Source organism: Strix aluco, chromosome 1 (assembly GCF_031877795.1).
Source record: "Strix aluco isolate bStrAlu1 chromosome 1, bStrAlu1.hap1, whole genome shotgun sequence".
Lineage (NCBI taxonomy): Eukaryota > Metazoa > Chordata > Aves > Strigiformes > Strigidae > Strix > Strix aluco.
Genome location: NC_133931.1, coordinates 28656004 through 28944361, shown reverse-complemented (window position 1 = coordinate 28944361; position 288358 = coordinate 28656004). Strand labels below are relative to the sequence as shown.

Genomic DNA, 288358 nt, shown 5'->3' with positions numbered 1-288358 from the left:
CATTTGATTTATGCTAGCACCCACAAACCTGATTGGAGATCTAGGGCTTGTTAACTTCTGTATAAGTTTTTTTTTCTCATACTCAATAACCAAGAGACAAAAGCAAGCCTCAGTTTAAGTGGATTAGTAGCTGAAAATAACTGTGGTTCTATACAGAAATTATTTAAATATATTAAAAATACATATACATTGGCTCAACTGATTAAAAGGTCTGTTGTTCAAGCACTTTGGGGTATAATAGAGTGAATTACTGCAGACATTTAAATGGATTAAAGATCCCTATGCAGGAGCCTGAAGTGTGCAGGACTGATTGTCTGTGTAGTAAGTTTTACATGAGTGAAAGCAGTGCTGTGTATTGAAATACAGCACAAGGAACATCAAACCGGTAAAAAGCTCTGACCGTTTATTCCCTAGCACCCAAGTCACAAGCTGTGTTTTGGAAAGATTTTTTTAAATTAACTGTTTCTTTAACAAAGAGAGTATAGAGCAGAACATTATTTCAAGATGTATATACTTTCAGAAATAATGCAGAGACCTGGGCATACAAGTAATGTACTGTATACTCAATCTAACCTTTCAGCAGATAAGTACATCTGTACAGTGCAAAACAGGTTTAGCCTTTGAATGTGGGATAATCCCCTCTGCATACCAGAAACCACTCCTGAGTCAAGAAAGAATGAGCATGTGGGACTTGACCAGTTAAAACTAGACATTGACTGTTTTCAGTAAACATTTTGACTTCTTTAATTCTGAAAGTTCAGAAATAAAAAAGGGTTGAAACCTTCAAACTCTGCACATTTATATTACACGAACTCCAAAGTTCTAAAGCCTAAAATACTTTGGACTTAGTTTTGTTTTCCCTTTTTACATTGATATAAATTGCAAGAAAATTCAGTGAAGTCCATTACTTCATTCTGATGTTAATGGTCAGTCTGGCTTTGTGTTTCTACTCTCTCAGAATATTTAACTAATATTTAATCCTAATATACTTTTGTCTCTATTGAATATGATTATGAGATTCCCACAACAATATCACAACAGTACATTGATATATAGTGTTCAGGATACTTAAATGATTTCATTAAGTCACTTTGGACATTTTTTTTCCTTATAAATCATCCAAGAATCTCTGTTAAAGAACAAGCTGTCTAAACAAAAGTTTCTAGGGGAGCAGTAAACGAATATATTTTTCCTTTAAGAAAAGTAGCCCAGAACACAGAAAAAAATGTTGAAGGAAAAAACTATTATTCATATTATTTAAAACAGAATTGTTTTGTTGGAAGACTCTTGGTCTGCACTATGTTATAGTGAAGTCCAAAAATGACCAAGATTTACTGTTTAAAAATATAATTACCAACCTTAAAGATATAATTGTTCTCCAGTCTGACATCCCAAAGAATCTACATAATAGTAACACTTGGTTCAGATTTTTCTATAGTCTGTTTAAGTACTGGTACTGATACACTCTTCATATCATGTGTCTGGAAGAGCTTTTGCTCAGTGTGATAGCTAGTATTCTCTTGAAGCTGCTTAAAGTTTTCTTTCTCTTTTTTTTTTTTTTTTTTTTAATTCTTTTTTCCCCCTCTTCTTACAAAGGTTGGAGGATACCCAGACAAAATGAACTGGATGATTCTTTGTATCCAGTTCCCATAGCAGCTGTTCTCCAAAAGATCTTTTGTTCCAAAGATTCTAACTCTGCTGTAAACTAACATCAGTTATGTCAATTTTTCAATATACTCTGTTTGGAAGTAAATGATGGGCCACCTTATTGCTATCCAACTTAGCTCTGATTTCCAAGTCATTCATTTAAGATGAGAGTAGTTTTTCATATACTAAACCCTGTATCTTATGAGCAACTTCAATTTTTCAGGTCACTTAATATAGAGCCTTCATGAGAAGGAAGAAGTTTCAGGTGTGGGAGACAGGCGGGTCAGCATCGGCCTGTCAGCTCTGCGCAGCCCCTGAGAAGCAGCTAGGCTTTGATGAGAAACAGGCCTTGGGAGAAAGATAAGAAACTGCCGAGTTGTGCCAAGGTGGCAGGGAAAAACAATGGACGGCTGCAACACTGAACTGTGGAAAAGTACTGAACTGTGAGAAGTTACTGCTGCGTGAACAGCGCGTGAACAAGAAGGTGATTGGTCTGCACAGCGCGTGTTAGAGTGGTCTTATGCTGATAGGAGGTTGATAGCTGTCTAATTGCTGATTTGCTAATTATGAAGTAAGAGCTTTGGCGAGAGCATAAGTATGTACTATTGGAAAAATAAACGGCTTTGCTTGATATAACTCTCATAGAGTTGTGCAAGTCCAATATTCTCCCGCAACATTCAGGAACTTTGAAATATTGAGGTTACAATCATTTATGCTTGAGAATCACTAGAAATTAATTTTTAACATTAATTTTTAACATTAAAGCAGGCCTGAAACATTTGACCATTCATAAATACACATATCATATATTCATAAATTCACAAATCCTGTTGGATCTGCATATTCTTTAGATAAGGTAAAAAAAAAAAAAAAAGAGGAAATCTGGAATTAGTCTGAACTATGATTAAAAGGTACCTTTTAAATCCTTACTTGATTTTTCCTCAGAAAAGTACATAGTGCATGCTCCCACATAGACCAAACAGATAAATAAGTTTTCAAAGAAGGAACAACAAGTAACGGTCTCTAAAAGGGCTGCACAGTAAATAATGTGATGGGATTTACTTTGGTTAATTTGTTGAAGTTTGGGGGTTTTTTTACTATTGGCTGTATCTCCTGTGGTTTCTAGTTCCTTTCTTTCTCAGACCTGGTGTGTAATAATTTGCCGGCTACACAGACTATTATTCAAGTGTATGACTAGTTCAAGATAAATAGTACAATTAAGATGCTCGCTTTGGAAATCTTTGTTGGAAAATTACTTGACACTGGAGGTATATCATGCTGCAAAAGGAATAAATATGTTTGTTAAGTGATCAGAATGCTTATTGTTCTAAAAGTGTCAAAATGTCAGATACAGTAAAATCTTCTTTAAAAGAGCTCACTGTTAAAAGACATCAATTTAAAAACTTTATTCTTCCCAGCACTTCAGAGAATAAATGTTTAGGGCTTTTTTTTTTTTCTCTTTGATAGATTTTCTGTTCATGGAGTTTCTATTTCTGTGCAAAATTTTCTGTTGCAGCATTTCAAGTATTGTGGGAAATTTACTGGAGCAAAGAGAACGATTGGGTAATGCAGATTGCTAGGCTGGTTAGGCTACTAAATGTTATGGAAATCTTACCTTGTGAACCTAAATCCTGCTGTAGGCATGGCCTCAGTATCACATAATATATTTGTGGTACAGCTGAGTGTTGAAATCAGATCTTGAAAACTGCACACTATAATCCTTAGACCATCTATCCCCTCTTGAGAAACTTTGTTCTGATCTCATCTGTGGCAATCACTGTTCACAGTATGAGGAGAAATGTCAAAAGAGTTTGGACTATATGTTGGGTTTAGTCTCTTATCTACAAAACATCAATGGAAAATGCTTATAAAGCATTTGAACCAGGTTTCTAGGCAGCTGGTGGAGAGACAGAGAAAACACATTAAAAAGTGAAGCATTTATGTAAAACCTAGAAAACACTGGGAAGCTTAAAGGAAAAATAATCCTATCTTTGCATAAAAGGATGGAAAGAGATGTTGTAGTCAAATAGGACCCTGCACTCTAATTATGTAAAATTATAAAAGACTGGTCACTCCTGGATCTTACAAACCACATGGTTTAACTGCTTTTCCTTTTTTTTTTTTTTTTTCCTTTTTAAATTTGTCTTGTTTGGAGAAATTGTAATTTTGACAATGAGACAAGAATGGAAAAAAAGAACTCTGGAACTTCAGAGCATGGTTGAAGATGCTATGTATGAGTCCCCCTCAGCTTTGCATGAACAATGCAAAGGGAATAAAGTGGTTTGTGGACTCCTTGACTGAAGTGAATACCATCGACTGAAGTGAATACCATCATTACTAATGAACACAAAAGTCAAAAGTTGTCTTTCTCAAAATGATTACTGCACAGTAAAATACCATAAATGAGATAGGCTGTGAGCAGCAGAAACAAGCAGCCTCGGTTTCCTACCAATTTATATTTTGAGTGTGAGCTCCTGGGTCAGAGTGTCACTATGAAATATAAGAGACTCACACTATAACCTTTTGCTAATACAGTTTATCTGCTTTATCCAAGAATCTGGTTTTATGATTCATAGATATAAGGTTTTCAACTCTTCCATTTAATATGATTAAGATTGGACAGAAGCTCTAAAAGCTAATAAGGGTGTTCATACATATACACACGTGTTCACAGAGGCTTATTAAATAAACTTAGTTTCCTTAGGAAATTAAGTTGTGGATGAACTTAAAAATTGTTTGTGCTAGAAACTGAAGAATGTCTTAAACGAAAAAAAGAAAAAAAAAACAAACTCAAAAATCTTCCAGTTATCCCATTTTCTTCATAAATTGATAACAGGAATATTTTAGTGGAACTTTACCAAACTTCATCTTAAACATTACCCTTTTAGATAAACCTGTTAAAGAGGAGATTGAACCTGGACTGCTGGCTAAATGACAGCAGTAGGGGAAGAAATTTTAGACTTCAATACCAGCTCCAGCATTGCACAAAAATTCATGAGAACTAGCTCTGCATTTTTACTTTTAGAACTGGTCTTCTTTCAGTAAGGACAAGTAAGGAGACCGAAATCCATCTTGTAAATACATTTCTGAATTTTGTTTCAGAAGAGAAGGAAAATACTTTCCTCTTACAGGTGGTAGATGTAGAGCTCGTCCTTGTTAGATAATCAAGACCAGTATGTGTGCATGAGGCTTGTTGCCAAATCATAACTGTTAAACATAAAAATTTAATCTCACATAAAAAACTGCAATTCCAGCAAGCATTTTAAATTGTCGTGGTTGGAGAATGTCAGAAAAGAATATGGTTCAGAGAAGACTGAAGTGCAACTAATATTAAATAGAAATGCTGAACAAAAAATACAGGTCTTAGGGTGCATTATGATTGACTCACATTCATCTGTATTGAATGGTGAGGCTAACAAGAAAATAATATATAACAGAAAGTTTTTCAATACTTAGAGATAATAGGCAGAACAGGGAACTGTTCATTCATAAGAGAAAATCTGAATATGAGGCAAATACTAAGTATAATTTCCATGGGTAGTTGCCGACTTCCAATTATACCTCCTAAGAAACAGCATCAAATCAGCTATACAACTTGGTGCTCAGACTTTTAGAGCTCTGGGTGATTATTCATTTCTGCCCTGAATGCATGCTATTACAAAATTTCATGTATTGCACTTATTTTTGCTCAGCACAGTAGGATCTCTCTGGTTTAATTCATTAATCAATAACATTGACCATGCACAGAAGGTCTAAGAAAAACCCTCTGCACCATTGTTTGCCAGCAGCAGTGACTCCAGTCTCGCAGAACACTTTGGGAAAACTTTTTTTTCTGCAGAGGACTTTTGCACACTGAACTCTTTAAGCAGCAGTCAGTTCAGTGAGAAAGAACAAGACCAGAGTAGGAACTAGACCAGGATAAGTCACTCATGTGAAATGGAGCTGTAGACCACTGAGGACATCACCTCCTCTTAAACTCTTTTTCTGTTCCCCAATTTGTGTGCCTGCCTTCCTTTTGATGTAACTTCTTTAGGGAACACTGGTTCTTTTGCTACAGTTCTTTGAGTATCTACTGTGATCCTACTTTCAGTGATGGTTCTGGAGGCTGGCATTAAACAAGGAATGACGATGCTACAGAATTGCAAAATATATTATATGAATTTAATTTAAAAGTATTAATATGAATGGAGCTTTCTCAGAGTCCAACCAATTTCCCAAACAGTTGGAATCATTTTAACTCAAATGAAAGTCTTACCTCACTCTTGGATCTCTTTCTGTCTGTTCTTGTACATTTCTACTACATTGTTGTGGAGAGAAATACCACAGTTTTCAAATTAAGCATGCTGTATTATAGCGAATTGAAGGTGGCCTAATTTTTTCTCATTTCAAATATTCTATTATTAATGAGAAATCCAGCCTAATTATATTTCTGTACACTTTAAAATTAAAAATTACAAACCTCTGCAGAACATGAAGATATTTTCCAGGTCAGCTATTAACACTAGCATGCACATTGTTTATTTTTTCTAGCAACTGGCCTTTTCTTTTTAAACTTCAAAATTATGTTAATTTAATAATAAAGTTCAATGCTGCAAAACCCTTCCTGTCCCATCAGGGCTTATGCACATTTCTGAACCTGCTCATTGCTCTATCTTAAAACCCAGAAATCCCTTTGGTTACAAAAAGAAATGATTTCTGGATCCTCTGATAGTGGAACATAGGGATTAACCTCTTGCATCATTTGTATTTGCAAGTGTTATAATTGGAATTCGGCAAAACCTGAGTTTAGAGTTGCTTTTTTCCGTAAGGTGACCAATAAAAAGTTTCTTGATTTCCAACATTTTTATTTTTAAAAATGTAAACAGAGATTCAAAACATTATTTATTTCTAATTTTCTGCTACTTTTTTACATTATTAACTCAGTGTCCATGACTTACTTTCGAGAATGAGAAAATTTGAAGAGCAGTAAACAAATTAAACTTAAATGTAAACTAATTTGAAGAGCAGTAAACAAGTCAAATCTTCAACTCAAATTTAATTCATTTAATTCATTAGGACTATTTAAATGCTCTACTTTCCTGGTGAATGCTTTTTAACATTTTGTTAATTCAAATGCTCCAGAAAATCTTTAGTGAAAAGTGCCTTTGTTTCAAATCTAACTCCTTCCTCCAGTGAAGTACAAAGAAAATGCTTTAATCACATCCTCTGTCTATCAGTAAAATGAGATAAAACCAGATGTGATATTTCTAATGCTAACTTTAAAAATTGTCCGTCTGAATATACTTCCACTTTACCAACCACCTCAATATAAGAAAAAAAAAAAAAAAGAGGCTATCAGGTACATACCCAAATACTGTGGCAATCCCTTTGAAAGCATTTACAGCTTTCAATTCAATCTGAAACACAAAAATACCATTTTGTATCACCCAGGAAAATGCCCACTGTACTGTTACTTCTCTCTAGCTCATTTTAAGCTGCATGTTCTCATTCATGAATATGATTTGAGCAGTGTTTGCTATTAAAGTACTTTGTTGTCAACACCATTCTTCCAAAGAAGTGATTTATATTCATTGCTGACATACAACATTGGAAAAATGATCAGAAACAAAGATTTCTAAACTATTTTGGTAACAATATACTCAATAAAATATTTTCCAAATCTTCCTGCATTATCATGACACTTTGCATATTTCTCCATGATGCAGACTCCATTCACCCAGTTCCTAAACATTATTTCTTAGTTGGGAAGTGTTCTCACTTCAAAATTCCGGTGAAATAAGACATTATTTTTATTTTTTTATAACCTAAGAAGGTTTACAGTCTTCGCAGTTGATATAACAGCTGGTCAGTTTTGCTCCAAGCCATGCCTCTTACACCTAGCACAGTTCAGTTGTGTCATGGAATCTTCTGGTTTGGAGACAAAGATTAGACAAAGCATTTCCAAAGTAATATCAAACCAGGAAATCTTAATCCTCCATCAACTGAAGCAATGAAATAATTCCTCCTGGAATCTTGCTGGAATTCAGTGTGTCACAGCATTGACAATCTTGAGGTGCATCTGCTTTTTCAATATACAACATAACCTCGTTATTACAATGTCTGGGGCTGCAGACATTCTACCTGGAGTCATGGGCACCTCAGAGAGCTGAAAGCAAATTCTAAATAATAAGAGAGTAAGTCAAGAGTTATTGTGCCAAAAGCATGTGTGGTAGGTAATGGTCTATTTTCTACTTGTTTAGTACACAGTTATTCTATCTTACTTATATTCTATTGAGTCATATACTCTCTAAAATTTATTCTAACACAATGTAGAAGTGAAGCAATATAATTTAAAAATATTAAACTATCAGGTTCATTGTTTAGATATTTTTAAGCAAAAGGAAATAAGACATCATCAAAAATTCTAATATTCTTTCATTTCCCCAATATTTCTAGAAGGAAAAATATACAGTTTCATTAAATAATCAATTATTTTTAAATTATATAATACAGCCAAAAATTTTAGCTGTATTTATTTAGAGTTCTTCAGCAGGAAGATTGTTTGAAATATTTTATACATTCTAATCAACCATCTCTAGAATTACGTGTCCACTGAAAAGAAATATGAGTTAAATTTGAGAAGTATTAACAACCTGGAATGGATTTGTTTGGTTTCTGTCCCGTCCTGAGTATTTCCCTTATGTGATTTGAGGAAGTTAAATATATTGTTTGCATATGTATGATCTCCAATAGAAATAACCAGATGCTAAGCCCTTTCATGTTCTTTCAAAACATATTATATACACTCTTCATGTACTTTGTGATTGGAATCTCAAAGCCATTTAAACAAAGCAACTGATCCTGGAAGCCTCCCTGTCAGCTTGGTAAGCATTATCCTCATGTGACAGCTGGAACAACTGAAGTTGCAGTATCATAAAATGCTCACAACCCAGAAAATTTAAATGCATTTCAGAAGCCCCTGTAAGAATCATGTGAAAGATTTTGTATTTCAGTATGGATTTAAAAGTGAATTCAGGTAATCAAAACATATGTAACCCTTTAAAGAAAGTTTGGAAAACTGATTTCTAATTTTGACACAGAGTAAGTGAAATTCAGAGGTCAGAACATACCTTGTGCATGGAGATTTTGGTTTAATTTGAATCTAGGACAAAACCTGGCTCATACAATAAATTCTATATGACAAATGGCTTTCATCTCTTCTTGAAAATTAACCTCTTCCCTCAAGTCTGAGCAGTCCTGATTCTAGCTTTCTCCCCCATTGGACCCCACTCCACAGTGTTTTCCTCACCATTTGTCTTTATTAAAACAAGAACTAAAAGAATGATTTATAAACAAGTACAATCAGTTCTCCATTCTCTTGTAGTTATTACTTGTTCCCTGGAATATAAGAATCCATTGCCAAGAGCATTTTGAAAGTATACTTTTTTATATTAGATTCAAAGTCAAATTATAAACCACATCTAAGAAAGGATAGTTACAACTTTATAATGACACTAAAACACTGTTTACATGTCTGAGAGGTAAGACTGGAAGCCTATAGAAAGCTTATAGTGGGAGTGATAAATGCAAAATAATTTGGGAAAGCCTTTTGTATGGGAAAGCCTTTTGCAACAAAAGATAGAGACATTTGCAAGAAATGGATTGGGCAACTTCACTCTGAAGGAACAATTGACAGTGATGCTGTGATTACTGTAAGAGCTCAGGGCTGTACTCGTCAGCTCACTGCTGAGGACTCAGCCAGCTGAGTCAAACACCATGTCCTCAAAGACTTTTGTTTCTAGAATATCTTGTCTTGAAAGACAATTTCCTTTGCACTTCTTTGTGCTCTCAAAGCTCTGGGTTTCGACCTCTAAGGTCAGTAACTTGGACACCAAGCTGTAGTCTGGATTACTCTGAATCGCCAAATGCTGGAGATATTTAGTGGAAAACATGACAGGAAGATCCCCATACCAAGTCATTCAGCTTCTTGTTCAAGCAAAACATGTCCACCATGCCATTTAATATTTTTAAGAGACTTCTTATTTCAGTTTTCTAGGAAAACGAGGTATAGATTTACATAGTAGTAAAGGTTAACACACAGAGAAGTTATATCGATGCAGAAATTACAGAATACACTGTCTTTTGTGAACAGATTTCTGTATCTAAATCTTTAGCTCTAAATCTTAGGCAAACATTTAACAAGTCAGATCACACACTATTTTATAAATGGCTTCTGTTTATGTAGATTTCTGTTATTTTAGTGGGAAAGTTTATATCTGGCATAATGTAATCGCCTCCAATTTATACAGAAGTTCCTAACATTCAAATCTTTCCCTTAACAAGGCAACTCTACTGTGGTACCTTGTGCCTGGTTTTAAAAGTTCTTGTTTCTAAGCCTTTTCTAATTCTGTCTCCTGTTGGGCTTTAAGCTGCCGAGGGAAGTGTTTAGGGTTTTCTTGACTGTCTACCTGAATTTCCAGGAATTACCTGATAACTATTACACAGTAAATGATCATAACACTAAATGGTCATCTGGGAATGGAAAGAAAAATGATGTGAATATTACATTTGGAAAAAACAAGATATCAAGTGGAAAGTCCAGAATACCTCAGTAATGTAGTTCAAAATCCCATGTATGATCTAGATATCAGTCCAAATCTAAAGCGTAATGTTGATTATGCTCTAGCCACATGCTAGCAAATTCAGGCTATGTTGATTATGTGACTTACGTCATGATCTCCAGTGAAGTCAGGAAAACTAAAATACCCCTGGCAGAAGGATGTGTCTTTCTACCAGGAAATAAGTACTGTTTAAGGGAATTTACCCTTCAGGGCAGGAAGTCTCTTAGAGGACAGGTGGAGTTTATGTGCCCTGGAGTTAAGCCAGTTAACCACACAAGAAGCAGCATGAATCAGTCAATCAATTTAACATATCCACATCTGTGTTCAGAGCAGTTTGAAGCACTTTAAGCATATCACAAGCCTGCTTGTGCAGTAAAAGGGATATAACAGTGCTGGCCTCAAGTAGGTCACCTGCTTTAGGCTGTGGTAAAGAGGAGGATGAAGATGTGTTGCACTGGGAGGACTGACACCATGGCATAAGCTCTATAACCCACTGCTGCATTTGAGCCTGTATGTGGCTCGATTCTCCTTCAGTCTGGATACTTCCACACTGAATTCAGGACATTTTTGACAAACATGATCAGTCCCATGGTGTTCTGAAATGCAAACCAAAGAAGCCTGAATTTTAGCTGTTGTTTCAGCTGCTGTGACTCACTGACTTAAAGGCAGTAATTCTAACAAAAGCACATTATTATCCAGATTCATATACATTACAGAAAGAGTGGACAAAATTGTAATGCAGTCATCAATATGAACAATAGAAGTACCCATAGGCAAATGTTGAAATTATGTTGAAACTCTTAGAAAAAAACAGTATAGCAAACTATTTACCAGCTCTTTTACCAATCTCTGTATTGAGCAAAAGGCAACCACATACAGACCAGAGTATCTCTCTAATGGCAATGTGAGTATATAGATGTAGCAAAAGAAAATTTACCCTGCAGAATCTGTATGAGAATAAGCAAAATAAAGAGACAATGTGGCACAGCTTTTCAGTCATGATCCAAGTTTGCCTTATGGGCAGTTAGGAAATGTTGCATTACTGTTATTATTACAGTTGTTATGTTTTTAAACTCAGCAAATCTGCAGCAGAAGTTAGTAGGGACAATTAACATTCATCATGCCTTACTAGTCAGCTTTCAGCATGGGACCCACTTAAATTTTCTGATGTATTCAGACTCTAATTTTTTCTTTTATGATATAACTATTGTTTAGCAACAAAAGCCTCTATAGCAACAAAATTCTCTAAATCAATTGGTTTTCATTTCATATATACCTCCATGTCTTAAAAAAAAAAAAAAAAAAAAAGCCAATGAGAATTTTTTTTCTGTATGTAGCATTTCAATAGGGCTTGCAGAAGAAGTTACAGTCATCTTGCTGATGAACACGGAAATCGAGAGTAAGATTTCTGTCAGTAGCTCAAAATTAGCCAGATGGACAGTCTGGGTTGTCAGTGGATATTTCCCTCTCCAGAAGGGATAGACTTGCCAAGGTATAGGTGAGTGTCTAGTGGTGTCCTTTTGGTCTCTATTCCCTTTTTAGACTAAAGGTAGAATTATTTAGGGGTGCTCTTCACTATTGAAAATGGAAAAAAAAAATTCCCCAGGTTTACAAATCAGGCTACCCTAGATGTATTTGGAGGAAGATCTCCCTGCTTTGGTGGAGGGTGGCAGACGGAACAGCAGACAGTGTGGGAAGCAGCTGAATGGTTTCACGGATGTCAGCGACAGGGGGTCTAAAGAGGCTCTCTGTAGAGGTTCTGGGGGGAGGGAAGGGAAGGGAAGGGAAGGGAAGGGAAGGGAAGGGAAGGGAAGGGAAGGGAAGGGAAGGGAAGGGAAGGGAAGGGAAGGGAAGGGAAGGGAAGGGAAGGGAAGGGAAGGGAAGGGAAGGGAAGGGAAGGGAAGGGAAGGGAAGGGAAGGGAAGGGAAGGGAAGGGAAGGGAAGGGAAGGGAAACTGTCCTTAGCCTCACACTGGAGCCTTGCTGCATGGCTGACGTGTTTACACAAAGCTTGGTCCCTGGAAATAAGAAGCTGCTGCAAACAGAAATGTGCCTCGAAGCCAAGGAGCACCTGGGGATTTTCATTCTCAGCATTACAAGAGCTTCACTTCATTCACTGCCACTATGAGAGGGTCCTCTTGTATTCCAAAAAACTGAATCAGAGCAAGTCTAGACTGCCATTCCTAGAAACTCTGTTTCTCTGGGTGTTACTTTTGGGAATAGCTAGAAAAATATTTCAGTGTCCACTGTAGGTGTTGACTGTGTCAACAGGGTCAGTAGAAAAATATTTATTCTTCCTCTGTGGGCCTTCAAACACAGTTTCTAAACTTAAGGAACTTACATGTTCCATCTTCTAAAGCTCCTGCGAAGTACATACACAGCTCTCTCAGTAGAATCTTAAATCTAGATCTGAGCTAACCTCAAAATCTTATCTTCCAAGAAATAATAGATTTTCTTATCGACATATTGTTCTTATGCAATATTGTTCCCATTCTTATAAGAAAAATGAGGGGCAACAATCAGGACACCTGCCAGAAGAAAAGATACAATCTGCAGCTTTCTTCAGCAGTGTTTTCACTTAGTACATTTAAAAATCTCTTAGCTGAAAGAAAATGTTCCTCCTGAATTTGATAACTTCTGAATATAGAGTCATATACTGTTATTATAGCCGGCTCTGCTAATTTTCATACAGATTTTTTTCTTCAGACTCCTGGAAATGATGAAGTAGCTACTGGTAGTTTAAGTGGATTTTCCAACATTGTTTAATTTGAAATTTTATGTTATTTTTACACAACTCTGCCCATAGCCAGTATTAAGTAGCAATTTTCCATCTGGGTAGGGTGACATGTCATCCAGATGGTACTGGTGTTTACTCCAAGGCTCTCTAAACATCTGTCTTGCAGAGAAATTAAAGTATTCTTTCTGCTCTGAACAGAAATTACTTCTGAATTTTCTGTACTATAAAAACATTATTTTCAGATTAGCAGCAGGCAAGCCATCCATTACTTCTTTAGGAGAGGTTATGACATAGACCTTGTGGGACAATAAAGCCTAATTGTAAGGATAAAAAGCTTAAACTAAGCCTGTCTGGGTTGGATTGGTTGCAAACAGATAACATGCATGAAAAGTCTTGGTTTAGATAATGTGTTTACTCCTGTGTAACTCCTATTAACCCCCAGGCAAATATCTAATTGTCTGACGGTTCATTTTTGGTTCTGATCTTCTGGAACACCCGAGACATTGTGCCACAGGGATGAGCAGTGCCTGCAGCAGTGGACAGTGAGGGCTGCTCCCCCTCTTTGCACAGTAAGTCCATGTTGGCTTTGTGTCCGTCTCGACAGTGCTCCAGACTTGACCTTTCTTCCGCAGCTGATGGCTTCTGACCAGCACAGGGGCTGCAAGAGAGTTTTGTTGGCTGCATTGAAAGTCACGTTTCACCACGGCGATGAGCCAGCATAGAGTCCAAATGGGGCTGGCTTCAGTGAGAGAATCTGTGATGAACATAACAAGCTTAGCTTTATGTGAATCACAATAATCAGAAGATGGTCAAAAAAAGCTTACATTTCATTATATGCAAGTATATGAGAAGTAGAGAAAACAGAGTTGAGTCTCATTGTGGAAAGGGCTGGAGTGCTGATAATAAAAATATTATTTTCACATCTAAAATATTTTGTCATGAAAAGCTATAACAATACATAACTGGATCTCTCCATACTCACTTGTGGAACTGATTAGCATGGATAATGGGCACACTCATTTTCTTATACTGTTTGTATCCTGTTAGTTGGGTGGTTAATTCTACCTTTTGTATAGGAGTGTTACAGGATTCTTGAAAGTTACAGATCTCAACACACTGAAAACCAGACCGTATTTCTGAAATAATGCTCTTGTTATACCCATCAGATTAGAAGCAAAGACAAGTTTCAGAGGAATTACCAGTGAAACTGTTAAATTCAGCAGTCTTGAATAGGGCTCTGGACTTCCATTGCTAGCTCAGTTACTCCCATGTTGCATAACCCTGGTGCAAGGTATTTTCTTCTCCTCCTTGTTCCCACTGTGAGCTCTTTAGGCACTGTCTCCTACTGGGTGTTTGTGTAGTAGCTAACATAACAGGGCCCACTAGGCACAACTGCAACACAATTAATAAATAACAATACATCTAGTCCCACTCTCTGTCATTACAGAACTGTTTGCTAAGCAGCATTTTCTAGTGTTAGTGGCATTCCCTTAATCATTATTTGATCAAGCTATGCATACATAAGTCTTTTATTCTTCTCTAATAAATCTGTCTTTCCAGCCCCTTCATTCTTTTTACTGCATTTCTCTGAAGGAAGAAGTAGAGAGGTACTAATAGTGAAGTAGCCCTACATTTTCCACAATTCTTATATCAGCAGTAAAAGTTTTATGTTGTTCATAACCAGTACATGATACACATTTCTCCCAAATAAGCTAAACTGATCAAATAACTTTTGTTGGGTGCATTTCTAACTGTGCTTCAGTTTTTATTATACCTCCCACTTACATATTGTTACCACTTTTCAAGACATGGAATAAAAATTTCCAGTCTTAGCTGAGTTTTTCAGGTGCCTCACCTGCCTCTCCACTGGTCTGCAAACTTCAGTCAGCACTGCCTTTCATTTCACTGACCCTTGAGTGCATAGTTTACAGATTTGAATGCCTAAACATGCAAATAGATTGAGAGAAATTAGCTTTATATGAACCCCATGTTCATATAAACATACAAACACATGGGGGGTAGTTGCCAGCATGCCAGCATTTAGGCCACGTAGAAAGAACTGCACATAAAACTACATAAAACACCAAGGGTTTGAATGAGCAGAGGCAGACCTTGCTTGTTAAAAACATATGAATTCTGTATTTTCTCTTAAAGAAGAACTGAAGAATGCTAGACTAAATTTTATACACTGCTTTAGAAGATAAACTGGATAAATTTGGGACGTGACATGTGGCAAGGTCATTCATCTCACATACTACTTATCTCTCATCTCTAATAGTATAAACTTGATAGTGATCAAAACTTTGAGAGATAATTCTGGTAGAGGTGAACAGCAAAAGCTTGCACAGCAACCAAAGCTATATCTACATATTCTCGGTCATACATATCTGTTTGTACAGGACTTGACATATCACTGCTAGTCTCTTGAGATTAAAGGCTAATAAATATAATACAGCTAGATTGTACTTGAGAATTTTTCAGTAAGTAAATTGTTTATTTTGTAGTGGCAATAGTTACACTGAATTAGCTACAGGCAAATTATGGAGAAGGTATTGATGTCCTTACACTGATTGTTAATTCGTCACATGAGTAAATGCACTGGAGTTGGTGTTCCTATCTGAGTTAATATCTGCTGATGGAAAACTCTGTAAACAGCCTGTGAAGAATAAAATAAGTTATTTTCAAGTTAACTACTGGAAAGAGGGAAAAAAGATGATTTTGTTATGAAAAAGTTCATGTTAAAGCTGTCAAGGGAGCAAACAGACTGGTATTGCATAACGTATAGCAAGCATAGGCAGAGATATCTAGATCACTGAGCAGCACAGAACAGATAAAATTATTCCAAACAGTTGGTATTAAGCGTTAATTGCCTGAGCCTCTTTGAGACCATAGGAGTACACTCTGATGCATGACCTAGTTCTTATGTAAAGTAGTTAAAGACAAGTTTAGGCCAAACTCTTCAACATACATACCATAGATCTTGAAGAATTTTGTCTAAGTACTTAAGCTTTCTGGCTGGATTTTATCATTGTGGTAGATCAAGCTTTAAAGCCATGGATGCAATCCTCAAGCACTTGATTTTTTAAAAAGTAAAATAATTTTTTGAAATACAAAAAAAATATTTTGTTCTGTATCAGGGCAGTTTGGTTTAAATCCATCTCCATTTCTGATAATATTCCTGTGTATTTTAATTCCACAAATTTCATAGACCAGCCACCTAAACATGTCCTTATCACTGTATGTTTGAGACATCCTTTTGATTTCAGTGCGATATCTCATGAATGTAAGTGCTCTTCAGGATCAGAGCCAAAGTATTTGGTATTTTCCAGAACATAGCCCTTATAAAATAGAGATAGCATGTATTATAAAGTAGGTAGATGGCTTTCAGATGCAGACATAATGCTTTCTCTATAAGTGTCTGAAAGAGGAAACTATAATTTTGTAAAAACAATCAATAAGTCAAAATGTAATGATAATACTTTTTTATGATTTCCTTGAACACAGAAACCATGTCTCCACACAGTATGAACTACTGAGCTCTTACAGAAAATGATTGTAAAAGTCTCCGAGACAAGAATCAATAGATGAACTCTTCTATAGCATGACAAACATGCAGAAATAGTACCTTACAAATGGGCCACAGAATGGAAGTGCCAGGTATAATCTTCCTTATGTAATCACTAACTAGGATCATCATGAAGTATTAATGTATTAGTCAATAAAATAAGTCTAGATAAGGTCAAACACCTTAGGTGTCATCTCTTCAGCTATAATTGCTGTTACAACATGAGTTTATGAACAGCATGAAACATCCTGCATTTTAGCAGAGAAAAGACTGACAAGTAACAGGCTGTTTGAAGATGATAATAAAATAAAGCAAAACTGTAAGCAGGACCTAACTGACAGATGTGGTCATAGGGCTGCATTTGGAATGAGAGCCTCTTCCTGGGGCAGATTCTCCCATTCTGATACTTTTGCACAAGTTAAATGTTGCAAATAGACTGGAAACAGTTTACCTCTTGGCAGTTTAGGATCCTCCATGTTTTATGGGCTCCTTAGTAGGTCATTATATTACTTTCCTGAGGCCATGACTTAGCAATGGTTATTCAAAGAGGAGAACCTGGCTAGGTCACCTTGACTAGCATCAGCAATTAAATGGTCTTGCTGTGCTGTTATTGGTCATGTTTGTTCAGCAAGTCACATCATGCCCAGTAGTTTCATCCTCTTTTTGGTTAGCCTAACCTTAGGCCAGGGCCTAACCTTAACACAATTTACAATGCTTTTAAGTGTAATGTGGGTGAAATGAAGGCCCAACACTAATTGCAACTATCTTGCATTCAGTTGCAAGTAGTACAGATGCCAGTCGCAGAAAGCTAGACTAGTTACAAGATGCATGACATCATTAATTAAATTGTCTGCAAAAGCCAATAGATACTAGTCCTCAAATGCATCTATTCTTACATCAACAACAAGTTTTTCTAATATTGAAGGGGTTTAGACTTTTATAAATTAGGATATTTTTAAGGAAAAAGAGAAGTCATATAGGGACTAGAAATAGGCAATGAATAATGAGAGTTACTGATTCAAAATCATAGATCATTGTGGCAGGTGCAGCCACCCAAAGAAAATAGTGCTTCTTGGCTGCTGAAGTGTAGCAGCTATTGATCTCCTTTTTCCATGCCCTTGTTCTCAGGGCTTCACGGTAGTTAGGGCCTTTGGCCAATGGGAGCCGCTACTGACCACAGACCAGATATGGCTGGGTATAAATGAAATCCCTTGGCCGAGCCATTTTAAGCTAGACCCCTCTGGAGCTGCATGCTGTGGTTGAGGACTGTTCTCTTGGGTTGGGACACTCCTCAAAGTTACTAGGGTCTGGATGCTGCTCTGAGAAATTCCTTGAGGTTGAGAGTCTTCTTGCTAGGTGAGTGATAATGACATCCCAAAATGCTCTAAACCCTTGGAAATGATAGAGCATATTGGGTTGTTGAAAAACCCTAGGTGTTCTGTGATAGAGAGTTTTGAATTGTCGTTAAACCCTAGGAAGTGGTGTTTTGTTCTGTGATAGAGTGGTCTTGGTTGTTGTTAAACCCTAGGAAGTGGTGTTTTGTTCTCCTCTCATGGGCATTCAAACCTGCTGTTGGGTGCTTGGGGATGGCTAGTTAACTGTGCTGATAATAATTTTTCAATTTTTGGTTGTTTGTTTATTTGAGAGCTTCTGTAACAATTATTTTTCTGCTTATTGGCATACCTTAACAAAACTAGAATATGCCAAAAAGGCTTCCACTGATTTCTCATTCTTATATTATTAAATGTATTAGGATTTGATGAACTGTAATCAGTCAGCAAGTGACTGAAAGGTAGTTTTCAGTATAGGGTTATTTGCAACTGTACATTCAAAGTTATACTCCATATTATGTACCAATCATTCATGGGGATTCACCTCAAAAAATCCATATGTTGATTTGAAGCTTCATTGGCTTCAAGAATAGGCTTCATACAGGCTTGATCTTGCAAGGGTCAGCATTAGGATCCATCCAGGCCCAGAATTCACTGAACTTCCTAAGAAACAGGAGGTAGGATTGTCTGTCCTTTATATTTATATACCATCTACTAGATATCAAAGTTAGCAGTGCTGTAATATAAAGAAACATGATTATCAGCTGCAGTGTCCTGGCAACCCTGGACATAACTACATAGTCATTTTAACAGGCTGTTAGAAAGAAACAGTTTTGTAGCATAGAAAATTTCCTGAAACTAGTTAATTAATATTATTTCCTTTATAAGATGTAATTCTGTAATGGGCTGCAGTCTGAAGACATTGAAGTAAGGTTTCAGTTTTTAATCTATATGACCTAATTAGTCAGGAAGTTTACACTAAGCTCATCAGCTGGAAGGCCTCATTGCCTATTTCAGAACAATGAATGTGTCTTGATTGCATTGTGTTTCCTAAATATTTCATTAATGATGAATTGGGAACATCTGTGTTCAGCAGAAATCAGGATCTATATTCTTGTCTTCTACATGAGAAGAGCAAATGGAGAAGAATAGCTAACCTAAGAATTCAGATTATTATTGTAGTTAATGATCTCCTTTGGACAAGAGAGAAAGATCAGCATGGCTTTTTTTACAAGGATGGATCAACCTCCTTCAGTACCACTCATAACAATACCCCTCTGACATCTCTGCAGAAGCTCATGAAAATAGATGTAACTATATTTGAATGGCTGAACAATTTTCTCCCATGTCATTCTATGTATCCTAATGGGCAATAATTTTTTACTTAAGGCTTGGTTCTATTCTATCATCTCTTCAGTATGCGCAAATGACTTCTAATAGAGACAGCAAAACTTTTCCTAAATTAAAGAAATTTCCTACTATATTTTGAGACTACCCTCTCAAGATTACAAAATTTTACTAATAGCAACTGACATGCTAAAAAGATCGTTTAATTCTAGTCCAACACACCCCTGCAGAACTTAAAACACCAGCAGAAACACACAGGTTTTACCTTTAGTAGTTAATTAGATATTGCCAGGGAAGACATTTGGGCACTGAAGCTTCATCAGTTGTTAAACTGTTGGTATAATTTTTAAATTTCCAGTATTGTCCTTAGCACAAGATTGGTCTGAGCCAAAACACTCTTCCAAATAACATTAAGATTTTAATCATGGATTTTCATAAGCCAGAATCCATTCCTCAAGGGTAATTTCATACCGCCTGTTTTGAATGGTAAGAGAGTTTAATACTATGTAATAATAAACTGTGGACTGTGTTCTGCCAGCCAACTTTAGTGCCAGACACAAGACTTTCATTAATCTTGCTCCACACAGAGGTCCAATTTGATTGTCTAGAGTGACTTGCTCTCTTCCTCTACTCCTGTGATGCTTTTTTTTCCCAAATTTGTTTCAATAAATCTGTTCTGCTGTTCATTATTAAGACACTTGAATTCCAAGGAAGTCTTCTTAGAATGAAAAAGAAAAGTCACAGAAAAAAAGTCCATCAAGAGATATTAAACAAGAAGATATTACTTTGCTTGAAGAATTCCCTGTGCTGCTGATTACTAAAGGTTTGGAGGATTTACCAAAGAAATATTGTTATACTGTTACCTTCTTCTTGTACTTTTTCTGAATCATATGCAATGGCTAGAGGGACTGCTCTGTACCCGTACAGCTGTTCTTTTGTTCTTATAAGAACAACCAGAAAAATACCTCTGGGAGAGATATTATTGTTCTTTTTCACTGAGTGGCCTAGGAATTTTTATTACATGCTCACATCATGAAGGATAGCAAAGTTTGTAGTCTGGTGTATGAAAATCCATCTTGCTGATTAGCATGATTATTGTGGGTTTTTTTCCTGCAGTAATTATCTGTCATTAATGAAAGAGGAAAGCAGGAAATGTTCATATCCTGTTGTAAAATAGACTAATTTGCAAAATCTGTTAAGGAGTTACAATAATATAAGACATCACTCCCAAATATGATGAGATAAAATATTGATGTTTTCCTTTTGACAACAGGTTTTTAGAGCACACCAAAAGATCTATCAATACACACACACATATAAAAATAGTCATACACTTCCCAATTTTTAAAATGTAACAAAAATTACAACTAAATATATTTTCCTAGTGTTACATATGATTTGCTAGAGAAAATAGTAAAAGGCAAAGTAACAAAACCACATCTATTAAGGCTGTGAACTAGTGCATAACAGCTTACAAACACAGTATCGTAAAAGTATGTAGGCTTGTGTTTACTGAGATCTGTGGTATGTTGTATCTGGCATTTATTGTTACAGGACTAAAATTTTACTCCTGGTTTAAAAAAATCTTTTCTTTTTTTTAAAATAACAGTCCAGTTATTAAATTCCAGATATTTTTCCTTTGTCAGTGATTGAAATCAAGAAAATGTTTTTTCATAACTTTGAATTGTAGTCTTCACTGTTTAGTTTTTCAGTTATAACTGTTTCCAAGCCATTCATTGTTACATGGCAATTTTATGTTTTAAACTTCAAGTTTAACTGAAAAAATTTGTCTTTTCAAAATAATCTAAATATGCTTTAAATTTGATTTTTGATACATTCTCATCCATCTGTACTCATATTAGGAGATCTACTCTTGAAGTAGTATTTTTTCACTGGTCCAGTGAGCTTCATTTGCCTCTTTTACAGGAACCAGTGTCAACCAGGATGCACTTTGCAGAAAGAAAGAAATTACAATCTCTTACATGCTATGTAAAAGGCTACACACTCTCTTTGATATAGCACAGTTTGGATGTTGTCCTATAAAGTATAGAAAGTATTTCTCACAACATGATGAATTGTGTAGAGTTCAAAATTACTTTTTAATCTAAAAAATTGTCCTTGCCTGATTTTAAATTTTAGTTGACAGTGGTTTTGTTCATTAACTGTAATTTTGGATACTGTCCACACAGACAATATATGTCAGATTTCATTTGGAAGATAATGTATATGGTGAGACTTTGCAGACTTTTTTTACCATCTTAATATCATTCTTATTATGTTTTCTCACATTTTCAGTCTAGACTGTTTAAAAATAAACTTTCTTAGCATATGGCCAGGACAGAAATGTTTATACAAATACTATTGTCATTGATCAGTTATGCATATTCTTCAAACACTGATAAAAAACTAGATATGTCTCTGAACTAGCTAAGTTTGTGGCATTTTTCTGACTTATAAAACTTTGCAACATATATACCATTCTTTCCACAGTAGGTGGATTCCTACGAGGCCAAGCATGTAGTCCCAATGGATACACAGACAAACACACGTATACAATATGCATATCCACATGGCTAGCCACACTAGCTAGCACAGGCAGAAAACACAGCACTCAGGCAGCACCACTGGCCTCCTCTAGTTCCCCTCTCCAGTCCATCAGAATAAAAACCTCTTATTGAAAATGTTCACATGTGTATGATATGGATCCCTCCAGTAACTGGCCTAGACACTCAGTCTGCACTGGAACTGGCCCCTGGATCCCATTCTCCCTAGTGGTTAGCATCTGGACATAGAAGCCCCAAGGCCTGCAGCCCCACTCCAGCTGCTGGTACGGATCTACACACACACACTCACTGTGGATGCACCCAGTAACTGGCTTAGACACTCAGTCTATCTGATAACTTGTCCTGAGATCCTCTCACCTCTTGTTGCCTCATACATTGACACACACATATGCAAACAGGTCCCTTGCCTGAACCCTAGACCCCATGATCAGCCCAGTGGTTGGCTTGGTCCTCCTGGTCACTCCAGTAACGAGCTGGCAGATTCATTGGTCTCTCAGTGTCCAGTCTCCACTTCTGTCCATTTCAATACATCTTTCCTAGGCCACTTACCCTACTTATCAACTAGTCCAGCTTGATATTCACTAATAATAATACACTGACATATGTATCCACACAATATGCACACACTAATATCTCTGAACAGGAACGTAAGAGTCACTAAGAGGAACAAACATCAGTCAGAAAATGGTTGTTAAAATGTCATATTCCAGTTTACCCCAGATTAAGAGGATTCTAGTATATTTACTTGCAACTGCTTAGGACAACCAGACTGAAAAGAAAAAGGATGATGGGTAAATTCTTATTACCCGCACAGATGTGAAAGAATGGAAAGACTGTCTGCTCCTAGAAGACAAAAAGGCTATCCAAAACCACAACAAGACAATGCCAGGAGTCATGGACCCTTTGCCTTCTATGTCATCACAAGGAGTCCTGCTCAGGCCACCTGAATACAAATGCCTTGGATCCAAGATGGAGTACTTGACACATAGGCTTTAGTGGTTTTGAGTATGTGGACAAGATGGCGTGAGTGTGAATGAATGAAATATGTTTTGTTTTAAAATTAAATTACCTTTTCCTGCAATGCATCAGGCTGAACTTTGCTGCATTTCTGTTGCTACAGTGTTGCAACATTTTTTCCTACAGGCTGGTTGAGATGACATCTTGCTTAGCCTATTGGCTGCTGTCAATCGCTGAGACACACTAGAAATTATCTCAAGAACTTAAATACCTAGTTTCAGTTAATGAATTTCTTTAGGTGCTTGACATGTAAATGTGTTGTGTGGTAACATGGCATGCTATCACACCTAAATCGGCTTGTGGATCTGGCTGTGTTTCATTCACGATTCATTCATTAGGAAAGATCTGTTCTGGAAACCTTGTCTGATGTTCAAAACAGAATTTGTTGGCACATTTAGTAGGCAATCATCACTGCCATATTTAACTGCTAAAGGGCTCACAGACCTAAATAATCTCACAATAAATTCTAAATTTACACAATAGTACTAAACAAGAGCTTTGAAAATTACCCTTCCAGCCAGTTGCTGTCTTTTTCTGCATTTACAGAAGTTGTGTTATTTCCATTGTATATTAAATGATAAATAAACAAACACAGATTCTGGCAGTCTTAGAAAAGCTGAATTACTATCAGATAAAGAGGAGTTTGTTCTGTGGAAGAACATCAGGATTTAGTCAAGCAGTTGAAGCTGAATTTAATGAAATACAATTACTTAGTGAGCAGCCAGAGTGTGTGGGTGAAGTGAGACTCTGTATGTGGGGAGGTTTGAGTATGTGTATGTATTGCTATTTGTAACCACCCTTCATACACCAGGTGGTACATTCTGCTTCCCTAACGAAAAGCATTTCTCTCCAAATAAGTCCAAATATTTCTCACAAATAAGTGCAATTTGCCTTTTCCTTTTCTCATTTATTTTGATATGTGAGGTTGGGGTATAATGCACAGCTGTAATAACAACACTTAAAAACATTGTAAGGAACTAGGCAAGAAGTGCAGTATCCAGGTGACTGCTGAATTTATAGGGATGAATCACTGAAAGGGCCCAATGCCCATATTTCCTTTAGTACCAGACAGACACATATTGAGACATGAATGATAGGAATTAAAATACACAAAATGCCTTGCAATGCAATATAAAAGTTCACATTTCCTTCTGCCTCTCCTGTAGGAATATTTTCCTCATCATTAGAATAATACTTTATCTCTCTTGGACCCCCTCACTGGCTCCACAAATGACTTTTCTAAGGAATGGTGTATTTTCTGCAAGAACGTATAAAGTGTGTGCGAAGGTCTAGTGTTTGGGGCACTTTTCTTGGAAGTGAAAAGCCTGGGTTAGACATAGGCTTGCTAATAAAAGCTCAAGCCTTAGGTCAGCTACTTCCACGTCTACTGCCCTAACACTAGGAAAGATAGATACTCAAGTCCGGGGAAGGTGAGAGAGAGCTACAGCCATTTTTTTTTTTTTCGTATTTCCTACTGCATATATTTGTCATTTCCCTTCTCAACATGCTTGGTGCTGCAAATCCCACTCTGTACAGTGTATACAGCTATGAAAACGCAATTTGCTCTGATCTTTTACAAAACAAACTTGCCTCTCCCTTCTTCTGAAAAATGGTCATTCCCTCAGTCTCCACTTTCAAGATAACTTTTTATGGGAGAAATAGGCAATTCATTCCTACCTACACATTTTCACAACTACAGATCCCATAGCAAAGCCAGTTCGTCCTATACATGCAGACTTAGTTTTTCAATAGTCACAAAGACTATGCTTTTTCCATGTTTATATTTTAAGACACTTGAAGAAATGTTTATGTGTGCCTGCTACCTTTGAGAAATCCAAACAATATTCATGTTTTCAACTGTGAGTCACAGCAGCTCTGTTCAGTTTCAGGTTAATTGATTTTACTGTACATTTTATTTCCCTCGTAAAAGGAAGCTGAGTCCTTTCCAGTATATATTCTTATATATTCATATTCAGCATATACACATATATACTCCTTCTTTTACAATATGACTTGTCAAGTTCTCACTCCACTCAAATCAATGACAAGAGTCTACCGAGTTTAAGTCCAGAATTTCATCCACAGTTACAGAAAGTAAAGCTCTTTCCAGCCTGCAGTTCCAGAAGAGGAACAATCCCTTTTAGCAACAAACATGGTTAAAGTACTGTAATTTATTTGTGAGACAGAATTAGACATTTTTGCCATCTGGAGGCATTCTGTTACCATAGGTTTGTTTTGAAAACTCAAAAAGTGGCATCCTGGATGCGTAAGCAGAACAAGATTTGTTTTTCAGACACAATGGCTTTACTTGAGCATTTGAAAAAGCCGAGTGTAACAAGATGCTCTATTCACTGCTTAAATATCTTGGTAGGTAGGTTTGTGTACCAAAATTGGGACCAATCCAGGTTTTTTTCTCTTTCAAAGTCCTAATTTTCTCATCACAAAACTGCTGAAGGAGGGATGTGGTCATTTTCTATTTAGAATCTTTTTCTCTGCTTCTCTCCTTAATTACAGACCTCTTTTCCAAATTTTACCAGCTGCTGCTCTAACAGAAGATAAACAAACCAACTTGAAATGATGTTCAAGAAGATGGAATCAGAACACATGCATGGGATCTGGAAAAAAGAAAATCTCCCTGTTAGGAAATAGTGAGACTGTGTTTTAGAAAAAGTTTAGGGTAGATTGATTTTTCTTATGTATTGGAGCAGTCCTGCAATTGCTACAATAAAAACAATAAGTGTATAAAGGATAACTGGATGAAGTCCTGGATTAAAATTGAATAAAATAACAATGACAAGTTAATATACAGAAAGCAATGATCCAAGCCTAATGAGTCGGCAAACAACTCTAATTTAAAGCTGAAAAGTGAAAGGACTAGCATCGGGTACTTGGTACAGGGTAAGCAAACTGCTGCATGCAGAGCTCCCAGTTGTCTTCTTACACCTGAAGCCTCACCTTGTGTAAGGGTAGAACACATCCTCAGCTGCTGTTCTCTGTCTTGTCTCAGGTGGATGCTTTTACAGGTCCCCAGGTGCAGTATTATATACCACCACAGGTGGTACTGATTTTCATATAATTATTCTCAGTTTTCTTATGTGGGTATTAGAAAGGAGTTTTGATGCAGGGTTTTGATAGACTAAAAAGGAAGAAAAAGACCAAGTCTGGCTGAGAAAATGTTGATCATGTTAAATGGGAATTATCATTTTTATTTATATTTATAATTGTAGTAGCCTCAACCTATTTTTTTCTTTCCAGAGGTACACTCTTGGGATAACAGATGAAACTCAGGCTATGCAGAATAATTTGCTGCAGATACTTTCTTAAGAATTTCCTACATTTTATCTGACCCTGTGTGACTTCACATTTCTGCCAGTATTCAGATACTTGAATATCTCTGACAAATGTATTAAATAAAAAGTTGGTATTTTTTAAATCTGTTAATTATTTATGGCTTTCCTCACACACACACACCATCAGACCAGATCCACTGTGTTACAGTGAGCTTTCTGGGGGCTTATGATGTAGTTTCAAAATACACAAGTGAGATGAGATTCATGTTCCCTGTGAAGTCAATGGAGATATTTTGGATCTGCTTTCTGACCTTACCTGTTTTATTTTGCAAGGGAAAGGTATTCTAACTCACATTTTTGAAAACACTAGGAACTGAAAAATTTCCAGAAAAAAATAATTATACTGATGATCCGTAAGTAAAACACACTAGGTAAATCCAGTGCTCTGAAACATGTCTTTTGATCTTTTAGGGCATAACTGTTTTAATTTTATATCTATGTTTCATACTGGACTCCAATGGATAGTCTTGTAGGTCACTCTACCTTTAGGTAAGTATGTTAGCAAAATGTGCCCTCTGACTATGACAGTCAGTACGGGACTAAGGATTAGAACTGAGGTCTCACTACTGGGAAAGGGCTTTTCTTACCTGACCACCACAAAGGCTTTGCTTGAATAATTAATAATCCAGGAAAGCAGCTAGAGGGCTACTGAAATAAATCTGGGGGAAAAAAAAGTGAAGAGCCTAGTTGTAAGAGAAAGAAAGACTTAAATGAAGTTGCTGTAATTCAAAGATTACTGTAAGAAGAAAGTTGCCTGAGGAAGAGAGTGTAAGAAAAGCTGACCTATGACCAGCCTCATGCTTGAATATCCTACACTTTAATATTCTTTTAACTTCTATTTTTAATTGTTTTCTTGTTTCTCTGGAACACATCCCATTTACCAATATTCTTTTTATAAAAAGCATGCACCAGAGCTGGACACACATCCCATCTCAGCAGCAGCAGACATACTCACTGGTAGTGGTATGAGATGTTTCCTACTACTACTCAGTGGTTAGCTGTCTGTATGTAATCACTGTAAACCATAGTGTTATTCTGGAAGCTCACATTCAGCTGACTCTCCATTATGATCTCTCTTAGACTCATTTTTTCCTGGGTTTGATATTGGAAGTTCAGTCTACATTCTTTGCTCCCAGATGTATTATCTTACACTTACTGAGACAGAAACATATGGATTGTGCCCAATTTACAAGATGGCACAGCTTTCTACATCAGTGACCTGTATTATTCATTATATTTACCTTTATTTACCTATATTTACCTTTATCTTTGTCAACAGCAAATTATATCAGTAATGATTTTATCTCTTCCATGTTATTGGCAAAATTTAAATACTGTACAACCAAGAATAGATCCTCATGCCGCTCCTGTAAAATAAGAAGAGTAGATGGTTCTCAATTCAGAATGACATTCTGAGACATGGAGTTTTAAATCCATTTCAAATATATCATGTTGGTTTTATATCATTCTGGTTTCTGATTTAAAATCCAGAAAAGTCAAAGTGCAAGATCAGAGCTTTCACCTTGATGAATAAAATTTGTGATTTTTTCTTTCATCATATTAATTTGATAAAATTTTTAATCATAATCATCTGGTGATGTTATTATTTAAATGAAGCTTCTTTAACAGCAGTGCCTTAATGACTAATTGGTGCTACTGCATGATGGGAACCTGATTAACTGGGAGCTAAGTGCCAGTCATTAAGGCTGCCTATTCAGCTCTCTGTTTAGGGATTTAGATGCCTTACCTGACCATTTGGATTGAAAATATTTAGTAATTTCCATGCGCAACTACTAAGTATTATAACTCAGACAAATTACAAGGAACTAGCTCCTCATAAGGGCTTAAATATCTAGATGTCACCTCAGACACTTGCATTTAAAATACAGACTCCCATAATGCACTTTATGTGCTGACAGCTAACTCTGGAGGGACCTAAATTCCTTAGATATCTAAGCTTTTAGTAGTAAAGGTATCCTGGGTACTGAACATGTACTACTCACCCCCTTCAAAGCTACCAGTGGCATAACAAAGGTGAATTGTTCTTTGTATATATCAGGAATATTCAAAAATTATGTTTTCCCATGTTTAGCTCATCTCTCATGCTTGTTTTAGTAGCATTTCCAAAACTTGGTTAATGGTTCTGACCTCCCATATAGGCAGGTGTCTCTTTTATCCAACAGCCCAATGCTTAGAGCAACAAAATCCATTTACCCACTTAAGAGGGGCATCCAAAGCTCTACTTCACAGATTTTGTCCTATTCATGTTGCACAATCACAAACAAAGCCTTACTTTTGTCCCTTAGATTGAAGGATCCAGATGTCTCTGACCACATGGACTCCAGAGGCTGAGACCTCTTTTGCAGACAAGTGTTTGTGTGTCTGTTTCCACACAGACGGATGGGATCTCTTTCCTGAAATGCTTGTAATAGTGGTTGTTTTGAACCTTCATTTCTGTTTCTTCTCTCTCACCTCTTCTAAGCAGATACCTGCCACTGTGTTGAATGTACAGACATGTTTCACTCAATCAGCCATTAGATGTTCAACTTCTCATTTTCTTAACTACAAAGGTTCAGTAGAGGTATGCAAGGATTTTGAAAAACAGTCCTGTTTAAATGAAAAAGAAAACATACATGCAGATGCAGGTTATTCTATGCCACCTGAAAAATTCTGCTTAGATCAAAGATGCTGACGGTCTCAGCACTGGAGCATCTCTCACTGTAACATACTCGGCCAGCTTTGGGGTGTGCAAGTATGCCGTGTCTTTTTTTAATAGGAGACTAAATTAATTACAAATGAGGCTACTTAGGCAAGGTGAGTATAACTAACTTCTTCGGCAATCCATAACATTACAAAGCCCTATACTTTACTTTAGACTTTTAGATTACTTTGCTGTACAGATAGATGCCAGCTTTCCACCCAGAGATATGATCCTTTAAAGGTACTTTTTCTGCTTTTTAAGATGGGAAATATATATATATTTATATTATTATTGCCCAGATGTTTGAATTTATTTGACATTTCATGGCCTTGGCTATGCTATGATTTTCCTTCCTTTCTGGATCTGTCCCTCCCTGTTTAGCTGCCAGAGCAATGCAGCTGACACCTAAGAAGTTTCCTTGATGTATCATAAATGTTCTGATTTAGCACTTGCTGTTTCACCTGATGGGATCAATCTACCCTTTCCACATGCACAGTGTAACACTTCTCTCAATTAGCCTCTATCCACTGGAATTATATCTGTGCCAGCTACAATGCAGTGCTTGCTGATGGCTTCTCTTGGGTAATACACAGCTGCAGTATGTTTGAACTGCTTTCTTTTACATCTGTCTTTCTGATCACTAGATTACTTTCTCATTTAAAAATAAAACTGTTGTTACAAGGAACAAAAAGCAGTGTATCCTATGTCTCTTTGGCATTCTGATTCTTTTGTTTGAAACAGACCTTGGCTCCTATTCTCAGAATAGTTTGAAAGACAAGGTCATATAATACGACTTTCTCATTTAAACAATATTATGTAGTAATTCTTCAGTTCAGACTATCCCATAGTGCTCTGCTCTTATTACGTTACAGAAATGAGGACCGTACCTGGAAAGAAAAAAAAAAAAAAAAAAGAAAGAAAAGAATCAAGCTAAAAGAACATTTTACGTACATTAAATTCCTGGGGGAAAAAAAAAAAAATTCATTTAAAGTTGATTCTGGGCACTTTCCCTTTTTCAGTCCTTTATGGTACATTACAGAGTATTAGACAAATTTCTTTGCTTGTCATGAACAGCCAGCAGTTCCTCTAGTCTTAAAAGGAATAATCATTGACAATCAAACACACAATCACTCACATGCCCCAGCCAATAGACACAACACATAAACAAGATAGATGAAAACATTGTTGTTTAATCTTAGATTTAACATTAGAAAATTTTTGCATACATTTTTCCCTTCTCTCCCCAAAATACCTAGTTTCTAAAGTAATATATGAGCATGGCTGTATAACAGCATGTGAGATTATTATTTTTCTCAGCATTGGAATAAAGGGAAAAATGTAGGTTATTTTCAAGTCCCAATCACTCTATAATTTGGTTAAGAACTTCAAGGACAAACAGATTCAATACCCACATCTTCCCTCTTCTTTCTATTTAGCAAAATGGATTATGGGGACAATATCATGTTAACTGACATTAATATCCATCTAGAATAAGTGGGTCAGAAAGGCTCTGTGGAGGATCAAGCTTCCTGTAAGGTCAATGGAAAGACATAGGAACATCCATTTGATCACAAAATAAGCACCTATTTTATTATTTTAAATAGCATTCATTGCTATAGGAAGTCTGTCCATATAGGGGGCACCCTTATCTTCCTTCTGGATATGTCTACTTCAAAACAGCTACTCTGTAAAGAATCTAGATAGCGACTTTAAACTTGACACCCAAAATACATTAAATGAATACAGCTCCAAAGGATAATCCAAAGGATAATCCAAACAAATATAAAGATTTTTGCCAATCACTTCAATAAAAATAAGTCCTAAGATATAAGCATCACCAACTAAGTTAAGGATTCACAATGGAAAGGTATAACTTTTTTTTTTTTGCTTTTGCTTTGCCCCCTCTTAGCACTACGAACATCATGTTTAGTTCCAGTCAGAAGCTCTTAAGTAGTTCCTAAACGCAAGGAAGAATCTGAAGGTCTAGATGATGGGATGAAGGAAGCCTTTACTTTTGTTTGTCTAGTCATTCGAGTAGGTATGCTCTAATATCCTTTGCTAAAGCAGACTCTGCAGACAAGGCAAGACTTAATTGATGGAAACATTATGGGCTGATTAAGGATTTATAATTAGGAGCTGGGTGGAGCTTTAAAATACTTCTGTGGTATATAAATGTGGACCTATTGAGGTGTAAGGATTCACCCCTTCCAAGGCACTTAAATTGGAATGATAATCCTAGACCTGTTTACAGTCAAGGAGAGAGAGGCACTTCTAGCAGGGATTCAGCTCCTTTGATTCACCCCTCTGGGGGTGGTTTCTCTCTACCTATTTTGACTTGGGATTTTCCAGTTTTTTGCCCACTAACAGGAGAGAAGGTGGGAGAAATTCAAGCTCTGTAATGCATATCAGGCTTTCAGACTTTTGAACATTTTCTCTTTCATGTGCTATCCTTTGTTAGTTTGCTTGGTTTTGTGTATTTAATATGTTCTTTCATTTGTACACATTAGTGGACAGATGTATAGCCATTAAATAAAACATCTGTTATATGGCTTCCATTATCTGAATGATAACTGGTTTAGAAGAAAGGCTGAGAGAATTGGGTTTGTTCAGCCTGGAGAAGTAAAGGGTCCAGGCAGATCTTATTGCAGCCTTCCAATGCTTAAATGGGGCTTACAAGAAAGATGGGGACAGACTTTTTAGCAGGAACTAAAAGAGGGTAGATTTAAATTAGATATAAGGAAGAAATTTTTTATGATGAGGGTGGTGAAACCCTGGAACAGGTTTCCCAGAGAGGTGGTAGATGCTCCATCCCTGGAAACATTCAAGGCCAGGTTGGACAGGGCTCTGAGAAACCTGATCTTGTTGAAGATGTCCCTGCTCATTGCAGGGGGACAAGATGACCTTTAAAGGTCCATTCCAACCCAAACTATTCTATGATAGATGACAACCAAAATATTCTTCCCAGTACTGCCTGGTTATTACTTGTTCCCTTTCTCCCCTAGGGGCAGTGTCTTCTGTAAGGTGTCATTATCCCTAGATGTCCTCCAAACCTCACATTCTTCAATTATAATAATTCTTCAAATATTTATGAATAATTTATGAATCTAATTGGTGTGAATACTCAGCGTATTAGTCAAGGAATTGATTGGACCCTCATTATTTGCATAGTATTTAAATATATTTTCTATTTCCCTCTAACTTAGGTCTTTACACTGTCACTTGTAATTTAACTATTCATGGTAATGCATTCATTCTCACAGGAGTTTCTACCATATGTTCAAGTACTGTTAAAAGTTAACTTTAAAAAAGCAGGAGTTTTGAAGTGACTGATTTTTCAGAAACACAAAATAAACAGGAACTGAAGAGGTGCCCCAGATGTGTTACCTATAATTCTGGTAAATAAGCCTTTTTATGTTGTGTAGGAGTCTGGTGATGCCCACCACAGTGATTCATCTCCCTTTATTTTATACTTTGTTTGGTTTGCCTGGCTTCCTCCAGTGAGAAGAAAGTAAACACCACTGATGTATATTATGTATTCACTCCTTCCAGAATCAGAGAACCTTTAGTTTTAACAGGCAGTTAAGAACCCATTCAAATGAGTTGTCCTGTTCTTCTCAGACTGAAAGCAAATTGACATGGTTGTTGGTTTTCCCGAAGTTTTTTTAACAAACAAACCAAAGAAAAAGTTAACCTGCAGGAAGATGATGGCAAGGTCTTTAATGCTGATGGCAGATGTTCTTAGACCCCATAATAGCAAAATTTTGTTTGAGCTAAGAGAAAAAAAAACAACTTTAAATGTGATGTTGCTATGACAGTTTTATATTTAACTAAAAACATAACATGAAGCTTGGAGTTATATTTTAGTACTACACTTTTCTAAATAAAGTGGGTTTGACAAACATGAATGGAAGTTTCATAAAGGACTATTTTTTATAGGGCGTGCCTAATCTGGGGGTCTACTTTAGCCAGTTGCCAAAACAGATCAGTATGATGAAGGTAGATGCATATGATGGCATTTAGATTACGTTTATTAGAATGACAAAGCAATATCTACCATTAGCAATAGCTAGGGTGAATTTTTCACCTGGTACTATGAGGTAAAGTTATTCAAACAACCAAGAATTCTTCCAGTAATTTATGTGTTGTTTTGGATTATGTAAAATCACAGTAATAAAGTTGTTTACTTAAACCCATGATGTATGTACTAAACTTAAATTTCAACCAGCTACTCTTGTGTTGCCATCTCTTTGTCAAGGAGCCTTTGTTTATTCTGCAGAACAAATTTAAAAATTAAAATGCAGTTACTAGGAGAGACAGAAAAAATGGGAGATAAAGATGATTCATGAGTTATCTTAGATCAACATAAATTGTTAATAACTCGCTATCCCCCAGACCTCAGGGCACAATATGTCAGGGCACAATACGAATTGCTAGCATTCAAACCAATTGGACTCCTTTATATAATTCAGGAAAACAGAGCTTGTTCAGATTTGACCTCAGATGCAATGTCAACATCTTAAGTACTTTTACCTAATGGTTGTACAATTGTGAAAATCTCCATAGCTTTAGAGTTCCCATATAGCCTGAAACTCACTTCCAATATCATTTATCATTGTATCTGAAGTGAAACAATAGTCACTGACAGGCTTTTATAGACATATTTAGTTTACAAGTAGAGGTCACTTAAAAGAAATAGAAGATTGTTTTTCTTTGAGCCACTTCTCAGTAAGCAGTATCTGAAGTATCATCTCTTTAAGAAACAAAACCTTCACTGAATTATTTTCTTCACTGGAAGTAGAGTTCAGCAGTTGTATGGCTTCTTCTGAACTAAAAATGCTGGCAACCTAGGTGTAGTATTTTTCATGCCTATTTGTTCAATTAAATCTTCCAACACTGAGATTACAAAGTAGGAAAAAGATTTTATATTACTATGACTGATTATTTTAAAAGAATGTATACTTTCTCATAAATGAAAGAACTGAGACTGTAGAAACCCTGCATTAAAACAAACAAACAAACAACAACAAAAAAAAAGAAAACAAAAACAAAAAAAAAACCAAACTAGGGCATATGATCCTAAGAGCTTTACCGTAATATGTCCCCAAACCGGTTGCAGGGTGTCTACATCTGGCTGAAGCACCTCAAGTTATTTTAAGATTCAGAATTGCATGAATCCATCTTCAGGATTATAATGTCATACACACTTGCACTAATGTATCCCTCTAGAAATGGAGAATCCAGAGGATGGGAAAAGGAGTCCAAAGTAGGCATAAGGATTTGTGAAAATTTCAGTTTGCAGCCATTTAAGTGGGAATTGGACTCCACATTTACCTCATGGAATTCTTTCTGTATAGGTTTGCCATAAAATGACAAATTACATAAAAAATGTCATGTTCATGCTTTTAGCTTTACTTCTGATATGGAAGCTTCGGTTTATAAAGTAGAGTCTGAAATACAGACTGAGGAATATCCCTTTTTTATGACAAAATTATGCTTTTCAGAGCAAGAACAGTAGTGCATTCACATGCACAACTGACATCTCACATAACAATCCACGACCTGAAAAAAATTGAAAATTAAGACTATGTTTACTGATAATGGATTCGTTAGGATCTCTATTCTGCTGCCAACAGGCACAGGAAAAAGTTATTTGGCTACATGTGCTGGCTATTCCTAGCGTTGATGGAAGAACTGAAACATCTTTCAATATCATCCAAGTGAAAGGAGATCTTTGTTCTTTGTACTAGTGAGACTGAAAACATACATTTTGAAACTCAGAGGTGTATGCTCTAGGAAAACTTAGAAGATGTTTGTTAACTGAGGAGGCTCCAACAGGGGAAGTTAGTCTAAATGTGTTAAATTTATGATAAGCTCCAGAGGCCCAGACACTTTTCGGTTCCAAGAAATCTCAACGTAATGCAGAATATGAAGGAAAATTATTTTTGCATATTCTTCACAGAAGCAGATTCATTGACTGCATAATTCTGTTTGAATAAAATGTTTAAATTTGAAGTTTAAACTTTGCTTACTAGGAACACAAAATATTTCCATGGTATAGCTTGCAAGAGATCAGAAAAAAAAAAATATAGAAAGTATTCAGTTATTCTAAAAGGCCCTAGGTATGCATATCACTTGCATATTATTATTCTATTCTAAATATCAATATAAATAAGAGCTTTCTTAGACCTTTCTTTCTTCTTTTATTAAAAAATCTTAATGGTGTGAGTGATTGAGCAAAACAGTGGATTTGAATTTATTTTCATACCAGTTGTAAGGTATTTCAGCTCTCGGGGTGCTCACAGGGATTCTCACCTTGTCAGATGACAAGACAGGAACATGGGTGTAACAGTGTGTGTGAATGGGACTCCCAAAACTGATGACAAACAAGACAGGTTAAACAGTAACCAGGGAATTATCAAGGGACTTTTGAAGCAAGGAAGAGTCAGCTTAAAAAGAAGTATAAGAAATATGAAAATTTTAATGATGAGAAGAGAGACCTTGGAGAGGAAAGATCAGCAGCAATGCTAGCATCGCCCTGCCAGGTATAACCCTGTGGCACTGGGGGCTCTGCACGGACCTGGCAGCATGGCCCCCCATGGGCACACCCAGCAGTGAAAGTAAGTTCAACATTTTGAAAACAAGTCCATGGTTTCCTTGTCCATCTTTCACAGACAGCCACATCCTGCACTTCTTCATAGTTTTCACTCCCGGGGTTAGGCAGGCCATCCTGTACAGAAAACAAGATTGAATTTTCTACATGAATCCTTTCAGCCATAGTAATAGTAAGAAAAAGTAAATGAAGGTAACCATCCACTTTGCCTCTAGTTAACAATTTATTTGTTCACCTAATGTAGTATGTAGCACAACCCTGAGTTGCCTATGAGAGAGAAGTTGACAGAACAGTCCTTCTGCTGATAAATGTTCTACTTTGCATATCTCTGAAGCCAGAGAAATTGCTAAGCTATTTGATGTCTTTTAGTGATGTTTACAGTACATTTAACAACTTAAAAGTAGTAGTTTGTAGATATAGTGAGGGAAAAGAAAACATTCTGAAAGAGAGTTGCTAACATAATTAACTTGAAAATCAACATAATAATAACTTTTTCTTGTTACATAATAATCTCAGAATAGATATTTGCCTTACCTCAATTTTATGAATCATATTTTAATTAATAAAAATGTTTTGCTAAAAGATTCTAGGTGACTATGAAATGATCATTGCTTTCAGTACATCACACATCATGGCTTTTTACTGTTGATCAGTCCCTTTCTACTACAACCACATACTCCAGGCAAGTGGGCCCAAACTTAGGAGCCCACCTCCCTCTAGGAAAATATTTAAACATACACAGACATGTAAGTTTAAATTCCCTGCTGAACAGGACTTAATTCTCCTGCTTAAATGACTCACAGAGTTGGGGCTGTAAGGGCTCAGTATAAGTGCACATATTTGAAATGTATCTCTCTTCATAAGTACATGTAAACTGTTCTAATTACCCACTGAAAATCAGCTACTACTTATTGCATAGCTATTAAAGCACATTGAACCATAGATTTCTTCCAGTTAGATATTTTAACTGAATCAGACATTTACAACGCTTAGATATAATCAGTGTTCCTGGGGGTACCAGCTTGGCCTCACTAGGGCCCAAACCTGCACTGGCGTGCTGGTGACTGGGTCAGGAGGACTCTGGCAAGTCTTTGGCTCTGGTGGACTGGGAACAATAACTCACTTGGGTCCTGAAGTTCACACGATATGGCATCCCTTTAGCTCATAGATTTGGAGGACCCTTCTGGATCACACCTTGCATGCAGAGGGAGAGCGCTGCAGGCACTGGGCTTGTAAACAGGCTTACTCTGACTTGTCCTTTCAGGAGCCTCCACATGCCTTCAGAAACCCAAATTCAAGCACAAAACTTGTGTGGAGAATATCAAAAGTAATTAGTATGACACAGAAAGAGACAGGATAGCCACCAGAGTGCAGAATAAGTGTACCAATGACCCATTTTGTACAGTAATGGAAAGTTAATTAGGTGAAAACTCTTCCAAAGGAGCCTAAAGCCATATCACGTGCTATGGAGTAGACTCCCAAAAAGCTATTGATTCCTGTGAATTTCATCTGGAAGCAGACACAATTCTTTCTTGACCTCCAACCTGACAGCTGCTTGGATTTGGGGCACATTAAACAGACACAAAACAGATTCACTGACACTACTGAAAGCACAAATGCATTTTTTTCCCATGTCTTGTACCTACCATGGCCATCCTCTGTCCTAAAGAAGGTGAAATGCAGTTCTGATAACACAGTTGTCCAAGTACAAGGGAAAAAAGTCTTTCTTGTCCACAAAAGTGCCCAGAGGAAAATCTAAAGCATGGAATCAATTTAGTACAGTACAAATACAGTGCAATATGTTTCCTGTTATAAATCAAAAATTCATGGGCAAATGTTATTGATAAAGAACACATTTTTTTTTATCTTTCCAGGGTACTGAAAGGGGAAGAAATGGTGACAGAAGGGAAATAATGTTAGTGCTATTTCTTTTGTCAGCTATTTTTCCTCATTCTGTTTTGATTTTTACTTTATTGTTGTTCTATTTTTTATCTATGTAAGTAATATGTAGGCTGCTGACAAAGTCACTTTTCCTTGGCCTCTTTCGAAACACTAGCAAATATATGAAACATCAGAACAAACTCTTTAGCTTTCTCTGAGGGGAAGACTTTCAATTTCATTGACAAAGTTAATTCTTTTAGGATTAAAAATGTCATTCACATCCCAGATCCATCTTGACATTTCCTTGTCCATTTGTTTATGAAAAATCGTGAAAGAACTGCACAGCTGTTAAATATGGAGGCAACTACTGCAGAAACCCCAGTGCAAAATTATGAGGTAAAATTTGCCTGTGTTACCTTGCTTGCTCCCAAGGGCCAGCAAGATACTATATGTCTGTCATAGCTTATTACCTTTATTAATACATTAAGGGGTATTAAAACAATTAAAATCAAGGGAATTTTGTTTTTAAAGTTGCTTATAAAGTGATGATTTCTGAGGAAGCCATGTGAGAAAGTCTTCTTAATCAGCCACTTTCTACATCACGTATCTTATTTTCTTACACCTTAGGGAAAATCTTTCTTTCTCTTTAGAAACTACAAGAAATCATGCATTCATTGCAAACTGTACATCAGGTACATAGGTTTTGCTTAACCTTCCTGCTTGCATATATATATATATATACAAGCATACTGAAATTTTTACAGAGTGGGTGATAGGCTGTGCACATGGAATTATACTGATTAACTTAGTATGTTAGAGAGGCAAAAGATATATGAAAACTATTCCAAGGATTAATATTTAGTTTTTAATATAGAAATACTCAGCTGGCCTCAGTGTGCCAAGTCAGTCTTTTCATGAGTCACACTCAGTAGCAACACACAGAAGGCATATTCAATAGAAATCTTGATGATGTAAAGATCTGTATCAGGGAGTCTGTCATAATATAATACACAGGAATCCTTGTCTCAGATTAGGTGTTCAGCTGCCTAAAGATTCAATTACTAATGGTGAGCATTATTGTTATATGATAGCTCTCAAAGACATGTTTTCAGGATCATTATCACAAAATTCATCATTCCCCAAGTGGTTGATTATCATTGTGTCTGGTTTCAGTGAAGAGGCGGAAAAGAATTACATGCATTTATCCCATTTAAATACTGAGTTTAAGTATATCTATTAATGTATGGGTTGATATGAAATACAGGGTTCAGTAAATGAAGATCCTTCACATTTATATTTGAAGCCTCAATTACCCAAAGCAGAGGGAAGCTTGAGAGTTTATTCCTCACTGTGTCAAGTCAATTATAACAAATGCTGCTTGTTTACCCACTCAATATATAAACACATAAATGATACTGGGATCTAGTCTAGTATCTTGAGCAACTTCCCCAGCAATACTAATTTAAATTTGCATTATTCTTATTCTTTTCCACAGTCCTGCATCTCAGTATGTCAGGTCCTGACTGGGGGACTCCCTGTGCCCAAGGTGGCTGTTTGTATTGAATAGCTCCAAAGAGATTTTTGCTTCTTTGCATTTGTCAATTCACTCTTTGAATACATGTTAACTTTTAGTGTCTATGTTAATTTGTAGCAAGTAGATGAGCATCTTACCTGTGTGTTGTGTAAAGTATCTACTTTGGCTAGCTTTAAACCTGTCACTTGTTAGTTTCATTTGATTAACTTATGGGATAAGTAAGACAGTGAAAAATAACTACCTATACACTTATTCATATAACTTGGGTTTTTAGACCATTTTTCTGTTTCCTCTCAGCTATCATTTTGAAGAGTCCTCCTATACGTAGTCATTTCTTATAAAACATCTTTGATAACTTTGCTCTTCCTTATATTCTTTATCCAAACACAGTTACATTACACAATATTATTACTTTGCTACTATATGACTTTTGACATGCAAGTGGAGAAAAGGAGCCAGAACGTCAAATAGAATTCAAGATGCAGGTAGGTAATGGATTTATACAGAAGCATAATGATTTTTTTGTTTGTTTTGTTTTGTTCTCTATCCCATTCCTAACAACTTCTAACATCTCATTTGCTTTTCTTCACTGCTACAGTGTATTGAACTGACAGTTTCATAGCTTTCTCTCTCATATTCCTAAGAGCTTTTCTCAAACACTAATATTTGGCTCAGGAAACATCATTATATATACAAATCTTATTTATTTCATATGTGCTTCACTTGTACATAATTTCATTTATATGCCATTTCATTTCCAAGTTCCTTAGTATTGTGGAGCTTCCCTTTTCACAACTAACACTCATTCCTTGTCTTTATTACTGTTAGTATCATCAGCAAACTTTGTCATATAACTCTTTCCAGATCATTTATGAATATAGTGAATATAATCTCTGGCAGGGATTCTTATGAGTTTTATTTATGATGTCTCTTTATTGTGGAAACTAGGTAATTATGCTTTCTTTTGTTTCCCTTAGTTTAATAACTTTCTCAGCCATCTGAGGACCTTACCTCCTTTGCTATCACAGCTAAATTTCTTCAAGATTGTTTGGAGAAAGATCTTACTAAATGTCTTTTGTAAATCCAGAAAAGTGTATCAACTTGATTAGCATTATGTACATGTTTCAGGAACTCTTAATAAATTATTCTGTCACTAAAGTAATTCTGGTTCCACTCTCATAGATCATATTTATCCATACGTTTACAAGTCCCTCTGCTAAGGTCGATTTGCTCACTAGAGATGACAATTCACTTGACTGCAGTTTTTCAGACTTTGCCCAAAGCTCTCTAAAAAATTGCTGCTACTTTAACTACCTTCCAGTCATGAGGTAGTTTTAGAAAGACACGATACAGCACAAATCATAAATCAGTTATTTCTTTTCCTATTTATTTCCTTCAACATACTTAAGTTAATTTCAGCAGAAAATTGATACTTATCATTCTATCAACTCTTCTTTAACATTTTATACTGATGTTTCAGCTTGAGATGATACTGCGATAAGTGCATCCAGGCTGCAGTCCTTCAGGATGAACCTGCTCCAGCAAAGGGTCCTCCATGGGCTGCAGTGTGCATATCTGCTCCGCTGCGGTCTCTTGCGCATGCTGCAGGGGAATCTCTGCTCCAGTACCTGGAGCACCTCCTCCCCTTCCTTCTTCTCTGACCCTGGTGATTGCAGGCATGCTTCTCACCTTTTTTCCTCACTCCTCGTGCAGTGTTTTCACCCTTTCTTAAATATATTTTCCCAGAGGCACCACCCACTTGTCTGATGGGCTCAGCTGTGTCCTGCAACCAGCTGGAACCAGCTGTGTCCAGCATGGAGCAGCCCCAACCTCTCCTCACACCCTGCAGCCCCCGCTGCCAAGACGTGGGCACTGACAGCAGATACAATGACTAAATCACTGTAAGCCAACTAAGAGGCTCCTGGGAAGGAGATAAGCCAACTTGTTCCACTCAGAAGGAACTTGCTGTGATGAATGCAACCTTAGAATGTGAAGAGATACAGAATCCTCACAGAATTTATCAGTGACCCAGCTTAAGTCATCTACTCCAAAGAGTCTTTGCTTTCATATCTAAACTAGTGCCTAAATCCCTTCTGTTTTGACTGGAGAGGCAGTTTGGAATCAGATTCACATCAGTTGCCATATTTCCTAGATGAATGCTGAGGAAAAAACGAATACTGAGAAATATTGAGGAAACAGAGTATTTAAAATCCTTCTCCTCTCTTTGGGTTAAGTACATGAATGACAACAGATCTCTGGAGATTAAATATCTAAATTTTACCTTTTTAGACACAAAGAAAAGAAGACTGAGCTGACAAAAGCCATCTAATTCCTAAGAGCCAGATCCCCTTGAGCTCATGGGCCTTTGGAGTATGGAAGTCTCCACACCCCAGGGGCGATGTTTGAATGAGTCACCCAACTCCAGATATGCAGTTTACCCAATTCATGAATTGATGATGACCCAGAGCTCCAGATGTGCCTAGCTCTTCCCCTAGCTGGTGGCTAAGACTAGAGGCAGAGTTGCACTGACTTCCTCCTTCAGTGCTTCTTAATAGTAAGTTTAAGTGTCACCTTGCTCAACAGGTTGACTACTATGAATTATATTTTTGTTTGCAGGGTATGGAGAGCTTAGACATGCAACTCTGTATTGTCAACTCTACTCATTTCAATATAGAGTATTACAACAGCTGGCCAGTGGTGATTTTGTGATTCACCAAGAGTCAAAAAAGTAATCTGACTGTGATGGGAAGTTGAATCTTATTCCAGTTAACTAGTGTTTGCCATCACCTAGGTATTTTTCTCACTTTAGCCACAAGACTGCAAAAGTAGCTGCAAAACCACTTTATGTTCTATGCAGATGGAAAGAATCAGCCTTAGAGGAACTCCTGAGGTTGCTTGGCTGCAGACTGGGACTAACTGCTGTAATAATCCATGTGAAGAGTATGAAGGGAAAGAGACATGGGGGAATAAGATTACCAGTGTTAAAATAATTACTTTTGCATATAAAGAAGAAAGCTCTGCATGAACTGTACAGCTTCTGAGATAAACCTGCATGTTTGATTGTGCCAGTGTAAACTGGAGAGAGGTGGGAGGAGTAAAGTGAGAGTTTTTGTCCCTCAAGGAACAGTTCCTGCCGACTGCATCAATAGAGGCATACATACTGCTCAACGCCATATAGCCTGACCCATCAAAGGAATAATTTAATCTTCAGAACTTCCAATTTCTTGTCTCTCTGAACCACTTAAGTTCAATTCTTTTAATTAAAATTTAAATGAGGTTACAATTCCCTGTTTGCATTTTCAAAGGTCATTAGGACTTTACAGCATTAGGCAATGTGCCTTTCATATCAAAGGATTTGAGAAATCTTCGCACATCCAGGCATTTCATACTTTCCCAGTACTGTTGATCTAGATTTGTTTTGTTGCTTCCTCTTTAACTGCTGATTGTACCTGGGCTTGTTAATGTAACACAGTCATAAAAATGTGCATGGTCCAGATTTCCTCAAAAGTTAATAGAAAAACTCCATTGTCAAAATTAATTTCCATATTCTATAAAGCAAAGCTCAGAACTATTTTTTCTAAACACTCTGGTCTTTACTGCTTTTCTCATTTCTCACAGAATGTTTATCTTTCCCCCATTTCCATCTTTTTATTGCATTAGTAATATGCTCTGTTTCCTCGTTTGTCTGTTCCTTCATCCCCTGAAAGACCTGAGTGTACACATTATGGTAACATTTCTCAGAAAGCTATAATCTTGTGCTATAGGGCATATGCCAGCATATAAGCAAAGCGCTGTACAAAAAGCTGTGCATAAAAAAGCTGTAGGTGGCATTCAGCCATACAGTCAGAGGGTATTCAGCACTTCTGCCCTTACAAGGCCTCTGTCCTGCTAACTGATGTCCATATGGGATAGCTCAATGAATGTGTCTTCTCTACTCTGTTTGTAATGTGCAAAGGCTCTGCTACACACATGGATTTCAACAGTGGAGGTACTTTCTTTACAGGTGATGAGTGACTTAACTATACCTGAATTTTAGTTGACTCAAACAAAAGAAATCAGAAAGTAGTTGTATTGGGTTTGCATGGCAAAGTTTTGGTAGCGGGGGGGGGGCTGCAGGGGGGGCTACAGGGGTGGCTTCTGTGAGAAGATACTAGAAGCTTCCCCTATGTCCAACAGAGCCAATGCCAGCCGGCTCCTAGACAGACCCGCCACTGGTCAAGGTTGAGCCCATCAGCGATGGTGCTAGCTCCTCTGTGAGGACATATTTAAGAAGGTAAAAAAGTTGCTGCGCAGCAGCAATTTCAGCCAGGAAAAGAGTGAGAATATGTGAGAGAAAAAGCTCTGCAGGCACCAAGGTCAGTGAAGGAGGCGGGGAGGTGCTCCAGGTGCCAGAGCAGATTCCCCTGCAGCTCTTGGTGAAGACCATGGTGAGGCAGGCTGTGCCCCTGCAGCCCATGGAGGTTAACGGTGGAGCAGATCTCCACCTGCAGGCTGTGGAGGACCCTACACTGCACCAGGTAGATGCCCAAAGGAGGCTGCGATCTGTGGGAAGCCTGCACTGGAGCAGGATCCTGGCAGGACCTGTGGGAAGAAGAGCCCACGCTGGAGCAGGTTTTCTGGCAGGATATGTGACCCTGTGGGGGACCCACACCGGAGCAGTCTGTTCCTGAAGGACTGCACCCCATGGAAGGGACCCACGCTGGAGCAGTTCATGAAGAGCTGCAGCCCATGGGAAGGACTCATTTTGGAGAAGTTCATGAAGGACTGTCTCCCATGAGAGACCACACTGGAGCAGGGAAAGAGTGTGAGGAGTCCTCCCCCTGAGGAGGAAGGAGTGGCAGCGACAACAAGTGATGAATTGACCACAACCACCATTCCCCAACCCCCTGAACTGCTGGGGGGAAGGAGGTAGAGAAAATCTGGGGTGAAGTTAAGCCCAGGAAGAAGGGAGGGGTGTGGGGAATGTGTTTTAAGATACTTTTTTTTTTTTTTTCTCATTATGCTACTCTGATTTGATTGTTAATAAATTCAACTAATTTCCCCAAGTCAAGTCTGTTTTGCCCATGACAATAACTGCTGAGTGATCCCCCTGTCCTTATCTCAACCCACAATCCTTTTGTTATATTTTCTCTCCCCTGTCCAGCTGAGGAGGGGAGTGATAGAGCAGCTTTGGTGGGCACCTGGTATTTACCCAGGGTCAAGCCACCACAGTGGTACAGGTGGAAACAGTGTATCTCGGCCTGACACTTGTAAATGGGGGATTCAGGTTTGGTTGTCACCTGGGCAGTGTCTAGTGATAGTACACAATTGTAGGACAGTCAAGTGTGCAAGTACATGTCAGATATTTAAACACAGAGATGCATGTGTTGAGTTTCCTTTCCGTTTTCCTTTTTTTTTCTTTTTGTACTGTGATTCACAGAATCACAGAATCATCTAGGTTGGAAAAGACCTTAAAGATCACCTAGTCCAACTATTAACCTAACACTGACAGTTCCCAACTACACCATATCCCTCAGCACTATGTCAACCCGACTCCTAAACACCTCCAGGGATGGGGACTCCACCACTGCCCTGGGCAGCCCATTCCAACGCCTAACAACCCGTTCTGTAAAGAAATGCTTCCTAATATCTAGTCTAAACTTTCCTTGGCACGACTTGAGGCCATTACCTCTTGTCCTATCACTTGTTACTTCATTAAAGAGGCTCATCCCCAGCTCTCTGCAACCTCCTTTCAGGTAGCTGTAGAGGGCGATGAGGTCTCCCCTCAGCCTCCTCTTCTCCAGACTAAACAACCCCAGTTCCCTCAGCCGCCCCTCGTACGACATGTGCTCCAGACCCTTCACCAGCTTCGTTGCCCTTCTCTGGACACGCTCGAGTAATTCAATGTCCTTTTTGTAGTGAGGGGCCCAAAACTGAACACAGGAATCGAGGTGCGGCCTCACCAGTGCTGAGTACAGGGGTAAGATCACTTCCCTGTCCCTGCTGGCCACGCTATTTCTGATACAAGCCAGGATGCCATTGGCCTTCTTGGCCACCTGGGCACACTGCAGGCTCATGTTCAGCCGGCTGTCAATCAACACCCCCAGGTCCCTCTCTGACTGGCAGCTCTCCAGCCACTCCTCCCCAAGCCTGTAGCACTGCCGGGGGTACTTGTGGCTGAAGTGCAGCACCCGGCATTTGGCCTTATTGAAACTCCTACAGTTGGCCTTAGCCCATCGCTCCAGCCTGTCCAGGTCTCTCTGCAGAGCCTCCCTACACTCAAGCAGATCAACACTCCCACCCAACTTGGTGTCATCTGCAAACTTACTGAGGGTGTACTTGATCCCCTCATCAATAAAGATGTTAAACAGGAGTGGCCCCAAAACCGAGCCCTGGGGGACACCACTCGTGACCGGCCACCAACCGGATTTAACTGCGTTCACCACAACTCTTTGGGCCCAGCCATCCAGCCAGTTTTTTACCCAGCAAAGCGTGTGCCCATCCAAGCCGCGAGCAGCCAGTTTCACCAGGAGAATGCTGTGGGAAACAGTGTCAAAAGCCTTACTAAAGTCAAGGTAAACTACATCCACAGCCTTTCCCTCATCCAATAAGCAGGTCACCCTGTTGTAGAAGGAGATCAGGTTTGTCAAGCAGGACCTGCCTTTCATAAACCCATGCTGACTGGGCCTGATCATCTGGTTGTCCCGCATGTGTTGTGTGATGGTACTCAGGATGAGCTACTCCATCAGCTTCCTGGGCACCGACGTCAAGCTGACAGGCCTGTAATTTCCCGGATCATCCTTCTGACCCTTCTTATAGATGGGCGTCACATTGGCCAATTTCCAATCTGTCGAGACCTCCCCGGTCAGCCAGGACTGCTGGTAAATGATGGAAAGCGGCTTGGCGAGCACCCCAGCCAGCTCCTTCAGCACCCTCGGGTGTATCCCATCTGGTCCCATAGACTTGTGTATGTCTATGTGATGCAGTAGGTCACTGACTGTCTCCTCCTGGATTGTGGGAGGGTCGTTCTCCCAGTCTCTGTCTTCTGGCTGAGGAGGCTGGATTCCCTCAGTACAACTAGTCTTGTTATTAAAGACTGAGGCAAAGAAGGCATTAAGGACTTCAGCCTTCTCCTCATCACTTGTTACCATGTTTCCTCCTGCATCTAGCAGGGGATGGATACTCTCCCTGGTCTTTCTTTTGCTGTTGACATACTTATAGAAACATATCTTGTTATCCTTGATTGCTGAAGCCAGATTAATTTCTAGCTGGGCTTTAGACCTCCTGATTTCCACCCTGCATAGCCTCACAGCCTCTTTGTAATCACTGTGAGTGGCTAGCCCCTTCTTCCAAAAGCGGTAAACTCTCCTTTTCTCCCTGAGTTGCAGCCAAAGCTCCCTGTTTAGCCAGGGTGGTCTTCTCTGGCATCGGCTTCTCTTACAGCACCTGGGGACCGCCTGCTCCTGTGCCATTAAGACTTCCTTCTTGAAGAGTGCCCAGCCTTCCTGGACCCCTATACCCTTCAGGATCATCTTCCAAGGGATCCTGTCAAGCAGATGCCTAAACAAGTCAAAATCAGCTCTTTGGAAGTCCAGGATGTCAGTTCTGCTGCCCCCTCTCCTGGCCTCTCTAAGAATAGAGAACTCTATTATTTCATGATCGCTGTGCCCTAGTCGGTCTCCAACTGCCACATCATCCACCAGTCCTTCTCTGTTCACAAAGAGGAGATCCAGCAGGGCACCTTCTCTGGTCGGTTCACTCACCAGCTGTGTCAGGAAGTTCTCTCTCACACATTCCAGGAATCTCCGGGACTGGTCCCGCTCTGCTGTGTTGTATTTCCAGCAGATGTCTGGGAAGTTAGTCTCCCACAAGAACAAGATTCCTGACTGTCCTGACATACTTCATTTGTTTTAATTGTGTGGGATCTCTGAGTGTTGCTGTTGCCAGCATCTTGTTCTATTGTCTGCATCTCTGTTCTCTCAGCTGAGGGGTGAAAGTGATACAGCTCATTTAACTTGTCTTATCAAGAGAAAAAGTCTTAAATTAACTTCCAGATTTAGCTGTCTGTTCATTGAAGAGAGGATCCCACTTCTGAAGGCCACCAGCTAGGGTACAACTCTATTATAGTCAGGTAGAACCCTAATGTGGTTGCTTTAGGCATGGGTAAGGAGCTACAAATTGGCAATGATGCCCTATGCTAGACTTTTAAGGGGCATTTAAGTTCCTGTGTCCCAGACTGTTTTTCTGATAGGCTAGGCCAACCTTGCAGACAGTCTAACTTTTCTTTACCTTTGAGTTTGCTACAGTTCTGAGCCTAAACAGTGCCTGACCAGTTGTCAGTTATACCCAAACAAGACTTACAACTCATCATTCTTCTAACTGAACTGAACTTGTGAACTGTGGGGTTCTATTTCTTTTTGTATTGAGGTATTTTCAGAACATGCCTTATGCCTGAAAGTATTATACCTGCTGGGATCATATAGAAGGGATGATGCTGTCTTATCCAGTATGCCACAATGATTCCTTCAATAACTGCCTCTCAAAAGAAAACACAGGTTTTATCTCTAAAAGACCTGGCTAGTGCACTCCAGAAGAAAATCTGCAATGCACACACAGTGTGGATTTCCAGGGAAACAGGACCTGGAAGAGATTTGGGAATGAAGTTATTTGACACTGTGACAGTATTCAGATACTCTATATCTTCTTTGTAAAACTAGTCATTCACAGATTAATAGAGTATTTCCTTACAAAACAACATGAATAGAAAAACTCTTCAGGATCTTTTCAATCTGAATCTATTACTTTAATCAAAGTATGAGCAAAAACATGCAGTGGGAAGCTGGCCAGTGTGACAGAGTAACAACTTCCAGGTGTAGAAACAAGGGGAGTGCAGCTACACTTGTCACTTGTCATGGTGAGAATGTTTGACTGATGCTGAAAATCAAAGCAAGAATTATCTATGAACCACAACACAAAAGCACTGCACAATGAATCCCTTATGTAGCAATTAGACAGCAAGTGTGCAAGTCATGGATAACAAGGATGCCTCTACATGTCACTTCAGGGTAACAATTTAAATAGAAGAATCCTGGAAAAGCAAAGAAAGATAATCAATATGGTGATTAATGACAATCATTTCACACAAACATCTGGGCAATTAAGCATGCTCTTTAGGAGTTGTTTCTTGCAGTGACTTGTGAAGGGATGAATGAGTTGCAAACCAAATTTCACATCAATATATTGAACAGTGTGGTAGCAACGATACTTATTTCAGTTTGGAAACTTTCCAGAAATTAAATATTAATATAAAAACATCTTCAAAAATATTGGTTTTTCAAGTACTTTTTTATTGTTGTTTTCGTGGATGTTGCTTTACTTTTACCGCTTACCCACTCTGGTTCTCTTGAATTATACCTTGAATATTTCAGATTTTAAAAAAAGCATTTCATGGGGGAAAGAGGCACCTAAGTGAAAATGTCTATATGTTGCATTTAATGTGACACACACTGAAGTAAAGAGAACAGTTTTGTTAAGTCTTGGAAAAGCTCCTTTGCATTCTGAATGCTTGCACAGAGGGTCATAATATACCTCCTTTTGGGTTGAAAGTAACTCGGGTGAACATTGGTTAGGCATTGATCAGGGTCTAGCTTTTTGTACTAGTGAAGCACAGTTCAAATATGTACCTAGACTTTGTATACCTTATAGTAAAAATCTCTTTACCAATACAGATTCACTTTCACCACCAGTAGAAGTATATTGACAATATACTTTGCAATACAAAGGCAGTTTGACTCACATGTATTGTAGGCTTTAAGTCTGAATAATGTTCATTAAAGTGAAATCCTCACAACTCATATTAAGTGCCCAGAGTTTTCCCAGTTGGCTTAGTAGGTGATCTATAAAATACTTGTTTCATTTATCCTTAGCTTCTTCTGAGTGGAAAATGAGCATGTTCCATGCCATTGTAGGCTGTTCAGAACTGAAGAAAGTCATATATAATATATTCATAAGTTTTAATGATGCCCAGATGTTTAGTTGATTTTGTTCACTATTTATAATAATTCAAACAAGTAGAGTGAAAGTGGTTGGCAAGCAGTGATTAAGAATATTTTTTATTCATGATCAGTGTTGTCTAATTGGTTAACCTAGTATTGATTGTGTTCTTGATTGGAAAGATTTTTTGAGAATAATTCCTGGAAGCTATATTTTGAATTTGGGCAAAAAACATTAAAACAAAAATCTAATTATCAGCCACATAATTATGTGAAAATAGGTCTGAAAAACATTGAGTTATGGCACCAAATTTCTCATACGTTCACTGAGATTGCTAGATGTTTGCTAATAAGTTTTCTACCTGTAGCAGCATCTTTACCTATGAAATGAATGGTATTAAGATGACAAGAATAAACTTGGAAGCTGTTTTAATTCATATCTTTCAGAAAAAACACACTTCCATGAACTTAAAATGATAAGATATTTAAGGCACTCTCCAAACCCTTCCATTTAGAACTGATGCTTTTCCTGTCAGTCACCTCCAGACAAGGCCCAGCCAGGGCCCTTTTTCTCTCTTATGTGCGAGAACTGCAATCAGTGACTTTTGTAGCATTTTTTATTCAGTTCTCTTCCTTTCTTCCTTTAATCAGCTAAATAATGGAATTTCCTATTTTTAAAATATTGAGCTACTTGTGAATTTTAGCAAGTGTAAAATACATGCATCTCTGATTTAGAATGGAAAAGAGAGAGGTTTCGGGTAGCTTAGATATGTGATGAGTTTGGCCTCAGGTCTAGGATCAGCTTACAGCCACTGCCTTCATTCTTGCTAGGACTCTGAAACAAGAATAACTTTCAGTTTGTCTCCAAGTGATTGAACATGTTCTTGGTTTCCTACACCCACACATATGCATGGGTGTAGGGAACCTTTAATCCGCTATAGCCTAAGAAGAATTACATGTTTGTTGACATGGGAGGAACATAGATCTTTGCAAAGCTGAGCTGGATGGCAAAATTTTTACAAAACTCTCCTTTGCATCTTAGTCCTGTGATCTTCTATTGTGATTCGATTTCAAGAAAACTACATATTTTTTTGTTTTTATTCTTCTACTGTTTTCTAATCTGAATCATTAGACTCACCTTTTCTTTACACTAAACTTCTCATGGTTTTTGTTACACACCACAAAGGAGGAAATTCAGACACCTGTTCATCATTTTTGTAGTGGCTGTGACAGCAATCTCTAATGAGTGGCCCTTCAGATATTAGAAGTAGTTCCACTGTCACACACTCCACCTCTTTTCTATGCAAATTAGTTTTTCCTACTCTCTTTTGATTAGGGAAATTAACTAAAGTTTCTCTGACCCTGCTTATACCCAGATATATCCATAATATCTCTATATATTATCTGTTAAGCATTCCTTGTCTGAGGCTAAAGTTGGTTGTAATGTTATATAGTATCTAAAGAGCAGCACTATAAATCTTGCAGCAATATATACCAATTAAACCACAATGTCTTTATGAAACTTTTTTTCTGTTCTCTTATTTATTGACAGATTTTTTTTTAATTACAACACAATGAAACAATGGTAAGTACATAAGATGCAATAGTATAAAAAGCCGTTTTAACCCTTCCCTTGGTTAAGACACTTACAGCAGACAAGAACTGCCCCACCCCAATTCCCCCCTTCTCAAATGAAAATAAAAAATAAATATAAATTAATAAATATAAAACAAATCACTGCACAGCCCTTAACTCTTTGATTGCCATGGCAAGAACCATAATGATGATTCTAGCATGTGACTTTCTGTGGTTAAAGGTTGCCGCAGCAGTCAAAGGGTTATAGCATTGTAAACATAAGTACTTTGTTGAAAATGTTCAGTCATGTTAATGTTCTACAGCAATGAGATTATTATCATGACCCCTTGACCTTTAATGACACAACATTATAAGGAGTTAAAGAGATAATAGCTTGGTGAACTGTTACATAGATTAATTAACCCATTTTGTTTAACAATGCACTATGAGGTCTTGATTTACTAATAAAAGACAACTTGTGTATAATAAAACACTGTTCAATGCATTGATCAATAAAATCAATGAAAAAATCAGTCTAAGCACCACAAAATTTTGCCTGATTATATCTGACAGTCATAATACACTTTAGCACCATTTAGTCAGCCTTGCGTTTGCACACAAACAAGCTTTGTGTTTGTCAGTAGAAGCTACCTGAAGGAATAACATATGTCAGTTATAAAAAGGTTACTGTATAGAATGCTGTGTGAGCCAATAAAATAAAATAAAAACAATAATAAAATGAAATTTAGTTGCAGAAAGAAAATAAATGCTCCAATTATTCTGTTACTAACAAATGAGCCAAACATGGGCATGAAATGCATATGGGGCTATGCAGAGAAAAGGGAATAAAAATGAGAAATTTGCATCTTATAGAAAAATCATCACATCCATATTCTGACTTATTTGTCAGGATTTGTAAATTAAATGAACAATTGTTTGGTGGTTCAAGAAGCAGAGCTTGAAAAGAGTTGACGTTAAACAATACGTGAGGTTTATGGTCATGTTATGCATAAAACCACTTTCAGAGATATCTTAACAACTGCACCAAAATCCTTGTCTCTGCATGAAAGGTTGATTTACTCTTTCTAAGAGGTGGAGGATAAACAAGCAAACCACAGTGTGGGAAAGAGTCCCAACTGTAGTAGCTTCTAGCTAACATATTGGTACCAGAACAATTTCTGCTGGAATTACAGGGAGGAAAGAATGGCAACAAGATGGAAAATGGAATCAGCTGCTAAAATAACAGCCAACAAGAAGAACTAAAGAAGTAACCAGATTCTGGTAGATACACGATTACAGCACTTGGAGAGAAAGCAAGGTGCATGTTATTCAGAAAGGAGAAGAAACGAGAATGTGTATGAAGCATGGAAAACAATGCACCCTTCTTGTATGTATCCATATCAAACTCTGATTGACTACACACTGACAAAACCAGCTGTACATGCTTGAACTGCTAACAATACTAACCACAGGACTGGCAAGGAGCAGATATCACCTCCCTCAAACAGCTTCTGATCATATAGGAACACTTATCACATACAGTAAACCTACAGAAGTCAAACACTTGAATTTTTCTCTACAAATTGTGACTGAACCGTGCAATTAATCTGATTCCCAGACTACAGTAGCAGATGTCAGAGAGAGCTCTTCATAAATGTTATTTATGATACCTAGAAATTAGGATCAATCAGAAAACAATGCATAATAGCAAAGCATTCTGCCAGGTAACAGTGCCAGCATATTATGCTATAGCAGTAATGTAATGGCAGTTGATGTATGTGTATGAACAGACTTATGGTAGATGAAGGAGTCCAGCCATATAATTATTGCCTGAATATCTATGACACCCATTATAAGCATCAGAATGCAAAGGAGAAAGAGAAAAGGTTAAAGATGAGAACTGGAACCACTGGAAATAACACAAACATTTTTGAAATGCAGCTTTCTAGACTGCTCACCTCTCACAGATGTCATAAACCATGAATGCAAATGGTATGCAATGGCTGGCATCAAAAATGATAGGTCTCTGCTGTTACACCATTGTACATGTGACCAGGTAAGTAGCCACAATACGCAAATAAGGAGCCCATGATGGTGAATGCTGTCTGTACCACATCATTTTCATAAGACTTAAAGGATGGCAGTGTCAATGGATGGCAGAGACTTCAATAATCTGAAGTTAATAATTTAGAGCTCAGTGTTGGGGAACTAGACAATGAACAAGATTTAGTGAAAGACATACATCAAATTTCTCAAATGTTCACAGGATTTTTTTGAGACGGTACTACTTCTTCACCATAGACGCAAAAAACTGCATTTCCTAGCGACAGACTATAAAAAGTTGTGTGTGATTAAATGAGATAGACAATAAAATTATATTTTCTTTTTTCTGTATAGTGAACAGATCATTTCTCACTTGTCTACCAAGAGCATATAAAATTAAATATTGCCTTAATTAGTCAGGAAACATGTCAGGGCACAATGAAAAAAGACGGTGGATGGGAATCAGAAGTTTGATTGTATTTATCAATTTACATAAAGATATAGTAATAGATGATCCATCCAAAGGTCATAAAAGTATTTCTATTATATCAAGCACTTCAGGACTGAGATATCATGTAGAGAAGGATACATAGCCGTAATATAGACTAAAAGAGGCAAAGGCTTCTTTGTCTTTCAGTATTTCATCCAGTGAAGTTCTTCAAATGATAGATAAATTTTTGGCTCGAATTTCTGAAAACAAACATAAGATCATTTCACTGTGACAAGTTCTTGCACATACATTCAGGCTGATATTAGTTTGACTAAATCTCTCTTGAAAGATTTTTGATTGCAGCAGATAAATAATGCACTCTCTCTATATATTTGTAGTCAGGTTTAGAGTAACTATACCGAGGAGCCTTTCGGCTGACTGTTCTCTGTTGGGTTATGACACCAAATACAGAATTCCACAGACTTTCTACAACCTAACAGGTATCTTTGTTATTGGAGACCAATAATACTTTCAAAGCTATCACCATCTTCCTGATAATATCTTCTCTCTTTTATTGTTGATTACATGCAATTTTAGTGGTGTCAGTGGTCCTTGGCTCCTTCCCTTTCTGACAAACTGGTTTTGTACTTGGAATTATAAACCAAAATGTTCTCATTCCTTTTCTTATATTCTTCTGGCAATCAAAAATGGAAATGTGCTTATGCTGCTTTTTCTGTGTCTGTCTAGTCTTTGACCAAAAGATCTAGTTGGCTTTCCTGTGGATCCTAGAAGTTGTGGAAAGAAAGTTCATGGCTAATTTAAGTTTCTTCTGAGAAAGATTTCAGTTGGGTGTTCCTTTAAATCTGTATTTGCCATCCAAGGACTACCACTTTAAAAGTAATGCATACTGATAGCAGATGATGACCTGTGTATCTTGGATGACAAGAAGGGAGGATCATAACTGTTGATCTATCCTATAAAATGGTTTTCAACCAGACACAGTAAGACAGTACCGTGCATGAATTGATAAGAGATGTCTACATGGTTTTGGAAACACAATAAAGATGGATGTTAGGCATATACTTAGTTGGCAATGTTTTACTAAATACATTACATAGAGTAAGAGCTGGGAATAGATTATTATTTGCATTGTCACAAATTCCTTCAATTCTGGATTCCTATTCAAGATTAAATTTTCTTGGGTATAACAATCTCAGGTATTTCTGTGAGTTGTGTGAGTATTGACAATGGATATCCTGAAAGATTTTTTAATGGTTTTCATGTGCCTCATGATGCATGGCCAGAGTTCATAGGACTTTGTTATATGAGGTAAAACACAGCCATGTAAATACAAGCCACAGCTATGCCTTGTAGGTATGAATTGTAGTTGTCATAATCATTCAAAGCAGCACTCTAGGTTGCTGATGATGTCTTCTGAATACACTCCATCATGTGTACCATTTCCTAATTTATATAATTCTACTTATACTCAAGCAAACTGCTCAAAGCTGACTTCAACATGGCGCTCCCATAAGAAATGAAGATCAGTATGTGAGCACTGACAATTCTGTAGCAATAGCCGAGCATAGCATACACAGTATGTGCATCTGTTTAAATTTATTGTATGCCTAAATATGGGGTTGTGCATTTCAACTGGAATATACCAGTTGTACAATTATACTTTTTGAGATTTACATATCATGTAATTGTGAATACTGACAATGAGTACTACAAATCATCATTTTACACGATGGAAAAACCTACTCTCTTTTCTTTGAGGTTGTAAAATAATAGTAAGGGAACCAAAATTTGTTCACACCTTATGAACAATTTAGCACTGATTGTCTGCTGACCCTAAGCACTCTCAGCTTCCACAGGGCAGATGATTTTATGTACAGCCATCTAAGCTATGCATATGTGTGTAGACTGGGTGTTAAACTACGCCAACACATCAGGATGGAAATATGGATTAGAAGCATTGTTTTCTGATTTAACATGCGACTCTTTGCAAGTGGTCCACCCCCTGGGCATGCATTGATTGGCAGATTTACACTGTTCTGTTGCCAGTGGGTAAGGTAATATCATACTTCACTAAAAACTCTTCAAACTCCACTGTCATATTGATGTGGGCTAACCAGGTACTTTAGGAAATTATTTTATCCCAGTCTTCTGTTGCTAATCCCACTTCCCAGAAAGCCAGTTCCGCAAATGATGGATGGGCAAATGGATGATTCAGGACACATGCATGGCACAGAATGAAAGTGATGATTCCATGTGTTAGTGCCAGATGGCAAGATGGAGAGAATGTTCAGTATATATTTTACTGCAATGGCAAAAAAAAATAATGGGCATGAAAGACTATGAATTAAGATATGCTGATAGCTCGCCAAGGAGTTTAAGGTTGTAGTTATAAAAAGGATGTGATGCAATTTCATAGGGTAGAAATTACTATTAACTAAACAGAAAGCTTTGGTTTATGTGGTGGCTATTATAATTATCATCTGTGGACAATGTCGTTCTACAGAAGCAGAAGAAACTAAGCTGTGCGGCTGGAAGGCTTCGTGCCATCATAAATGGCTGGCTTGTGTAATGATTATTGTTTATGTAGTTTTACTGCAACAGCAAGTAGCACTATGCTGCATGCACATCCAAGTGTAGAAAATTGTCTTTAGCATGCTAGTTTACATCAGCATTTCTTCATTTATGTCTTCTCTGCCTCTGTAATTTATTTCATCTATATTGTGGGCAGACCAGAGCAGTACTTCAGGCTATCTCCACAGGGCAAACATACTTTATGTACACCTCTCACAGAATGTCATAACTCAAAGACATAATGGGCAGCTGCAACTGCAAATGTTAAAAAACTGCCTATAATTTGTAGATGATACGCTAAAGCTTATGCATACTGGGAAACAAGACCTGTTTATGATGCATGCATTTAATACTGTCACGTGCTTCTTTGAAATACGTCTTGATTTTAGGAACAGATGCTCACTGTGGTCATATACTGATGATCCTTCAAAATATGATCTCCTGATTATCACTGGGCTTTCCTAGTTACATACATACATCAAATAATGCCATCATTACATCATACAGAATCTGTGCTGCCTGACATTAGAAGCTACTTTAGATCAAGTATCAAATGGAGCCAGTCTGCAACAAGTGATGGTATGCTTATGATGCTTACCAGACTTTTTCAGCATCGATGGCACTGATAAAAATGTCTTTCTCTATCAGCCTCTGACATCTCACATGGCAAGTCACAAGAATGGGTTAAACACATTTGACACACACATTACATTTTTTGATGAGACCAGTGGCAGACAACTCATTGATTTACATGCATAAATCAGAGATTAATTTTATGACTATATGGTTCATTTATACCTGATTTTGTAACTGACATATGTTTAAATGGTCTTATCTTATGTGAACCACTCTGCTTGTCTGCAGTCTGTCTAGTGTGAGCTAAGGAAGTATGCCTAACGTTACTGTGCTGGTGTATCTGTCACGGCTATACCATTGCATTCAATAACAGGTTACCTCTTCCTCAGCTCCCACACAATATTATTCGATTTACAGCATAGCTGAACACCTAAGTGGCCAGTGACATTTGTTCCCTCTACTGAAAGTAATGATTTTCCTTATGGTTCATAGGGCTGCAGTCATCTATTTACGCTTCTGGAAATAGAGCTGTCCAAAGGCAGTCCTGACAACAACAAAAGGCAGCAAGGAGCTATTCTGTAATGGCTGCTTCACATCTCCTACTGCCACAGTGCATGGCTTCCTTCACCTCTGCAACTGGTGACAAAACTTAGGCCTTGTGAGAAGATACGGGAGCCAGGACAGAGCAAGCCCCTGCAGTCATATCCTCAGCCCAGTCATCTTGTGCTTTCTTCAGTTTAGGCTGCTAATGGTGTGGTAGCTTGAATTTCTACTTTCTTAAAATGCAGTGCCTGGAACATTCACTGATCAGTTTGCTATGTGTCTTTTCTTAAGGTTTGCCCTAGCGATGGTTCAAATGCAAAAAACTAGAATAGGAATGTAATGCTTCCATTGCTTATAGGCAACCTACTTTTTATTCTATGCACTTTTTCTAACCAACAAGCTAGAGTTTGATTCTATATAATTTGGTACCAAAAGCTACATTTAATTGACATTAAGATTGTGAAGTAAGACCCCCCCAAAAAAGTTGAAAATTCAAAAATTAAGTCTTAGACTCTGTTCTTAACCCACAGTGCTAATGGCACAGGAGTCTTGACCAAACAAGTGGGGAGATGACGTACACTTCTAAGAAAAAGTGTAAGTCTGCCCCTTATATTTGAATTTATTAGCTTCTGTTATTTTCATTCACAAAATTAGCCTTAAAAAAATCTTTTTCTTTAATTAACCCCTCCCTTTGCCCCACTTTGAAAGAAGAAAAAGAACAAAAGTTCATAGGAAGATATAAAATATGTATTACATTTATTCAGGAGACTTGAAAGGGCTCCTTTGGAGCCATTTGAGTCTCTCCATCCCAGCCTATCCAGTAAATATACAGTTACATAGTTTTTTAAATGTATTTTTTGATAAAAATTAGTTTTTGTCTACAGTCAATAACCTTTTTCATAGGTTTATACATTAAAAGGCCAGAAGAAACACTGCCATCATCTACTCTGGCCTCCTGCATCATACAAACCATAGTACTCTGAAGATACACGACCCTGTATAGTCAGCTTGATAGACTGTAACTGATTAACACAATGCATATTCAGTTTTGTATTGTTCCACAGTACAGATCATGACAAGAGCAATATGGAAATGTTTATTAAAAACTTTACGAAAAAATTTACGGCACATGAGCAGGAACCCAGATTGCAAAAGTGAAAATACTTTCAATTTGTTTTTTCTTAATTCTCATAATTATAGGCCCTGGTAGAAAAACAACTGTTCAAAAAATAACATTGTCTTAGAACTTTTACTCATTTGAGTTCAAAACTAGATTGGGCAACATCACTAATTTACTCTGAACATGTATAATTTGAAACTAGCCAGTATGTATTTGGGAATTACAGTGAACATAATTGCTCCTACATCTTTTACTTAAAGCAAACCTTTATGACTCTGTTATAGCCTACTGAAAACAGGAGTATGTAGTAGAAATGCTGACACAGTCTTGCTCTGCATGACATAAACATGCCAATATAATATTACTTTTTCTCCCTCTCTCTGTATATAATATATATGCACTTTTAAGTAAAGGAAAATAGATTAAACAATCAACTTATCATGTATTCATGTATCTATGATGTACCATATACCAAGCACTAGACTTATCACACTTACCTTCCTGCATAATTAAAATTACATTCTCCAAATACAAACATTTTTGTTACCTTATCAAAGAACAACAGTCAACATGCTCAGCACTTCATTACTGTCAGGGAAACAGTTGCACAAAATGTTAAAGCTGCCATGAAAGATATTTCAAACGGAAGTGAAATTTTCAAGTGAATGAAAAAACAGATGAGATGCTGTTCTGACTTAAAGATAATATAAAATAAGTTCTCCTACTGTAGAGGAAAACCAAATGCAGAATAAGTAGTGCTGTTAGTATTTTCCACCAACTATCCAAGGGACAAAATTGGAACAGCAACATGAATCATTTTGTTCTGTCTGTTTCAGAACATAAGTTATAGTAGTTTGCTGACAATAAAAATCTCTCCATGGATTAAAAAAGGCATGTATGAGTATGTGTGTGTTTGTGAGCATTTATAAGTATACAAACACACACACCCATTTTAATATATATGACAAACAGGCATAGAATTTCAAATTCACCAAATGAGCTGATGTGCAGTAAATATCCTATGTTACTTAACTGTCAATTAACCTATATTTTCAGCAACAACTGAACTGGATTTACTAAATAATGCTATGGGCTGATACTGGTGCACTTCTAACCTACAGTATGCAGTACCTCTACAAAACATCTCCAAAATGCCATCTGCGTTGCATATTTGTTGTAAAACTATATCTTTTCTAATCTTCATTTTTGTTAGCCATACATCTGTTAGCTGTATATCTGTTTATGCTCTAAGAAATAAGTTTGCAATGCTTTATAGCATGCCACATATGTTCATAAAATAAGTCCTCAAATCAATATAAAATCATGTAATTGAACAAAAAGGCATACTACTTTTCATGCTATGCTCAATACAAATATAAATTCAAGGCAGTCAAGCTATCCATTACCAAAATAATAATAACCATAACATATATGTATATATACCTACACTCTCTAAAAAGTGATCCAGTTATGTAGATTAAGAAACCAGTAAGAAATTGGTTGAACGTAGTACAAAAGTCTCATTTTATCTAAAAGCCAATATGGGACATTTCAAGTATTTTAATACTTTCTTATAACCTTTTCATTAATAACTAGTTATCTGTAGAAATGATAATTTTATACTGAAAATTGTATTCAAGTTAAATAAAAATTAACTTCTACTGTAGTTCATTTTTAGAGTGTGCATGTATACATAGGAAAATACCCTTCTACAGATCTATCATAAATATTTTCATTTATGTCAGTTCTTTTCTATGAAAACACTTCAAGGTTTTTTTCTCAAATTTTGGATAATGTATATCAGGCCTTTTAAGAAATAAAACTCATCTTAGTTCATTTGCAACACCAGATTCCCTTCAGTTTGTGCCAGTTTGCAAGTTAAAGGTCAAAGATCAAAGACAGAGGACAGTACACTAAGGAAATTCAGACAGTGAAGCTGTTCACAGAAGACAATGTTTAACTTGGTAATGACAGTCAACAGGTCAATAATCAAGTTCAAGGCAAGCTGTTCATTGTTGCAAAAGCTACTCCCCTCAAATCCTGGCTTTCATAAAAAACCAGGTGTCTGACTTTTGGGGTGCATCATTCTGACCATCTTTAATAAGTTCACAGCCCAGTGACTGTAAATCCTATCACTGCAAGAAGCAGCTCCTAAAGTCAATAAAGAGGTCTGTCAGTTGCTGACTTTTCTCTAGGAAAAAAATCTTGATACAAACCTGCTCTGCAGGTCACATGAAAATGACAATACTGCTGTTAGCACAAATTACACAGAATGACAAAATGCTTTGGTGGTCCCTTGGCTCTGTCAGTGATATCATGTTTGGCTGAAGGCCAGAAATTTGACTAACCCTTTGAGAACTATGGTGAACATGCAAAGGGGTAACACACCGGAGGATACTCATGCAATATCAGAGTCATCATTTTAGCTTTCCTTTGAAACTGTAACTCCACATCTGCAGAGGCAAATTGAATTATCATGCAACATAGTTTAAAAGAGAAATTCAAGATGCTTCAGATAAGAGGCTAAGCTATAAAACTGTTGCCGGTTCAGAAAAATTCTTGGTAAGTGGTAGAAGTTAATAAAATAGGTTTGGTTCCTTTAACCAGAAAGTAGCTGGTAGATATATTTTGTTTTCTATTTATGTTACAAATGCTTTTCTATCAATAATGTAAATAATTAAAAACACTCACTTGCAGTCACAGGAAATCTGTTTTGAAAAACTGATTTTCTTTTAAAACCTGTATTACCCAAACACAATCCTATAATTTAATGACAACCAAGATTAACATCCACCAGACTCTGAAAACGGATGCAATAGTTCTCAAAGGGTTACACCACCAATGTAATATCAGCATCAAGTTTCTCTATAGCATGACTGTTGCTTTAGTTCATTGAAATCCACTTCAGAGACACGCTGCTTTTTACCATGCTTTGGAATGAGTGCTCCTGACAGGCCTATGAAAGACCTGGGGCAGTTGGCTTGGTACAGTTTGGGAAAGATTATGCAGGAAAAACAACCAAAAAATCAAACAAACCAATAAAAAGGTTTCTGCTTGAATATAGTAATGAATATAAATGAGTTTAAAACATTGAGGACATAGCCCAGAGCAGCTGTAAAAAACACAAAATGAATGTATTATTAAGGCTGTTACTATATTGCAGATATTTTGGCCCCTTGTTTGTTGGAAAATGGCTGTCCGAACAGTCTGAAGTCCTGCGTGTCATCCGAGTCTCCCACATGACAAAACTGGAAGTAGGAGTATAGGACTTTATCCGTAGCAGACAGAAAGCAATCCTCTTTGGAGACAAAGCTGTTTTGGGTCTTCTCACTTTCCTGAAAGTTCTGTTGTGGGTTGTTGTGTTTTTCTAAAAAAATTTACTTTCAGCAAAAAATTTTTCAAAGGGGAACAGGCCTTAAGGGAAAAAATGTAGAAACATTGGAGATCCTTTTTTTCCTCTTCATTAGTTAATCCTGATAAGTTTATAGGGCATTGAGCGTGCAGAGGAAAGGCCTAGAATCGAATGACAAAGAAAGACAAAGGACTGAAGAAACAGCAGATAACTGTGTATCATGGAAGCTTCCCAGCTGAGCGAATCGCCACTCATGTGCAGGACAGGCAACCCCCTGGCTTTTAAAGATCAGCTTTGTTTCAGACCGACAGATGCCCGCTCCTAGCTAGGAAACTGCATAACAGCTCTTGTGTTGAATCTCAAGTTACCATAAACTCCTGGGAGGGAAAGAAAAAAACCAAAACCCTACATCACACCCACTCTTGCATAGAGCGTTTGCAGTACAGTATGTGGCGGGGTGTTCCTTTCCTTTTGAACTGGAACACAGTGTAAACCAAGACAAGGAGGCACAAGGCCAGGATGCAGGGAATGACAATGGCTATGGCTTTCACAGTGCTGGCTGTGTTGTCCAGTTTGATGACAATGTCAACGTCATCTTGAGGGCTGTGTCGGTCTTTATCTCGATCTGTTGGTCCCTCACAACCCATAAAATCCTTGAGGATGGATCTGGGATAGCCAGGTTCCACCCTGAGCATCTGGTTATTGAATTTCCAGTACTCTTTTCCTTTGTAGAAATATGTGAAGCCTGAGGAAGAAAATTGCAATTATTCATGGTCATATTGGATCAAATCATGTCATCAACACACCATGACTGAAACTACTGGCATCAAATTATTAGTACTTAAAAAATTAAAAAGGTATAAGGAAGAGACTTCAGTTATAGGTCTTTCAAATCTTCTTTACAAATTTTGTTTCTTTATTGTATCTTGAAATTCTAACATCAGGATGGGGGTTTTTTTATTCAATAAACTGGGATTTTATTTTCTTCTATTACTCAAAAAAAATAAAAGAATTCCAGAGAATATGATCTTTGACAGACCAGGGTCCAGATGATTTGTTCATTCACTGAAAACCCAACCAGAGTTGGAATCCTCAGGGCCAGGACTTTAAAGCATCACAATCTCTTCAAGATGGGAAGTCTACTGAAACAAATTGCAATGCTATGCTAGCCAGAAATGAGAACTGACCCTCTTTGATGTCACATAGCTTACTGCTGTACTTCAGAAGAAGGAAACTGGATGAAATAACAGCAGCTTTGCCAAGAGAAAACAGGTGTAACCAGATTCAAGTTTTCTGCAAAGAGATGGTATTTCATCATTCATGTTATTACTAAATATGCCTAAATGGAAAAAAAAACCTTGACTCCTTGCCAAAAAACTACATTACTTTATTATCCCAGCTGAAAAAATGGCACTGATCTGGCAAGAAACAAACCTTCAGGATGGGTGAACTTCCTCCTTCTGTTTATGAACCAAATGCAAACAACTGGATTTTTCCTTATCTTCACTTTATAGACCTCAGCTTATTTCCTGCAGTACTAAAGGCCACTAAGAATATTAAAACAGATTGGGCACTGTTTGTCATTTTAACAATGTTTCCTGAAAAGATTAGTAACTGGCTACCTGGAGATAATATTAGTAATCATCTATTCAAACAGCAGTTAGTTTCAATTCTAAAAAAAAATTACTTGATAGTATATTTTGCAGCTCAAACTGTAAAACAATCTGCATCATCTACTGCCACTTTTCAGAACATTTAGAATATTTGAACATTCTTCTACATTAGCTATTTATGTAATTGTAATGGACTTCCTAGCCACTGAAAAGGTACTGTTTTCTTTTTCTTAATCCCTTGCAGTTTCATTATCTGAGAATGTGTATCTATAGAAAACTAAAATATTGGTTAAAAAGAAAAAAGAAAAGCACTGAGCTGTATCAAAACAGTAGTTAGAAGTTTTGTTCACAAAATGCCTTATATTCTGATTGGAACAGAACAAAAAAGGGGACTGTAATTCTTTAAATACAATGAAGTTTTAAAATTTTAGCATATATAAAATTCCTTAAAGCAATCTGTAGTTTAAATGAAAAATATTTTCAAATGAAAAATGTCAGTATTTTGAGCCACAGACTACCCTATCTTTTCATTTCATCTAATAATGTGTATATAAGAAAGCACTGTACATACAGGCCCTGAATAAATATTTAAAGTGTGAAAATTTGATATATTATCTCTATGAATATTCTAATACATAGAGACCATATACAGATATGATATCTCTAAATCTATATTCTTACATATATACAGAATACATATCTGTACACATCATATAAGTCAGAATACTGACATCAGTTAGTATTAGTTATTATACACTGAAATATCAAATTAAAACTGGTAAAATCAAAACAGCAAAGGACTTGCCAGCCCCTATAGATCCAGGAAAAATTCTTCAATCAGAGAATATTTTCAACTAGAAAACTCTGAAGGTAGTTTAAACTTTTCTGTCATTTTGCTGAGGCAGGAACCAGGATAGCAGCCAGTAACAGCTGAAGGATGGAAGTTACCAGCAGAGAAGGGTAGTTCTAAGAGACTGAGTAGTTTTACTGCTTCTTATGGCAGAACAAGTGACTTCATACAATTGTTGAAAGTCATTTCTGCTTGACTTCTTGAGCCTGCTTTGGGAGCTGCTCCTTACAAATTTCTAGGTGCTAGTCATTGAGTAGTGAGTGCAGTGTCTGACTCAAAGAGCATAGAAGGGCTTAGCAGTCACTAATGTGTCAAATAGAAACTCAAATTAGGAGTGGTAGTAAGCACAAGGCATAAAAAGCTCAATGGGCTAATAAAATAGAATACCTTTTCTTTTTTTTCTCTCTAAAAATTGCCTCACCATCTACTTTAGCAGAATTTCTAGCTGGGAGGTGAGATTTTCTATGCTGCTCTCAAGTCAGAAAGAAAGATTTCCACAATCTGAAGAACTTCATGTGATCTCAGATTGCATGGAGCATCAGAAACGAAAACTCCTCCTAAGAGCTTCTACTACAGTGTTAGAAACCAAATCACAATATGAGAAGTAGCAGGGAGAGTTTAAAAGATGTTACCTGTACCTTACCAAGCTTCTAGGACACTGAAGTGGGATGCTGACTAGAGTAGGAAATTGTTTTTTTCTCATCTTTCCCAAGCCTCTTACTGCAAGATTACCCCAAATTTTTGTGGAAAGTGAAGGAAACCACTTTATGATCAGACTTATTGCAGGTGTTCATTTGCATGTTTTATGCAATAGAAAGATAAGGGAAAGAAAAAAGTCTTCTTTAAAACTAAATGGATTAACTGGAAGAAATGCTTTCAGATGTTCCCTTATGAAGTCATATAGTAGAACTTCCTTGTCAATTCTGCTTCTGCCCAAAGAAAGGAAAACAGTTTCAGGCAAAATGTAATCAACTTCTTTCTAACTAAGCTGTGGTACTCTAACTTGCATCTGCTTTTGTTTCTTTCTCTCCTCCTACAGTGGAGTTCTGAACTGTTTCTTAAGATGTCTATTTTCTTGATTTCAGGGAAAATGTCTTAGTGGTCTTCTTGGGAACTTTATGGTGTCATTTCCAGTCCCTCTTTCTGCCCTGGGGCTCCTTTAAGCTTTCTGAGAAGCCCAAGAATGCCCTTTCCTTTCCTGTCCTCCACAATCTCATGTCACGTTTTATCACCCTCCTCATTCAGCATCAGACAGACTATCAAAGCCACTGGGGTAAAAAAGAGAAGTGGCTTTGATGTAACCAAGAGGTTTTCCTGCCTTAGGAATGAGTGCTCTGCCTCTGCAGTACTTTCAAACCCACTGTTCTGAGTGTTACAGTAAGATAATTTTCATTTGTAATGACAGACACATGTACCTGAGCTCAGTACAGGAAACGTACTATGGGGAATGCAATCAAGGTAAGAAAAAACTCAAACCCATACATACATACGTACACATATATATACATGTTAAATTCCTTTTGGATGTAAATCTTTAAAAATATGCTTTAAAAGTAACAAAGGGAAGAAAGCAGAAGTTATATCCACTATGTTTTTCTGTGTATACATAATGTTTGTGCCCATTTCTACATATGTGTGTATTTACAAACAGTTATTGAGTGTGATGTATGCAGAATATCATCTTGCCTGTCCTACTTTTCAGTTAAAAACAAAACAATACAAATAAAAATAACACAAAAAACCCAGTCTGGCCAAAAGGCCAGAATCCAGAGAGGGTTTCTGCTTCTGGATAAAACAGAGACAAAGCAAGGAAGCAATTAAACATATTTCTGAAAAAAACCCCAAACATTTCCATGGCACATTACTTAATCAAGTTAGACATTGAAATAGGAGACTGAAATGGTTTATACAAGGAAAGAAATCTTTTTATCTGCTTATTAAAAGAAAATTAAAATAATATGGCAATATATGTATGTGCTGTCTGTGAGGCAAACAGAATAAACTCAGAACCTACTAATAAATAAATCGTAAATGCCATACGACAATTCTGTAACTACGATAGGTGATGACAAATGCATATTTTTATTTCTGTCAAAGGGATCTAAACTCTGTGCAAGTGAGGGCTCTGTTGGCAGCCTGCCAGCAGACCCTGGGTAGCACTGAATTCTTGTAAGATGGAGGAGATTTTGGCTGCTCCCATTCATTTGGAAATGTGGCCAGCTGAGATTCCAGGTTCCTGTATGTGATGATACATCTTTATACAGGTAATAACACTTAATACTAACATCCCTGTGATCTGCATTTCTGCATCATAGGCTTTATGACATCTTTGATTTACACAGATTCCTAGGAATATTTAGGAATATTTCTGCTTCCCTTTTCTACTTGTTCAGAATGAAAGTAATACCTTCTAAGCTGTTAAACAGCCAACACCTTTACAATACAAATAGAGATATACTGTGTTTAGGAAGCTTGTTCTAAGAGGTACTGTAATTTAGCAGAGAACAAAAATAACTAAGTGAATTAAGACACAAGAAACAAGGGAACAGAAATTAAGGTTTACAATATTAAATTTGAAAGATTTTTCTCCATTGTGTTAAATGGTACATGCAAACAAACAGCCATTTTCACAACAGCAGGTTCTATAGCAGGAAGTATTCTGTTCATAAATCAAAAATTCCTTCACTACTTAACCTGAGTAGTCAATCACCCCTCTACTAATCCATCTTACATAAAGGGTGTTAGTAAATCATTAAAACAGGAATGTGTTTGCATACCATTTTCTTTGTGGACAAAGGCTCCCTGAGGAGATTCTGGGATACCTTTCCAAATTGTGATTGGTTTGGGATAACCAGGGTCCATGGATCTCATTTCTTCACTGTACCTCCAGTACCTGAAATGTTTTTTAAAGGTTAAAAAAAAAAAAAAAAAAAAAAAGAAGAAAGAAAAAAGCATTTATAAGATAGCAGATGTGTAACTACATAATTTTTCCTTCTAACATTTGCGACATTTATTATGTAGCACTACAAATGGGAATACTTGACTTCTTTTCTTTGAACATACTACCAGATTACAAAGAAATCTATTTGCTGACTGGGCAACTGTTTCATGTAAGCAGAAAGAAGATAGAAGATTTTTGCACTTTGACAACTAAATCAGCATGCATCTTACTTATAATTGCAGCAATTCTGATGCCTAGGACTTCTGCACAGTGACACAGAGAGAAACAACATATGCAAAAAGGACACATTAATGTTTTACATAACATTATAATCACAAAAATGACAGTAGATGCTGATTAAAATTCTCCCAGCAATCTTAATTTAACTGCTTATATGTATGCATTACGGTGGCTTTTAATTTCATTATCATTAAATAGATACTGTATAATACAAAATTCAGCCTGCTTTTGTGCCTTTTTGCCAGCTAGTCCTTCTCAAATTTGAAAAGCTTCAGCATGTGAATTCTAGGCAACTTGAACATGTAAGAAGTATTTATACTTGTGATTTTATTTGTTCTTACAGATAATGTTGATAATTTCTTTGTCCTTATGGAGCTGGCTAAATTGCTATGCGTATCTTATTACAACCTTGTTCTAAGAATTAACGTACTTTATCTGTAGTATCTCTGTGTATCCTGATATATTTGGGTGGGTCATTTCTTATTTTCATTGGCTCCACTAACTTAGAGCATACCAATTTACAGCATAGTTTTAATGGAGATTGTTTTTTTTCAAAATCAGTTTTATTCATGTGAAAAATTACATAAAAAGGCAGCCACTCACCATTTCAGGACCTCAAGAGCCTGAGAACATAGCACTTTCATTGATAATCTGGTCACTGCTAAAAACTTGACCCTTTTTCTAATTTGAATTCATTTGACTTCAGATTTAGAAATCCTTGTTATGATCATTCCAGATATATTAAAGAGTCCTTAAGTGGATGATATTTTGGCTCTGCAAAGGTACTTAGACACTAATCAATTCACATCTTAATCTTTTTTAAAAACAAAATGATCTAAACTCCTCTGTATTTTTCCCTGTAGGGCATTTCCCTGGCTTTAAACTTTCAATTAAATTAAAAGGTGGTAGATTTCAAGTGGGTTAAGAGTTGGCAAGTTACATTACAAAATATTTGTATTTATTTTTTCTTTCTTATGTTTAAATTATTTTTATAGCCTCATTTCTTAATCCAGTCACATATGCATCAGTAACCAGCCAACAAAGAAATGTTCTTTATTTTGAAATGTAACATCTTTCAGAGTTTACATGGAGAAAGAAACAACATGTAGAAGTTGTAAACAAAGCTCTGACACCTCTGACAACTACTGCAATCAGTTTTTGCTCATCTTTTGACACTGAGTTTCTTTATCCTTAGTTTGTATTTTCTATTTTCACATTTGCCTGTTCTCCTTCTCTCTGTTTCTTTATTCTCACTCTTTGCTGAGCTTAGTACACTATTTTCTAATCTCCATTTTCATCTACATTTCTTCTTTATCAACTATCTTACCTTTTCCTTTATCCCTCTTTCCCAGAACCCTATTTCCTTTCTGCATACTTCTACTCATTTTCCTTGTTGCTCTTCCAACCTTTTCACCTTTTTGAGCTCTACCTTTTACTAAACTCTGTGTTTTTCCACTAGGCTCCATGATGGAAATAGACAGTCCTATAGGACTTTCGAAAATATACATTGTCATTAGAAAACAAGTCTTTAAGGACACAGCCAGTGCACACTGAAAAGTCCCAGAACTGTTGCTTTTTCAGCATTGATGAGAAATCCTGTGAGGGAAGGACTGATCATGATACTGTGCTGGAATAATGGGTATGTCTACAGGGTAAGGAAATGCCTAGTCCTAACTCTCCTTGGCAAGCCAAATGTTCACAAGCAGACTTCCCAGTGATGATTTAAGTGATTTGAGCTTTACGAACTATATAAATTGTGTTACTGTATCTCAAAGACTGATAAAATAACAGAGGGAAAATAAATGAAAGTGCACTTCATGGCTTTAGAAAAAGGGAATCTGGAAATTATTTGCTAAAAGATGTTTTTTTCCTGTATCTAATTCTATTTAATTAATGATATTCTGAACTATTGGATGACTAAGCTTTATGAAGGAAGAAGATATTAATTTAAACTCTAAAGTACAAAAAACGGTCACAACAGACAGGGGCATAAACAAGGCCATGTGTCAAGAAGTGTAGCAAACCTATTATCATCTTGTCTTACACTACTCAGTTTTGGTGGGAGAGGAATGAAGGAGGGCAAAATATTTTCTGTAGTCATCTCTTGTCCCCTTTTTAGCTTTCATGCAATTATTTGGAATAATTATCATTACTGTTTAAATGGATCATTTCAAATAATAATAATAATGGTCCATACATGAGTTGCTTTAAACATGAGTATTATAATACCATTTACTATTTGGACTTTTAAATCTTCTTACCAGTTTGGTTTGGTTTTATTGTGGTTTGGTTTTTTTATTATTATTATTTTATAGCCAATATTTGATGCTTTGTATTTTATTGCTCTAACTTTTTAATGTATATTGCTGTTCTGGGACATTTACCTCTATCTAGATTCTGACCTGGAGCTCCTTAACTACAGAGTATTGTCAAAACAAAATAAGCATACAGGTCCCTGAGTTACATAAGGAGGAACATACTTTGTTATTTTGATGCTGGCATAACTTTCTGGTTCTCTTTCATTCTTGCCTCCTGCCACCAAGAAGCTATGTTTATGTTATACCTTCTTCAGGAAAAGATCCACCTCTACAGTAGACTTATACATACTACTAAAACCAGCAGGAGAATTCAACTCTAGCTTTACATTAAGAAAAAATTGTGATATAAACAATACACATTGAGAAGCTTAGTGGTATATGGGTTTACTCCCACTGGTGGTCAATATCCTGTAATAGCTCAATTATCTCTCCAAGGCTCATGTTGTTCGATTTTCTTCTAACATACTGTATTGCATTTATATCCTGCTGAGTTTCATTGTGCTGGTTAGCTCTAAGTAGCAACTTCTCCGTCAACAGATGTTTTCTCTGATAGTTCTTTTTGTCTTCTGTTATTATCACTAGTGTTTTAGGAAAGTCTTGAATATAAGTAGCTGTCTGTGCATGGAAATATAAAAGGACATTGCTGAATAAAGCCTAAAGGAAGTACAGGTCACATAAGATTCCTACTGTACATACTTTCCCAGGAGTGTGGAGGTGGAAAATTATTACCCGAAAATGAACTTACATTTTTTTTAAAAATCTACTCAACCGCAGGGAGCAAATTATTTAGGTGACTCTCTTCTTCACTGTGGAAATTGATTGCTTGGAATGATACCTAGTTTTCAAACACCATAAAAATTTTACTTAGTTATCCACTTTCCTCATCACGAGTGTTGAAGAATTATTTTTTTTAAAGAAAAAGGTTTAACAATAAAATTGGTTGTGTCAATCTGTAGTGCAATATTACAGTACTGCTAAAAATGATCAGCTTTAGTGTGTTAAATATATTCTATGATGTGCATTAAATTAATATCTTAAGTGATCCATGAATACTATTAGTGTCTCAGAATCCTAAGTACCATACAGGAACAAAAGCAGTCATAATACTTTCAATAATACTAATACAAACATCACAATTATTAATAAAGAATAATTTGTCTCTGAGTGCTTAGAATTTGCAGAGTGATACATCAATCAACAAACAATAACATCCCGAAAACCTGTAAAATCTATCATTCAGATAACTTGTAGGGTTTGAAAAATTAATGAGTTCTCTTGACATCTCTATGAAGCAGATAAATATTCCTTCCCTTATTTTTACAGACAGGGAAATGAAGACACAGAGACATTAAGTGACTAGTGCGAGTCTCTTTCAGGACTGGAAAATAACTCAGATTTTACATTTTTTTTCTGTTCTTTATTAATCATAAAAATAAGTGTCTCTTCTGAAGGTAACTGTAAGATTTATTTTAAAATAATTCCTAGGGAACTGCCCAAATTGTTCTCTAGCTTTCTGGTTTAGCTGTCATTTCCCTTTCTTACCTCATTTTTAAATAGTAGCAGAGAAGTCATTTTCACTGACCTTAAAGAGCTTTGGATCATGCCTTGCCTGTTTACATGCTAGGATTTAGAAATGTGGATAAAAAGGATCAGGTAAGAGTGTACCTAACTGCATTGCTTTGATTATTTAAGTTTAAATTTGCCACAACTGTGACTTGCCTGTTGACTTTGAAAACATAACTTTTTCACTGGATATATATATTTTTATTTCAGTATATTCACACAAATATAATTTAGGTTACATAAAATGTGAAAACAGTATGGCCCTCTATGCAGGAGGAGTTAATTTCATCCACAGGAAATGAACTGTTTGAGTGGCTTAACTTCTTTTGAGAAACAAAGGAAAAGATTAACACACTTAGCTGACATCCACCAAATTGCTTCCTTGTAGAATTCCTGTACCAACCTATCTCCTTTGAAGAAGTAGGTTTTCCCAACATCTTCCCACCAGATTGCTGAATCAATGCCATGGGAAGGAATTCCGCTTCCAAGTGTTATCAAATCATGAGGATAACCTGGCTGGAGAGTAGTGTCCTTGAAAACCCAGAACTTGTTACCTGTACAAAAGCATACATATACACATACATTTATGTGTGTTAGTCTTCAGTACTCTCAGTATTAATATTAATACACTCCTAAGAAATAAGAGTGACTCCCAAAGGGCTATAGTGGTTCTGCCAAACACAATGAAATGAAAAATGTTCTATCACTACAGATAATGCAAAATTAAATATGCCTTACAGATACCTTGCATTTAAAAAACACCTTTCATTCAGTAAGCCCACAGAATATTTTGATACCAACTGTACAGGGATCAAACCCAGAATGAAAATGAAGTCATCTCAAGAGGCTCTGTGGTTGACAATGTAATACCTTTACAGCAATACTACACAACAGTTTTACATTTCATGGGGAAAGAAAAGTGAATTTTAAGACAAAATGAGGTAAAAAAAAAAAAAAGAGATCATATGCTTTTATTACTCTGTAGTCTCCTTCTCCTCAAGAAGTTAAACTACTTATGAAGGATGTACAGATTATTTCTGAAATTACCCCTTTTTTTTTTAAAATCGTATTTTATTTAGTGTGGCCTAAAGACGGCAAACTGAGGTTCTGAAGTCCCACAGATGAAAACATTGTGTTTCTGAAATTAATGGGGGTTGCCTTTAGTAACAGTGGCAGCAAGATTTAACCTTTGGTTGTGGGTGAGGAATCATTCAAAACACCCCAATCCACTTGTTACATGCTGATAATACAAGGTAGTTGTATGACTCTAGCTGGTGTTAGCACAGTGTCTACACAAACCTCAGGTTACCTAAACTGTCTTAAATACGAATAGTGCCTAGTACCTCCTGAACAGCAATGCTCAGTGGTTATACCCCTACTGTTGCAGTTACTAGATAAATATATTGTCTTATATAGGGGTATGCATGTCTACAGAAGCCACAATTCCACCAGTGTTTTGTAGTATAGCCCCCCTTATACCTGTTTTTGGAGAGGATGCTTCCTGTGCTCTCTCGTTAACTGGATAGCTTACCTCACCAGTCCACAACTCCAGTTTCCCAGCTTCAGTTTACTCTTAGCTTCCTAGCTCCTCTCTTCCTCACTGAACATTTCCACGATTATCTCACCTGGTTCACCACCTCATATTAAGCCTTTGGTCTAATACTTTCCCCAATAATTGTGTTGTCCTCCAGACTCTTTACTTGGCTCTTCTCAACAATACTGTTTCTCCTGTCTTATTCTTGCAACTATCTTCTCCTTTTTATATTTTATTTTCTTCTAATTCTTCCTCAAAATATACTTCTCACCTGTGTCTTTTCAGTAGAGACTTCTCTTTCAAACACAGACAGCTTTGGCTGAAAAAAAGGGAATAAAGATCCTCATATGCCCCCTAGAAATAGGGAAAAGGGAGCATAATTTGCATTTTAGCACTTATCTGAAGAGCTTGCTTTGAGGCCTGTCTTCTCTTCGCATTATGTCATCTAGGCCACAGAGACACTCTGAGCTAGACTATAGGCTCCACTGTGTAGGAAACATGTGTTTATTTTCTTTTCAAAGCACTACCTTCATCTGTGTTTCCAAAAAGCATTGCTATGTTTAATAATAATAACACTGAAGAAGATACTCTTTGACATCACGTAGACCCTTCTGAGTTACATCACAGAAAGGTCTAGAGGAGATCCATGAACATATATATTGAATTGGCCTATTGGATACTTCTATCCATTGTTATTTATGACAATGATATTTAAAATATAAGGGGAAAAGTTTGAAAATATATTTTGCTCAAACACATTTGGAAAAAGATCCTAAGAGATAAAATCATGACTGTTCATATTAGCCATTGTACTTACCTGTAAGGCTAGGCAGGCTGTTACACAGACTTAGGAGGTTAAGGCACTGTACTGTATAAATATTTTATAAGGAAATGTAATATTACCCCAAAGGTCTAGGATCAAGTGTATGCCAGAGACACCAAGAGGGAAAATCCAGAGAGCTGTTTTGCAGTTGGTTTGATATTTTAGTTATCCCTCAGAGGTATTAAATGTTTGTTTAAAGGGAGGGGGTTTTTAATCTCCCTGTTTGTACTGTAGTAATTTAAAGCATGTTTTCATTTTATCACAGTTTTAATTAGGAGAGGGGATATAGTGTCAGTCCCTCCCATGCTGGGTTTGCAGAGTAAATTTTTTATCAGCTTCTTTACAGCTGCTTGTCACCCATTTCGAAGCACAGACACTACCGTTTGCTCAACAGAACCATCTCCCCCCTGCCAGCTGAAGAAAGAAAGGGTTCAAAGAATGAGTATGTACTGAGCCATTTGAAGTACTGAAAATAAAAGAGACACAGAGATCTATGCAGAACAGTCATGGAAATCTGAGGACTGTGTTGACCTGGGATTAAGGTCTGTGCTAACCTGACATTTACTGAGATTCCGTACATAATTCACTTATAGGGTTTGATCATGACAGGCGTGAGCATCTTCAGTCACTCACTGTTCCTCCTCCCATGTGGTTTATTCTTTTGCCAGTTCACATGACCAGACACAGAAGACTTCAGATGGTAATGGCAGTTTCAAATGCAATGGTAAGAGAAGTCATGTGTTTTGGACCTTAGTAGTTGGTACTTATGGTGTGAACAACAGATGGCATCCAGTGAATGATACCGAGCCAGCTCATTTGTGTTTCAGAAGATCATTCAAAATGACAGCTGTTGCACAGCATTGAGAGGCATATGCTGTGATGTACATAATGCCATTACCTTTCTCTGTGCCTCACAAGGAATAAAAGTAACAGCAATTGTTAGGAATAGATCATTATCAGCCATACTCAATGCGTCAAATTTAGCTATTAACAAGATCAGGTCATACCAAAATAAACAAAGGTTGAGCACACACCGTTATAAGTGACAACACCACTGAGCCAGGTATTTGCTGCATATTCAGATACACTGAAGTAGAAGGAAAGCGTAGATGTGGGAACCCAAGACTTAAGAAAATAAATTCTTCTTCATATAGTTTCTTAGTAAGGAGCAAATTCTTTCTGGGTAAACAGACAAAAGGTAAATTTAAGTGTATTTTATGGAGGCAGTAGGGCATTGAGAGCTCTAACATGTGGGCAAGACTTCTATTGATTCTAACTAGAGGGAATTGTATTTAACATTTGCTTTGGAAGACATGTTTAGTCTGCTACAACTGTGCTGATTGTTAATGGAAAGGGCTGTATATAAGAAATCCAAATGTTCCATCTGGCTGACAGATTTGACTGGGGTGTTTTGTTTGTTTGTTTCAGGGGTTTTTAGGTGGTTTGTTGTTGGTTTTGTTGTTTTGGGTTTCTTTTTTCTGTTTAGCTTCGTCCCTCAGCTGGAGGAAAGTGGGTGGCTGTTGATCAGAGGATTTCCGAAAAGTAAGAAAAAATTAGAAGCTTTCAAACTCAGAACCAAATATTAGGAGGTGTTAAAACTTAAAAACAGTGCAAGAAATGCCTGTGATGAGAATTAGCTCCTTTGATTTCTAACTTATATTTATGTATTTTAAAATGCATTAGAAATGAATGCTTAAGTCAGTATGCTTTCATTTAGCTCGTATGCCACTTCCACTAGTGAACAGTCAATACACTTCATTAATTGTGATTATAATGGAAATAAAGAATATATGACAAAACTAGAATAGTTATAGTTTGATCCTTCTAACATTTTTGTTCAGAGCCCTAACCTATGCCCTTGGCAGAAATCACCACTGTATTTATTTTGCAAAGTTGTTTTTTAAGGTCTGGGTAGTGGGTTTGTTATTCTCACAGAGAATAAAGCACCACATGTTTCATGAGGTCTGGCCAACCTTCAGAATGTTTCATCTTTCTGCTTTTATTCCCTAATGTAAGATCTAATATAATAACAGCAGAATGGTAAGGTCACAAGCTGAGAATGAAGCAAGTGATAAAAAAAGTCAAAATATCTTACTTTTTGCAATAATGCTTTGTTAAATACCATCACTGTAGGGAAACAATTGAGAAGGATGAACTGTGACTGCAATTATTTGAAGTCTCTCAACACCTACCTTTGACATTCTAAAAAAATTACTGGAAATAAGGGTATCTGTATTGCTATGCTTCACTTGAAGTATTGAATATTAAACTTCAGATATTCTTCAGATTATTTAGCTACCTACTGACTACTGGAAACAATTATGCAGTTTTTAGCAACTGTAATTCTTCCTTTGTAGAATTAGAATGCTGAGTAGCCATGTTCCTGGATTGTCAGCAACCAAGTTTTTTGTTCATGTTATATGCAATTATGATAGGTGTGTAGTGCAAGACCTGTGTGGGATAGAGCATATAGTCACTGTAAGTGTTACAGTGATGAGATAAATTCTCAATACTTTTAGGAATTATATTCAATTGAAACCAGCTAAATTTGAATATCTAATTCTGAAGGGTTTTTTCTCCAACCACCCTTGCTCTTAATTTTGGTCTTTCAAGCCAGGATCAAGTGTCTTCTTACTGGTATCCCCGAATTACTATTCAGGCTTCCTTTTTTCTCATTCTCTATTTCCCACATTAAGTTTCTGTCATTTCTCTGCTCCATGATTTGACACTATAGTAAATCTATTTTTTCAAATAAAACTGTCAAGCAGTGGGATAAGTGCAGCTGCAAGTTATGATGGTGGCACTGGTAGTATGATTTTTACAGCAGCCTTTCCATTGCTACATTTGGTTTACCGTAACATTCAACAGCGCAGATGGCTTGACAATTTCATTTTTAGCACCATATAAATTCCCACAGGTACGTAGAATAAATTTTACTATTCACATTTCCTCATTAAAAAAAAAAAAAAGAAAAAAGTATCATTCTGGTGCCATCTTCTTATTATCATTCAGCATGGACACCAGCAGTGAATAATAACAAGAATGTAAACATCTGTTTTTTATAATCAGCCATCCACCAGATTGCTATGTACTTTATGAGCATTATAAGGCACAAGGAAGCAGGCCAAGTATCTTAAGCCACCCGAAATGAGCAAGCATCACTTTGCACTGCAAGCACGCTACTGAATTTTTACAATTGTTTCTCCTTGTGTAAATAAATAATAATTTAAAAAAAAGGAAATAAAAGTTAAAATGGTAAAATTAAAAAAAAATCAATACCAATGAAATTTCAAAACCAAAGACACTTGATCCAATAGTCTTGAACTTGATTCAGCTTGGTTTTCTATAGACATGTAACATATTATGCATGATCTCACAGGCTCCTCAAATATTCTCAGGAGAGTAATGTCAAATAGGTATAAATATACTGATTGATTTTGTTAGCACAAGTTAAGAATAATTACATTTCTCATAGCAAATACATAAGCTATAAAGAGATTTCAGACGTTCATAAAAAACATGTTCCATCCTGAGCTTCCATCTTATATCATTGCATATAGCTCATATTTTACAGCATAGATCCCATTAAAAAAAAAGTCAGTTTTGAAATACTTTTATACCTTTAATAATCTATATTTCTACTACTGTAAAGAAGTAATCTACTAATATCATTAATCCAACTGTATACACAAAAGGAAGGAAAATCTAATGTTATTTAAAAATGTAATAAAGATCTAAAGCTGCTTTATAATTTAAATCAACAGTTTCAAATTTTATGTTTGCCATCCTGAAAGACAAGGATTGAAACAAAACAAATAGAGCATAAATTACTGAAAATAAGTGAGATTTGTGGATTTCTAAAGAGGGAATGTTTCAATACAGGATGGTTCACAAGGACTATCCCTTATAAATTTTACTGGCTTAATGGAATATTTTTTATCCTGAATTTATGACAGTGTAGGCAAGTAAGGAGAAGCAAGGTGGCAATTACTCACTAGCAATTGCAGATGAGTAAATTGGCTTACTCCTTTCATCATCTTCCTCAGAGAGTAGAGATATTGCTCCACAAGTATGAAAGCAGGAGTGAAAAAACAGTCAGTCACAGGAGGTCCTGTTTCACACTAGTCAAAAAGCCTCCAAAGTGAGTGAAAGAGCGCAATGGAGACAGAAGGTGTGCCTGGAACCTTCCTTTGAGCATCTGCAGAAGAAGCAGTGGCTCTTCTGAAGGGAGGATATTTACACACTGATGTGTTTCTCCAGCACACACCAGAGATTCAAGACTCTACCTTACAAGACATTGGATGTTACTGATACCTTAAGAAGAAGTTTTAGAGACTTTATTTAAAAATCTGCAAGTAAATGCTGTCTTCACTCAAACACTACACTTTTTTGCCATGATGAACTGACCAGTCAAAATGAAGTGATCTGGAAAATATTTTCTGAGAGGAGTGCATAGTGACATTATTCCAGTCTAAGCTCTGTGACGGCACTCACTCCATCTTTTCTATTTTTCCTCTGAATAATGGACATAAATGTTGGCCTAGGTATGTGCTTTGTGAACACATCTGTATGCCAGACTTCAGATTTTAAGCTCCTTCCAGAACTTACTTGGTTTGACTAGTTTTAGATTGGTAAAGCACACTACCAGGACAACATGTTCTACTTATCATCTTAGCAACAATTAACTTGGCTATTTCTAACACCTTTGGGAGGAAGACAGGAAGAAATTCTTTTCCCAGGAAGAAATTTTGTGAAGGAATGGAAGAAACAAGACAATGATTGTTACCCCAATCTATTTATATAGACTTCTGCAATCACATTCCACAAGGCAGCTGAGATCCTTGGTTAACAGGAGTTTTCAAGGACACACATACAAAGGACTCAGTTGAACCTAGTGATTCTGTGGCAGTGGAAAAACATGAATTACACTGATAGACAAACACCATCAGGTAGGTATTGGAAATCATGAAGAGGAAGTGGCAGAGAAGCAAAAAAATCAGAAAAATCGTACAAGGAAATATGACAACTTTTAACCTTGGTGAACAGAGGGACAATGCAAATGTCACTGGAAAAATAATGGAAGGAACTTTGAAAAGAAAGCAGGTGGAAAAACACCTGCAACAGAAAATTCAAGTACCATATGATATCAACTAGAAAGCACAAAACTAGCTGGTCTCAAACCAGAGAGCATAAGCTGGGGATGATGAGGAAGGAAAAAAACACAATACTCTGACTTCCAAGAGAAGAGTCCTGCTGCTTCTGCTTGCTTTAATTAATCCCGATTATTTAATTTCCCAGATAGAAAATAGAGAAGTTCCTCTCCTGCTTCTGTTTTTTGTTATCTATAACCTATAGACTACTGAATTAACCCCTTCATCTAAGACCTAACAGGAGTCAGTCAGCATTGGGTGAAGAGTTAAACACTGCTAAAACATATTTTAAGATCCCTGGGAAAGAAAACAAAGCAGGTATAAGACTAAGCTTGATCATTTCTGTCTGAAGCTCAGGTAATGGATCCCAGCATTATCAAGACAGAGGTTTGGAATGCATGGGGTAGTTCCTTCGCTCTATGTAGCACAGACAAGCATATGAGAATATGCTGTACTGAAGTAATGTAAATAGAAAATGTACTACATGGAATATAATTTTCCTTATGATTCATACAAAAAATACAATTTTCTTACTAGTAAAACATAAACTCATCTTCATTGAACTGTTATGCACTGTTTCTGCATGCTATTAACCATATTCCATTTAGCATTTCCAAGATGATAATGTTTCCATAGTGAATGAAATATTATTTCTATCTCCCTCTTAATGATTCCACTTGTAAAAATGAAATAACTTTTGGTATAACTTTAAAAAAATTCTACTTTTTTGTAATGAGTTAACATGTGAATCATTCACAACACTAAAGAGTTGAATAATTTTTCACATATCTATTCAGTTTCTTCTTTCTTCTCCCAAATTATTATTTTATAAAATATACTTCACATGATTTTCACTCTTTTGTTGCTAAATGGCTATTTATTTAACATATAGGATAATTTTCTCATTAAATCTAAATTAGATGCATGTTCAAAAACTTTTAAATTTGAAGAACAACTGATGCCTGGAGTGAAACTTTGAAAAGAATGATTATCAACAATTCAATCCATAAGACATTTTCTGGAGTTTATGCTTCTTTAAAAATTCTAAATACACATCTATGAAAAAGATACTTATTTTTCCCACCTGAAACTCCTAACATGACAGTTCTAGTATGAAATAAGTACAGTGCAGTACAATGAAATATATGTAGCACAGATGCCATTTAAATACCTGCAAATTTCATTTGTAAAAAGGAGGAAGACTAGAGAACCACAAAAAAAAAAAAAAAAAGGAACCGTGTTCATTCTTTTTTCCTAATCCACATTTTTCAAAAAGGATTTCATAGTAGATCACTGCATTGCTGTCTGTTATTTATACTGCCAAATTTTTTCTCAATATGTAAATTATCTGCTACTCTGAATGTTAATCACAAATTAAAGTTGTAGTTGCCAAAATGAGAAAACATAACTCATATACTCTTTATTTAACTACCAATTTGCAATATGATTTACAAATCATTAGTAAAAATAAGCAAGATATGTTCCAAGAAATTGTCACAGCCAAAAGTATTACACAAAATTTTACTTTTCTTCTTTTCTTACCTTTAAAGAAGACAAAATTCCCCTCACTGTTTTCATAAACTGCATCAATGCTGGGAGGCAGTCCCCTCCAGAAGTAGGTAATCTGCATGGGGTATCCATCCATCACCCTGTTGTTTCTGACTCGCCAAAACCACTGATCCTGGAAACCAAATATACGTCTCTTACTATGCTTTGAGGCATTTATTTGTGTTTAGTTGCTGTCTTGAAAATACTGAACAGCCTATCCTAGCATTTTTAGAGCATGGCCTTTCACTGTTTGCATAACCATATTTGGTTTTGCATTCGTGTCACATCCATACATTACAAATGTGTCAGAACTAGTTGTTCCCTGAGGTGGGAATAAGCGACCTACGTGAACTGTGTGTTTGGTGCAGGTAGCCTTCAGCAGAACATACAGCATGCTGTATGAGATGATGTAACTTTTTCAACATCATTCCGATAAGGGGCCCAACTTAAAATTTGTGGACTGACTACAAGTGCTTTTAGACCGAACTGTATGCATATGTGTAAGCCTAATATAATGGGACTACAGACAGGCTTTGGAGATCAACTAATTCTGCAAGCTATTTTTTTGCAGTGGCTGCTAACAGTGAAAAGTTGATAGATGTAGCTGTAACATTACTGCATCAGTCCGGTAAGAACTACACTTTGATGACAACTTTACTGTAGTGAAGATTTGCAGTCTTTCTGTGTACTATTAAACAGTATGGTTAATATTACAGCCAGTTATATGTGTTAAATCCAGTGTTCCGGTAAACCTCTCTCCTTTAAAATGGCTTCTCCCTGTGGGATATGCTATTGCTTTAAGTGAGAGCCATACCGAAGTTGCATTGCTGAGGAGCGAGGAATGTTCAAGTTGAGAAATGAGTATGTGACATATTAGGTGGGTAAAGATGTCATTGTTGCACCTCTTCAGCTCTTATAACAGCAGTTACAGTTCATCCGATATTTAGAGACGAAGGATGGGGTAATCAAGTATTACACACATTTGCACATTTTTACAGCATTAATATTCTATAAAACAAAATCCCTTAAATTATAAGAAAGTGCTATTCTGTCAGATATCTGTCACAGTTTTATATGACAGTTCAGCCTTCTTTCTGTATAGGTCAACTTGCCAAGCAAAAGAGATCTGTGCTCTTATGGGAACTGGCACAGCTTAGAGAGTAGATTAATTCTTTGCAGGAGCAGGTTCATGATGAACTGTATTCATCATCTTTCCAAACCTGAGATCACAGCTCCCTTTAATTGTTTATTTTTCCAATGACTCAACAATTTATAAACCTCCACAAAAAGTATTAGCCATACAAATACAAAACAGCTCAATATATATACAAAAATAAATCTTAATCATGTACATAAATTAGTCTAAAATTGAAAAAGTTGTTTTAAGTCCAAGATTTCTGAGAACTTTAGTATTAAAAAAAAGTTCAAATAGCTTACACAACCTGAAAAATATTATATTGAAAGGGTGCAAATGTCTGGAAATAATGCTACTAAAATCCCTCACATTTTTTCATGTCTAGCTATTTCATTGCTAGTATAACACAGCTGCACTATTCTCATCTGATTAGATTCCTATGTTTAGCTTTCATTGTTTTTTTTATTGTAAGATGTATTATAACATTTAAGGAAGGTCAGCAAAGCAATTTTTTAGGATTAATTGACTAAATTCCAGTAAGAGAACTCACAAAAGTGGGGAAATACACAAGTATTTAGGAAGGCCTAACTGAAGCATGTGTTCTGAATGCTGGAACAGATAATGTCAGGCTCTGTTATTTTTTATCATAGAATGTAGATAAGACCAGAGGGCTCTGAAAAATTAAAATTAAGAGGAATATCCTCAAAGCAGACATTTGGAAGTACTTTTTCATTGAAATAGTAATAAACGCCTGAACTGGATTTTCAGGTCAGATTTCTTGGGTATCATCAATCTAGGAATGACTTAGGGAGGAATGACGTAATGACAAGTCTCAATAGGCCAAACAGTTCTTTGTCCTCCCCACATTTCCATAAAACCCTCAAAGCTAGGCAGTATCTCAGAGATTGGTTATTAAAGTTTAAGAAGACAAAGAAGTAGCAAGTTGCAGTGATTTAAAACTGCAATCTTTGTGATATCTGTTACTATCTTCAGTACAATGGAATATTCCAAACTTTTTTCACTCCAAGATAGTGTTAACCTTTTTGTCTGAATTTGGTTGCATCTTAGAAAACAATGTTTCATTGCAGGAAGGAACATATCCAGCTCTCATAAAACGTCTACCAACTCAGAAGGGCATTGATGAGGTTGTGGGTACAAAATAATATATTTAAAGCTGAACAAAGGCTGACTACTTAGATGAATAAAAAAGGACATAAGTACACACATAATCACTTCACTGAACAATGGTCATAAATGAAATGTTCAGGCTTTCAGGAGTTTCCCAATACAACGTGCATGATCTGGGAAGTCTGGATGTCAGTGCTATAGACAAAGGTTATAACATTCTAAGCTGGCTAATGAATCTCAACTTTCAGCTAGAACACCGAAGCAGATCTTGCGAATCACATTAATGAGTTACAAGAGAAGGACTTCTGTTGTTCTGTTGTTCTAATGATCAGACTTAAACTACATTGTTAAATATTCAATCAATTCCATTGACTTTTTTTAAAAAAACAAAACCAAAACCAAAAAACTGCCAAACTTTAAACAGTCACAGCTATATCCAATAGTTTACAGTATACCAATACTTCCAAGTATTAAGATAGATGTGGCCAGAGTAGCAAGCAGTCATTTTAGTATGGGCAGTACTGCACTGCTGATTGGCTAGTACTATCCCATCATGGTGATTTCTGGTATAATATCAAAGTGTCAGTGGAACGACCTCAGTAAAGAGACTAAACATGCATTCCTGAAAGAAACTGACTCTGTAATGAACACATATTTCACAGTGCAACAAAACCTGTAAAATCAACTAGTCAACAAATATCCTCTTCTTGAGAATAAGTTATGTTTCAGCCTTAGTGATTTGTGGAATATATTTGCATTAAGTCATTTTGATATCAAGACCAATAAAAATATATTCTGCAGATTTGGTAGAGTTGTATGTCAAATTGTGTATTCCATATTTAATATTAGTGATTTGCAGCATAATAGTGACTGTTCTTACTTATTTTTTGCTCAAATTCCCTAGCAAATGAATTATGTGCCCTGATATACCATACAATTTGGCAAAGCTGGAATGTTTGATTCATGTAGCTTAACCCCAGGTATTTGTTTTTATATATATATATATATATATATATATACAAACATACATATATATATGGTAATGTCAATATTATGTAACCATAAGCTTTCAATAAGAAATAATTCAAGGTATCGGACAAGATATTAATTCAGCAGGGTATTACTGTGTATACATATCCAACCTGGACCAGAACAGGCCTTTTCACCTGAGACTGATTATAGAAGATCTCCACTCTATCCCATAGCCATTTCAGAGATACTTCCAATAGAATTGGTATCTAAAATGATACAATGAAAAGTCATGAATCTTCAAGATCTTTCCTTTTGTTTATATGTAACTTGTTACTTCCCAAATTCTACAAAGATAAGACTACTACTTCTGTACTAATACTACTAGATTAGTGTTCAATGAGTTACATAAGTAGAATTGATTTGACCAGATTTATATGTCTACAACTAAAGATCTGTTTAGATATGAATCACTGAACCTGGCACAATAAAGGTCCTTCACAGAAACATTCTAAGGTAAGCTTCACTAGATTGTTTATTTCTCTACACTGATTATAAAGGGATCTAGAAACCTGGTTCTTGTTTAAATGTCTGCCAAGTACAAAGTGGGCATCTAAATGCAATTGAGATACATCCTGTCCATTCTCTAATTTTTGTCTCCTGGGTTCAACCCATCACAATGCAAACAACATGAAACCATAAGGATGACCACACAGGGCCAGATCAGGGTTCATATAGGCCTGTATCCTATCTCCAGTTGAGTCACTAGCAAATTAAGAGATAAGACTTCAGTTCAGAAGTGGTCAGGCAGTTGGACTAGATGATTTTTGTAAGTCCCTTCCAACTGCACTATTATTCTATTCTATTCTATTCTATTCTATTCTATTCTATTCTATTCTATTCTATTCTATTCTATTCTATTCTATTCTATTCTATTCTATTCTATTCTATTCTCCTCTCTGATACACTCTCCCAGTCACCTATCACTTGTGGTTCAAGGACCTCCTGAACAAGAGGCAATAATTTTGTGATTACTAGCACTTGATGGACTTTCACTCCTTTGGACTCCTTCCTAAATACATGCAAACTTAGAGCATCCACAGCTATCCACAGAAATGTGTATGACAATTTAACAACCCACAGTGTGAAAAGCCGTAAGTGATCAGCAACAGTCACAGCTGCTCACTGGTGTTCAGCTTTCATTCACCTTATTTCTTTTTCTTTATCACCAAGAATAGTAGCACTTTGACTGCAAGATCTAATCCAAGATCTTTGTTGCTTCATATTAAAACCACTTTGTAGACTAAATCCTTCTGCTTGTTTTCAGGAAACATTTCTATATTGTAACACATCTGGCCAATATTAAGGATAAAGGATCTGTGGCTTGAAATAAGATCTTCCTGTGCCATTGCCTTTAATGTCTAAATATTCCATTCTGAAGCATAATTGCAAACAAAACATACCATGCTCTCTCTTTTGCTGATGGAATCAATGTAGACTCCTTATTTTCCTCCTCTATTTTCATTAGATTTACATGCCATTGCAATAATCATGAACAATGAGGTATTGCTCATCAGTAAGGACCCTACAGGTTTCCGAAGAACCAAAATTTTGGAAATGTGTAATTTTAGCATTTTTATGGTTTTATTTAGACAGACAGAAGCAGGCACATGATTTGACAATAGAGATATTTTTAGAGATAGCCAGACTGACAAGAATCAGCAAATATCTGGAAATGTCTGAGAGGAGAACTGGAAGTTTGGATCATTTATAAGATTGGGACAGGTAGGTGTTGGCAGAGGTCATCAGAATAATATGTTTATGTAAATTTAATTTTCCTGGCTTCTTATGAACATACTGGACTCAGTGGTTTTAGACTACCAAAGTTCAAACTCTGAAACTCAAGTTAGAAACTCTAGCACGTGGCTGTAAAGGATGCCAAGGATCTTTATGAGGTATCAGATGGGATAGACTCTGCTTACAGAAAGAATGGATCATTTCAGCACCTATAAGTAAATGTACTTAATTTGTCTTAAACAAAGTTATATTTACCAGCAATTTTATCACCTGTATTTTGATAAACAGGTAGAATTATTGAAAATTGTTTTCAACACAGTTCAGCTATTACTGAAATTCAAGAAGTATAGTCCAAGAGAAAGTGTATTCACTTTGAGAAAGCTCTTTTACACTTGAAGTAAATAGCTTGAAACAATTTCTCTGACAAAACACATCTCAGTGTATTTGATTATAATGAATAAACACAATTTTGTCTCTTTTGAGAAATACTGGGTATTGAAAAACTGTCTTTCCCACTATATTGGTTAAATATACTTTTAATTACTTTATTTCCCCAAAACACATTAACTCCTGCAGACAGGTTGAACACATGACTTGTCACATGCACTCCAGTTGCAAGTCTGACAAACGCGTGCATTGAATGCAGAGCATGTAGTGTCTTTCCTTGCTGGCTAGAAAATGTCTTTTTGTAAGCATCTGTAGTTACCCAATAGCTCCAACTATATGGATCACTCCTGTGCAGCTGCGATCTTGCATAATAATGGATCATTAAATATTATGACTATAGATACACTAAGTATATTAAACTTGGACAATTACTCCCAGTTCAAAAAGCAGAATTGAAGAATTGAAAAGTGAGCAATATAGCTAAGAATCAGAAAATGAGTAAGGAGAGACTGTAAGCTGTTTCAGAAATGCTATTATGGATAAAGAGTAAGAGGCTGAAGAAGCAGGAGCAGTCACTCAAACTGAGTGTTATGAAATTTGTTTTATTTGGAAGATGGGATACTTCTGAGAAAAAAAATAAAGCTTTTTAGAGAAAACAAGATGAACAGAGGTTATACATAAATCATTCTGCACTGTCAGTAAATGCTCTAGGTATTTTTTCCTGAGCATATGTAACTCAGTGATTGGATGAAGGGACTAAAATACAGTACATGGTGTATGATCACAGCAAATACCTTCCTTTTAAAAACACTTCTTTATGAACAGATTGGAGAATCTTGAATGGAAGAGTGCATTAGAGTCAAAAAATCTGGCTCATAATGCATAATTTTCATACTTTATTGCTAGATACAGTCTCCTCCTCATCTGACAATAAACTGATTTAACTTTTTAGTGATGATTGTGTTAAACTGTTCTTCATGTTTGATTCTGTGAACTCTTCTAGCAAACTTTCTAGACCAAAACATTCGTAACTCCTTTTATTTATTTCTATTTGATGCTGGTAAGCATTGCTACCATCTCCTTTTTTTTTTTTTTTTTTTTTTTAAATTAATAATTAATTTAAACTTCAGTATTTATTCTCACCTTAAACATCTTTCAGGTTCATTAAGGGACACAACTGATGAGTAAGAGAATTAAAAACAATCTCTAGATATTTCAGTTCATCCATAATACACAAACTAGTGGAGTTTTTAGTGCAAAATTAATGGAGCTTTCTTCTCTCAGCACCTCATTTTCTCCTGCGCCTCTGGATCAACAACCATTGCCAACAATAAAACATTAATTTGCTACAAAATCTCTAGAGCTCTGCCCTTTATTTTATACCTAATGAACTCTATCTGCAATTCTGTAATGACATGTGACACTCTGACTCAGAGGTCCAAATGACAGTCACTAAAAACAAAGACTGCCCAATGTGATAGACATTCTAAAAAATCTATGAAGAGCTAGAAAGAAAAAAATGGAAACCTTTCAAGTGGTAACTTTTGTAACTACTTGGAGATGAAGATTAAGCTAACTTTAGCAGAAATTGGGTTTTGTGCTGGTTTTACAAGGAATCTTAAATCTCACTGTAGATACACAAGGCAGGAAAAGATTTAAGTCAGACAGTGAGACAGGTGAAGAACAGGACAAATCACAACTGTAAATTATAATATTTTGACTATGATTAGAAAATGTATGTGAAACCCCCAGTAATTTGTGAAATATCCTTGCATTGTACAGCAAATATCTCTGTGTGAATTTCTCTGTCAATATTGAGGGTATCCCACCACCAGAAGATGGAATGTGATGCAAAACTGAAAAATTTGATATCTACAGCTGCTAGAGAAAAAAGTTTTACTATAGATAGATTCCACAGGCCCACTGCTTGGCCTATTTAATTAAAAAAAAAAAAAAGGAAAATAAACATAATACTTCTGCCCTAAATCAATGTTAACCAAATGCTGAATTCCAATTAATACTGTAGCTTTATATTATTGACAAAACATATTAAAGTTTCACACTGGGTCATGTCTTCTCCCATAAGCTACCTCTGACCATATGCAAAAGTAAGCCATTGTTGATGGAAGATTAAACACAGCCAGCAGCTATGCAAAGCAGGAGTGGCAGACTGAAACTTTCAGACAAATTAATATCCTTCTAATTTTTTCGCATCTGAGTATTGTGAAAAAAATCCAGTGGTAAATAACATACTAAGCTGTTTAGTAACTTTAAATTCTCTTACGGAGAAAGAAGAGTTCCAGTTATGTACAGAGAAGCTTACCAGAGGACAGAACCTGCAGACAATATATTTCAAGACTGTGATCCAGGAGAGAATGAAGTTCCCCTACTACACACCTTCATGGAAGTACTAAGAAACTTCCTGAATTTGGGAAATGCAAGGTATATTTATTGTATCTAAATCAAAATAAATTTGGAATATCCTTTAAAAAAACTTGCTCTAATATCAAAAGGCACTTTTCCCCATCTACTTCATCAGATCATGTGAATTTCACCAGGGGATCTCAATTATGGTACTACTGGGCCTGCAGCATGTGGGATTAAAGGCTTTATTCCTACTCATTTGGGGAATTCCACTATTTCCTTAACAACATCTATTTTCTACACTCCAAATTTGGAATGTATATCATTTAAGTCAAAGGACACCACTGCACAGAATAGGAAAAAAAAGAATAAAATGCTTTTGAGCAACTTTCTGTGAAATAATTTTCATGGAGCAGAAAAAAGAAGTTACAAACCAGGGAAATTAAATGTAGAAAAAATATTAGCACAATTCAGCTATGAGAATGATTGCTGAAATTATTTTTCTTTTCTGTTTTGCATTTTTTTCAATATAGAATTTGCAAGGAAATTTGCAGATTAGCCCTACTTCATTTCCTACTTAATTCCATAGCAGAAAACAATTGGCTCTAGTGAGACTGGAATCAGACATTAAATAGATGCTACCAATCTAGCTCATTTTAGGAAACAATTAACTAAATGGGCTATTCTATACACACAGAGAATACTTTAGCTCAGCTTATTAGTAAGCTGATTTACATTAAGAACAAACAAAGCTCCTTTAAAACTACAAAGGACTGTTACCCGTTCATTAACAGATGAATGTATAATGTATTGAAGATGACTTATTTGAACTTCTAGAAACAATTCATCTTTCCTAATGTGTTTGAGACAACAGCATGGTTGTAATAGGGCAAAAATGTGGTCGGAGAAACACTGTGAGAATTCAGAACATTTAACACTGCTCAGGAAAACCTCAGCACCTCCTATGTTGAGATCCTGAATCTCTTGATCATCTCCTCACTAGAGATGATCAGCAACTCACTGGATTCAAAACAAAGGGATTCTAAAACATCACCAAATGTTATTGCTAGTTCTGTTGCTTTCTTATATTCCCAAACGAGGAATGTACTTCTTTGATGCAATTTATTAACCACTGTTAATTATAATTTCTTATTGGCATCTAATCAGACACTGAAGCACACCTCCAGACAAAATAAGGCCATAGTTTGTTATTATTTTATTCTTTTTCTTACCAATATGTTAATGCTAACCAATACCATGAGCAAAAGAACTAACTGCTGTGATGGAGTAGAGCAATTAAAAAACTGGTAAACTTACCTATTTGTTGCTTATGGCTACACTGAGCCTGCTTTAAAGTACCTGTCTTCAGCTAAGCCACTGACATGAAAAGTTCACTGGAGTGTATACATTTTAAAGCAGAAAGCCTAGTGATTTTATCTAGTAAATCTTTGCTAAGGAGTATCATTTTTTTCTTCTATTATCTGTTCTTATCTGTTTCTCTGTGTAACTGACAAAGTAAAGTAATGTCAAGTACTTTATTCAAGGTCAAAAATGGTCCTGTTTATATTAAAATCTACCTTCTTGGCTTCATACTCAGTCCTATTCACCCAAATAGCCTCTTTTACTCATTTGAGATATGTGCAAAACTGTTTTTCATTGCTCATGCTGAAATCTACAGCTATGCTTTAAAAAAAAAAAAAAAAAAAAAAAAGCGCTACAGTAATCCAGAAATCAGGCTTCAAAGATTAGGGAAAATATGAAAAACAACATTTCTTTTTCCAAAGGAGTCAAAGGGCTATGGCACTCCACATACACTCTGACTCTCTTCACAAGAGAAACCTGTTTTTGTCCCCCCCATTTATAAAGTGCTGTACAGATCTCCTTCATGGACACGCTTGCTCATCTGAAGTCTGATTCTGGTTTATTCACCACCAGGATGACAGGCTGTAACAAGAGGAACTATGACTGAAACTGGAGCAAAAATACCTCCTTTACATTCAACATCAAGTTCTAAAGTATGGTCAATTAGACAAAACACTGGTAATCCCTCTGAAACTTCTCCTGACTTTTTGTAATAATTTCAGTAAAGTACTAACAGGTGCATCCCAGTTTTCCCACTTCTAGTGCTGCACAGTGGTAGATCCAAGATGTAGGGTTTCTATTCCTTTATTTTACCTTTGAATTTTCTCTTTCTGTAAGTTTCCTTCTTTTACTCTTTCTCTAATGCATACTTTGGCCATTTGTATTGGTTGTTGGTGCCCAGTGGGGGCTGCAGGGAGGCCTCTGTGAGGGGAGGCCAGGGCTGCCCCATGCTGGACACAGCCGGTTCCAGCCGGTTTCAACAGACCCACATGAGGTCCAGCTGAGCCCCTCAGCAAAGCCGCTGCTGCCTATGTGGTAATGTATTTAAGAAACAGCGAAAGCATGGGTCCCCATTCAGAGGGGTTTTTTTATATTCAAAACACTTTCATGTTCAGTAGCAGATTTCAGGAATTTCTGATTTTGTTTCCAATACAGAAGGAGTAATACTGAATGCCTAACAAGCTATACAAGAATTCTGCAGTTCTTCAATAAGCTTTGAAAAACAACCATTCATATTTAGACTAGATGCTGCAAATCACTGTCGTGCTGTATTTTTCTCATTTGAAAGACAACATTCATTGTTCAACTATTTAAAAAAGGTGTTATTTTGTCTAAAATCATGAACAGAAAAGGAATATAAAACTTAATATTTTTAGAATATAGCTGTGAAGTTTAGGTATTGTATGTTGAATTTCTGCTAAATATCTTGCATATTATGAGGCAGATATGAAAAAAGTGCACAATAATGTGAATTTACATTATCTTTTCCTAAACAAAAGATAACAAAATATTCAGCCAAGTATCTCATGAAGTTTGGTCATTTGCTGTGCAGAAATGGTTTTGGACATCTATTATTTGGTTGACTATTGGTATATCCAAATACTCTATGTGCTTCCTTGATTATTGAATGTATAACAGATACACACACAGACAAAGAAAACAGCTTTTAAAAATAGATCTTGGGCTTAAAAAAATGTCAAAAGAGGCCATTTATATTTTTTTAATTAGTATTTTTTTAAGGAAACAGGCTTGGTATAATTCAGAGAGAACTGTCAGAGAAATTACCTCTTTAAGTGAATGTAGTGAGCATAGCCTAATTGCAGAGGCATCCACAACCATGGATATAATTGTCTTTTGGAAGACAAGTCTTGATTTAAATCCTGGCCCTCTTCTGTCTCTGCTCAGCTGAGTGCAGTTACTAACTGGAGTAACTAACTTACTTTCATCTGCACTGCAAAAGACATATGATTGCTGTTGCCCTTTCCAGTGTAGATGAGAACAGTTTTTTTAAAAAAATCTTCTCTACATTTCAAACTAACAAATTTAAACTATTGCATATGAACAAATTCATTCTAAAATAAACAACTCTTAAGTTCGCTATTAGTATTTGGTGTTCTATGGAAGTAATTAATTTCAGAACACTTTGATCTATATTTGGTTAATATTTAATTTTAAAGTATTATTTCATTTTGTTATAGCTCTATTCTCAATTATATTCTTTATTTTAATTCTTTCAGTCTTATTCAAATATGTATTTTATAATTTCTTCATTATCAAATTGTATGTGAGCTTTTTATAACATTTTTAATGCATATCCATCTGTCCAATCTATTTTTCCTGTGTGGTCAGTAGCAATGGCTTTTAGCCATTTCTTTTCTTTGTATACATTAACCTTTCAAAACTACTCTGAAGCAATCAAAGCCTGTAAGTATCTATAGAATACTTTCAGTTCAAGGAAAAACTGTTATGAAGAATACTTTTAAAATGTGCTATGGAGTCTTTGGTTACCAGCAGTGGCCAGGTGACACTAGATCTTATATCATACATGAAACTCAGCAAGATTAGAAACACCTAATAACACCATGGGTTGATCTGGGCCTTATGTGGAAGATTACCATGTACTATATCACTATCATATACTTCCAAGAGCACTTGGTTCTTCCTGGAAAATCTTCCACATCAGAACTTGTCCAGTGTAGCTATTTGGATTACAAGTGTGACAGCTGCAGACCTTGCATGGTGGTGCAGCTGGAGATGATATTCCGCAGTGCTATTACTTTTCTGATGTATCCCAGAACATATTAATGGTAACGACTCAGGTATGAGAGTCATGTCATCAATCCTCTATCTTTGCCAACTGATCAATTAAAAAGAAAAAAAAAAAACACAACTATCTCCCTTTGGGTGGGATTCCGTATCCGTAACTGAATTCAGCATTTCAATTAATTCTAATTTTGTTCAAATAGCTAAGATGACTGATATTCTGTAAAATGTTCCCCTTGCCACATGATGATGATCCAATATGAGGAAACAAACAGAGTGACATAAAAGAGGCACAATAAAGACCTCTAAAGACATCGAATCTAGGCTTGCAGCCAGGAATCTCTGGAATGCTCACATTCCCTCTAATGCTCTGTAGGTAACAGCACATGCAGCACATGCAGTACTGCACAAAACCCTTCATCCACAGGATGAATATTAGGCCTTTACAGAGCATTTGACTGTTTATTTCCCCAGTAGTGATTGCACTTTAAGCCTTATGTAAATTTTTGGGAACCCAGTTGTGTTGCCTGTACCCATAGGGAGTTCACATAAAAGTCAATGAGTTCCATGAGTTCATGGAGCAATGGTGCATTCTGCACCATGTCAAGATAAGAAAATCGGGTATTTTTTAATTATAAAAAAAATTACTGATTTTCTTGATTAAAACTGAAAAGCTTTCTTCTGGCATTGAGAAAAAAGTGTTCTGCTGAGGTATATATTATATTTAAACTGCAAATATTCTAACAATGATGACTCAAATGGAAGAAGTATGACATGTTTTCATTAATACATGTAATATAATTCAAACAAGGGATTCTTGATAGATCCATCTTTGAAATCCGGCAGGTATATAGTAGGGGTCAAACAATGAAAAGGGGTGAAAAGTTTTAATAAGTAGTTGCATAACAATATGAGGTGAAAATGTGTGCTTTGCAGTAGCTGTCCTTGTCTCTTTACAAATAATAGTGTAAAACCAAGTTGGAATGAAGATTGGCTTTCTGAGAGGCCTGCACTTATATGGGCTTTGTCAATACATGATCATGGTTGTTGGAAATATCATGGGGCATATGATAAACATAATGTTCAAATGAGTTAAATCTCCTTTTGCTTTTACCAACACCTACTTCTTGTACTTCTCTTACATTAACACATTCCCTCTTGATGCGCTCTGTGGGAAACCAAATAACCAATACTTTTCTATGACAGTTTGCTAGCTTAAATCTGACAAACGTGAGCTTCTATTCTATCTGAAAGATCAGTAATACTGATTTTACAACTCCCTTTGTTCTGCAAGTCATCGCTGATATTACATGTCATACTCTCTACTTTTCCTCCACCCTTTTACAGCCTTTTTTTATCGTTTCATTAAAAAAAAAGAATATCAAGAATCTTGGATACCTTTTTCCCTTCAGTAAAATTGTCAAGAGGATTTGAAAACATGAGAAATTCCCTAGAAATAGACAGGATATCAGCATAAAGGTATTTTCAAGATTCTTTTCCCAGCTGCACAGTATTCCCTAGCACTATGCTATATTGCCTTACCAACAATAGCACAGACCTTAGAACAGAAATCTCCTTCCTGGAGAAGTCAAAGTATACCACCTATGATCCTATCGAAAAATTAAGGATTTTTTTTCCACAGTTGTTTGTAATTTATGTTTGCTATCCATCCTGGGCCATGAGAAGAGAAAAAGGAATATTTTGTTTTGTCTGCTTACATTTTTTTCTATAATTTCTCCCCCAAATTATACTATATCTATTTCTCATCAGCCCAAAATTGTTGTGTCCATATTTGTAAGGAATAGACATACAAAAATGTGAAAATGGTCCAGGACAGATTTATCTTTGTCCAAGCAAATCAGACGAACCATTCTAATGAAATCAGAATAATTGTGTTTTCTCTACTTGTCTGCCCTTATCATTTATGATGCTTCACCATCTGCCTGAGGGGTGAGCAGACCATTTTAACAACTACTACAAATATGTCTGAGTCATCAGGCTCTCTGTAACGACTTGGGCACTCTCTGAAAATCAAAAAGGCCAAAGGAGATCAAACTCAACTCCCTTTCTTTATTTTAACCCCCAAAACAGAGGGATTAAATCAGCATGGAATGGAGGCTAACCAAAGGTTACTGACAAGAGAAGGTATGACCTGCGTCATCAAAATTTCTAGATGCAGGCAGGGAAAACTCTGAAAGAAGTCAAATGGAGAAATTATGATTAAGCCAATGCCATAAATACTTGTTTCTAGTTTCTTTAACCCAACTAGATACCACTGGCAAACCAAGAAGATTGAAAAACTCCAAACAGATCAGAGAAGGATTCACTCAGTAAAAAATAATGTTCACCCACATGAATAAGCCTGTGGCTTGTGAAATATGGCATGTCTAGGAGATCATTTAGCATAATTTCCAGTTACAGGAAGCTTAAGTCTCTTTTCACTGTGGACATAAAATACAAGCCATTATCATTTATTCTTGTTGGCCAAAAGCTTGTGAAGATGAGAGAGTAACAAACTATATCCACGAAGATTAGTTAAAATTATCAAAAATCTATCCTTGATATTGGAGCAACACAGAAACTAGTACTCAAAATATTTTTCCTAGAAGTAATACAGTTTTCATTTCCTTTAAGCAGTGATCTTTTTCCTCCAGAATGAATTGTGATATATTTATGTTATTATTTATATGATTTATCACTCACTCTACCACCTGTCTTTTCATATTCCTTTTGTACCCATAAATTCATACACATCTGCGTTTGTCTCCATATGTGTATGTATGTCCCTGCCCATGGCAGGGGGATTGGACTAGATGATCTTTGAAGGTCCCTTCCAACCCAAACCATTCAATGATTCTATGGTTGATTCTATGACTAATAATAGGAAAGCATTCACAAGAAAGTAAGAGGAAAAAAACATTTAAAGAATAAATGAAAAGTGGACAAAATGTTTCTAATAGAACAGTAACATTACAAGTTGTACAGAAAGATGGATGTCAATGGGTGAGGACATAGCATGAGCTGTTGGAAACCACAATTTACGTGTCATATGCATATAATCAAGCACAATGCATGAAAACAGCTGTGTCAGTAACTCTTACATTAACATTTGTTACCTCTCTGAACACCTAAAATAATTATGTCCCTCCCTTGAAGCTTCATAATCACTGAAGCCAAATTTCATAGTTTTGCAGTACAGATGCAATTCAATGTGATCTTAAGTGCAGATGCAGTATGGGCTTATCCACTTACCCTCTCTCCCTGCCTTTCCCACGCTGCACATTGTGCGGATTCTCTGAGGAGACCAAAAGAAGTTTCAGTGCCCTGATGAGTCATGTCAGAATCACAGGTAGGAGCAAGAAACAGTAAGTAATTTCAGTATTTCCTCCTGGCTGCAGTAGCTTAGGACAGTCCATGCATAAACAAGAGACTGAAGCTGCTCTAATAAGGTTGGGGCTCTCAAGAGCATATCCCACTCCTTTTAGAGACTGTGTGGGGGAAATGGAAGAGGACCTATCCTACTCATTTCAGGGCCATATCACCCCTGTCCACATGTGCATACCTATAATGAGTAGATATGAAAAGATGCATATCAGCCTTCAAAACTGCATGGGTTGCTATACCTAAATGTAAGATAACTGAAATCACAAAGTAGAAAACATGTAGTTATTCAGATCAGAGCTGTGGTTTCTTTGCAAAAGGAAACAGACACTTGTAAATGATGTAAGAATGCATTTAATTTTATATATGCCAACCTTTCTAAATGCAAATGAGTATATATTTCTGCTAAATTTCCTTTTTTGTTCCTGTATTATCCTCAGTGGCCATGGAAGTAAACTAATGCAATACTCTGAAGGCCAAAATGTCCAAATCTTTTGCCCCAAAATCTAGCTATTGTAATTGTGTAATGAGGAGACAAGTTTTCTGAGATAGATTTGAAACTAATGAACTAGTTAACTAAACACTTAAGTAATGGACTAACAAGAGGCTGTTTGTAAATCATCAAATGGCTTACAGAATTCCGCCCAAGTCACTTGTAAAGAACAAGACATGCAGACCAGGGAACAACTAAATTCAGATCTTAAAAATATACAACATGAGTTGAATATATGTTGCTGATAACTCAGCCTTTCTTGTTTTTTTACAGTATGAATTAAGCAATAAACGCCAATAATCTTAAATGAAAATATGAAAAGACATGCTGTAAGAAACTCTGTAAGTGAGTGTAGGGGGGTTATTTCGGATTCAAGCTGCTACAAGCTATGAAGCTAACATATGCTGCTTGATCTCAGTTTAATGCTTGTGATTATGAAATTGTGCTGACAACAAAAATAAAAAAATCTGGCTACCAAATCTATCTTTGAGTAGCATGGGGCAAGGCTAACTAAATCTTCTCCCCCATGGAAGTGGCAGGATTAGAAAAAGACCGTAATCAGTCAGTGATAAGCAGTATTCTTGGAGTGACTCAACTTTGAGGTTGACAGCAATGGCCAAAGAGAAAAACCGGCCATTAAAAGTGGCATATCCAGCAAAGAGCAGCCAACAGTGACATCTGTCAGGAAAACGCAAATATGAAAATGGTAGATATTTGATTGTTGTTGTTCCCTGTCTTTGTCATTCAGATACAGGGATGAGATCTCTAACAGTGAATATGCAATATTGTAAATTACATCTGATTACAGATAAGGTAGGAATGTATAATTTGAAACAGTAAATGACTATGGGTGTTATAAAGGGCTGGCCAGACATCACGCCAAAACAATCAGCAAAAGCTTTGTCATAAGATTGGTAAGAAATGCTGGTGAAATGTTAGGGAGAATTGGAAAGGGCTAAACTCTGCCATTATCAAGTAAAACCTTTGATCTAATACAGTCTGTTCTCTTCAGTGAAGATATTCTCACTGGACAAACATGTCAAATCATTAATTAAAATGATACCTGTCTCATTTTGATTTATAGACTGGACAAGTTGCATAATCAAGTATGATTTTGTATAGGAAAGCAGTTTTTGATTTCATATGCTTGGTTTTATAAGCTAATCTGCTGGGTTTTGTGTTATTTTACCTAATACATATTACTCAAAACAGATAAGTCTCACTGTCATGTCAAAGGTACTTATCTCCAAGTGAAATCTTGAATCTGTTACAATCAATGGAATTTTTTCCTGTGACTTTCAACTTAGTCAAGTTTTTACTCAGTAGGCAAAGGAAGGCAATTTATGTAAAAAAAAAAAATATAGGATTTAAATAAATATCTATTATAACTTTTTGATATTTTTCAATAGACTTTCAATAGTGTGAATAGTGTTTCACTGCTTTGTTGAAAAAATAAACATGGATAGGAAATGGCTACTTCAGAGGAACAAATGAGATTAGTTTCTTTTGATCTAAACGCCTGCTAAACTTCTGCACTGTGGATCCTCAACCCCTTGAAAGGGGAAAAAAAAAAGAAACAAAGAAATTAAAAATACACAAATACTTCTGAAATATAAAGCTTTAGCTGTAAATCAGGATTAAGCAAATATTTCCAAGACTGATCAATACCACTGCTTGAAAAAGTTTACATTACAAGCCATTCCAATTGTTTCCCAAAATGTTTACCTAAATTAGTTGATAGGCCACAATTTTGTACAACAAGAAATTTTAATTAAGCCTTGTGCTTGAAGTGTTTCTGCAATTACTCCCTTTGGTTCTATTAGGATGTAGCCCCAATTAAAATGCATTGTTAATATTACAAGATAACACTTGCTGGTGTTACAAAATTGAAGATATGCCTCCATGCAATTTTAGATTATTCCTTGCTGTGAGTTTTTGCAATTATTTTTTGTCAATAATGCTTTTTTCTATTCTCTTGCCAATGAAATATTTTTAATCAGTTCACTCAAACACTGAGTCTGAAAACAGGCAAGTTCTACAAAATGCAATACCTTTTGTACTCTAGTATTCAGTTAAAGCTTTTAGTTAGTAATTTTTGTTGTAAAATAACAAGTGAAAAACTTGTCACAAGGGTCACAAGATTCTCTGACTGTAGCAAGCAAATACTCTAACTGTGAGGGGGAAAAAAAAACAGGATTTGATCTTTCAATTTTAATTTACATTGTTAGTCCTTATTCAAGTGATTATGACCACTGAGGGTTTACGTGCATATATTTTCCCTGTTGAGATTATCTGTCTAGGCTTAAGTTATCATAAGTAAATCTGCCAGATCAAAGTCTTTCACATGCATTTGTTTTTCTGTATTTTTAATGTCTTTCACTTGTTTAAAAGTGCTATGCAGAACTACAACTGTTCTGTATTTCTTGCATTTGATAGTATGTAAAACTTGTTATGATCAAAAAAAAGGAACACTTATATTCAGTGACTAAGAAAAATAGGAGTTCTAAGTATGCAAGTAACACCATATAAGCACGTTATCATTTTTTGGAGGATCCTGTGGATTATTTTTTGGGGATCAGGAAAAAGTCCTAATTCTAATTTTTATTCAGTACTGTTACAAGTACTTTCCTAAGAATATATAAAAATTTGACCCACTCTATCCTTTTGCATAAAAAGAGTAACAGAGATTTTCGGATTCCATCAAGTCCACTCTATTAAAAAAAAACAAACACAAAAAGGCGCTTCTAACAGGTGACTAATTCTTGGAATTTTGGATAATGATGTACAAATACTTAGTCTCACACTTTTCAGTATTTGTTAGATTAAAACTATTTAGATTAAAACTATTTATTAGATGAGACTCACATTTAACTGTCCAAACTTTTAGAACATTGTCCCAAATCCTACCACCACATTTATATATGGGTTCACACAAGTACTCGAATATTTCTGTTAAACTCTGTCTGTCCAACCCACTGTGAAAACTTTTGAAGGGTCTGAAGCACCTTTGTTTAATGTGAGGACTCTCTCAGGTAGGGAGTGCACCTTCAGAGAATCACAGAATCACAGAATCATCTAGGTTGGAAAGGACCTTGAAGATCATCCAGTCCAACCACTAACCTATCATTGACAGCTCCCAACTACACCGGATCCCTCAGCGCTGTGTCGACTCTTAAACACCTCCAGGGATGGGGACTCCACCACCTCCCTGGGCAATCCATTCCACTGCCTAATAACCTGTTCTGTAAAGAAATACTTCCTAATATCCAGTCTACACCTTCCCTGGTGCAACTTGAGGCCATTACCTCTTCTCCTATTGCTTGTTACTTGGTTAAAGAGACTCATCCCCAGCTCTCTGCAACCTCCTTTCAGACAGCTGTAGAGGGTGATGAGGTCTCCCCTCAGCCTCCTCTTTTCCAGACTAAACAACCCCAGTTCCCTCAGCTGCTCCTCGTACGACATGTGCTCCAGACACTTCACGAGCTTTGTTGCCCTTCTCTGGACACGCTCGAGTAATTCAATGTCCTTTTTGTAGTGAGGGGCCCAAAACTGAACACAGTAATTGAGGTGCGGCCTCACCAGTGCCGAGTACAGGGGTAAGATCACTTCCCTGTCCCTGCTGGCCACACTAGTTCTGATGCAAGCCAGGATGCTATTGGCCTTCTTGGCCACCTGGGCACACTGCCCAATACCTTGTAGGTATTAACAGCTCATCATGAGATGGTGAGAGTCTCATAGAGATAGGACTGGGTCAGTCTTTGATTAAAGTGTTTTAGCCCAGAGCCTGACCCTAGAAGGGAGGGTGATTTCCCCAGAAAGCTGAAACAGGGTAAGGAGACAGTAGAGGATCTGTCTCACATAGTTGGAGGAGGTAGACATTCCCTCCTCTGCAGTCCCCTTGTTAGTGCTTTGTGAGCAGCAGCCACACACCCCACTCTCCTCTGCCTGGTCTCTCCTAAGCTGAATACAGAAGTCACAAAACAGTCTCCTGACCAAATCTCACTAGCTATTGCATGTGAAGGCCATATCCCAAAACAGACAATGGATCAAATGCTACTGAGAAATGAGTGGGTGAAACAGTCAAATTTCAGTGAACTCACAGGAACACAGAATGGCTGAGGTAGGAAGGGACCTCTGGAGGTCATGGGGGAATACGAAGAAATACTCAAAGCCTCCTTTGGAGGAAAGTGGGGAAAGCAGATAACAGAAAGATTTTGGGAAGGCTATGCCTTTTTAGTGCTCATATTTCAATTGCTACACAAAATCACAGAAGGGTTGAGGTTGGAAGGCACCTCTGGAGATCCAACCCCCTCCTTTGCTCAAAGCAGAGTCATCTACAGACAGTTGACCAGGTCTATGTCCAGTCAGCTTCTGAGTATCTCCAAAGATGGAGACTCCACAACCTCTCTGGACAATCTGTTCCAGTGTTTAATCTGTAAGAGTTTACAATGAAAAAGTTTTTTCTTATGTTTAAATTGAATTTAAACAAGGCATTCTGCCTTGTTTTTCTCTCAGGGAAGAGAAAATTCAGAAGGATATTAGTCCATAAGGTCAAGGTGATGTCTTGGAACTGCTGTTAAAGGTAACCTCTTCTCCCTGGACTGTATTGCAATGCACATCATCCAAACTTCCAGTACAGAGGTAGTCAAGCAACAGGTACCACCATGTCATGCAAAAAATTGTATGAGGAGAAATAATAATATGTGTTTTGCCTGTGAGGGTTTATTTGAATCAAGATGGTGTGAGCAATTACATGTTAACGAGCTGATAACACCACTTGTATTACCTCGTGTGGTACACTCTCAAGGGGTCCACAGTCAAAGACGCCAGTGTCTAAGGGATAGCTGCCCTTCAGAAAAATCTGAACCACCTGTAGAGTGGAACTGTTTGACCTCAGAGAACAGACTGTAACTAGTTAAAGGCAAAGCACATATGATGGACATGAGAGAAGCTCAGTACCATCTGCTTTGCTATTGATCAAATACTTTTACACCACATTGCCAATGAAAACAGCCTTTTGGAAAAAAATAGTACTCTTCTGACAAATCTAAAGCCCTGATGAAGATGCTGAGTCACACATCCTGCTAAGATTACATTTTTTAATGGGCTATTACATGAATAATAGGAATTTTATTAACCAGATAGTACAGATTATTAATCAGTTCAAGTTTCTTAAAAGTTGCAATAACATGTATATCCATTACACTGAAGTTCTTGTAAATAAAGCCCTAATAATATAGTTACAATTTTTTAGAACTTTGTATACATAATATTTATACGTGTACAAATATACCTGTAGGTTAGTAGGTGCTAGATAATAAGTATAGCTATGACTGGGTTGCCATCTTTCGAATGGACATAAAACTATGTAATAAAGTCCAAGACAATTTTTTAAAAGGTGAGGGGGTAGAAGGATTTTTAACTGAACTATTCTGGTGCAATTATTACCCAGGTGATTACATTCTTGTCTAAATTCCTCTGCAGCTGCATGGAATATACTACCTACTTTCCATACAGTGATGAACAGACTGTGCTTTCCATTTTAAACCTGTGAAATGTGTTAGCTAAAACCCCTCCCTAGCTTAGAAGCATACTGAAAGGTTTAGGTAACATTTGGAAAATATTTTTACAACTGCAGTGAAAGTATCCCTTATCAAAAATATACAAGCTATGACTTTTTAGTATTTCAGCACATCCCTGCTTGTTTCTTTCTTGAAATCCTACAATTTGCTCTGTGCCACAAAATATCCACCCTGTACATTTCCAATGGGCTTGGTGTACTGCGATACACTGAAGTCCCCACCGAGTTTTTGCTGCTTTTCTCCTTCCTTTTCAACATATAACCCGAATTACCTGAATTAAAGCAGCCCTCCTCCCTGACGAGTTCAAAAATGGCAAATTCCACCAGATTGTTCTTCCTACCATAGTGATATAAAAAGTAGGGGAAAAGGAGCCCTCTCTCTGCGGAGTTAGATACTTCTGACCTCCTATTCCCAGTCTTTTACAGCTGACACGTTAAGTGGTTTTCCTTCTCAGATCCTAAAGTGTCTGCTTCCACAGTATCCTCTGTTGAACTTTCCCAGGCTGCAACTGACAGCCCAGACATCCACAGCATCACGCGACAAAAACCAGCTACACAAACAGACCAGGAGAGCTTTGAAAAAATGTCTGCTTTCAAATACGATGGAGTCAAGTCTCACTGTAGCTGTTTCTTTCTCTGCTTTTATTATTAGTATTTTCCCTTCGTCTCACAGAATTTTTATTAGACCTACCAGTTATGATTAAATAGCCAATGCTAAAATGCTTTAAAAATTCCTCATGTGTTTACCACATATCAAGTAACAGTTGGGTTTTTTTTCTCCTTTTGTGTTTAACAGCATAGTCTATATAAATACACAATTCTGAAAGGGATATTAAATGGCATCTATAGCTATGTATGAAACCAACTGCAGTCTAAACTAATGCCAAGGGGTAATGACAGCCTAATTGGCTTGGCTTGTTTGGCATGTCATAAATGTTTTTACAATGGTTCTTAGCAGATGAAGAGTCAGAAAACAAATTTCTGCAAGTTGTGAAGAAATTACTATAAAATAGCAAAACACAGCCTGTTAAGACCTTCCTAAAATTGGTTCCATATTCTACCATCTGCAATGTTAACATTTCAGAAGACGTTTCTCTGAGCTGTAAATGCTATTTGTCTGATGGACAAGCTTCTTTCTCCTATACTTACATTTCAGCAAACACCCTATTATATGACAGTGGTTAAAAATGCTGTTTTTCAAAGATTGAGTTAACTTTTCCAACATGAATACTAAAACCACTTTAGATTATATGGGACCCATTTATTTGTTTCTTAAGGATTTAGCATTGAACAAAGAAAGGACCAGTGCAACCTCTATGAGATGTTCTTCTGTTAAGCAAAAGCCAGTGAACAAAGAGCAGTGATCTGTCCCTCCAACTTGCTGATCACCCAGAACAAGCTCTACGCATTTAGCACTTACTCTTTTAGATGTAACCTGCTCAAAAAACTAAGGATTTTGTTAAAATCTGTGCAACTGAAAAGGACATAATGAAAAAGGATATTAACAGAAGCAACACAGATTGCTGAAGCAGAGCTAGAGGTAATTTTGTTGCCAAGGAACAATCAGCATGTAGAGTCAAAGACAAGATATATACGCCTCAAAAATAACAGAATAAGCAACCAATGTTACTTGATCTGCATCCTTTGAGAGATAATACATTCTGTGCAACCATTGGCTCCCTTCAACATTTTTTTTAACTGTGTAAAATATAGGACATCCTCAATCATCTTCAAAACTGTTTTGCTACAGAAGACTGGAAAAGCAGTGTGAATTGCACAGAACATAGGAAGAAAGTGGAAATATACGCTGTAAACTTCTTCACTGATACATCTTTTCTGGTGACCTTAGACAATGGGGTTCCTCTTCATGACACAGTAGCCATGCAGGTACTCTCAGGAGATTTTAAGTACAAGACAGTATTGTCGGATACCACATATTGCTATAATCAATGGCTAAGAGGTTTTTCCATTAAAAGCAGACAGTGTCATACCACTGTGCACAACTTTCCCAGAAAAGGAAGACAATTTGTTTTTCTCCATTTTCAGCCATTTTCTGTGTCCCAGGGGAGTTCTAACTAAACAGAGGGAGAAAATAGCTGGAGAAAAGATTGGAAATGAGAGTGACAGCTAAATACTAATTGCATTCAGCATAAATACAGAAGCTAACTGGAATCTCAAGATAAAAACTTGACACTCATTAATTTTGGCACAGAAATTCTTCTGTCCTGATGGTTGCTTATACTAGTTCAAGCACGTATTAAATAATAATAGCAGTAATTAAAAAACTGCATTCAATTAAGACAAACTTCATACACTTTAAAATATCAGTTGATGACAACTGAAACCAATAGTTACAGTACATTGATTTTAACTAATATTTTTCTTCTATAGCATACTGTGTCCCCAAGCCTTACCGCTAGCAGGGGCATTTTAAGGGCATCTAATTTAAGGAATTCAGTAAGAAGTCCTTTTGGGACAATACATTTATATGTCAGTAATCCATGTATATTTGATGAAAAATATTTTTGTTTTTCTTAACATGCAATAATTTCTACCAAAACAATGGATCCGCAAAATTCTAATTTTATTTCGTGATGTTTGGGGAATCTTTAACAAGTTGATTGCTTTCCTTTTGAGTTTACTGTTCATGTTAGATCAAGAACAGTTCCTCTTTATTTCATTTCTGTAACCCTACAATTTTTATCAAGTGTTGCTAGGTTTGTTACTTTGTCAAAGTGATGGCAAAGCAATAAATAGGGATGGATAAGTGTAAATTCCATTTTCCCTTTAAGTTTACTATTATTCAGTTTTACTCTGAGTATATACATTTGAGAATGCCAGATAGTCTTAAAACCACAGACAAAGCTCATCAATTTGACTGAACAAAAAAATCGTTTCTAATATTCTGATACTCTTAAGTATACCTAATATCTCAACATCCATGAGAAAACAATCTTCTTGAAATTAATACTGTTTTTCATCTACTGTGAAAATCCACAGTGTATCTCAAACTGTTATCTTTCGTGCTTTAGTTTTATGTTTAAATTAGAAATTAATTATTCAAAAGGGCTCACATTCTTTAACTCTGTGGCTAAGTTCCCAAGCAATTTCAAGGATTATTTAAACAAATTGAGCTCCTGAGCTTGAGACTTGCCCATGAGATTAAAAAGTGGCTATTTTCAATTTGAAATTGGTACATGGCATACACACCATTCAGAAGGCAGTAAAATCTGCCACCACACAATCATTACAGACCTGTGGATAAAGACAAAGAAAGAAAAGGATATCATTTGATTAGCCTCCAACTTTATTAATTTAACTCATCTGGGAACTATCCAGCAATAATTCTTCCAATGAAGGTCATAATTCTTCTTTAATTATTTCCACCTGGTACAGTGCTGCCATCAATCCCCTCTCTTCTCCAACTCTCTGTACTTGACTCTCAGGTCATCACTCATTCCTTCGCAGTCTATCCTTGTACTAGCATTAAGGGCAAGGGCAAGGGCAAAGAGGTTTGTTTTTTTTTGTTTGTGTCAGACCACAGAACCTCCAGCTTAACTCCCTCCATTGCTGGATGCCTTCCCTGTATTCAGTCCCTATTTCTGTTTATACCTTCTGAGAATTAATTCCTCTCCTGCTACAGTGTGACATGCTGAGCTTTTCCTTATAAACTGCCCCCCTGAGATTCTGCAAAGTAAGTTTACTAACAGCACCTGACTTTTCTAATTCACTCTCCGCTTTTCTGCTCCTTTCATACTTCTCCCCATACACCAAAAAACACCCCCACTCCCCAAAAAAGATCTCAAACAGGTAATGAAACTCCTTTAGCAGACAAAAATCTTCATTAGCAAATTAATGTGCAAACCAGAAAGTTAAAGCCTACTAGGTCAAGCATTCAAAGACACTCAGACTACAGAGTCAAGATTTGTATACTTAAGTAAACTCCATTCCTTAGCATGCTAACCCAAGTCATGCCTTGCCATGCTCCCACACACCCTGAGGGGAAAGGGGGAACTGTGGGACCCTTAAAGAAATTAATCTGGACAAAGGTCACGTCTTTCTTCCCTTCCAAACACATTGTTTTTATGATTGCAGCAACTTCATTGTGGAGAGTCAGACTCTAAACATGAAATCTGTAAACAATCGGTTTCTGGTCATTTTTCTCTGACAAAGTTTCACTGTGTTTCCTCATTAGGGTGTGGATCATGAATGGAGTTTTAATTTTGGAGCATAAACACAGTTTGCACACTAGTAAGCATACGAACTCTGTAGCAAATATGTAGTGTTACAACAGTAAGTAATAAATTTTTTTGGAGAAAACTTAATGTGTATTTTCAATCAGAATAGGTAGGAGTGATTAGTTATGGTGGTCAATCTATTTATCCAGGAACACAGGCTTGGCCAAACAGGAAATTTTGTATTAGTGGGATAACATTTCACTATTTATCAATTTGTGTCTAAAATAAATGAGAATATGTTCTATTGCTCTTGAGGTGGATGACACGAGATTGAAGTAGGTATTTTAATATCCTGTTTAATGTCAAGTTAGAAAATTAGATTCTTCCTTAACCTTTGAGTTTTAGTCATAAGGTGATGCTTCAGGACCTCCCAATGCTTGAAGATATACCATCTATTCAAAAGGAAAGGGTTGACAATCCCAGGGCTGGCAAAATCCTTAGGTGTTTATGGGAAAAATATTTCCTGCCCACTGGGTTGTGAAGGTAGCTCAATAATTTTGAATTAATTCATGTAAAGCTATTTGTACATATTTTTTCAGGTATGCTAAAGAAAATAGAAGTCTGAGTAGCACCTCAAAGATTTACATGGAGTGATAGATTACATGAAAATATATAAGGGAGAAATGGGTCCTATCAGAAAAGTCAACAAAAACCATTGAACTGGGAGCTTCATGTTTTGGCACAAATTCATTGCACTTCCCTTAGACTTACACTATTCCTGAAGGGAAAAGTATTATCTATTCATGTTAAAGGCCCTTCTTCTCTACTTATAATGTTGAAGTTAAAAAGAATCATATCATATATTTATAAAACAAAGATCCTACACATCCTATTTCTTAAGCAAATTTGACACAGCAGTAGTTTAAAATAATAGATTATCCTGTTGCTTGTTTCTGGAACATTTGCACAGCACTATCTGTCAGCAAATTTGTTTAAGATTTAAGAGACTGAATAATAATGATTCTGTAATTATTCTTCAGCATTCAATGCCTTCTGGAAACCATACTGCAGATCATTCTCCTTAAGACAGCTTTGATGTCCATGAGTCTTAGCCAAGTCCTTCTATCAGAAGATTGCCTTTCAGTTCAGTTTGTTTATTTTGATTTGTTGTATATACCACATTTTCAGCTCAGAGCAAGAAGATGAATGGAAATAAACAATGACAGATTTGCAATAAGAATTTTGTGGCAAAGACCTTTACTTAGATATTGTGGTTTCAATGCAACCACAACACAATGACAAATTTCCTTTGTAAATGACAGATTTAATTGTAAAGTTAAAATTACAACTCCATGGAAAAAAAACCAAAAAAGCACTGAAGACACAGTATGTACTGTATGTCTGGATGTGGCTGTATTCCCAACAAAATCATTCCTATTATTCATGGGTTGATTTACACACTTTATCTCTCCATAACATGCAGCATTTATTTACCCTTACATTTTGAGGCATTACAGTTTCTGCTGACATGGGTATTTTCTCAAAATAGAACATTACAGCAGTCTTCTGCTAGATGTTTAAGCCATGAGTATGTTTATTTTTTAATTTCTTTCTTGAACTTTCTAACTGTGAGCAGGCTGGGAAAGTGGAGTCATGATGAATGAGAGTTTGCTTTAAAAAAAAAAAAAAAAAGGAGTGATGTACATATTTGATGCAACGTTGAAAAATTCACAGCCTCCTACCTTGAAAACAAACATTTCCCGGCGAAGAATAGCCAGAGTGTTGAAGTTCCCATCACAGATGTTAGGCTTGGCTCCGGGATAGGAAGGTTTGTCACCAGTGGGTGGCCGGGGAGGTTTAGGTTGCCTGTCATTCTTCCTTGGGTCTGCTGGAGGGATTGAACGATGTGGGGGCACTGTTGGCAGAGGTCTTGTTGGTGGTGGGATCCTGTCAGGAGGACCTTTAAAAATATAGCAGCGGGATGTAATTTACATGCCCACCAATGGCACTCAAAGAAGAAATACACAACAAAAACCTGCTGTAAGCAGGCAAATCCTACAGTGGAAGGGGAATGGAAAAGTTGCCCTAACACACCTTTCCTGTGTTGTTAAAGGGTATAATGAATGACGACCATAAAACCAAGGCACGAATGAAGAAAATAATTACTTTTCACTATCCAGACTCTTCCTTCCTTATTGGAACAATGTTTCAATAAACCTGCAAAGGGTGTGTAGTCCACCATCACTTCAGATGAGAAGCACATACTTTACCAACTGTTAAAACAGAATCATTGTCTATTGTACAAAATAAAGGAAAACAAAAACCTGTTCTTTATAAGATGACCTGGTTTCAGCTGGGATAGAGTTAATTTTCTCCCTAGTAGCTGGTACAGTGCTGTGTTTTGGATTTAATATAAGGATAATGTTGATAACACACTGATGTTTTAGTTGTTGCTAGGTAGTGCTTATCCTAAGTCATGGACTTTTCAGTTTCCCATGATCTGTCAGTGAGGAGGTGCACAAGAGATGGGAGGGAGCATGGCCAGAACAGCTGACCCAAACTAGCTAAAGGGATATTCCATGCCATTGGATGTCATGCTTAGTATATAAACTGTGGGGAGTAGGCTGGGGGTAGACAATTGATGCTTGGGGATTGGCTGGGTATGGGTCAGCAGTTGGTGAGCAGTTGCATTGTGCATCACTTGTCTTTCTTGGGTTTTATTTCTCTCTCTTTTTATCTTCTTTTTCATTACTATTATTATTATAATTATTATTATTATGATATCTTAATTCAATTATTAAACTGTTCTTATCTCAACCCATGAATCTTACTTTCTTTTTTTATTTTCCTCCCCATCCCACCATGGGCAGGGAGGAGTGAGTGGCTGTGTGGTGCTTAGTTGCTGGCTGGGGTTAAACCATGACATAAGATCATCATCAGTCAATGGATTTTCAGCCCATATTTTTAACTTCCACTCATCAATTCACATATGCGTATATGTAGCATACCTGATACTTCCTACTGACCCAACCTGTAGACCATGTAATATCACATGCATTAGTGACAGGACATTCCCAGCTTTCCCCAGTGCCCCTTGCTATGTATAGGAGCTCTTGAAACTGGACTTGAAATCCTAGGCATCTATATAAACAAAAGCCATAATTCACATGTTTTCTTCAATATTCTGAAATAAATTACTTATTTTAATTTTTATTTTTCAGTGATTCATACAAAGCTAGATATGTGGTAATTAAAGGAATTGTTCTGAGGATAAATGGATTAAAAAGAACTAAAGCAAAAAACTAAAACTCTGTACAGTGTTCTTAAAACATTTTTCTCTTTCAAATGTATTTCTGTCATAAAATACAGAGTTTGATGACAGATGAAATAACTATCATCTCACTCATCATTTATCTACCTGAAAGTCAAAAGGCCATCCTAGACAGATGCTGTTCATAACCCTAATGGCATACTGAATGACTTGCAATGGGTGTACTGAAAATGCCTTTCTCTTTCTACACATATTACTATGTTTACTTATATTTTCTATGTACAAAAAAATAAGAAGTTCCAGCTGGATCAGTAAGATTTCTGGAAACAAGATGAACACTTTAATTTTGATCATTCTAGTTAGGCCTTTTTCCAAATCATTTCAATACATAATCAATTTTGACTTTAAAAAATAAATATTTGCACGACCAGCTTCAGAAAGACAACTCTAAAACTACAGAAATGGCATTTGAATTTCTGATACTTTTTCAAAAAACGTATACTTTTTAAAGAACAAGATAGACTATGGAAGGAAATATTAAACTCACAAAATGGTTGTCATGCAATTTAATAAGGCATTTATTTCATTCACAATTTAAGGCTTGTGACATTTATAATTTACAGTTAATAATGGTGTTTCAAGGAATACTGCAGACCAAAGTAATTATTTTAATAGCTGTGACATTTTTATTGAGGCATATGATTCTAGATTACCTCTTGATTTTAAAGGGAGCAAAGGAATCAGTTTGCAGTAGCTCATGTTGGAAAGTTTTTAACTCCAAACCAAAGTTTTGCCATTTGGTGGTAATGTCAGATATTACTTTCCAGGGGTAACTCATTTCCCCTAATGTATAGCTCACAGCTGTTAGAGCTTAACAGTTAGTTTTCAGCAAAGTATTCTTGTCTAGCCCTTAAGTCTAGACTACCAACTTACAAGGTCATGAGAAACAACCTTCCTTCCAGCTAATCACACAGGAAAAAAACCAACCAAACAAAACTTGATCAGCCACCCATTTTGAAATTACTATTTATGCTTTGTGAAAATACATATCAATGCTTACTAATATAATATTTTTTAAAGCTTGATAATATAAAACACCATGGAAGCTGTAGAGTTCTTGTTATCAGCACAGTAATTCTACGTGATCATAGTCATCCTTTCTAGTAGTAAAGATAAACAAGGACCCTGATAATATTCAATATAAACCTGGCAAACCTTTAAAATGAAAACAATTGTGAGTACAAAATTGAATCCAAAACAGAATTAATTGAGGACTATTAAGCAGGGCAATTCCAAATGATAAGTACTGGATACATAACATTAATATACAGATACCACAGATTTTCACTGTAGGAAAGAAAAATAAAATATATTTGTAAAGAAAAAACCCAGACTATTTAACAGATACCAACAGAATCAAAGTCTTTAAAACCAAAACCAAAACTGTGTTTTTGGAAATGTAAGAAACAGTAATAGGGGAGTTAGTGTTACATTCCACCCATAATCAGAATAATGTTATTGTTTTGGCTGGGTTTTTTTTAAGTTTTCAATTACCTAGCCTTGTCAAATTGAATTCAATACATGCAGAATTTATTTATATCACATGTGTCTTTTATATCATGCCACAAAAAACCTAAACAAACATATTTTAACTAAGTGGGTCTTTTTCCTTTTTAGCTCAAAATCTTGGGCTGGTAACAACATTCTTTTGAGATCAATTTGCTATATTTATCACAAGAAAGGGTTTTTTCTGGGACCACAGATTTTGTACAACCAGGGAACTGTTTAGTATTATAACTGATAAACTGAGAAGCACTCAATTCGTCCAGTTACACAAACTTGGACTACTGTGGAAATAATCTTGTTATGCTTAAAGGCCTGCATTTCTTAATATCCTAGTTTGGGATTATTTTGAAGATATTTGCTTTAAGGCTTTTAAAACATTTAAAATTACTATTCCAGCTGAATGCAAATTTGAATGCAAGTTGTGAACAGTGAGAAACAAAATAAAAGAGCTTCATCAAAATTTTTGGCTTACGAGAAGGCGTTTGGCATAACAACTGGTGGACTCTACACTAACAAACTTTTTGAAGAGGTGGTATGGACAGGAGGACCTCAAATGTATTCTAAAGTGAGAAACTTATGTTTCTTAATTATAGCATTACATACCGTATATCTTCTGGATGCCCTGTAAATCATCATTAGGTAGCTTGAAGTTGTCAGTTTCCATATACTGGTAAAATGGAGCCATGATTGCAGTGGGATCATTAGAGTGCTCCAAGCCCAGAGCATGTCCCAGTTCATGCACTGCAACCAGAAACAGATCATTTCCTATGAAGAGAAGAAAGGGAAAAAAGACCTTTGAAACCATAAACATAGTAACAGAAATAAGTGGTGGACTCTGCACTTGAAAGACATTTTTACTGAATTTGAATTTTACAAGGTAATGCTTAATAATGAATCCTAAGGATAATGTGGCAGCAAATGCAGCTTTCCCTATTTGCAAACAAGGAAAACATTATTGTTACATATAATATATGATATTCTTACAGACACCATAAGCGTAACCTTTTTAAACTGATGCACAAAGTTAGTGTAGGGTTCAAGTGTCAAACCTCATGTCTAGGCTTATGTGCAATTTCTAACTTGAAGCTGATGTTGCAGTGAACCTGACTAAAAATTCTTGCATCAAGACATAGTTCCAAAAGGAAAATACCCTTGCTGTGTGTGGTAAACTTCACAAGCTGAGGACTACCTACTTAGGACAAATCCCACAGGGAACTGAAGTCATCCAAGTGCTTGTAAACAGACCCCTGCTGATTATTTGTAGCTGTTTCCATTTCTGAATCACCATAACTGAAATCCTAATGAGAAAAATATGGGTGTTGTGCTATCCTTCTCAAAATAGGATGCTCTTATTTATTTCACTGTGTAATTTCCTTATAGGTGTAGATGCTTAATTAAGTATTAGAACTTTATGATCTCTGTAGGTCTAAAAAATAAAATAACACACTTGTGTTACAGACTGATTTAGCTTTTTTGTTATTTGTTATTCCTTTCTAAAAATAATCTTTTCATTTTTTATTACAGGGTATTAGACACAACTAAAAGTTTTGTCAGTATAATTATGGCACTCCATGAAGAAAACACAAATCAAAGCCAATAGGATTATTTCTATTAAAATTTCAGAGCTGGACCTCTATTGTATGAATTTTGTCTATTTTTATTCATCTAAGACTTAGTTTAGCATATCTCTCTATGAGTCTTTTGTACAGATTCTGTCTGTAGTCAACCTTCCAAGACTTTGGAAAAATTATTTACATCAGGAGAAAGATTCAAGTCACTCAGAGAGGGCCACATCTGGGACATTGCTCGTTTTCACCACCTAGGGATGGGAAGAATCATCCTCCAGAAGTGTGTCCCTGTCTCACTGACAAGAGAAGTATTCTAGATCAGCACCTTATGCTGAACATCTAACTTTTAGATGGCTGGACTCTAGTGAAACAGATGCCACCTACAGTAGGTAGTTTCTTGTTGAAAGAGCAGTATTAATAACAAAAGGCCTATATTGTGGCCTAATAGTTATATATTGGAGCAAGAAAATGCTCAACATTAACTCTTATCCTATATTCTGTAAATTCTTTGGGGGTAGACAGTTATTTTCCACTGTTGGAACTTGATCTGGAATTCTAAGTACTATTATAATTTTAATAGTAAAAATATTAAAAAGTTGACCTTAGCAAAAAGTTTTACATACATATATAGTTACAGAACTTTGAGGACATAGCTGACAGCATTTCAATTTTTCAAGTATTTCCTCTTTTTGACACAAAGAAATAAACTTTCTCCCAAGTACATATGAAAGAGGAAACACTTGGCAGTAGATATCTTCATGATGTATGGAGCCATGCTGATGTTTGTAAAATACCTGTTTGACTGAAAGCATGGAAACTATCAAAAATCACAATCAAAACTATGCGCTTAGTTGACAGTGTTTTCATGTCTTTCTGACTCTTAATCTGGAAATATGAAAAAAAAATGCTCTTGCTCTTTTATTCAGTATAACTGTGCAGAAAAATCATGTCTTGCAAAAATTAAAGTGACATAATATGCTTTCAGAAATGAGAAGAGTTTATCCTATCATTTATAATTATGTGGCTTCCAGATGAAATATTTTCATGACAATATTTTTTCTTGGATGCAGTTCTTTTTATAGTAAAGCAGATTCTCAATGTGCTGTTGTAACAGGGTGGATAAGCTTCACTGTCCCGGTGATGAATGCTTTTTATATCTGAATCTGCCTTTCTACATGCAGCCAAAGCTGATCTTGACATTATCTCATATGAATAATCCACAGCTTCTGTAGCTAACCTCAGCACTGGAAGTAATGCACAGGAGCAACTCTATAAAGGTTTTCATTCTGCACTCATAATGGAATAATTAATTTAATTTTAAAAAATTATATACTTAAGATGGAAAGACACAAAGGAAGATGTTACTGTACTATATCTATTGTACTGTGAGATGTCTCACATTATTTTTCAATTCTTTTCTGCATTTTATGAAAGTTAGAGTTCTAACTCAGGTTTATTAGAATGAAATATTTCTTTGTCTGACATTAACTCATATATTCAAGATGCAACTTTCTTTTGCTTTTCAGACCTTGTGAAAGGCAAATTTGTCTCCTAGACCTGTGTTTCCTACATCATAATTAAGGCTATTAACCAGTCTAGGTCCTATCTTCATAATTGTACTAATAAGTTGGCCACAGTATTTACTGAACCATTTTTAAGTAGTTTTAAATTAATAGTATTTGATCGTACCACTAATTTTAGGCTGGTCAGTATCAGTAGAGCAGAGTGTTTTGCATGTGGTATTCAACCTCTACTGTTTGAGGCAGAAGATCTTGGAAGTGACCTTGTTACAATTTCTAAAATTTCAAGAAACTATAGTTAATAAACAGTCCTGGAAGAGTTTACTGCTTCTCTCTATTTGTGCCAGTTATGCAATGCATGAAGAAACAATACATCTTCTGGTTATCAGTCCTCATTGAGTCCCCATAAAGGTCTCCAGGAATTTCCATATTTTGTTCCATGTTGACCTTGAAGGGGTATGAATTACAAAGCAAAGGGGAAATAAATAAAACACACTGTCATCTACTGGCATATCTTCCTTCTGGGATCACAGATAATGAACATATGGTAGAGCACTTCCAAAGTAGTACTTCTAAATGACAGTGCAACTATGTCAGAGAAGAGATATTATCACAGAATCACAGAATCAACTAGGTTGGAAAGGACCTTGAAGATCATCTAGTCCAACCATTAACCTAACACTGACAGTTCCCATCTACACCATATCTCTCAGCGCTATGTCGACCCGACTCTTAAACACCTCCAGGGATGGGGACTCCACCACCTCCCTGGGCAATCCATTCCAAAGCCTAACAACCCGTTCTGTAAAGAAATACTTCCTGACATCTAGTCTAAACCTTCCCTGGCGCAACTTGAGGCCATTACCTCTTCTCCTATCGCTTATTACTTGGTTAAAGAGGCTCATCACCAGCTCTCTGCAACCTCCTTTCAGGTAGCTGTAGAGGGCGATGAGGTCTCCCCTCAGCCTCCTCTTCTCCAGACTAAACAACCCCAGTTCCCTCAGCTGCTCCTCGTACGACATGTGCTCCAGACCCTTCACCAGCTTCGTTGCCCTTCTCTGGACACGCTCGAGTAATTCAATGTCCTTTTTGTCGTGAGGGGCCCAAAACTGAACACAGGAATCGAGGTGCGGCCTCACCAGTGCTGAGTACAGGGGTAAGATCACTTCCCTGTCCCTGCTGGCCACGCTATTTCTCATACAAGCCAGGATGCCATTGGCCTTCTTGGCCACCTGGGCACACTGCTGGCTCATGTTCAGCCGGCTGTCAATCAACACTCCCAGGTCCCTCTCTGACTGGCAGCTCTCCAGCCACTCCTCCCCAAGCCTGTAGCGCTGCTGGGGGTTGTTGTGACCCAAGTGCAGCACCCAGCATTTGGCCTTATTGAACCTCCTACAGTTGGCCTTAGCCCATTGCTCCAGCCTGTCCAGATCTCTCTGCAGAGCCTCCCTACCCTCAAGCAGATCAACACTCCCACCCAACTTGGTGTCGTCTGCAAACTTACTGAGGGTGCATTCGATCCCCTCGTCTAGATCATCAATAAAATTGTTAAACAATGTTATTATGCAGGGTGTGGCTGTTTCTTAGTATGTCTTTGTCTTTTGGATAGGGGCGATTATGTAAAAATAATTTTAAAAAATTATATTCAGCGTCTGACTGCCCCTCTGGACTTACTCAAAGCCTAAATCCAAAAGGGAAAAAGGCAGAGATCACAAGTAATTTCCACCTCCTGCAATGCAACTTCTAGCCATCAGGGGAGCTATTAAATGTGGTAAAGACAGAGCAACCCTTGGCGCAAATGAATAAGGGGGGAAGGGAGAAGGTCACAGGAAAGAGCCGGGAGAATAATATTCTTGCCTGGGGTGACAGTAATTTAACAGGGAACATATTTTCTACTTGTAGTCAAATAGTCCCATTATTCATAACAATTTCCATCAAGATCATGATTGTCTCCAGGGCATCCTGAATTTAAACTGACCCAAATAACTTGGTGCAGTTGAAACTGAGGTTTAAACCAGTTTGAGTTCTCTGAGGCTGACACAGGTAGGGCTTACTACTATCTTAGTTTCCATTCTTTTTCCTTTGCATATAATTAGATTTCTCCAATTAGGCAATGATTACTCAGTCCCTCTTTGCTTTCAGGAGCAGACCTGCCTTGAGCATCTCAGTGTTACTGTAACTAGCTACTGAGAGTGCAGAAGGATAACCCTGAGCGCTCGCTCTTTCTCTCTAGGCTGCACAGAAGTGTACTTGTGACTGCGGGTTGATACCAGGCCAGCTTCAGTTCCTTGGCCAGTGGTCACAGTAAGATGAAGTAAAGGCAAGTGAACATTCATACCAGCTCAGGCTAGCTTTGTTATCATACTGACATTGCATATAACTTTTTAAACATTTTCAGTCCCCATCATTGAAGGAGAGTGTCCCAAATTATTCTATATTTCAGTATACATTACTCAAGTAGAAAATGTGTTTCAGTCCACTTTGCAAAATGAAGCTCACTGCAAAACCTGAACAAGTCATGAGTAACAGAGTTAAATTATGTATGACTATGATGACTTCTAAACTAAAAGTTGCCACTGCAGGATATACAATGGTGAATATTCATTGTGATAGTCACAGTTACATCCTGTTATATTTGTCTATAGAGTAGTAGACAAATATTGGAAAATTCATTTCACAAGTCCAAAACTTGTGCATCTCTTGTTCTTGTGCTCCACATTAGCATGGAGATTTGGAATCGAATGGATATAGGCTCAAAAAGATTGTGACTGTTTTCCTTATTTTATCTCAAGTTTGATTTCACAAGGCAAAAACAAGACACAGTGTGTAAAGAACTAAGACAAAATGATTATTTTTATACTGACACTTTTCTCTGAGGCTATAAACTATTTTAAGCACTAAATCTGCCTGACTTTACAATCATTACCCAAACTCTGGAATATAAATATGTATTAATATATCAAATATTCAACAGCCAGCACTGTGGAGCATGGGGTATGGGGAAGCCTTTCCATGTAGTTAATATATACACTATTTTTCATGTCTACAGATAAACAAAGCTAATATGTTTGTCCACAGCAAGCTATTAAGAAACCCTAGTTCTGAAGATATTAGCTCCTGTTTTAAATGGTATACAAGCTTAATTTATAAAAGCAATACCCTAATGGCTTAGCAAGCCTTAGATTCATCACTTGGCCATTTTTTTAATGCAGCACTAAATGTCATCTCGGGGCATGTCTCTTGGTTCTTCTCCTTGGCATGTGACAGTAACTGCTACAACACATTGTGAGCTCAAGAGGTGTCCATCATTTAAATACCATGTGACCTCAATTTTGAAGGCTTTCCCATCTAGAGAAAAAACCAAAAGATCTAGAAGCTGAATTTCAAATGACAAACTAGAAAATACAAAAATGTTTTATACATGGACATACACTGTTTCTTCTAAAGATTATTTTACTTCATTTTTCATGTGATGCAGATAGATGATTTCAGATTAAATCCATATGAATCTAAAATGTAAATCTGCACAAGACTTCTATTACAGACCTATTACCATCAAGTCAGCACCTCAAAGTCAGGCTTAGAATTCATCAGAATATATTATATACACTCTACCCAAGAACTTGTGTCCGATGTATTCATAATTTGTATTTTCATTATTCTGTTCATTTGTACCATTGACTCATCAAAACAACTGCTAAACCCAACTGGTTGAAATGCTGCAAACTTTAGAGTAAGATTCTTACTCTACATAACATACAGAAATAAGAAAAAAAAAAAAGAAACAAAAGAAAAAAAAAGTTTTATATCTTTGTTATTATTATTCTTTCCAGCCAGGAAAGAATTTTGAATGTCCTATTTCAACAGTCAGTGATAAAAGAAGATTCTTTCCCTCTCTGACCTTATTGCAATACAGCAGAATTGAGCATATACATTATGTATGCACTTACATAAGCACCATATATGCATATATATGCTATACAGAGAGTATACATGGACCTAAATATAAATCATAGGCACACTCTTACCCAAATAAAGGTGCCACATTTTCCAGTCTAAGAAATCATATAGAGTTGCTTGACATTATCTCAAACTTCTGCCATTGACGCTGAAATGTGGTAGTTCGGTGGTTATTTTGGAAAGAAAGTTTTGCTAAAAGATAGAGCTGAGATGGTGCACTAGCTTTGAAAAATGAAGAGCAAAACTAAATTTTTGTGGTTTTAAATTAAAATGTGTCATATATAGTATACTCATTTTCTGTATAAACTTAGTGTATGTATTTTGTACACACTATATTTTAAACAACCATTTTTCAATAACATGTATACATTTAGCCTTTTTTCCATTATGATGAAGAGAATGACATAAATGTATGTTTCTTTCACTCTATTATTACATATACTAACACTAAAATCTTTGCAAGTTGGCTTACTGATATATGTATTTTTTCAGACAGAAGGGGTGGTACAGGCAGTTTGTTATATACAAAGTACGTACTAATATACTCTGTGTATAATTTAGCATACCTACACCCACACGTGTATATTTTTGAAAAAACTATTCTATTTAAAAAAGATCAACAGATTAGTGTGAAATTTAAATTTGCTTGCTTAAAATTTGACAAGGGGATATTCCTAAAGGGCAAAACTGTCTTCAGGTGACTCAGTGATTGTTGATAAGGTATGATAAAGACAGGTGAGTTTAGAGATGTGTGTGTCCTTTCTGGCAGTATTCTACTGTTTTTTGTATATTGTAACCATAATTTAGAAGAAGTCAGGAACCTGATAAATAACGTATTTGAAAGAAGCACACATTCTTTTACAATACAGATCAGCCTGTACTTTAGAAGGCAAGGACATTCAAAAGGTAAGAATTTCTGCCTTACTACTTATTACCAAGTACATTCTACAACTTTCTAGTAAATTGCTTGAAATGAGTGGAATTATTTGCTATTCTTAATTTTCTTTCTAGAAAAGCATGCATGTACGGATATTTCCACTTTGTTTCACACAGTTTCAATGAGTAGTACTGAAAAATTTTCCAAACTATTCTGACTAGTGAATTAATACCAACTTCTCCAAAGTGAGAAGTGAAGCAGCTGGAGATGATTCTAGGGGAGGTAAAGAAGACATAAGAGCTTGCTGCTTCCCAAAAAGGTGTATGTGTTCACTCTGCAAATACAATGCTTATGGCTTCATTTCATGCTTTGAGGAAACCCTGCTGTGACAGTGAGCCTAACAGACTAAGAAAAACTACATTTATGCTCAATCTCTAGCTCCTGGGATTAACTTCTTCAGGGCCTCTACTGAATTTGTATACTATTCTCAAATGGCATTTTCATTCTATTAGTAATAAAGTCATATCGACTAACAGACTAAAAAGTTTTATTTTGGGTGTTTTCACGGTCATCTTCAGATAGTAGCTGTTTTATGTAAATAAAATTATAATGTAATTTTACACTTTGTAGAAAACATATAAATTAATTTCTTTCAGCAAGCTCACATCAGTAAAAACTTTTGAAAATACAATGGTCATTCTCCTAACATTACAAATGACCAGGTCATTAAATAACATTTACAATATTTTTCTAGTAGTCTCAATGCAATTACAAATGCTGCAAATACTGCAGCCTTATCTATTTATACTCTTTCCTATCTTCTCTTTGTTTCTGTTTTTAATTGTTGCTGTGGTAACAATAACCTGGAGAAGTATTTAAAACTCCTTTCTGAAGGCTGTGAGAATGAACACATACTGGGATTGAAGATTTGGATATGGGCATGAAAAGACCATATATCACACCATTCTCAGCTATCCGCTACAATCCCTGACAGTCATTCATGTGAAGGGAATGGACAACTTTCTACCATTCCTGAGTAAGTTCCAGTCTGTGTGAGAATAAATGTAAAGGACCTTAACTGTGCATGAGGGGATATTAAATCAAATCCTTGCCTTTGACAAAACCAAATGTAGGTTTTGTCTCTAAGCCACTCAGCTAAAATGCTGTCATGTTAACACTGTGGCTTCTTTTGTTTTGAAGGGATGATTTTTTTTTTTCTTCCTTTCCCCTAATGTCCTCTGTGTCCTAATATAAAGAAATACGTGTAATTACTAGGAGGAAGGTCAAAGTCACACTGCCAATATTCACCATAGATGTAACTTGCCATGGAGCAGAAATCTGAAAGGGTCCTACAAATCACTGAAATCCTCACAGTAGAAGGTACATAGAACTTATGTGTAAATCTTGTCTTGGCTCTCTGCCAAGATAAATTTTTACCCTGTGTCAGTTAAACTATTGAGAGTAATTATCTTATCCTCTAACTTAACTCACATTAAAGCCATCAAAACCAGGTTATTATTCTTACCCTATCATTGTATCTACTTAACACATACATATGACTACAAGATTTTTTAAAGAGAATGTGACATAGTGTTGTATATATACTTGGGAATTTTATAGATGGTTCTTCCTTCACTGTTATTTTGCTTGTTTAATTCCTATTAAGAAAAAAATGTCAAGATAGAATTGTCTATGTTTTTTTTTTTCCTTTGACTGGTGATAAAAGAAGTGGGCATTTTGAATCCTAATTGGCAAAGAGATTAGGAGAAGAAAAAAAAACCATTAAAAGTTCTCTGATCTGAAAAGCAGATATGTTTTCTAAGAAGTCTGCAGACTTCAAAGGGAGACCTGATCCAACTGTGTACCCTATTCTAAATTGAGACAACTTCAAACTGGGGATCCTATATACAGAGAAAATAATAGAAAGACAAATCTGCTACTTTGGTTTTACTTTGTTAAAATTTACTCATATGAAATGCTCTGATCTATTGGATAATCTGCTGCTACTAGTGGGTATATCCATACAGCTGTTTGTTTCACTCTAGCTAGAGGAACCCCTGTAAATCTCTCTAGAAGTCAGAGAATCACAGAATCATCTAGGTTAGAAAAGACCTTGAAGATCATCCAGTCCAACCACTAACCTATCATTGACAGTTCTCAACTACACCAGATGCCTAACCGCTATGTCAACCCGACTCTTAAACACCTCCAGGGATGGGGACTCCACCACCTCCCTGGGCAGCCCATTCCAACACCTAACAACCCGTTCTGTAAAGAAATGCTTCCTAATATCCAGTCTAAACCTTCCCTGGTGTAACTTGAGGCCATTACCTCTTCTCCTATCGCTTATTACTTGGTTAAAGAGGCTCATCCCCAGCTCTCTGCAACCTCCTTTCAGGTAGCTGTAGAGGGTGATGAGGTCTCCCCTCAGCCTCCTCTTCTCCAGACTAAACAACCCCAGTTCCCTCAGCCGCTCCTCGTACGACATGTGCTCCAGACCCTTCACCAGCTTCGTTGCCCTTCTCTGGACACGCTCGAGTAATTCAATGTCCTTTTTGTCGTGAGGGGCTCAAAACTGAACACAGGAATCGAGGTGCGGCCTCACCAGTGCTGAGTACAGGGGTAAGATCACTTCCCTGTCCCTGCTGGCCACGCTATTTCTCATACAAGCCAGGATGCCATTGGCCTTCTTGGCCACCTGGGCACACTGCTGGCTCATGTTCAGCTGGCTGTCAATCAACACCCCCAGGTCCCTCTCTGACTGGCAGCTCTCCAGCCACTCCTCCCCAAGCCTGTAGCACTGCTGGGGGTTGTTGTGGCCCAAGTGCAGCACCCAGCATTTGGCCTTATTGAACCTCATACAGTTGGCCTTAGCCCACTGCTCCAGCCTGTCCAGATCTCTCTGCAGAGCCTCCCTACACTCAAGCAGATCAACACTCCCACCCAACTTGGTGTCATCTGCAAACTTACTGAGGGTGCACTTGATCCCCTCGTCTAGATCATCAATAAAGATGTTAAACAGGAGTGGCCCCAAAACCGAGCCCTGGGGGACACCACTTGTGACTGGCCACCAACTGGATTTAACTCCATTCACCACAACTCTTTGGGCCCAGCAATCCAGCCAGTCTTTTACCCAGCGAAGTGTGTGCCCATCCAAGCCTCGAGCAGCCAGTTTTGCCAGGAGAATGCTGTTGGAAACGGTGTCAAAGGCCTTACTGAAGTCAAGGTAAACTACATCCACAGCCTTTCCCTCATCCAATAAGCAGGTCGCCCTGTCGTAGAAGGAGATCAGGTTTGTCAAGCAGGACCTGCCTTTCATAAACCCATGCTGACTGGGCCTGATCCCCTGGTTGTCCATTATATGACCTTTAATGGCACTCGAGATGACCTGCTCCATGACCTTCCCGGGCACCGAGGTCAGACTGACAGGTCTATAGTTTCCTGGATCGTCCTTTCTGCCTTTCTTGTAGATTGGTATCACATTTGCCACCCTCCAGTCCTATGGGACCTCCCCAGTTAGCCATGGTTTCAGGTAAACCATGGAAAGCAGCTTGGCGAGCACATCTGCCAACTCTTTCAGCACCCTTGGGTGTAACCCATCCGGTCCCACAGACTTGTTTGCATCCAAGTGGTGTAGCAGGTGTCTGACCACCTCCTCTTCAACTGTGCTGACCTCAGTCTGATTCCCCTCCCCATCTCCCAACTCATGAGGCTGGGTGTCCAGAGAACAGCCAGTTCCACTGCTAAAGACTGAGGCAAAGTAGGTGTTGAGCACCTCAGCCTTTTCCTCATCCTTAGTTACCATGTTTCCATCTGCATCCAGTAAAGGAGGGAGATTCTCCCTAATCCTCCTTTTGCTGTTAACGAATTTATAGAAACATTTTTTATTATCCTTAACAGCTGTAGCCAAGTTGAGCTCTAGCTGTGCTTTGGCTCTCCTAATGTTCTCCCTGCATAGCTTCACTACATCTTTATAGTCTTCATGAGAGACCTGGCCCCTCTTCCAAAGGCAATAGATTCTCCTTTTGTTCTTGAGATCCAGCCAAAGGTCCCTGTTTAGCCAGGCTGGTCTCCTTCCCTGCCTGATTGTTTTTCAGCACATGGGAACAGCCTGTTCCTGTGCCTTTAAGACTTCTCTCTTGAAGTATGTCCAGCCTTCCTTGACTCCCATATCCTTCAAGGCAGCCTCCCAAGGGATTTTGTTAATCAGTCTTTTGAAAGGTCAAAGTTAGCCCTCCAGAAGTCTAAGGTGGCAGTTTTATTAACCCCTCTCTTTGTTTCTCCAAGGATTGAAAACTCAATCATCTCATGATCACTGCACCCTAGACAGCCTCCAACCTTTACTTCCCCCACAAGCTCTTCCCTATTCACAAGAAGCAGGTCCAGGAGGGCACCTTCCCTGGTCGGCTCACTCACCAGCTGTGTGAGGAAGTTATCCTCCACACATTCCAGGAACCTCCTGGATTGTTCCCTCTCTGCTGTGTTGTGATCCCAGCAGATATCCGGGAGGTTAAAGTCCCCCACAAGAACAACGGCAAGTGACCGCGAGATTTCTCCCAACTGTTTATAGAAAGCTTCATGCACCTCACTGCTTTGGTTGGGAGGTCTATAGCAGACTCCCACAGCAAGATCTGCTTTATTGGCCTTTAACCTAATCCAAATACTCTCAACCCCTTTATCACTATACTTGATTTCTGAGCTGTCATAGCATTCTCTTACATACAGGGCCACTCCACCACCTCTCCTTCCCTGTCTATCCCTCCTGAAGAGCTTGTAGCCATTGACTGTGGCACTCCAGTCGTGCGAGGCATCCCACCACGTTTCTGTTATAGCTACTATGTCATAGTTCTCGTGCTGCATCATGGCTGCAGAGAATATTGAAGAGAATACTCGGAGAATATTGTCAGTTTGGCACTAGCAACTCTTAGCACTTGTTGGCATGGAGATGCCTCAGCAGCCGCCATGGAGGGGCAGCCTCCAGGATGAAAGATTGCAGAGGGCAGGGCAAAGGGTGCTGGAGACACCAAGATAGTTAGGCAGCCAAACCGTCTTCCTGGGCCTCCTGGCAGAGGAAAGCCTATGCAAGAGGATGCTTAGAGAGGAAGATGAAGGCAGGAGTTAGCTGCCCCTGCCAAATTTCAGGAGACCTTGGACACTGGGAATGTTAGCCAGGGCAGAGGTCAATCCCGGCACACTTTCCCTTCTGTGACTTAGGAGCTCAGCAGGATCCCAGCCTGGGGAGACAGAGGCTGGCACAGGCAGGGAGAAGGGACAATGCCAGAGGTGCCATATCTGATGGCTCTCAGACCAGAGTTTCCCACTGGAAAGCAGGGAGCTTGAGTGTGGTGTCTCTGGGGGGCACACTGCTCCCACAGTTGCTTTGCCACATCGCACACTTGGGCAAGTCAGGGACCATTATCTCTCCACCTCTGTCAGCCACCATGGCCAGCCCTGCCAGTAACACAAGTGATCATTAAAAACACAAAATAGCTAAGGACTGACTGTTGGTATATATTGTAGCTGCTAACGCTTCCTGAAGCTCAGGCCCTAATATTTTTACTGCTTCTGCTACCACTGCTAGCTGGAGTGCAGCTAGCAACACTAATCCTATGTCACTACCATGTCCATTTTCCTGAATACTTAGTGATAATCCCATTTCCTCATTTTTACATTGTATCAGTTCCTAAACTGCATCATAAGAAAGGAGACATGTATGATTCTTAGAAAAGGGAAACTAAAAGTATGTTTACACATTGCCATATTACCAACTATACATTCAAAACTTGAGTGGTGCAATCCATTTGTGAATTACCATATTAAGACCAATAGGAGAGCGTTTGTTCTGCCATACCAAGAGGGACAGAGGGTAGCCTACAGTAATTACCTTTTCTGAATGCAATACTGAACTGTTTGTAAAACAGGCATCTCTGCTCCTGAGGCAGATTGCTTTGAACTCCAGTTGGGTGCTGTTATTTGGAAGTACTTATCACTTCAGTTTTCTAATCTGAAATTGCACGTGATTTAACATCACTGGTAGAAGTCATCTAGCTACAGAAAACTGTAACACTAATGTCTATACCTGCACCTCTCACAGCCAGTGATTAGAAACAGGTATTTCAGGACATGATTCATCTAGTTTATTTTAGACACCTACTTCTGGATGCGAGAAATCTTACCCAGGAAAGCAATATATCTCTCCTCTAACTCTAAAGGGACTCTGTGAGATTAACTCAGATATAAACATCAACATATGGTCAGATTAATTCCACCCCCGCAAGTCTTCTGGCTTCTGACTTAGGTCTTTTCATTTAAGTCAGTGGCAAAACATTAATTATAAAAGTACAGGATATGGACTTAAGTGATATATGTACAAAATCAGTAAGCATTCATCATTGACTTGAACTAGAGACTTAAACCTGTCCACTACAACAAAATATTTTGCACGAAACAATATTGTTCTTTTAATTTAGCTGGTTCTTTTTGATTTTTCTGTTTTCATCTTTTTTTCCAAACGTGATATTTTAGCTGTAGATGTTTCCAGGTATTGGACGCTCAGCACTTTTTGAAACCCCAGCCACTTAGGAAGGAGTCTAAATATAGATTAAAAATATTTTGGCCTCAAGAACATATGGTTTGAACATTCTGAAGTGAAGAATTGTCAGGATATAGCACAAATTATTCCCTAGACTTGAGAACACAGATATTGTAGAGAATATTTCATTAGTTAGTCATATACTGTTATTAAAAAAAAGTCATATATAGTATTACCTTATATTTTGGGGTTATTTTACGTTCTACTTTTGCAACAACAATCCATTAAATGTCTGCCTAATAGATAAACAAATACGTAATTACTGTAAAATTCTTGTCGCATTCTCTCAGGAAACCATGACAACATCCATAGTAACTGGAAACATGATTTTTCAGATTCTGTTTGCCCCTGAAAAGGCAGGCGAAAAGAGAGGACAGGGCAGTAATAATATTCTATAGAACATCTTTGGGAAAAGTCAGATTTCCTAAAGCTTCTGTCTTGGTGAAAAAGTCTCCATGAAGTGGTCCTAGCAGCAAACAGAGACTTGAAGATCTCTGGATCACGTGAGAGTTGGAATGCTAAGCCTGGTGCCTGCTTTAAATGACAGAAATTCCACTTTCTGTTTAAAGGGACAATTTGAGGACCATAGAAAGTCTCCCTTTCCTAAATTATTTCTACTAGCAGATTAGACTGAAAAGAAAAAAAAATATTTGCAAGCCATTAATTCATTAGGTGATTTTTCAGTTGTGAAAGGATTTCAATTTATTTGCAATAATGATGGTGATTTTCTCTTTTTTTTTAACCCAACGTGTTTGAGAGTATGGCTTTTCACAAGCTCTCCATAGCAAGTAATCTTTCAAGAACCTGAAATTCAGTCTCTGGTGTGAAATCTCATAGGTCATAAGGTAGTTTATTATTAGCATTAGTTTTATTTGTATTATTTTTATATCATACATTTTAAAGAAACAGTGCCTGATGGAGAACACTTATAAAAAGATGCATAGGGGATAACAAAAAAAGCACTGTAATATGTTAAATTATTTCCTTTTTTTTCTCCCTTTTCTATAACCTTCTGTAATGTACAAGAATTATATGAAGCGCTCTCAGATTCAGGACTCAAAATCTGCTAAGCTTCTTTCTAAGAGAAGGAAAGGTTAAGGTAGGAGCTAGATTTATTTTTTTGTTGTGTGTGAGGTGTTGGTTTTTTTTCCCTTGTCATTCCCACACAGTAACCATGTGTGAGGGGTTGTAGGGTCATAAAAATAATCATGAAGGGGCTGGCCCACATTTTATGTATGCACTCATACAAAATACATCTGTTTGCCTGAATAAAAAAGCTTTCCCAATGCTCTTTTCTAGCATACTGCAGGGAAAAAAAAAAAAAGAGAAAAAACAAACCAAACCAAAAGAACCCCCCAACATTGTTAGTTTCAACTTATTAATAATTTTAACAAACATTTTTCAACTGAATTTCCCCATATTAACTCAGTACCCTTAATATACTAATACAAGTGTCTGATCAAATGAATCCAGTTTGGGAAGATAAACTTGTCTTCATTGTATAAACAGTTGTTTGAGACAAAGACATCTTTGGAAAAAAAAAAAAAGGCAGTTCTTTTTCTGTGAATGTAGGTTCAGTGGTTGCCAAAATTGTCTGCAAGGATCCATTCTGCCTTTCAGCTAGATGTTTCCTTGGCAGTACAGTTGATGTAACAGACAATGTGAACTTTCCTCATTTATGTCCATGCAAAGTCAGCCAGCTTCATTTTAACACTTTTCATTAGCAGTTTAAGATAGGCTGGCTGATTGCAAACTGAAGCAGATGGCAAATGCAAGCAGTTTGTTCTACTGGCCCTGGTATGTGGGAAATAACCCTCAGTTGCAGTTTGAATGGATAACTGTTTGCAACTTCCCTAATTACTCCAACACGCTCGCAATGATCTATGTTTACCTACACCGTGATGGAAGCAGTATGCAATTTAGTGGTTCAAGTTGCCTTTTTTGGTTTACAACCTGCATCACGACCATCTCTGTATTGGCAATTAAGCCACAATGTAAATATCATCTTACATCTATAGACACCAAAAGCATAATGTAAGATGTGCATAACGGTCTACATTTCCATTGTTTCAATTAAGAATATCACAAAGTCCATTTTCTTGACATATTGCTCATCCTCTCTTTCAGTTTTTATAATAGTGCACTTGGCAATTTTGGGCCAAGAAGGAAGCTGAGAGCATGACATTGCACACTGATAGCCCTGGGATGTATTAAAAGCAGCCAGCTACACATACATCTATAACATGGGGCTGGATTCATCCACAAGACTACTTTCACTGACTGCCAGTGTTTAACAGATTTCCCTTTTAATGACATGCAAATGAAGTGCTTTTCTCAAAGCAAAAAGGGCACTCCATGAAAGAAAAAAAAGCTCCCCAAAAACAATAAAAAAGAGGTCATTACCTTGCCAACAGTTAATATTTTCCAACATCTGACTTCCAGTCAGCAAATGGGGTCTAGAAGAAAGGTCCTCTTCTCCTATCTGTATAGCCCTGTCTGATGACTGAGTCCTCACAAGCCAGCCAGGGCCATTAATGGTTTATTTTTTAATAATTTTCCAACTCTTCAATAACTGAAAGGGATCTTTCTATTCTCAAGTGCAGCTTTGAATCCTATGATATACTTCCAAGGACACATTTTATGCAGCAGACGATGAATGTTTCAGAGTTACCATTTTATGTTAAGATCTTGGGGTGACTGGATATGGAACAGGTGGGCATATGCACACTAGGCAAATATAATCCATAGAAGGTTTGGGAAGTTTAAGGACAGATTACCCTGTTAAATTCTATCAGCACAACATGCACTTACTGATGGGAAAGACTGGTTTGCTTTTTAAATACCTGAAGCCTTGAGGTTTAACAATAGAAAGTATTATCTGTGTTAGCTGAATCCTGAATTAAATTGGATTTCAGGGAGAATAGTGAAATGAAAAGAATCAATCATTACTCCATTTGTCTGCAACTTGCAAAGTCCTTTTAAATATTATCCTGGCTTCTTCATCATTGTGCAATGTTATAAATGTAATAGTTGGGTTTTGCCATCTTTTATAATATTCTCTCATTTTGCACTCAAATAGATTCAGTTTAAAATAGAAGTTGTACTTCCTTAGCCTTACAACTACATATAAACAAAGCTGTAACTCAACAGGCTAGGTCTCTTTATCCTGGAAATAAGATGTGACAGAAGTCCATAAAATTATGAATGGCATAGATAAAATTATTAGGAAATTACTTCCTCATAATATGAGTACCAGTCTACCTAAACTGAATTTATCAATGGGAGGTTCAAAATTCAGAAAGAGGTAGTTTTTCACATCTGCTTAAACTATAGAACACATTGCCACAGGATATTGTGGACACCAAATGCTTACATGAGTTCAAAAAGAGATTACACCAATTCATGAAAGGAAATCCCTCAAAGGCTATTAAACACAAAAATATGGCCTATGGCTCAGAAATTCAATGAGCCACAGATTGCTGGAAGCTAAGAGGGAATATGCTGGGGTTTTGTTGCCATATGTTTGCCCTGCTCTTATTCTCTTCCCTAGGTATCTGTTAATAGCCATAACTGGAGATAGGATATTTTGCAGGATAACCTTTGATCTGAACCCATGTTGGCAATTCTGTGTTTGAAAGTATAATACAATACAAATTCAAAGAAGATATTAATCTTTTACATATTTATCCTAGTATAGAACTGGAAACAAACATGTGACAAGTGCAAGGTCACACTGCTTGGCTATAGATCAAATCTGATATTGGTAAGAGCTTATTAAAAAAATATATAATCAATTAAGATCACTATGCTTTATGAAATTAAAGTCATGGTAATATTGTAATACAGACCTTCCTTTAATCTGAAATGCTTGGCTTGCTTTCTATCTAACCATAGCCTATGACATGAGCATGGTTTGAGACACAGCTCCCTTAGGAGACTTAGTTTTCACAACTCCACTGGTTCATATTTCCAGCAGCATATATCTCCCGCGCTGTGTCAACCACACTGGCAGCCAAAAGAAATTTACTACAAGTTGATCTATGCAGTTCAGAGATCAGGATTTTCATAAATTTATCTTGGCTGACAACACAGTGCCCACAGCAGAATCTATGTACTAACTAGAGTCCAAGTACATTACACTAGATACTGTATTTGCATCAGATCCAAGAAGCGTTTACTTGACAATCTACAAACAGCATGGTACAAAGTGGCAGGTTTGGGTTTTTTCTTTTCATTGCCTTCAAAACTTGACTAATTTTTTTGAATGCTGGAAAGTTAACAAAAAATTACTGATTTCTTGGCTTTGTTTTCCTGAAAACACAGCTTCATATATATACAAGTTACAAATATTCCACATTAATGTAAGTGGTAATATGCTCCTTACATTTAAATGTAACTGTACCCCAAAAACATCTAGTAATTCTGTAATGGGCTTTCCCTTGTTATTATTTGTTGTATATTCTTTGATGGAAGAACTGTTTTCTGCAGAATTTCAGTATGGTACAGTAGCTGCCTTGGTAAATTTGCTACAGAGGTAAAAAAAATCATGAATTTTACTTTGATTTTTATTTCTCTTGCAGACATGAGTATGAAGATAAGAGTATCAAACTACCATTACTGATCTACTATGTTTATCTAAGGAGAACTTAAATGTAGTTTTTGCCAAGTATTTTCTGCCACTGGAAGACAAAGTTTTATGGTCAGATTTTAGGCAGTAATTGGTACATTAAGCATCATGTCTAATGTGCTTGAAATCTAACCTCTCAAGAAATCCTTGTAATCCCCAAGAGCTACTTCTAAATCTTGCTATGTTTTAAAGAGCTACACTTGTGTAAGTAGGTCAGTCTTAAATTAATCTAGTTAAAAGTAGTGCACTCTCCATTCAGACTGGTTTAACACTCCCTTAAATAGGCTTAGATGCATTTAGTAATTTCCCAGAAAAAAAAAATAGCTTCTTTAAACAAGGTTTAAACTAATTTAAGTGCATGTAGCCAGACAAATGTGAAATCAATTTTGATAAATCAGTGCAATTTTTGAAATAGAGGCAAGAGTTTATGCCTTAAGTTAGAGATGTTTATCTTCTGAGGAATAGCAAAAATGTTTTCATACACTCTCAGGTGAAGAAAGGAAATATATAAATTAAGAAGCCATAAAGTATATGGTGATATGTTTTAGTAATGGATTTTGTTCTCTATTAGAACATAGTGTATATATCTTCATCCATGATGGCCCCTTCTCTGAATGTCTTTCTTTCTGCTCTCTCTGCCATTATTTTTAGGATTCCATCTGAGAGCTTTCTTATATTTAATAGGAATTATGTTTATAATAAATCATGCAGTAAATCCAGGGAAAAGAGACTGGAGGAAAATATGTAAGGCAAAAGTGAGCAAGAAGAACAGATACATCTCAGTCATTATTCCCAAATGATAGGAAGTCTGTGTTTCATTCAACACACAGGTAGCAGTATTAACTGCAAAATTCATCACAGTCCTTTCTTTCCCTGCTACCATCTGCCAAAATGAAACTTCTGAGCATAGTCACTAGTTAAGGCACCTGGCTTTGACGGGTTGGGGTTGCCAGGGAGTATCAGAATGTTATGCAAACTTGATCCATGAATGGCCCCTGGGGTTTGCCAACAGAACTAGTCAAGATACAAGTCAAGGTTTCTAAAGATGAGACAGCCTTCTCTGAAGTCACTGTTCAGAAAACTGTTTTCAGACTCTTCATCTGTCCCTCTCTTGGGTGTTACTTCAGAAATGGTGAAGGGTCTGAGATTCATTTAGCTTTTGAAACCGTCTGCTTTTAAATTACTGAGAAAACTACAAGCTAAACTGAGAATAGTTCTTGTCTTCTCCAAGGCTTTATAAAGGATTCCTCAAAAAAAAAAACCAAGCCAAACAAACAAACAAACAAAAAAACCCAAGAAGATAACACTTCCCCTCCAAAATACAGCAGCTAATGATCCTATAATAAGGGACATATATCTACTTCATCACTTTAGAAGCAGCCCCCACTGTGCAGACTGCATTTAGCAGCTCTTAGATCAAATGTTGCCTCCTCTCCTTCTCAAAGTTCTGTTATGGGATCATAGGCAATCTTCAGTCACAGGAATGAGGCGATGAAATAAAATCTAGTAACTACTCTATATAATATATATTTTGACTTCTTACTAATTTGCATTTTCTGAAATACACATAGGAAAACTGACCTACTGAAATTTTTAATGTTTTTATTACTATATGCTACTAACAAGGCAGAGTCGCAAGGTAAGTCCTCTTCCTAATTGTGTCATTGTAGAAATACACTTTCCATTTTCTCCAGTAGTAAACATCTATGCTCAGCAGACATTATTAACAGCTTTCAGAAGACTGTTCCTCAAAGTTAGAACAAAATATGCATAATATAAGTAGAAACAAATAATTGCCAGTCTTATGATAGGGAAAGCATCTTATCTATAAGGCCTTCTGAATGGGTATGGTCCATCATACTGCAGTAAATTGGAGGATAGGGGAGGAGAAGACTATAGACTCGGAGGCTTAACTGCATAATGAAGCAGATCTTCCAGAAATCTAGCACACTACTTGTTCCACTAGAATCTGACACTTCAACCTCTAATTATATTGAAGTGCACCAAAAAATTTCAATGTTTCAGATTTAATAATGGACAGATGACAATATGTGGCAGAGTAATAAGAACACCGCTTTCAGTTTCGGTACAGGAAGACAGGGCATAGGATAGGATTTTTCTGCTAGCTACTAGAAAATTTGCTACAGAGACAGTCCCTATCCCCCCCCCCCACTCCCTGGCAGTGACTTGAATTTCATCACAGTGATTTAAAATATTGCAACTGAAAAAAATACTTTGAAAAAGATTTTTTGTTGAGGATTTTGACAATACTATATCTCAAAAAAATATGCCACTCTTAGCAAGAAGCCATTGTCCTTTTCTGGATTTAGATACATTATTCATTGTCCATAATTTTTTCATTCAAAAAATGAGGTGATATATATCACCTAAATGGATTGGAGTCATGGGAACAATAAAATCTCTGCCTAGCCTCAGGACTGATATATTAAGATTTCTTCCTTTTCCTTTTTTTTTTTCCTCCACTTTTTTTTCTTTCCAGCACTTGTTTAAAAGAAAATAAAGATTTAAAGTTCTTCAGTGCTGATTCTTCAAATAGATACTTATGTAACTTGATTTTCATCTCCTGTTTAATTTTTGTCTCTTTTTACATCTTTCAGTGTACACATTGTGAAATGTTTTCCTGTGATATTCCTATACTTTCCCATTTGTTATACCTGAGAAGTGTTTCACCTTCAATGTTTGTTTTCTCCATCCTCTTCTTGTACCATAGCTGCCAAGTGTTACCAGAATGATCCGAGTTATAACTGAGACTACCTAGGAGCACAAGGTACTTCATAAGATGCATAAAGAAACCATCCTGTCCCAAATAATTTGCAAACATAAGGCTGTCATCTCACACTGAAGCTTGGATAGGCAGACGTAAAGGAAATGGGGTCTACTGTAGGTGAAAAGGTCTATACCCACAGAACAACTTGAAAAGTAGATGCCCTAAAAGAACAAGTGGAACATGAAAGCTGACTGGAGGAAGGCTCCAGTCCAATGCATACAAACACTTTGTCCAAAGTACTGGAAGACTCCATTTCCCTGCCTTTCAAAAAAATAAACCAAACACCTTTTATCCTCCAGTATACCCCTTATTCTCTAGTAAAAGAAATTCTGTTCTTGTTTCCATTGCTCCGCTGTGATGGCAAGATTCTTGTCCTTCTATCTGGCCAATACTTCTGGCATGACCTGCACCACTAGAGAAGGAAATTTTGAGAAAAGACCTCTACAGCTCAGCTGGAGTTAAGGTACCAGCTGTACTCAGCTTACAGTGTATTATGAAAGCAAAGAAATACATCATTTTAGAGAGCCTGCAAGTGTTAAATTGTATGACAGGAGGTTTCTTCCTGAGCGATGGGCCCATTAGTCTTTACTCCTACAAGAGCCTTATTCATTCTTCAGAATGAGGGAGGAGTCAAAGCACAGATGTCTTCCCCAAAACATGATTGATAAGATAGGTCTACAATCCACAAAAACATACCACTGGAGTGAGAACAAAGGAAAGCAGCACTGCACTGTGCAGATGATGTATTTCTATTGGAATTGTCCTTTCAGTCCACAACATTATTAAAACCAAGCAAAACACAAGAAAATCAAGCAAACATGATAAGAAAACCAAAACAAAACCCAAACCTAAAATATGAAGACACTGCAATTTAGTCGAGATAAATTACCTTAGGAATTACCTGTACTCAGAATACTGAATTTGTATATGATTCCTTATTTGGAATGAAAATTATTTTTAAAAGGACAACAGGTTACGAAAGCATTTCAAGAAGCTGCTTGCCTTTTCTGAGGTAGTCAGTATGCAAATTGTTTTCATTAGAACAGTACAAGGGGAGAATGAGGTTCTTATTTTGCATTTTTGCTGCTAAATAACCAAGTTGGTCTGTGTTTTCAAGTCACTCTGGGATAAAAGAATAGGAATCAGAGAAAATCAGCCCTTTAAGGTGAGAGTTAATTTAAAAATAAAAATAAATCACCAAATCTTCTTCCTCTCCTATTGGATTTCACATAACACTACATGAAGATGACTATTGGACTACTAGAGCAATGAACCTTAAAAAAAATGACACTCACCTGGGAAAAATGACTCATAGCTAAGATCATAAATATATTTTTCAACCTTCTGCTTTTCAGTGCTCTGAGACTGAGCTCAAGATGATAGGGAGCCTAAGAGAGCTGTAAATCTTTTCTTCCTGCCAATCCCAAATGGCATGCTTGTCTTCTTTTTCCACCCAGAAATTTATTCCAGTCACAAAAAAAATCTGGGTGCTCCTTCAGGATTCCTAGAGATAAGCTAATGTAGTAAGATCATCAGCAGAACTTGCTACCTGATAACTGGAAGTCACCAATCAGACAAATAAGCACTCTGTGTATACAGATCAACTGTCATACGTTGCTATTTCTAGAGTTACAGTGACATAAGGCTTTTATCTGGACAACAGCTATGACCTAAGATCCATGGTTTATACCATCTCAATAATGAAACTAAGATTTGCCAAAATTCTTCAGAAAACTTGGATTGGTAAAATATTTATTTTAATTGTCATGTATTTTGCACAAATCTTCCAGTCATAAAATATCTTGGGTTTTCTACCTTGAGTATTCCATCCTAACAAGAATATGTCTCCCTCAAAAAGGTGTATATGAGCACACCAAAGTACATAATTTATTAAATTTGCAGACTAAAGTTCCAGTGATACCTATTAAACCTTCATTAAACTGAGACAATAGCGAAACTTTTTTATTATAAAAGTTCAATGTTCTAAGAAACATAAAAGCATATTTTTAGTGACAGTATCTTTTTACTTTCACTTGGTTTTTTTTCCTTCAAAATATCTTAAAATTCATTAATACAAGAAATAGCTTTTGAAAACCGCTCTACAAAACTCAACCACAAAAAGGCATATAAAGATGAGTGCCCTTTTGCACTCTGGAAATTATTTATGTTAAAGGAGAAGGACATAGCCAGAAGTTTGCACACTTTCATACAGACTAAAAGTATCCCTGTGTGGAACTGCTCCAAAAGAGTTATTGCATTTTAAATTGACACCTTGACTTCAACATACACATGCCTGTAGATTTTCCTGAGTGCTTGAAGTAATAGCTCCAAAACCACAGAACATTAAGTTCAGTGTTGGCATCCCACTGAGGCCTATAAAACCACCTTAATTTAGCCTCACAATGCTGTGACTGACTATACACCTGAACTGCACAAACAGAAGATTCCCACTGTTGTTTCTTTGAGCTAAACTTGTGAAGAGGGCAAATATGAGCAGTGCAATACCAGAGATATTGCTCCAGTAAGAACCTAGGGATTGATCCACAAGATATAAGCTACTTGAACCCATTCTACTAGTAAGGGCTTTCAGAGTGCAGTACACTTCTCTTGCTTCACTGATGCTGGCACAACAGAAGTATTGCACCATTAGAACAGTCACAATACTGTATTTATACTCCTGAAATATTAATTCAAAGCTTTGTTGCAAACTCCAGGATACATAAAAAGCTCTGAATTTTACTTGGAAGATCTCAGGTGAGAAAGGGAAGGAAAGGAATTAGATAAAGCCTCTCATTCAAAGTTCAGCATAACATTGAAATACAACAGTTCTGCACTTTTTGTAATCTCTATCATCTTTTATATGCTAGAAACATCCTCTTTGTGCATCAGTGTATCCTCCTTTGTGCATCATTGTTTCCTGAAGAGACTCTCTCAAACTCTATGTAACTGGCTTAGAGAGATCTACTAGGACGACTGAGCCTGCTTGGAACCAAACCTGTGAAAGCATCAAAGCATCAGACACAGAATATATCTACACAAAACTCTTCTTTGATATGTTTTATGGAAATGCAAAGGCTAGCTTAAATTAGGTTCCCTAGATAATGGCAGTAATTTAGTCACATTAATTTAGAGCTCGGCAGGGGTCAGATTAGAGTTCTGTGAAGAGTAGCTTTAAAGTGTAACTTTAATCTTGATTTGGTAAATTTTAGGTATGTCAACTGCACTATGCAGTCACTTATTTGACTATGGGGAATATACAACCTAAGAAAATTATTGTTGGAATTAACAATTGCAAAAAGAGTTCAAAAGTTATTGTGAAACACTCTGTTCTTGGAATGGCATCTTTCTTTAAGAGATGACTTTAAATGCTGCCACTGTATTACCATAAAGAAAAACTGGAGAACACTAGGTTTCATGTACATTGGTATCCGCTGTATTGGTACGTAGTCTCAATTGTTCTTAACCTCTCTTATATCACTACTAAAAAACATTCCACATTTTCCCTAAACCTAAGCAAGATCTATATATGGCAAACAATTTCAAAATGAAAGTAGTTTATGTAAACATTCAACAGTACAATGTTTGAATGAACACAAAGGTTCCTAGCAAAAATTCACTGTTTTTCAAGAGAAACAGGTTTTCATACCACGACTTACATTTAGACAGAAAGTCTTCTGCCTCAGATTCTAATAGACCAATCAACTGAGTATATTTCTAAAGTAATGTGAACTTAGGAAAGAACGTTATATGACTTTAGGGATAGGAATGCATGGAAATAGTTTTGTTAGCTGAAAATTCATGCCATTTGTTTATTTTGTTTAAACTGAAATCTTCTCTTACCATCATGATTGGGATTTCCCAAAGTCCATGGCTCATCTGAGTCAAAATGAGTGTCTCCCCCAATTCCTGGCCCAGGGAAATATGCATGAGCCAAAAATCCTCCCTCCCCATCAAAGGGAGAACTGTCTCCATGAAAACCTGATGCAAAAATGATTGTAATATCCACGTCCCTCTTGCCATTTTCTAATTCAATATAAGGAACTTCTTCAAATGTTAGAGGAGTTACATTCTGCCACACATCGAAGGCACGGCGAATGGCTTTACGAGTTTCAGCATCACCTACTTTTGGAGTGACGTTCTTTATGCTGAAAGAAACAGAGAAACGTTAGATTAAATTTGAGAGTGGTAAGTGACACTTTTTACCTCCATTTCCCCCTAATTATTAAAAGCACTGTGCTTTTAATAAAACATGCTAGTCTGGCATTATATCCTTTAAGAAGAGTATTTTTAAACAAGCTGGTGTCAATCTGTGTAGCCCTTTATGCTAGAGCTTATTATATGTTAGCTAGGTTACTCTCAGCAGTCCAAAAATCTTATTTTTAGAAGATTAAAAATGTTTTAAAATGAAAAATTCTTAACAGTGGGATAACCAGATTAATCAACCTCTGACTGTTTACTTCCTGGACCACAATTAGAATCCATCACAGCTAAAGAACGGCATGTAATTTCTGATCAAAAGAAAAATGTTTCCAGTTAAATGAAATTTTAACTTCTTAGTGAGTCCATTAACAATAGCAGAGCTCCATACTGTGACCACCAACGAGTATTCACAAAGCCTTAAAAACAGTTCTTGTTGCATTTGTAACTGGACAGATAATTCCTTATCAGAAACAAAGCTTTTTTATTTCAATACAGGCTAAGATGTCCTTTTATGATCTGATTACTTCTATAAATCTTGCATGAAACTGTAGAATTCATCAAAGAAATCATTTTATAGAAGACAATTATGTGCTAATTCAGAAATATATATTTAAACAGAAATTTCAGTCTCCACTACTTCTTCAAATGACACATATAAGAGAAAGGCAAAAAAAACATCAGAATTACAGTTGAGCTCAGAGTCACAGTTACTAATAAATTATAAATTAAAAAACCCTTATTTGTTTTTTATCAGTGATTTCAAGAAAAGAATGGCACTAATTAATTTCAGAGCGATTCAACTTCCTCCATCATTTTTACTCAATTCTTATGGCCACCAAAAACTGTTAAGTTTGTGTCTGTTCTGGAACTGCTTCAATAAAATGCTCTTTGTTAATTTGACATGTGCTTGACTGAATGTCCAGCATAAATTCTGGAAATTACACAGTTCTAGAGTATATGTAAGATTTATGTAAGTTTACACAGCATGGAGTGTTAATGGATAACAAAAATTTTTTCATGAATAAACCTGGAGTGGTTGATTAGATTGGTGCATTAAATGTGCTTGATTATATTGTAAGCTTATATAAATGGAAAGAAATCCTTCAAGTATAATTTTATAGATTTGATGTCTACATGTATACTATTTTGTTCATAGGTTCATGTAGAAAACATAGTTACCTATTTTGACTTCCACTCAAAATATTCTTGTACTGAGTCCAATAATGCTAGTCTAACCAAAACATTATTTCTTTTTAGCTAGCATGTATCTTCCAAAGAGATATCAAGACAGATTAGAAGATAGTATGCTGTAGAGAATCCACTGCTCCCCTTGATCTTTTGTTCCAAAGATGATTTAACCAGTTATTACATACTTGTGCCTATTCTCTTATTTGTCTGGCTTGTAACATTGGTTCTTGTTCTGCCTTTCTTTTTCACATACATGAGCTTTAAGAACATTTTTTCCTCCTAAAAAAAGATATTTAGAAGACATTTCTGCACTGCAAAGTCATTACCTTTTTGTTGTCTCTTTGAAATTAAAAGTTTGAATTCTTTACATCTCTTATTATAAGACATTTTCTCCAGTTTATTAAACATTTTCTGTGATTTTTATTGAACTCACTCCAATTTTGCAATGTTCACTTAACACTGACTCTGTCAGAACTACAAAGTACAACTGTACTGATCTTCTTGTCAGAGAGAAACAGTCCTCTCATGTGTAGGCATATTCTTACCCTATAGGTTGTAAATGTCACATGATTCAAATTATTTTCATGATGCCCTAATTTTATGATCAGTGGTGTGTTGATTTTCAGGTGATTAAAAAAAATATTGGATGCACTGGATGAACTATTAGTCCCTGCAGAATCCCTCTCTGAAAATTCTCTCTGCTGTGAATTACTTTTTTGAGATGTTTTAGTTAGCAAGTTCATAAACTATTCATCCTCTGCCCCTTGAAAATGTACAGTATTTTACAACCAGAGTTTCATGTGGCACCAAATCAAAACACCTCACTAAGGCACACTTAAACACTGCCACTACTAAAAACTTGACAACAGTTAACCTGTTGCTATGCTAAGAATACTGCTTACAAAGCTGATGAATTTTCTCTTAGTCAGTCCTGCAGTGTGCTCTCTAAAGCACATAAATTTTCTCAAGCACAGCTCATTAAAGGATCAGAGCCTCTGTTATTTGCTATGTATAATGAATACAGCAAGTGAATCAACAGCTTTCATAGGAAATAGAATATGTCTAGCAAAACTGATATTTTGATGTAAGAAAAGTTCATTTGAAAGACAGTTTGGTTTTTTTATTGTTTTGTATTTAAGAGTCTTAATAATGGGTCAAAATCACACTTTGGGGTTATGTAAACAGAGCAAAAGGATGGTTTTATACTCTTACATATGATATGAGGAAATGGATAAAAGTGGGTTGTAACTTTGTATTTCTGGAAATTGATTTATTACTTGGTCTAAAAGGGTTTGACTCATGTTTTAAACCTTATCACTTTACATTTTCTTGCTTTTTCAGTGCACAGAATTAAGTTTTAGTCATTGATTACAAATGAAAAATTGAGCCATTGTGCTAGTTTCACACACATTAGCTAGGGGTGATTACCTATGATGGGAGACCTTTTCCAGGGGATTTAGCTATTGAATTACTTTTGAAATAGCATCCTACATCTCAGGATTCATTGTCAAGAAGAATAATTTTTCAAAGCATACATTCTGTATTAAAACAAGACAGATTTCTGACTTCCAAAACAACCTTCTGGAGAGGGTGAGATTATACTGAAAAATGTAGCTTCTAAAAGAAATTAAATAAATCAGTAGTTATTCCAATATAAGAGTATTTCCAGAAAATTATTGTCCCTTTTTAATGTGTTTAATACAAGCCATGTTCAGTCCTAAAAGGGCAAATTCCAATACTGTGTGTAACACAGATATGGAACTTGTCTAGCTGGGAACTTTGCTTAGAATAATTCACCAGTGTGGATGTATGAAAACCAAGTTATTTTACATTTCTTTCATGGTGTCAATCATATAACCTCCAAAGGGGAAGTACAGTAAGAAGATCAATCCATACAATGTATCAACTACCAGAGATTCTAGGACTCATCTCTTAAAAGTCTTCAGTTTAGACATATCATGGCAATAGCAAACAAATTCTTATATGAACCCTTTTCCTATTATGCTTGGCTCTACATCTTAAAGCCAGCAGTCACCTGAAACAGTGGTAACTGTCAGTGGTAACACAAAAAGAGGAACTGGATATCTTACACTCAACATGTCCAGATAATGGAGCTCAAATAAAAATAAGTGGAGGACATGCCAACTCAAAACCACTCCTATTGCAAGGTGGCAGTGTAGTAAGACAAAGGCCATCACAATAAGGAAAGAATATTTCCGAAGTATTACTTTCCTGGCCCCCAAGTCTAGTGATCATTTCACAGAAAAGGTGTTCAAAAGAAAGACCCAATGCTGACCTCGGCCAGATCAGCAGCGAAACCTTATAAAGAGGCTGAAGAACATACTCACAATTCCTTCCAAAGGGAAAATATTTTAGTGAGCAAAAGATGATCTATAAGATGAAACTTTTACTTCAATGTCATTTTTTGAAAAATAGTAAACTGAGTGATGCTTTGTATAAATTTTGAAAGCTCTTATTCTTAGACAACCACAGCCATGTATCAATTGAGTATTTTGTGGTTATTATTGCTGTTTGATGCAAATATGGTTGTCAACCTGGTAATTGCTTTAGGCATTATAGCTCTTAAATCCATGTCTTGCACAAGAAGAATAAGATTTCACCAGTGATATGCACTTTTCACACTGCTTTACTATTTCTACAGATGTCTGAAGAGTCTTGTTTTGGAGACTGTTTTTCTGAAAGTCTAAGTCCTATTGATTTTGGAAAAGCTTTTGGTTTACCCTCCCCTCCCCCTCCTTCCCCAAAATATCCTCAAATATTATCCATGTTTCAGTGACACATTTTTGGCTGCAACAGCTTCAGGAGCCTTGCAAGGTGTCAGGATATACCTCACTTGGCTATGCAAAATCAGTCATCTGAAATTTAAATTTAGTACATTAAGTAGCACATATTTGCCATTAAATTTCACTATTTCCTTTTTTAATTCCTGAGCTGTTATTAGAACAGCTTGTTATATTTTTCACAGAAATTGCTTAAATTCTGTATATAAAATCAACTCTTCTGACCCAAGTTAGACCCAAGAGGCAGTTCAGCAAAGGCTAGACAAAGCTCGAAATGCATAAAGCTTATTATTACTGCTTACCTTAGCAGTAATGGCCTCCATAAGAGTTGTAATAACTCAGTGATAGACTTCTTCATGGCCTGTAGACTTTGATACTTCTATTCTCCACTGCATATAATAAATAGTGTTTTTAAATTGGTTCTATGCTCATTTGTGCATTAAATCCAGAGTACAAGATTAACAATATCTTACTACCCTGCTGTGCTGATTAGACTGGATACTAATGAGTGCTTTTAGAATTATAATTTATGCAATGGTAATTATAATGATGCAAGATGATTTTTTTTTGAGAACATAGATATATCAATTAAATATAAATGGGGAAAATATTTCTACAGTGCCATTTCTCTCAAACATTCCAAGATTTTCTTGGTGCAAAGTCACAAATTGGAAACCCCATTCTCAAGAAAGAAAGGACACAGAAGATAAAAGAGCAAGAAATTCAACTGAGTAGGTAGAAAGATGCAGTCAGTAATCTGTTTGAAGTAAGCCAATTATAGATCTGTATTTGATATGAAACACTAAAGATTAAAATGAATTGAAACATAGCTTAAATTTGAATATCTTGTTGAAACTGCCTTCTCATTGTCGTTGCTATATATCAAACCTAAACTGAACTAAAGCTTTTCTTTTTTTTTTTTTTTTTTTTTTTTTTTAAATCCCACTGTTACTTATATTGAAATTAATAGATTACTTCTGGTCAAAGGTATATTTCATTTAACACCATCATTTCTCTAGAGATACTTTCTATCAAGTTGCTTCATTAATCTCTCACTGATGTGGGTTTTCTTAGCTTCAACTCCTTTCCAGTCTCACGTTGCTAACTCTTTGTAGCTATAACCTAAGAATGTTTCTCATGTAAAATGTGGTCTCAGTTCATATAGCTCCTGCTCCAGTTGATTAAACCAGCTGACCATTAAAGTCAGAACTATTGCTTTTGATTTTCTTGTTCTGTGATCACACTGAAAGTCAACCTACTGCTGCCATGTTGGAAATAATTTATAATTCTCTTGCTTCTTCAGTTTCAGCGACAATATTCTCCCCGTAATTCATTAAAAGGAGATGAAAAGTGACAAAAATGACAAAAATGAAATTTCCAAGATACAAAACCAAGATTAGATTAACAAAATACTTGACAGATAAATGTTTTTATAGGAAAGATATTCTATAATTCATAATTTACAACTAATTTAAAATTAATAAAATGCAACATAAGCATTTACAATTATAGAATATTTATATTCAAATATTCAATTATTTCAGGACTGCTGAAGTAGGTAAGTGCTAAAGAAATGAGAACTGATATTCTTCAATATTAAAATTTTACATGAAAAAGACTGACACCAAAACTACATATAGTGAAGAACATTTTTTTGTTAATTACACTGTGGGAGAGCATCACTAATTTGCTTTATTGATTGTTACGTAGTAATCCTCTCTCACAATTACAGTGCTCTAGACTTTTTTCATTGCATAAAGTTTAGAATCACCACAGTATTTTAATCCCCTTTTATTAGGTATATTTTACATGTCCTCCCCCCTTCTGTTCAGAGGTTAGAAATACTAAGGTATATAACTCTGCTAACATAGTTAAGAAAAGGGCAAGCATTATCTTTATTAAATTAGTCTTTGGGAAAGCACCAAGCTTTAACACAGGGATAAATATGCTTAAATCAACACTCAGAAACTGAAGTATTCCATTTTATTCAGATTCTTAAAAATTAAACTAGCATTAATGGCACTAGCAGATATCAGGTAGATAGATACTGGTAACTTTCCTGTGTATAATCAAGTTAACTAGAATTGCATTTTTTATATTATTTTTGATGGGAAGTTGGTAGGACATGCAATTATAATGACAAAAGAATGTTTAACAGAGCCTTAATTAGCATCTAACTGAGCATCCATGCTTACTACAAAAAGCTAATGTTTAGTGTCAGGAATCATAGCATAGTGTCAGGAATCATAGCAACCTGTCCCTTTAGTCTTTAGGAGAGAGAGAGTCCTTTTGAGAGAGATTCATAAGTGTCTTTGTAAACAGCCCCTTAAAAAAAAAAAAAATCCGTTAATAGGTTTCATAGATTTCTTCTCTGACTCTATATAATGTTCAGAGATGTTGTGTAACCTGATATAGTCTAAAACATTAAGGAAGAATCAAGACCATATTATTAAGATCTTTGTAGCTTTGTAGTTTGTTCTGTAATGGGGCTATAATTTTCATATACTTTAGATATTCTCCTTCACTAGTACACTCTTCTGGCTCATAAAAAGGGTCAAACAATCACTTTCTGTTTCTTTCTTTGTAAAAGACATGCCAGTATATAACATAAGTACTAATAATGTTTAGAATGTATACTGACATGAAATATACCAGACAGAAAAGATACAGTAAGTAATATTGTTGTGTAATTTAATTAGAAACAGAAATTCTAACAAACACCCCAATCACCAGTTCAAATAAGCAGAAAGCTGCATTCCCAGTGGGAGAGAAAGTGTAATTAATGCAGCACAATGCCCATTCCATGCTGATGTTCCCAATACTGTAAATCTGCATTTTGATACTGTCTGCATATACATTATTTTCTAAGAGTAATTATAACCTAAGTCCAAAATGTACTATGTAGCCAAAAAGGACATAATTAATGTAAATTATAATAGTAAGTCACTTCCTCTGAAGCTCCATCTTGAAATTTTGGGGAACTGTTTCAGCTTGAAAAATTATAAATTGAAAATATGGAGATGTAAAAATAATATTACAAGTTTCATGTGTATCTGTTTTGATCCTCTTACCCATGATTACAGGGACAATCTAAGAGGAAATATAGTCTGAACAACATTAATTACTTTAAATTTAACAGGTGCTAGGAGCAATTCTTGGGGAAAAAATAAGTGACAGACAGAAAATGCTAGAGTGAAAATATAAGTAGACATAGTTTAAAATGCATTTATATGTGATCTCAATTCTATTGTTCCATTAATAATGTCTTGATGTTTTGCCTGAAGTGATAATTATTTAATTTAAATAGAGCATCTGAAGATATATTCTAAGACCAAGTAGCCAGACAGATAGTAAGTGGTAAATATAGCTTTTGATCTCTTTCAAAGGGCTCCCTTCAGCACAGGAACTGCACCTGTTTGACAGTGATGCATGCAAAGAAGAATTCCACATCCACATGGTTTTCACAGAGTCCAACAAGAGTTTATACATTTACAGTATTATATTAAATATTTTCTTGAAATAAGCAACAAAGAAGCAAATTTGAAAAGCTTGTCTTACTCTATTCCAATCAAAATCCTTGGCAAAACAGACCCCCAAATATTTTAGAAAAACCCATTAACTGCTGTTAAGGTCCATGTTCTGCTCATCTGTTGGTCTCTTTTTAACATGATGGGTATGTCCACAAAATACTTTTTTTGCTATTACTCTTCCTGTTCAGAAAAGCTGGTGAGTGCAGTCCTGTGATAAGATAACTGTGATGGATGGTATCTTTTTTGTTATTTATTCTGTGGTTCTGTTCTGTTTAGGGGGAGGGCGGGGGGGAGGTTGAGGGGGTTGGTCTTGGGGGTGGTTTTTTTGTGGGATTTTGGTTTTGTTTTCCAGAAAAGTGGAAGAGGTAGCAGACACTGAAATGAGGGAGAAATCTCTCCCTCTTTGTAGGATTTACTAAGCTTGCTTAGCAGGCACACTTCATATTACAAGGTTCAACTGTCCAGGAAGACACAGAACGCAGCTGGAAACCTGAAGGTTATAAAGAGACTGAGAAGTGGCACTGAGAAGAATGGAGCAGACAAATGATGCTAGAGATAGGATCAAAAGTTTAGGGAACAAAGCAACTTAAAATGTAATTCAGTTAACTGGTATTAAGCCTGTAAGCAGGGAATTGCTGGGTGAGAAGTGTGTAAAGAATTTTATTTCTTTTTTTGTTCTTATTTGCTTTGAGTTATGTTTTAATTCAGAAAGATTAATATTGTATTATTTATTCTAATAAAATTTTGATTTTCTACTTTAAATATCTTTTGGTCTGTGATTCACTACCAAAAAAATAGGCTTATTCACTTCAAAGCTGTGGTTGACTGGAGGTCTTGTCAAAGTGAGAGAGTGAACATTTTACAAGAGAGAAGGCAGGAGGTAAAGAATTGCTATAAATTCTTAAAAGGGAGAAAGATTACTAGGTAGTTGCCACATAGTTTAATAGTGGGTACCCTCGTCTGTTGTTATGATTAATGCCTTGGGTGACAGTACAGAAGACATACAAGTGGTAGGATTTAGACTGTTGTAAAAAATCCTATAATGAAATAGAGAATCAGATTCTGTACAAATCAGAGCAATAGAAAACCACACACATCTGTAGGAGACCATGCGTGCCTTGTCATATGTGTGCACACACACTACATTTAAATTTTAAAATGCATATAAATGTAAAGTGCTGCAGATGGGCATTCTAACCAACTGCACTACATTTATGTTAACAATAAAGCACTCCAGTCAATGCAAGATACTAATATCAAGGCAGTCAGTCTCAGTCTATTGCTTGAAGTTATATCAGTGTGTAATGTCTTAAAATAGAATTCTCCAATTCAGACATAAGCCATAGTATTGACACAGAGTTACTAATAAAATTATCTCTTCACTTGTGCTATGAACAGTCTATATGACCATTAGATGTTATGAATTTAAATACTTATATGGGTTCATGAATAATGACATCAGTTAATGAATTTGAAAACTGTTTTATCCCTCAGAACTTACCCTTGTTACATATTACAGGAATCTTGATGAGGCTGTGTAAATTTTCAAACAGGCTGTATTGGAATCCTTGGATTGCTGACAAATTATGGATTTTGTGTTATATACATGACACTTTGGTTGACAGAGCTCTAGCAAGTACACAGTTTTAATCTAACTTTCGCTGCAAAGATCAGTTTTGACAGTAGGCAACATACATGCCAGACTGAAGAGTTATACAGATGTACGCCCCCACACATACCCCTATGACCATCATCATGTAGGCAGGAAATCTTTGGGTCAGTGACTCACCAAATTATAATCTAATTCATTTGCACTTAGAACAGACCTGTAGGCACCTACATTTTGCAGACATTAACTCCTTTCAATACCCTATTTTACATACTTAAATTTGAGATCTGTGTTTCATTACAGCATTCCTAGTTTCAGAGCAATGTTCCCTGAGAAGCTGCCAAGAGGGTTGAAAGGTAAGGTTAAGGACATATTGGGTGTTAAATCAATGCTGAAAGCTTCAGAGAATTTACTGGTTACTAAATGCATGCAATTTTAATCCAAGAAATTAATTTGGTTATTGTGTAGAACATACATACTTATCCAAGAGGTATCCAAATCAGCATTTTTGTATCACATATTAATAATAGACTTCTAAAAATATTGAAAACTATTTCAGAAGTTTATATTTACTTTAAATTAAAAGTCAGCACTACTAGTGACATTTATATATCTATATGAATATCTTTGGTACCTGTAAGTGATATGTTTGTGTTGCCATTTCTGTCCTGTTAATGCGTAGCGTTTCCGACGAATGTTAAATTTGGAGCTGCCTCTTGTTTGGTCAGGCACACCACATCGAGGCTTCTTCATCCAGCTGCAAGAAACAGCACCACACAGTTAAAGCAACATGAAAGAAAAGTCATAACCATTGCACCCAACTAATAAAAATATCATACTTTTTTGATGTTACAGTACTATCAATTTTGTGTCTACATGTAACAATGACTAACAAAAGGAAGAATTATCAGATGTATAGTTTGTGGAACTTCATTGCAACCCATGACATTCAGAAACCAACTTCTTTGCTGTTATTTTTCCTAGGGTTTTTTTTGCTACAACCTCTGAACAAAGACTTCACAACTGGACAAGTCTTTCACAGTCAATAATTTATTTTGACTCATTCAAGGTAATGGTGATGTGTATTACTAGCTTGCTTGGTGAAGGTGAAGTTAAGATTTAGTCAAATCATTAGTTCCTAATTATTTTTTGTATTCTGTGATTCTCCTCTTTTGTCTCATTGTCATGATATTTAAACAAGCCTTGAGTTCTTTTAATCAAAGAGCCCAGCGAACTGCCAGATTTTTTTTTAATTCAAGATACTGAAACTGCTAACTTTATGATACTATTAAGTTCTTTTACCTGACTCTCTTTCCACACAGTGAAGAGTATCTCCTTTTAACTGTAAACTCCTAGTGGAGATATTTAACTCAAGAATTCTGCTTAAGAATATTTAATGGTCTGCAAAAAATCAGGCTGAAAAGGTCTAAATCACAGACAACAAAAATGACCATTGCAGCAGCACCACACTTTCCATAGAAGTGCTCAATTTTTAGTGGCCTACAATATTTCCATGTTTTCAAATATTTCAAAAACTTCAAATCTGACATCATTCCAAATATGCCAAAATTAAGATAATATCTAATTCAAAAGCATGAATTCAACAGCAGTATCATTGAACTATTTCTCACTTGTAGTATAAGAGATTATTTAGTTTGAGTAAAAGTGAACAAAAAGCTGAAATTATTTCACATGAGCTGCATAGCTGCAGAATAATTTATCAACAGGAAGATTAAAGACATTCACTGAATAAGTAAAAGACGAATCTCCTCTGTTATTTTTCCAGTTCATTTGACTTTATTTCTATCATGCCAAAAAATTACTGATGTAAAAGCTATAGTTTTCCAATGGTATTTACCACAAGAGTAGTCATACCCTGTATTCAGTCTTGCATGAATAAATTTCTGACCATTAAACTGGCATTTAAGCATTGTTTCATAAATAAATATACACACAGAAGTTGTAGGTATGTATGACTGGATGACAGAAAAGTCATTTGAAATGTCATCTGAGAATGTAGACTCCTTTTAATACATGCACTGGTATCAGAAACTCAAGAAAACAACCAGCCAACCATCTTTCATCTTTTCCGGTAGATATTCTTAGTGCAATATATACAAAATGAAGAAAACCATCTTGTTTTGCCCAAAAGAAAACATGGAATATTTGCAGTACAAAGGAGTAGAGAATGTGTGTGTGTGTTGTGTGTATAAAAACTATACAATCTAAAGAAATCATTGATTTTTCAGTTCTGTACTCAAGGAATGAGATTTGCATTGTAAGTTTTACACCTACTAATACAAGAAAAAACATATTGCATACTGAATGCATTTTTAGAAATGGGCTAATCCAGTCGAAATCAGGCACACACATTTTCATATATTCACGTGTAGAGGTTTAAAAGCACAGCCAGACTTACAATACTTCATATATGCTGTAGCTATGGACATATAGTAAACTATAGGAGTTAAGTCACCAGCCTGTAGGAAAATACAAAATTTTGGTGATAATACCAAGATGGCACTGCACCCCACTTGCACTGATAAAGACTATAGAAGTGCCTGCAAAAACTCTGATGGGTGACACATCCATCAAGTAGTACAAGCTGGGAAGCCAAAACTTACAAATTGGACTGTCTGAACTGAAGACACTGAGTTCATAGCTACCTGTTTCAAGTAAGAAACACAGAATGATTTGCTCTAATTTCCAGTCAGAATAATTACAAAGTATGCGTAAAACATAAACCACTTTACTATTATTTGTATTTGCAAGTAAGACAATCTTCTTTCCCTAGTGTCTGCAAAGACAATACTCCAAAATCTATAAAACTTTACCCACCAGTATTTGCTGAAACACCCTGCAACTTTACTTCAGTTTCCTGTTTTTTTAAAAGAAGTGTCAGTTCAACAAAGTAGACGTTAGCGACTTCTGAGATGAAATATTATTGAAAAGTTTAATTTGTTCTAATAAGAAAAGAAAATGAAGGAAAGAAGCAGATCTGAGTTACAGACCAAAGGGCAGTTCTATTCTTGGTAAAATGATATCATATTTACACTTCAGCAAATGAGATTAAAATTGGCTCAGCTCTCAGAAAACTTTTAGACACGTTGTCAGTAATACTTTTTCGCAGTGCATGTTAGATCAGCATGCAGTTACCATGCATTTTAATGACAGGGTATATTTAAATTATGCTGTTGAAACTGCACACACACATTGCAGAAAAAGACATATATGTAACAAAAGATCAGTGTTCTCACCTTAAGGTGATATCACTACATCAAAAGAAAGAAGCAAGGAATAAAGCAAAAACAAATAACTATTATATTTTGTTAGAAATACTGTACAAAAATGTCAAGGTCTTGCATAAAATACATAATATATCACTTATAGTTGTGTTGTTTCAAGGGCAATAACTAAATCAATTGAATTAGTCCTCCCCCCCAAAAAAAGTTTAAATTTAGCTTAACTGATGGACACCTATTTTAATAACAGAGTTTGCTCACTGGCAAACCAAGGGCAGATAAGTGTAAATATTCCAAGTTGTGAATTTAAAAATTAATCTTCAAAGCTGTTATTGAAATAATCTCTCAAGTTATGTCAAAGGTTCAATACTCTTACAGAAAATAATGTTTGCATAAAATGTTTTACACTTAAGCTTTAATACAAAAAGTCAAGAACACTAGGTAACATGGATTCAAAATTCAACATTGTATTATCTTACTAGAACTACTGACAATCCATTTTTAGCAAAAAAAACATAGCCCAAAATAACATGTTATGATATTCAAGCAGTCACAATTTGTTCTTGCACTGATTTTGAAATGGCATGTACCTATCAAGAACATTATGCTTGTATTCTTATTGGTTTGGCTGGGCAGGGAATGTTCCATGTTGTCCGGCTGTCTGGCTCACTAATGTTCTTACCTGAGGACTGGGACGGTGGTTCACAAAATTATCCTCATGTAAAATTTAAGGAAAGATGCAATTTGCAGCTGAAGAGTTGGACTATCACCAAATCTATCACCTAGATCTTAGCTGAGCTAAGTTTAGAGTCAGAATTTTAAAAAAATTATTACACGGTTAGTATTGGAGTTCAGACTTTCTAGCACAGAAATGAGGCAAAACGGCAACAACTTCTGGCATGTAAATTTTCCTTTTTTGTTTTTTATTATGTTAAAAATAGTATTTTAAACAGTAATTGTTCTCACACTGACTTGAAGAAAGACTTCTCAGAAGTAACTATTAATGCTCATGACATTTGGGGATACTTGGTGTGTAATATGTTCTTCCATCTGGGGGGGAGTTGACAAATAAAACATTAATTTCTATTTTCTTCCAAATATACCTGCTTTTAATATAATGCAATCAATTATGATTGGAGTTTAATTTTTTTGAAATAATTGTTTTTCATTTAAAAAAGGTGAATACTGGTAATATTCTAATACTTTGCCTCTCTTTAATCTGTTTGGTTCTGAACTTGTAGAAATGTTTTATGCAGCAGGCCCTCAAAATTAATAACATTTTATCAGTACTCAATAAAGAGGCTTAATTGTGACTAATGTACTCTATCTGTAGACTATGTCACATCAAATTCCTCTTTTAGCTCCATTAGTTTGAATCTTGAGGAGCTACATATGTCAAGAGAATTAAAACAGTTTGGACTAACAGAAAATCTGAAAAGATTAAAACAAAAATATGCAGCAAAACTGTAATGCTCTTCCAGCAGAGAGAGAGCTGAAACTGAACTTCTCATAACTCAAGCCAGTTGCCTAAACTTATTTTGTTCTTTGGGGGTTAAGAGGAAGAATCTCTGCTTTCTCAGTTTCTTAAGCCTTCAGAAAAAACTACTGGTCTAATGTGGAATCAAAACATTAAAAAAACTACCTTTGGTTAAATGCCCCCCCCCCCCTCATTTATCCCTAATCAAAACTGCTGCTTAGGCTGTATAATGTTTTTCTTGGTGGTGATTGGGTTTGGGTTTTTTTTTGGCAGAGTTATAGCAAAAAAGAAAAATTAAAGGGAGAGTCCAACTTGACAGTGCAACTTGACTGAGTGGCTGGAAAAACTATAGACATTTACTTAAGAAAACTACAGAATGGTACCCTTAAACTTCTTGTGAGGATAGATATGTTTTGTAAACATCTTTACTCTTCCCTACTGTACTCCACTATTACAGAACTTCACTGATACTCCTCTAATAGGGAGCTGTCAACGATTGATATAAGATACTGTATTTCACCCATGTTACTGATGACGATTTGTCTGCAAGGCTTCTCACTGAATGTTTCCTGATGGTACAAGACCTTATGTATAGCTTTTGTACAAAAATATTTACTAATAAAATAGACCACTGAGTCAATTTCAACAGCTCAAAAATTTACTATTCACTCTTACTCTATTACTGATAATTAATATATAAACAGTAGAGATCACATATAAATCTGATTACATCTTAATTATAAATTTTGAAGTAAACTTGGTTAGAAGTTCATCTGAGCATTAAAATAAGTACATTTGCCATTTATTTGTAAAGGATGACATTAAAATAAAACAAATGTGTTGTTAATATTGTATAGATTTAGTCAGCATCCTATACACATCCGTTCTATCTGTATACAAAGAAGTTTGTAATGTACCCCTTTAAACTGCAAAACATGTTTTGGAAATAAACTTGTATAGCAGTTTTAAGAAAAGACAACAACTGGTCTTTTTCTACTTAGTAGGTTTGGTTTAGGGTTGTGAAAGACCAGGATGCCAACAGTTGGTCCATTTTCAGAAGTCTCCATTTTAATGAATCATTGACTGTGTTTGGTAATATATCAATGAATCACAGAAAATACTGTGGCACCCCATGCAAATGTCACTGGGTATTTTCATTGGGTTTGCTACTGTCATGATACTTGTATTCAGAATGTCCCTCATATTTTTACACCATTAGTATGATGTCTCTTTCTGCCATTCACTCTTCCTTATCCCCAGCAATAAGCATGGATCATGCATTTCAAGACACTTGGGAAACAAATTTAAAAATACAGCAAAAACAAGTGAGTAATAAATGAGTAGTAGGGGGAAGATGAACATTGTACATATTTATGCATAACGAAATACTCATTGAGGGATTATCTTTTTTTTCAGAGCAACAAAATCCCCCCAGGAGACTTTTGATCATGATGCTGCAGGACTTAATTTCTCTGTTAATATCCCCAAAGTTGGTTCCTATCAAGTTACTGCTATAACTTCTTTCAATTGTTTGTCCTTCTGAAGACAAAGAGGCACATCATAATCTCTCCTCAAGACTGCTAGAGAAGCAGGTAAATCCTCATGCACAAGATGAGAACATATTACTTTTATGAGATTCCTGCTGTACTCTTTGTTTTGTAATCCCAGCACTGTTTGTGATTTTAACATATTAATCACAGAGAAACAAATGGTAAACTGTCACGTATTTCTGACCAAATGAGTATATATACTTCTGTGCAGATGAAAGTGAAAATTATTTCATACATTTACAATTGAACAAAAAATTTTAAAAAAATATTTATCCTTTTTTATATAGTCATCTCTCCCAAGAATATTCAGTGGTGTTAATTGATGGTAACTTAAGGCCACAAGGCCACAGTTTAGTTTAATGAGTTTATTTTTTTTTTCAACACCAGTGCAGGTATGACAAGTCTTTAAGAATCAGTTTTGTTCCCAACTTGACTCAAGTTAATGCAACTCCAAATGTGTAAGTAAATGCAGAATTCAACCAGCATGAGTTTTATGTACCTAAGAATTGCCATGCTTTAATATATCTGTGTGGAAGAAACTCATGCATCAAAAGGTTTGGAAGGCTGAATATCTACCAGATTGTAAAATTAATGTTTTGGACTGCTGCATAGATTGATTCCTTTGTCTCTTACATAGCAAAAGAAGTGAAGACGACCTTGCTGACATGCTGGCCAACATGCCCAGTTTAGCAAACATGAACCACTTCCCTTTGCAATTAAAGTTTTGGTTTGGTTTGGTTCTTTTCAACTCGCTAGCTGATACTCTAAACTAAGAGATGTCCCCTGCTTTTCCTTAAGTTATCAATTAACTTCTCTGTACTGCTGTGAACATATGATTTTTCTTTTAGTGAAATATATTGCCTCTTACAAAGCTGCCACTAATGTGTCTTTAAAAGGCTACTAGTGACTGGCATAGCAGCACCTTCTCCTCAAGGATCAGTCACTGAAGCTGTATAAAGAGCCTAAGTCTCTCCACCCTGCAGATAGGATCATAAACATACTTTTGAGCATGGCTCGCTCACTAGGCATTTACTGCTATTGCACTGCATGTTCTAAGGTCCTTTAACTTCCTAAACTAAGGGATGTGTGATCAACCCACCTCCCCTTAGGGCAGCCCCAAAATCTGCTTTGCTTTATTGCTTTTCAATGCAATAATGCATGTGCCAGTGGAATAAAATGATTTTTCCAATCCTGCCAGCATTTTGGGTAGCCTCTTGCCTAAACTCTAAATGATAGAAAAATCATTCATGTCAGTTACTTTACAAAAAAAGAATAATGAAAGATGACACATCAGGCTGGGGTGGGTAAATGGGAAATAAAGGAGTATTTTTCTTCCCCCCCTAAAAAGAATTTTAGAGAAGTAGCAGAAACATATTTCAATAAACTAAATGTTGGCTATGTAGTGACAGTACTATTTTGTTATTGTTTGCGTTTCAAGAAAAGTAAATTTTTCTAAAAACACAAGATAATCTTTATTGTGTTTTAACTGGAATGAGTCCAACAAGCACTTCAAATCTTAATCCCAGATACATTTTCTTATTTGTGTTCTAATACTCTTTTTTTTTTTTTCCTGCTACATTTTAAAATTTTGTCATAGTATAGAGTTGTTTGTAAGTGTCTTTTAATAGCTGTTTCAGAAAGTTTCTCTGCGTTCAGTCTGTCAGTAAAATCAGACACTGCTGGCCTTACACAACTCCAGAACTACGAAGGGCATGCAAAACTAATCCAATTTTACTGCATGTTAAAATGACCACACCTGGTCTTTTGCTACTGGAAACCATTAAATGAATAGGCCCAAGGAGTGTGCTAAATTTTTTTTCAATGAGGATAAGAAAATTCACACTAAAGATTTTCCAGCAAGAAAAGACTCTTTCCACTGTGAACATTTCATGAATTCTTGCCAATTTTGAATAGGTTTCTCCACTACCACATTGATAACCTTTTGGCCCTTTCTTTAGTTAACCCTGAAACATTTTCTTTACAATCACTTGCCCAAAGGCAGACAGCAGTTAGGCAGGTGACCACCTGCTACCATGAAATACAGAAGATAAAAAAAGAAAGGCAAGGAGAGAGAGAAACATTTTATCTCCCCACCTGAAGCTGGAACACTATTTGGATATCCCAGTTACCCTGCTTCATATGTTATAAAGTTTTTCCAGCTCTATTTTACCCTGCTTGAAACAGAAAAGTCAAGAGCAGTTCAGTACTGGTTACTTACTCAATTGTGTTCCTGTCCACTTTTCCTGTCATATTAATGCCATAGAACTGCTGCATGGCAGCTACAGCTGATTGCATGGTTTCTGCAGAGCGCAACACCGACATTCGGGGGTCAGTTGGTGGAAGGTAGCCATACTTTTGTAACCATACCTGCAATGACAAGTGCAATGGCTATTAAATAGAAATTAGAGGTAAATAAAATGTTCCTTAGTAATTAGTTTTGTACCATATATAATGAAACTTCTAATTCAACAAGCATAAATCCTGTTAGTTTGGGTTTGGTTTTGGTTTGTTTTTTGTTATTTGTTTTTTTCAGAGAATAAATTCTTTGGGGCTTATATTTCATCTCCTTTATTAAAGATTCTGCTATTTTAAGACTTACAGTGTTTTCTACCCAGGAGCCAGCTCTCTTTATTATCTGTAACTGCCTGCATCAATTATTTATTTAATGTATTTATTTGAAGTTGCAATTTAAGCACCTAACCCTGGCTCTAGACACTTCAAGAAATTTTTAAATCAGAAAAAATACAAAATCTATAATATATGCCACATATAATTGACTATCCACATGGTACATAATAATATTCATCAACTACCATAATAAACCCTCAATAGCTCTCACACAGTTATACTATACTGTTATCATCTCTCAAAGAATATGAAAGAAAGGGTGGGGAGACATTCAGCTTTCTGAGAAGAATATCCAAATCACATATTTATAGGCAAAGCAGGCAGCCAGGAGATAGTGAAGTAGCAGTCTGTCTCCACTTTCAGGAAACTCCCTGATAAGAGGCTCTTCCTTTTTAAATCAAGATGGATTTAATGCCAATTGTTTATGCTCTCCTCTTAATTGTGTAGAAGTGAGAGGGAGAAGGCATGGGCCAAATAACTGAGAGCTTTATGGATTAAAGCCAATATCTTAAGAACACCTGGAAAACCCTATGAAACATGCTGCAGTTACCTTAATGGTTCTAAGCATTCTCAAAATCTAGCCTATACAAAGCACAGTGTAAGACCTTTGAAGCAATGAGACCACTGATACATCTTTAAAAATGTCTTAGCTTCTCATTTAAGGACCAGAACTACTCACTAGAATGAAAGGTACATATCTTGCCAATCTACAAGACACAGTTAAATTGTATTGCTGCAGCCTCACTCTCTGAGTAACAAAATACTTGTAACCCCATAAATCTGATCTTCTGTTCTATTAAAAAAAAAAATAATTAAAAAGTTAGTTCAACCACATCTTTCAATCGTATCACATCCCGGCTCACAGATTCTGAATCATTACATTAATGAATGTTATCCACCCACTCTCCCTTTACAGTGTGTTGTAGGTTCTGTCTGCCTCATACAACACTTCTGGGTTTTTTATCTGTTTATACACACTGTTTATACACAGTCTAACACCAAACTGGTGTCTGCAGTTTTCAGCCCTAAGTTCAGCTTTCAGAGTCCACCCAATTCAGCTCTGTAGCAGATTAACCATGTTGGTGGTGCACTCCTCTTTTATAGACCCAGTGAAGAACCTCAAGATGGATGAATTCACTGCTGTGGTTCACTTTACTAACACTGAACATGTATTATAGGTGAACATTGACTCAATGTAAATAAAAGATCAAACTGGCAATAAAGATACTGGAAATCTTCAGTTTATGAGTTCAGATATTACTAATCTAAACAAGGTTTACCTTCCCATAGTGCAGTTCAGACATGATCTCAACAATGTTTGTGAGCTCTACACAACAGGAAGATACAGTACACACAGGATTAAGACCGAGCCTAACCTCTTTCACCTTCATACTCTCTATATAGAGGAGCCATTCAGAATAAGAACAAAATTGTGTTTGATAGGAAGATGCTCTTATTTCCAGTATAAATGAATTGCTACAATCAGTACCTGCATCCAACTTTACATACTCCTGATTTCTTGCACTCTTCAGCTTCAAGGGTAAACTTGTGAACACTAAGTTTGTGCTAGATTTGGATCATCACATAAATAATTTAGTTAATGTGTCACTTTGCACAGGAAATCTGTTTTTCTTTCCATTATTGGAAGACAGCTCTGAAAGGCCAGCTAGAGCTGGAAGGCTGGCAAAAGAAATGCAATATGTGAAAACAAGACCATGGAAGTAAGTTTGACACAGAGTGAGCTGATTTCAATGTAGCATGTAGAGTCCATTTGAATTAATATTTACAATGAGTATATTTAAGAATGGGTTATTTTGAGATTGATCTTCTCAAGACAGTGATCTTAAAACAAATTATCAGTCAGGGAAGAAAAACAAGCATGTCACTGTTGTCTAAAATGATGCCACCTTCTTCCCACCTTCTCAGTATGAATTTGGTATGCAGACACAGAGCAGGGTTTTTCATTAATCTCTTTCGGGTGCTAAGGGCACATAAAATTGCTTGGTAGGCCTGTGAGGCCACCTATCACTACTCAAAACCATCCTCACTGTGGCATAACTGAAGGAAACAAGAGGTATGGCGTTACAAGTAAACAAATTTATCAGGAGCTAAACCTTCAGATATCCATATTAGAAAAGCTATAAAAAGAGAGAGAGAAAAAGTAGCTTGGGGAGTATTGCTCACGGGAGAAGTGGAGTAGAGAGGACAAACTGGAATCTAGTGCCACTGCAGACACGGAAAAGGAACAGAGAGGTGGCTCAGAAACAGCAGGAGAGGACAGTGTAGCCTTTCCCCTTCTAAAAAGACTTATATACAAATTAAATACAGGATGCTTGATAGTCACTTCCTATCATTGAACAAAGGAAGTAGACCACCTGGGTCTTCCCTCACCCTTCAAAATAGAAATCAGAAGACACAGTCAACATACCAGAAAGTCAGATGACACTCTGAAAACAAGTTTCATTTTTTGAAAATTCAGACGGTTTGACCTACAAGTTTAGTAACTAGTGAATGCTTGAGAGCTAGGGTTCTGTCCTTGTGAGAAAGGATCACAAAACAAGGTAAGAAACAACAAATCTGTTTCCTGTTGCATTCCTCAGATTCCTAGTTTTCTATTAACAAATTTTGAAGAACCTTGTCTCAGTCTGCCAGCTACCTGAAATATGCCCCTCAGATTCTCTTGTGCATAGTCAAAATGCTGGGAACTATGGAGGAGAAGCTTAACTTTAGTTAAGTCCAAAATATATAGGTGGGTAAAACAGAAAAGAGGAAAAGAGACAGAATGAGGCAGACACAGAAGGAGAACAAAGGCAATTTTCTCACAGCCTCATAATTTTGAGGTAACCTATTAAAGAAATTATGACCATGAGAATTTCCCTTCCCTCTCTACTGAAATTAGATGTCTCTCTGCCTTAATGCACTTGAGCAATGACAATGCATTGTTGGCAAGCTATCTATCATCCTGAGGAACTCATCTGTCTCGGAACAAGGAAATAGTGAAGGAGATCCATCTAACATGTAATGTCTTAGGTACTAACTAAGACCCTTTTCATAGACTCCAAAATCAGTGATGTGTCCCATTCCTTTAAACAGTTTAGGAAGATAAAATATTGCTACCTCAAGTGAAGTTTTTGGGCAGGACTTTCTTGTCCTGCAGCAAAATGAAAGCCATGGTAACCACAGAAAAACACAGCTGGAAGACAACGACTTCCACCACTTCCCTCTCTATTACAGTGCTTTACTACCCTACTGCTGTGAAGTTTGCCATAGAGTTGAATCTCCTTTACTATAATTTAAGCCTGTAACTTCTCATTTTACCTGCTGCTGGTGAGGGGAAGTGATTGTTCCTTTCCGCTCTGCAGCAGTCTTTTATATATTTGAACTCTCTTATGTGAGTCACTCTTTCTAATATTTTTAAATAAGCTAAAGAAACCTCTTGTTTAATCTTATTTCATTGTCCACATTAACCTCCAGGAAACTAGAAGCTAAAATGTATGTTTACTAAGAATCTGCTTGCACTAATTTGTATGTTAGTTCCCATTGTTAGCCTATTAACAAACACTGGAGTTCAGCTGACATGCTAGGAGTAATTCAGAAGAACATGGACACTCAAACACTTCATTTTTAAAAAAAAAATAAAAACAAAAACATAAATAAAATTAGCCTAAAAATATTTTTTCTCACTAATTGAACTTCAGGGCTTATGTCCCATTTATCTATACATTTTAAAACCATAAAACCATGCTTTACACACATTTGTTTCCACCAGAAAAATTCCTTCACCATAATTCCACCTTCTCTTTTCATAATTGTAAGGAAAAAGATAAAGAGAATCCATTGGTGATGAAAGCTGTAGAGATGCTAGGAGTTTGTTAGGGACCTGCCACTTCTGCAAGAGTCCATATAACCTGTAAGTGCTCAGCACATGAGCTGTATCACCTTCCAGATTTTGGATGTCATTGACTAGAAGCCTAAGGTTTGGGGGGTTTCTGACATGATGAAAAGAACTTTCATTTTAGTTTATAACTGCTACTAATGCTATGCTTATATGGATCATCTGGCCATGGAATAGATAGCACTTTGTCACATGTCTGTATGTTTGTCTCATCTGAAGGATAAAGCATGGGCTAACTTAAAGTGTATTAAATACACCAATGGACTTCAATCATTTGGATTTTGCTAGTTTGGGAAGAGTGCTTTTAAAAACAGTATGTTGACACCACACTGTTACCAAGAACAAAGAAAACCTATATCATCATTAAAGCTTAAGCAAAAATATTATGAAGATAATCAGAGTTTCAGAGAGCTTACTGATTTCTAAGATAGATGAGAATTTTTCAACAAATTATTAATGTTCCTGAATGACAGTACATAGTATAAACTACAGTACAATTATGTTCTATGAACCTGCAAGATTAGTAAATCAGTCTAATAAAGCACAGATCAAAACAATTTCATAAACACCTTCAGTAGTGCAGCTGCATATCACTATTATTCATATATTTCCGTTCCTTTTTTAGATGTCATGCAAACAAAATTCCTATCTCTATTGAGTAAAAATGTGAGATTTCATAATTTCAAAATATTTTGACTTTTGTTTTTTAATACACTTCCACCTAAGACATTATAAGTGAAATGATTTAAAACGTCTGAGTAATTCAGATATATATTTTCAAAAAGCATACATTTAAGAATCTAACTTACACAGATCACTACAGGATTTAGCAGCTCAAGTGCTGACACCATTTTGAAAAGATATTTAAGGCTTTTACTATGGTATGGATAAATAAGCTAACTCCAGAACTAGTATCCATATGACCAGGTCATTTCTCCATTTAGGCCAATTAATCGTGGCTAATGGGTTTTTTTTAATTACAGAGCTAACTACTGCAACTAATACTGACTTTTCAGTGACCGGGGAGGTCCCAAGAGATTGGAAATTGGCCAATGTGATGCCCATATATAAGAAGGGTCAGAAGGATGATCTGGGAAATTACAGGCCTGTCAGCTTGACTTCAGTGCCCGGGAACCTGATGGAGCAGCTCATCCTGAGTACCATCATACAACATATGAGGGACAACCAGATGATCAGGCCCAGTCAGCATGGGTTTATGAAAGGCAGGTCCTGCTTGACAAACCTGATCTCCTTCTACGACAGGGTGACCTGCTTATTGGATGAGGGAAAGGGTGCGGATGTTGTCTACCTTGACTTTAGTAAAGCCTTTGACACCATTTCCAACAGCATTCTCCTGGCAAAACTGGCTGCTCGAGGCTTGGATGGGCACACACTTTGCTGGGTAAAAAACTGACTGGATGGCCGGGCCCAAAGAGTTGTGGTGAACGGAGTTAAATCCAGTTGGCGGCTGGTCAAGAGTGGTGTCCCCCAGGGCTCAGTTTTGGGGCCACTCCTGTTTAACATCTTTATTGATGATCTAGATGAGGGGATCGAGTGCACCCTCAGTAAGTTTGCAGATGACACCAAATTGGGTGGGAGTGTTGATCTGCTCGAGGGTAGGGAGGCTCTGCAGAGAGATCTGGACAGGCTGGAGCGATGGGCTAAGGCCAACTGTATGAGTTTCAATAAGGCCAAATGCCGGGTGCTGCATTTCGGCCACAACAACCCCCAGCAGCGCTACAGGCTTGGGGAGGAGTGGCTGGAGAGCCGCCAGTCAGAGAGGGACCTGGGGGTGTTGATTGATAGCTGGCTGAACATGAGCCAGCAGTGTGCCCAGGTGGCCAAGAAGGCCAATGGCATCCTGGCTTGTATGAGAAATAGCGTGGCCAGCAGGGACAGGGAAGTGATCTTACCCCTGTACTCGGCACTGGTGAGGCCACACCTCGATTACTGTGTTCAGTTTTGGGCCCCTCACTACAAAAAGGACATTGAATTACTCGAGCGTGTCCAAAGAAGGGCAACGAAGCTGGTGAAGGGTCTGGAGCACATGTCGTACGAGGGGCGGCTGAGGGAACTGGGGTTGTTTAGTCTGGAAAAGAGGAGGCTGAGGGGAGACCTCATTGCCCTCTACAACTACCTGAAAGGAGGTTGCAGAGAGATGGGGATGAGCCTCTTTAACCAAGTAATAAGTGATAGGACAAGAGGTAATGGCCTCAAGTGGTGCCAGGGAAGATTTAGACTGGATATTAGGAAGCATTTCTTTACAGAACGGGTTGTTAGGCGTTGGAATGGGCTGCCCAGGGAGGTGGTGGAGTCCCCATCCCTGGAGGTGTTTAAGAGTCGGGTTGACATAGCGCTTAGGGATATGGTGTAGTTGAGAATGGTCAGTGTTAGGTTAATGGTTGGACTAGATGATCTTCAAGGTCTTTTCCAACCTAGATGATTCTGTGATTCTGTGAACTTTATAGCCAGCCAGCCAGAGATATACAGAAGTGTTTACATAGAGCATTATAGGGAATCTTCTGCTGTTTTTTCCTATCTCATATCTCTAATGCCACCAGTTCTTCACTGGTGATGTTTTGTCTTCTTACTAGAAGAGATTGATGTGAATTTACAGACTGGGTATATTGTGTATGGTATCTATCTAGTGAGAAAAATACTTCTAAAAAAAAGTATATAACAAGAACATATAGTCCAGTATAGTCTAAACTAGTCTATCAGAAATGTATACAGAATGAGAACAAGAATTATGATAGATAATATAATAGCTTAATGGTTATGATTCATTTGCTACCTATGGTTGTAATTTGAGATAACTAAACCTTGACAGCTAAAAAAGAGCCTGCACGTTCAGAATACATTAGTCTGGAATGGCTTGAGCTCACAAACAAATCCACTTCTTGGAAATTGTATAGCAGGGTGGAAAAGATCTTAAATAGAAGGAATCACCTTCAGACCAAGCAACTATCTTGTTTGTCATTACGAACATGTCAAAAGAAAAAGTCAAAATACCAACTTGCAAAATGTAGTTCTCCAATGACCTAAACTAAAAAGTGACCAGCTTCTTTTCTTGTGAATTACTGTGACAACCCCCGAAAAAACAATTTAGATGAGGCATTGGCATAGACTTAGACACATTAATGATAGTAATCTTTACTGTGGATTACAGAATTTGTAACAAGAACTTAATAATTCAGAAAAGTCTGTGGTTGCAGACTGCACTACAGTAAATATTTAGATACAGTACTAGAAGTAGCACAGTTGGGCTCACAGTGGGCCAAAGAACAAGATAAATTAGGCCTCATTGAGTTCAGTGTTGCTGCAGCTAGATAGTTCAAAATTAGTTGAGGCATCTCCACTGTTCAAGTATGTATATGCTTATAGTTTTTTCTGTGTTACAGCTGCAAAATGTATATAAAACTGAACATCCATATTATATAAGACTCTGACAGTAGATTTACCAATACATGATCTTGTATGTCTCTTCCTACATGAAGTCAGGAGAAAGGGGACAGAGTCTGGAATTTGCCCACAAGTGTATGATGACTGATCTCCTCTTCCCAGTGAGAGGTAACTCCATTGCAAGAATCAAGACTGCAGCCCAAGGCCAGAAGCTCTGCCTGGTTAGTGACTTGAACCAAACTCAGAATCCAAGGAGTGGCAAGAGTAAAAAGGCAAAATATATTCAAAACTCTTTGTTGATTTCCTCTCGTTTATAATTCAAGTTTAGTTTAAATATTCTAAATCCTTTGCTTTATTGCCACACTTGTGCATGGAAAAAAAAAAAAAAAAAAAAAAAGTAGCTTCAGAGCAGCAGGAGTGGAAGCTGTAAAAGAACAGTCAGGAGCACCAGGACAGAGACATCTGAAGATCCCAGGCAGGCGAGGACCTACCCGTAAGTGGTAGATGTGGGATATGCACTGTGCTTGAGAGACTCTGAAATACACTTGGAACAGGGATCAGATACTACTGAGCTCCAAAGGCAGGAGTTACATTGTTCATTCACTACTTCTACTGACTGTCTGTACCAAGAGTGGGTTAGTGTTATAACAACTATGACACAAATCCTTGTCCTGGAAAGAAACTCCTTATACCTTGATCATTCCCTGTAACAGTATGCACATTTATAACCAACTGCAGAATGTGGACCTTATTTGTTAGCTGCTCAGGAAAATTTTCTCCAGTCACTAACAGAAATCTCTGGAGAGTCTGGCATGGACCCAGACCAGCGGAAACACTTCCACAAATAAAACTAACAGTTCCAGTAGATGTAAACACTCAAGTCATAGAGCGCATGTTAGGGGACACTGCCTTTACATCTTACTAGAATTTCTGTACCTTCTAGGAAAATATGAAGTGCTTTACAGGGATAAGGGTGCTGTGTGGAAGAATCTGGCTGGATAAGTTATGACTGCTTCAGAAAAAAAAAAAAAAAAAAAAAAAAAAGAAAGTTCTAGGGCCATGAAGATGATTAAAGGATTGGAGCATTTCTCCTATGAGAAAAGACAGAGAGCTGGGACTGCTCAGCATAGAGAAGAGAAGAAAGGAGAAGGCTCAGGGGGGATCTTATCTATGTGTACAAATATCTGAAGGGAGGGAGCAGAGAAGGTGGAGCCAGGCTCTTTTCAGCAGTGCCCAGTGATGGGACCAGAGGCAGTGGGCACAATCTGAAAAACAGGAGGTTCCCTCTCAGCATAAGGAAACATTTTTTCACTGTGAGGGTGGTCAACACTGGCACAGGTTGCCCAGAGATGTCATGAAGATATTCAAAAGCCATCTGGTCATGTCCTGGGCAGCCTGGTCTAGGTGTCCCTGATTGAGTAGGGGGTTGGACCAGATAACTTCCAAAGGTCCCTTCCAACCTCAACCATTCTGTGTGATTCTGTGATTTTAGACTGAAGCTCCCAAAACTGTAATAGCCTGAAGAGTTGTAGAATCCTGCTCATACTGGCTCAAACCATGGAAAAGTCCCTGAGAGATTAGAAATCCAGGAAAGTCACTACTGATATTTTTTATACTTTTTTTTCCCCCAAGGTCTGTTGTTAATAATTGCTCTAAAATTACTCCAGACTACTTCTTATATGGTCATAAAAACAATCGATTCTTTTACTGTGTAAACTACTCTCAAACTGAAATGAAAGTATATTTTAGCTCACACAGAGAGGGTGCATAGGTGCACACAGGAACATGTCCTGAGGCTGGCTGATTTAAATTAGCAATTCTAACAGAATGTTCAGTTGACTCCATTGCAAAACCTTGGTTTGAAACAGACTGTTAACTTTGGCTAAGCATATTCTCCTTGCAAACTATGTTTAAGGTGACTGATATCCTTAGACAGACACTCTCCTCATGGAGAAGGGGAGACTTCATTTGGTATTATAACTCAAATACTTTTACCCAGTGTCATTCCAAGACCTCCAAGACAGGAAGAACTGTAGTCGTCTAGGAGGGAAAACATGCCTACATACTTACACTCCTAAACAGCCAGCATATTTCATGGACCCTCTTACCTTCAGCCTATAAGACATTGACACTGCTCCTAACATGAGGACAAAAAAAAGAACTGGCAGAGAATCAGGAAATATGAACATGCAAAAAACACTAATTATTAGTATTGACACAGTAGAAGTCAGATAGTTTGCTATATGAAGCAACAGAGTCCCATTATGCTACAATGAACAAGCTAAGAATGAGAGTCAATTCCTTCGTCAGAAATAGTCACTATTTAGTTCAATGTGAAATGAAGAAACAGTTTATAGGAAGGAGACTGAAAACCCCTATGTAGAAGGGGTGTTGAGTAATTTAATATTTTAAACAAGTTGAAAAGATAATGAGTAATTCTTAGTAGTTATCCACAGTCATTGAAAAAAATAAAAAAATAAAAATGAGGAGCCAGTCTTGGAGAAAACAAACTATCTAGCAGAGTGTTGCAAGATTAGGGGAAAAAAGTCCTCATGTTTGAAGACAAAAATAAGCCCCAGGAAGTTAATTCTCCACAGAGCTCTCTTTCTGCAACACCTATTCAATAACACATTTTGTTTATGAATTTCAAACTAAGGAGGAACTTGTATGCAATTTTGCAACTTTTTGCCTGATATCTAAGCAGTCTAGTATACATTTTGCAAGAATTGTGGTCTACTTCTCTGACAGCCATCATACTGTGTGATATGGAGATTGCCCACAAAATTCTATAACCTCCAGTCTCTTTAAGACTCATTTTATTTGTCAAGCCTTTTACTTTCTTTGCCTCTTTTTCTCCTTCTCTGTGTATCTTCTGAGAGGTTACACATGTGTTCCCACCTGGAATAGCCTTGATCTTTGCTGGGCTTAGATTTTTCTTTTACTGTTTTCCATGGCTTGTTCTATATAACTGTGGAGTTCATTCAGATGCCTGGATCCCAGAACACCACTGGCCAGATCAAGGTGATTGGCATATATCAAAAAGAATGATGAGGCTGGAGTCAAAACAATCCTGGTTGAGCCACCGGCCCATTAGGTGTCCCTCGGAAAATCAGCTGGCTTTCATGGCAGCATAAATAAGAATGAGTGATGCTTTCCAACTTTCCTCAGCACAGCATTGCAATAATCCAGACAAGGCTTGGAACACATAAACCGCTACATAAATGCAACTGTCACTTGCTGATGTATCAAGGAAGGTAAGGTTTCAAAGTGACTCTTTCATCACATTCCAGATTACCCCACCTTGTCATTGCCTTGGTATTAACATCTTTGATCCCTACAGCTTTGCAATACCTCACCTGCAAGCTGATTATTTTGGTCTAATCCATATATATATTACTGGCATTATTTTGACTATGCTTACCAGCACAGTGTTTTACTGCAATTGTTTCTTCTATTTCACTATTTCTAAAAGCAAGCAGGGAACTGGACACCAACCTGGGAAGCAGAATTTGCTATTTAAATCCTACAGTTTAGCACTTGCTTGGACTTTTTTTCTTCTGTTTTAGATTCCACAAAGGAAAGGCCTATCTCCCCTGACACACATATGCTAAACAACCAAAGCAACGCATTTCATCATGAATTCATAAGGACTGCTTCACTACTTCCATTGCCATCCTACAAGCAGCAAAGTCTCAAAGTGATTGTCACTAGCTGGAAATGGCCACCATCATTTTTAGGCTCTAAGAATATCATTGCAGTCAATCATGTACTTCCAAAGAGAGGTATTCATATCAGTAAAATTTAACACCAATATAGGATTTTTCCTCATAGATTGCAAAATCATTAGTAGCAACAGCTACATCAGACAAATAGAAACTGTATATTACTATAAGACTAATGTACAAAATCTTGGTTATTTGGTATGTCTTCTATGGCACAATTATAAATTACATGCTGTCATGTAAAAAAAAAAAAAAAAGATACCAACAGTGTATTAACCAAAAATACATTAATCTCCACTGCCTTTTTTTTGTATGTCCCAATAGGTTGTTTCAAATTATCTTAAGAAAAGTACTAAAACTTTGTCCTAAGACATTTATATAGGAAATACATGAATACATAATGTACCAACAGATGGTGTTGTGCTACTTTAAAAAGGCTTGTAACAAAATCAAAAGGTCAAGCTACAAAGTTCCTTTGGGAAAATGATTATTCAAACCATATCTAACACTTGGTATTTGAATCCATTAGATAAAATAACTTTACCATTATAATTAATGTAGTTTTAAGTTTACATCAGTGAAGCAGATGAACTGCAAGCTAAACATCTACAGGAAATGTGACTTGGCCAAACCTTTTTTTTCCATATCACTTATATTTAATTTTTTTTCATTATAATAGGGTTTTTTTCATTTTAAAGACATAAGAAATATAATATTTTGAATAATAAACACATCCCTTAAACATCCATGCAAATATTTCCGGTAGAGATATCAATATCATAAATATTCTTACATTATGATTAAACTAAAATTGCATTAAGCAAAATACTACAAATGCAACAACATATTGCATATCTTTTATGGATTTATATTTCATAGGTTTTTTTACTATACCTTTACAGATAGGACTGCATGTAAATTCATACTGTATTGCACATAAGCGGTGTTTGAAAGTCTGTGTCTCTAAAAAAATAACTGGCTATGCTAAAGTCAGCAGGAAAGCTGCTTTCAGTGGAAACGGGAGGTATTTAACTGAATCAGATAGTTCCTTTATTTCACTGAATGTTACTTTTTCACTTCCTATGCCTTTTCAGCAATTAATGATGTCACTACAACTTGAAATATAAGCTTTTATGGCATAGAATGTTTGTTTCCCATGGTCAAAAGAGTTTTTAAATATAAGTTAAAGCCACTTCCACATTGAAAATATCTTTTTTTCTGCCTTCTGCTTTTCGAAGCCAGATATCTAAGATGTAAAATTTAAATGCTGCCCTTCCTTGCTGGATATCTTTCCATATTTTAGAAATCCTTCTTTTTTACAATCAAGCTGGTATAAGGTTTGTGGTATTTTCAGTAATATAATAGCTCTGAAAAATCTGATTCATGTTTTCTTGCAGAAATCTGTCGATAGAAGGTGAACATGGATTTTATCAGTACATAAAATCTACAGATAGTATCAGTTTGTCACTTTCCACGGAGAGACAGGAAGAGAATGCAATGAACATCAAAAGTAATACTGTGGTTTCCCAAATTACTTTATTTGGTCCACACAGCAGAATGAAAACAACAACAAAAAAAGTAAATACAACACATCATTTGAAATAGAACCCTTGTAGCTTCTGCAAGGAGACAATGGAGCTAATAGAGAAGGAAGTAAGTAAAATCCATGGAAAGTATGATTTCTTTGGAGCAATGCATCCAGTTGGGAGAAAGAAAGGCAACATTTTAATTCAGCCACTCGCTTCCTGTTTTTCAATTAAGATAATCTGTTCCACTATGTAGTAACTCTATCTGGTCAGAAGCTGTAACCATGAAAAGGAAAAGGCAGTGCAGAAACCAGCTCATCCTCTGTCCTAACCTCTTACTGTTTCTGACTTACTTCCCAGTTTTGAAAATGCTGGTCCAGTAGAAGAGTTTTCATGGGATATTGATCTGTAATTAATGTTTCCCACTTTCATTTCCAACCCTTCTTCAGAAAATGCCCATGGGAGATGACTCTGCCACAGGGAGGGCAGGGATCAATCAGAATCTAGCACTTCCATTTTTACATGCTTGCTTCTAATGATTCTCTCTGATAAGTTATGCAAATTACACCTGTCATTTTCCTGCTGTACATTTGGTTCAAATGGAGCCAGGCAGAGGTAACGACAATTCTGGCCAAACATTTTTACCTTTTTAAAAAAATAATCTTCAACAGTGATCACATACCTTTCATAAATTCTGTTTCAGCCTGGATCACGATAGGTGAATGCAGTAGCCTTTCTGTACAGAGTTCAAATCTTAATTATCAAGCAAAGGTGAATTTAGTACAGGTAAGACCCTATCCTTGTTTCAGATCACCACAGAATCTATCACAATTGACTCCTGCCATAGATGTTAAGGTAAAGAAAAAAGACAGAAAGTGTAGAGAAAGCTATCTTGCTTGCTTATCTTATAGAGACACATCAATTCCTAAGTAAAACATTCCTGTGTAGATTAGTGGCAGAATATGACGAACTCAGGTTAGCTGTATTAGCTTTCTGCTTTCATAAAGATAAAAAAGCCTTCATACTTCATTTGAGAAGGAAGTCTATTTTGCTTGCAGTACACTAATTCACCAGCTGTTTGTAATCCTTCTGCAAGTAGCAGAAAGACTGCATATATTTCGGTACATCTGCAACTCTCCTTTTTATGTCATCCTCTAAACTCTATTTTTGTTAAAGGGCAGCATTACAAAAATAGAAGGGGGGAAGGGGAAGTGGTGGATTGATGCAAGTGAGGGATGTGACAAGGTGATTCCTGCAGGCAGTAAGGGACATACAGTAATTGTTTTAAAGCAAACCACGGGATTATCTTTTATTAGCTCCCCTATGTAATAGAACAATTTTAGCTTTGCTTAATTAGGACCTGATGCTGTGAATTCCTGGGTACTCGCAATAGCCACAGGTTCAGATGGATGCTTAGAGAACTCAGTACCTGGCAGAATTCAGTCAAGTGTCTCTAATAACCAACAGCAAGATTAGGATTTATCTATACTTTTATACGTATTAAAAAAATAAATTGCTAAAAGAAAAGAATTTCCTGACACTCATCACTGGTAACATTTATAAAGCTCAGACATTGTAGAGGCTTTTTGGTATAAATACATTGTTTTTCTAGCTCAAACATGAAGACAGAATCAAAATAGCAGAAAAGGCCAAGGAAAAATATATGTGCATGCTTTTCCATTTTTTCCTTCTGAGAGACATGGTCTTCCATGCAATTAAGAAGGATAATATGCAAAAAAAGTAACCTAGTATATTTTAGAAATTACATTTGCAATTGATAAACATAATAGGTCATGTATTCTCATAGCAATGTCATTAGTATGCTAATCCTGTGAACCTAATATTTAAGTATCCCAAGCAGCACTTTATTTGGTATTCACCTGTTTTCAGTTTAACCTAAGTTTTTTAGATTTGGTCTACCATAAACTAGAGGCAAAATTAGAGCTGGTATTACCCCATTCAGCAATAAAATCCAAATTTCCAAAAATATGTATACATTTTTGTACAGGTTCAAACTGCAAATGAGAACAGCTTTTGCATGTATTAAAGCCCAGGGTGTTTACAACTGTCTATCTGTGTCTATATACATATACTTGAGAGGAAAAAAACCACTTTTTTTTTTTCACTTTTGGTCTTAGAAAAAGGAAAAAAATGTTTTAGTATAGTGACTTAGTTAGCAATTCTGAATGGATGAACTGAATATTTGATTTCTCAGCTCCTATCAGGAAGGAGAAAGAAACCTTAAGGAAAAGAAACTAAGTTTTGAAAGAAAAAAAAGAAGAAAAAGGGAAGGGAAGGGAAGAAAAAGGGAAGAAAAAGGGAAGGAAAAGGGAAGGAAAAGGGAAGGGGAGGGAAGGGGAGGGAAGGGGAGGGAAGGGGAGGGAAGGGGAGGGAAGGGGAGGGAAGGGAAAGGAAAGGAAAGGAAAGGAAAGGAAAGGAAAGGAAAGGAAAGGAAAGGAAAGGAAAGGAAAGGAAAGGAAAGGAAAGGAAAGGAAAGGAAAGGAAAGGAAAGGAAAGGAAAGGAAAGGAAAGGAAAGGAAAGGAAAGGAAAGGAAAGGAAAGGAAAGGAAAGGAAAGGAAAGGAAAGGAAAGGAAAGGAAAGGAAAGGAAAGGAAAGGAAAGGAAAGGAAAGGAAAGGAAAGGAAAGGAAAGGAAAGGAAAGAAAAGAAAAGAAAAGAAAAGAAAAGAAAAGAAAAGAAAAGAAAAGAAAAGAAAAGAAAAGAAAAGAAAAGAAAAGAAAAGAAAAGAAAAGAAAAGAAAAGAAAAGAAAAGAAAAGAAAAGAAAAGAAAAGAAAAGAAAGGAAAAGAAAAGAAAAGAAAGGAAAAGAAAGGAAAAGAAAGGAAAAGAAAGGAAAAGAAAGGAAAGGAAAGGAAAGGAAAAGAAAAGAAAAGAAAAGAAAAGAAAAGAAAAGAAAAGAAAAGAAAAGAAAAGAAAAGAAAAGAAAAGAAAAGAAAAGAAAAGAAAAGAAAAGAAAAGAAAAGAAAAGAAAAGAAAAGAAAAGAAAAGAAAAGAAAAGAAAAGAAAAGAAAAGAAAAGAAAAAAGAAAAGAAAAGTGTTAGGAATCAAATGAAGTCCTGTATTTTGCAAACATTAAGCTCTCCTCCAGATTAAGGTACCTCAGAACTGTAACTAAGGAACAAACACCCAAAAACCCTTCAGCGTGTGACCCATGTATAATGAACAAAAAAATACAGATTATGATTGGTATGGCATAAACTGGTTAGAATATATTATTCTACTCCATTCTATCCCAGAACAGACACACAAAATATTTCCAACTGAGATCTTCCAATAGGTGGTGGACATCATGGAAGTAGTACTCTCATTTTGCTGTATTGTTTTTCTGTATGACAGCTAAACTAGAGCTTATTTTAGACACTTGGCAATGTTTTTTGATTTTTTACAGGTAAGAGCTAACAGTCTGCTTTTGCGCTGTTTGAGGATGATATCTGTATGATAAACATCTGCACTATAAATTTTATTTTTATCAAACACTATCTCCTTACTCACATTAAAATTGTGCAATTGACCTTCATACCTATTCTAAGGTTCAATTTATTTAATACATGATTGCTACACACTTTTTTCTGTAAGCAATTTTTCACAAAAAGTAATATTTCTTCTTTCTCTCAATCTAAGGAATATTCAGTTTGAGAAAAGTGATAAAGTTACTCATCCTTTTTTAATAATGAGACTTCCATGTTACTAAAAAGTAGAAATTCCTAGGGTTACCTTTTTAATTTTGGAATGCTGTATATAAGATCAGCTTTTAAAGCTATAACAGTTTTCTAACTCAACAATCTAATAGGTTGTTTTTAAAGGCAATTTAAACATATCATTAGGACTCAAGTCTTTTTTAGTTTAATAGTGGATTTAATAATACAGCCATTATCTAAACAGAAAGTGGTGCAAAGGTGACTTCCTTGAATCTACAGAAGAGTACTTGAAGTGCTCATGCTGCTCTTTGATGATCTTATAAGGAGGAGCAGGGATATGAACATGACTTTAATGAGAAGTTCCTAGAGAGTGAAAGCTGTGAGGAATCATATTGCTGAGAAAGCTACCTGTGGGAAACACAGGGATGTAAATGGAGACTCAAAGAGTGGCAGCAATCTTTTTCTTCCCAGCAGAAAGTCAGAAGAAGCAGTGATGGACATCAAGTTTGCAACCTGATGCAAACTTGAAGAAAGTTCTTCTGTCTTACAACTATTGAAAGACAGAGCTTCAAGATTACCAAGCACCTAATACTCAGAAGTTGATTTTAAGACCGTAAGACATTACCTTAACAGAAACTATAAGCAACTTGCCATTAGTTGTTAAGGTACCTATAGTCATTTAAGCATCTCGTGTCTTTTCCATGAAGTTCAGCATTGTAACTCTCAGGAACCTAAAGTTGCCAGGTAGAAAACTGAACTCTCCTCCTCATTCAGCTTTACAGATAAAAAGTGAGACATAGCAATTCTGCCAAAAAGTGAGGCATGTCTAATGATATAAGTCTTTAGCAAATGGCATTTTTAGATTCATCAAATTTAATTGATCTTTAGTTCCCCTTCCCTTCCTTTCCTCCTTTCTAGAGCAGAAATGCAGTCTTGCTTCAGCATTGGGTAAGTTTTGCAGATGAGCTGAAAGCAAAGTAAAGCCAAAGGATCTAGTAACATCAAAAGCTCTTAACTGATTGTATGTACTCATGCCAGGATCACTATTCCTATCACATAAACTGATAATCATGATAAGCGATTGGAAACTATGTATGGGACTAAACATGGGAAATTCCACAATGGATTGTCTTAGTGGTGCTTCATCTCCTGCCTTAGTAAAAACTTCCTATTATACAATTATGGAATAATCTGGGTAAATTCATTTTCATGTCAGTTAAAGGCTGTTTTTTTAAAAAGCAATTTGCATTTCAAACTTTATTGTCCACTTCAACTGATCCGCATAAATTTTTGAAAGATAAACAGCGGAACTCAGTTTAGCTTTTCTTATTCTTAAGGCCAACCCTATCTAGTCTCCTCAAATGAAAAAATATTAATACAGACTTTTACAAAAAGGCATTCCCTTACTGAAATTTCTCATCATCCTTTTATAGAATTCTCTTTTCTTGATGAATCACTTCCTGAGATGTTGTCTCAACCTAACAAACACCAGCAAGAAAATAGTAACAGATTAGCTTCATATTAAACTATTTCAGAATTGTTTTTAAATGTCTTAGTGTTTTCCTTTTGTAGCACACTGAACAGCTGTTTTCGCTGAGCTGTCCAAAATATTGCCCAAGTCTCTTCCCTCAATGTCTACAATGAATTTAGAAATCTGCAGTGTGTGTGAGAAATTCAATTATCTCCTCTAGTATGCATTACCTTATCAGCACTGAATTTTACCTGTCACCCTCAATAAATTGACAACCATTGACTCCAATCAACACATCCTGAGAAATGTACTATAGCATTCAGCAAATAACCTCCCTCTCTCTCAAAATAAATTCAAAATCTCATCATAAACTCACTTCTCAACAAAATTTGTGGGTAAAAGTCTTGCAAGGGTAAGTAGCTAATGGAATAAGTTTCAAAGTTTTAAGAAATATTCTTTTCACTGGCAAGCTGAAAATCAGGACAGATTGTCTTTTTCCTAATGGATGTGCTTTATTTCAAAGCAGAATTAGTTCAGGGAAGTCCTATGACCTTTACTGTGAAAGCAGGATGATCAACAGTCTTCTATGAGAACAGGTCTCACGTTATTTTCCTCCTAGAGTTAACAATCTTAGAGATAATAATTCTTTGTGAAGAGGAAGATGTAATGGGATACTTGTACAATCACCATGGCAGTAGCTATTAGACTTGCATTTTTGCATATCATGATCTAGAAATCATTAGTCTTTCTTTTGTGCCTGTTCACTCTAACTCCACCCCACAAAACACATGTGGTTGTGACAGCAAAGAGGTAATGGTTACTGTAAGTGAAAGCTGTTTATTTAAGCAATATGCATCATATGAGTTTGGGAGGTCTGTCAGCTGATGCCTCCAGGGAACCCTGCAGAAGCCTTAATGAAAAAAAGCAGCAGAGACTGACAAAGAACAGGACATAGGTTTGCAGAGGGACTAATATATACCAGTCTGGGGTTGGAAGGAACTAGAAAAGATGTGATTTTAGTGAGCAATGAACTGCTTTGTAGGAAAAAGAATCTGAGAAAAATGGATCAAAAGTCTGCTACTGAGGTCTGGGATGATGTATTGGCTCAATGGCTGTTTATATAAATGGCTTCATTTGTACACATAAGGTCTAGACAGGTGGAAAACATACATACATCCCTTCAAACTTAACCAAAGCCAGTTTTCTGGCACACAATTAAAAAAAAAAAAAAAAAAAAATTAAAATCTGCTTGCAGGCTTAGAACGAGCTATTTATTTTGTTTATTTCTGTGGGGCACATAGGGCAGCTGACATACCAAGTTCTGAACATGTCACTTTTCATAATGAAGCACTTGAAATAAATCTTGTAAAATCCTTACAACTAATTAGTGTGAGAAGAATATTTAGAAAGTCTCTGTTCCCAATATTGTGATGGTCTTGAAACATTTCAGATAGTGCCAAGTAGTGTGCAATTCAGCTTTATAATAGAAATGCTTAGCAAGACTTCTTTTTCTTCTCCTGACACTAATTTTTATGTTCTCCTTTCCTTCTTATCTTTAAAATATTGAAAACTTGTAACACCAGGAAATTATCTGAAATCTCTCGGAAACACGGTTTTGATTTTCATATCCTGTATTGAAAATTCTGCTTAAAACTCAAATGCCTCCCCATGTAGTGTGGATCTGGTACCCTTAGGCATTATTCTGCCATTCTGAAAGGCTTCTAGAGTAGCTGCTCATTTCTAGAAAGGCACAGAATCTAATTTTGAAATACTCAGACTTAAAATTTAATTTCCACACAGGACCAGAAAAAAATTATTATGGAGAGGTACAGCATTGACACATACACATAAAAATCTATGATAGAGTTTACATTGCCTTAAAAAAACAGTTTCTCTGAATATTTTGCAATTTTAAAGGATTTCTTCTTATAGCAGATGATATAGGAAAATAATGATAATCATTCATAAATGAAGAACTGAAGCAGAACTAAGGCAAAGAACTGTCCCATTAAGCCTCTGACAGGAGATTGAGAGGAGAGGAGGAAACTCTCTTGGATACAAACTGTGCTTCCTCCTGATTCATCAGAACAAACTCTTATGCTGATACTTTAAAGTTCCTGAAGTTGATGGAACTGCTTTCGCTCTGATGTTTGACCAAATGCTTTGTAAAGTACATAAAAATACCCACTAAGGAAGGCTTCATGACAATTTAAGTCTTTTGCAAAAGAGGAACCACATGAATGAAAGCACATATACTGTTATAATTTATTTCCATATTCAGATATTAGAGCCAACTTGGTAAGGAGTTAGCTAATTCACAATTTGTCTTCCCTTTAAATATATACTTTTTAAAATAAAGCCTCCAGACTTTTTAAAATACTAGAGCTTTAAAAATCTGTCTGTGACTCTTGTATTACTCACTAGCTTTACAAATGTGTCCCCACACTACACTTTGGATCACATATTAATTTCTTAAAATAACTGCAAATTTCTCATACTCCTAAGCAAATATATTTCTAAGGTAATAGTATACAAAATATACAGTACCAATTAGCATGCAGTGGGTTATTTATATGAATAATTAAAACCAATGGAAATAAATATATATGTATATATATGAAAATAAATCAATGAAAATGTGCATATGAAAATGTTTTACTATTCATTAATTTTTAACTCATAAAATTAAATTACCTTCAGCTCTCTCCCAGTAAAATTCTGCTCTCACCTATGAAATACCAGGTAAGATCTTTGGAAGTTATTTTTAAAGAACATCCAAATAGACCTCTTTTTAAAAAATTATCTTTCCCTATTTAATGTTATAGATATAGGAATTTGAGTTATTTTTCCAGCATTTTTGCATGCATTCATTGAAAAAAAGCCTATCAATAATTTAAGCTAGGGTATACAGAAATTTCCCTCCAAGACTTCAATTTATCCAGAATGTCACTATATTTAATAAATAGAATTAATTATTTTTCAATTCCAGTGATTTTACAGAAATGTGAGCAACAGTTTCATGGAATATTTTCCATTTTTTCTTCTATGCTGTTATTTGAAACTTACGTACCTCAGGGTTCCTTTAAACCACTTATTGTAGAATATCCAATTCCCTAACTGGTCTTAGTGCAGTACCTTTAGTTCAACTCTGGTTTACTTTTGGACACAAACACGTTTTCCTTGGTTAGTATAAGCATTATCGCAGATTCCTCAGGTTGCTTTGAATTCAGATTTTTGGTGTTGAGAAAGATCTTTAGATCACACAGGTACGCATGAAAATTTCTTTCACAGAAAGAGAAATAAGCAGTCTTTGGTCCCATTCTTCTGTTTCTTGTTCTAACCACTGGAATACCAATCCACACTGTTACATGCTGTCTTCTTGGTGGAGGCATTCTCACTACTTCAGGTAGCATTCCACTTATACAGTAGTATTTTTTCAGAGGGTGGAGAGCTTCAAACTTGCCTCTAGTCTAACAGACTATTGCAAGGGACTGTGGCAGAGAAGAGCCAAGAATATGAGCAAATGCTTTATTTAAAAGACCATAATGGAAAATTTGATGACTCCTCAGCACCAGCTAGATATCTGGCATTACTTTTCAAAGGCCATGGAGAACCAGATACTCAAAGAGCTTATTTGGCTTGAAAAACCTAAAGAGACTAGATGGCACAAACAAACTTGTCTTTTCCCTATTTCTGAGTGGAAGCTGAAGGCAGTGTTTAACCCATGCTGATAAAGTCCCTGCTGTTCCTTCCCTGTAAAAAGGATGCAGATTTGGGACATGACTTTTTTAATTCTCTCCCAGTCTGAGCCACGCTAACACTCACCTTTGTTACATTACATATTCCTGTTTTCCTGGGTACAACTTTCTTACACACAATTGCACATGCCACCATATACTACAGCGAATGTCTATATGAACTGCTCAAAAAGCACAGACTTAAAAAACTTAGGAAAAAGAACATGACAATGAAAACAAGATAGAGTCCTACTACATAGATGAGCAGATAACCAAGGGAGGCATTCACCCTTGTGATCTAAACCAGCAAATCTTTTAACTGTCTTCCATGTATGCCCTTGTATGTAAAATTTTGAATGCATCTAGTTTTTTGCAAGGCTCATAGATGTCACAAAGAGAAGAATAACATGGGTAATTACAGCAAATCCTCAGAAGTCCTCAAGTCTAGCTTAAGCTGTTTAAGTCCAGAGCAGCCTCTTAGAGGCAGACTGAGAAATCTAATAGTGAACTGGAACACATACTCAGTGTCAACTGCAAGCAACAAAATATAAACTGGAAATGTTTCTGTTAAAAGTATGGAAAATTAAGTCAAGGCCTCTTCAGGAAGATAGCTCACTCAGTAGGTCAGGTGGAACAGTACACAGGCTACATATTGTGAGCATTCATTCATTATATATTTTTAACTGGCCAGGATGGTTATATCAGAAAGTTTTTTTCCAAATAAAACCATATTTTCATACTGTCTTCTATTCATTACTGCTCTGAAGAATTATAAAATATATAAAAATATGCTATTCATTACTCTGAAGAATCAGAAATATATAAAAATATATAAAATGCATATCTTCACAGACAGTTGAACATGACTGAACTTTACAGTGATTGTGAATATGAACTATTTAAAAAAACCTCAAATTAAGAATAAAAACAAGGAATGAGAACAATACAAGAGTCCATATACATAGATAGTACATCTAAGGTATAAAAAAATATAGTGAGCTATTAAAACTACAACTAGTTTCTCTTTTATATATTAATAAAGGGACAAAACCAAAAAGCATGGATTTTTCCAACTGCAATTGCAGACAACTCTACATGTACAAGTCTGATTAAACTAAAATACCTTACACGCATTCACTGTGTTTGCAGCCAGATAGAAATGAGTTATGAATTCCATAGTGTGTTTACATTTTACTTCTGTTACTTTAACTGTCTCGTAGTTTCAAAATACCTTAATGATTATCACTTGACTCTGCTTACTGTCCTTCACAGGTACTTTTCCTGCTGTTCCATTGTTTAAAATGCCTTCCATTTGATAAAACATACTGCATTTCAGTTTACTCTGGCACTAAGTTTTATTACTTGGTAGTTTTTAACTACATAAAAAAACGTCACAAATTGGCAGCTAGGCAGAAGCTTTAAATTTAAGCAGGGACTCTCCACAAGCACAGCTCTTGCCAGGTATTTTTCATGTCTTATTATCAGTGACAAGGCCCATAGATCCATATGACACCTTAAATACTATCATTTTACTGTAACTGATCCCAGTAACAATGGCTTGGCTTTCATTTCAGTATCTTCCATCTTTACAACAAAATCTGTACATACTTAGAAAAAGAAGTCTGTGTTTCGCTGTACTTTAATGTATCAAAGTAATGCTTTTAATGTTGCTTATAACACCCAAGTTCTTGTAGATAACTGTGCCTCAATTAATAAAATGAACTGCAAACACATTGTTTTTCACCAAGTCTTAAGTTTATGTTGGTTTTTCAACACTTGGTTGTGGAAACATGGAATTAAATACAGACCCAGATTCCTCCCCTGTGTGTTACAAATTCATGCAGACTTGCACATGAGGAAAGGCTTAGCTTAAAGCACATGGAAGTCCGAAGTTTATTATCTAAATGGTATATTATTAAAATTGGGATAAAAGTGGCCTCACCAGATGTTTACTCATGTGAAATGCTTAAGAGCAGCACCAAGTTAGACTTGGTGTCAACTGCTTACCTGTTATTTTGAACAAGAATTGATAAGTCCAACCTTTTTAATATTTTCAGAATTTAAATAAACTATGACCAGTGTTTTGGAAAGACAGTTCTCATTTCACCTGATTATGCTGGCAAAAAATTTATCAACTTTCTGATACATAACAGTATGATAGATGATTTTGACATTACATTTTCAGATAATGCCCAAATAATGCTCAAGTTTTTTATCAGCCTCTATACTGACCCAAAATTCAAACATGATCTCAGTGACAAGGGATCTTACAAAGAACCTCTAAGCAATGCCATCTGTGACGAGAATCTGACATGTTCAGATTTAGAAAGGTCAGTGCAGAAGGACAACCTTGCTTGCCGCATCCATCACAACAGAATTCACCAGCTTGGATAAAGAAAATGCTTTCCTTTAGTCTGATCAATCACACAGCATCAGGGCGATGTCTCAAAATACTATGAACAAGCACTAACATGCTTGCAAATATTGATTTTTCTTTGGTGCTGTCACCTTCAAATCTACATAACACTCCACTTTGGGAAACTACTTCAAACCATTCAACATCATAGAAAGAATGAATTAGAAAAGTTGTCACAAAAAATACTTCAGGAAATAGTGTTCTCTTTAAATCACAGCTTTTATAATGCCTCAAAGTACTTGTAACAAATGTCTATTTTTAATTGAAAAATAGGTACAAGTTTAAATTCTGGTTAACTAATTACAACATTGTTCAGTCCAACAACCTCCAGGCGATGAAATACTTTAATTGTTTTATTCCTTCATGAGTTACTCAATCCTGTCTATGCAGGCAATGCCCTTCATCAACTTTTCAGTGCTTTTGGTCTGCAGGAACGCTTTGACCTTCTGTATGCCTCTTCAAAATGCGACAGCAAGGTAGAATTACTTACACTGTGCTTTACTCAGAGTTCAACTTTTTCCATGGACATGTCAGAAAAATAGCTACAGTAATCAGGCAACATTTGAGTCTTGAAGGAAGCTTGGTGTTACTTTTTGGTGATGGCAGCTTTGTAGATACATAGGTAAGTATGAAAAATGCAAGTAGAAACAGTACACAGAAGTATGTCGGGATACAATGAACCCTGTTCAGAGTTAAGGCAAATAATGTAGAAAAAACAGTAGAAGTAACACTACAGAAAGCCACAGAGTGATAATCTGGGGCATGCTGCCATTGAAATCAATATCAAGCACTGCTTGATCTCTATGGTACAATGCTCCATTGTACACTAGCTCTAACTGATCAGTCAGAAGTCTACAAAAGAGTATAAATGTGGCCCCAACTCTTTCGTTACTTTCCATTGTTGAGATAATATACAATGCTAATTTACATATAATTACAATTATTTCTTTGTCAGGATGGAACACTCAAGTAACATTCAATTCAAGAATGTTTTTATTTCTTTAAACAGTTCATGGCATCTTTTTACAACTGACATAGCTTATCATAAACAGATTATATCTTCCAGATGTACTATTTGCTCTAATTCTTTCATCCGTGTATAGTTGTTTCTCCTTTTCATTTTATTACCACTAAAAGAACAATTCAGTAATAGTGGTATTTAGCATCCTGACTAGATAGTCCCCTGGAACTATCTAGTGTAGCAGGCTACAGGTAGAAGCACAAACATTAAATAAAATTGGAGCTTGAAGAAGATGCTCAGACGTATGATACAAACTGCCATTAAAAATACATCTGCAATGGTTAGATAAGTCAAATATGATGAAGATGATTTAAAGGTTATCATGTCTCTTAGCTGCTGTAGTGCCACCTAATGAGCATAATTGCAAAAGTCAACTCAAATTCCACTATTTCTTTTAAAATAATTTTAAAAAAATGTTTCAAAATGAGTGCTCCAAACAAAATGTGGAGTGTGATGTGGACACAACGTGGACAGTGTGATGCCACTCTTCATGTATGTTGGTTTAGTATCCCTAAGTCCCAGTGGAATAGTACGGAGAAGGGAATCACCAAATGTTGACCTTAGGTTAAACTGTGTGGTTTACTTCATCAGTTGTGCTCCTTTAACCAAAACCAGGCACATGGAAGCAAGGCAGTTATTGGTAAACATATGGAAATGCCTCATAGCTCTCTGCCTAGCCCCTCCTGGCTGTGACGATTTCTAATATGTCATTTTTTCCACAGGAGCTCCCCTGTATAATGAACAGCCACTCTTGCAGAGTCCATGCTGAGCCGCACACACACTTATGAAGTCTCCTGTCCCACCTCTTCCATATGGCGATGGTGGTAGCTGGCACATCTCTGTGCCAAACTCTGTACAGGCGCAGGAGGAGGCATTTACTGGCCACCCAACAGCTGTCATTCATCTCTTCTGTGAATAAAGGAGCAAGATGTTTTACTACTATTATTTAGCATGCTGCTTTGAAATAGATGGTGTATGAATTGTGAAAAAAAGGTATGCCACGGTCTGGTAATCCTTGGTTTGGACTAGAACAGCTAGCAAACTGTTCTGCTATATCCAAGATCAATTCAGACTGATTGCAGCCCGTTGCTGGAAGTGGTGCAGCTCCATCCTAGTTATGAAGAAGTCCAGCTAGGATATTTGCATTACAGTGATGCCCCCCCATCTCTTGTGCAATGACAATTACTGCAAATAGTGCACACTCCTATTTAAGCTCAGTGCTTTCCAAACAATCAGGATGAACAGTGACTCCCACATTTTTAGAGCATGAAATGTATTCAACCTTGTAGCCCTGACAGCTTGCACCATGTTCTCCCCAGCCCTTGCTAAAAACCAGACATCAGGCAGGAAAGCAAGGCAAAAGAAAGCAAAACCACTGCTGTCCTAAAGGTCCTTTGGGACCACAGGCAATCAGTGCAGGTCAAAGCACACCACTTAGAGTCTTCACCTGTGCTCAGAGACTGGCTTTACGAGAAAACAAATGGTCTTGATGTTTGCACCATTCACCACTTAAGATGTGCCAAGCACTACTTGGCCACAGCTGTGACTCTAAATCAAAATATCTCTTATTTGAAAAATAACAAATACATCTTTCACTTACAAAAGATAAGAGCTTCCAGATGGTACAACTGTCAAGGCAGATCAATTTCTGATCCAGTTCCAACTACCTTGACAGTATCGTCTTTAGTACAGATGCAGACAAAAAAAGTCCAGAAACACAACAGGACAGATGAGATTTGAATTTCAATTGTAAGGTTCTCTCTCTTTTAATCTTGTGATAAAAGTCACTTTAAAATAATATAACATTCTGCTATTGCTTTTGAAACATAATATTCGGTTATATGTTGTAAATACAATTAAAAAGCCCACCTCTGAGAACAGCACAATGATGCCAGACTAGTATTTTACAATACAGCCCAGCCAATACACACTTCAGTATTGCTTCAAGCAAAAGCAAAGCTGAACTGATAGAGCTGAAGTGTCTATGAAAACTGACAGCTCTAAGATATGAGAATATGTGAATCGGAGAAACTGCACATCCCACAGAGGGAAATATTGCTGATACTTGTGAACGAATATTAAAAAAAAAAAAAAAAAAGAGTTAACCTCAGTTAAGAATGACATGCAATTCTAACCAATTAGAATGATATCCAATTTCATAACAAATTTGATTTGAAGTTTTCTCTGCTGTTTCACACAGGTTACACCGTTACTTCATCCTTTCAAGAATCTTTATCAGAACATTTGATCAGCTGATACTCACAGTTCACCCAGCTACTACCATGCAAGCTCACAGATCTCTGGGATAAACTGGCTTGTGGCCGGTGACTACCATGGTCAAAACATAATGTATAAATTACTTAAGCAAAGGGAGCCATCACACCTCACAGGGCAGACTGTTAATTCCCAGAACCCTCTGCTGTACATCATGAAATGCTGGATGTCTGGGAAAACTTCAGAAATGCGTTCACAGGAAGGAAAGGAGAAAAAGAGGGAAGTTGGATGTAAGTTTGATGGAAGACACAAAAGACAAGAATAGTAAAATAGTATGTATTTAAATTTATATAAGATCTTCATAAACAAAAGTATTTCTAAGCCAAAAATTTAAGTTGGCTCTAAATAGGTTCCAATATATGCCTGTAGGAAACATTTTGCAGTATACCTATGCTGTGTGCAAACCATTTTGATGCTTATTTCCTCACCTACACTGTGCAGGATACATAAGCCATATATGATTTAAGGTGCTTGCTTTACTGCCACCGGACTTTTTATAAATTACTCATAATTGTAAATTATTCCCAAATGAAATATTTTTCTCCATTTGAGGGGAGAAAAAAATCCAACAAACTCCCAAACAAAACCAAAACCCTTAAGGTTTTTTTGGACACAAAGGAAAGAAGCCATCATAATTTGAAAAAACACCAGCAGCTGGTGGATTGGCATCTAGAGGATGATGACAGCTCTGTGGAGTTTACGGAACATATACGCACTTGAATGTTTCCACTGTAACAACAAATACAAAACTGAGCTACCTATTGCTTATCCTAAAGCAGCATGAAAGTCAGAACTAAAGTTTATAGTCACATCTGTCTCAGGCCAGAAAAGGGCACCTATGCTACTGTTGCTGCTTACCACGTAACCTGATACATTTACCCCAACATGTACAAAAATCATCCACAGCACATCACAACCTCAAGCCCCCCCCCCCACCTTCCAATCATATAACAGGCTTCAGACTTCCACTACGAAAGACCAAGAGCCTCACAAATGATAATGCTGCAGTATAACATCTTTTTTCAGGAGTGTTATGATGACTTATTTGAAAACATAGGGTTTATATCTTGTGGAACAGAAACACTGCTGTCAAGGGGAAAACTTGAGGGTATATTGTGATGAGAGTTTCTTCTATTTGATTTCTCACGCCTGCACCTGGTGGAGCCATTTATAGTTGTTTGCCATCATAAGCATACTGACCTAAAATGAAAATAGGAACCATTACAGAATGACATGCGTAAGCTTTCTCAGATAAAAACATGCAGGCAGCCATCAGCAGAACTAAATTCATATGATCAACCTGAAGTATGCTCTGAAGCAGCTGTGTGGTGATTATACTGTAAAGGGAGAAACTGCAGCTGGAAAAATCTTCAACAACTTCATATCTTTGCCCTTTGATTATAAAGAAGTAGGAATATAGAGAGAGTTGATATCAACTGCACCTCACTTCACCACAGCTTCTTTGTGAATTAAATAAATTGCAATACATTTTGAGTTTAGAAGAATCAGACATTCCTTCATGAAACAGCTATTTAAATAGTCTTCCTTCTTCAAAAGCATGCATTTTATATTCTTTTATGTAATTGTATAGTTTGCTTCCATTTATTTGCTTGCTTGTCTCTGAAAACCTGACTGATATTCTTCCTAAGGCTTTCCCTGCTGTCATCCACCTGCCTTCTCTGCCTCCTTAGACTTACATTCAAAGCTCTGCCTCCGCCTTGTTCAATTTTTACACAGTTCTGGATTATTCCTACTTACACACCATTTGACGTCTCTACAAACTCCAAGAAAATTTTACCTTTTCTCCTCTTTCACTACCTGCCTTGGGACTTCAAAGCATGAAGTTTGAGCACAGTACTTGCTTGCTCACTTCACTCAGGCTTTACCCCAGCCTCCTTCCCTGCCTTTTCCATGCCAACAGCTTCCATAGCAGATTATAGCCCTTCTGGCAGTGGCCCACACGAGTCTACACGGTGCATTACAGAGATGCTGAGTTCATTCAGCATGCCCTATAAGCTAGCCAAAATGTACCTGCTTTACATAGAGCTAAGCCTGAATTAAAAATCACTCCTGAGATATAAAATACATCAGACCAAACACAGCATTGTGTCAATATAGGCACAGATCTTTTGGACTCAGTTCAAACCACACTGCACTTTCTCAGAGCTCACATGAGAGACCCTAAATACACCTATAGAATATCTTGGACACATTTCACCAATCTTCTAATTCTTCCTCCACTCACAAACTCCACATGCATTCACATAAATGTGTGCAAACCATTCCTGGGTGGAGGAAAAAAGACAAACCTACACTCCAGAGTACTCCTTCTTGTTTACCCTTGCTATTTCCTTTGTAGTTTTGGGGCTTTGGGGTTTTTGAAGAAAAAAAATAATTCCCCTTCCCACAGAACTTCTGCTGAAGGTGCAAAAACACCTGAGTCAGCTCTGCTTAGGACCACATAGATATAGAAGATCACTAGCCCAGCCTCTTCCTCTCTCAGGTACAGTTGCCCTGCTTCTGATGCTGTCTTTTTTTTTGAAGGATTCCTATTTCCACACCTTGAATATATTTCCTATCATGTCATGGATTACTGTGTCCAGTTTGGGGGTCCCTAGTACAAGAGAGACATAGACACACTGGAGCAAGTCCAGCGAAGGGCCATGAAGATGATTAAGAGACTGGAGCACCTGCCATATGAGAAGAGGCTGTTCAGCCTGGAGAAAAGAAGGTTCAGGGAGGGTCTCATCAATGTGTATAACTCATGAGTAGGAGTAAGAAGATGAAGGCAGATTTTTGTCGGTGGTTCCCAGCAACAGGACAAGAGGCAATGGGTACAAATTGACATAAATTGACATAAAGAAAATTCCCTTTATACATAAGAAAAATCTTTCTCCCTATGAGGGTAGTCAAGCCCTGGAATAGGTTGCCCAGAGATGTCTTGGAGTCTCTATCTTTGGAGACATTAAAAGTCCAGCTGGACATGGCCTGGGCAACCTTTTAGGTGATCCTTCTTTGACCAAGGGGGTTAGAATAGATCATGTCCAAAGATGCCTTCCAGCCTTCAACCATTTTCTGATATCTATTAACTTTGTGCCTTTGATCGATTTTCTTGCTTTTGACACTCTTCACAACACCCTCTCCTTCTCCTTCCCCCATTCCCAGCACTTTGTGTCTCTCATTCTTGGAAGGCTCATTAATGACACCCAGCTGCAGAGTCAGCTCAAATCAGAAAGCTGCACACCCATCTCCACATGGCTTTTAGACTTCTGAATGATGCCACATGCAAGAAGGACAAAGCAGAGTTAATTGTGCTGACTGAACCCACAGCATGACAACATACAGACCAGATAATTGATAACAGAAAGTTGATATAATTTCTGTTCTCTCAATTCCTGCTCACCCTTGTCACCTTTGTCTAAAATGTCTCTGGTTTTTTTGGACCAGCTAAGAGGTCATGCTCTGACTAAACCCAGGCTACTTCTATGACTCTCTTTTATTTATTATAATAAGCACAATCTGGGTTTTAACCAGGAATATCAAAGTAAAGAAGGACTTAAAATCCTGTGATTTTAAGATAAGACTTACAAAACTTTAATTTCATTATTTTTTTCAGTTACTTTACTCATTGTAAAATCCACATATCCAGAATACAGGCCCCCTCTCCCCCCATCCCCACAGACCTGATCATCCTCTCATTACCCCTGATGGCTTTGGTGGAACTATTCCTTGCTTATGCTGGTGCAATAAAGGGAAGAAGCTGGTTCTCCATGTGTACTGGGTCTGGCTGAGTCAGAATTGGTTTTCCCCTATAGCAGCCCTCATGGTGCTGTGTTTTATGTTGGGAGCTGGCAGGGTGTTGATAGCACACTGGTGTTGTGGCTACTGCTGAGTAGTGCTTACACAGCACCAAGGCTCTTTCTGACATTTCCCCCCCACCCCACAGTGGGACGGGGTGGGCAAGATCTTGGGAGGGGACACAACCAGGACAGCTGACCCGAACTGACCAAAGGGATATTCCATACCATATGACGTCTGCTCAAGTATAAAGCTGGGAGAAAGGAGGAAGGGGGTGGGGTCACCCCTTGGTCCTCTGAGGCAACCACTATGCGTATTGTAGCCCTGCTTCCTGAGAAGGCCCGATATCACCTGTTAATGGGAAGTAAAGAATAAATCCGTTTTCTTTTTTGGCTTCCGTGCGCGGACCTTTGTTTCACTTTGCTTATATTAAAACCCACAAGGGTTGATTTTTTTTTCCTATCTTATTTTATTTCCCCTCTTTGCCCTGTTGAGAAAAAAAGGGGGAAAGGGAGGGGAGTGATAGAGCGACTTGGTGGGTACCTGGCATTTAGCCAAGGTCAAACCACCACACCACGTTGCAAGACTTACATCAAAGTACTGGAGAAAGAATCACCAAGCTTTCTACCACTTTTTTTTTTTTAATATTGCATTTAATTATTGTTATAAGAATGGTCCATAATAAGCTTCAAATTTGGTTATATATTAACTGTATTTTTTTTGTTGTTGCCACATATGCAAGCTGACATAAAGGAAAAACTTCAAAGAGTCCTGTTTGTCCAATTGAGATGGGCTAGATTCAATTAAAGACAAGAGGAAGGCGTAGTAAATTATTTAATCAACAGCATGTCTGCTTTGCTAGAGGTTGCAGTATAATAAAGCCTTCTTTAATACAATTTTACTTTATCACAAATCCAAACAAATACATTGAAACATCAACCTGTTTCATGAAAAAATATAAACTACCAATGCTATCAAAAAATATTGTTTCTGCATTCTGTTATATAAGCTGGTACTGCCAAAAGTTACGTAGTGCTTAAAATACATAATTATACTGAATAACAGGGACAAAGCCCTGAGGAGTTTTAAAGTCACAGATAAAAGCCAACACAGTAGATGCAGCTCTGCAGCAGGGAGACTGGCATTAGTGCTGCTTGACTTTTACTACTAGAAGTAGACTGACAAGTCAAAATCTAGCTATGATAAATGCAGACACAGGTCAAAATGATTGAAGAGCTATCTGGAACAGAAAGCAGGGAGGGCCTGCTGGATCAGGTGCTCCTATTTTAGCTCAGTGCTTGCAGGGCCTATGAATGCCATGACAGTGACCTTTCACGCTTCCCCACTAACAGAAACATGTCAGTGATAGTTATGTTAGGACAAGGAAGCAAGCTCACATGGATCTTCCACTAGACAGGTACTTCTTCTGGTATCCCTCACCTAGAAGCCAATTTCCTAGGTTTTTCTGTCCATGGTCTCCTGAGAAAAGGAAAGGAAATGAAGGCAGAATAATTTATCCTTGCTGAGGACCGAAGAAAAAGGTAAATAGTAGATTGTCACTCCCCATGCAGAAGGAGAAAATCTGAAAATAAGACTCATGAAAACACATATAAATCTAAGAAAGCATCTGTGCAGGTTTTGTTATAACATGAAACAAGTATTTGGCTGATTTGGAAATTCCTACCATTTACCTACTGGACATCAGCCATGTGAAAAAAAATAGGTTGAAACACGTGATCTCAAAGATAAGTGAAATGCAAAACTGATCAATGAAGATAAATGAATAATGAAAACTATACTTGTCATTCACTGGACCAGAAACAAGAACATTGCAATGGATGAAGAAATATGGTTGCTATTGTTGTTTAAATGAACAGAAGTTTTGCATGAGGTTGCTTTCATTATCCACAAAACAGCAAATACTTAAATGCTTTCAAAGAACTTTATAGCTTTAGTAAGCTTCCATTGAAAAACAACATGACATGGTGGTCTACTATTTATTTTTCAGAATAAATAAACTTACAACCAGAGTATAATGTATTAAAGGGAAAATGTGACTGTTTTGCCAGAAATAATAAAAAAAAACCCCAACAAACCGAGAACAAACAACTTTTTTACATAATCACTTCAACTGTGAAAAACAGGAGAATCCTGCTTTAAAACCACAATACCCCTAACTATCACCCATCAGCTGTGCAAGAGCAAAATAAACAAAAGATTACATTACTGCTGCTCCTGAAGCAATGTCTCTCCTTACTCCAGACAAGGATTTTTTTTTTTCCTTTATTGAAGCAACAAAGATAGGAATATCTGTGGAAATTAATTTCATCATCAATGATAATACAACCTGTCCATATATGCTTTCACATAAATCTCTCAGCTTTTAAATGAAAGGAGAAAATATTTTTGAAAAGAAACCCTCCGAATTATGAAACATAGCCCTGTTTTCTTACTGAATCACAGAGTTTGAAACAATCTATGATTCTCTCGCTTACACAGGCACAAATCAGGAATAACTCAATTAAAGTTTATATAATTACTCTGGTACAGAAGTCATGCAAGGAAATGGAATATCCAGCTCAATTTGTTCTAAGATAGTGGTGAAATACCTGTTAGCCTGCCTGAACTACAACTTCCATGAGGCACTGCAGTCTCACCTAAATGAAACCAATGTGATAGAGGAGATCTAATCTAGTAAGGGAGATGATAGAAAACAAATGTCAAAATACTGGCATTGCCTATGGGACAAAATCTGTGTTTCCAGCTAGCTCTAATGTGATGTGTTCAGATGCAGTGGCTGCCATTTCCATCAAATAACCCCAAAATAAACAAGATTGAAGCCTGGAGAGGTGATATTCTCAGTCCACAGCAGAGAGACTGCTGTGCTCCAGATGCACATATGGAGCATCCACAAGACAGAAAAATGTTCATGCAAAACTGTAGAGAGAGTTTCTGTAGCAGCAGTCTGGCAAGTGACTCACCCTGAGCTGATTCAGAAGTTCTGTTCCCTGACTCTGTATGTGTAAACCTATTTGGAATAACTGATTAATTAGGAAGCCATCATATTTGAGGTAACCTGTCCAGTTCCCCAGACACAAAGACCAAATTAAAAGGTCACATTAAACTAAATGGAAGTTTAAAAAGAATAGATGTGAGGGACAATCAGAATTTTGACACAGCATTTTGCAAAGAATCCTAAAAAAGGAAGGCTGGCCAAGTGTACAGAAGTAATGAAGTCACTTGTCTATCCCAAAAGCAGAGTGAAGTGCATCTAGACTACTCAGGATGGAAAATCACCAGTGAAAGAGAATCCACACTGTTTACTGTTATCATTCCTGCATTTCATTCACAAAGGTGAAGATTCTTCTCAAGCACTGGACTTTGACTGGTTTGTACTTCTAAGGTTTTTTTTGAAAACTAATTATTACCTGTTTATCCACATGGATGTCTTTTGTCTGTAACAGTTTTTTAGGTACTGAGAGTCTGTTATCATGAGTTCCACCATATAGATTAAATCAATTAAATGTCTTCTCTGCTCACAGGGGAACTTCCCATACCTCTTGGGGTTTTGCTACTCTCTGAACATACTATAATTTTAAGTTCTCTTCTAAAGTGTGAAGGCAAAGAATTGTACACATTACTTCACAGTCAAGTTTTCATGAGGTCTGGAGTAAAATTAACTTACTTACACTGCATATGGCATTCTAGTTAATGTAACCAGAATAACATCTGATGTTTGTTTTTCAAAAACATCATTGCTTTAGCTGACAGTTTGTGGTCCACTATGGCATTCAGATACTGTTCTTCAGAATAAATACCTAGTTCTTTACCCTCATTTTCTATTTGTGCATTTCACTGTTCCCCCTAAGCATTTTACACTTATTTATTACTGAATTTCAGCACAGTGATACAAAATATATCAAAGTTTCCAAGACAACAATCTTTCCTTCCTATTGTTCAGAATGCTTTGAAACTCATAGTTCCTCCATAAAGTACATGAAGTATACTTGTTGGTCTGTTACCAAGTCATTTATGAAAATTTTGAACAAAACCAGGCCCAGCACAGTCCATCCTCCTTGACAGTCAGACATTGATAACTCAGCTTTAAGTATTGTTTCCAACTAGTTATGCACCTTATCTTAATTTCATCTAGATCATACTGTACTAATTTATTTATGGACTCCTTTATGGAACAGTGTCAGAAACCTTGCCTGAAGTCAAAATTAATCCTAACTGTTCCCATATTCTGTTAACCCAGAAATCTCATCAAAGAAAGTAATTAGAGTATGTTGATGTGATTGTTTTTCACAAAACCATACCAGCTGTTTATATTACTTTATTATCTTCCCTGTACCTACACACTGAATGCCTAATAATTTGTTCAAGTAAATTTCCAGATGTTGAAATTACACTGATTCATCTATAATTCTACAACAGTCTATTTTTCCTTTTTTAATGTTAGGTACTATGTTTGTTAATGGTTTGGGGATTGATCTGGCTAGGTTTTCTAAGTACTTAAAGGCAAATTAATTGGATCCTGTCAACATGAATACATCATGTTACATTAATATTCTTTAAATCGTTTCTTCCGAATTCTGTTTGTACCTGCTTGGTAATGTCATTTTGTTAAACACATGCCTACAGAACTGAAGGGGACTTTTTTTCTCTGTTTTTTGTTATGCTTTCTTGATAAGCAATGGACCAGTGTTATCCTTTATTATTCTATCATTCTAATATATCATTCTAACACCTTCAGAATTTTTTCTCCAAAGCTTTCATGTGCCTTATTTGTGTAGCCCAATGCATCCATATTTCTGAGTATACTTCTTGTCTTTCCTCCCCATTGTGATAGCTTGTGACTCTGCTTTTAACATATTTTCTTTCAGTAACTGCTAACTCTCCATCACTCATTTATCCTTTATATTATCTTCCCAGGAGACCATTTCTACTAGGTCCCCAAGTTTGTTAAACTATGGTTTTTTGAATTCAGTTGTTCATGTTCAATACCATGGTTGTTTCTTCATAAAACCACAAACATTGCCATTTTACTGTCATTTTCACCCAAATTGGCTTCCAACTGCAGATTCTTATGCAGCTTCAGAAACTGCTTACTCACAGCCAAATCTAAGAAATGCTATCTGTTATAATAACTTTCTTTATCTTTTAAAATCAAGTTGTTCATATGTCAGACCTTCTCTATCCTTACATACCATTTTTGGAATTGAGCAACATGCTCCCCAATTCAACCCCAAATCCTTCAGGTGTTTCTAGTGACTCTATTCTTCTGACCAAGCTATCTACAATACGTTTCAAGAATGACAGTGTCCCTTTTCTTTACCCTTCACAACTTTATCCAGGCTGGTGATGGCATGCGTGCTGGTTTTGGCTGGGATTGAATTCATTTTCTTCACCGTAGCTGGTATGGGGCTAGGTTTTGGATTTGTGCTGAAGAGAGTGCTGATAATACTGGGATGTTTTTGTTATTGCTGAGCAGTGCTTACACAGTCAAGGCCTTTTCTGCTTCTCACACCAGTAAGTAGGCTGGGGATGCACAAGAAGTTGGGAGGCAACACAGCTGGGACAGCTGACCCCAACTGACCAAAGGGATAGGATATGCCATAGCATATGTCATCACGCTCAGCATATAAAGCTGGGGGAAGAAAAAGGAAGCAGAGGAACATTTGGAGTGATAGCATTTGTCTTCTCAAGTAACGATTCCACGTGATGGAGCCCTGCTTTCCTGGGGATGGCTGAACATATGCCTGCTGATGGGAAGCAGTGAATGGCCAATGGTATCCTGGCCTGTATCAGAAATAGCGTGGCCAGCAGGGACAGGGAAGTGATCTTACCCCTGTACTCGGCACTGGTGAGGCCGCACCTCAATGACTGTGTTCAGTTTTGGGCCCCTCACTACAAAAAGGACATTGAATTACTCGAGCGTGTCCAGAGAAGGGCAACGAAGCTGGTGAAGGGTCTGGAGCACATGTCGTACGAGGAGCGGCTGAGGGAACTGGGGTTGTTTAGTCTGGAGAAGAGGAGGCTGAGGGGAGACCTCATCGCCCTCTACAGCTACCTGAAAGGAGGTTGCAGAGAGCTGGGGATGAGTCTCTTTAACAAAGTAACAAGTGATAGGACAAGAGGTAATGGCCTCAAGTTGCTCCAGGGAAGGTTTAGACTAGATATTAGGAAGCATTTCTTTACAGAACGGGTTGTTAGTTGTTGGAATGGGCTGCCCAGGGAGGTGGTGGAGTCCCCATCCCTGGAGGAGTTTAAGAGTAGGGCTGACATAGCGCTTAGAGATATGGTGTCATTGAGAACGGTCAGTGTTAGGTTAATGGTTGTACTAGGTGATCTTCAAGGTCTTTTCCAACCTAGATGATTCTGTGATTCTGTGAATGAATTCCTTATTTAGCTTTACTTGCACATATGGGTTTTGCTTTACCTATTAAACTGTCTTTATCTCAACTCATGAGTTTTCTCACTTTTACCCTTCTGATTCTCTAACTCATCCAACTTGTGGGGAGTGAGTGAGCGGCTGTGTGGGGCTTAGTTACTGGCTGGGGTTAAATCACGACAGTGTGCCTTCAAGAAGTCTACTTCTCACTTTCTTGCTTGAATATCAGACAGCTATAAATACATTTTTCAGATGAAGTGTAACTCTACCTGTTTTCCTTGGATTGTCTTTTCTAAACAAGTCATAATCTTCTAACCCAGTAGTCCAGCTTCATGCTACCTCTGTGATCCATAGCAAGTAATATTTCTAGATATGTGTTCAACTTCAAGATCTTCCAGTTTATCCTTCAGGCATCTCTGTACAGAACTCTCAATGTTTGGCAGTTTTAATCTTCTGCTCTTTCCTCCTTTCCTTCTATAATTTCCAGGTTCCTGCTTCAGTTTTCAGATCTGTGAATACTTCAGCCTATCAGTGATATCTTTACTCACAAATAGATTCTTGTCATTAACACATTTCAAACTTAAGTTAAAAGGGCTGGAACACCTCTCCTATGAAGAAAGGCTGAGAGAATTGGGATTATTCAGTCTGGACAAGAGAATGCTCTGGGAAGACCTTATTGCAGCCTTTCAATACTTAAAGGAGTTGTATAAGAAAGGTGGAGAGAGACTTTTTACCAAGGCCTGTAGCAGCAGGACAAGTTTTACACTGGAAGAGGATAGATTTAGATCAGACATAAGGAAGAAATTCTTTACATAGGGGTGGTGAGACACTGGAACAGGTTGCCCAGAGAAGTTGTGGATGCCCCCTCCCTGGAAGTGTTCAAAGTCAGGTTGGACGGGGCTTTGAGTAATGTGATCTAGAGAAAGATGTCCCTGCCTACAAGTGGGTTGTACTAGATGATCTTTAAAAGGTTCCTTCCAACCCAAACCATTCTATGATTCTATGGAATCACCCCCCTCTCCCCATGGCTGAGCAAGCTGCAAATGGAGTATATTCTGTTCCTAAAATTCACCAGAAGAGTTTTATTAATTGTGTGCCTATATATGCATGTATCTTAATAGAAGTCAAATCAAAAAGAAGGGAAAACAAAGGTGTTTACAAAACCTATAAACACCACAATAAATGCTATTAACCAAATTAATCAAGTCTTAACACAAAAAGCATTCTGTTACAGCTACTTTTTTAGGATTTGAACATTACTGTTATTGCTTTAGGCACAAGTAAGGCAATCCTAGGTGCCTTTATGCTTTCTTAAATACTAGGTATCATGTCAATACCTGTCAGTCATGTTCCTTTATCTCATTATGACTGAAATTGTCATCAAATTATCTTCAGAACTGTTGAGGAAATTCTGAATTACGATTATAATGATAAAAAGTGTGACTTTACTAAAATAATTTAATTAGTTTACACTAAAATAAGCACCAAAAGTATCTGTTCAGAACACTGGAAAATACCTGGTGCAACAGCTGCTGTTACGTTCAGTGAAGCCACTGCACTGAGGCGACCTGCATAGCACATTCATTGTGCAAGAGAATTTATGGGAATATAGGGGGGATTTTTATTAGCAGACTAGTGAATGAGGATTACCTCCTCAGTGAGTAGGCTTTGGGGAGAACAGGGATGCATACATAAATTCATCCGTCCTCATAGTGAGAAATATCCAAAGGGCCACTATAGCAGTTTGATTCCTACCATCACAAGCTTGTCTTTGAAAGGAGGTGAGCATTTTGCAATATATACTTCACACCTCTTTTTTAAGATAAACATATCTACTGAAACACTGAACCTGTAAAAACTGACTGTATAAAAAATACATATATCTATAATTTTATAAGCATCTATAGTGATGAAAACATACATCCACACATGCAAACATTTACGTAGTTATATATACTGGGAAATAAAGACAAAAGCTGTATTCTTGAATGGATATAATGAAATTATAAAGTCTCTACATATTTTGCATTATATATGCATTAGAAAAATTCAATAAAAATTTAAAAGGATCCATTTAAATTCTAAAACCACTGCTCATCTAAAATTGATTTATTATCTCAGATTAATACTAAGTTAAAGACTAGACATCTGGGTCAGAAATGTAGCACTCCATTGTCCTAAATTCAAATTAAATGAAAAAAAGAATTCCAATAAATAGTAAACTCCAGTAAGATAGAATATTTTCATAATATTTTCCTCATGTTTCACATATGCTGCTGCAATACAAACTGAAACACTGACTTTGTAACTATCAATTAGTACAGTGATCTTATTTGCATTTTGTTTAATTTACATTTAATTAACCTATTGTTGCAGTCACATGAGATTTTCTCAGTATGTAATTCTTTTATACACAATTCTGATAAGTTAAAACTTTTTCAGCCTTCTTCAGTATAGCTTAATATTTAAGAGAGGGATTCTTTTACACTATCATTATCAAATGTTTGGCAATTTAACCATCTCTCTACAGCATAAATATTTATGAAACTGTCAATCATTGTGGCTTACACATGCGTAAAAATATTTAAAATTTCCCCAGAGGGCAGTAAACTCAGTTCCTTGTCCTGTTCTTGATACAGTAATAGGCTGTTATTACTGAAATAGGCTGTTATTATTGAAAGTTCTCCCAGGGTCTTCTGTTTCTTTTAGCTGGACCTAAATATGGTGAGAAGAAGGCTTTCTCTAATGTCTTTTTAAAGCCTCCTCTAAAATGACCTTATCTTCAGCTCATTTGAGTTTATTCTTGCATTCTCTTCAACAAGATGTAAGAGATGACTTCTGGGGTCTTTAAGGTTATGTAAATCTAATCATTAAAACCACTGTAGATGTAAAGTTTTTCCCATCACAAGATAGCTAGCATTATAAAAAAATTATCAGAGATAGCAAAAAACCATTTACGTATTCCATGATTTCCAAAGATTCCTTAATCTGATTCTATTTCGGAGATTGTGTAAACTGTCTTCTTCACACTGTGCTGAATAGAGTGTAATGGAGAAACACTTTTTTCATAGTATAACTCATTTCAATAATTTAATGAGGAATCACATAACAGCAGTTTATAACAAGTAGTGTGCTCTGGTGTGGAGAATAAACAGAAATTAAAGAAGAGGAGGGAAACTGCAAAGATCTACTTTGATACTGAGAGATAACACCCCTCCACTAGAAGACAACTTAAATAAACTATAAACAATAACTTCGGAATTGCACAAACATGCCTGGCAAAGCCAAAAGGCCAAATGCAAACTTTATAGCTCCCTAAAAGTAAGGAGAACATCAAAATCCACAAAAGACCTACTAGCTTCAACAAGATCCAGATTTCCTCGGGACACTCTAACACCATCACTTCACTGTCCCAATTTACTAAAAATTTCAAAGCTGAAATAAAATTATAGTGGTGAAAATAATGAAAAGACATTTTGAAAAGGGTAATGTAGTCAATGAAAAAGTGACAGGTAAAGTTTCAAGGGAAATTCAAAAATTTCAAGATTAAAAAAAAAGAGGGGTCAGATGTTAGGTGGAATCCATCTTAGACTTTGTTACAAAGAAATTTATTCATCCTTGATGTTAAAATAATGTTAGCTCTGATCTGTTTCTGCAGTAGCCTACACTGCCTGAGCCAACAAAGATGTTTTTACAGTTTCCACTAGAAAGGAACAAAGCTTTTTCTCTTATTAGCAGAAAATGTTATAGAAATTCAATAACATGTTCTCAGAGTTCACCCTACAAATTGAATAAAATCTTGTTCACAGAATTACACTAAGATACTAAATAAACTTAAAAGGAGATCATTAAAACAATGGTTGAATGTGTTCCAGTTCGTATGAACTTTGTCAAAAACTGTAAAAGACATTTTAGCTGAGGAACAGGCCTGTGAGACAGAAAATCACTGAATCTAAAAGAGGTCAAAAGGCTAGAGAGATCTGAAAAGGAATTCTTACTGTCATGAGTTGTAGGCACTCAGACAAGTTATATTTTTTAAAATTTAATCTAATTTACTGGAATCAGATCCTTACTACCAAATTCTCCATCCAACAACAGATTAATCAGTAAACTAAATGTCATTGTGCTATGCATAAATTTTTACTAAAATCACATACTCTGCTATCCAGCAGCGGATTCCAAGAATCACAGATACAGTAAGAGGCAAAAGGTTTGATCTGTACTGAGAATTTCTGACCAAAGCATTTTGAGAAAAGTCCACTGAAATTTAGAGGCCTATAAAACAAAGTAGAATGAGTTATCCATTACAGGAATTTAAGAAAAAGGACTGTTTTGCAAATGAATACGGGTCATGTCACAATTCTTTTATCTAGAGTAGGGGATCTAAACTTTAGACCAACCACTCTCAGCAGTATCTTTCATTTCTCATACACTTACTTTCATTACTTAAAGGTTTTAAGTTAAAAAAAAAAAAAATCTACCTTTCATCATTATAATGATGTCCTGAACTCTTTTGGAGTTAGTTCCAACACACGTAAGAATATGTAGGCTGTAGTATGGAGAGTGCACAGGAAGGAAAGCACATAATGTTCCTAGCAACCTGTAATTTATTCCCTGCAACCTTTTTTTGTACTAAGAGACTTGATGCTCACACAGAAAGTAGGTGATCACAAATTCTGAAAGACTTCTTCCCCACTAGCTCCTTTATGAAAAGTTCAGTGCTAAATTTTATTTTACCATGTACTAACATGACATAAAACTAGCAAGGTCATATTTAACACATCATGGGATTAACTAAAGATTAGATTTCCATGTTTCATGAACATGTGTTTAACTTTTTATCACATCCAAAGACCAAGAGATTTACATGCACACAGTAGGTTCACAATAGAAGTTGTATCACTGAACTTCTTGGATTGACTGGGCTTGAGGCATGAGTTTAATGAAGGAGACATATGCAGCTACCAACACTATCTTTCAGTTATTTCTCTGCTTCTCCTAGAATCTTTAAGTTTTGTATTTGTTTAATTCTCAGACTAATTTGCACCTATTTCTCACAAGGTAAAGATGTTATATTTAGTAATTCTAAATAGCTTTTTTCCTACTGTCAAATAGATGAGCAGAAAAATGCCTTCAGATGACTAAGGAGAAAACATCTGTCCCTACTCTAGAATTCACCACATTTCAACAAAAAATGTTACAGAAGAATGAAGAGGGGGGTTTTCTGGGATTTTTTTATCCCCTGATCTACTTGGGTTTGGAAAAGTTACCCTAAATTAATCAGTAATTATGTGTAGGCTAAACACTAACCCTTAGATCCAAATAAACAGGAGTAATCATCAAGCAATATATCATTATCTCCTAACAAACATCTAGAAGTTAATTATACTAATTTCACACACTAATGGCTTTCTACTGCACCTAAAAGAGCCTACAGCCACTTTATGAAAGAAAAAAAATTAATAGCTGCTGTAAGGGTGAATTTGAGCAATGTACAGCTCCTGTTTACAGCTCTTGCTACTGTGAAGTTATATTTAAATTCTTACTTAGTAAGTAGCTACTGACACTTTTTGGCCTTTGTTGTAGATCCAGTTGTATAAATCTTTATTTGTCCTGGTTTTAGATCAAAGAGATGAGCTTTGGATCAGATGAAGAGACAATTCTCATTCCCTGAATGGAAAACCCTCCAACAAAGCCAGTTTAATTATAAATCCAGACAGAACCTATCAGAACCACATTAAAAAGACCTATATCTAGATCTTAATCTATATGCTCACCTCGAAACTGACTTTTTTCCTGACATATTAAGATATCAGCTTGTATCATTTGTTGTTACAACTGTGTTAATTCACTTCGAGACTAAAAAATATGTTATCATCCAAACCCTGCTACTCTGCAGGGGTTTCACGCTGCTTTCATTGAATTTAAGGGACACTTCGTCTCTGACTTCAAGACTGCTGTGATATTGTAGCATACTGTGATATGAAAGCATACTGTACTTTTCCAATCTACATTTCACTCACAATGTACAGATCTGCTAACCATCTTCTTTTCATTTGTGGTGAGTTCTACAGGGTGCAACCAGCTAATTCTGAATACAACTCAGATTCAACTCTGGATGTGCAATAGTCATTAAGTAGACGCTAAATTCCCCCTATTTTTTTATATCCAGGGTGCAAACAAGGCCACATCAATGTTTACTTGACTGCTATGATAATTGTCAAGCTGATTCTCAGTCTTCCAGGTCATTGCTAGCTCCCTCTGGGTCATTTCCACAGCAACTCAGAGGCCACATAGGGAGACTTGACCAATAGACCAACAGAAGTGAATGAAGGGCAGTCACTCATGCAAATGTTCCTACACCTCTGCCTCTGGACATCTAATGAAATATAACCTATAATTCTTCTGGAACTGTGGAACTGGGAAGTCTGATTTCCTGTTCAAACTGCAGATGTCCAGAGTGCTTTTATGAGAGAGGATGATTTCTAAATCATTACACAATACAGGATTTTCAGGCCCCTTAAATCTATCTTTTTGAAGAAGACTGAGACCTGAGAATCTACCATAAGCCATAAAATTTGTATTTAATAGTATAAGATAAATAACACTCTTTCTAGGAAGCTGTCACTTCTGTAAACAAAGTGAACATTCAAAATTTTGCAGTCAGTATTCTGAAAAGGTTAAAGTTAATTATTACAATGGACTCATAAGAGATTGCATAACAGATGTCTCCAGCTGCTTTATAATGAAAAAAACCCACAGAAATTTTATTTAGAGTCATTTTACATATGCAGTATGTCTTCCATTTTTCAACAATGAATTAGAGGGAAAGTCAAGAACCCAGATCTTCTAATGTCAGTGCTCTGCTGTGCCACCTTGCCATTAAATTTCCTTCAAAACACTTAGTGAAATACAGTGCCTACTTAACTAGCTATATTAAAAGTGTAAGTTAAGCAAGAGAGGGGTTTATCTTTTTAATTGAAAAATATGCTAGTAAGCGTCTGTCTTGCAGCTCTCATGAAGAGTACTACAGCACCATTATGTTTTGAATTCTGACTTTGTTTAACTACAACTGTGGGTAAATTTCCTCTGCATGTGGTTAGCATCAAATATTGATATGTATGATCTACAAAAATTCAAAGTCTTAAAATAAACCTAATAAAATCTATTCTGTCCTTATTTAAAAGTACTCTAGTATACTCTGCTCGTTGCCTTAAGTACTTGCAGGATTAGAAACTGTCAATTCCTCTTAAGGAAGAAAAAATAATTTAACCTGCACAACATTGATCTGTGCTTGGGAGACTTGAGTTAGAAATAATGTTAGTTTCCAAATACAGTGTTAAAAGCAGTTGCATGTACACTACAGGCCCACAATTCCCACACCAATTTGTATTTCTACAATCACAGTTTCTGAGTGTTAACACTCTTTTTCTCCCCTCTTTTGTAGTGTAAAACACCTACACTGAAAGTGAGAATTGATTTATTAGCACTCTTTTTAAGTAGATCTAATGCACAAAGATGCATCTGGAGCATCTCTATACTCCTGTGAAAGAGCAAAGTAACTGCAGCCTATTCATCTTTTTCCAAACTTAAATTAACTTATTCCAACGAGCAGTGATGTTAGAAATACTGCTCCTATATGGGACAGATGCTAGATCCCAGAAACAGCTACTGAATACAGAGAGCATCTTTTCTCCGAAGGAGACAGACCGCTCCAATTTGCTTCAGATATGACCGATTCATGGCAGAATGAGAAGCACTAGCTCACTCATGTAGCACAGTTAGTTTCCTTACACATAACTGGGTAGGAACACTTGGCAGTAGTAGGCATCTAATCGCAGGCACTGAAAAAGGATCTTCTATGTGACAGGAGAAAGGCAAAAGTAGGGCACAAAAAGAAATGAGAAAATTACATGTCTGGCTGAAAACCACACCCCTGCTTTTACCATTAGTACAATATTTCTCTCCATCACAGATTTACTATTGCAAATCAGTGAAGGACACAGTTCCACCAGAAACAAAACATGACAAATATATTTTTTTCTTATTTGCTTGTTCTGAGAGGTCTAAACTTCACTTCCAAACTCTACTTGAGTCATGCTATATGAGAACCACATGCTATATGCAAACTATATGCAAAACATTGCTGCAGGACATATTCTATGAGAAGAAACAGATCCCTTTATCCATGCATCCAGTTTTCCACTGTGAAAATTCTAAATTCTTCTTTAATCTCTACTCAGGCATTAAAGAAATGTGATAACTTATTGCCACTTAATACATCCCTACAAATAATATCAGTATGCAAAGATTATTATTTTTTCTTTTTTAAGGGTAACTAAAAGTTTAGTTACACTGTGAGTTCAGTGGATTGGCTAAGTACCATCTAACGTATTATCTTTTTCACTTTAGATTTAGGACCACTTCTTTCAGTCTGTTGTCTTCTGTTTCCTCAGCTATGCAAATAATAAAATTAAAAGCCTATAATCTGTTTTCTCTTTAATTTACTGAAAATCCACAATATAGTTTTTCTCTTCCAGTGTTTATCCAACAAACACACATCTTAAATAGGTTGGTTCATTCTTGATGAAAACGTCAAAACCAAGCCCTGTATCACAGCTTAGTTCAGCTCTGCTGTTCTCAGTAAAAGCTAGTCTGTTGTGATAGAATTATATACTTTACACACTATAAAGCTACCTCTGTTCAAACAGTGGGTGATAACCATGGTTAGTTTCGCTCTCTCAAGTGCAAATTCTAATTTGACACAATTCCAGGTGAGCAGGATCCTCAGATTCAGCTGCCTCAACTCTGGAACTTCAAGCCTTTTAAGTGCCACAGTTAATTGAATACATTTCTCCTAGAAAACACATGGCTATAACAGAGACGCTGGCTTATCAGTAGTGTCTTAAAGAACCAGGTGGTAACAGAAAGAACTTGAGTTCAGCAAAGGAATTTCTAAAAGACACAGAAGTGCTGTTTTCCTGAAGAAGAAAATGAGTGAAAAATGAAGGGGGTGGGGAGTGGCAGAGGGGAGCAAAGTAAGTTCCTCAGGGAAGCAACAACCTCCTGAATGTAATTTTACTTGTGAAACTTCTAACAAACTTTATGAACATCCAGAAGCTATGTTCATTCTCTTCCATACAGATGCTATGTTCATTCTCCCCGTTCATAATCCATTTCTGGCCAAAAGTAGCCTTCTTTATCCGGAGAGGATGCTCTTTTTAAAACATTCCTCCTTCTGCTGTTTCAGTGGAAGTTCTCTTTGCTCTAATGCTCCTGTCATTTGATACTGGATTTCTGGCCAGAGAGCTGTTCAGAGTAAATGGCCCTGCCTAAAGAACACTCACGCTGTTCCCAAAGGGAATCAATGCCAATAGCACTGCTTTTCTCTCTCACATCTTCCCACACTGGGCAATAGTTTTCTTGCAGAAAAATTAACTCCCATAGCCTTAGCAACAATCATGTTCAAAGTAAGACTGAAATGTATTGTGACAGCCACGCACACACACGCAGAAAAAAACCACCCACAAACACTAAGGACTTCAAATCCTGGTGGAGCCTTAGCCATCATCTGGTCATAGAATGTAACACAACAAAATACACGAACCAGTGAGTGCAGTCAATTTTAAGGGGTGATTCAACTCCAAAGAGCGTTCCTGTGAAAACAGTTCCTCATAGCTCAATGTTTACTGTTTTTCAATGGATTTTATCACTTTACAAGTAACAAGATTATAAAGAAACTCCCCACCCCCCACACCCTTTCCAGCTCTCAGCATGGGACCCAGAAAGCTGGTTTCTCTCTCGCATTCTCCCCAGTAATCTTGATCCAATTTGCACATAGCAAATGGACTGCTATGGCAAGGTTCACTTCTCTGGACTACTGCCCCAATCAGTAAATGTGGACATTAATAACTACCTTTATTAAAAATGATTAGTTGCTTGATAATATTTATAAATCCTATACACACATTAAAATATATCTGGAATCTACCCAAATTCTCAGAATGCAAACTCCAGGTGCACAACTTGTTTGAAAAAAAGGTCTTTACAGACTTTTTGAATGTTAGCAACAGCAGACAGACTGAACAAGCAGTTGTGCTCTGATGCTGCTGAGGGAGGTGACTGGGAGTATTGGAGAATGCTCTTCCCTTTAATCACTGTGAAGAAATAAATTCTGGAGAGACTGGCCATTTTCAGTTTCCAGAAGCTCACTATGGATAAAGGGTAGCTGTATTTCAGTTGAGGATTATGTGGCTTGAGCAACATTAAAAAGCAGATGCATATTACTGCACATAAAACTCAACAATTTGTCACCTGCTCTACAGATAGGGTATCATCAGTAAGGTCTGAGATCACATTGCCATATGACTGGTAGTAAAGCATCCAGGACAGTGCTACCAGGATGGATGCTGCCACAGTCTGCAAGAGGCTGGCAGGTGGGAGACAGGCAGAAAGCATGGAGAGGCAGTACAGTCAAGTGGCTGCATCACACTTAGACTGTGTGCCCCAACTAAAGAGGAGGGCTACTGCCACCTTCACCTGCTGGGTAAATCCAGGCTATATGAGGGTATAAATGATTACATCCCAATTGCTTTCTTTAATGTCTGCTTGTATTTGTGGTTTAATTACTTGTCCATATTTTTAAAAAGTATACAAGTACAATAGAAAACCTTACCTCTTCACCATAAATCAATATCTCATTTGAAATATTTAAGAGTAAAGCATCATCTGTGTTAACAAATTTACTTTTGGCAGCTAATCATACTGACTGCACAAAAAGAACCTCTTCCTTTCATAATATTTTAGGTAGTCAGAGGTTAAATTCTTGATTACCTAATCAAACACCTGCATGTTGCAGGACTTGGCTGTGTAATTAAAGGTGCAGCACTCAGCCATAGTGTCCAAGGTCAACAACTAAAAAATCAATCATTTAAGTAATAAACCATGGCTGACTTTCCTAAAACCATTCTTCAACTGAAAAGTATTTTTTAAACAGATTAAGATGGCTAGGTTATGAAATAGTTTTATTTCTCACTGTCAGACCTTTTCAGAAGTTTTAATTAGAATATAAGCTTCAGACCCTGCAGCATAGCATGCCTATTAAGAGTCATATAGGTATAATTGGGAGTGGTGCTCAATAATAAGCGTGTTATAAAATTATTTTGCCTTGCTATTCCTCCTAAGCTAACACTTCCCTTCATACTCTAAATATTATCTTCATTAACTGTATCTTAATAATGCCCAGCATTGTGCACTGTAGATATAGTTTATCATGTTTCATCAGGCTGTAATTCAACCAGATATTTAACTACTAAGAATGTAATTTATGTTACAGTCAACAGGTCTATTCAAAAGCCATAAAGCTGAGAATTTCTTGTGGAAATTTTGAAGGTTAGTACCAGCACATAGACTGCAGAAGCAATTGTGCTTCAAGGCTGGTGCACGTTACTGGGAAGATTTAAGATTTGCTTGTGGAAGGACCTTGCAGTATCTCGGTGTGGTGGTTTAGCCCCTGCCGGGGTCTGAGACCACGCGGCTGCTGCCCCTCCCCCACAAAGGGAGTGAAATACAAAGCCCCAAGACTGAAATAAGGAAAGGTTTAATACAGCAGTGCAACACCAACGCAGCAAACAACAACAATAACAGTAATAGTGATAACAATGAACAGAGCAAAGTATATACCGATACAGCAGTGAGAGAACCGGCTGCGCCAACCCACACGATCACCGATTCTTCCCGCGCTGGCGCCAGGATGTGACGTCAGCATGATATCTGAATAACCCGGCTAGAGCTTCCCCCCCACTGCTGGGGAAACTTAACCCTATCCTGGCTAAACCAGGACACTCGGCGGCAGAAAATGGTTTCACACCTGTATCTCACTGAAGGGGGGGATACAACTAGTCTTTCTTAAGCAAGGCTCCAGTCCCATTCATGTAGTGGACATTCTACCTGAATAACAGCTAGAATGAAGCATTTGGTCCAAATTGCCTTTCTTAGTTTTGCAATTCAGCACAGAAAAGCAACCCAAAAATTCCCTAAATGCTTGACTCCCCCCTTTCTCCATTCAAATGTTCGATATGACCTCAGAGGAGTTAAACATCTCATTTTAACTGTTTAAAAAACAAGAATACAATCAACCATGATCACTGATGATAGAATTATTGGAAATGCAAATATATTCCCTTATTCATAACTCTCAAGCACTCAGGTACATACAAAGTTGGAAAAGCCATATATTGTAGTTCAGTGCAAAAATGTTCACAATATTTTTACAAGGCCATGCCACAAAGGAATAATTAAACTCATTTATGTTTTCAGAGCATTTTGAGACCTCTGAATTAATTTTAGTCACTTTTAAGGAACTTTAAATTCTCTTCCAGATTCCAATGTTTCAGGAAGCAAATGCCTCTGTCCTTTTTATTCCAGTTATTCCATTCCATGTCTCAAATGAGACATTGATTTATGGTGAAGAGGTAAGGTTTTCTATTGTACTTGTATACTTTTTAAAAATATGGAAAAGTAATTAAACCACAAATACAAGCAGACATTAAAGAAAGCTATTATTATGCTCTATGTTCTAAAACACAGAGCATAAAACCAGCAAGAATGACTGAAAAGCAGTTGCAAAGGTTCACTGTTTCACAGAGTGCTGAGTGGAAAGTATATGATAGAAAGAAGGAAAGAAGAGTGGATAGAGTGTTCCAAAGAGAGAGAAATGAATGCTTTGTAGTACATTTGAATATGTTCTGCAGTTACAGTTGCTCTGAAGAAGAAAAAAATCATTTTTCTTTCTTAAAGGTTAAGAAGAAATCTTACTTATTTAGCATAAATACCTGCCCCTCCAAGAGAAAAAAAAGCTTTCTGATACAGTGGCTATTTCACACGCTATCATATGCATATTTTACATAGCTTACGTATGCATAATATCTTTTAAGGGAAATCCACCGAATCTGCATTCTCCTCCCACTAAAGCTTGCTGATGGAACTGTGTGGATGTTTCTGAAAAAAACATGTGCCATGTGTCACCCCTCTTGCAGACAGAACATCATCAGTAAAGTATCTTTGTACTAACTGCAAAACTAAAGGATTAAGCTTAAGAAAGAATCACAACTCGTGATCATGTGAATTAACTCCCTGTCACATCAACAGTTGATTATCATTCTGTAGAGGCCATACATATCTGCCTATAGATCTTTTTAATGAATCCCCCACAAAAAGTACAAAGCCCTTGTATTTCAAATTAATGGGGAGAAGGTGGTGTTAGCATTAAACCAGAGGCTAAGAACAGTCTTTATTTTTCCTATAGTAGTATGTATGTCAACTACGTTGCAAATGGTATCTACCCTCCTGAATTTGCAAATCATATCAGATCTAAAGGTCCTATATCACTCTTCTTAATCTACAGCATTTCTTTTAGGGTCTCATTCCTCTTCTGCAAATGGTGTTGCAAACAACTGCTCATAGTATAGTTAAACTTGTCAGCAAATGATACCTACTCTATTATTAGCATGGTTCTAGTATCTGGGCACACATTATACAGAGCACTCTCAAAGACTAGACTAGAGGTCATTCAGACCAAACCCATTGAGCATCAAAATGGCTTGCTTCCCTTTATTGTCTAATTGCAGACAAGTGCTGGTTCTTAACCACGCAAATTATTCTCATTTATATGCTTTCACAAAGTTATAGCTGTCCATTGTTACACAAAATAGGCATTTCAATGTAAAAAGTGTATAAACCATATGCATTTTGAAGTCCACATTCTCAGAAACATATACACTAGGAAACTGAGGAAAGAATTTCATATATCAGCAAAGAATTTGAAGGAAAAAAATATTTTCTCTTTAGCAGTACTTTTTTTATTCTTTTTAGGTAGGAAAATGATCAATAAATGTTCATATTTTCAGTGCACTGCCTGCAACAACCCATTAGAAACTAACATACAGCAGGGGAATGTAGAGAATATTTCACACATTTACACTCATTTCTATTTCCACCATTTTGAAAATATTGCTTTTTTCTCTTGTGCCCTGAATAGAAGTGAAATTTGCATGTCTGCATTTAACAAGACCAACTTCAACTTGCAGTGTCTTGACATTCCCATATATCTTTGTCTGCGTACCACCATCATTTGACTGATACTTGCATAGCTCTAGGAATAGTGATTGCTTTTTAACTGTATCAGCATAACAAGGGAAGAACCAAAAATAACTTCTGTGTACTCCACAGAAATAGTGATTTCAAAAATCTTTACATCATAATAGAATAAAAGTAACTCAGCCTAGATAAGGGGGATCTGAAGACTATAACCCAGCAGAAAATAACACTCAACAACTGAGCCTGATTTGGTGTCTGACATTTACTGTTACATAATAAATATATCATGCCAGACTAATACCTGGACCTGGCTGAGTTCTGGCTACACTGCAATGAAAGTAGTTTGATCACATTACCTTTGAGGACCTGAATAAAAAGCTAGGGTTTGTTTCTTGCACTCCTAATGTACTACCAAACAGTGCTCTACTCAAGCCCTGCAGAGTCTGATTTCTAGTGAGACAGGGAGGAAAAAATGTAAGAAATAGCTAGTAAATAAAAATTATTTATGTCTCAAAGGAAAAAATAACCAGATAAACACTGTATCCTTAATATGTTGTAAATGGATAATACATGGAGCCAATTACAAGTTTCCCTACAAATACATAGTTTTTATTTACTTGCAGATATAGATCTTCAAAGGCACTTGGAGAAGGAAGACAGAGTGACCTTGAGGACAGTCCCTGAGTTCTGCTATTATTGCACTGAGAAAAAAGTGTCTTTACAGAGGTGTTATTTCCCCAAAAAAATTCTTGTGTGCATGCCCCTGTGTGGAAATACTTATTTTTTTAAAAGACTTTGGCTAAAGAGCCTATCATATTGAAACCTATAATAAAATCTTCCATATAATTTATTTGTTTCAGTAGAAAACTGGATCTGGTCCAGGGTAGTTTACTTTGTAGCAGGGAAGCAGTTAGTTACATTTATGGAACTGCTAGTCCATCTTTGAATCACATGTATTTGACTCAGCAGTCACTTACAGATAGAAAACTACAGTTTTTCAAACAGTAAATCTTAGAGTAATAGCTTTAGCTAGCTAGTACCCTGGGATTAAACTTCTTCAGTAGCTCATCAGCCACAGTTTAGCCCAGTCAAGTTAAATTAAGGTCAGAGGTTCAGGTATGGCTGCCTTTAGCTGATGAGTTCTGGGATAAGCAGTGCAGGTTGTCTGTTGCTGTAATAGGCCAAGAAAACATGCAGAACAGCATGTTCCTCTTCAGTTTATATGGGTGAGCTTAACACAATGACTTTCTCTCCATCCCTCCCCCATAAACTAATCACTTAGCAGAAGTTTGCCTCTTCTAAATTTTTAAGCATATAGCAGTATTCTAATTTATTATTGAAATAGCTTTTGCCAGACCTACCTGTGGAGGGCTTAACTTTTCTTAACCATTTCTCTGCTATGCTTTGGTATCTGCTTCACCTGTCGTGCCTGCAGTCAAGCAGGGCATGTTCTGCAGATGCTTCATCCCATATTCTCATTTGAGATGTTACCAAAATTTCATCAGCTGGGACATGCTTTTGCAAATGGAGAACAGAATAAGGTAGCTAGTGGGACTGTGTCCAGGGAGGGACAGAGATAATAAGAAATGGGAATACAATGCAAGGAATAATAAATATTGAGAGGTAAAGTTAAGGAAGTAAAGGGAAAGAGAAGGCAGAATGTTTGGGGACACGGGACAGTTATGAAAGCATTCTGTGAGTAGAATTTTTGGTAAAGTTCTGTGGAAAAGAGAGTAACATAAACAGATAATGGCAGAAAGTGGAGAACAGAAAAAGGGAAGCAGGAAAAGAAAAAAAAAAAAACCACAACAGGAAGCCATAGTGAGCTTTTTAATATTTTAAAACACATTCATCTTAGTCAGTATTTTCTAGGTATAACAGTAAAAAAATAGCTATGCCTATTAAAAAAAAATAAAGGTTTTTTAAATCTCTGGATGAGAAAGGAAAATCACCTTTTCTCTGAATTTTTAACTCTGCCTTCACCTCCTTAGAGGAAAGTACATTAGCTGACTTCAATTGATGCAGTCTGTTTCACCAAAGGAAGGTAGGGCCCCAAAAATATTTTCTCAGATGCAAAAATTTGCTCCACTTACAAGAAATACCATCCAAGACACTTCTTAAAACTCATCAGCCACATAGAACTATGTGATACTAAGTGGAAATTCAAACAACAGATAAAAACAAAGTTGGTCAAGGAAAACTGTAATGGGATTTGAGAATTCCTTGCAAAACTTTTTTCCTTCTTTGAAATTTCAGCATGTTTCTATTGAAAATAATAAAATCAAGCAAAACGTCAAAAACTGGTTTATAATGGCATGATTCATTAGGTATACATTTATTCCCTTTTCAACCACAGCCATGAGAAGCAGATATTAAGTTATTTAACACTCTGTAAAGTACTAGAGCCAGAGAACTGAATAGTAGACAACTCCTTGCAATATCTTCCTGGTAAAGTATTCAAGCTGGTAAAAAAAAAAAAAAAAAAAAAAGGTAAATATAGCAAACCCAAGAATATAGCAAAGCAGCCTATTTTTGGTTCCCTACTTTTAAAAAACCTGCCTAGTAATCATATTCTGAACAATCTAAAATAAACACGGATAGATAATTCTGGAAGATTCAAACAGTCAGAGAAGTGCTATCCAACAGGATTAAATAAAATTCTGCAGCTGCAGTCACTTACATTGAGCTAGCACAAGCTTTTCAAGATACAGACAGAGAAATGAAATGTGCAGTAACACTTTGAACATAAAAGCTCAATACACAAACAGAGTGTGGAATGAAAACATACCATTTGTAAAAAGACAATGCTATTTTCTCCTGATAGGTTTCAAACACATTTTAAATTTCAGTGGACATACAAGAAAAGAAAAATAACTGAATATCTTAGTGAGACATCTTACCAATCCAGCCATTCAGAAGACAAATTTTAAATAAATGATTACTCACATTTTACAAATCAGCATTTACATTCATGTACAGAAAAATAAAAAATATAGTGGGCATCAGCATCAGCCAAGAGTTTAGCTTACCACAGACCATATGGGAGGATGTCCCCATAGACTGTGTATCTTGTACTAGCATGGCATCTGCAGTACATAGCAACACTTTATCTGATGTAATAACGCCTTCTGCTCTTAGTCTTTCTAAGTTATAAAAAAAAATGATTAAGTTATTTCACCATAAACAGCCTCATGGAACACTGACAAGGTGGGATGAATATAGGGAGGAGTTATCATTCCACATGCCAGGCACCTTGTAAGTCACTATGCTACAGCCTAAGTTTATCCTTTTTTCAGAAAACTATATTATTTTTAAAAATAAACTAAAAATGTTACCTTGCAAATTGAGGGGAGGCTCCTAGAGCTCTTTGATTCCTTACACTGCTTATGGCAGTGGTTCAATACATTTAACGAAAATATAATAAAACTATGTAAACCTTGCTTATCAACAAATGGTTATCATGCTTTGAAATTATTCTGTTAGCTAGAATGCAGTAATGTAACTAGCACCATCCACAACACCCACCTATAAATCCAGAATGAGCTCACAGCCATGCATGTTCAACAAATATTAAGAGAGCATAGACAAGACTTTAAGAACTTATGCTGTGAGGTGTGTTCACAGCAGTGCACCTTCAACAAATACTAAGAGAGCACAAATGGACTTTAGCAACTAGTGCTATGAGCTGCAGTCTTTAGAGCAGAGGAATTTCCACAGTGGGATAGGTGTTCCCTGTAGGCACCATCTCCAGTTGCGTCATTGGAATAGTTAATAGAAATGCTGCTGATAAACACTGGAAAGAAAGGTGGGAAAATATCAAGATAAAGATGCTTTCCAACAGAGTCCCTGTCTCAATCATGCACCATAGAAGGATGGCATCATTAAAATTTATTGCAACAAACCAAATACCAGCATTCCTTTTTCCATAGATATTCTGCCATCAAATATGGCCTTTACTATTCATTAGTATTAGAACACGTATCTAAATACAGAAAGAGAGAATATGAATGCCATAAAATTAAGGAAGAATGACATGTATTTATCTCTTTAACCTTCCTCAGAAAAGGGATAAGGAAACTACCTATCACCAGCCTGGATTTACCCAAAGGAACAGAGAGACAAAAAATAAACTCATCCACTATTTCATGGGACTCTTCATCACAGGAGAAAATAAGTGGAGAAAGAAAACATACTCATGAAATGTTTCTGTTTTAGCAAGTTAGCATTTTCCAACACGCACTCTTCCCTAAAAAAATTTCTATCTGGCTCTTACCTTGTCCTGACTTATGCTAAAAGCACTGAGCAGGAAATGCTCTCACTGAAGTCATAAAACCAACAATATAATAAAAATATCTTCAGAGTGCTCTGTCTTCTAAGATGTCTCTTATACCGTCTGCATCCAAAATGATACCTCTACTGACAGCTACTGACAGAGTACAAGACAGGATCACATTAGAGATTAGTTTTAGAGAGTTCTGCAGTGATGTCATGTTCTCACACAACAGGCATTAATCAACGACATTAGTCTTTTGGTTTATTACAACCTCAGTTTTAGTATACTATGTCTGCTTTTAACATTCTTCACTGATGTGTGAAGACCACTTGACCAAGTTGTGTTCCATCAAATACTTGAAAGGAAATTATTTTTCAAAAGTATAAGAGATGGATTATCCAGAAAACCAGAAAGTCAAAGTTCATTCTATTTTTCCTTAAATATTTTTATCCTTAAAGGCTTTGACTCTCTAATCATACCTCTTAACATATAAAATGCATCTCCAGGTACAGTAATCTAATCCTGTTTAAGCAGGGGAAATTCTTTCAGAGTTTTTTCAACATCTGTAAAATATGTGTTAGTTTTTAGCCTCAGACAAAGATAGCCTTAGAACATACTATATTTTTCCACCCCCAGGATTGCCTTTGATTAACATTCTGTAAATCAGAATTATTTTCTCTGTAATAAATATTTACTTAACAGACTATTTCCTACTGTCTGTTTTAGAGAAAAAACAGCACAACTGCACTGGTTATAAAAGAGATACTCTAATTTTATACAGTTGAATTTGCTCAAACCTGCCTATTAAATTTGACTGCTGATGAGATTACAAAGTTTAAGGATTCCTCATTTGTGAAGATCCAATAACCTTAACTGGGTTATAGGTCCTGAGCACTCTGCACAAAAATTATATAATCTCCAAACATTTGTAGGTAAGCGGTCAGCCCTCAGCAGGGCTTTTGAGGAACGCACTTTCAAGTGCTAACATTCCACCTAAATTTCCATGTGAATGCCAGAATGCTTTTTGGATATCTTCTTAAAAAGGATTACATAGAAGGAAGATGTTTTTATGTTTGAAAGCACTGCACATATGTACTGCAGATTGGCTAATATACAATGGTGGGTCTGTTACCTCCTGCTTGAAAATTGCCACTCATGTCCCAATCCTCTTCATGTAGTACAGTCTTTCCATAACTAATCATCAGTAATGATAAAGTAACACATCTTCCTTCATTATGACAACTGCTAACTCAGTTGATATATAAAGGGATCAAATAAAATCTTTTAATAGCATGTCTTAGTTTAATTTTCTAACAAGCCATGCCAAATGAAACACACCCAGGCAACAAATGTGGTTATCACGAAATAGGAAGGCCACTCTTTTCCCATTCCAGCCACTGATATAGATCTCTCATCCTCATTTTCAGTGTGAACATAGGTCTTTATGCTTTTTGGTTTAAACTCAGAAGTAACTACATTAAGAGAGGTCAACTTCAGACTTCATTTTTGGCATTGCCTTTAATTTTGAACAGAATTGTCTAGGTCGTTTTCCTACTTGGACGTTTTTAATAAACCCTATTCCCTATAATTCCTATTTCCATGCGTGACTGATCCCTTCCAGTTTTGCTCTCAAAGGAGGATAAAAAGATTCAGAGATGGGGGCTGGGAAGCAAAACACTAAGCTTTGCAGAGATGCGCTAATCTTTTTACCATAACACTGTCACTGTTGTATGTGAATGAGATCATGCAATAAGAACCAACAACACTGGTCTCTAGCTGGAGGTAGAACAGAAACTCTTGGCTAAAGAGTAGGAAGAACATATAAAGAAAGAATGAATAACAAAGATAGAGAAGAAAGAATTGAGCAAACCTGTGCTAGAAGAAATTAATTATTCAGATTTTTCCAACACCCAGGGATGGATATCAAGCTTCTACTAATCTTTCCCAACAGGTGGCATTTGTTTGCAAGGTGCAGTGAAGGAAAAGTCAGTCAGGAGTCTTTTCTCCTGTTTAAACTGGTAGCCCAAGGAAAGGTGGATTTTACAGGACCTGGGAAAGAAGTTTGGTATCAACATAATTAATGCTGATCCCAAGAGATGTTATGTTGTTCCTCACAAGGGCTTGTTTAGAACAGTTGTGTTCAAACTGCCCTGACTTGGGGGGTGATTTTCTATGCATAGATGCAGGCATTGACTGCACAACCTCCGATAACTCTCTGTGATAATTCTAGACTAAGAGAAAATGCAACACAACAGCAACATAAAGCAATCAGTGGAAAAGTTGCCACACTTGCTTTGATAATGTTGGAGGCTGGGATTAACCAATCCATTCCATTTCACTCAGTAATAATCAAGGGCTCATCTGTCCTGCTATGAAACAACGGGGAGGTACGACATGGTAGAAACAGGAGTGTCAGCAGAAAGCAGTGAGACACATCAACATAGGAAATGGTTTTAATGAAAATAGACTCCTACTCTTCTGCTTGTATTTTTACCTGGTCACCTGAATTTCCATGCAGACTGGCTCTGAGCTGTAATGCTCTTGATCTGCATAGGCAGTAAGCTGAATTCCAAGGTATGTCAGCAGGATATAATGCTGCCTGTGGAGTCGCACAAGCTAGCTCAAATACTAGAGGCAGTATAGTTGCATTATAAAAGTGTTCTGCCACAGCTAATTAGACCAACCATGGCATCATGTTGTGGGAACATACCCTAGGAGAGTTCCTGAGATATGACACTAGATTTCTCTCAGATTTTAATTTCCAAGGTGATGTATCTTTTGTTGAACCTCGATTGCTGCATGCCCTTTTAAACACTTTGGATGCTGAGCTCTTCCATCTGAACTGACTCAGAACACCCAAACTAATCCATTAAAAGTTAAAAAGATATAACAGTATGAAGAATCAAATGTAGAGAAGGTATAGCCATATCTAAATCAGAAGCTGCAGTATAGATATAATTACTATGCTAAAAGAACCCACAAACCAAAATTTTTGTTGTGCTATAATCTGTATAGAATAGCATAGGCTATAGAATAGGCTCTCGGTTCCTTACTGGGTAAGTTTCAGGCTATTTTGTGAAGCTCTTCATAGCTATCAGCAAACAGGATTGTCTGTTCCAGGCAGATGCCTAAATCACAACATACTCCAATAGTGAACCCTGAATGACATGGAACTTTCGGAGCTGTCTCAGTCTCAGAAAAAAAAATAGTCTTTTTAATACAAGCTTATTTCACTTGCAGTGATTGTCTACATCTTCCTACTCCATGTTTACCAAGAAACCTCTTCACTGTTTGAAAACCCCAGCAGTCCAATAGTTTTATAAACAGTTATAGAAACAGAGTACTTGCTTTTCCTGAACCAGAACAGCCAGCTGTTACTCGTGTGTTTCTCCTGGAGGTTTTCTCTACATCCTGCTCCAAATATTTCACCTTCAAAAGCTATGCTTTCACACTTTGATTTAAAAGTGGTACTGTGGTACTCTGAGGAGCACTTTACACTGCAGGGTAGATGAACTCACCAGTTCATAATCCGCTAACATCTACCCTGACATTAGGGACTTTTTTGGTAAGTTTCAGTAGATCCGAAAACAGGTTTGAATCTTAAGTCTACTGAAATATGGAAAGAGATAAGCCTCTCTTAGCATGCATACTTTTCTCCTGTACATTCAATTTTTGTTCTTCATCTAGATACTACCCTAAAATATCATATGCCTGGTTAGGGCATCAGCATTACCATGTTTATGCCCATGCCTCCTTTAGCTTTATAACTAATCATAACATTTCAGGGTTTTTTCTGACTGCTTAGCTAGCTGCCCCTCATGAACCCTGAACCATAAAATCTATTGCAGGGATACACATGCTCTCTTGAATAGAAATTATGAAAAATAAGATCAATATATTCTAGAATGTAATCACAACTACAAGGTTGTGTAATTATTTCTCTCAGGAAAATCTGGACTTCTGTTGTGACATACCACTTTCTGAAGACACTGGTATGCTTATGTATTGTTCTTAGACTGTAAGGACTGCCAGGTATGTTCAAATTTAAAGAATTTTGGCATGCAAGCAGCCTAAAACTAGAGAAATTACAAGAGTTGTTAATATTTGAGAAGGAAAAATCACATTGCATTAACTATTGTAAGCTTGCCTTTCTTACTTAACCTGTACAGTGTTTGTGCAATATTAGTTTAACAATATTACTGAGCAAAACAAGAAGAGGCTCCTGCAAAACTTTTCATATCCTAAAAGGAATGGAAAACTATCCATTTCTATATAACCTTAGTTATTTCAGAAGAAATGCTGATCTCACTGACTTACTGTCTGCTTTTTAAACAACTCTCTTCTCTTTGGACTCAGTTTCTGACTGACAGCCTTCAGTTTAGCACAGACTGCTTGCCAGACACTTCTTCAAAGATTTCAGCATGCTTAAGGATATATTAGCAGAATAATAAATAGACCTGGAAAGCCTGTGTTGATCAAGATAAGCTGAAACTTCCACACCTCTCTTTGTTTTTATGTTCTCTTTACTTTTCCATACACAGCCACCATCTTTTCCAATAACACCCAGTCAATGCCCAGTATGGTCTCTGTCAAAACTTTTCCATACACAGACTTTCAGTTTCTGAGCTGCTCTGCACTGTCTTTGCTTCAGACAGACAACACTTGTATGTCATATGTAACCATCAAAAATGAAAAACAGATATTAAACTTACAATTTCCTTACTTTGAACTGTGAACATGAACAGTAATTTTAATGAATGAATGTTCAGCTTCAATCTACCATACAACTGCTGATGTAATAGTTCTTTTCAAAAATCAGAGAAATAACTACACACAAATATTTTCAGAAACTGAAAAATGTTATATAGCAATAAAGCAGCAAGTAGCTTGCAACTTCAGTGCACAGATTTACATTGCTGTTACATCTCTTTTGATAGTACTAAATAGGGCCACGATTCAAATTTTTTAAACACATGCTGTACTTATTTCTATGGAAACTGAAAGTTTGCTTTCATTTGGAGTCGCACACCAAGCAAGCCTTACAAAATCCATATAACCTCTTTCAGAAAGAAAAGTGCTCAATTCTGAAACAGTCACTTATCACATCACACCAGAAGTGCTTTCATATGTCCAACCAGCTAAACTCCAGAATGAATAAAAGGAAAAGAAATAACTTGCAGCATTTTCTTGGACACTAATTAGCCTGTCCCCAAGGGGATGAATAAAGACTCTGGATTCATAAGACTGACCCCTGACAACTCTTTCATCCATGTACACAGTCACCAACTCCATGAGCTGTATGTGCACACATACACACAACCACAGACTGACCAGCACAATCAAGAACACACCAATGACTCAGTGACACGTTCCCAGGTACCAAGATCACTGCTCTTAAGAATCTCTGAGAAAAAAATTAATTGATCATCATACTAATAAAAGTTATACAACACTCCCATTAAGCATTATTCAGAGAAATACTTCTGCCTGAGTGTCTTTTCAAGGAACATTTAGAAGTGACCCCCCCAATGAAATGCCTTTCCCTGTTCCTTGAAATGCAGTAGGATCATTTTCAGATGAAGTCACAAAACTGTCTGCATCAGCAAGGGAATGAAAATAATTTTAAATGCATGCACAGGCAGAAATAGAGAAAAAAAAATACTTCACACACAGGCTTGAGCATTTTTCTGAAATTATCTGCTGCACATTCTTCATTGCAATTGCCAATTTGTGCATACATACCTAATGCTATTCTATACAGATTATAGCACAATAAAAATTTTGGTTTGTGGGTTCTTTTAGCATAGTAATTATATCTATACTGCAGCTTCTGATTTAGATATGGCTATACCTTCTCTGCATTTGATTCTTCATACTGTTATATCTTTTTAACTTCCTGCTTCCACAGCTAGAAATAGATAAACCAGTACAGAGCATTGTCAATTCTACCAAGTCATACTGGAGCAGCATTTGCTCCTTTACCTGTCTCATTTATTGCTAGGAAATATATTTGTAGTGTGAACAGCTTGTGATGGACAGTACTTGGTTTTCATTCTTGATGGCAGTTATGAACACTTGTTGGGATGGAATCTGTTGAAAAGGGGAATCTGTTCCTTGGGTAAGACACCAAGCCTCCTCAAAGAGAAAAAGGTCAAGCAAAGGAACCTGCATAACAGTACAGAGCTGGGAGCCTGCAACTCATTTGAAAAGGTGAAGAAACAATTGCAAGGAGCAATAACCAGGCCTCAGAGCTGATGGGGCCTTTTTTTTTTTTCCCTCTGTGGGCCCCACAGGATGATGCTGAGTCAGGAGGTCAGTGGGTTTTCTGAGAACAAGAATCAAGGCATTTCTTTATAAACCCTTCTTATTTCTATTGCCTTTCCTAAATTCTTTGAATTTTCTTAGTAAGTTATCTAATCTAGTTTTGTGCTAATAAAACCTAAAGGTAATTTACTTGTTTGTTTATTTAAAGCCTTTTGCTTTTCTTTGAAGAGTTCCTTGTAAGGGAAAGGTCTACACACATCTGCCTTGCAGCTGTGGCTGACTTGGGGTCCCATGACACTAAAAAGTTCTCAAATCGGGAAAGCTTCAGATGTTTCTAGCAAAAACAAACAAACAAAACCACCATCAAGAAAAACAACCAATAACAGAATCCAGCTGTACCTAGTATGTTGGTCTTGCAACTTCATGGATTTGGCCATCAATTTGAGAATTCAACCCCCCCAACTTTTACCTCTGACTGCTGTCAATCACCTACAAGAAGGAATAAGAAGTGCCTCATGAATAACAAAGTCTGATTAAACCCAGCTATTTGAAACAAGGAAAGCTAAAACTAATCACCTCTCTGCAGCCCCATTAGTCTCTACACTGCCAATGTGGTCTCAAACTATGACACTGCTGTATAATGCTCCTCAAGTATTTTTTATTCTTCCTATTCCCTAACTTAAATCAAACTTTTATAAATGTATTTTTGAAGCGTATGCTTTTCAAGTCAGTCTGAAGTTGCTCCTTTCTAATTTCAACAACAGCACACTGAATGCTGTAGACTAATTTCAAGGTAATGTTCATGCTCATTGTAATGCTAAAAGCATACCCACAGCAGCAGCCATTTCTGGAGCAACACAAACAAAAAGGCAGGCAGCTGCAGAGGACCGGGGCACGGGGGTAACTGTCCAGCAGCGCAGGGAATACGCTAAATTGTGCTTCCCTTCTTACAACTTCTTTTAGAGCTGCGCCAATCACCAAACCCATGCCAGGCAACATCTTTGCCCTGAGAGCTCACCCCCTGTGCAGTCTCTGAAGAAGCTTAGGTGTGTTGTGAGAATCATCCCATGCTTCTTTTCCTCAGTTTTATTAATGCAAATGTTCAACTGATGGAAAACACCAGAAGAGGAATAAGGTTAACATTCGCTAAAGGAGATGCGGTCCACTGCACTAGCAAACAAGAGTTAAAGTGTCATTTTTTGAGTCATAATTTACAATAGAAACTTCTTCCATATCCCAATTATACCGCATTTTTGAAAGGCAGGCCTAACAAATATGAAAAATATTTCTTAAATAATGTTAAGCCTAATTGCATAAAGTAAAGAAAGTGCATTTCACACTCTTAAATTATGGATTACAGTCTTCCACTTGAGCAGAGCTATGAGATCATACAGTGCATTAAATGTTAATTAGGATATTTTCTTTCAGTTCCTCCTCAAATTTAGGTTCATGGGAACGAATCTTGTGGAACAACTTGGGGCAAAACTCTCTTCCCTTTTATCTAGGATGTAAATGATAGATGTGGTAGCAATGAACTTGAACAGTATTTTCTCTCAGTAAAAACTGTATAAAGTTGAAACTGACCTACAAAAAAGTTCTGTTTCAGAAAACATGTCAGGAAAACATCCAAAATGATATACTAAACTGGATAACAGGCTTTTAACTGTTTTGAGGAAATTTTTTTGCCATTATTATAGTATTTTCAAAAATGATTTTTTTTTTTTTCCAAGGAGCACAAAATGCATTTCCTATGGCATAGGTAAAGTCACATTATCTTAAAGGAACTCTTCATTAAACACAACTGCAAACTAAAGATGTGCAAACCTCATAATGTTTCTTTAAAATACCATTCATCCTTGCTCCAGACACTTGTTAGGTAACAGAAGAAAACATAAGAAAAAACTTGGAGAATATTGTAATTTAATACCACATTATACAGCTAGACCATTGACAAATCAGGTTTAACTAATGGTATGATAAATTTTTAAGGCTACTGATTAGAGGTTCTACACCTGACTTCTAAACATAGCTGAGCCATTCAGCAATAAACTCACACAGTGAGGGAAGTATTTTGACTACGACTTTCGAGTGTTTAAAAGGACAGCAAAGATATGGAGACTAAAACCCTTTCGTCACTAGGTTCAGTGGCAAATTGAGATATTTCAGCAGGGCGAAATGGCATATGGAGATGCTATTAAAATAGTCAGTTTTACTAAAAGTAATGCTGAAACATCACAGTCAAGCCCACACACTACATTGCTGGTAGAATTTATTTTTACATGTCCACCAGGTAACACCAGGTTATTTTGAAAGCCAGAGCTGGAAAAATCAGGCCATATCTCATAAATCACTGTAACTATCAATTAGTAATCAAAGCTGGTGAAGGATCCTGAATCACTTTAGGCCATGACACTAGCAAACCAGCCATCACCTTGGGTGATTAATGGAAATCACCAGGATTGATAAATTGATACTATAAAAAGATCTAAAAATACGCACATCTGAAAATAAAGTATATTACTACATACTATTATTTTAAGAAAAAAAAGAATCCATTCTCATGCTTTAGTACCTTCTTTAGAATTATAAATTGTCTAACTAATGTTAATGAGATGTCTAATGAGATCTTATAATGCACTTTATCTGTGCTGTTGCAATAGTATTCAAGGAATTTATTTAATACACAGACAATTGTTTTCACTGGTTTCTACAAAGATGCTTTACATTTTGAAGTCATGTTTTTTGTAAGATTTTAAAAGTGAAGCTAAGTTTACATGTTTGATTGTTTAGGAGTAAATACAATCCATGTAATAAAAATACCCAGATGTTCCACCTGTCAAAAATAATATAATGTAAAAGAAAGAAGTATGTAAACTTCAGTTTTCAACTATAAGTAACCACCTAATAGCCTTATGTAGACCACCACTCCCCAATTCAGAATCAGTTCCCCCAAGAATAATGAATATTCCTATAAATGAAGAAAAACAAAGATGATAAACTAAGCATTAATGAAAAAAGAGAATGGTACTTGTTGATTATTCACAGAAAATGTGAACTTTATCATTTCCTATAGTCAGAAATCTGTTTCCTTTCTGCTGAAGCCATCAATGCTTCTTCATTGTGGTGTTCTATTACTGTGATATGTTTACCTGATAAAAAGTGACTTTTTTTTTTTTTTTGATCATTAGGTGTCTGCCTTTGAATTATATGGAATATCTTTACAGTGACTTTGTAAGGTCTTCACAGTCTTGTATTCTCTAGACTATAACTGAGCTCTGTATTTACTAATTCATCTTTATTTGCAGCTGGCAGACACAAAGATGTTAGCTACACTCAGGAGACTTTGACATGTGACTTCTTGAAATATAGAGGAGTCACAATTTTCCCTTTAGCCAACTGTTACATGTTTTATTTTCAAGAAATGTGAGTCCCAAGGCAAAATGAGATTATTAGACTGACTTACTCTCTTTCAAAATAAAGATTTAATAACCAACATGCAGCTTTTTTGTTCTAATAACTTTAGCTAGCTAAGGCTTTGGTTTAGTTAATGTTAATTCTGGTTAAAACAAAAGCAGAGTGCAAGGGGACAGAGTAATCTCAGCCACCTCTTTCTGAGTCCCGCCTTGGATTTACAAGCTGACAGAGCTGTGAAGAGGATCCTTTAGGTTGAGGCTGAAGCTGCAAAGACTGATGGAGTGAAGATTAGGCACACCGCTCCTTTGTGAGCTACTGATGATGAGAGGTAGCACTGGTAGCATTTTGCCAGGTTAGTTCAAGACTCACATGGACTAATTATACAGCATGCCAAGTAGGGAATGTTCTTTCTGCAGGTTCAGATTTCATGCAGAAGGTCAATGTCGTGTTGCCATGTCAAACTTAAAGGAGGTGGTGAGTCAAGCAACAAAATATAACTCAACTTCAACCCCCTGGCACAGACACGCTGCCCCCTGAATCCATCAAACAGCTTATTTAGTGCTGTTGTACAAGGAGAGGTCATAAGATGAGTTACTGTATGGCTCAAAAATATACAAAAATACACCAGGGCCAGGAAAAAACTATGTGAAACATATCACTTTTTCAACACAAACAGAGATTTAGTCCGTGTTAGTATGAAATAATATTATGAGTTCTTCTGAAATAGAGGGCTTTTGGGTCTTACACATGCATGTAATGGTACTCTGCCCTGAGGTACATGCATATGAATAATCCTTTATAGACTGAACTTTTAAAAATCAGGCTCACTGATAAAATTTGTCTCCAAAGTAGGAGGTGCCAAACCAAACAGTGTACACTTGATACATTACCCTTCCCCCCAATATTCCAAATCTTCTTTGTACTTTCAGCAGATGATACTGCTAGAAATAACAATAACTTCTAGCTGTTCTACTTAAACTCCTTACCTGCAGGTATGCCTCAAAACCCAAAACTGCACATATGCATTTTGGTTTGGATTCATGTAATCCAACCACACTGACAATGCATAAACAGAATACAGGACAGTTAACTTTGTTGGAGACAACTGACAACTACCAAATGCTCTTTAGCAAACTGATACAACCATCTAAACACACATAGCAGTTTCAGGCATAGTTATTTCTGTGCTTAATAATTCAGTGTATGATATTTCCAAACTCTTGTCATAATTTCTCTCTATGAAAGCATATTGTTAAATATGGAAGAATAAAATCTTTTGAACATAAATAAAAGATCAAAGGAAAAAAGACTATCAACTTTCAGAATTATTATTCTCTTATTTTCTGTTCATAACCATGGATAAAAAGTGGGTATCCAACATGGACAAAGATAAATAGCAGAGCCTTAAGAAAAGCACGAGCAAACTGATCCCTCTGCTAGCTGGTGAGAACCCTCAAGCACATCAGTATAAGCCGACTGATGTCACCTTACTGCTCTGCTCAGTTACTCACTAGGAGCCTGTTGCTGTATTTTTTTCTTCAGCAGAGCTAAATAATTCATCAGGGCATGGCGTTTTGTGAGCAGGCCAGACTGCAGGCATCAGGCCAAGACCAAGGTCGCCATGGAGACCTACATGCAGCTTCAACCCCACTCCCTCCCTTGCCGAGAGAGCCTATGAAAAACGGCATCAGCTGAGCAGCCGTGCTTATTTCAGTAGTGAACAATAGGTATAATAAAAACAAAAAAAAGAAGCAAAATAAGGATATAAAAGCATCTGCTGTAACTGCGTTGAAAGATTTAAATGACAAATGAGTCATTAAGCAGTACCTATTTGCACTGATACAACTATTATTTTACACGACAGAAGTATTAACCCCCCATTATTAGTAAGAGCTATTATCCTATATAATCCAAACTGATTATCCTATACATTGCAGATGGCAAATTATTAAAGATACATGCTCTTTAGAACTCATTTTTGTTACTAAAATACACTTGTAGGGGTAAAATGAAAGTCTAAAACTGAAATAAAATTTATTGCTTAGATTTCCTGCACCCTCATATATAGCTGCTGTACAATACTGATTTACAGAGTTCTCTCATCCTTCTTTAAAAAGACAAGCATATTTATTATCTAAACCAAAATACAGTAGTCAGAAAAGCAAAAAAATTACATCAAAGAGAAAAAATGCTTTTAAACAGTGTTTATTGAAGGGTTGTTTATTTCTCAGTTAATGTTCTTCATTACACGAAATCAGCATTTTTGTATGTTTTATCAATGAAAAAATGAAAATCTATTCCAAAATACTTATAGTAGATCAGCTTAACTTTATAACCAGTATTCTTTCCTTTTTTTCCAGCTGTGTATTGCTATTCTTTGACTATCTTGCTCTCCAGGCACCTGTTATTAAACATCACCATATTTTATTACCCAAAAACACCTGTAAAGCAAGGGCCTGGACGTGTTTTTATTAGATATATAAAGTACAAAAAACAAACTACATACTGCAACCTCCTAGAATAAAGTCCTCGATTTTTTTCTCATTTCTAAGCCTGTTTATGCCACAAACCATATAAAACCACTCCCTGTAGCACATTTCCACATCCTCAAGCTTATGTGTTTATTGGAAAAAGTGATTCTGCGGAATGCTGACATCACACTAATACAACACAGTACTATATATATAACCTTTGCAAGCCACGGCATGCTCTCTATAGGTGATAATGGGAAAATTTACAGTATGAGACCACAAGCATATAAGTCAGAGGACCACACAACTTCTGTCTGGTAACCCTGAAACCAGAAGAGGAGCATCTCTGAGTGCTTGCCCTGGAAGGTCCTTACACAGCTTCCCATTGCCTCCAAAACACACTCCTGTTAGGGTTGCAGAACCCTGAATCTAGTATGGACCAGTCCTTTTAAGTTTGTTTCTCTATGACTGCCAATCTCACCCTCTGCTCAGTCTTAATGCTGTCTAGCAATGTTCTTGTCTATCACTTCCTTTTCCAGATTTTTAGTTTATTAAAAACTGTAGTCAAAGTATAGCAGGGCTGAGTGGACATAATAGACCTTTTCTGATTTCCAATACTCCCAACAGAGATTCTCCATGTTCAAATAAAAATTCATAAACAGAAGCCCGACAGCGTTTTGCAGCAGTGTAATTGCATGTATGTAAGCCATACAGAATTTGAGACCAATTTCTCCGGAAGTAAAGCTGATGGATAGGAACTGGAAATCAGTGAATTTCTTAAAAAAATCTGAGGAGATAAAAGTTAGGCAATCCCTGATCTCAGAACCACTAAGCCTAATTCAAATCCCAGTCCACCCAACAAAAACCACAATATCAATGTATTTCTTTTGTCTTTGCTGCATAATTATGAACATAAAAGAGTTGAAAAACATATCTTTTTAGGTTTTAGAGCAGATTTTTTTTTTCTCAGAATAATGTTTTGGCATGAAATGATCCAGAAATCTAAGTACTAACATGTGACTGTCTCTTACCATCACATATTTTCTGGACAGAAGGCATGTGGGACATCTTTTCACTATTTCATCAGACAGAGAACAAAAGTTCCCTTGTCTGGAAAAAGACTACTAAAAAAAGTCCTCTGCTGATGCTCCAAAGCACTCTAGACAAAAAATTATAACAACTAGAGTCCCTTTGCTCAATTATGAAATGGTAAAAATATCAAAGGTTAAAGCCTTGCAGCTCGGGTAGGGATAGCAGGATCTGTTGCTGGAAGCCCAAACTCTACTACAGGAGGAGGGCAGACCTCCGGGTGGAGTTTTCATTCTCAATGATCTAACTGTAGCCTTCTAAGCCAGCTGGCCATTACATTTATTTTCCATTGGATTTGACAGGTCTGGTTTGCCTCCAAGGCTGCACACAGAACAGCCTGAGTATCATGGATCTGAAGACCTCATTATGAATGTGTAAAAAAACCAGATACGGTAACACAAACACCAGCAAGTGTCGGACAGCTGAGGAAACGTGCTGAATGGTTCTGATACCCACGGTGATTTAAATGGACTAGAAGTTACCTCCAATCCAGCCTTCATGTAATGCTAGAGCCGGGCTATTTATTCTCTCCTGAACATACATAGCTTGGAAAAAGCTGTTATTCATCTGCCTTAAGCTGATCTATTGTTTCATGAATATTGCACTTACACTCCTGTCAATTGTTGCAGCTACTGATGTCAATAAATCTCTTTGCTTTTTAAAAACTGTTACTTGTAAAAATAAAAAAGAAAAATTATATAGCTTAATTTGCTTTATTTCTAAAATGTGCAAATAAAAGGCATAAATGAGAGCCTGTTGACACATTTTTCCTTTAGAACATAGTGGACATGGGGAAAGGTATAAAAAGAACAATTATCAGAAAGACTTGCTAGAAATATTGTTACAGATGGATTCAGTAGCTGCTGAGGGTATACACTGTAGAAACAAAGAAATTAAGAAAAATCACATTTCCTGACATACAGTTTCTTCTTTTGTTATCATGACCATGTGGAAGAGAGAGGACATTGGAAACAGGTTTCTTTGGACTTGGTTTTCAGTTACTGGCCTGCTTTTTCAATCTTCTATGTACAGGAGTCCTAGAGTGGACATAAATGTTATTTACAGAGCTTTAGATCCTTTTAACACAGAAGAAGGTAGAGAAATAGTTGTTCACATGAGTTACACTAAATTTCACATTGTCCCAAAGCAACTTCCTCTTTCTTCTGTATGCTCTTAGGGGAAGGCAAAAATGGGATAGAATGTACAAGCCCTTGTCCTCTGCCATGGGAAGCCACACCTTTAAACAGAGGGCAGCCATTATCGCCTTTCTTTACAGTTGCTTGGGTCTCTTTCCGTCTCCTGGTTCCTTTAGCATCCCTTATGCACTCTGCTGTTAGTTCTCTGATCCACATTTCTTCTTACCCTGTGTAACCCTTGTAGAGTGTGTCTTACATGCTGGTGTACAAAGGATTTTTAAGCTCATTATTAGGAGAATGTGGTCTGACGCTGCTTTTCCAAAGACATTAATCATGATGTTTGATTCTGGCTCCTGCAGTAAAGTTTGGGCAAATTAACTGGCATCAGTTTCCTCATCTGTATATGTATGATACGCTAACAAAAGCATCCTAGAAAAATCCCATTTGACAAAGTAAGAATGCATACTTTTGTCAAAGGTCTGTTGAAGTTTCACAAGGTTAGAATGGTACAAACATACTAGTATCAACAAGCATGAAGTATTGCAGCTCACCTTTAATCACACTGATCAAATTATCAGACATCCCACTTATATCTGAACTGGTATATATGAGGAAAGCCTTCTGGAGCAAGAACTTTTGGATCCATACCATGATGCCTTAACGACTTTACCACCAACTCACGAATAAATCCTATGGCATGTGATAGGTCCATAGGAATCACCAGGGATGGTGGGCTTTTACTGAATGCGATGTTTAAACAAAGAGTGAGCATGTCTAGAACATGAAAGTGGTACAGACTGGAGACCCAAAACCAATAATAGGACTGTGGCAGAGTGACTGAAAAGTCTGTCTGGAGTGATGACTAATATTTTCCAGCATATATATACAAGGTTTCAATAAATGTCCTATAAAGCGCTACAAAATGAAGACATAATGCTTTTACACAGCATTATCGTGAGAATTTGTTTGCCGATGTTCCATCAAGCATTTTGAATAAGGGCACATTTATATGCAGCAATAATAAAATGAAGTCATATTTAGCTGTTAGGCAACTATGAAAGTATGTAAAGCTCTTCCTCCAGACTACCACCACAACTTCACTTCATCTTGGCACCCCATATTTCTTCCTATGCATTTGGGAATCATGGACACATATGTTTTGATTCCACTATTTTAATTGCTGGACTGGTTTTGACTGGGATGGATAATGTTAATTTTCTGCATAGTAGCTTGTATCATGGTGGTTTGGATTTGTGATGAGAACAGTGCTGATAACATAGGGAAGTTTTAGTTATTGCTGAGCAGTGCTTACACAGTGTCAAGGTCTCTTCTGCTTTTCACGCTGCCCTGCCAGTTGGGAAGGAACATAGTCGGGACCGCTGACCCCAACTGACCAAAGGGATATTCCGTACCATATGTCATCATGCTCAGCAATAAAAGCTGAGGAAAGAAGGAGAAGGGATGACATTTAGAGCGATGGTGTTTGTCTTTCCAAGTAACCATTATGTGTGATGGAGCCCTGCTTTCCTGGAAATAGCTGAACACACCAAAGGGAAGTAGCTGGTTTTGCTTTGCTTGCATGCGTGGCTTTTGCTTTACCTATTAAACTGCCTTTATCTCAACCCACAAGTCTTTTCACTTTTACCCTTCTGATTGTGTCCCCCATCCCACTGCGGGGAAAGTAAGCCAGGAGCTGTGCGGGGCTCAGCTGCCTACTTGGGTTAAGCCATGACAATTCCCAGTTAGTAAGGGACCTCCCCTAGGTCTCTAACCAAAAGGAGTGCACTGATGTAGGTCCGGATCTACTCATATACATACTCATTTTCTGTCTTTGAATATGGGGGTTTTGGGTCAGGCATAGCACTGTATGACTGCTATTGGAAGCCCAATCAAGTATCTTTACCTAGCAGGCATAGCAGGTAGAATCACTGGTAGTTTCAGGATATCTGTATTTCACTCTACTGTAGGAGTGATACACCTTGCATATCACAAACAGTATCACAGGCCTACATATCACTACAGTGTCACATATTTTAAAAGAAACACTTCACTTGGTCTTTGACCAAAGAAAGGAGGAGTCATGATACTAATGCCAATGGAGTGGCAGTGGTGCAATGTATCTCACGCTCTCCTCCTCCACATGGAAGGGAGTGCAAATAATTTGTCCCAGTATGTAGTCCAAGTAAAGAGGATAGGTCAAAGTAGCAACATCTACACCTTATTCTGATGGTGATCATTCAGACTAATTTTGAGAGAGAATAATTTCAATTTCATGCAGAAATTATGTCCTTCTTTTACATCATGATGAAACATGAGAAAAATATTTCTAGTGATCTAGTATATATCTACCTGGTACATACAGGTAAGTCAAACATATTGATAATAATTTCCCACTTTTTTCTGTAAGTGGCTTAAACTGAGGCACTACCTGGAAAATTGTCAGACACCTTATTCAAAGGATTCCTAGCTGTCTCCCCCAGTTAAAATATCCGCATTGCCTCATTTGATATTCTGTTGCATTTTAACATTTTCTAAATAAAATAAAAGAAATAAGTCTTAATATCTTGAAGCTACTTTGCCAAACACACAAGAAACATTTCTGAAAATTATCATCCACATTAACATCCTGCAAGCAATCATCCCCTGAATTAGTTGTCCCACAGACTACAGTGTTCAACCAATAGCACTGATGTTAGCAGGAGCTAATCCCATGAGTGAAGAGTACAGAGCAAAAGCAACAGGAAACATTCTAGCTGGTGATAAGGGATTCCACGGCTTCAGACACAGTCCCCTCGCACTTGAACTGAAAGCTCTGTAAGATAAATGCTCCAGGTAAAACCACAGCCACACATAGGTGAGAGTAAAACTCCCATTAATTTCAGTCAGGACACAATTTCACTGTAGGAATTTCATTGTCGCTAGTCTTGCTGTATTTTCAATATCCTTTCTTCTACTAAGAATAAAGAAGTGAAGTTAAAAGGAGGAGAGGAAGCACCATATGTTATATGGTAATAACTGTATTTACATAAAGAACAAGGGAGGATCTGAAGAACTGCAATCCAGTAACTCTGACTTCACTTTTAGGACAGAAATTGGAAATGCTTGCTATGGCCTTATTTACAAACCTTTAAAACTGTATGCTGCATAGACCAGCCAGAGTAACTCAAACTCATAAAAAAACTACACGTGGCAAATTTACTGTATGTATTGCTGATATGACAGACGATAAATGTGACACCATGAACATTTTATTTGTCTTGATTTCAAATCAGTTAACGCTGCATCACACAGCAATTTCATCTACAAGGTCAGACATTAGAAAAAGTTGTTTATACAAATTAAGAACTGACAAAACAAGAATGGAGGGTGTCAGATCAAGAGAAAACATTCAACTTGTGTAGGAGTAATAAGCACAGGAGGTATCAATAGCTTGGTTTTGTTTACACAGTTTATACTGAAGACAGTATTTCACAGGGTATCAGAGGAGGCTAATAATATCAATTACAAAAAGCCACTCAGGGCCTTCTCCTTTTCAAAACACTGAATGGTCTAGCTTCCCTAAACACAGTTCTCAACAGCATGCTTTCCCAGATGAAGGCTGAAGTCCTCTGCTATGTACCAGGCTGAGCTTTATAAAGATAAATGCAAAGGCAAAAAGCAGAGGAAGGCTCATTTTTCCCCATCTAAATACTACTCTGAATGTGGTCTTAAAGGCCAATAATGCTAGATCATTGCTACTACAGGAGTTTAGAGGGCTGCTAGTACATAACACAAATTGATTATCCCAGCTCAGTTCCCAAAAATACAGTTCAAATCAATTCTCAGTGGATTCTTCCTTGACAGTCCCAGAAGTACCAAAAAGTGAAGGAGCCTTGGAAAGCTCTCTTGACTTACCTCACTTTCAGCACAGGAGACTCCAAGCACTGGTTGCTTCTTTTGCCTGAGTCATATCCCAGATAAACACCAGCACACAACTGCCCACATCCTACAAAGGGACCTTTGGTTTTCTCACCAAAGGGGACATGTTTTCCATCAAAATTTCATCCACTGTGAGACTTTACCCAGAGATACAGACCTGTCTCTGAGGCAACACCATAACATTTGCACCATCCACAATCTGCAACCTTAACGGAAGTTTGTAACATGAAACTGCAAACATATAAACATCAGGCAAGCATTTCATGAGAGCAAACTGTTCTGGGTCATGACCAGAGATAACAATTAATGTTTCTGCTTCAGTTGACTCTATTCTCTCACCTGGAGGCTTGGGTGCTGCTTTCCCCAGCTCCCGTTTGATCAACTTTGGTACAGCATTGGGTAGCTTGCCGTGACACTAACCATCCTAGAGACTATGATGGGAAAAAACATGTCTGTCTCCTCAATAGTCAGCCAATGTAAGTCAAACTTACAACCAAGAAAAACAAGATCATAAGAAAGCAGAGATTCAAAAGAAATACAACACAGGGCAGACAAAGTGTTGACTCTCAATAAAATGTATGTGACTAATGGCAATAAAATTATTTCAGGCTTTTGAAGGCATATCGTCTAGATCATACATAAAACCTGACTGAACCCTCGCCCAATACACCAGTATGACCCTGCTGCAGACTGATAATATATAAAGCCCTGATCCTCAACTCTAAATCTGGTTAAATTCTCCTTCTGCCATAGAAGTGTCTGGGGCTAACCTTTGTCTGTGGTGCCTGGATGATGCAAGTCCAAAGAAAATATTGATATGCAAAAACAAAGAAACAACAATACAATCAGTTTTCCAACATATTGTTTTTCATCAAAATTTTTTGAGAGAAACTACAACGAATTATAACAAAGACATACAGATTATGGACTTCTCCCCTTCACATCTCATCTGAACAGAGTGAACCACCAAGAGGGACAAATCGGGATCAGTTCACAAAAAAGACTGGTCATGTCTAAATTAAATGTGCCTGAGACCATTCTCCAGCATGAAAAAATTACTGGCACAACAGTTCACCTCCATACTGTTAAACGTGCAGAGTGCCTGAATTCAAATCCTTCAGGAGGATGTCCCTGGTCAGTAAGAGTGCTAGCTGGTCCATACTGAAACCATGACTGAAACAATTTAACTGTGCATAGACTGCTGAATTCAGTGCCTGAAGACTTCTCTGGCCTTGCTTAGCTTACCAATATATACAGAGTTACTCTGATACTGAATTTTACACTTTTTGAAACATGATGTGTTACCTTGCAAATTAACTCCCGAAAGTTAACTTGTCAGTAGCTTGGTATCTTGCATTAAGCAAATCAACAGGTGAAAGAGACAGAAGTTCCACATGGTAAGTAAGTTTATCCAAACCTTTTCAGTTTACCATCTGTGCTGGAAATTTCTCAACCTAATTAGATACTGAAGATTTATACCGGTTTCAGTTAGGTCTGTAATGCAGCAATTTAAACTGTATCACCACTTTTACATAGAGCTCTCCCGAAAACCTGCAAAAAGTTTTATTATTTTAATATATTATACATAAACACAGTCGGATCTCTTCAAAGATCTTCCAGTACTGTGTTCATTCAGTATAAACCCATGCCGTGTAACTTGAAACTCACAGTAAACTCAAAGGATACCTTCTTGTACAGGCTCTGCTCCACCTTTTTTTTTACAGTCATCTTGGTTTTATGGTCCTCTGGGACTGAATTTCAAATGCTTTTTTGTCTCCAACATTAACGTGATTAGGGCTTTACATCTGAGCTGGACATAATGAGTTAAATTCATTCTGCTATCTTTAGAGAGACCCTTTGTGGGACTGCACCTCAAAAGCTCAATCTAACCCTATTAATACAAGCAAAGAGCAATGCCTGAAGGGATTACCTCCTCTGTTCTTTCAAAACCGAGAGCCACACCATCCACTGCATTTGTCTGACATATAACAGTGTGTTTCTGTTTAGCTCTGACTTTGAAATTCATGACTTGCTGTCTCTTTTCCATTCAGGCAATATCTTCTAAATCGTAGGAAAGAAATGTGGTAGCTGATTTAAAATACCCCCCATTATAGATACATATGGTTATATAGCAAAAAAAGCAGTGAATACAATTTTGAAGACAATCAAAACTGAAAAGAGGTATGAAGTGAGCACTGTGGCTAGTGCTAGATAGGTTTAATCTTAAACATTTCGTATGTTTCCTGAAGACTTGGCTTACCGGATGTAATGAAAATATTCAATTTTTTCTTTAACTGTGAATTTCTCATCCTTGTTTCAGGAAAAAAAAAAAAAAAAAAGATGTGAACCCAAAAATCAAAAAAAGCAGAAGACAACCAAAAATACTTCAAAAGCCTTTTTATGATTTTCAAAATAGGCTGGTTGGTTCCACAGGACTTACTCACGATTGTCAGCATTGAACTAAATGTTATTGGAAAAAGAAACTTTCATACATGGTGTCTGAATACTGTAAGTGACAAAAGGCAATGAAGCAGTGAACTCCATGTAATATAGTCCACATTTTTGGTCTAAAACAATAGATAAAGAGTTCTTAAGGTAGAAAGATTAATGCAGAAGTATAAACATTACAGTAAACGGCTGTCAGTAGAGCCATCAGCCTCACTGAGTAAGGAAAATTACTATTAGACTGAGGGTATAGGACAAGGAATGAATCCAGTCCATTACTGCTGATGAGAGGAGTTATACTATTTAAGCCCTTTCATTAAAAAGTTAAATCCCATCTCAAAAGAAATTAACTTTTTCTCACCTACATCACTTCCCTACTATTCTTTCTGGAAAGGTGTTCAAGAATACCACTCCTCTAATGATTTTAAACTTTATCCTAACTACAAGATTCAGTTTATGCATAAATAGTGTGTCTCCACTTCTTTTTGTATCAATTTTATCCCTTATGTACAGGTTAAGTCTATGGATTTCCACACTGATATTTATCTTATGTATTTAATGTATACATATTCTTAATTTACTCAGTTAAAATGTTTGGCAATTCAGTGCTTTTCAAACAGCTTGGAGTAAAATCTTGGACCCAATGAAATTAATGGCACAATCTAACCAATTCCACAAAGTTAGAATCTCATCAAAGTTTGCCAGTCAAGACCTCTAGACACAGATACCTTATTAGGATAATAAGTACATAAGTAAACAAATAACAGTTATGTAAAAGAAAATAGGTCAAATATGGGTGTATTCGCTTCTTCTTCCTGTCTCTAAATAGCTTCTTCTTATCACTGAAACATGGGTAGTATATGAGCTCCAAAAAAAGAAAGCATGGAGCAAAAGTCTATTTATACTTTCCATGTCTATATAAATCTGAAGGCTGTTGACTTCTTTCAGCAACTCTGTGAATTCTTTGTTCCAAAGGAAAAAAAAACCACAATTTTTACTTTTTTATTAGATACTTTACCAAACACCATTACACAATTTTCAACTACACATATAGCTATTTTATTCCTAAAACCAAGTTAACACCTACAAAGCCCTTGCATTGTAGGACATTTAAAGTTAAAAGTCCCACTCTGTCCTTTTCTAGCTATCATGCTAAAACTAACAGGCATGATGAATTTCTCTGTTGTATTAGAGTTGGAAAAAGACAAAAGCTAAGTTGCTTTAGGCTTTCCTGTCCATAGTCACTCATAACTTTACAAAACATCATAGAATGTACTGTTCTAACATTGTTAAAGCTTAGTTTCACCTTAAGAATCACATCCTCTGCTGCTGAAAATTTAGAGCAGGAAGGAAATATTCATAAAGACATTAAAAACCCCTTTTAATGAAATGGAATCTTTATTTTGAGCAAAGCTAAAGAAAGAACATATTTCTGTAGAATCCAAATCTTTTGGTCCAAATTAAATTGACATCACCTCCTTAGAAAGATCTTGCGTGTAGAGCAAAATTCTCTAATATCTCAGTGGAAAAGGCATCTAAGCAATTAATCTATGAAGAACAATGACTCTATCTTTATCTGGCTGCTGGGACAAAAAGTGAATTCTCTTGGCAGCCAGGAAAAATGATGGGATTATTCACAAAGGAACTAAAATACTGTTTTTTCTCTAAATGAGCCTGTCAGTGCAAAACAATAGAGTAGAGCTAAATATCACAAAGGAAGCTCTTCTGGAATAAAAGATTGCAGATATCCTTACCAAATGCAGACCTAAAAATCAACAGCAGATCTAGTCTTTCTATAATTACATGACAGCAGAAAACTCATTTAAACAGTACATCAGGTAGCACATTCGGGTATTTCAAATTTTGGATTTCTAAATAAGTAAATAAGCAAACATATAAACTGGCCAATAACACCTTTATTCTGACCAAGTTCATTTCAAAGTTCTGAAGACCTAAAGCAAGTAGTGTAAATAAATCAATGAAATTACATACCTGCCTATAATGAGATCTGATTTCTGGTATTAACAGAAATGTAAATTTCTGTTGAATTAATCCATATTTTACTTTATACAACAAAAGTACTTGAAAACATAGCTAATTATTCTTCACCGCCTAGGGCTCTTACCCAAAGAAATTATTAAAATGTCATTTTCATCTTCTTGGGGATTGTCTATCAGACAATAGACATTTAGCAAGCTTATTCTTCTAAGATGTATTTTCTAATTACTTTTTATAAAAATGCTTAACATTCTGTTCTCTCCCCTCAAGGGCAACAAATAGCTGTTTAGAGGTTTGTATGTTTAGGAAGGAAAGACAGTCTTTAAAATCATTTATGGTACACCAACAAATAACAGACAGAAGCACTGAGTTTATAAAATTTGCTAGAAGCATTCACTGTAAGTTAGGTAATATGTTTTACACAGACTTAAAAAGACCCATGCTTAGTCTCGTTAAGGTTGAAGGCAAAACTGCCTTGTAGTTAGTGGAGAAATGTTGTGTTCTTTATAGCCCTAACTAAATATTTAAAATACATGAGATCTAAAGATGTAAGAAAGTGTTAGCCTCTTGCACTAAGGGGTAAATGTATTTAATGATGTGCAGGGCATCAGAGTGACAGTACCATAGAAATGGAGTTCCGCTCTTGGTTTTGTCAGAAGTGCAGGTATTTGATGTGGTCTAAGATGATCTACGTTATCCAGGGGATGGTAGATACATATCATCGGACCTTTAGGAGGTCCATGCTTTTCTGGAACATTATCTAGAGGCCAAGTAAGATAGACCACAGGGCCTAAACAGCACCACGTACCTATGCAAGTGTAATGAATCCCACCATTGCAGAGGGAAGGGATTCAACCCCAGATTATGACATCTGAATGCCAGTGTCTACCTGGTGGAGCACCATAGATAGAGGTTCTTGACACCCTCCACCATCACTTAAAATTGGGAACAGGATCCTAAACAGAAGTGTCTAGTGTCATCTGAGATTACTTAGGACACACAGCCTGGTTTCCTGTTTGCTAGCCTAAAAAGATGCTTTCATAGGTCCCATGTTATTTCTGCCAGCCTTGTGCACATCTCAACCAAGGGTACCTTAAATGCTGCTGGATGCCTACATGTAAGCAACTGAATCACACTACTAGTCAATACTAATAGTAGAGTCCAGAAAAAAGATTCAGCTCACTCTGATACAGACATAACTGGTTGGTCGACCGAATTAGTCTCTGCTTCAGGAAGCAGACTGTTATTAATATATAGGAAAAATGTACAACACATTTGAACACCTAAATTTAAGTACTGTTCTCTCAAACTGAATCCCTTTCCCAAGCTAACCCTGAAGCTTGCACACTTGTTGAAAAATATACCTCACACAAATCATACTGCAGAAATGTCATCATCAGGATGTATATCAGCAAACTCAACCTTCACACATAAAATATCTTAAGATCCTTGTTTTGCAAGTGTTACATAATTTGCAGAGCATGGACATTACGATAGCTCATATGTGCCAGTGTCATGAATATCTGTAAGTCTATGTTTGTGACCACACTAATGATGGAATGTATGAAATTCCAAAATAAGATTTTTTAATGAAGCATAATATCTAGATATCCATAACACTCCTACTAATACCCAATTTTATTCACTAGGTAGTAATACTTAAATACAACAAGGCATAGTACTTCTATAAAATCATCATAAACTAGTCAAGCCGTCCTAAGACAGTGTCAGCAATCCATACACATCTACATCACTTTTAAAATCAGGCAGTTTTAGTCCATTTCGACTGCAGTAAGGATTTCAGATGGAGTGAAAATTTATATCAATCCTTCATTTCTCTCTGCCCCTCCTGTATTTTTAATTCTTAAAGTCAAAGAAATACACCGAATTACCAATCACTGCATGCCATCTATGCTCATAAACAGCTCTTATCATCTTGGATTATAGAACAGACATCACTTTCTGTCAGAAATTGCCTAACCTGAGCCAACTTCAAACTGTTGCCAATAGCCAAAGGAAAAGTCTATTGAAAAAATTCTTCCACTGTAGTTTTCCCTACTGTACTTTTAACAGGTTTTTTTCAATTACAATTTCGGAAGACACACCACTGTGGATTTTAAAACCTGACTTGACAAAACTCCAGCAAATATACAATAGTTAGCAATCCTGCACTGGCAGAGAAATAGGCTCTTGATATGTCTTTCCCATCTCTCTGATTCTATCTCCCATATCTCTGATTCTATGGTTCAATAATGACTGATGATTTTTGTTGGCTACAGGCAATGGTCTGTAGGAAGACAAGCTGAGGGGAAAGAAAAGAAAAATAAAGAAAAAGAAGATGAAAAGAGACAAGAAAGAAATAAGGAAAAGAAAAGTAAGGAGGAAAGTGGAAAGAAGGAAGGTCATAAGGTGAACTTATGGCACAGGAACCCTGAAGAATAAGATTCAGTTTCCACTTCTATTATACTTAACATGTCATCATAGCAAATCCCTTATTTCCCCTGTGTCTCATCCTCCCACCATTAAGTTTTTAACATCCAGGGGTATGTGAGCTGCATGTCTGCCTATTAGTGGTGTCTAATAGAAAACATTAATAGCTGGAGCAGTGAAAGGCAAGTCTTTTATTGTATTTCATAAAAATCCACAAATATTCAGACAAAAAAGGAGAAGCTTAGGTACCGTGATGACAAGGCAACATGAATGTTTGTGGAACAATTTACTTATTTAATAGAACACTCATTCAGAAATAAAAAACAGTTTTTAATTTTGCATTATGTAACATTTACAATTGGATACAAAATCCATTTTATTTAAGACTTTTACATTTATTTAAATACATTTTGAAGCAGATTATTTGTTTTCATATTTGGGTAACAAAAATTATCTTATTCAAACCTTCATTCTGAAAGAGTATGTGATACTCTCTATCTTCAGTTATCTAATGACATCCTTCATTTAATCCTACTGACAATGTTCTCTACCAAGTTTTGGTACTTAGATTTAAAAAAAAAGAAAAAAAAAAAAAAAAGCACAACCTAAGAAACCACCAGGGTTTGAAGTGTTATAAACGTGTTTTTCACTTTTTCTGCTCTGGTACTTGTCTCTTGAACATACTCACTACTTGAATGATTACACAGATGATCAAACTGAAATTATGTATTTACATTTGATTATATGCTTCTACTACTTTTTATGAAAAAAGTGAAACAGCCCTGAGGCAAATGAATGATGAAGATATATTCCTGGCTCTTTTACATCACTTCTCTTCTTGTTCTTGACATGTATTGGAAAAGGCAGCAAATACTCTTCTATTAGTCTAATTCATGTTTGTGCAAGCTAGGTTACAAAGATGGATAAGCTACGTGATCGATCTGAAGACTCATGATAGAACTGTATACACAACCCAGATCTCCATCCCCCCAGCAAAATTCCTCAGTCACTTACTCATATTGCCTCCTTTTTCCTACATTTTTAAAAATACATGCAACAGAGAAAGAGATAATAAAGACCTTTCCAAAGCTGACATTTCATATACGAGGAATGAAGGACAGAAGTATCAGAATCCATCACTTCATAATCAATAAGGAAAATCAACAATATGGAACACAGTGCTGGGTTGTGGGATTTTTTATTTTTTAAAATACATAGAAGTAATGAGAGAAAAAAAAAACACCTCACTTGCCAAGACCAAAATCATGCTGTACAGTCAGCAATATAATACTATCACTACTACTAGTAGTAGAATTTATTGTGTGGAAGACAGATCATTTATTTTACTTGCAATTAAATGTATTATTACTATTCTGTACAGCATGTAAACCATGACGTGTAGACAAACATAATCTCTCAATTTCTCTGCACAAACAGTGGGTCAAAGAAATTTCCTAGAAGAGCATCACACAACCAGTGTCTGAGGTAAGAAAGAAAAATATGACAGGATCATTACCCTCAGATCCAGATGCAGTACAAAAAGGAAGAAATTTCCTCTTTGGTACACTTTGTAAATATCCAGTGATACATTTAAAGGAAGGATCTTCCTTCCCATTGAAAGGGATGCTCGTTGTTCTGTTTTGCTATCTGCATTTAAAAAAACCTGACAATTTTCCATCTGCCTTTCAGCTGGCAATTTTCTGAAAAGGTAAGTCTCCCCCTTGCCAACCTGTATTTCACACTTGTAAGTGGAGAAGTGATTACATGTCAGCAAAAATGAACAGGACACCAAGGAAATCAAACAACTGTTTCTCTATCAGATCATGAGGAAAAAAATATTAAAGACCAGATTTTCTGAGGTTAGCATTTAATTTCAAATTATCTATACAACTGTGAAACGAGTTCTATTGTTTCATAAAAAGGAAAAACACATAACAGCATCTTCATGCGTTACCAACATGTCATGTGAGTGGGAAAAGCTGATGAAAATTGATATTGATTTGTCTTACAGCAGTTACTTTGTCCCCCATAACCACGGCATGGTATGAAGAGTACCGGTGAGTTAATACAATCAGAAGCTCAAAGCGGAGGGTATCAGTCCTAGAGGGACATTCTTTCGTCAAGCTCAGAGCTGTCCGGTATAGAGGCAAAGCCACTGCTACCAAGAGGTAGCGGCAGAGAGACAAATCTACTTCCACTCTGGCCCTACAGTGACAGATGTTCTTTTAAGATACAGCCATAAGGAATTTGTTCCAATATTCCTCCCAATGTACAGCGACATCTTCTACAAATACTCCATAGCACAACTGTCCCACTTCGCACTGCTATTCCACACAGGGGTCAATCATGATATGATTCATAAAGAATTAATACAAAAGGCAAAATATTTTTCATGCACAGTCACAACTGTCAAATAATATGCTTTATGAATGTCTTTTCACACTGTAATAAAAACTGCTATTGTTCTACAGAGAGAAAGCATCAAGTGACTTCAATGTTCTACGGAGCTATTGTGGCTCATCGCTTCAGCTGCACATCCCCTGTTGCTGCAGTTTTAATCCCAGGATCTTAAACCCCTTTCCCAATACTGGGTTCAAGACTCAGCACTTGAGATTGGATTGCCTAATGCTAAGCCCTGAAATCAACAGGGGATAAGTTTCCTCACACCCTGAAGCCTTCATCTTGAAATTAACAGGAGATTTTAAGCACGACAAAAACACCTGAACAAGCCCCTAAGTCAATTATGTGCTGTAATACCTCAAAAGGTATGCTAGGAACATTATGGTCAGAGCTGAAGTGCAGATACCTCCTCAGCTGGTTTATACCAGCTGATAATAAGTAAAGAAACATTGTACTAACAGTTTTGGTTAATAAGTAAAACTACAGAAATTTTTTTTTTCTATTTCTGTAATTTATGTCAATTTTAATTCATCACAGAAATAAGTTGTTACCACTTAATTGCTCTTACTGTACAGCAAAGATGCTTATAATGAATGACGATAAGCAGGAACATGAATGAACAGTTGCCAGGCAACCAATAAATAAAGGTTCCAAATAGCATGACCTCTCTTTAAAGGATAAAGCTCTAATGGTAATTATTTTTCAAATCCATTTCAGTGCCAACTAAAATCATGTTTGCAGCACTAATCCTGGTCTTCCTCATACAAAATGAAACCAAATCTGTCATTTGACATATCACAGATAACAAATTAAACAGAATCAACTTGCTCTTTCAGATTATCGTTAATAGTATCGTTTGAGGATAGTGAACAGGTTAGACAATAAACTGGAATCAAAACCAGAGAACTGAGAAAAAATAAGCAATTTAAATAGGGTAATTAAAATAAAATTTGAAAAGTTATATTGTTGCTTTATTGATCTTCAAAAAGCATCAACACAAAGTCCTCCAGTGTTCAACTCCACAAAACCATCATTCGATAAAGTAGAAGGATGACACAGATTTTAAAATACTGAAAACAGATGCAGTTTGAAATGTTTTAAAATAATATAATACCACATTCTATCTTTATAAACTCTTACAACTCAGTCTTGCTGAGTGCATAAGCAGCACTGAGGTGCCTAGAGCAAGCACTGACCTTTTAGATGGATTCAAATAAAACTGACAAAGAGCAGCATAAATCTTAAACCAGTTAAAGAACACAGTATATCCACTCTGAAGAAACAATGAATGGTTATGCAGGAGTTTTGCATTATGCCTTCTGAATAATGGAAGGGGGATTTCAGGCTTTTTTGGTGGGCTAATAAATTGTGTATTTATTTTAGTAAGATCTCATGTCAGAAAACATTAGGAATACGTGTTTTGGTAGGTTTACCTTGTACTACATAAGGTGATTACATAAATTTCTTTATTTAACCATTTTATTTCTTTTCTTTAGTAGAATTGAGAACCACTAATAGCTGTGATGCTTAAACACTAAACAGTCAAAAATTTGCAATAGGAAAATAAGATGAACTACAATTATAAACAAGTATGCCTTGTAGCTGAGGTCTAACAGACTATGTCAATTCTGAACTCATAAGAACTGGGACCATCTTTTCAATCTGTCTTTGAACAAAATAAATGCAACAGAATCCATAAACTTCCCTGCAACATTAGTATCACAAAATAATCTCATACTTTACAGTAGAAAATTGATCTACTGAAATTTTTGTAAACAGAAATTATTGTTTAAATTACAGCAGAGAATGCACTCTGCCAAGTAGTTGTCTCCACATGTATTTCTACATATCAAATGAGAGCCAGTTCATTATACAGTAGGTATTTGCCTCCTATGACACAAAAGTGTTCTATTGCCTATCTGATGCATAACTTTCCAATTATTTTCCATATCTAGATATATCTGCTCATCAGAAGCCTTTACAGAAGGTTTTCTATGTATCCGTATTTCCTCAATAATCAAACAGGAAATACACATTATATCTATATTTTTATTGACTAATATTTAACCCACTAACCACCTCCACCACCTCAATGAACAACTCCTTTCTATGCTTCTAATAATTTCAGTTTGAACTTCTTGTTCTAACAAAAATCCAGTTTATTTAGTTGATACCTAACGCAAGAGCGAGATTCAGAATTTAAGTAACTGAGAATCATGCATACTGACTGCAACTAAAAACAATGCAGAAGAGCCTGTAAATTCCTTTTAGGACACATAGCACTATTTATACCTAAACCACCTTAATTGCTTCTCCATAGTTTTGGGCTTGCATTTTAACAAATTACAAAAATACTGTGATGTGCTTGCAAACCTGACAACCGTGCCCACTAGTTGAAAAGTGTGTAAAAGTGATATTGGAGGATTTATTCCTTTTCAATGACCAGCTGAAGAATTAAACTGGTCTGGTTTTAAGCTTAAAAGATCCAAAGCCTGTGGAAGTAAAGGTCATGCGTTACCATTCAGCAGAAGCTGGAGGCTAATTGTAAAGTTTATTAACAATGAAACAATAGGGTTCTCAGCCACTTATTACCATGGAGGAAACTGATAGCATTTTTCTTAAGTTTGTATTTCACTGTATTTTGTTCCACAATATGCAATTTAACTGTCCCACCTCTGAAAATGGGAGGAGAGAAAAGACTATTTTTTCAAAGAGCTGCTCACACAAAAACAAGAGTAATTTTAAGATCTCTCCTAGGGATTCAAGTCTATACATTTAGCATTAGAAGAAGGAAAATAGAGCATAACTGCCAGCTTGAGGAGAGAGATGATGAAGCATGCTTTGTCTCTAGAGTTTCCCACATCACAGATAGAGCCAACAAAACTAGGTGCCATTCTAAAAGCACTTCTTTGCTCAACAGGCTTTAGGCAGATACACAGCTGATACAGTTGTTCACAGGAGTAAGAGTAGGCAGTATTAGAATCCAGAGATGAACCTTACTCTAGATTCATGCTGATCCTGTCTTCTGACCAAGGATCAATGGTTTCAGTAACCATTTTTTCTTTAACAAAATGGTGACATTGTTTATCAATCTCATATTGAATATTGAATAGTAATTTAAATATTCATATACTTATTATTTAAATATATGCATAAACAAATAACAGTAGAAGAAAAACTCACAGTATAATACCAGCTTAAACAGTACAATATTATTGGTTTTAGGAAAACATATAAATATAGTCTATATGGATGATACCTGTGAAAGACCATCTATAGACACTGCCAATAACACACAAAGGAGTTACCTTTGAGCAACACAAGATATTATTACTGCAGCGAGGAACGTGGGGAAGGGTGGGGGGGAAGTTGATTGCTCTATCATTTTTTAGTAACAAATTATCTTGTGCGTGCTTATTTCAATTTTGCATCTAAAATGTTCTTTTTAATAACCATTATTCCATTCAGTATCTCACTGATGGACATTTTCCTCTGCTAGTGTATAAAAATAGTTGAAAATAGTAGAAAAACTACTTTGATAGACATTAGTGCACTTATTGATATTATTGTTTTGGACCAATAGTTCAGCACTGAGAAGAGAGAGCTAACAGTGTAGTCCTTAGTTTTTCTTATGATATCGGAAAGCGTCTCACAAAAATGCCACTGATAATCAGTGAACTTTGAAAATTCATGTTAAAATCTTCCTACCCATAAGACTATGTAAATCTTAAAACTTCACCATGATTACTTAAACTATCAGTTTACAATCCTCACTCATGCAGCTTTACCACAAAGCTCTCACTGACTCAGAGTGCAAGTGTGCCCCTCCAAAGTTCCATACTCCATGATCTGAATCCTACTCAGCTATGTCTATTACATGAAATACTACATACATGAATACATTTCAGGATTGACAACCTAGCTATCATTGGAAGCTTGAGGACTTCATCCATGTAGATGTTTGGTTAAAAGAAATTTTACTAAGGGACGACAAAATTCTGAAGAACAGTAATGTTCATACAAACTTGTAAACTTCAGCCTTGTGTTTTTCTTTCAAAATATAACATTATTACTTAATATCTTTGAGCTACAGTAATATATCCTAAAAATTGCCCTAACAAACCTGTATTCAAACAAACAAACCAAAAAATCTAACACTGCTACACAGACTTTGCTTATCAATCAGGAACGTGGATTAAACAAGATAGAGTAAGAGAAAATAAATGATCTCCACATTTTATAACGTTCAACAGGTATTATCTGCATTTTATTTAGAGACAAGAAAGAATAAAAAAAAAATCTGCTTTCTAAGCAGATCCTAAGCATTTCTAAGCATCCTAAGCATTTGTTCGGTGACATTTCATTGAAATAAATGTACACCACTTCTTTCCTGAACCCTACTTCACGTATTTATTCTTATTGTCATATGAAATATTTGTCATATTTTCACAATTTACTATCAAGTACAACGGTTTCATGCACTTGTGCTGACACAGAGGATTGTACGGCACAATAGATACATGCTGTTGCCAAGTCCTTTGCTTCAAATTTCCCATGCTTTTAGCCTTTGCTGTTTCAAACAAAAAGAAAGTTGAATTCTCAATGCTATCCAAACAATGTGAACATGGGAATGGCTGTTCTTGGGCAAATCTCAGGTCCATTTAGCCCAGGACCATGTCACTGATAGCAGTCAAAGGCAGTGGCCTAGGGAGAAGTCCCATATTTTAGGACAGCTCTTGAATAGTAGAGTAATTCCCTGGAACACACTCCCGGCTCCCAGCAATCTATGGCTTAAAGACTTAAATATGAAAAGAGACTGGGATCACTGGCATATGATGACACACTTTGTTTCAGAAGGGCTGGGAGGAAGAACAGGAGATAGCATATTTCGAAGGAACAAATATGTGCCCTCATCACATACACACACACGCTACTCCATTCCACCCAACAGTGTTTCTTGCTCCCGATATTGTCTTTGCCCTCCAAATGTGTTTTTTTTCCATATGGAAGAGGTGCCAAAAATGAAAGTGTTTCCCTTCTTTCCTCATAAAACCTCCTTCTGACTGGAGTTGGCCTCCTGTTCATATTCCACTTGACTAAACCAATCTTTTTCTCCTCCCACACTAGCTCCATCTGCCGCCCGTCTCTCCAGCAGAGCCAGATGCCAGCAAAGCAGACTACTGTGGGAGGAGAAAGTTCTGTCGCTGGAATTTCTTCCCGATACCCTGCAGGGGGCCAGCCTGTGAAGCCTGGAGAGGATACAGAGAGCAACTTCCTCTCTTCCACACTGCTCTCCCCTGCTCATCAGTAAAGAAGGCAGCTGAGGACATGAGCAAAAGAAGGATAAAACGTCAATGTGCACTCTGAAATTTGCGACTTTAATATTTTTATAGCAAAAGCCTCACAAGTGTACTCCAGACTCGAGCATGGTACACACTGCATGAACATCTAAGAAGACATGAGTCCTGCCCCAAAGAGCTTACAATCAAACAGAAGCAGAGATGCACATTTGTGATTAGGAGCAAACAAGAGTGACTAGAGTGTAGCTGACAAAAGAAAAAACGACTAGGATTTATAATCAGAAGAGATCTCAATGATGAAGTGAAAAGACAATACTTTCTGGAGAGATAAAAGTCAAAGTGAGAAGCTATGGATGTGTGTTGTTAAGCTGAGAGAAGGATTGCATGTGGCAAGGGAAACTGCCTGTAGAGAGAGAAAGACTAGAATGAAAGCAGATAAGGGGAAAGAAGAAGTGATTTTTTTTATACGCTTGAGGTGATCTCGCATGAGGCAGAGGGAAAAGAAGTACAGGTAAGAACTTTAGACAAAAAGGGAGAGAGTCTAGGAACAGAGGAGCATATGCAAGAGAATCTTGCCAGAGACGGTAGCAAGAATGAGTGTCACTGAGTGAGAACAAGAGCTCATATAAAACAAGCAAGTGTGCATATGTGCGAGACAGAGGAAAAGACACAGACTTCATCTCTCGGAGAGAAAGAATTGTGGGAACCCAGGAGAGGAAAGACACTAGAAACAAAAATGAGTGAGGGTGGTGTATGGGTGTAGCAGAAAGTTTGGAGTGGGGCTGGCAGGACAGAGGAAGGTGAAGGAAACCAGGGATCTACAGAAAACCAGAATTAAGTATTAGAAGTTGAAAGAGCACATATAAATTAAAGAAACATAACAAGAAAGATGAAGAGGTTGAATAGACAAGGAAAGGAAGAGGGAAATACATACACCACACTGAAACATTAAGAAAAAGGGCTCACAGTAGAACAAATGGAGTGACAGGAGGAAGAAAAAGGAGGAAAGAATATACGCAAAGATGATAAAGTCAGTAAATGAACACAGTTAATAAAAAGCACTATGTAAAAACCCCCAACGGGAAAACTGGGAGTGTATGGAAGAGTGACTGGAAATGGATGTCCACTGAATTCTCACTGTCACTGTAAACTCTTAGGGTTTGCCTCATCTAGATATGCCCACATTTTAATGTTTTTCACTTGGAAAAATTCTGTTTGTTGGTCCTCCACACCCTTCAACTTTTGTGCTGTAGTTGCACCTTTATGCCGTTTGTTTCACTATTTCTAGTGGCAACTCTTTTTGTTACATTTAAACGGGAAAAAGATCTTATTTTGTCAAACACTCTACCACACAGAAACGTGCCAAAATCTCAAGTTTCCTTCCTCCTGTCCCCATAATGCTCTTTCATTCATTCTTCTTCACAAAAATAAAAATTAAAAAAAGTCTGGGGAAACTCAGCAATACAGCGGTATCTTAAATCCAAGATATATTCCCGGAGCCTTCCCTGAGCTGCGTGTACATAGCACGCCCAGGTTTCCTCTGCCCGGCTGAGGGTTCCCCGTCTCCCGCGGGCGCGGGCAGCGGGGGGGCGCGGGCTGCGCTCCAGCACCGCGCTTTGTGCTGCCGCGGGCAGCGGGGTCTCCGGCTGCAACGCATCCCTCGGGCGGGGGAACTCGGGGAGGGGAGCTAGCTACCGCCTGCTGGAAAGAAAGCCGGCACAGGCGTATGCCCCGGCTGCCGGAAGACATGGCTGTCCAGCTATTTGATTTGATTTGATTTAGGGGACAAAAAAAAAAAAAAAAAAAAAAAAAAAAAAGGGAAGGGGGGAAAGGGACAGGGGGAAGCACACACACTCGCACACGCATTCGACTGATCTTACCTCCACATTGAAATACTGCTCCGCTTTGCACACTGTAGCACATAAAATCCAAAGCAAGGTTTGCAAGAAAAACACCCTGGACTGAGACACGAAATCCAACCGGCTTCCAGTGCTGAATGCGAGTACGATCATAGTGAACTGTGCTTCAATGGATGGAAGATCTCTCTCTTTCTCTCTCTCTCTCTTTGCCTTAAACAAATACACAAACAAACCAAAACCCCCGTGTCGGTGAAGAGCCTGTAGCGCAGGTTCACCCACAGCAGGGGATGAGGAGGAGGAGGAGGAGGAGGAGGAGGAGGAGGAGGAGGAGGAGGAGCAGACACTTCACAGCACAGGCGGCGGCAGCGGCAGGGTCAGCTCTCGCTCATCCTCACCACCAGTCCCGTCAGGAGGGAATGTGGCGTCCGAGTGCAGCCGCAGCTCCTGCACGACTCCTCTCTGCCCAGCAGCAGCAACCGCCTCCCCGTGTCGTCCTCGTCCTCCTCCTCCTCCTCCTCCTCCTCCTCCTCCTTCTCCTCCTCCTCCTCCTTCCTTCTCCTTCCTCCTCCCTCCTCCTCCTCTTCTCCTCCTATTCTCCTCCTCTCTTTCTCCTTCTCCTCCTCCGCCTCCTCCCGGGAAAGGCCGGCCTGGACGCTCGGCTCGGCTCGGCTCGGCTCGGCTCGGCTCCCTGCCTTGCCTTGCCTCGCCTTGCCTCGCCCCCCGCCGCTCCCCTCCACTCCAGAATGTTCAGCCGGAACCCCCACAGCCCCGCCCCGTGGGCGTCCTAAAGGCGACGGGCCCACGAGGCGGCCCTGCCGCGCCGCCGCCGTAGGGCCGCGCTCGCCAGGCCGCCGGCCGCTGCGTCCCGGGGGAGCGCGCGGCCCTTCCTCCAACGAACGTACCGAACCAGCCGCACAAGTGCCAACCGTACCCCGGGCTGCATCAAGAGCAGTGGGGCCAGCAGGTCGGGGGAGGGGATTCTGCCCCTCTCTCTACTCTGCTGTTGTGAGACCCCACCTGCAGTCCTGTGTCCAGCTCTGCGGTCCCCAACATAAGGACATGGACCTGCTTGAGCGGGTCCAGAGGAAGCCACGAAGATGCTCAGGGGGCTGGAGCACCTCCCTTATGAGGACAGGCTGAGAGAGTTGGGGTTGTTCAGCCTGGAGAAGAGAAGGCTCCGGGGAGACCTTCTAGTGGCCTTCCAGTACTTAAAGGAAAGATGGGGAGGGACTCTTTATCAGGGGTGTAGGGATGGAACAAGGGAGAACAGTTCTGAACTGAAAGAGGACAGATTTAGATTCGATATCAGGAAGAAATTCTTCACTGTGAGGGTGGTGAGACACTGGAACAGGTTGCCCAGAGAAGCTGTGGCTGCCCCCTCCCTGGCAGTGTTCAAGGCCAGGTTGGACGGGGCTTTGAGCAACCTGGTCTAGTGGAAGGTGTCCCTGCCCATGGCAGGGGGTTGGAACTAGGTGATCTTTAAGGTCCCTTCCAACCCAAACCGTTCTATGATGTCCGCCGCGGGAGCGGCCCTCCCCTCCTCACGGAGAAGAGCCCAGCGCGACGTGAACGTCCGGACTCTTCCCCCGCCCCCGCGGGTGCGGCCGGGCAGCGCGGGTCCGCGGCTTCGCCGCACGCGCGCACCCCCCGGGCCGGCGGGGGGGGGGCGCGGCCCGGCGGGGGGGTGGGGCGGGGCGCACGCCGCTCCCGTTACGCGACCGTGAAACGCCCGCTCGGCGCGGCCTGCGGGAGCCGGGCGGGGCGGCGCGTGCCGGAGCGGCGGGTGTCCCTCAGCCCCGCGTCCCCCTGCCGCCACCGAGGGGCCGGGGCCGCACGGGCCGCCCCAGCGCCGGTGCAGCCCGGTTCAGCGGAGCGAGCCCAACCGCCGGGCCGCGCGGCCGGGAAACCTCTCTGGGCACGCAGGGAGACGGGCGGTGGCGAGGGCGGAGCACGAACAGCGAGCGGCGAATGACAGCGGTCGGGCGGTGACTACGGCGGAGGAGAGGGAGGGAGGGAGGGACGGAGGGAGTTGCCCGAAATCAGCCCTCGGTGGGGAGGGAGCGTGGCACAGGCCTCGGCGTGTCCCGGGGCGATTTGTTCTTTCCGCGGCACGGAAGAAAATCCAAAATCACTGGTGACAAAGTTCACAGCAAGTGAGATCTTGATAGTGTAGTTAACTCGGATATAAACAAGCCGGACAAAATCTGGGTATCGGGCTGACTGAAAATCTATTTCAATGCGTCCGAATGCGTGGTCATATATTTAAGGGAAAACAGTGTGTGAAATACCTGTGGTGTAGACAAACCTTATGCTGGATATTGTGATGTTCAAAATGCTTTGTGGTTATGGCAGATAAACCACTTTTGCAGTGATTTTATGGTTAATGGCACATTTTATTCAGCCCTTTGATACCTTACCCAGTCAAAAGAAGGTGGGATGATCCACAACAGTAGTGAGACAAGCTATTGGAATAATGCGTTTTGGGTTAAAAAAAGAGGGGGGGAAAAAGAAGAAAAAAGAAAAAAAATCCCAAGCTTACTGAAAAAAAAAAAAAAAAGCCATGTTAAAATTCCAAGATTTGAAAATTTACCTTATTTTTACTTGTTTGGTTATCAAACAAAGATGCAAAGATACTTGGACATGATATGGAGCAGCCTGGAAGTAAAAGACTTACCTGACAGATGAAATCTTACTCAGATAGTTGAGGTCAATGGCCAGAATTAAAACACATGTACAAAATTTTGACAACAGCTCGTAGCAAGATGTAGGAATGTAGTAGGTACTCCATCATTTGATATCTTAAGAGTAAGGCAGTTATTTCTGAAGAAGTCATGTTCTGAGTAACCAAAAGTAATGGTTTTTAAGCAGAATTCCTTATGTGATACACTCTTTTCATGTTAACTGCTTGATCTTAAAGGCGTTTTCTGTTCTTCAGACTGTTAGTAATGTGAATGATGAAATCATGAAATATAGAGCTGGCAGCGAGCTAGGAAGACCTGTTGGCACTTTGGTGGCCAGTATAGGAAGTAAAAATATCTTAACAAATTAAAGAAACGTCTTGGAACCATTGGGAGGAAATTTAATACTGACAAATGCAAATTACATTTGGGAAGAAAAATCAAACAGTAAAATCAAAAGGATACCGGTAAAACAGCAGCACTTCAGAAAACAATCTGGGGTCTGTAATGGACTGTAAAAAATATGAGTCAGCAACGTGCTGCCACTAAAGAAAAAGACAAGACAGCCTCATTGTGGAGTATATTAATAGGTGTGCAGTACATCTGACAGGACAAATTATTTTTCTGCTAGGGATTGATAAAGCCAACTGTGTTTGGTCTCCACCTAAGGACAGTCCAGAGAAAAATAACAAAATATTGAAACATATAGAAAGTAAGATATATGTGTAAAAGTTGAAAGAGCACTATTTAGTTTGAGAAGACTGAGGGTAAATGGTCTCTTTATATGAAAAGTGTTGCTGTGGAAAGAACAGATATACTTCATTCTTTCGGGGTTTGAGATGAAGGAAAAAAGGAATCGACTATTCAGAAAGTTCAGATTCAACGTTATACAAAACTTTCTAAAATGGGATGTTAGTAACATTTGGAACAAGATACCTAGTGGGAGTGTGGAATCTCTTCCATACATAGGTTTGATAGGCAAGAATATTATAGCTGTCCTCTCCCCATTCCTAGGGCAGTGGATTGTATTATGAGATCTAGTAAACTTTTTTACTTCTAGCATTTCTTTCCTTTTATTACTTTATGACTTAATCACTGTGACTGGTATAAAAGAAATACTAACTTTATACTGTCCTTTTTGGTTTTCCTCTTCTCCTAAGTGACCTCCTTGTTTGCGCTGTCAGCAAGCTCTAGCTCTATTTTTGCTCCTGTATTTTGTATGGTCTGCCATTAGTGTAGTACCCCAAAGTGGAAATGGAAATAGATAGGTTCCTGTAACTGGAATTTCATTCACCTGTCAGGATTGTTGTGACTATTTATTTTGAAAAGCATGGGGCCATGAATACAGCTACTTCCTTCCTTTACACCGTAACCATTAGAAGAAGGAAGAAGAAGAGCAATGGTATGAATAGAATGGTGGAGAATGAAAACACCTGAGTACTTGTAAGCATGTTTGAGAGAGGGAGACCACATAGGTAAAGAAAGATTGGTAAGGAAGGAGAGTAACAATGTGAATATGAGTGCCAAGGGAAGAGACAAGGCATGCAAAGGATAGAGAAGATCTTTGAAGTGAAAAATATCATTCAGAAATGCTTGTGTGAGGGAAGAAACGCCAGCAATGCTGGGAAAGGGCTTTGAATATTTATGAGTAATCTGTGGGCAGGAACATACAGGAGTAAGGTCAGAACCTCATGGGATGTGTAAGAAGGTAAAAAGAAATAGTAAAGAATTTAAAACTCCATACGGAGGGCTGTTTGTAGATATGTGTGTATGGGATTATGAGAGAGATTAAAGAAAAGACAGAAAAAAGCAACAAAGATGAAATGGTAAGTAAACAAGTAAAAAAGGAAGGAAGCAGAAGAATGCAATTGGAAAGAAATGGGAGCTATTTTTTGAAGTGTTTGAATGATTCAAGTCATATACTTTATAAGTGTCTTGCAGATTTTTATCTTTATCAAATACCAATATGATTTTTCTGTTCTTGCCCATGGCAGTTACCAGCAGTAATTAATAAGCAGTGAGCAGGTTTGTAAGGAAGCAAAATTGAAAAACTGAGATTTCCATTTCATTTTAAAACTTTTAGCCTTTTTGAAAGGAAGGAAGATACCTGTCTCCTGTGCTCCCAACCAGCCCATTTACCCACTGAGTTTCTTAGATTCTGTAGAAAATATCTTTTGTGGATGACTATAGTCACAGGTTTACAATGGATGATTATCAGAGGCAGACATAGATGTCATTATACATTCCCATGTCCAGCTTTGAACACAGGGAGAAAATCTTCCACTTTACTGTATATCTATTCTGAATAGAAATTCATAACGATAACTAAAAAATAAAAATATTACATGTTGTCCTTTCTGCATTTTGTGTTGCTTAGCTGCTGATAGTACCAGCTGGAACTTTTAAAGAGGAGAGCTTCATTACAAGATATAATAAACTGCAGAGATTGAGGGTAGATATCACATATCTCACACATCTATATTTATCTCACACTGCTATATTTAGTTCTGGCTTGGAAAGGATGTTCTAAACACCTAGACTTTTACTCGTGGAATGAGACTTTCATAGATGTGTCCATATGAATTCTGTTTGACTATTTATTTGAAAGGTCCCACAGGACATGAAGGCAACAAACAAGTTTAAAAGTATAGGAGGGAATATTGCGTTGAATATGTATTCCTGCCAGGATCACACTCATATTGTCTGTGTTCAGGTCTCTATGCTTCTTTATTTACACAAGGTTCACTGTAGGTGTAAGGCTATCTGCTCAGGAAGTAGAACTTATACTGCCAGTGCACTTCACTGTCTTGTCTTACAGCTCTACCAATGGCTTTATAAAGAACCTGAGTAAAGATAAAGATTAATGACAGTGTAATACCTCACACACAATTGTTCTAGGATCACATGGAGAATTCCTAAGATCATAAAAGTCAGTAACATTTCAGGATATTTTGGTTCATGTTTGGTTGCAGTTCACAAAGAGACAGTGAAGTCAGAGAGGAAGAAAGTCTGAAGGTGTAAAAACTAAAAAAATATGAAGTTATAAATTAAATCTGTAATCCATAGAGTCATAATATCATAGAATAGTGTAGGTTCAATGAGACCTCTGTAAGTCATCAGGTCCAACTCTCTGCACAAAGCAGAGGCAACACAGGTTAGGTTAATCTGGTGCTTGTTCAGGGAGTTATGAATAAAGTTAATCTAACCCAAGCATCATTTCCCAGTCTGCAATATGATTTCTCTGTCTCAGGGAGCTATTTTGAGGGTAAATGTCTTCTGTGAGGCATTTGTCAGGCCTTCAGTTATTTTGGTCTTCGTGGTGACAACACCCATTTCAGCAAGTAGAGCAGGTATCTATATCCTAATCTCTAGAAGGCAGGAGAAGTGGCCAAGAGAACTGGGTATAGAAAATATAATTATGTAGCTGAAGATTGAAAGAAATACATTTTAAAGAGAAAGAAGATACAATGTGAAAGAGAAATGGCTCCTCAAAGAAAACCATCAAGAAGTACGCAATAATAATAATTTTAAAAGTATTTTTTGATAGTAACATTTTCATAAGAACATTTCTAGGAACATGAGTTAATATTGGGTTAGTGAAGAATAGATGCAAAAAATGCACTGAAGCATCCAAGTCCTTACTTACTCTGTTTAACTGTTCATATCAGACTTTATTTTCTCTACTTTATGACAATTTTCATGCTGCTGTTTTCTCTCCCACTTCTGATGTATTCTCTCCATGCTTTCAGATTTTTGGCTCAGTCTGCAGAGCAAGAGAGGACCATTCAAGCATCAAGTCCAACAGCAATTTGCCAACATATATATCTCAAACTAAAGGGTTCTTTGCAGCCAAATGTTGACGAGTGGTCCAGCTGTCCTTTGGACAGTGCTGGTGATTATTCACTGAATTTACAGTAGTGTCAGAATGGCAGTCTGGTGATTGTTGTAAGATCTTAACAATTTCTGTTGAATATTATCTCCTTCATTTTTAAAAGGTGCCCTGTGTATAGATTGATATTGTTAACAGCTAAGAGAAGAACACAATACATGAAACAGAAATAAATAATGCAGAGCAGTGACAGGTGAGTCTGACAGATTTGAGGAAGAAAACACGAGCAGTTCTGAGAGAATACACTGGCATAGCCGAATGTCTTGAAAAGTAGCAAAGTCTTCTTAGAAATATTGAAGGGTTTGGTCAAGAAAGAAACAAACACGTGTCTGTCATAAACACTATGTTTCAAAAGTGTGCAAAGGTCTACTCACTAGGTGATTTCTATAAGGTAAATACAAAGGCCTCCATAACTCCATATCAAGTTGAATCTTAAAGAGAATGTAATTATCCCAGGTTTTTTGTTGCTCTAACCTGGCTGGAAATTCCATAACAGCATGGTTAAAATAGACCTTTTTTAAACTACTCTATTAATTAACTGTCCCAAATTAACTGTACTTACAACCTGTGTCATTTATTGTCCACAGAAATTAATTTTATATTGTCTATTTTCAGCTTTCAACACACTATTTAGGTACTTTTTTGGGGTTTTTTTTTGCATATGTTTACAACACAAATGAATGTTGGAAGTGTTACCTGGGGAAAAATAAGTCTTGGCAATTGGAGTTTGGGAGAAATAGCATTGCATTTGGCACTTGAAGAATAAACCTAAGACTGTGGAATTTTATAGATGAATTGGATGCATCTGACAAAATGACTAGCAGTAATGTAGATAGGAATGTTAACATTTAAATGTCATTGGTGGGTTTCAGAGTTGATTACCAGTGTCATTAATGAAATCACTGCATCTCTTAGAGCTATTTTTCTGCAAACTCAAGAAAAAATTGTTATACTTGGCATATACATTCAAGGATATCTTTATCATCACAGAATAATTTCTTATTTGTATTTACATGAATTAAAGTTTATGTTCTAAAAAACAGTTCAGCTGCTTTGGTAGCCCAAGAACTGGAGTCACTCCCCTGGAAATTATCAGACACATATGACTTAATGTTATTTTAGTTTATAACATTCATATGTGAGACTTTGGATCAAGAAGAGCTGAGAGAAGAGTTTAGAGAAGAAAAACTGCACTCTGTAAAGAGAGAGCAGCGTTAAGAATAGAAAATGTATTTTAAAAGGGCACAGTTGAAAATGTATTTGAAAAGGCCAGCCTGCAAGAAACAGGGGGGGTTCACTCAAGGTTAAGTAATATATTGCACCATTTCGGAATACAGATACACCCCAAGTGACAAATACCTATCAGTAATTCAAGTTATTCGAGTGACAGAGGAAAAATCTCACAGAGGGGATTCAGTTTCTGTTTGTTTTCCCCATTTATTGACAACCTTTACTTCCATGTTAGGGTTATCTTAGCATCCTTTTGCTATAACTGGTTAATTTTTTGTCATTTGGGAAATAGTGATCAGGTCAAAGAGGACTATAAAATAATGCATGTTCTCATGAGACTAGTATTAAGGTTCCATTTGCAATTTCAACTTTTTAACTTGGATGCTGATGGTCTAATAAGCAACATTCAACATTTTAGAAATGTAGCTTTTAAGTGCAGGAATATTGAAGTGCAGGTGTGTTCTTATAAACCCACTTACCTGAAAGTTTAAAAAGTTGGGAAGATGAAGGGAAAGAAAGATTCAGAAGATTATTTCCTTAGAACAGCAGGGCAGACAAGTTTACCAGGGCTACACTATCTGAAAATGCATTGCACACCTTAAGGATCTAGTTGCACCTTATAGATGATTTTTCCTATCTGGGGAATATAAGTTTGGATCTGACTCAGTTTTCCTCTGCCCAAGCTCCTCTGGCTAAACAATGTTCAGTTCCTCTGTTTCTAACACAGTTTACTTCACAACTAGAGCAATGTGAATGCTCTCTTCTTACACTTACAGGTGGGTTTTAATTTATATTTGTTCTGGAAGGAGAGATTAGGGAATGATTTTAAAGTAATTAATGAAGCTTAAACCAAATTTTACACTGTTAACTTTTTTCATCAGCCAAATTTCATGGCCATCCTGGCTGTTCTTTGCTATTCCAGTGGCAGTCATATCCTTAACAATAACAATTTTAAAAATTTGCATAAAATACGTGAAAAAGGGTGAAGATGCTGGTGTAGATGTGATTGTTGGGAAGAGGAGGAAATGTCTTAGAATCTGATGGTCTGCCAAAGATTACTGTAGCATTTCTGGTGGGGAGGACCTCATGTAAAGAGGTACACTTCAAACCTATCTGTATATATGATTGTATTGTAGGTGTGTGTAGAACTACAAAAATAGATTTAAATTCATTTTATTTCTAGTGCTAGCAGACAGAGGTAAAAGATGGGAAGATAAAGTGGTGAGACACAACTGAAGGTTATTAGCTTTGAAAATCTGTTTATACATGGCTGCTGGTGACAGTGACGTTGGCAAGAATGAGATAAGCAGTCCAGTTTTATATCTGTATTCTTGGAGGAACAGATAGAAAGGAGTTAGATTATGGTGTGGACTTTTATAAAGTCTTACTGGTTCAGTTTGATGTGACCTGTATAACAGAGGCACAGAAAAGTCACACATAAACTACTGACGATTTTTGCAACACTCCCCCGCCGGCTTCTGCTCTGTACAATGTGTGAGCACAAACACAATCCTGGTCCTTGTAATGTTTTGTATTATCTTCCTTCAAGCAAGCCACTATTTATATATTTTTAATGTATATATTTTTTAATCTTCCTTAATCTAAGACATACAGGTTTTTATATCTTTCCGCTGTCTTCCTTCTGGAATTTTTCTGGTCTGCTCAATCTTACTTTCTTCTAACTAACTTCTGTATTGCAAGACACTTCATAAGAGCACAAGAACTGGCTGTAAAGTGTTTCCATATCATTAAGTGGGCTCCCAGTAGAGATCCTAAGCATATGTTCTTACTCATGCATAACTGAAGAAGAGGCAGAATTATGCTTAGACCTTTAGCATGAGAGGGGCTTCCAAATAGTGCTCATACTTTCAGGTTGAAATTTCAAGGCAACTTAACAGATTTGAACACCTAGTTCTTATTAATTTTTATGGGAACTGGACAAACCTATCCCACAGGCATATTTGAAAACACTAGGCTTACACTTCGTCTATTTCATTGTCATGTGGTGGAAAGTATGAAATAAAAGTGAAAGAAAGTAAAAATAGGAGAATTAGAGACTTGCTAATACAGGCAATTATTTTTTAATGTGCATTTACTGCTGTTTGTTTAGTTGCTTATTCATCATCTGAGATTTACACAGGGTTTACATTAATTGATTGATATTGCAGTTGCCCAACCTATTAACTGCTCTGAAAACCTTTCTTACTGCTCATATTATTTAGTATTCTTACCATTGTTGCTGTGTCCAGTCATTCATAGTGAAAAATCACCTTCTTCATATAGTGAATGAGCTTTATGAGGTGTGGGGCCTTTAGTGGACTTTCAAACCTTCACCTCTCGCTGGCCCAGAGGCAGATGAAAACATTTGTACCTTTTAAAAAGTTTCTCACATTTTGTTAGAACATTCCTGTGTTTGTCAGGATGTGAAGAATTTCTGGAGCACAGAGGCTGACAACAGCATCATTAGAAATCTGTGGGTTTTTTCATTGCCCACACATACTAAGGTTGCTATCCTGTGAGAGTGTGTAGATATGTGCATGCACACATGCATGTGTGTGTGAGATAGATGGAGGGAGAGCACACAAGGCAGAGTTCCAGATTATTTTATTAAATAGAATATAATGTCTAGTTTTTCATTACAACTATCCAGAAAGCTGCCAGAAAGTAGAGAGAGAGGTGGAGTTCTGAGACAAAGGCTTCTTGCTTTTCCCAGAGCCATACAGGTACTTATCTTCAAACATATGATGTTCGTCCATGTTTGGTATTGAACAAAATGCGTGTGAGAAGTAGGCATGGTGTACTTATGAGAACATATATGTACATATGGACTAACAGAGATAACGGAGATTAGATCAAGTAAAAGAAATTTTCTCATTAATTATTTGAACAAGTTCCATTTTACCAACTCTTAACTTTTCGGTCTGGAACATCAAATCTGTAAGTTTACCATTTTTTATTAACCAAATAAGTGAACTGTTTATTCTTTAATTATCATTACGACTTTGAGACCAGAGTTCATAAAATAATTTAGTTGGAAATTTATTTATTTTTATGCTGGTTGTGCTTCATTTTTTACTTAAATTATGTTAAGATACATTCAGTTTTGGTATTTAAGTGTGTAACTGTAAGCTTTGTAGTTGTTGTTCTTCCTTAGACAATGTAGTTCTCAGCAAAGTTTATCATAGGAACATTCAAAAACTAAAATTTAAAGGTTAAAAATCTGAAATCCACACAGAGAAAATTTATATTCAAACCACATAAATGATCAATAGTCAAAAGAAAATAGCTAATTTTACATTTACATGAGGAATTCAAATACATCTGTAAGTATATGATCATACAGAAAATATACAGGGACCATAAATAATAATCAGATGACTTATGAAACTATGCAGGCTCATACAACACTTGGAAATTTCCAGTAAGTGTTCTGCAAATAACCTATGAATTAAAAATAATTTGCTTAAAAATTCAGCTCTAAAAAAGTGTGACATAGATAGATGCATTTCCAGCATTCAGGTGAGGATTCAGGTCAATGTGCTGTGGACTGATACTTTGTTTTCAGTGGAACTAACTTTTACTACCAAAGGACCTGTCTCAGGAAATCTATATTTGACCTAAATAATTTCCTGTAGCAGAGTGCAACCAAATACTTTGCTAATGCACAAGAGAGCAGATTAATGTGTATGTGACAAGAGAAACACTAACAACTTTGAAAACTAAATATTGTTTTAATTTTTATAATATGACTTTCAGGTAAATGCAAAGTCTATGGAGCTTAGGTCTTCAGTCTAACAAAATTGCTTCAGTATTCAAAAGTGGTTCTGGTATGTAATAAGGGCACTTTTTCATTATGGCACTTTACAAATACTTAATAAAATCTAAGCCTTTTTCCTAATCATGCTGTACACTTCCTTGGATTCTTATTAACTTTTTCCCTTTTAAATAATAACGATATAGGTAACATGGCTTGCCAACACATGCCACATATTCTTAACTTTTTTCTTTAAAGTAGTATCACTGGATACTTTTCCAACCTTCAGGAATTTCAGGTTACTTGACACTACTTCATACAATGACATTTGGCATCATAGTATTGAACTGGCACCTCGGAATATCCTATTTTCCTACCTTCTAGTAGAATCAACACAGTTCACTTTTACATTTTCAAGATTTGATGGTTCAGCTCCCAGATTTATGTAACTGTTTGCTCTGTATGTTTTAGTTGAATGCTCGATCCCCCACCAAAGCACTTTGTTGCCATGACAAAACAAATATTTCTATTTCACTTGGTACATTCACCAATCAGTTTAGTATATTTTTTTCATGGAGGGCACCAGTGATTTAAGTGTGGAAATGTGAGACAATGCATGACTAGGTGATGAAAAAAGTTCCTTTCTAAAGGTACAGTTTTTAGAAATCCATCTCCTTAGCAGTATACTATCATATTAATTTTACACAGTCTAGATTAAATTACCAGGAGAGGTTGAAAAAATATCAACAAAGTTCAGTTTTCAGTAGTTTTGTGTCAAACTGGAGAGTTGTGTCCTGTCTGTCCCAGTTGACCCATTCAGGGAAACAGCTTCTATGAAGGTCTGTTCCATATTTTCATTAATGGTTTAAACAATGAAATGGGGGAAATAGCTGTACAATTTACAAATGACACAGTATTTATGGAGTTAGCAAGTAGTCTGAAGATCAATGTATGTCAGAGAAGAGACCCCAAATCTGATTGAATTTGATGATGACAAATACAAGTACCATGCTTGGGAGAGATGTTATATGGGCAAATACAAAAGCAGGAAGAGCAGTTCATGAAAGACTTCAGAAAAATATAGATGTGGCATAATCTGAATTAAGGTTTATATGATGTTGCCAAAAAAGGTAAATGTCATTCTGGGAATGGTTCATGGCAAACTGACAGCTCTGAGTGATATTTTTTCTTCCTTCCTCAGTCTTGGCAAGGCTTCAGCTAGAAGTTTAGGTTTGGGCACCATTCTCTAAAAGAAAACAAACAGAAGGGAGCAACAAAGTGATCAGAGATTTAAAAGCATATGAGAAAACCTTTTGTCTTGGACACTGAAAATTGGATATGTATAGCCTAGAAAGGAAGACAGCACAGAGGACATGGTAGTGATATCTATGAAACTGTACAGGTATCATGAAAGGAATATACTGATCCCCCATCACTGTGGGATAAATTTGACTTAATTTAAAACCAAGACATTTAGTTTAGATGTATTTTTTCCCTTGATGTAATAATATGTAAATATTGGAAGAGGATACTTAGGAAGGTCATGAAAATTTTAAAAATAAGAATGTTTCAAGTTAGTCGTGCCTCAGAATAGATTAACCAAATGACCCACCCATTGAATTATCTTTGTAATGAATTATGGGTAAACAATGCAATCAACATTAAAAACATAGCAAATTTATATTTGATCTGAATTTAAGTATGTATAGAAGTATTTTTCACTTGTTCCACTCCTTGAGAATGAATATATAACAGAGAAATATTTGCATTTCTTCAGTTCGTACATGAAATTTATTTGTTAAAGATAAGCTCCTCCTTTTTTTTTTCAGGAAAGATCCTCACATGATGGGAAGTTTTGTGGGCTTTTGTGGAACACATTATCATGCTGACTAATGGGACTACTCTTTGAAACACTAGTATTTCTCTCCTTTCATTTTTGCCAGCAGATGATATATTTTTCCTTAGCTCTTGGAACTAAAAGCTTTTAATTTAATGATTAAAAATATACTTGCTTGGAATAGTATGAGCTTTCCATTCTGAGAATTTGATGACAATAATATGATTGTGATGTAATTACAGCATGTACAGCTTTGGGAAGTGATGTCATTTTCAGAAACCCATAGCTCTTTGTAATAGTTACAGTCAGTACAGTCTCTAAACTTGCCTTTACAGATGGGAAAAGGTTAAAGTTTGTTTGGACCCCATGCAGATGCCAATAATCTGACTGTATCCATCTTTTAAGGCATCTTGTTGCCCTTTTCAAAACATGAACTTGAGGATCCTGAATTGTTAAAAATACTAACCACAACAGCTTGTTTTCTAGATCATTTTCCCTATATTGGTAGATGAATAAGATAAGTAAGTAAGATAAAGTGTTTCTGGTACATGAACGTAGGTAGCTTCTTCTAGCAGGTTTGTTTTGTTTTGTTTTGTTTTGTTTTTTCCCCCAGGCATAAATGCCACCTGCCATTTGAAGGGGGAATAATGCAAGAGCAGGATAACTTCTGAACCTTGGTCCACAGTACTGAAGACCACACTGTTATTAATGCAGCTGTAAAGGGATCATTTCAAGACGAGCAGTGATACTGCTCACCATATCATTCTTCTGCTTGCTGTTTGCTGTAAAAAGCTGTGTGTCTTATTCACCCTTAGTATCTACAGCCAGGAAGACCATTGACTTAGTTTCAGTAATGAAGACAGGGAAGAAGAAGAAACAGCAGCTCTGAGCACGTAGTGCCTTATAAACAACTCACAGTCTGTATGGCTCGAAACCTTTCACATGAGTAGAGCAAGAGACAGTATGGCACAGGAAAACAAAATATGACACCAGTACTGTTTAGAACAACAGAGTAAGCCATGTAAGGTGTGTTGAGTAACCCACTCTTTATGCAAATAATTTTCATTAAAGTAAGCTGGTGAATACAGGGAATTATTTCTGTAAGTATTCATTTAACTTTTTTAATGAATTCACTTCAACATTGTATTTTTTGGTTGTGTTTGTCTATGAATATCCTAGTGAACGAGAATTAGAGTGCAGGATTGTACTTATCGGTTAGTTATTTATAAGAAATAATTCATTTAAAGGAAATGCTGGAGAATGTTTAGGGAAGATGAGTCTTGTACCTGTAAACAAAACTAGTCGTGACAATTCAAATGCATTGCCATTGGAAACCTCATCAGCTGCAGGTAAATGTAAAACAAGCAAAAAAATGTCTTAGGAACCAGATAACCCCTTTTAAAATGTGTGAGGATACTAATGCCAGTCTTTAGTGCCACCACTCCTCCTTTGAGGTATTATCTGGAACTAAGCTGAAGCAGCTCCAGAGACTTTATTTCTGTGGCCCCTGGTCAAAGTCTTTTACTTGTAATTTCCCTGGAGCGAGAGGGAATATATATATTTTTTTTTTTGTCTCATGTTTCTGTTCTCTTCTTATCATATTAATTCATTTTACTCAAAGAACTTACAACTGTTCCCACTTCATACTGCTCCAAGGGGGCAACAACCCTCTGATGAGTACATGTGACGGGCAAAAATCTTTGGGTCTCCTTTCCATTTACACAGTCTCCTCAGAAGTCCCATACTAAAATGTATACCACTTCACTAAGTTGGTGAAAATGGATTTGCTCTGTGATTTTTACTACATAAAGAAATGAAACTGACTCTGGTCATCCTGCATCTATCATATCTGGGTCACCAACATTTAAGATGAATATAAATAATGTAGTCATTACACAAAATATATTTTCTTTTTTTCCCTCAGCTGTGTTGCTATCCTTTTTCACTGCTGCCTCTATATGGACTCTGATCAATTATATAATTAGTTGTGCGCTAGACCAATTTGAAACTTTGGCTTCCTCTACTCTCAGGTACTTCTGATAATTTTACTTTATATCTAATTGCATGTGGGACTCCTTCATAGTGTAACAGAATGCTCCAGGAAGAGTTTCACTAATAATAGATTGTAAATCTTAGTTTTTTCAGCTATACAAATTCTGCATTGCATTCCTAGAAGTAGGTCATCGGTAAAACTAAGTCTATCATTCATACTACTCCTCCTTTTGCTGGTAGAAGATGTGATCACTTACCTAAAGAGCTCAAATTATCTGTAAGATAGTAAAGAGGAAGGAAAGCAAAAGAATAAAGTGATGGAAAAAAATCATAAAACAGAGAAGCAGCAGAGAGGTAGAACATGAGCTTACAATTTCTGATACATCCCTGAAGAGTATCAGCCTTCTCAGGGATCACTGTCTTTCAGTATTTCCTGTTAATGTCTCTGCCTGTTCCCTCATTTTTTGGAAGACATTATCACTTTTGTGGTGAATGGAAGACACAATCTCTTCCCTGTTCAGAGTGGTAGGTTGTGTTTGTGACATCCACCTGAAGGCCATAATAAGGAAAGAGCAGAGCAGAAAAATACAAAAACAAGGAGACAATGAGTGAAAAAAATGATGAGTCAAGCTGAATGGGGGAGTATCCTTTTCAGATGTAGAGAAGAGATTGATTATATGTGTTAAGGATGAGATATCAGTGCACCTAAGAGAAAGCAGAAAAAATTATACCATCTGAGAATATCATGACTGGAGCAGTGGAACAAAGAAATAATGAAGTAATACAGTGAGATCAAGAAGTGGAACTATGAGGCTATTACTCCTTGACTGAATTGGGAGAAAATATCTTTAGTCTGGAAATTGCCAGGAATATGTTGAAACAGCAAGGGCAAAATTACTAGGTAATAAAGAAAACAGTTTTTGACTCCTTAGACTCCTAAGAAAAATGGTGAAATCCTCGGTCCACTGAAATTCAAAGGGAGGTCTGTCATATAATTACAACCCAGGGATGTGAATTCACCTGGTGTATTGAATATTTGCCTTTATACTTTGCTGTATTTTGAAGTTTATCTCCTGTGCCTCTTCTATTAAGAGAAATATCTTGGATAATTACTCAAGCAGTACATATTTTTATTCTTCAAAGTATCCACTATATACCAGCTATGGCCTTGAGTTAATAAGGATGTTTTGAGAGGCAGGGGAAAGAGAGAGTTTCTAAGTACAAAAAGATGTGGAAAAGGTAACAGCAGACAGAGGAGCATGTTGCCTGTGTATTAAAATAAAAGAATACATGCAGTTTAATGTAACATGTCAAACTTTGCATTTGGGGAAAGGAAAAGAAGATAGGTCAACTAATGAAATAAGTGTTTCTCTTTCAGTTACACTAACAAATTATCTATACAGAGGACCAAACAATATTAATGTAGCCCACTGAGATCAAGTGGACTCTACATCAGCATTATCTGACATATCCAAATAAAAATTACTTTGTTTCTTATGCTGGAAATAAGTTAAGTGGAATCTTACTATGAGATAGATGTACATATTTCTTCCTAGAGAATTTAATATCAGGTTAATTAATATAAAACCACAGATCTAATGGGAAGTGCCTGCAATAAATTTTCAGTTCAAGTTGGCTGTCTCAAGATCTCATAAAAATAGTCCTAGACTCTTATTCACAAATATTGCCATAAATTTGGATTCTGTCAACCTCATTCATAGTCAATCCTATCATTTCATAGAATTTTATGAATTTCATAACAAGATAAGCACAATTCAAATTCAGTGAGAATGGCAAATTGATTCTTTAATGTAAGGAATCCACCCTAGTGACATTTTTTGATGTAATGTAATGCTGGATCACAGTTAATTATGACCACCCAAATGCTTGCTTGCTTTCAACAACTACACATAGAGTGTTTTATAGTTGGTCTGACCCCAGGAATAGCACAGGGATGGAACTGTGTGCATGGCTGACACACATCTCAATGCTCACCTTGCTCACTCTTGGAAGCCATGTGTATGATGCCTTATATCAATATGGTGATAACTGTATTGTGGAGCACTTGAACTGATCGATTTTTTATTATGGCAGAGGCAAAGCACCCTCTTGCTGGATTCCATTTCCTTGCATTCTTCTCCAAGGATGTATAACGTATACAGTATCTGCCCACTCTTTCACCACCAGGTTAATGTTGTGCACTTCCCCCACCCCCAGAAGTTAACTCCCAGGTAGGCACCAAATCATCCAAGGATTTGTCTTTGCCTAATTTTAGATTTCAGCTGTGGAAGCCTCTTCTTTCACAGTCCTTTTGACTTCTGTTGGGGATCCCAATGTATTTTTTGCCTAAATCATCGGTTCCTGTGAGAATATAGTTGGCAAATTATGCAATCTAAAAAAAAATTTTAAACTGCAGATACAATATAGCAGTTAAATGCCATTGTTAAAAAGGGTTTAAAATCTCTGAAATGTGTTTATAAGTGAAAGGTAATTTTTATGAATGTATTAAGCCTGTGTATGACAGAAGCAGAATAATACCAGATTAGAAAACATTCAGAATAATGCAAGAAATATGTTGTAGAAAAATGTAGGTATAATTCTTTATGAGTGATGTGTAGAAGTCCTGTTTGCCCTTAAAACTCAGAAACATTAAACATGATTTGTAAAATTCAAGCAAATATAAATCTGTGCTTAATTTACTGATACTGGATGTAAACTTGTTAGGGAAAAATTCTTATTTTATTCACCTGTTTTCCAGGGAGCAGCAAGAGCTCAACTGGTTCATTGAAGAGGATGAGCCAAGAGCTCAGAGCAGGTACAACACAGGCAGAGTGGTGTCCTCTTTGACAAAGGCGCAGCCCTACTGCATCAGGGCAGGGTGATGAGAGGGATAGGGTCCATCAGCAGTCCCAGATAAAATGAGATAATGAGTTATGGCCCGGTTGAGCCCAGGGATCTCCTCAGGAGTGACAGGAGACAGGGCTGGAAAGGCTACTACAGCATAGGCACAAGGTCTGGCCAGGAACCGCTCAAACCAGGGCAGCAGGAGGCAGGTCTGGGCTCAGGGACACCTACAGTGTAGCTCAGGGCAACTCTGGCTGTCCAAGCATGAGCTTGAATGAAACCCCTGTGCCCACAGGCAGAGCAGGTGGGTGAAGGTCCAGGTGAGGCTGCTTAGGATAGGTGAAGCCTGTTAATGCACTTGGGGCCCTGACAGTGTAAATCCAAAGTAATCCCATTCACTTCAAAGCATAAGCAATAGAATTTATAGTAATCAGTCTCAGTCAAGCTTTCAAGCTCACTATGTGCTAAGAAATGGTTTAGAAAAATAATGAGTCATTTAATAAATATTTATGTTGCTCCTTATTGTGTGAAATAAGTCTTATTGATGGACTCCGAATATTAAAACAACACCCACTGGATGTTTAAAACGGATTAAATGCTGCAACATGTAAATTAATGACATTTGTGAAGTCATGTTTTACTCACATTAATCCGTATTTCATAAAAATTCAGACACATCTCAGAGGCTTTCACTGATTCCTGTTCTAAATTAAAAAATATAAAATATAGTTCATTTTAGATATAAAGACCACATTTACACACATTTGAATGGGTCTAACTATGCAGATTGATGCTCTTACAATGGCAAGGTTCATTAAACAATACTTTTAGAAGTCAATGAGTTAAGTACTTACTCTAGTGGGTTCTTTTTAAGATCTATTCACATTTTGCTCACCTTAACTATCTTTATTAGACCTGTCCCTTCAAGTCTAATCTTTATAATGTCATCCAAAAACCTGTTATATTCTGTGCATACCCTGATAATTCTCTAATATACTTCTGACAATATTTTTTTTGGTGCATTTTAGTGCTTACCTTTCCTTTTTCTTTGATTAGAACATTATCCAAGGCTTGCTCTCTGTCCCCAACAGAAGCCATGCAAGTTTGGCATGCTGACTAATTTCAGAAATTTAACCAAGCATTGAAGTTACAATAAAACATGAATAATGGCTGAGAGTGGTTGAGACTGATTAATACACATACTGCAGTGCTGAAATGACAGTTACCCACTCAGTCTGATTGTAGGGTTTGGTGGTCATGCTATACTTCCTTGGTCAGTACCACTGCTAGGTAGATTTTGAACTTTGTTGCAACAGACTTTACTCATTGAACATAATAAAAAAAGTTTCCTGTCTTCCAATATAGTTTACATTTTATAATCCCCAACACATACCTTGCAAAAAGTAACTCATGGGATATTTTTCAATCAAGGATATTTTCTGGTTCAGACTCACTGTTGTATGTTACAGAACATATGTTTTTAAAAATGTTTTCAGGATAATTTATACAATCGCAAATAAGTAAGTCCACTAGAGGGCAATAACATTGCTAATCTAGCTGAAATAACATTTCAGTTGATTAAAATATTTAAGTGAATAAGGAAAGGCACAGGAAAACATGTAAGTGACAGGGTATTTGTACTGACTCCAGGCTGGGAACACTGCTTGTCCTGCTTCTTCAGTTCTCCTATTCCAGGCATACAAACTAACACCCAGGGTAGACATCTTCAGATACTCTGACTCTCTATTCCATGAAGAGAAAAGGGAATGTCAAAAGGCCAATTTTCTAAGTAAAGGACTTCAGGAACCCTATTTTCCCAGTGTAATTTGACATGAGATGTAGCCCTTCAGTCTTTAGCCTGAACAGTAACCACAGGTTCCACTAGTTAAAATGTCCTTTACTTATATAAAGAAGTTGGCAAAGTAAAATACTTGTAAAATCATCAATTTCAGGCTTATTTAGAAAATCCCTTCCTGACCTTACAGTATGAGAAGGAAAATGTGATTAAAGAATGGTAGAAGAGATAGAGGAGTAGTTAGGAGTCACTTTCTGAAATGTTTTGACTGAAAGGAATGGCAGAAAGAAAATTCCTGAAGGGAAGAGGCTGAGACCGTATTACCCTATGTCCACTCATCTTCCCCACCTTATTCCTCAGAGCTTTGCTGGGGCTATCTATCATGTATGTTTCACATCTGATTAAATGAGTAGTAATTTCTACAGTAAGTGAGAGCATCATTTTAACTCATTTACAAAATATCTGAGATCTGTTTTTCTTTACCTTTCTGATGCAAACCTGGGTAATACAGAAAGTATATGAAAATGATGAATACATTGCAATTTCAGATTTGGACTGGATAAATTACAATGAGACATTCAGACATATTGCAGGTATATTTATAACAGTCTGCTCATTTGTCTTGCTAGATAAGTGTAATGCAAAACTGCCTATACTGATATGAAAGTTTTGGTGGAATCACATATACGCTTAAATCATCTGCAAAATACAACAAAACTAACAGATTTTATCAGCAAACTATCTCATTTATATAATTAATTAATTATGTAAACAAGATAGGATAAAAAGGTGGAAAAAACATCAGTAAATTAACTTTTGACTGTGTAAATTAAGTGTAGAAATTAATTATTATTGATGTGTGAATAATTTGCAGTAAGTTTATTTATAGGGTCAATATCTCTTTTTTTTTCCCCTGAATATTCATAAACATAGAATTTGAACACATTTAAAACAGTGTTGAAGCAATGTTAGGCTCCTATATTCTCATTCTCACCATTGCTTAGCTGAACTCTGTGAAGGTGCAGTTCTGATAAAGCTCAGCATAACTGAGATTAAAACGGTGTGAAAAGTAGGTATTATTGGTTTCCAGTGAACTTTATTGAGAGAATACATTTTTAACAAAGCAATTACTGTATGAATCAAGAAAACCTAGAAACTCTATAATGATAGCCAATAGTCATTGGAGTGCAATGGCTAACAAAAGTTTTTAAACAGTCTATTTGTGTTCTTCACCTAGAAATTTCTACTTTGCTGCTTATTACCACAAAACACGGTTCTGTACTTTAGCATATACATGTAGCATATGGCCCTCTATTGCCATGCTAAAAAATCATTTTCTTTAGGTTTTGTTACCATAATAAGTGATACATTACCTGTTCTCTTCACAGCTGGGGAAGAGAAGCAGCAACTGAGGTCTTTGCAAACAATCCCAATGCACTCATCAAGAGTTAGTGAGCTCCAGAGAACTTTTTTATTCCCTGCATGGTTGTCTGTTGTCTACAAAAAGTAAAACCTTAAAAAAGAAATCCTGAAAATAAATTATCTTAATTTCTTCATGGGTACTTTGAAGACCCTCCAGACTCAGGAACTCTGACAATTCCATTGCAAATTTAATTCCAAACAGAGCCTTCCATAACAAAATATTGCTAGCCTGTTTGGAAAGAGTTGAACCATGTTTAACAGAGAAAACCAGAACTAAATCTGGATCGTTTATAAAGGTTATACATAATTTTGCCTAAGTGCTATTCAATGCTATTACAACAAAATTATCCCCTCCATAATGTGCTTTGCTCCAAGGAAAAATTGCCATTACCTGTGAATCCTGGGAACAGCAGCTGAGGAAAGTTGAAGAAACATTACTCAGTAGTTGTGGCATTAAGCATTAGGTCTATCAGAGGTCTAAGGCCTTTCAGACAGACAAAACATGGGTAGGAAATAAATATGAAGAAAATAAGACAACATGAACAAAAAGGCACATGTCAGAATATTCTTCTGAAAAAATAATAAAATTCAATTACTAGGAAACAACAAATTCAGCTGATCTATGTTCAGTTATAAAACTAAATTTGCAGATTTATTTGCACAATTAAAGTAGAAATAAAGATCTCCTTTTAAATTTCATCCCAGTATTAATGAAGTTTTAATGATATCTCTACTTACTATATACACATGCACTTACGTGTAAAGTCTGAAATGGTTTAAGGAAATAATAAACATACATATGAAATTATAGGTAAATCAGTTTAAATGGAAATATGTTCCAGATGCCAAAGGAGATGCTGGTAAAATGCCTGGGATGTGACGTCAAAGATGATGAGTAAATGGGGTTTAGTAGTAGCATTGAATTAATCCTGAAGATAAAGTAGCATTGATATATGCTCCAGGACGAATTCACACAGGAAACTGTAAACTAGAAGGTCATAACTGTTGCACTAGATGGATGGGGGAATATATTCTGTTTGAGCCTTGTCTCTGGCACAGCATAGGTTTTGCTTTCTGCTGAATTCCTTGTGACCTGGAAGCAAGGGAAATGGAATATGAAACCATCTTTTCCTTTTGCCTGGGTAAATGTTTAGATAAATCCATAATCTCTCTCTTTTTTCCCAAAATGTACAGTGTTGGGAGTATAGTTTTCCCCAAATATACAGTCCTGGTCCTGCAAGATTATGATATCTGCATCAATTCTGATTTATCCTAATCTCCTCTAGGTAGTATGTATGCAAGGAAAAAAACAACACATCTAAATATTAAAACTCAAGCTAGTAAGCCTAGAAGGTTTTTATCTCCAGAATATCCAAGTGAAGTTTTGATGCAATTATCTTGCAGGAAAGTCATCTACTCTACATAGTGCATTGAACATTGCTGGCAGGGCCCCAAGGGCACCACCAGCCCCAGCTGCCCCTGCCCAGTCCCCCCAGGGCTCCCCCACCCTGCCTATGGCCCAGGACCCCCTTTCAGCCCCCCAGGGCTGTCAGCTCCCTGCACCAGCAACACTGCAGTAGTGCTGGTCTCCAGCTCCCCACACCCCTGTTCTGTCATGGGGCCTGTCCCCATCCCCATCTCCAGGGAGGTGCGCAATGCCCTGGGCTGTGATACCCTTGGTTGCCCTCACTGGACATGAACCTGACCTGTCCACCTGGCTTGACCGCAGACCTATCTGATGAACATGACCTTGCCTGGTCATCCAAACCCTTGGATGAACCTGTCTGCCATCTTCAGGTCTGCCCTGCTGCCTCACTGGGGTGGTGGGATGGACTCCTTGGCCCCTGGCCCTGAGGGAGCAGCTGGTCCTTGCTGCTCCCCAGCAATCAGCTTCTGAACAAGCTTTCAGTAATAACAATTATAAAACATTAAGAAATATTACAGAGTTGAACTGATAATCTTGAAACAATAAATTCTGCATCCAACTACAAACAAATGTTGTTCTCTTAAGCTGGTAGGTATGTGTTAAAACATTGTGTCCAGGGCATTACGCTGTAGATCCAGGTACAACACAGTTAAAATAAATTCCATATATCAAAGCTTTTTCTGTTACCGTGTCTTCACAAATTCAAAAATATTTTCACTATAAGAGTATTATTAAATGATACATGAAGTCTTATTTCCAAGAACTACCTGGTCCTGACAGTAAAACTACAAATTCACTCCTGTAGATTTTTGGTAGGAAGGTGTCATACCAACAAGAAAAGCCAATACTCACTCTTACGCTAGCATAAGCCTCTTCTACGTACGCCTCAGTAATAGGGTGAACTTGCAGTAAATTAATAGCCCCTATTCATTACATATGGAGGCTTTTCAAATTAATCCTTCAACAATTTAAGAGATATGTTCTTTGTGCCATGTTTTGAAAGGGACCTTAAATATTTCTTTAGCTGATGAGTCTAACCAAGATCAGAATCCAAGTAGAACAAATAATATATAATCCTAATAATTTTGTTAGAAGATTGACTTATTTTTAGATTTCTACCAAGTATCCATTATGAATCCATTTTAAGTGGATTAGTGGGCCTTCTTTTTTAGAGTTACTAGCACTTGGCAGGAGGTGGAGCAGAAAAAGGATAATCTCCATAGCTTTCTTAGTCATTGAGAGAGGAGGTTCCTCCTAAATGAACAGGACTTTAACTTAACATGCTGAACCGCGTCTGGAGGAAACTTTCTATATAGATTATACAAGAAGCCAAACCATTGGCTATCTATAGGTATAGGTATAATAAGATATACTTAGAAGAAATTGATTTTGATTTTTTTTTTTCCCTGTGGATGAGTCCAAATGTGTAGGCTTTCTCTACCTAGTATATGATTTTCTGGAAGTCTGAAATTGTGCTATTATGATGCCAGAGCTGGTTAAATCATTAAATAATGTATTTCTAAAAAATCAGAACTAAATTCCAGTGAATCACAGACAGGGTGGTTGGCATCTAGTTTTGTGCTTAAATAAAAATCTCTGCTAATTGTCTGAAAAGTAATACATCATTTTTCCCCAAGTATGTAGCCTAGCCAGTAGAAATAACTTCTGGTGAAAAGGTACAAGAAAATATATTCATTTATAAGCTAAAGTATTCCCTTTAAGAATTTTTGGGTTAGTTTCAGAGTCTTCATTTTCTTCATATGATTTACCAATTAGTTTCTCTCAGCAAATTAAGGCAAGAAATGACATTGGGATAGTTAGATAATTCATCCTTTAGAATTAATTTTCTGGAAGCTGTCTCAATGATGAGATGACTCAAACAAAAAAAAAAAAAAATTGTTTTAAGAATTCTCGGTGCCTGGTAGTTAATGCTGCTCAAAAGTGCTGTGGTTTCTTGCTGCCATAATCATTAAACGTTCCTTATGACCTTGCCATGCCCAGCCTTTTGTGTCTAAGACACAAGGTACCAGTCAAATGAGAGAAAAAACAGAGTGAAATCCTTAACCCAGGGAGATATAGAGGAACGCCGAAATATGATTTTCTCTGTCCGGCTCTCACATAGCACTGCTTTTAATTATGCAGCCCTCTGAAGTTTTGTAAAGTCAGTTACAAAGACAGACTAGATTCACCAATGTGCTGTGCTCTTAAAACATACAATAGCTATCAATGCAGCTTTATTGGGGTCCGAATTGTTTGGCATGGTATATTTTTTGTCTCTGAATTATATATTACATGTACAAATGTATATACAGTGGTGACATTCAGTTGTTAATTGACACCTACACACACATATAGTTTATCATTTTAACAGTCTAATCAGAGAGTCTGGCTGATCCGTGATGATTTAAATTAGGTGATTTCACTACGGTCTGTATCATGGAAGACTTTCTATACCGTGCAACTTCATAGAGGTATGGAGGAACATGAGATATTTATGTTAAAGACAAAACCACATGAGATGACTTTTCTCAGCTTAATAGCAAGATATTTGAAGTCTGAAAGAATTTTAAGTTCACCTGCATGTGAATGAGGTGCATTCCGTAATTACACTCTTAGGTATATAATTCCTGAAACCATATAAAGCAAACAGATGAGTAAAAGAAGGAAAATACTCACTATTCTTTCTTGATGTGCCTCTACTATTACTTCCTAAAGGAAAGGCACAAATGGTAGCAGTTTTTTATAAACTTAAAATCTTTTTCAATCGGGTGTTGAATTATGCAGTGAATATGCTTGGGCCATTATACAGAGAACTGCTTTTGGTCCACTGTAAAATAACAATATTGGCCTAAACTGCTTGCAGAGCAATGTCAGAATGATACCAAAAATAATATTTCTGAGAAAACTACTCTGAATTAGAGCCACTGACTGTGTCCCCTTGGGCGACAAGTGACTTTGGTCATTCTCCTTGAAAAGGATTTTATGTCTTCACATTAAAACATTGCTCATTTCACTTTACATACAGATTTCTTTTAAAGGTGGAAAGTAGCTGTGTCACACTAGTGAAATGGAACTCATTTTAATATTTCTTTTATATTTTACTAAGGTATATATGTTATTATGAACAAAATAACAGGTAAAGCAGCATTAGGATTTGTTTTTCTCCCTTTTCTGTTCAGAGGACTAAGTTAAAATAATAAGAAAAATTCATGAGAACAACCATATCTGAATTCACCTCTTCATGAGTCAATTGTTTCTCCACAGACTGAAACTTATCAGCTCAGATTAACAAATGGATGACAGTGAAGTCTAAAATGCTTTTGTATGTCATCCTGTATTGATGCCTTTACTTCTCTTCTTGGCTTTCTTTTTCTATTCTTTTTTCAAAGGTTAAATTTAATGAAATCTGGTTATATTCGCTGCCTTTCACATTCAAGGTAGCCTGAAGTGTTTTACAAGATAATGAGACCCAAGCTGGTCTTTTCGATGGATGTGTAAGAAAGAGTAGAATGAATCTGGTAAAAGTAGGGGGATGATCTACACATCCTCATTTGGGTGACATTTGTATTGACCTCATGTGGAACTTCCCTAAATAATAATTGTAGGCAGAGCTTTTGCAAGGAGAGGACAGCCTGAGTGGCAGCCCAAATGTTATCCATCCCAAGGGAGGGAATATAGCTGAAGTACTGGTGGAACTTCCCCTGCTCCAACCTTCCAGAGCAGCCTGTGCCAGGCTATCTTCTGAAGTACAAATTAACGGGAAGAATGGGGAAAATGCAGCCAGAGCATCAGAACATGTATCTTCTTCCTCCTCTCCAGTCACTTATTTGCTCCATACAACATTAGGGCAAATAAATATCCAGCTGGATGCAAAGTGATGTACTTTGACTCTGACTTACATCGTAAGAGAACTAAATATTGGTTTGGAAAGGGCCCCCTGATATTTTAAACTGTCACAGATTCGTATATACCAGTATCAGTTAATTGTTCTTGCCCATATTTACTGAAATTTCTGAAAAGTATTTTGACTTACCAGATACAAGAAGCCTTTAAAGAGTGCAATGTAACCTAATAACTTTGGGCAGCACCACCAAAACTTTCAAATGTAGTGGATGCATGACTCACACTCCCCATCCTCTATCCTAGGAGTGTTTTCTAAATTAGGCTTCTAAAATACTTCTTCAACTAATCATGTTGTCATCTTTCCTGTTACTGCTCTATCGTGGCCATAAGATGTTACTCAACTTCTTTGCAAGCATCATTTAAATGAGAACACTTATCTCTGAGAATTGATATTTAAAGAAAAGCACCTTAAATACGGTAAGAATTGGCAGCAGCACACAAGCACACAGGAATAGAAGGTGAGTACCTGATTTTCTTACTGAAAGACAACTCTTCTGTCTGCTTCATAGTTAAGCATACTGATAACCATGTTAGTCTGCAACCAGAGTAACAATAGACTTAGAAGTGTAGCAGTTATGGCAGGATGTATTTTGAAGGAAGAAATCAAGACAGCAGCTCATTTACAGCTAGTATTCTTGCTGGACTTAATATAAATAAATTAATAAAGAGTTTTCTTAATTAAAAAAGTAAACTTATCTTTAGAAATCTCATGTGGTTTCATCTATGTACTGAGTTAATGTAACTAAAGTAAATAGTATTACAGTAGTTGTGGTGGCAGGGAGTTGTCTTGTCAGATCCAGAGTTAAAAAGAGTATTTGATTAGTGCACTAAAGAAGTGGCACCATGGAAGGAGCCAACTTCTAGCATATCCTGAATTTCCATAAGTTAAAATTTGCATAGGCAATAGTTATAAAGCAACATGTGAACCACTACAGGAAAATAAAAAAGGAAGATAAAACTAAAACAGTAAGAATAAAGCACTACTTTTCCCTTGGCTGCATTGTTCAGGAGAAAGGACAAAGCTGTTGGCAGGCAAAATAGCAGAAGAGTAGAATATGTGATCACATCCAGAGACATGAAAAAAAATACTCTTTTTACTCGAAATCAAGATGCAATATAGGTACTAGATACTTACAAATTTGAGTGTTCTGCCATCTGCTTATAATTGAAAAAAGGTCACATGTGTAACATAGAGTTTAAGAGACACTGTGTAATGATAGCTATAATCTAAGAAAAAAAAATCTCCAAATAGAAAGGAAATAGTCATCAGTAGAATAAGCTGACGTGGAAATATATGTCCAGATGCACCTTGTAAGACAGAATTGTGGTAGAGAATAGAAAGCCTACAAAGACATATCATTACATCAAAAACTAGCACAGGATGAATCGTCCTTGATAAAAAGCAAACAAACAAAATCTTTAAAAAACTTGAAGACTAGCACTATCGCAAACCACTTCAGATAGCATTGAAAAGAAGTCAGTATCATTATGAACAACATGGGTATGCTGTTCAACTTCTCCAGAGAAATAATGCTTTTTGTGGTATAAAAATGAATTCTATTATATTGAGCCACATGAACCTTTCAACCATTGCCAATTTTTGCTATATAATTTGACAGATACCACCAAATTTGAATGCCTATTGGCAGAATATTACCAGAAAACAGGGTGATACCAAATTGTATCACATTTATTGCCTATACTTTCATTTATTAAGTGGGGGAAAATTATATCAAGGAAATAGCAATTCCTGTGCAGATACTAGAAGAAGAATAGCAGACAGAATGCAGATAAATTGAATATTCAGTGTGATTACTCCAGTCTTCATTTCTTGACAGGTCTCCAGCTTTGCCTTAAGCATTGAGAAAAGTTAAGGAACTCCAGAATAATGAATGGGAAATGACTCCAGCAATTTATAGAAGTGGTTAATGATCTTAACTACCTTAGCTTCAGAATACCATGAACTCTTGAGAAGCTTTGTACATAATGATGTGATATGGAAATAGAGAGCAAGGGACAAGAAAAAAACATTTCTTTCTTCAAATGAAGTCAAATCATAAGAGGGTCACTAATCCCAGAGAACCTTACCTCTTCAGAAGCTAGAACAATATGCTATTTTTAAATGATGTTTTGGGCACCACTGATAGAAAGCATCATCTACTAGTAAGTCACTAGGAACTGTAAAAAGGGGCATACTTAAAAGACATGATTCTTAAAGGAGCTTTTTGTTGTGGATCACTTTCTAGAGTAACTTTTAAGACAAATATAATGTATTTAGTCACATTATTGGTGTTTAAAGTTCTATAAAGAAGCTGCAATGAAGGTGAAATGCAGTGATTGATATTAAATCTTGTCAGTCTAGAAGGCATAACATTGTATTGCTCAAAAATGGCTCTAGTGTGGTCTTTGGCATAGCTGACAGGGTTCCGGTTGCTGAGGCAGCAGTTGTGACTGGTGTGGGAGGAAACCATGAAGTACCATGAACTGCCTGGTTACAGTCAGTTCTAGCTGGCTCTGACACCAGTGTGAGTGCTTCACTGTGTACCAAAACCACAGCCAGCCAGATGAGCCCCAGTGCCATGGCTCTGCTATGTTTAAGAAAGAGCTGCAGCCACTCTGGAGGTAACAAGTTGAAGAAGGTATTGTTTGGGACATGGAAAGAGGTGCTCTGTGATGAGCAATGTATAATCCTGGAAGGCAAACAGTCCATGGGTAAGCCACACCAGGGCACGGACATCCCTAAGGCACTGTGGGCGAGGGTGACCCTTGTTGTTGAGGCAGAGACACCCCTGGGGAACTGCTGGCAATTCAAAACAAGTAAGAAGCAAAGATTAGCGGAAATAAACCATTAGGCACTGCCCCCCAACCTATTGTACTGTCCATCTTGTCAACAGAGGAATTGGGATAGACTGGGTCTAAATAAGGTGATACAGCACCAGGAAGGGAGTAAGAAAGGTATTTGACTGAACTTGAGCCTGGCAAAAGGGGAGGAAGGGTGTTTCCTAAGTGTTTAATTGTTTATGCCTTTTTTTTCTCAGTACCTGAATCAGTAGTAAAAATTTTTTTTTACTTGGCAATAAATTTTTTTTAAATATTTTTTTTTTTCAGTTAGCAATAAATTAAATTAAACTATATTCTCCAAGTCAAGACTGTTTTGCCCACAACAGGCATTGGTTTTAAAAGCCTGAATACAGAGATATCCAGCAATGGATATGAGAGAAATATGGACATACTGGAGAGAGTCCAGAAAAGGACCACTAAGATTATTGAGGGACTGGAGCATCTCTCACATGAGGGGAGCCTGAGAGTGCTGAAACTATTCAACCTGGAGAACAGAAGGTTCAGGGGGGATCTTATCAAGGTATACAAATATCTGAATGTGGGGAGTAAAGAAGACGGAGCCAGGCTCTTCTCGGTGGTGCCCAGTGACAGGAAAAGGGCAATAAGCCCCAGATGAAACACAGGAGGTTCTCTCTGGGCATAAGAAAGCACTTTTTCCACTGTGAGGGGGACTGAGCACTGGTATACGTTGCACAGAGAGGTTGTAGAGTCTTCATCCTTGGAGATATTCAAAAGACATTGGACATGGTCCTGGGCAACCAGCTCTAAGTGACCCTGCTTGAGAAGGAGAGATTGGACCAGATGACCTCCAAGAGGTCCCTGCCATCTCAGCCAGTTCATGATTCTATGTGATTTTGTGAGACAGACCCAGATGTTGTTCCCTTAGCAATTCAATTTGCCAAAAGCAGTATCAAATTGACTAAGGGGACCACTGGGAAAATACAAAAAAAAATTCATTGATTACCTGGAAAAACAAGGAGTGCTCTCAAAGACTCATTCACCTTACAGCAGCCCTGTTTGGCATGTGCTGAGCCTGCTGGAGAATGGCAGTTAGCAGTAGGTGTTAGCTTTGAATGAAATCACACCCCCATTATCTGCTGTGTTTTCAGACATGTTGCACCTACTGTATGAGCTAGAAGCTAAAGAATATACCTTGTATGCTACAACTGATATTGCAAATACTTTTTTTCAGTCCCTCTGGCAGCAGAAGCAACACCCCAATTTGCCTTCACCTGGAATGGTGTTCACCTGGAATGATGTGCACCTGGAACCAGCTGACCCAGGGGTGCAAACAGAACCCTATCACCCACCTTGGCATCATCCACCAAACCTTAAATCAACAGATCTCCAGATAATTTTTCCATTACAGTGATGATACGTTAATTGGAAGAACAACTCCAGAAGTACTAAGTAAGGAATGTGGTAGGTTAACCTTGGACTGCAGTCAGATGCCCACCCAGCTGCTCACTCTGCCTCCTCACCAGGGCAGGGGGAGAAAATAGGCTGAAAAAGCCTATGGGTCAAGATGAAGACAGGGAGGTCACTGACCAGTTGCTCTCATGGGAAAAACACTCTTGACTTGGGGAGAATTAATTCAATTTATTACCAGTTAAAATGGATAGGGCTAGTGAGAAGCAAAGACAAAAATTAAAACACCTATCCCTCATGCACCCCCATTTTCCCAGGCTCAAATTCATTTCCCAGGCTCTTTCATTCCTGACTCCTCTACCTCCTCCCTACTCCCTGAGTAACACAGAGGGGATGGGGAACAGGGAGCTATGGTCAGTTCGTAACATTTGTTCTCTACTGCTCCTTCCTTCTCACATTTTTCCCCTGTTCCAACACCTGCCCTCTCCAGGGGCTGCAGTCCTTCAGTAAATATCCATCTGGTCTACTGTCGTCTCCTCCACAGGCTGCAAGGAAATCTCTGCTCCAGTGCCTGGAGCACCTCCCCCTGCTCCTTCTTCTCTGACCTTGGTGTTCACAGGGTTTTTTCTTGCTCTTTATTTTTCCCTCCTCTTCAGCCAATGTGGTGGGTTTTGCCCTTTCTCAAATATATTTTCACAGAGGCACCACCAACACTCATCTGTGTCCTGTGGTGGGTCCATTGCAGAGCCAGCTGGAAGAAGCTGTGTCTGGCATGGAGCAGCCCCTGGTCTCTTCTCACAGAAGCCACCACTGCAGCCCTCCTCCAACCTTGCCATGTATACCCAATAAAAGGTCAACAGGTAATCATTACCTTTTCAATGCCAGATTTGCTATTAAGTGTTCCAAACTAAAAGGGCCCACTCAAGAAATACATTTTTTAGGTCTGTCATGGCCATATGGACAGAGACATATCACAGCTGAATAAAGTGCTCAAATAAATGCCTTGGATGCCCATCTGCAATTAGCAAGAATGTCTTCTTGATCATAAACAGATTTTGGTGTATGCACATCCTCAGTTACAGCCCATTGACCAAACTTTTATATCAAGTGATCTCCAAAAAAAGGTCATTTTGAGAGGGAAGAGAAACAGCATCAAGCTTTGGACCAGCTCAAGCAGGAAGTAGCCCATGCAGTAACACTGGTACTGGTCCAGAAATGTAAAAATTTTGTTATATATCAGCGCAGGAAAGAACTCTCTGTGGCAACAAGAAAAGGAGCTTGTAGCAATGAATCCCTCAAGAGACAAGCCGCAAGCTGTTGGGATTCTGGAGTTGGAGCTACAAAAAAGACAAAAATAGCTAAATTTCTGTGGAGCAAGAGGTTCAAGCTGCAGATGAGGACATTCTGCATGTCATTGAAATGTTAGGGACAGAGTAGCCACTATGGTTATACCCTAGACTACCTGTCCTGAATTTTTTATTCAAGGTTTCAAAACCCACTGGTGGAAGAGCAACCAGTGCTACACAGCAAAAATGTGTGCTGGACTTTACCAAGTAAGCATGTACTGGTTCAAGCTCCAGTCTGGGATTAGATGAGATTATTAGTCCATAGACAGTAAATCAATAATGTGAGGAAACAAATTCCTCAGGCTGTTGAAGCCCCAGCATATGATGAATTAAGTGCTGAAAACAGTGAAGTTTGTTTACATATGGATCTCACAAAACTGCAGCAGGGATCAGGAGGTGGTGAGCTGCCACTTGGAATCCCCCCATGGGAGAAGCTGCCACTTGCAAAGGTACTGGAGGCTCTAGTCAGTTTGCAGAAGTAATGGTCTTGAAAATAGCCTTGGAACATGTTCCAGAGAATCACTGGCCCCAGTATATATACATACAGACTCCTGGATGGTGGCTAATGCAGTGCCGAAATGTCTCAATTAATGAAATCATGTTAATTGGCAGCAGTGAGCTGTTTAGCCTACGGAAAGGGGAGGAAAGTGTTAGTGTTTAATTGTGTATGTTTTCCTTTTTTTTCTCAGTACCTGAATCAGTAATCAAAAGTTTGTAGTAATTGCCAATACAACTTAAGTAAAATTCTTCTAATTAAAAATAATTTGCCTCTGACAACTGTTGTCAAGGAGGAACTAAAAAGATTTCCAGAGGATGGGTCTGGAAAGCAAGATACCTTGCTACCATACCCTTACTTTATGAAAGTATTAAGAAGGTGTCCTGGTTTAACCAGGATAGGGTTAAGTTTCCCCAGCAGTGGGGGGGAGCTCTAGCCGGGTTATTCAGATACCATGCAGACATCACATCCTGGCAGGTCACATTTTTCCTGGCGCGGGAGCGTGGTGCACTCGTGGTTTTGTACATCGTGCTTCTCACTGCTGTATTTGGTAGCTATTTTGCTCTGTTCATTGCTATCACTATTACTGTTATTGTTATTGTTGTTGTTTGTTGTGTTGCTATTGCACTGTTGTATTAAACCTTTCCTTATTTCAGTCTTGGGGCTTTGTATTTCACTCCCTTTGTGGGGGAGGGGCAGCGGCCGCGTGGTCTCAGACCCCGGCAGGGGCTAAACCACCACAGAAGGGTACTGAATGGATGGACAGATCTTAAGGAACAAATATGCCCAGCTGCTGAGTGAACTATGCAGGTAGCCCTTGCAGATTTCAGAGCAGACCTAAGAAAAATGTATGTTTCACTCTGGACATAAGTGGACTAGTGTCTGGGTATGCGAGCTTATTTGGCATATGTTTGAACAATGAGAAGAGTGCAAACAATACAGAAGACATATAGCCTCACCAAATTCTCAACTAAACCTAGAAAACATCAGATCAGAATTGGATGTCATATGGATGACAGAAGGTTAATTTCCAAATTTCTGAGAGAGAGTCTTATCTGGAGGGCAAAAAATGTGATGAGGGAACTGAAAATAGATTTCAAGTTCTGACCTATCTGACATTGACTCAGGAAATGAGCAATACATTGCAGGAGAATTCAAGTGGTTCAGTGGCATCTGGGAATCTGAAAGCATAATGGATAGCAGTAGGCATGCATAATCCCCTGGAAAGACATCCAAGAAACTGATGTCAAGGGCAAACAGACAGAAAAAGATCCTTATCTGCTAGTGTTGGATCCAGCAAAACATCTTCCCAGGTAACAAAGCTAAGTCTGATGAGCTAGAAAAACATTTTTATCCCCTGAAGTCATCTGGACCTCACTGGAGAAATTACAGACCCTGTCAGTTAGGAGAATGCCAAGTGAAGTGGACAGCCCTCTACAGCAAAGAAGTCGATGACCTGAGGTGAGGATGTACAGCTGAGCATGCTTGGGTCCAACTGTCAGATCACCACACAAACACTGGCAGAAGGCAATAGCCCATGTTCCCAGGGAAAACAGAGCATGTAAGGTAAACACAGACTGAGAGGATGGTGGAGAGAAAACCATGGACAACTGCATAGAATTGGCAGACAGACAGCATAAAAACGACAGGAAGAATGTGACCTAGAGTGACCAAGAACATGATGTCATATGAGAAATTAATTTGCCTAATACATCTCTGACAAGGGTTACATGAGCTGACAAGTCCTGTTAGGCACCACAAATACTTCCAAAATCAGACTTTTGAAGACAAAAATATTTTTAACATTTATGTTTGTTAGGAATTCTGAAAAGATTTGTTCCCATCCTGATTCAGAAATAATCATCAATCTTTATCCTGAAACAGAATATCTGGATTTAGCCAACTGTACATCAACTCAGTTTCAAACTGATGGCAAGATCCTTCATTTTTCCACTACATCACATCTGTGACTTTTTTTTAAACATCTTAGTTATTATAATATATAGACTTTTTAAAAATAAACAAAATAAATAACTTAAATGAGATGTTCCCAAATGTGAGTTGTTTAGCAATACATTAATTAGGTGCAGATTCTTTAAGCAGTTAATTAAAACACAAAGGGAAGAAAAACTGTTTTATTAAATATAGCATAAGTTACCATTGCCACAATCTCAAATTTTGTCTGATTTGATTTTTAGGTGACAAATGTTGTATTTATCCTGTATAATCAATTCTTAAGGAAATATATAGAATGTTATTTAATATACTGATATTGTCCTAAATAGATTTTCTGTGTCGTGGTTTCTAACTTTAATCTAGGTTAGATCTGGTTAGCCATGTAAATTGAGTACAGAATTACATCAATGTGAAATTTTGCAAAGTTTGTCTTTGCAGTATCAGAGAACTCACTAATTAACACTACTGAGAGTTTTTTTATTCTTAATTTTTATGGGGAGAACTGAAAGCAGGTTCTTAATTTTACCTTCACCACACTAGCGCTGACAGAAAAACTTCAGTGTTATAAATGGAAATTAACACTGGCAGGTGAAAATTTAATGTGAAACAGTGAGAGTGCAATAACTTCTCTAACCTCCTCTCAGTAAGACTGTAAGAGAGCTTACCATGTCACAGTGCCCATTTCACAGTTTATCTGTATTTTTCAGGTAGCCTTACTGAATGGAATACTCTCACTTAAATGAGAAGCATAATTGATCCAGTGTAGACATGCAGTATGGATGAAAGAAGTGGTGCCAAGTACAGTAGGAATAGACCAAATATATATTTTACTGGGAAGTATATGATATGCTGGATGTGAAATATTAAACAACATTACAGCATTTTAAAATACAGCCTTAGAGGATCATGATACTTAGGCTTCAGACCAAATATAACTTCCTTATCTGTAAAGAATCTATAGTAAAAGAGATCACCCTTGTTGGCATATGTAAGCATGAAATATGATAGAGATGTTTTGTTTTGGTTTGGTTTTTAAAGTAAGCAGTGTTCTTGAACATGAATTCTATCTCTTTTTGTTATTTTATTAAAAAAAACTATGCACATTTTCAAAGCTCTCTGTTTCTGGATATTCATGCACAATATTAATCTATTCAGGGAACTATTCAGTTTTTTGCTATTTATGGAAAGATATCGGAGATTAAATTTTAATCCTAGTTACCTTTATAAATAATTTTTTTAATAGTTCACAAACAGATGATCAGGGGGTTAGGGTAATTTCCAGATTTTATATAGAATACCTAACCTTAAGGTAGTAAGATAATCTAAAGAGATAGTTTATCAAACCCAGAAATTGATGCTTACATTATAATTCAAAATAAGACAATTACTGAAGGCAAATAACCACTGAGACAGTTCAACAAGAACTGTTGCAGATTTTTTATCACACTGAATGTCTTCCTAAAAGACATGCTCCAATTAATAAATGAGTTAAAGAGCATGTGATAAATTTCTATTTCATTGATATATGGAAGATGTAATTATAATGATACTTCTCACCTTAGGTAGTATAAAAAGAGGTCTTACCTAAGAACATACCTGTAACATCTCATCACAATAAGGATGAACATAATTCCATCCTAAAGGAAAAATTAAACATCTGTTGGTGCTGATTGCATGCTGTGATGTGAGAGCATTTATGTGACACCCATCACTTCCATTCTTCTTTCTTCTAGTGCAACTTTTGGCTAGTAATAAAAATTTGAAGTACATGAGAACAGAGAGGTATCCCCTGACTTGGCATAAGAAAACTGTGTCTCTGAAAAACACTTTTATATTTTATGTTAGCTGGAAATTTTATTTTAAATGTATGCAGATTAAACTTAGATTTTGCAGGTTTTAAAATTGCACATTCATAGATGTGCTCGTATGTTCATAGATATAATGTGAAGTGAGGAGAGAAGAGTTAACAACTTTGCAGTCTGCTTCTACCACCATATTTTCATTGGAATAAGCTAGCCATTTCACTGTGTCATTACAGTGCTGATTTAGAGCCTTAAAAGGTAATATATAATCATTTCCTGTGGAAAAAAAGAAGTGAGGGTTGGAATATAGCTTATCTGCAAGGGAAATAGAGGGTTGGAAAGAAGGTAGGAAAAAATCATTAGTTTTTTTAAATGCAAATTTCAAAATGTTAAAAATAATTTTAATTGCACTGGCATTGCATGAACATTATTGGATTAGGCATTAATTCAAGCTGGCAGCAGGTTTTTTAATACCTTTCCTACTTTGCTGTGTGAGGAAACAGTTCATTTTAATGGATATTTAAAGACTGAAGATGAATCTAATACTGAAAAAGCCTCAATGTAAAACTGGTAGAACCATAGTGACTTCCTAATTTTATTCCAAACTGTCTCAATGTGGCTAATATGTCACACAGAGACCTCTCACAAAAGACAGCTCTTGTTTACAGAATGGCAGCAATGAAGAGTTTGGCCCCATTTGTGCTTTGTCTTCTTTGCTTTCCTTAATTCTATTTTAAGGTTATAGTTTGAGAAGGGCCCATGTAGAAATTTTCTGTTTCCTTCCAATCTGTAAGGCTTTCACTGAGGAAACTAAATAATTATTAAATAATTCTAAATTAATTGATTCTCTCTGGGTTGTGTTTTTCTATTCAAGGTTGGAATGACCACATACTGAGCCACAAAAATAAGTAATGAACTTCTCTGAGGCACAGACAGAGGACTAGACCTAGTGAGAGAGTTAGGCATGCAGAAGTCTTTGACAGCATCTAAATTATAAATTCCTGAGTTCATCACCTTTCTATGTAGATTCCTCAGCTAGCTCAAAAAGAAATGATATGCCTGTAGTACTATCCCAAATTACTTGTCCAGGTTCTTAAAAGGTGCAGTTTTGTTATCCAAGAGCTCCACATACCTGGGAAAAAGCGTGCTATGCAGTGCAGTACCATAGCCAAAAGCACAAATGTGTCCTGGCATATGAAAGCATACGAAACCCTATTAGCTGTAAACATCTTGAAAACTTTTGCACTCCATGATATTTTTTACAGTCTTTACTCATAAAATCACGAACATTTCTTCATTTAAGTAAACAAGCAATCGAGAAACCAATTCTATTACTTTTAATTACACTGGGTAGTCCTTGTAAAATGTGTGTCCAGGCCAACAACAATTAAGGCACTAACACAGCCCTTATTAGTGTTCCAGCACTAACGACCATCAATAAATCTTTTAAACACACAGGAAAATTATAAAAAACAAGCAAAGCACATGAAACTTAAATAATCGGTGAAGGTGAGTAAACAAAGTATTACTCACTTAAATACTACATTCCTCAATTTTTTGCCCTTTAATTGTGTGGAATCTTACACAGGAAAAGTCTCACATGGCAGCATTTGAAAAACATTAGAGATAGCATTGAATATGCTGTTTGTGGCAGAAGAGATACAAGCTAGGCTAGGTTATACTGAGTAGCTATTGCTGCTGCAGAAATCCAGTCATTTTTCTTTTAACACACGCAAGGGCAGGTAAAATTTGGTGAGACTGAGTCTCAATTGCAACTTAAAAATACGGAAATTACAAGTACAGTGTGCAGTCTTATCTGTCTCTTCCAGACTTGATAAACCTCTACCCATGCCTGTGAGTAGAGGAATAAGAGTGTGATGTAAAAAAGTTTAAGTTTTCTAACTTACACAAGTTTGTATAGGCAATCTGTATGTGTAAAACAACCTATCTCAGGATTGTAGGTCCCTTTAAAAATATTCAGGACCTATGTTATACCTAAGTCCAGTCTGCCCATCTCTAATTAGCTGGAGGAAGTGCTTTACTTCTAAAATCTTATAGTGCCAAGTGTCACTTCCTTTTACTTCAGTCTGTAAATTGGAAAAGAAATCCAATAAGGATTCCAGATCCTGAGTCAAATGCTTAAGCTATATAAAGGAACATAACTTTGACATGCTTCCCTTCCTAATTTCTGCATTTGCTATGGGGTAGTTTAAGAAGACTTCTCAATCAACAATGTATTTTCTGGATTGCCTAATACATCATGTACACTGTGAGAGATCAAAGGCTCTTAATTCTGTATTTTAGATTCCAGTCTGGTAGGTCTCACATGTCAAACACATATGTGTTTAGGGTTGAATCCAGTTCATTTAACTTAGGTAACTAGATAATGCCTTCATTTTAGGTATCTAATGAAGCAATAAGATTTATTTTCAGAGCATGGATGTATTTTGTCCAAGGTTAAGCACATAAATTAGGCAGATATGATCTCACTCTTGAGGCCTTCAGAGTCACCTACCTACTCCATTCACAAGGCAGGAGATATAAGCTTTACCTTTAGAAGTCTGTGTGCTTTTATACAACTAAAATGGAAGGTAAACAGAGTAGGCTATACCCTAAGAATACTTTGGGTTCTAGCCTGCAGTGCCTGGTCTTGTGTTTTGAATTTTTTATTTTGTCCCATTTATGTTTTATGCCATTCCTCAGAATCATTTGGTCATCCTCACATGATATTCTGTATTTAAAGTGCTTTCCAATTCCATATCATCAGTAAATTCCATTATCACATTGACACTTTTGTGCCGAGTCCCTAATTAAATATTTAAATAACATCAGACCTAAGACTAACCTTTTAGGAACTTCACGAGTAACTTTCTTCTATGAAGATAAATCTCATTTCAGTTCTTTTCCATATTTCATTGGTCAGATTCTTACCTATCATACAGTTTCTCTACTTGTTTCCATTTTCTCCAGTTTAATGAACATCCCCTGTGACAGTGCATCAATTTCTTTTAGTGAAGAAGAGATTAAATCTGCTGCATTTCTCTTAATGGCTTAGGAACAAAGAAAACATGATCCATTATATTAAATCAGCTCAGAAATTACATCTCAGCAAAATTTAGTGTAGAGAGATAATAATTTTAAGATATTAATCAAAAATAAGAAGTAATATTCTCAGAATTCACCCAGAGCCCAAAGAGTCCTTATTAAAGTAGGTGGAGAGAAACCAAAACAATACCATCCACAAAAACTCAGAATAAAAAATGATCTTTCTAAAATGACAGTTGTTAACTGAACTATTTTTAATGATCTGATATTTAGATACCAATCAGCTGGGTACCCTGCTCCCTTGGCAACTGCAAATACTGGCTCTACAATGTAATATGATGTTTTATTTTCTTCCTCCTTGGTTCTTTCTTCCTGACAGTGTGATGAATGATATTGGTGTTGCAAGTTATTGGGTCACTAAAGTTAGAGCACAAACTCATTTTTATGACAGCACTAAGATATTACTCTGCCTATTCCTTGAAAATGAAAAGAGTCTTTTTGAAGTTGCAACTTTTTCTACATGCACCAAAAAATTATTTCTGTGCTCTCTTAAAAGAGAAATTACTTTGTAATACACATCACATTCATGTGTCACATCTGACATCAATAAACCCTGATATGTTTCTTGCTAGGTGTTAATGTCAATGGCTGAAATACAACACTGCTCCAGAGGAAACGAAAAACATAGGAAATACAGATGCACTGAGGGCTCTTGTGATTCACTAACATAGTCTTACTGGGTGAAGTGATGAACACGTTTTGTATACTATTTTCCAGCCAACGCCGACTGTATTTTTTCTTCTTCTGTGAGCAGAAAAACATGAAAGATTAGTACACTGATGTGCAATAATGCTTATCAGACAGAAAAACCAACAGTGGGCGAGATCAAGAGCAATTTATTATTCACAAAATATAAGCTTGTAATTTAGGAGTGATCTCTGAGAATGATTATTCTGGAAACAGTGGATGAAATGTGCTGAAGACAGTGAAATGTTGCCATCAATTTGAACAGAGATAGAATTCCAGTTTCTTGGTTTAGTCTTCATTTTCACATGTGTCTTTGGATCTCTGGACACTGTATTCATAGTGCATTAAAAATTGTTTCATTTTTGTGCTTGGGCCTAGGAAAAACTTGCACATCTGTATGTCCAAAGCATTTGAGTCATCTCACTGTTTTTGATTGATTACTTATATATGAAAATTTATTCTTGAGCATTACTGTGGGAAGGGCTAGAGTGTCTGTGAGAAAGGTGAACATGTGAAAGGAAATTACATCGATTTGACACAAGTTCAATGGGAAACAAATACAGCTTACTGTCTCTAATGGTGTCTCTGTTTCTAAAGAAAACTGGTACCCTTAAAAACCCTGAAGAATATCTACCAAGATGCTCAGGGCACACAGCCTATATGAAGGGGTTAAGGGAGCTTCTTTGGACTGTCAGAGAGAAGACTAAAGGACAATGAAATCCTTGAAGGGTAGTTACAAACATGATGGAGCCAAAGTCTTCTCAGCAAATGTTTCAACAAGTGGCAATAGGATAATTCAAGATGGAAGGGAATTCAAGAGGTCTCTAGTCCAACCTCCTACTCAACACAGTCAGCTGTGAGGTCGGACCAGGTTGCTCATGGTTTCATGCAGTCTGGTCTTAAAAACCTTCAAGGATAGAAATTGCACAACCTCCCTGGCCAACCTGTTCCATCATTTGAATGCCCACATTGTATAAAAGTTTATCCTTACACCTAGTCTGAGCCTCTCTTGCTTCAACTTGTGCATGCTGTATCTCATCCACCCACTATGCAACACTCTGAAGAGCCTGACACCATCTACTTATTGATCTCCCCATTGGTACTGGTAGGATGCTATTAGGTTTTCTGAAGCCTTCCCTTCTCCAGGGTGAACAAGTCCAGCTCCTTCAGCCTTCCCTGATAGGGTAAGTGCTCCAGCCCCAGCCATGGTTGCTCTCTTCTGAATTTAATTCACTTGTTCGGAATCTTTTCTATACTGGGGGGCCCAAAACTGGATGCAGTATTCCAGATGTGGTCTTGTGAGTGCTGAGTAGAGTGGAACTTTCCCTGATCTGTTTGCTATGCTCCTGTTCATTTCACCCAGGATGCAGTTGTGCCTCTTTGCTGCCAGGACACAGCTGGCTCATATTCAGCCTGCTGTCTATGAAGACTCCTAGGTTCTTTTCGATAGAGTTGCTTCACAGCCAGGATCTTCCCAGCCTGTATTGTTTCCTGGCGTTCTTCTTTCCAAGATGAAGGACTTAACATTTGTCCCTGTGGAATTTCATAGGATTTCTGTTGGCCTATTCCTTCAACCTGTCCAGGACACCTTGGATGGCTATGCTGCTCTCCGTCGTGTCAGCTGTTCCCTCCATTTTAGTGTGGTCTGCAAACCAGAGGAGACTGTACTCAGTCATATTTTCAAGATAATGGTGTTAAACAGAACAGGTCCCAGAGCAGTTCTACACATTTTATTAGCTTCCAGATACAGCACAACCCATTAACCACTACCCTCTGAGTCCACTACTCTCCAACTGTCTTTTTACCTATCCAGACTGTAATGTCCTAATTTGGATTCAAGAATATTGTGGAAGACAGTATCAGAAGCCTTACTAAGACCAAGGTAAATTATATTCATTGCTCTCATCTCATCCACAGACCTTGCTATTTTGTCACAGAAGGCAATCAAGTTGGTCAGGCATGATTTATCTTTGGTAAATCTATGCTGATTTTCTACTTACCTTCTTCTCCCTTGTATGCCCAGAAATCTGTACCAAAAGGACTTCTTCCATTATTTTCCCAGTGACCAAGCAGGCTGACTGGCCTGCAACAGACTGAGGCTTGGAATACTGAGGTTAGAAATTAAGTAAAAGATTCAGTAAGGAGTAATGCAGTGCTGGAACAGATTATGTAATTTCCATCTCTGGAGCCTGTCAAGGCTCAGGTAGGCAAAGTCATTACTGACCCAATTAAACGTTGATGATTTCCTATGTTAAAGCAGCAGGTTGGATTAAATGACCTGTAGAAGTCTGTCTAACTAGCATTTCTGGGATTTTATAACTTGATGTAATTAATCATAAAAATCATAAGGTTTTGAATATTCTATAGATGATGGGATCTCTTTGAGGTTGAGATGCATTTATTGCTCTTAACAATAACCCTACTATCTTCTGAAAATTTACCTTATGTTGTAGCAGAATCACATTTTCTATGCACATCAGATTAAGCCATTTTGTGACTTTCATGTAGCATACATTGGTCTGTGTTTTGCCCATCGTAGATTATTTCTGCATACTAATGCAAATTTTCTTGGGAAAAAAAAAGTAGTTAAGGATGGTCTAAGGCAAAATTTTAAGTACAGTCAAGAGAGTATTAGAAAACATTATAGAGAATCATAGAATCATAGAACGGTTTGGGTTGGAAGGGAACTTTGAAGGTCATCTAGTCCAACCCCCCTGCAATGAGCAGGGACATCTTCAACTAGATCAGGTTGCTCAGAAGCCCCATCCAACCTGACCTTGAATGTTTCCAGGGATGAGGCATCTACCATCTCTCCGGGCAACCTGTTCCACTGTTCCACCACCTTCACTGTAAAAATTTCTTCCTAATATCCAAACTAAATCTACCCTCTTTCAGTTTGAAACTGTTATCCCTTGTCCTATCACAACAGGCCCTGCTAAAAAGTTGTCCCTATCTTTCCTATCAGCCCCCTCTAATTACTGAAAGACCACAATACAGTCTCCCCAGAGCCTTCTCTTCTCCCGGCTGAACAACCCCAACTCTCTCAGCCTTTCCTCACAGGAGAGGTGTTCCATGCCTCTGATGATTTTTGTGGCCCTCCTGTGGACCAGCTCTGATAGGTCCATGTCTTCCCTGTGCTGAGGACTCCAGAGCTGAATGCAGTACTCCAGAAAATGCACAGCCATTTAAAGACTGCTCTCATATGAAGTTCAGAACTACTCCTAATATTGGGAACAGACGAATAAGGTAGCATTGTCCCTGCTCAACTACACTACACCTTACACAGCACTCAAAGAACTTTTTAGGATCTACTGTGCAATGCGCATGACTGCACTTCAAGCTGCTTTGCATCCAAGGGTGGCTTAAGTACCTTACAAAAGTTG

General features: G+C 36.9%; 1 protein-coding gene across 1 annotated transcript; it reads right to left on the bottom strand.

Annotated features, from left to right (window-relative positions):
* Positions 1-57694: 57694 nt before the first annotated feature.
* MMP16 (matrix metallopeptidase 16) lies at positions 57695-245083 on the bottom strand. The gene is made up of 10 exons (XM_074816326.1): positions 244626-245083; positions 153788-153936; positions 145935-146057; positions 135813-136117; positions 110644-110805; positions 106946-107163; positions 79660-79798; positions 71014-71164; positions 66326-66441; positions 57695-61830 (listed from the first exon to the last, which is right to left on the bottom strand). Exons 1-10 carry the CDS (start codon positions 244755-244757, stop codon positions 61496-61498), a joined length of 1830 nt encoding a protein of 609 aa, XP_074672427.1. The 5' UTR covers positions 244758-245083; the 3' UTR covers positions 57695-61495.
* Positions 245084-288358: the final 43275 nt, after the last annotated feature.

Excerpts from the sequence above, each read along its gene's own strand:
- MMP16 (XM_074816326.1), bottom strand. The coding sequence starts at position 244,757 with ATGATCGTACTCGCATTCAGCACTGGAAGCCGGTTGGATTTCGTGTCT. Across the intron at positions 110,806-135,812 it reads GGGAAATCCCAATCATGATG|GAAATGATCTGTTTCTGGTT; the intron begins GTAAGAGAAGAT and ends TTCTCTTCATAG. Across the intron at positions 66,442-71,013 it reads TACTTCTTCAAAGGAGATAG|GTACTGGAGGTACAGTGAAG; the intron begins GTTGGTACAGGA and ends AAAACATTTCAG.